This window comes from Peromyscus californicus, unplaced genomic scaffold (genome assembly GCF_007827085.1).
Source record: "Peromyscus californicus insignis strain IS unplaced genomic scaffold, ASM782708v3 Scaffold_13__1_contigs__length_99412109, whole genome shotgun sequence".
Taxonomy (NCBI): Eukaryota; Metazoa; Chordata; class Mammalia; order Rodentia; family Cricetidae; genus Peromyscus; species Peromyscus californicus.
In genome coordinates this window covers 95,017,759-95,269,512 of record NW_026294424.1, presented here as the reverse complement: position 1 = coordinate 95,269,512, position 251,754 = coordinate 95,017,759, and the positions used below count along the sequence as shown (strand labels likewise).

Below are 251,754 nucleotides of genomic sequence, written 5' to 3'. Positions count from 1 at the left end.
ATCTAAGCTTTGACCCTCGGGAAAGTCCTAATGTGTCTGTTTGTCTGTCCAGTATTCACCTACTCTGCATCTCCTCTTCAGTTTCTCTGACCTGCTGAAGACTTGCTACCCATCAACACCATATATGAGATATGACATGTTGGAGATGTGTGTGTGTGTGTGTGTGTGTGTGTGTGTGTGTGTGTGTGTGTGTGTGTGTTTTCCCTTTTTGCTGGCCTGAGAGAAATAAGTTTTACTCCCTCAGATAGAAAAGTCAATGGAATGATTAGTCCTACAACTCCATGGCTCCCCTCAATACCTGAGGCACTGAAGGCTGGTTTCTACAGCAGCAAAACTTTTTAACCCCTGTGCTGCGGGCCACAGAACTATGAAGGAGGAATTCAACTAACTATAGCAAAGGCTAATACCTGAAGAAGCAGAGTTCTTCCAGAGGATAAAGTCAAGCCTCAAGGAGTCTTGGTGATATTAGCTTGGTGATATTAGCTAATATATATATTAGCCGGTTCCTGCAATGATTCTCTTGTATGCTATGGTAGCTTTCCTAATTAATTTTTCTTCTAAGAATTTCTAACAGTTAATTTTATCTGAGAATCCTCTTAACATCCAAGGACAAAATGCAAATAGACAATTATTCCAGACTACCTGCTAGTCTCCTGAATTAAGGTAAGTATCTATATGGAGACACTGCCTAGGCTAGGTAGATATTAGGTACATAGCTTTGTTTCTTGTGCATTAAGCTCAGACCCTCTTTTCTTCTTCAATCCAAATGGCACCACTAGACTTTCCCTCCAACAATTAACTCAGAAAATAAAGGGCTTTTTCATACTAGATGCATTCAAGCTATGATGCAGGTTTCCTAGCTACTGAGCAGACTTAGCCCACCTGACCAGAAAGTGACAGAGCCAGTGTATTGCTGATTGTAGGTGTATGGAGATGGGTCACAGGAAGAGGAAGGGAAGGAATGAAGAGGAACAAAGACGTATGGAACGAGATGGAAAGAACTTAGAACGATGAGAGGACAGGAGAAGGGACAGAGATGAGCTAAGTATGAGAATAGAATTGAAGCTGTGTAGATAGAATTTTGTCTCAGAGGAATAAAGTGAATGGACTAAAGAGTCTCATGTTAGTAGATTCATTTGATATCCCCCAGATTAGTATCCCTACCACTTGGAGTGTCTTCCCCAGAAATCTGGGAGAAATCTCCTCAGGGCAGGCACTGGAGGGGATTTCAATACTCATGTAAATCCAGCCAAAGAAACAGCAACTGGGGTCTTAGGTTCTTTGGTGAAAATTTTCTACAGTCATTTAAAGAAATGTGATTGCAAGCTGTCTTCAAATATTTATACTTATACTCATGGACAAATGCTACAGCCAGCATTACTCAGAAAAGATTCCCATGTAATGAACTGTGGTGAATGCAGAGACTCATGGCTGCTCAAGATACCAGAGTAAGTGACACTTGAGCACTTAACCCTAAACGGGACACCTTTCCACCCCCTCTAAAGCTTAGAACACTATGAAAGAAGGGTGAAAAGAGTATAGAAGCCAGAAGATGAGAAGAAAGGTTGGAAATGCTATATTGTGGGCAGGACACACACAGCCATTGCAACCATGGTCTGTCTCACAACATCTACAGCTGCCTGCACTAGACTGGGTCCCTCATCAGCACAGCAAGGTTCAGAGAGAGACTCAACAGGACCATACTCCATTCTGCTGAACTATTGGTACTGGTAGATTATGGGAGAGAGGCAGTCATTGATTTCACATACATACTCATAGAAGAGCCAACTAGGCTCCAGAGGATATTCTAAAACCCAGGGTCACATAGACAGCTCTGGTTAAACTTCGTGGGTCACAAGACAAAATCCAAATATATGAATGTGAAAAAGGGAATTGTAAAGAGGGGTATTTGAAGGGGTTGGAAGGGATATAAGAAAGGTGGGAGAGAATGAGAATGGCTGAAATGTGTTAGATACATACATGGAATTCTCAAATTTTTAAAATAAAAATTGGAAATATAAAAGGGTAACTCTTGTATATAATATCCAGGCTTGTCTGTTAACCATTTTAAAGGTAGAGCTGTTGATGTCTTTGGAAGATCATCAGCTGTTGTGCCCTGTTCTTGTATAATATGGATGGACCACTCATTAGAATAATATCTTCTAATATTTCTCTCAGAAACATGTGCTAGTTTATGATTTGTTTCTGAGGTTGGAGGGATGTTAATCTGAGTATTCCATTGTTGCAACAATTCTTGACCCCACAGGTTCATAGCTATGTTAGCCACATATGGTTTTAATTTTCTTCTCTGTCCTCCTGGACCTATACATTCGAGCCATCTTGCACTTTGTTTCACTTGAGATAATGTTTCAATTTCTAACAGTTGAACATTTACCTCCTGAAGAGGCCAAGTTGGATGCCAAAATTCTGGTGCAATTATGGTAACATCAGCACCTGTGTCTACCAGACCAGAAAACAAAACACCATTTATTTTTATTGTTATTTTTGGTCTTTGTTCATTTATAGAAGTTTGGCAAAAAATTTTCTTTATGTTTTCTCCTGAATCTGTTCTTTCTGTCTCAGTTGTTCCATTACTCTGAGTAGCCTTGTTTATTCCAATAGGCATTTGGTTATTTAATTGCTCTGAATAGGGGTATCCTCTATGACTGCAGAAAAGGTCTGAACTGGATTCACTTTGGGGCCTGCCTGAGGCCCCTCTGGGAGTTTCCCAAAGCTCGAGGCAGAGGGTTACCTTGCCTGTCCCCTGTTGATCTACATTCGTTGGTCCAGTGTTTTCCCTTACCACACCTTCTGCATATTCCAGAAGGAAGGGGCGTTCATTGCCATTGTTCCTTGAAGAAACATTGTTTCTAGGAATGACCTGTTTACAGTCCCTTTTCAAATGTCCTTGCTTTCCATATCCAAAACATCTAACATTCCTCAAACCTTTTGAAATTGCTTCTCCTACCCACATATTATTATGGACATAAGCCTCAATATTAACTGTGTCTCTAATCCAATCTTCCAAAGGTGCAGATCTTGCCTTTAATGGCCTGATTATTCTTTTGCATGCTGCATTCACATTCTCAAAGGCCAAAGATTCAATTGTTATCTGACTAGCTTCTGAATTCGGGACCATTCTCTGTACAGTACTTACAATCTTTGTAAGAAATCTGTGAAAGATTCTTTGGGGCCCTGTATAACCTTTGTAAATGACTCAGTTTTTTTTCTTGGTTCCTCAACTCTGTCCCATGCATTCAAGGCTGCCATTCCACATAGAATTAGGGTTTGATCATCATATAAACATTGTGTTTGTACTGAAGCATATTGACCTTCTTCAATAAGCTGATCCTGGAAGACTTGTATTTTTTATCCCTCCATTATTTTTCTATATTTTTAGCCTCCTCCTTGAACCACATTTGCCACTGCAGCTGTTGTCTGGGTTCCAGAACAGCATGTGCCAGCTCCCGCCAGTCCTATGGTATAATCCTATTATATGTTAACCAGGAGTTTAACATTTGCTTTACAAATGGGGAATGCATGCCATAAGATACTATTGCCTCCTTAAATCTTCGTAAGTCTAACATTTCAACTGGAACCCAAGTATTTTGTTCATTCTCTTGATCAGGTAGCTGCTGCACAGGTACCGGATAAATTAAGGGTGATTGTGTGAAAACAGGCTTTCTTTCTGTAACCTTATGATCCAATCTTGAAACAACTTCACTGTTAATTTCTTCTGTCTGAATTTGAATTTCTCTATAACTCATTTTAACAGGTTTAACAGGTTTTTCTAAAACTTTTTTCTAAAACTTTTATCCTGGCACTTAAATTGACCATCTTTTTAAATAGCAAAATATGGATAAGAAAAGTAATGAAGTGCATAATTCGGTCAATATTAATCTTCTCATGTAGTTGTTCCATTGTCAGACTGCCTAAAATTTCAAACAAAGCCCAATTTTCTTCCAATGTACACATAAAATCCATTCTTTTAATGTGGAAAATTCCACATTAAAAAAATGCCGGGCAGTGGTGGTGCACCCCTTTAATCCCAGCACTCAGGAGGCAGAGCCAGGTGGATCTCTGTGAGTTCGAGGCCAGCCTGGGCTACCAAGCAAGTTCCAGGAAAGGTGCAAAGCTACACAGAGAAACCCTGTCTCGAAGAACCAAAAAAAAAAAAATTCTCCTTTAAATAGTTTCCTTTAAAATATCTGATATCTTAATTGACTTACCAAGTCTGTGTAGAACAGTAGAAAATCTGAGGGAATTTCAAAACAGCCACCTAGTGTCCAAGGTGTGAATGCAGAGAGAGAGAGAGAGAGAGAGAGAGAGAGAGAGAGAGAGAGAGAGAGAAAGCATAGCCACAAGTTCTGGCTAAAGGCTTAAATCCAGCATCCAGCCACGTGTTCCCGATTGAGCCTAGTCAAGCCTGGGCTCTGGCTTCCTTAAGCTCCAGCCACGTGCGTTGGCTTTACAGGCAGGGGCCCTGTTCAGCAGGGCAGGCCTGAGTTGTTTGTAGCACTGGCTTTAAGCAAGTAGCTCCAGCTGTGGGTAACCACTTGGGGCTAAGGTCAGTCCGGCCTGAAACCTAAGCCGAGTTGGGCCCAAGTTAGGTAGCCGGGCCACTCAGGTGGGAAACCAGACCTGCTGCCAAGCCAAGCCAAGTGGTTTTTAATGGATTCTTGCCACGTGGTCACCCGGTCCGGAAACAGACAGGATTGACAGATTGATAGCTCTTTCTCGATTCCGTGGGTGGTGGTGCATGGCCGTTCTTAATTGGTGGAGTGATTTGTCTGGTTAATTCTGATAACGAATGAGACTCTGGCATGCTAATAGTTACACGACCCCCAAGTAGTCGGCATCCCCCAACTTTTTAGAGGGACAAGTAGTGTTCAGCCACCCGAGATTGAGCAATAACAAATCTGTGATGCCCTTAGATGTCCGGGGCTGCACACATGCTACACTGACTAGCTCAGTTGGTAGAGCATGAGACTCTTAATCTCAGGGTCGTGGGTTCGAGCCCCACGTTGGGCACCAAATGTAGCTGTAACCGTCTTATTAAATAAGAAACACAGAACCAATGCAAAGAAGAAAGCCAAGAGGTCAGAGCAATAGCTAAGAGCTAAAAACCTTACCCTTCACTCACTGTTGTCCTACCTCTCCAAAAGAGACCTACTTCCTGTGTGTCTGTCTTTTTTATAGAGTTTCTGTTCTGCCTTCTCATTGGTTGTAAACCCAACCACATGACCTCCTAGTCACTGCATGTCTGTACAAACCTCCAGGTCTTCTATGGTTGGTATTGAGATTAAAGGTGTGTGTCTCCAATGCTGGCTGTATCCTTGAACACACAGAGATCTACCTAGCTCTGCCTACCAAGTGCTGGGATTAAAGGCATGCACCACCACCGCCCAGCTTTTGCTATGGCTTGCTAATAGCTCTGACCCCCAGGCAACTTTATTTATTAACATACATGTCACATTTTAGTACAAATAATATATCACCATATTAGAATTTAATGTTGAGGGGTATAGGAAGACAAGGTACGGGAGGGAATAGGAAAGGGACAACTAACACTAAAGGCCATTTGAAAAGCTATATGCAAAGTTACTATCATAAAAGCACCCTAAAATATATACACATATTAAAAGGATTTAAATGAAGTCACAATAAAATGGAGGAGACAATGCCCCAACAAAACATTTTATGTCACCAAGTAACATGTCACCTTGAGGGCCAGGAATGGATGACATCATGGTGAGTCATTGGTCAAAGCAATTCCTATAGATCTCCTCAAACATCACAGATTATTTCAAAGGCTATTGGTTGCTATCCATAAACCAATAATAGGACCCTGCTGCTGAAAAATCCCACTTGCTTATGTCATTGAACACAGAGAAATCAAGCAGGTACCCAGTGAGAATCTTCATCCCCACTGCTAACATCCATGGTACCTGAAGGCACTTTGCATGCTCCTAGAGGAGAAGAGTAACCAGTGTCACCAGCTACAAACTCTGTGTCCCAAGCAGAAACATGCCTGCAAGATTGACAGGTACAATAGTGGCACAGATGTGACGGTTGTAACCAACCACCTTAAAAACAGGTTGAAGGTCACTACATGAGATGAAGCTTTTCTCTGACACTGTGAAGTGGACAAGACCCTGAGACTAGACAGACAGGTCCTGGGCTTAGGGGAAAACCTACTGCTATTATTTGTCCAAAGGAACGTAGCATACAGTGATTTCTGATGACATACTGCTATACCCATAGACCAGAACATTGCTCAACCCTCTTAGGAGAAGCTTCTCTTTGCAGTAGATGGTAATTTACAAAGAGGTCCACAACTGGACAATGTATAGAGACTGAGATACTTTGTAGCACACAGCCCTACCTGGGTTGTCTTCATCAAACCTCCCATTGACACTCAGAGATCTATGAAGAAGGGGAGGTAAAAAGGTTTTAAGAGCCGAAGGTGGTGGATGCCTCCAAGGAAGCAGCATCTTTCAGAAACTATAGGACTAACACACACAGGAACTCACAGAGATTGTGGCAGCATGCACAAGACCTGCACACCTCAAGCCAGGCAGAATCCTAGCACTGAAAACGGGGAGTGGACACAAATCCCACCCCTAACCCAGAGCTATGTGTAATTGGTATCTGCTGGGAAAAGGAAAATCAGTTTTCTCCAATAAAGTGTCACTGGGAATATCAACTACACTCCAGGGCAAGACCCGTGCCCAGGGATAACTGTGTGCTCAAAATTTTGTGCTGTTAATTGGCCAACATGAAAGAGAATCCTTGTGTTTTTTGTGTGATTTTTGTTTTGTTTTGGTATTTATTGTCTTACTGATTTTTCTTTAGTCTGTTTTTGATTTTTTAAATTTTTTTTGAGGCAGAGAGAACTATTATGAAGTTTGGTAGGTAGGTAGGTGGGAAGGATCTGGAAAGAGTTGGGAAAGGGAAAGAATATGATCAAAATACATTGCATGAAAAATCTGTTTAAATAAAAATTTAGGTAGAGTTTGGTGAATTACTTTAAAACAAGATACATTACAAACACCACTCTAGGTTAGGAAATGGATTGTGACCAACACATGTAAGGCAGGCATGCCTCTCTTTAATCAAGACTTCCTGTCTCCATAAAGTGGAACAAGGAAGTGTAGGACCAAGTAAGTTTTATTAAGGAATGAATTCAATAAGGTTCATTCAGGACACTGAACAAGGCTGACTCTGCTGCTGATTCTGCCTTCTCTGCCCTGTGGTTCTGCCTAAGGGGTGTAGCTGGAGTTTTCTCCAGTACCGCTTGGCCCATAACCACTCAGACCCAAGTAAACACACTTAAAAACTATATGGCCTAGGCAGGCTTCTTTCTATCTAGTTCTTATATCTTAAATTAACCCATTTCTATAAATCTATAAGTTGCCACATGGCTTGTGGCTTACCGGTACCTTACATCTTGCTTCTCATGAAGGCAGCGGCTGGCAGCGTCTCATGACTCAGCCTTTCACCTCCCAGAATTCTCCTCTCTCCTTATCCCGCCTATACTATACTTCCTGCCTGGTTACTGGCCAATCAGCATTTTATTTATCAATCAATCAGAGCAACACATTCACAGCATACAGAAAGACATCCCCATCACTTCCCCTTTTCTTTTTTCAAAAGGAAGGTTTTAACTTTAACATAATAAAATTACATATAACAAAACAATTATCAAGCAAGAATTATAGTTATAATAGTCTATTTGTATTTGGCAAAATTAAAGAAGATAGCCTATCTATCTTATATTTGTGAGTGTAATGTTTTATATTTAACTTATCTTTTATCATAACTAAGGAAATTATAACTATCTAGTCTTCAACTACATCAAAGACCTCAGAAGGATATAATATTACCTGAGAAATGGGAGAAGGACACAAGCAACTTTCAGGAGTCTTGCGAGAGTAGACAGAGACACCTGGCAGCCTGGACAGTCATACAAAGTTCCTTTGTAAAGTTGAGGCATCTGTCTTCAGCCCACAGGCCTAGAGTCTCTCAGTCACTTTTCTCAGTGTCCTGTAGAATGTCTGGCAGTTTCCTCTACAAAGCAGGAACCTGAAGGACAATTTTGCCAAGCAAAGTTCAGTGGTCACCTTCCTATGGATCCTGCATGTCCAGTCAATCAAGCAGTCCAGGCAAGAACAGTTTCTTGCCCAAATATCTATTTTTGCCAAGAAGAAGATAATCTCCATATAGAATGTCCTCAATGCCCATCCTCCTCTCTGAATTAAATCGGTACTGCCAAGAGCAGACATATCTCACTGTCCAGAAAGTCTAAATTTTTAAATCATTTTAAATGCCATATTCTGTATGTCTTTGAAGTGTTTGAAGATTACCTACTTAATTCAATTATATCTATGAATACCTAGAAAACTTAACATGACTATGTTTGACTATCATAGAAGACTAATTATTAATCTGTATTTTTTAATTATCCATTGTAGCTTGAGTTTTATGCCTGGCCCACAGTCAGGGCAAATCTCTCTCATCTGCCAGTCCCACAGCTGCTCAGATCCGACCAAGTAAACACAGAGACTTATATTGGTTACAAACTGTATGGCCGTGGCAGGCTTCTTGCTAACTGTTCTTACAGCTTAAATTAATCCATTTCTATTAATCTATACCTTGCCACGTGGCTCATGGCTTACCGGCATCTTCACATGCTGTTTGTCATCGTGGCGGCAGGCAGTGTCTCTCTGACTCAGCCTTCCACTTCCTAGCTTTATTCTCCTCCTTGTCCTGCCTACACTTCCTGCCTAGCCAATGGCCAATCAGTGTTTTATTTATTGACTAATTAGCAACACATTTGCCATACAGAACATCCCACAGCAATCCATTACAATCTAAATGAGTTACATAAACATAATACCTCAAACGAGAGTAGAAATATATATACAGTATAACAAAATTAAGTTTAAACTTGTATCAATAAACTAAAATCCATAGCAATGTAAAGTATTTCTAAACAAGTTATTACTCTTTTAAAACAGGTTCATTAATTTACCCTTTCATCCTATTATAGCCATACTATCCCCTTTTTCTTCTTTAGAAAGAGATTGTATTTATAATTAACCTGCTTTTAAAAAAAATATTGGTTTTTCTCTGTCTCACACCAGAGGACTCTTCTGATATGGGACAGAAAATCTCTCAAAATCTCTCAACATTTTTTTTAACAATATGCTTGGGTTTTGAGGAGTGAGCCAATTCCATCTCCAAAGCCAGCTTGGTATATTTGGGATTTGGGGCATAGCTTCTCATACTACTTCCTGCTGGATGAGGGGGCTGTATTCTTATGGGGACATAAAGAAAATTTTAGGATTATGGAGTAGTCTGTGAGGCTATTTTGTCTGAGCCAGTTGCCTTGAAACCGTTCTGGATGTTGGATCATCTGGGCCATGGTGTCATTGGAGACCATTCAGGGAGTCTTGGCTGGTCAAACCTGATGTATCTTAATCTGGAACAAATCCATAGCCTCTTGCTGCTTTCTGGATCCTGGATGCTGGAGGTAGACCAAGCAGAATTTTCCAGAGAACACCGCTGGACTGCACTACACCTTTCCTGGACCCTGTAACCTATCCCTTTGCTTGTAAGTTACCCCACAAAATAAACCTTCCTTTTAACCATGTAGAGTTGCCTTAATACTTCCACCAATATCTGGCGCTTATGTGAGGCAAATTCCAAAGGCCTGGGTGGCTTCCACCTTCAGCCTCCTCTGTGGCTGCTGTGGCACACTTTCCACACTTACCACAAAGGGGGGTGGGGGGTGGGAAGCAAACTGCAAGCCATGCTTCTCCACTGCTTGCTGCCTGCTCTGACCAGCCAAAGAGAGAGCATGACCCTTCCCCTCCAATTCTTAAAGGGTCCTGTATCTTCAGAGAAGACCATACCCATTGGGCCTAATTTCTCCAATTGGCCATTGGACCAAATGGCAGAATTCCCCCAACATCTCCAAAGGGTCCTGTATCTTCAGAGAAGACCATACCCATTGGGCCTAATTTCTCCAATTGGCCATTGGACCAAATGGCAGAATTCCCCCAACATCTCCATGTGTTGCTTCTGAAATGACATTATATACACATCTCTGTTTGCCATCAGAGCACTGTTACAGCTCAGTTTTGTCTTCTAGTATTTGTAGGCATGGATTCAAGTTTCCCATCTACTTCTTAAGCTAATTTATTTTTTTCTTAGTTTATTGAGACAGATTCTTTATGCCTTTAGGACATACTTGCTTGAAATCCATGTCCTCCTGACTGTCTCCTGTTTGCCCATATTTTGTTAATGTAAAAATTTCCTTTGCCAAGATACTTTGGTTAAAGCTCATATTAACGTTGCTGTTCATTAAACTGAACATTATTTTCAAATTCTACGATTTTCCTATTAATACTCCTTTCTTGTTTAGGGATCTAATTTGGGATCTACATTGCATCAAGCTCCCTCATTAAAAAGTAAACTGTTAGAAATACAGGGTGTAGACAAATTCCTAAACAGTCTTATTAAATAAGAAACACAGAGCCAAATATAGGCATGAAAGCCTTAGAGATCAGGGAAATAGTGATAGCCCCAAACCTTTCCTCTCCAGCTCTGCAGCTACCAAAAGGGAGTTACTTCCTGTCTAACCTGTGCCTTTATTGCCTTGCTGTTCTGCCTTCTCATTGGCTCTTAGCCCAGCTACCTCACTTCCTTGTCACTGCCTGTCTGTACAGACCTCCAGGTCTCTATGGTTGGCACTGGGATTAAAGGCATATGTCACCATGCTTGACTGTCTCCTTGAACACACAGAGACTCTGCCTGCCATGTGATCGAATTAAGGGTGTGTGCTACTACTCCCTGACTTCTATGTTTACTTAAAAATGTCTGGCCTTTTTCTCCTTGATCTCCAGGCATGTTTTATTTATTAACATACAAATAAAATATTACCACATTTCAGCACAAATAAAATATCACCACAAAAGAGGCCTAGAAGATCACTGAATTTAGCCCCTTGTGACTGGATTCTGAGTATCATTCAGCACACAGTGGATGCTCTGTAGCATTGTTTCAACGAAAGTCTAGAAGAGATTACTATACACTTTAATCTTTGAACTTTATGGGAAAGGGTTTTTCCCTCATGACATTGGTATCATTATAATTTACTGTGTGTCCTAATACTTTGTTAATATCAAGGCATGTTAGGTTTTCTATTTTGATAAAACACCATGACCAAAAACAAGTTGAGGAAGAAAGGGTTCATTTCATCTTAAAGGTGGTAGTCTACCATCCAGGGAAGTCAGGGCAGGAACTCAAGGCAGGAACCTGGAGGCAGTAACTGATGCAGAAGCCATAGAGGAGTGCTGCTTACTGACTTGCTCTCCATGGCTTGCTCGGCCTGCTCTCTTACAGCACCCAGGGCCACCAGCCCAGGGGTGGTACTGCTTGTCTACCTTGAAGGCAACTGTAGGTTCAGTTCTGAGCACCTGCATGAAGTTGACATGCTGGAACATGCCCAACTACTGAGAGCATGTCTCAAAATAAAACAAGCAAAAGAAAAAAAACAAACAAGAAAAAGAAACCTTTGAAGCTGGAATTGGAGCTTCATTTCGAGCAATCCTGCATCTCTGTTTGCATTTTGCTCTCCACTTAACACTGGTCTGGGGAGAAGGCTCATTTGGTAATGGCCTGGTGTGCATGCATGAGGATCTGAGCTTGGATCCCAGCATTCACCTAAGTGTTGTAGAATGTTATTTTAAGGTGTGTTACTTTTGTTTATGTTGCATTTGTTTAACACTGTGAAGTTGTGATTCTTTGCCTGTCTAAAACACCTGATGGTCTAATAAAGAACTGAACTACCAATAGCAAGGCAGGAGAAAGGATAGGCAGGGCTGGCAGGCAGAGAGAATATACAGAAGGAGAAATCTGGGAGGAGGAAGAAGAGAGATCGAGGACTGAGAGAAAAGAAGTAGCCAGATAAGGAGGACGACCCACGGGCCAGCCACCCAGCTACAGAGCAAGCCATGGAGTAAGAAACAAAGAAAGGTATACAGGAATAGAAAAGGAAAAAGCCCAAAGGAAAAGGTAGATGGGATAATTTAAAGTTAAGAAAATATGCCTATAAATAAGCAAAGCTAAGGCTGGGCATTTATAAGTAAGAACAAGCCTCTGTGTGTGATGTATTTGGGAGCTGGGTGGCAGGGCCCCCAAAAGAGCAAAAGCAATCAACAACACCTAAGAATCTGGGCGTGTCACAAATGCTGGATTCTGTCTCCTTCACTGCCTGAAGCTAGTGTGGTGAACAGGCCTGTAATCCCAGCACTCGGGGAGGCAGCAGGCACTCTATGAATGCAGTTAGCTCTCTAATCCTCATTGTATTTTAAGTAGCTGTTTTGACACTTCAAGGTCAACTAGATGGTATATTTATTTAAGCCTTGAGGAGGCAGTGACATCACTGGCTATATTTTTCTACTGATTTTTTTCTATAATTGCATATACTCTTGGAAAGTCCTGAAGTCGTCAACCTGGGTAACAAAACATATTAAATGCCAGATGAATATATACTAAAAATGATAAATAATATATAATTGTGCTTTGTATTATATATATTGTATTATTATAAATGGGTGGTTTTCCTCAATTGCACTGCACCTTATTCTGTGAGTCAGGACCCCTTGTTAATCCTGAAACTTATTGATTCAGCTAGACTAGCTGCCCAGTGAGCTCCATGGGTCCTCCAGCATCCCTGCTCCATTACAGACATGCACCATCATGCTGGCTTTTCTGTGGGTGCTGGGGATCTGAACTCAAGGCCTCATGCTGTACAGTGGGCACATTGCCAGTGGAGCTGTTTCCCAAGTTCCCATTTTCTCCATTTTAAAGTGTACAAACCAGTCAGTGATGTACTCACGACGCTGCACAATACCACCATGATGCATTACTAACTAAAGTTTTCCAGAATCTTAAATGAAGTCTTATATTCTTAATTATCACATTCTCTTTCCTCCCCTGTCTAAGTCTGTGGTACTCTCAACTCCACTTTGTCCACCAATGACAAGTCTAAATGCAGCATGTAAGTAAAATCATACTATTTGTCCTTTTGTGCCATAATCGCTTCACTTGATATAATGTTTTCAAAGTTCTTGCCATACCACATATGTAAGATATTTATATCTTTTTAGGGTGAAATAATATTCTATTACATGGTATCACCATACTGTATCGTCCATTCATCTACTAGTCTTCCCTTTCTTACAGCTTTCCAAATTTATCCAACTTAACAGGGCCATGGACCAGCTGTCCACAACAATATCTCAGTGTGCCACAGACCCTTTGGTTTCTCAACGGAAAAAAATAATATAATGCTGACATTTGACATCTGGCCACCATAGGGCACACACCTGCACACACAGAGGCACACATGCACCTCACTCAGTGTATAGCACACATACACACACACACACACACACACACACACACACACACACACACACACACACATACACACACACAAATAAAATAAAATTGGGAAAGTAGTAAATTTTATGCTATGTATTTACCTATTAAGGAAAGAAGGGGATTATATCTTCCCTTTCTCACTGAGCCCTACCCCCAGCACAGCAATTTCTGTTTTATTATGCAGGAAGCATGCCCATGTCATGACAAGAGCTGTTCTCAGGGCAGAGACAACAGCAGCAGACTGAGCAAGGCCTCTGTTTCCTGTTGTTTACATCTCACATGGCCATTAGAACAGCAAACTAGGCCCTTGCTGTGCACCTGAGGATGTCTGGGAGAAGTTGGCACAGGTGTCTAGCTCATGAAAGAGGCTGGACAAGGACTTAAGGAACTTCTATGTGAAGCTTTGCTGTGACTAAGGCATCTGAAGAGAAAGTCAAGGATCCAGTCTCAGTGAATAAATATACTTCCTACCTATTTCACAAAGAAAACAGAGAAAGTGGGTAGAGTCAGGAAACACACCAAGGTGGGGGCGGGGGGAGCAGATGCCAAAGAGACAAATTTCTAGAATATCAAATGCAATGGAACTGAAATCTAGAGACCTGAGACACCTAGAGAATTTGGCAAAGATGTTGAAAAAACACCCATATTACTGATGAGTATTATCCTGCTGTGGAAAAAGACTAAATGAAGGACTTGTGAATTTAGATTATAGAATCATAAGGGAAATAATGACCTGTGAAGGTGCAGATACAACAGCTATAAAACCATAGTCTGTAATCTCTAGGAATGCAAAACATCTTGGGAACCAGCAGATCTAGGAGTGGGTAATTATTCCAAGAGGCAGTTTCCACAGATACTGATGTGCAAGGCAGGGCCCCAACATCTGTGTCTCAGCAATGTTCCTCAGGAGAGCCTCTTGCCAAATTGAATTTCACTGAGTTAACCTGTAGCTTAAGGACTTTCTGATCAGAGTACCCCTGAAATGTCACAAGAGCCATTTCATATCACAAGAACCCTGTCTTTACTGCAAATATAGCCAAAGCCCCTAGTCAAGACTCCTGAGCCATTACATCACCAGAGAGCAGTATCCAGCTGTTCTGACTGGTTTTATGACAAGTTAAAACAAGCTAGAGTCATCAGACAAGAAAGAGCCTCAGTTAAGGAAATGCCTTCATAAGATCTAGCTGTAAAGCATTTTCTTAATAAGTGATCAGTGGGGAGAGACCAGTCATTGTGTGAGGGGCTACCTCTGGGCTGCTAGTCCTGGATTCTATAACAAAAAGGCTGAAGGAAGCATGTGAAGTAAACCAGTAAGCAGCACCCCTCCTTGGCCTCTGCATCAGTTCCTTCCTCGAGGTTCCTGCCCTGTTTCAGTTCCTGCCCTGACTTCCTGTAATGATGAAGAGTGATGTAGAAGGATGAGCCAAATAAACTCTTTCTTCCCTAACTTACTTTTTGGTCATTGTGGTTCATTAAAGCAATAGAAACTCTAACTAAGACACCATCCATAAATCTTATTTAATAAGTTCATCAAAGATGTTTTATGGTCACTAATTATGTGTGTGTATGTGTTTGTTTGTTAGTTTGTTTTTGTTTTGAGGTTGTGTCTTTTCTAGCCCAGGGTAGCCTCAAACATACCAATCTACCTGTGGATGACCTTGAACTCCTAATCTTTCCACTTCCCAAGTGAAGACACTGTATGCATGCACCACTATCAAGTTCATTGATTTTTTTTAACCTTAGAAGTCACATAGGTTTTTATAACGTATTATAGAACCATGCTTTTAAAACAGAATCAATACATTTTTTTAATGGACCAGATAATGGCCAATGATGGATTCATTCACCATTATATTTGGTGGATGATTGCTTATGTTCACACAGTAAAGATGAAGATGTAAAAATGTAAAGAATGTAGGACTTTTTAGGACAAAATTTTTCTTTTCCAGGTAAAAGAAATCTGATTGATTGCCTCTCACGATTGTTGAGACAAACTAATATGCAATAGTTAATAACATTACCTTGAAGCTTAGATTCTTTTACATATAATCTAGTTTGTGAACTTAAAAAAAATTAACCATTGCTGATTTACAGTATAACAGAAACCAAATTTAAAAAGTCTTCATTAGATACTGTTCTTTTTTAATTTGTAATCTTTATTTAAAAGTTTTTGACAATTCCATACATACATGTAATTTCAGTCATTCTCACTCCCTCCCACCTTTATTATTTCACTTCCAACCCCTTCAAATGCCCCTCTTTACAAGTCCCTTTCCCACATTCATATCTTTGGGTTTTGTGTTGTGACCCATAGTTTAACCAGAGCTCTCTCATTTTTTTTTTCAAAAAGGAAGGTTTTAACCTTAACAAAATAAAATTACATGTAATTTGGGAATTTGGGCGTAGCTTCTCTTACTACTTCCTGCTGGAGGGGGCGCTGTATCTTATGGGAACACAAAGAAAATTTTAGGATTATGGAATAGTCCATGAGGCTGTATCGCCTGAGCCAGTTGCCTTGAAACAATTTTGGATGTTGGATCATCTGGGCCATGGTGTCATCGGAGACCTTTCAGGGGGTCATGGCTGGTCAAACCTGATGTATCTTAATCTGGAACAAATTCATAGCCTTTGGCTTTCTGTGGGAACAAAAGCAGAGTCTCCTTTCCAAAGCAACACATCCTTACATCCAAATTTTGAAGTCAAGGTATCTTTAAAATATACATATTGGTTTAACTCAATATCTTTTACGATCAAATGTTTTTCTGCAGTTAAAAATCCCAAAGACAACACAATCCAGATTCTCTGTGTAATATTCATCTTTACGTGGCTTATTTTTTATATTAATTTTACTGTCTCTTTAAAGACTTTATTTTTTAAAACTATGTATTTGTTTCTATAACTGTATATATCACCTTTTTTGTCTCTCTCAAGCCTACGTATATTTTACACACATTGTAAACTATTACAACTGAATCTGTCTTATTGTGAATCTATTGCTTTAAGCTGCAGCAGCTGTGGCTGCTGGCTCCGCCCACCTCAGCTTCCCAACATGGTGGCAGTATGCTTACCGCCAGCTCTGGGAGCTATCGTGGGTCCACTTGGTCTTTTATCCAAGCTTCGTGTAGCTACTGCAATTAGCGGTAGCTCTGGCAGGGCAGGCCTGAGTTGTTTGTAGCACTGGCTTTAAGCAAGTAGTTCCAGCTGTGGGTAACTGCTTGTAGCTATAGTCTGTCAGGCCTGCAGCCTAGACAGAGCTAGGCCTGAGCTGGGGAGCCGGGGAGTCAGCGGGCCACCAAGCCACCAAAACCGGCTTTGTGTAGCTCAGGCCTGGCAGGCCACAGGCAAGCAGCTGTACGTACCATGAACGCTGGGTGCCAGATGTAGATGTAACCGTCTTGTTAAATAAGAAACACAGAGCCAATGCAGAGATGAAAGCCCAAGATGTCAGAGCAATAGCTAAGGGCTAAAAACCTTACCCTTCACTGCCACTGCTGTCCTCCTCAGCAAGAGACCTACTTCCTGTGTGTTTGTCCTTTTTATTGACTTTCTATTCTGCCTTCTCATTGGTTGTAAACCCAACCACATGACCTCCTAGTCACTGCCCATCTATACAGACATCCAGGTCTTCTATGGTTGGTATTGAGATTAAAGGCATGTGTCTCCATGCTGTCTGTATCCTTGAACACACAGAGATCTGCCTAGCTCTGCCTCCCATGTGCTGGGATTAAAGGCATGCAACACCACCGCCCAGCTTCTGCTATGGCTTGCTATTAGCTCTGACCCCCAGGCAACTTTATTTATTAACATACAAATAAAATCACTTTTCAGTACAAATAAAATATCACCATATAAGTATAAATATTTGAAGGCAGTTTACAATCACACTTCTTTAAATAACTGTAAAAAAATTTCTACCAAAGAATCTAAGACCCCAATTGTTGGTTTTTAGGCTGGATTTACACAGCAAAAACAGCAAATTAAGTTTTGCTGGTGTAGAGACCAGCCTTCAGCACCCCAGGATTTGAAGGGGAGCCACAGAGTCTGTGGACTAATCACTCCATTAACTTTTCTATCTGAGGGAGTAAAACTTATTTCTCTGGGGCCAAAAAAAAAAAAAGGGGAAACTAACACACACACACACACACACACACACACACACACACACACACACACCTCCAACATGTCAGGTTCTCACCTAGGGTGTTGATGGATGGCAAGCCTTCAGCAGGACAGAGAAACTGAAGAGGAGATGCAGAGCAGGTGAACTAACAGACAGACAAACAGACACATTAGGACTTTTCTGAGGGTCAAAGCTTAGTTTTTCATTTTATTATTGTTTCCATTGCTTGTTCTACTCTATCCTTTTTCTGTTCTGTTCTTCTACCCTGACGTTTCCCTTCTTTCTTTTCCCTGATGTCTTCCTTCTCACTACTTCCTGATGACTTCCTTCTCACTACTTCCTGATGACTTCCTTCTCACTACTTCCTGATGACTTCCTTCTCACTACTTCCTGATGACTTCCTTCTCACTACTTCCTGATAACTTCCTTCTCACTACTTCCTAATGACTTCCTTCTCACTACTTCCTGATGACTTCCCTCTCACTACTTCCTAATGACTTCCTTCTCACTACTTCCTGATGACTTCCTATGACTTCCTTCTCACTACTTCCTGATGACTTCCTTCTCACAGCTTCCTGATGACTTCCTTCTCACTACTTCCTGATGACTTTCTTCTCACTTCTTCCTGATGACTTCCTTCTCACTGCTTACTGATGACTTCCTTCTCACTCCTTCCTGATGACTTCCTTCTCACTGCTTACTGATGTCTTCCTTCTCACTCCTTCCTGATGACTTCCTTCAAACTTCTTTATTTTTTCCCTTACAGCTTATATACCCCAGTGGAATCTTTCAAGCAATATAAAAATTACAATGTCGTTACATTCTATTTTTAAGTAAATGATTACAATGAATACCAGTAAAAAAAAAAAAAAAAGAAAGAAAAACATGTTTCCCATTTCTTTCTATATGAGTAAACATTTTACATATTACAGGTGAAAAACAAATTGTCCCAAAGTACTCACATACAGTTAACCATTTATCTTTTAGAATTCTCATAGATCAGGAGCCTTTTAGCCATAACTGTTATAAAGGCAGTAGTTTTTATAATTGCCAGAAAAATGGGTTACTAGTTTAAATTTTAAGAGTTCTGCCCAATTATCTTAACTATACAACTCTTTTTTTTTCTAGTTACATGAAGTATCATTTAAAGCTTTGTTTTAGCTATTATGCACTCCAAAATCTGTAAACACATTTCCCAATATCAAAAATAACTTAAGCTAATTCCTGGGTCTTGACTGTTTTCCTTAATCACTAAACTAAACCATAGTCTATAGGACTCCTCAAGAGAAACTCATAAGTCTTAGCTGCATGACACTTCCAATGCAGCCCCTGCTTCATTGGGGGAGTAGGGGGGACAACACTATATCTTATGTCTACCTATATTAATTTTCCCACTAAACTAACCTCTATCATAATCCCTTACTACATGTGTTAAAAACCCTTAATCATCAAAATTCTATTTAAACTACCAGTATTATTGTATAAAACCATTACTTCAGTTAAACAATGCAGCTTAAGAGGAAATCATCTTCAAAATAATCTACAGGAAAAATGCCCAGTAGAATGGGATATTTCCACAAGATAAGCATAAACATTAAAGGCAGTGGGGATTCCCCCGACCCCCATTCACACAAATCATTCCAGAAAAAAAAAATGGCAGCAGCAAACATGTGAAGACACAGCAGTAGCAAGAGACATTCAGAAGCTGAAGCCCCTTTGGCCTTGTCTATCAGAGATTCACCCATCAGCGCCTTGCACTCTGGTGACTTTCCTGAAGCTTAAGTGCCACCTTTTGCTCCTCTGACACAGCCACACACAGGTAAAGTTTTAATTTATTTTCAATGTCAGATGAATTCAAAGAAAGTGGAAGAGTGATTTTAAAAATGTCTCTTTTTCTTAAGAACTAATAATTGCACATAGGTAATTGATAAGCAGATAATCATTATACAAGCTAAGGCCACGTGATTCTTCCAGAAGCCCCATGATGAGAGATCAATGCCCTGGATCGTCAAGAATTCTTCACCAGTACATCTGTAATTCAACACACATAAAAATAATGTCAAAGATTATTCAGTACATTCACTGTTGCTTCCTTTTAAAAACTCAGTTTCTACACATCATTAAAATTTTCTTTTTTATATTTAATTGACATAATATGTAAACAAATTGTAAGTACATCATTACTAATATCAATCTAAACTACTTGAATTAGTTCCCTCTGTTAATTTCAAAAACCATCCAAAGAGGCTTAGCTATCACATCTATTTAAAAGCATAGAGGAAGTAGGCTCAGTAAACTAGGCCGAGTTTAGAGAGTCACACTAAGATCCAACTTTGTAGTCTTCAAGGTGTCATTCATTTCCAAATCTGCAATGCTGCCCTCTCTTCAAAGGGCAAAGGCATGGATGAAAGACTTATTTCTCCTGAAGTGGAAAACCTCAGCTTCCTAACGACACACAGACACTCTAAGAGATCAAAGCTTTGTGCAGTTCTGCTGACTCAGTAAATAATCATGCAAAAAACACAGCATCAAATGCTAGAACCAGGATCAGAGGAGACCAGGGATTTCTGGCAGGAGTCAGTCAATTCCTGTCAGCTCCTGTACTAAAAGAGCAGTGACAACCAGGGATGCCCAGCTATGGAACATCCCCAGCAGCCCATGGCTACACACAACCTGGGTAGCAGGTGGAACACAGCAGGATTCAGGGGTTCAGACACACGTTAGAAAAGTAGCTGCTGCTAAAAGTTCTGGATACACTACAATCACCACCTGTGTGTCTCCATCCCTATGTGTCTCCATTCCTGTGTGTCTCATTCTCTGTGTGTCTCCATCCCTGTGTGTCTCCATCTCTGTGTGTCTCTATCCCTGTGTGTCTCCATCCCTGTGTATCTCCATCTCTGTGTGTCTCCATCCCTGTGTGTCTCCATCCCTGTGTGTCCCCATCCCTGTGTGTCTCCATCCCTGTGTGTCTCCATCCCTGTGTGTCTCCATCCCCTGTATCTCTTAGGATTTTACAGTTTTCACATCCACTGAAAGGGCAGATTTCTTCCTCTTGTGAGGTCTATATATGACCCACCTCTGGTTTCAATTTACCCATCTGTTTGTGGAATATTATTTTAACATGTGTTACCTTTGTTTGTGATGTGGAACATCTGTTTAATGATGCAAAGATGTGATGCATTCTTTTATGCTGCATTTGTTTAACTTTGTGAAACTGTGTTATTTTGCCTTTTCTAAAACACCTGATGGTCTAATAAAGAGCTGAACAGCCAATAGTGAGGCAGGGGAAAGGATAGGTAGGCCTGACATGCAGAGAGAATAAATAGGAGAAATATGGGGAAAAAAGAAGAAAGTGCAAGAGAACAAGGAGAGGAGGATGCTAGGGGCCGGCCACACAGCCACACAGCCAGCCACAGAGTAAGAGTGAAAGTAAGATATACAAAATAAGAAAAGGAAAAAGCCCAGAGGCAAAAAGGTAGATGGGATAATTTAAAGTTAAGAAAAGCTGGCAAGAAACAAGCCAAGCTAATGCTGGGCATTTATAATTAAGTATAAGCCTCTGAGTGTGATTTATTTGGGAGCTGGGTTGGAGCCCCCTAAAAGAGCAAAAACAACCAACAACACCATCTGCATCCTTCTGACAATAACTAATAAGGAACTTCTGTTAGGATACAGACCGCACCAGGAGATATGGGAAGTAAAACACTCCTTCATACTTGTTTTCTTATCAGTAGTTCAAACATAACTTGGGTTACTATTATTCAGTATTATTTTGAATATCATGAGAGATTTAGCATATCAGCATGTCCCTCCCTCATTTATAAATCAAAATCAAATCAATGATAGCAACTGTAGAAAGGGAAGATATTGAAACTTTAAAACAATACACTTTAATTTTATTTAAAAAATTGTTTCTATTTTCATAGTATTAGACAAAAATTATATTTCCTTCTCAATATACTGAAATATGTGTTTCTTTCATTGTAGGACATATCCTCTGGTAGGACATTTTATACACACACACACACACACACACACACACACACACACACACACAAACACACCACAGTCTTTGATTTCTTCAAGTCTTCTAGAATGTAAGGCAGAGGGAAGGCCCTGAAATCTGCAGGCAAAGGTCACTCACTTTAGTCCTTGCTGCCCTGATGTTCTTGGGCTCTGCTCACAGGTACCATGATCTATACATGTGGAAACTGTACGCCCTTGTTAACTATCAGAGCAACCTAGGTCAAACTCAAATGTTCTGAAACAAAGAACTCAAATCCACAATCAAGACACCAAAACCATTTTTAAATGCCCCAAAGAACCCTTTCTGCACATCATCTACACCATGGAGCAGTAGGATCAAAACACATTCCTGTGTGCATTGATTACAATGACTCACTCTGGGGAACTGGGAGAGGACAGTGTTAATCCTGAAAGGATAGTTTCCCCTCTAAGTCTAACAGCATTGTATATCCCCATTATGACACTGAACTCAAGCTTACATTACATAGTTCTGACATCTACTGACTTCTGCTGTGTTATGTTCTGGACAGAAGTTTTGTCCCAGGAATTCATTGTGCTGCAAAGCCTGTAACACAAACAGGAACAGAGAAAGGCAAATAGTTTAATATTTACCTAAGTTTCTAAAGAATAAATACAGCTATAAATTCAAGATCAATCTGGACTGTAATTTCCAAATATATTTTTAAATGAAAAAACCCTCACCGAGTTCAGTCTGCCCAGCAAAGCAGTGCCCCTCCCTCACACTCAGGAGGTTTAGGATTGAAATGATGCTTCCCAACTATTAAGAGGTGAACTCTCTAACTAGATTACCTCAGGCACCTCCTTCTCTGCCCAGTCCATAACCATGTAAACACTGTAATTAAAACAATACTATTGATTTCTAGTAATAATAGTTCTTGTTTCTTTTCATCAAAACCAGTTGTGATTATGGGAGTAAGAAAGTCTATTAAGACACACTTTACTGCAGAGAAAGTTTGGCAAAGCCAATATGTCTATGGCTATCACATGGTTTCTATTCTTTTAATTTCCTGATATAAACTATATATCTTAGTCCCTGATCCTTTCATTATTCCTTATTGGGTAGAATCACAACTGTATGCTTTTCATCATACCATCTATCTTCTCTCTTTACCCTGAGATTTTTCTCACCCTTTATGTCTCTCAAATAACACATGACTGGGGAAAACCCCAGATGACTCACTGACCTTTGGCCAGAATTAACAGGAAGGTTCTCATCTTTTGTTCCTGGAAGGAAAATCCTGGGCAGCTGCTGGTTAGAGATTACAGCTGGGGAAAGGACTTGGTTGGGATTCATTTCAGTTGCTACGGCTGGAGACCCCAAGGACAGTGACAGACAGGACAACTTACTGTAAATCCATAATGAAGAATGCTGAAGTACTGAATCCATGAGATGTTCTGCAAGAAGATCGTGTAAAATAGTGATAGAACTGAAATAAACTACAAAGAACAGAAACACCAGTTAGAATGAGTCCAGTGACTAAGAATTCTAAACAAGATCCTCCCTCTTCAAGACCCCTTCGTCCTTCTGACTTTTTCTGCTCAGACCAGCTCTTTAAAACATTCTTTCAATAAAGTCCAAACAGAATTCTTCACTGTTCACAAAGCTAAGGCTCTTAGTGGTTTTAAAAAGAAGGACCTGCCACCCTACTCCGCAGGAGCCAAACCCTCAGATGCTTATGCTCTTTAAAAGGGCATGTAACCTATGCACACCCTTTAAACTTTAAATATATCCATCCTACATATTTAAAAGATTATTTAGGTTCATTATAATATCTAACTTATATAGATATTATAAATGATGAACAAGGATGAGCCAGGGACAGCTCTGAAGTTCACATAAACCTTGTCCTATCTACTCTCAAGTACAGTAGAATATGCAAAACAATAACTGTGTGTGCATGCATGCAGACTGCACCTGACCAAATGCTTCTACAGAAAATATAACAATTGGCATCATAACTAGTTTTTAAGGTCCCATTTAGAAACTTTATACAATAATCAGTTGTCTCAGTTCCTTTCCTGTGGCTGTGATAAAACACCATGATGAACAGACAAGTTGGGAGCTTTTCAAAGTACAAATTACAAAAATAATGGGAAAGAAATAAGGGAAATAGTCTCCTTCACAAAAACCTCAAAAAAGGGGGTGAGTGGATGGGAGGGGAATCTTGGAATAAATCTAACCAAATGAAATACTTGTACAATAAAAACTTTAACACATTGAAAAGAAAACTGAAGTTACTAGACAACAGACAGACTACCCGTGCTTAAAGATGGGTACAATAAATATGAAAATGTAGCCAGAGTTTTCCTGCCTGGCCCACAGTCAGGACAAATCTCTCTCACCTGCCAGTCCCACAGCTGCTCAGACCCAACCAAGTAAACACAGAGACTTATATTGCTTACAAACTGTATGGCTGTGGCAGGCTTCTTGCTAACTGTTCTTACAGCTTAAATTAATCCATTTCCATTAACCTATACCTTACCACATGGCTTGTGGCTTACCAGCATCTTCACATGCTGTTTGTCATCATGGCGACTGGCAGTGTCTCTTTGACTCAGCCTTCCACTTCCCAGCTTTATTCTCCTCCTTGTTCCGCCTATACTTCCTGCCTATCCACTGGCCAATCAGTGATTTATTTATTGACCAATCAGAGCAACACATTTGCCATACAGAACATCCCACAGCATGAAAATATCCATCCTATCAAAAGCAATCAACAGATTCAATGCAATCTCATCAAAATTATAATATAATTCAAATAAATTGAACAAACAATACTAAATTTCACATGGAAATACAAAAGTCCCACAATAGCAAAACAAGCCTGAACAACAAAACTGTCAGAGGTATCATCACCCATTGGTGAAAGAATCCATCCCCCTTTTGTGTGAGGAATAATTCATCTTCTCTAGTGATGAGAGGCTTCCAGTGGACCTGTCTGCATATCTGGGAACATGAGCAACAGACTCTGGCAAACTTCATGACCCCATGTGTCCCTCTCTCATAAAGAGGACAATATGCCATTTGCTCTGGTAGAACCAGGGTCCCATTCAAAGGAAAAGGACACTTGAGCCTGGCGATGTCCTGCCACACAAGTGCAGCAATCCCTCCTTGGGCACATGCACTGTGCAGTGAACACAGTTTACCCAAGTATTCAATTCTCTACATCAGCTTTATAAGCACATTATCAAAAGTAAAAACAAAGTGAACTCTACTAACATGTACTTTAGGTAATGAGGTATTGTTAGATACAATTTAAGAATTAATTTTAAACAATGTCTGGATGATCCAAAGAGGACAATTTGGGACATATGTACTTATCCATCCAAGAAAGCTTCCTGATTATGTTTTTTTTAAGTAAGTGTAAGACTAGACACTCATCAAATTGAACTGTTAGTAGATAAACTGTTTCAGTTACATTGACAAGTTTCTATTATAGTTTAAAAAATAAGCAGGATTTTTTCAATCTTAACTTCAGTGATTTTCCTTGTACTGAGATTGTGCCTTTCCCCTGGACAATGATGTCAGCAGCCTTTCTCTTGGGTGTAAAGTGTCCCACCTCTTCAACCTTCTGGACTGTGCTCTCAGTTAACGTCACAGGAAAGGGGCCTCCCAGGTCTCTTTCAATTTGTTTTCTGTTTTGTTTTGTTTTTCAGCCTTTTAGCAGTATTTGGTCCCCAAGCAAATAACCCATGGGCTGTAAATTTTAGCAGAGGAGTCTGGGTGAAAACTTTGTAACCTAAGAGAAAGCAAAGTGGAAGAGAGATCCTCAACACAATTGATGAGAAACAGATTTTAGTTTCCCTGGTGGGAATGCCTGTAGACTCCCTAAGACAGGAGACACATGTAACATTCATGTGGAGAGAGGCCCCCAGCCCTTTCTGAAAGCTTTTTTAATCTGAAACAAATCTATTTAGTTCTGAGTTACTCTAAGATAGTCTTCATCATATCAGCAGCAGCATGGGAAAGGAAGGAGGCCTCTATCTGAAGAGGTATGTATTCTTACCAGTGTATATTAAAGTTTTCTTTTAGTTTGTTTATTTGTTTATTTTGTATTTGTGGAATTTCATCTGGATTCCTAACCCAACAAAGGCCAATCTATTTCACAGAACGTAGGGAGACTTCCAGGATTGTTTAACATCATAATATCCCATGTACTGTGAAAATTCCATCACCATACCCCAACAGGAGCATCCAAAAATGTTTCAGACTTTTAGTTCTAAGAACCAAAACACCAAGGTTTCCTTTATAGAAACTAGTCTACAGTCCAGGGCATCAGCCACAGAAGTGGACTCTGAGTTCAATCCAAATATGATGGGGCAGAACTCTTCATCCGTTTTTCTTTGTCTCCTGTCTGTGGTGACTTTCATCTTGATAGGGTGTTGTCACTGTGGGCAGTGAGTTAGATATGCTGAAATATGGGGGAAGGGTCCCAGGAGACATGGGGTGAAGTTACAAGTATGCTCAAGGACAGTGACCACACCAGCTGGCTCTTTTCTGCTTTTCTTTCTTTGGGGGAAGGAAGTACACAGGGGACACTGGACAGACAACTACAATGGCAGTGACCGACCATTCATTTCTGATTGTATTTATGGCCTGCTCTATGAGATGGAAATCATGTCTGACACTGTGGCTAGTGGGGTCCCAGGTCACAGAGGAGAATCTACTGTTGTTCTTCTGAATGGATGTGGTATTAAACTGACTTCTAATGAGTTGTACTGATATTCACAGATTAGAATATCTCAGGCCTTCATCAGAGAAGCTTCATTTTGCAGGAGATGGTGATTAATGCAGATTAACCACAGGTCAACATACAGAAAAGAGAGACTACAGAGGATCCAGCCCTGAATGGGACATCTGTGTATCACACTCCTCCTCCCAAGGATAATGGATCAGGATGTAAGAGGGTAGAGGGATTGTAAGAGCCAGAGGCTGTGGACAACTACAACAAAACAGGGTTCTCCTGTCACTATTGGGCAGTGACACACAGGAATGCTGTGCAGTGTGACAACATGGGAACACCTGTACAAGAACAAGACAGAGAAGATCCCTGCATGGAGGGGAGAGGCAGACATGACCTCTGACACCCACCTGAGGAGCTACTGGCAGTTGATGGCTGCTGGGAGGGGTACTAGTTTTCTTTAAGGATGTGGCCCCTGAGAGCCTACCCATGCTGCAGTAGATGGCCCTAAACACCGGCACACATGGGCAGTGCTAGGTAGACCCAGGGTTTACAGAAAGCAGAACAAAGCATGAGTCAGGGAGGGGAGAATGGAGAGAGTAACAGGAAATGCAGCTGTCACTTTCCTGTTGTGACACAACACCATGGTCAGGGAACCTGTAGAGGAGAGTTCCTTTGGTCTAAGTTTTCCAGAGTGACAAGAGGCCATCCCGGCAGAGAGGCATGGCAGCAGGCAGCGGGCTAGGAAGTGGGAGAGGAAGCTGAATGCTCACATCCTCATGTGACAGTGCAAAGCAGAGAAGGAAGAGGAAGGGGGACAGGACTATAAACACCCAAGACCCTCCCCACCCAGGGACAGACTTTCCTGTAGATGAATTTCTAAACAGTCTTATTAAATAAAAAACGTGGAGCCAGAAATTGGGGTTAAAGCCTGAGAGAGATCGGAGGATTAGGACAAACCACGAGCTGACCTCACCTCCCCAACTGGACAGCTTCCAAAGAGAGCAACTTCCTGTCTACCCACACCTATATGCCTTGCTGTTCTGCCATCTGATTCGCTCTCTCTGTCCAGCTACATCACATCCTCTACCTGCCCAGCTCTGTCACTTGTCTGTCTGTACAGACCTCCAGACCTCCATGGTTAACTAGTGTTGGAATTTAAGGCGTGTGCCACCACGCCTGGCTCTGTTCCCATTGTGGCCTTGGACTCACAGAGATCCAGACAGATCCCTGCCTCCCAAGTGATAGGATTAAGGGCATGTGCCATACTGTATGTATATTTCCACTCTTGTTTAAGGTATCATGTTTGTGCAGCTCATTTAAAATTGTAATGTATAATTAAGAAATACGGATTAATAATTAGTCATCTAGGATAATCAAACTTATAGTCATGTTAGTTAATTGTTTGAAGTATACAAAGATATAATTCAATTAGGTAGGTAATCTTCAAATACTTCAAAGACCTACAGAATATGGCATTTAAAATGTTTTAAAAACTTAGACTTTTCCAGGCAATTAGACATGTCTGCTCCTGGCAGCACCAATTAATTCAAGGAGAATGATGGGCACTGAATAACTCATTATAGAGTTTGCTTTCTTTGTGGCAAAAATTAGCCACTGGGCAAAAAAGTGCCCTTGCATCAACTGATTGACAATATGTTGTATAAACTGGACATGTAGGACTCATAGGAAGGTGACCAATGAACTTTTGCAAGGTGAGATGGTCCTTCAGTTTTCTGCTTTGCAGAAGAAACTACCAGACATTCTACAAGACACAGAGAGAAGTGACTGAGGGACTCCAGGCCTATAGGCTGAAGAAGGATGCCCCAATGCTGCAGAGGAACTTTGGGTAACTGTCCAGGTAGCCAGCTGTCTCTGTCATTTTAGATTTTTGGAAATTGCTTAAAATGCTCTTCCTGTTTACTTAGGTAATATTATATCCTTCTGGGGTCTTTGATGTAGTTGAAGACTAGATAGCTACAATTATAATTTTCCTTGGTTATGATAAAAGATAAATTAGATATAAATCTTTAGACTCACAAATATAGGATAGAATATTTTCTTTAATTTTGCCAAATATAAATAGACTAGATATTATAACTATAATTCTTGCTTAATAAATGTTTTTGTTATATATAATTTTACATTAAAGTTAAAATCTTCCTTTTTGATTAGACAGAAAAGGGGAAATGCTGTGGGATATCTTTCTGCATGCTGTGAATATGTGTTGCTCTGATTGGTTGATAAATAAAACACTGATTGGTCAGTAGCCAGGCAGATGCATCTGCCATTGACAACCTACAGTATGCTCTTACACTAGCAGAAAGAATATGAATATTAAGATACTAAATAGATTTACTTGATATGCTTTTTGGGAAATGGGGCATCTGGTTCCATTAATTGGTTGACTCATATACATTAAATGTGTAATTCATGGGCATAAAAGACTAAAACGATGTAACCAATTACAGAGAGAAGAGCAGAAGTATGCTAATTCAGGAGACTACTACTTAGGAGAATAGAATCTTCCACTATTTCTAACACTTTTCAGAACACAAGTGAGCCCTGAGATAGACTCCTCCTGCTGTATGCAACCTCTACTTTCCCATTGAAGGCTACTGAATAAACCAAATCACATCTGCTGTAGTTAAAACAGCAGGTGAGTCTCTCACATCAGCATGAAAGGAAGGCTGCAATCTGTCTTGTCGTGGAGAAATTAGCCAATCATACCACTTTCTTGAAGTCCCAATTTACTATGGTTTTGCAATATGATTGCAAGAAATGTCTGGTAAGAGCTCACTGGAAAGGGCATGTTAACTACATCATAGTACTGACATCAGAGCAATAGGCACAAAGCCTAGGAGGAAAGGCGGCTCCCTCTCGCCTACAGACCATAATAAGCTTCAGCATAAGGCCTCATGTCCCAAGTACTGATATGTCAAGCATGTACATGTGCAAGAAGGAACACAAGGAAAATTTTCTTCTCAGAAAAACATAATTTACACTCACCAGCATGATCATAAAATAGATGGTTATGAGTTGTGTTTGTACAAATGCTGCATTCATCACTGCTCCTAAAGACAGTGACAGGGAACTGGCAGAACAAACCAACATCATGACAGTAAATATCATAGCGAAGAAACCATTCACATCTGTTTTTACTCCTTAGAAAGAAAACAAGTGGGGTCAGTTCAGCTACCAAAGTCCAGACCATTGTACAGTTTTCAAATAATACTTCAATCACCAAAACATCTAGTAACAATTTTACAGCTACCCTACTGTTCTGGGTCTCTAATTTAATTGCTTCCTTCCATGTGACTACACAAAATTATCTTAATTTTATTTAAAGATTTATTTGATTTTTATTTATGTGTATCTTGTGTGTTGTGGGAATGTATGCCATATGTGTGTAGCTGCCTTTGGAGACCAGAAGAGGGAACCAGATCTCCAAGGTGTGCAGTTACAGGCAAATGAAAGTTGTCTGATGATGTGGGTGCTTGGAACCAAATTTGGGGACTTTGGAGGAGCAGCTTGTGCTCTTAACCAATGAACCATCTCTCCAGCCTCATCATATGGCTTTATTTTTATACTTGCCATGAAATACCTTTCTGTATAATGTCTATTCTCTTTTCTACATAATTATGACCAATTATGACATCCTGACATGTACAACTGGCCAAAACTCTACTGCATTCCCTCACATGAGAATCAACAATAGAACACGTTCACATCCACATTTCCCTGTGTTTATTATAATTGCATTAGTTAAAAAAAAATTAGGACCAGGACTGTCCCGGTTAGTTTTTTTGTCAACTTAACATAAGCTAGGGTCTTATGGAAAGAAGGAACCTCATTAAGAAAATGCTTAGACTACTAGCAGTAGTGGAGAGGGTGCCTGAATTGGTCTACCCCAGTAATCAGATTGGTGAATACTCTGTCATCATAGAGCTTTCATCCAGTAACTGATGGAAGCAGATGCAGAGGTCTACAGCCAAGCACCAGGCTGAGCTCTGAGAATCTAGCTGAAGAGAGAGAAGAGGGATTACATGAGCAACAGGGGTCAAGATCATGATGGGAAAACTTACAAACAACTGAACCAAATTAATGGGAACTCATGAACTGTGAACCAATAGCTGTAGAACCTCCATGGGGACTGGAGTAGGCCCTCTGCATAAACAAGACAGTTGTTTAGCTTGGTCTGTTTCAGGGGTCCCTGGCAGTGGGATCAGAATCCACCCCTGGTGAATGTGTGGGCCTTTTGGAGCCCAGTGCCTATGGTGGGACACCTTACACAGGCTTTCTTTCGGGGAGGGGCTTGGACCTGCCTCAACTGAATCTACCAGACTCTGCTGGCCTCCCGTAGGAGGCCTTGCCTTGGAGGAGGTAGGAATGGGGGGTGGTTTGGGGGGAAGACTGGGGTGCAGAAGAGAGGAGAGAGGGATCTGTGGTTGGTATGTAAAATGAATAAAAAATTCTTAATAATAAAAAATAACAAAAAAAGAAAGAAAATGCTTCCATAGACTGGCCTGTAGGCAATCCTGTGGAGGTATTTTCTGGATGAATGATTTATGTGGGAGGTCTTAGACAACTGTGGGTGGTGCCATTCCTTGGCAGGTGGTCCTGGGTTCTATGAGAAAGCAGGCTGAGGAAGCCATTAGGAGCAAGCCAGTAAGCATGACTCCTCCATGGCCTCTGCTTCACTCCCTGCTCCAGGTTCCTGTCCTGAGTTCCTGCCCTGATTTCCCTTCTAGAAGTACATTGAACTGTAAGACAAAATAAACCCTTTCCTATCACAGTTGGTTCTGATCATCATGTTCATCGCAAGGCTAGAAACCTAACTAAGGCATGGATTAAACAACCTTGCAGTGGTTTTAATATCTAGAGGACAGGAGGTGCCTCCAACTTCAGTTTTCCCTAGGAAATCACCATGTAACTGCTATGCAGGAAGACAATGGGTTCCACAAGCTGATGTGTAATCTTAAGGAGCTAATGCTATGAGTCATACACAGTCCTGTGTTTTTATAATAGTCACAAGGACAGTTAGAGTCTGGGGGAAGCTGAGATCAATGCCTAATTGTTTTCTTAGTTATTGTTATGATTACCATGGTGTGTATAGTACATGTGTGAGTATAGCTGTGCATGTATCATGATGTGCATATGCCATGGTGTTTGCATGCCATCATGTGTATGTGTCATGGTATATATGTGGAGTTGAAGGAAGGACATCTTTCTGAAGTGATTCTCTCTTCACTGTGGATTCTGAGGATCAAATTCAGGTTGTCAGGCTTGCAGGACAAGCACATTTCTCATAATCATCCCATGGCCTAAATGACTGGTTCTGAATGATAAGTCTCTTATAAAACAAAGTCTAAGCTGTATCAGTGCTTATCCTTGAAAGTGTGAGTGTGTGTCTGTGTGTCTGTATGTGTGTATATATGTCTGTGTGTCTGCGTAAGAATGTGTTCATGTGTCTGTGTATGAATGTGTGTGTTTGTTGTGTCTATGTTTGTGTACCTATGTGTATGTATGTGTTTGTATGTATGTGCATGCATATGTGTTTCTGTATGTATGAAAATTATGGAATCTAAACAGTCTAGGATGAAGCCTAACCATATGCACAGATGAGTCTGTGCACATATTTTAAATAATATTTATATAATATAATTTCTACAAACCCCAAATTCACTGTCCTCTCTTTGTAAGATGGTAGAAAAAGACAATGTATACATTTAAAAATTTTACACACTTGTAAATATGTATGAGATATTATCCACTTTTCTGTATTTTATTTACATATAGAGACACTTACACAGAAACACAGAGAAAAATATACAGCTGGGCTAGAGAGATGGCTCACTGATTAAAAGCATGTGCTATTATTGCAAAAGCCCTGGATTCCATTCCCAGCTTCCACATGGTGGCTCACATTCTGAAACTCCAGTTCAAGGGGGTCTGATGTTCTCTTCTGACCTCACCAGGCACTGCATGCACTTAGTGTGTGCGTACACACACACACACACACACACACAAATAAAACAAAAAATAAATCTTTTACAATACCTATGGACAGATATCTAATAATTGATTTTGTTCCATTGACACTGTCTCAAATGTATAAGTTATTTATTAATTCATTATAATACACAGAATCTCTTAGTAAAATCACAGCTTCATAAAAAGCTTTTGTAGTATTTTGTGAACAAGTCTTGGAGACTTTCCTCACACTGAACACCTGTTTTAGATGGCACACAGTGGAGACGTGCTTTTCTACTCATGCTTTTCTACTTTGGACTTGCCACAGTTGTACAAACCAAAACACACTCCCCCAAGAGTAAAGACACATTCTCTGCTTTGTCACTTGTGGGAACCCACAGAAGTTTCCCTGTGAGATCTGAGTTTGCCTGACAGGGCAGAGCTGCATAAGGGGATGATGTGACCAGGGACAAGGTTGTCGGGTGGTTGGAAGGATCTGCTCTTGGCTGTGCCTGGGTGGAGGTCTTTCACTCCTCCCCTTGGCATTCCTTTAAAAGCCCTTTGGTGGAGACAGACAGGGCCTGATGGATAAGGATCCAGGCCCTCCCGAGGCTTTTCTATGTTTCTGTCTGCCTCTCTTTCCAGCTATATTTCCATCTAATATTTCCTGCTGCAATTGCTCAAGAGTACCCTGGGGAAAGGGGGAGGTGGGATTGCCCCCCACAGATGGCTCCAGTGAACAGGAACATAGACAAAGACAAAAAAGACAAAAAAAATCGAGGGACTTGGCAAAAGTGGGAGTTAGGTCCTGCAAGAAAGCAGTTGGACTGGTCTAATTTTGTAGTGAAAAAAGAAAAATGTGTCAGGGAGTTTTATCCTCAGGAGAAAAACAGAAAAAGGGGACTGAAAGGATGTCTGAAGAAGGCTGCAGTGTAGAGTCCTCTCTATCAAGGTTTCTCTCTCTCCCTTAACATTCTATCTATGAAAATTAAGCAAGGCAGAGTGCAGTAATATAGTGTAGAAAAAAACTTAGAAAAGCAGAATGTAGGAATATAGCATAAAGAAAACTTAGAATATGATAAGCAACAAGACACAGAAACTATGTCCTTAATTTTCTAACTATGGGGCTAAGAATGCAAACTAGGGGGAAAAAAATCTATCAAAGAGGGGAAAAATTAACAAAAAAAAATTCCAGTGGAAACTTTTGGCCTGGGGACAGCAAAAATGCTAAGAAGGTAACAAGGACTTAAATAGTCCAAGAGAATTATCACCTGAAGCTGAGAGAGAATTGGCCTTGGTGGAAAAGAAAGTACAAGATGGACACATGGATCATGTAGATCTAAAGCTTGATCGCATATTTTATCCTCTAGGCATTCTCCTACAGGAATTTTAATGCAGAGGGAAGATATTATATTGGAATAGATATTTCTAACAGAGTAAAATATTAAAGACTTATGTGGAAAAGATCTCTGACTTGATTTTAAAAGGAAAATTGAGACTTTGTCAATTAGCAGGAATAGACCCAGCAGAAATTGTCATACCTTTAACTAAGGAGGACATTGAAAAATTATGGGCAGAATGTGAACCTTGGCAAAGAGCTTGCAGTAATTTTGGGGAAAGGTTAACAGCAAATATCCCAAAAGCAATAGAATTCAACTTATAAAGAAAGCTGATTGGATTTTGCCTTGCACTGTATGAGAAACACCCATATCTGGAGCTTGTACATTTTATACAAATGGAAACATACAAGGAAAGGCAGGTTACAAATCAGAAAATTTAAGTAAAGTAGTTCAAAGCCCTTGTAATTTGGTTCAAAAATCAGAACTGTATGCTATTCTGTTGGTGTTAATGGATTTTTCGGAACCTCTCAATATAGTTACTGACTCTCAGTATGCTGGAAGAGTGGAATTACATATTGAGACTGCAGAATTTATCCCTGATGAGTCAGAATTAACTTCACTGTTTCTTCAGTTACAAGATATAATCAGGAAGAGGAATCATTCCTTATATATAACTCACATCCGATCCCATACTGGTCTGCCAGGCCCTCTAGCACAAGGTAATGATGAGATTGATAAATTATTGATAGGAAATGTGCTGAAGACCTCAGAATTTCATTTAAAAAAAATCATGTCAATAGTAAAGGTTTAAAAAAGGATTTTTCCATAACCTGGCAACAAGCCAAGGAAATTGTAAGGAACTGTCCTACTTGTTCTTTTTATAATCAGATTCTACTACCAGCAGAATGTAATCCAAAGGGTATTCAGAGGAATGAAATCTGGCAGATGAATGTGTTTCACTCTACAAAATTTGGAAAATTGAAATATGTACACTACACCATTGATACTTATTCCGGATTTCAATGGGCAACTGGTCTGAGTTCTGAAAAGGCTGATTCTGTAATCACGCATTTGCTAGAAGTTATGGCCATCATGGGTATACCTGCACAAATTAAAACTGACAATGCTCCAGCATATGTCTCTGTTAAAATGAAATAGTTTTTTGCTTATTACAATATAAAGCATATTACAGGTATACTACATAATCCTACAGGCCAAGCAGTTATAGAAAGAGCAAACAGAACTCTAAAGGAGATGCTAAATAAACAAAAAGGGGTAAAAAAATCCCCAGAAATAGAGTACATAATGCTCTATTAACTTTGAATTTTCTCAGTGCTAATGAGAAAGGAACAACAGCTGTGAAGAGACATTGGATAATAGAAAAAACTACAGAATTAAATCAACCTATATACTTTAAGGATGTGCTGACCTCAGAATGGAAACCAGGATATGTGTTACATTGAGGACGAGGTTTTGCTTTTGTTTCTACAGTAGAAGATAAGCTGTGTATACCATCAAAATTGATAAAGGTTCGATTTGAACAAGAGAGACCTCTTAATTAGAGGAGGTGGTAGTTCATCAACCAGCATGACCATCCAATTTAAACTAACTTACACCACTAACAAATTCTTTTCATTTAATCAGATATAACCTGCCAAAAGGGAACGTGCCCAAAGTTAGGCTTGGGGAAGGGTTTTTGTTTGTCTTTTAGGAGAATGAAGGCTAAGGACACTGGACAAATGAGACATCTGAAGAAAAAAGGACAAATCATCTAGAAAAAAATATCCCAAGAAAGAGAGTAAACAGGCCTATTGGTATATCACATATAAAATTTTGTAAGTCTTCCTAAAGGTTTGTTTCTGTTGTTCTCTACAGACACTTAACACAAATAGTCTTTTTGTAGTCCCAGTTCAATTAAAGATTAAAGCTGGCTTTGGAGTTGGAGAATGGCTCTCTTCTCTAGACCCAAGCATGTTGTTGGAAAGAAAAATGGAAAATCTCTGTATCATGTCAAAAGAAAAAGCCATCTTCTGATATGGGACAGAAGAAAACCAAAAAAATTAAGGGACTATTCTATTGCCACTAATCTCAATTCTTTGGTTCTATTTTGATTCTTTAAACTTTTCTTAAGAAATGAATTTTATATCAAAATTTATAAGATTTATATATATATATAAAACTTTTGTCATGACATTAAGGTCATATAGAGTACTAATTAATTCTAGAAAGAAGGCTTCATCTAGTTGCCTGTGCACGTTTTTGTGTTTGAGTCTCTATTAGTTTTGTGCAGGGAACCATGACCAGGACTAACAGTGAATCTGAAGTCTCCAGAAAGATGTGGGCCCCACAACAATGATTCCATGTGGACAATAATAATACCACTAAGCTGGCAAACATCACCCAAAGTTTGGCTTTGGTCTACAAACTGCTCAGGACAATTTTGAGATGGCTAGCTAGGATGATCCAGATTCATAGACTACTCAAACATGGACTTGAGACAAGCCCTGCACTTTCCCATTATGCAGATACTGAACAAATGATACAACTAACTCTCTCAGGACTTGACAATTAATCCAAAAATTTTCTTTTCAGGATTCCCTAAAGATGTCTTCACCCCTAGAAAGCAGGAAGTAATTTTTAAGGACACGATGCCCACATTCTCAAGAGGTGGGGTGGGTGTTTTTTTGGTTGTTTAATGAGTTATGGATATTGTCATTGTTTATGATGGTTGGTTACAAGTTATTGTTAATGATCAGGAAAAAAGCTAAACAAGGAGATTAGACTCAGGGTTTTTGTTTAAAAAAAAGAAAAAGAAAAAAGAGGATATAGATATGAGGTAGATCATTGAATCTACTTTAATAAAAAGATATAGAAATAATAGGATAAAAGGCAGACTTTTGAATCTACTCAGAAAAGAGAGAGAATATGGATATGATAAGATAAAAGGTAGATTACTGAATCTACTTTTTAAATGGAACCACTTGTTTTAAATAGGATAAGAAATAAAAATTTTTGTCTGAATTTGTCAAATGTTAATGGACTGGACATTGTTAATGTATATAATAGATTTTTTTGCCTGAATCTGTCAAATGTGAATGGACTAGACATTGTTAATGTAATTCTTGACTGTATATATTCTATATACTTATTGTATATACTTCTTATATTAGTTGTAACCTTTTTTATTTTAAACAATAAAAAGGGAAATGTGGTTGATATATTGTGCACTCCAATAAACTTATCTGGGGGTCAGAGACTAGAACAATCACATTATTAAACATAGGCAGTGGAAGCATACACCTTTAATCCTAGCATTCAGGAGGCAGAGATCCATCTGGATCTCTGTGATTTCAAGGCCACACTGGAAACTGAGCCAGGTATGGTGGCACACACCTTTAATCCCAGGGCTTGAGATCTCATGTCTTGCTTGAACAGAAATATTTTGACTCAAGAAAACTCCCATAGTGAAGAAAAAAAGCTCATTTGCTCTTGATTTTTAATAGGAAAACAAACCTGGTAAAGGGAACTGGAAGTTGGCTCCTGGACCCGAAAGGAATTATGGGAAATGTGGTTGGTTGGGTTTTTTGTTTTGTTTTGTTTTGTTTTGTTTTGTTTTGTTTTGTTTTGCTAAAAATGGCAGTACTGCCCAAAACTCTTTTTTCAGCTCGAAATGAAGTTTCTTCCCTAAGCACTGCTAGAAAGCTTAGATTTACTTCCCAAAAAGCTGAGAGTGAACAAACAGCTTGCCTCACAGGAGATAATTAAAATGCTAATACTGTTCATCAACAAGTCATTTAAAATCCTTTAGAAAACAGGGGAAACTGGTCCTCACACTGGAAGATGGGTTCAGGTGCTGGGGGGGGGGAGCTTATGAGATTGAGTTGTGCTTAAGATTCAAGAGAGAAACACTGACATCATTAAAAATGCTCATAGTAAACTTAAAACAGTTTTAAAATATTAAGAAGGGGGGAAATTGAGCACTTGGTAAGGAACATGGAACAGAGGAAGGTCAGCTCCAATGACGCTCCTCTAGAGAAACGGGAATGAAAGTAGCTAAACCAATATTCCTGATATTTGAGGTTCCCTCCTGCAGTCTGGAGAAGGCAGGAGACTTAGGGGACCCTCAGACTGCTGAGGAGTTAGGGACAGAGGTTTCATCTCTGGTTAATACAAACTGAAAAGAAACGGAGCTTGGAGCTGCACCACTTTTGACCAGTGGCAGATCAATACAGGCTCCTTTGAGAAAGTGCCTTATATTGCTTAATAGCCACGCAGCATTTTTTTGTTTGAAAACAAAAACAAAAACAAACAAAAAAACCAGTAGTCTCACCCTTGCCCTAAAGCAGGTTTTTTTGTTTGTTTGTTTGTTTGTTTGTTTTTAACAGTAGCTGGGTTAAGATAGCAATGGCGGTCTGAATTGCATCGACTGGGGAGTTGTGATAAGCTTGGGAAAAATGACAGTCCCTAAAAGCCATCTACTGCAGGGTACCTCGCTGGCGGTTCTAAAACAGAACCGGTTGACAGAACCTGGCAGGAAAGCCGAGTGGGGAAAAATAGCTTTACCCCAAGGATTACGGCCTTAACAATGATACTATGTCGTACAAAGAGCTACCTATAAGGACAGTGAAGTCACTTAGAAATATATTCGAGCAGGAGAACCTGCTGAATGATGCAGATTTGGAACCTCACTCCAACTAGACCAGCGTGGGAAAATGACTGTTGTAGAACTACTACCTGAGCAATCCAGAAACAGAATGCCCTTAGGGGGTTTTTCTTCTCATCCTCTTTTCTTCCTTTTTGGGTTTGATAATTAACAGTTTACTCTTATTTCTATTTCCTAAATGAAGTCCAAAGAAAATTACTCTGTGTCTTGTTGGAAGATACTGTAAATAGTTCAGTTAAGAAATTCCTCTTAGGTGTTGGTTGGAAAAAGTTAGTTCTGCTAAGAAGCTCTTTCTAGTGTAAATAAATTCTCTTAAGAAATTCTAATACTTCTATAGCATTTCCTTGTTAAATATAGTACTTCTAAGAGATCTCTTGTAGATAAGTGCTGGTGTTGAATGTGAGTTTGTAAGAAGTGCACATGTAAAATGTAAGTCGAAATGCTTAATGTAAGTTAGCAAAAAAAGTGTAAATATGTATAGTGATAATAGTTCAATTAATGGAGTTTTAAATATGTATAATGATGTTTATACCAGAATTATGTTGAGGTTAATGAACCAAAGTTTGGTAAAAAGCTAAGGGAATCTTTTAGTTTGATGTAGTTTATTGGATGCAGTTTGCATCGGAGTTCAAGTTGAAAAGGGGCTTGGCACAGCTAAAATTGTTATGGACATCTTAAGACCCATTCCAAAAAAGATATGCCATCTCTATCATCCTCTATCCCTGTACTGGGAGGTGTGGCAGCTATGGAGATTGCTGTGGATGTTTGTAAGCTTAGTGGAAATGTGGGCAGAACTGAGATAAGCTTAGTATCCCCTCCTGCCAGAGGCTGAGTACTCAGAAAGACAGATCTCAGTCTACCTGAAGGGCCTGAGGGGCTCTTTAAAAAAATTAAGAGGGGGGACCTGTGGGAACCCACAGAAGTTTCCTTGTAAGATCTGAGTTTGCCTGACACAGCAGAGCTGCATAAGGAGATGATGTGACCACAGGTAAGGTTGCCGGGTGTCTGGGATGGTCTGCACTTGGCTGTGCCTGGGGGGAGTCCTTTTGCTTCTCCCCTTGGCATTCCTTTAAAAGCCCTTTGGCAGAGATAGTTGGGGCTTGATGGATAAGGATCCAGGCCCTCTTGAGACTATTTTATGTTTCTGTCTGTCTCTCTCTAGCTATATTTCTATCTAATATTTCCTACTGCTCCTGCTCAGGAGTACCCTGGGGAAAAGTGGGGGTGGGATGCCCCTCCAGAGTCACTTACCTGCTATGCTGAATACTATAACAGTAAATATAGTACTTGGTAATAACCTCCCGGGTACCAGCTCAGCCAGCAATTTCCCAAGGAAATATGGTGGCACTCTGTAGTATCCACTGGTATGCTCATGTCTACAGAGAAAAAGATCACATTATACACCCTTAGATTATGTCAGAAGGTACCGGTGAGATGCTGGCTAAGCTGACTTATAACACAGGGAGCATCACAGGACAGTGTCCCCTATGCTCCAGGCTGACTCCCATACACGTCCCCATCTTAGGGATCAGCATCCCTAGGCCAGCATCCTGATGACATTCTCACTGGGATTCTCCCCATCAGAGAACTCTCCCCTGTTTTGTCCACTCTGGTCATACAACAGCTCCTCCAGGGAAACAGCCCAATGTGTCCACTCTCCTCAGATTCTCTGCCCCTCTGAAGCTGGCTCCTTGAGAAGCAGCTCATTCCTACCTCATCTCAGACAGTGGTCATGGAGACTTCTCTCCAGTTCTTATGAAGGTGACACTGTCACTCTGAGGTCATAGTGCAGCTTCAGGACACTACACCCTTCTCTTCTGCTACTCTCTGTAGGACAGATGTATTTCCTGTGCAGACAGCTACTACTGTGTGGTCTGCAGCACTGAGATCTGGTGACTACACCCCAAATCTGAAGCTTTCTCTGAGCAGGAGTCATCTCTACTCTAGATTTCCCATCCATTTTTCATTAATATTAGTAATCTCTTTACATACTTCAAAACCTGGATCCACAACAATGATGAACACAAACTTTCATAATTTGTTTACTTTTCAACTAAACAAATAAGAAAAAAAGGAAAAATACTGATATTTCATGAGATAACATCCTAGGCCCAACTATGAATGTAATCATTTTGATCACCAGCCCCTGATGCCTGCTTCTGGTGAAGGGGCTACTCACAGAAAGCGATTCCAGTTGATCATAAAGAGCTCCCAGGTGGTCAAGCTTGTGATACATTCAAAGCCTGTGACCAGGAGGAACAGGATGGCTCTGCGGGGAGAGAACAGAAGCAAAAGCAAACAGCAGATTCAACATTAGAATTAGAATGATTTTTTTCCCCCGACGGAGCTTGTTCCATAGATTAAATAACATAGCATAGAATTTTCCAAAAAAAAAAAAAAGGGCAGGACTGGAGAGATGGCTCAGCAGTAAAGAGTGCTTGTTGCAGTTGGAATTTGCTCCACTCATGACCTTGGGCTAACTGGCCTGATAGAGGCGGTGCTTCTTGCCTGTCTATGTGGCCTCGTAAAAGGGAAGTGGGAGGGGGTCCTGAGCTCTCTATTGAACTGAACGGTTTCTTGGTGCATGGTCCTGGTGCATGGTTCAGGCAGTGTGAAGCAGTCTATGATCAGTCCCCAGCTTTCCAAGGACTATGCGACTGGATTTACCTTATCCTGCATCAGTGAGTGTGTTTTCCCCATAGAACCCCTTAATAAAAAAATATATATATATATATATATATATATATATATATATATATATATATATATATATATATATATATATATACAGGTTGTTGCTATTGCAAAGAACCCAGGTTTAGCTGCCAGCATCCACATGGTGGATCACAACTATCTGTCACTCCAGTTCCAGTGGACATGTTGCCCTCTTCTGATCTCCATAGGTCTCAAGGCACATACATGGTACATATACAACCACAAAGGCAACACTCATATACATAAAAATAAAATAAGTATTTTTTAAAAAAAGAAGGAAAATGTAGAACTGTTCTTGTTAAAAAGGTCAGGAAGTGTGAGTCCCATGAGGTATTTTCCTCTTTGTCTCCACCGCAGTATCTATTAATTAAAGTGTGCCCTCTAAAATCCAACAATTGGATAATGACCCTTAATGTAATAATCCTAGAATATGTAATTTAGAAGTTAATTGGTTTTTAGATGAAATCATGAGAATAGGGCCCCACAATGTCATCTGTGTCCTCATCATAGGAAAAAACAGCATTGCAGTGTCTGCCAGGAGAGGGTTGAGAGAAGGTGGCCAGACAGGAAGAGCCTGGGAAAGAATCCTCACCTCACACTCTCCCACTGCAGTGTGGAGACACATTTGCTTTTAAATCCACTGAGCCTGTGATATTAGTCATGGCAGCCTAAGCCATCACTTCAATTTAACTAACAAAATGGGCAAGAATCATTTCTAATGTATAAAGAGAAAAACATAAAGATTAATAAAACTCCAAGGAGTTTTCATATTCAGTTGGCTGTGTTGATTTACAGAAGAGTAAGAATGAAAACATGAAACAGTGGAGGGGATCTCTACTCAACAGTTTACTGCAGACATGGACTGTAGAAACATCTTTAAAAGCTTGATGATTATCCATAAAATAGGCCAACAACTTCCTGCATGGTTTCCAAAGAGCTCAAAAAATAAACTCAGTCATGCTTATTTATGAAGATGTAATTTGTGTTCCTGTGATAGGGGATAGTAAGCAGGAGGAGGGGAATAAAAAGCCCTCTGCAGTTATCTGTTTCCTGGACACACATGTCAGGTTCCTCTAGACAGATGGCATGATTGTGTCCTAACAGCCAGCTACATAACACCTTCTCATCTGACAGTCAGAGGTCAGTGACTCTCTTTATCTAAGTACACAGTGGTGGTTAGATATCTAGATCAGAGGAGGGGGGACCTTGTTGGACACTAGTTCCTCCTACATTAAAGAAAAATTCCATTTCATAATCTACCAAAGAACAGATTAAAGAAAAGGGTTGAAAAAAATGTGAACAAGTCTCTGAGAAGAGCAGGAAGTCTGACCTCCAAGACTATAGGAACTTGGGAGGCAGACAGGCGAACTGTTGCAGATTTTGAACATCCTGAGCTACATGACAAGTTCTGGGCCTGTAAGGTAACAACTGTGGCCCAGCCTCTAAGGTCCAAACAGAGTAGAGTATCTGGGCACCCAGTGACCAAACAAAGAGCACAGGACCTGGGCGCCCCATGACCAAACAGAGCCAATCCTGCTTTCAAGGCTTATCTGTTTAACTTTACTCTAATAAATGCACAACTTTTTCTCTCTCCACTCTTCCATTCTCACACATATCTGTTCCCTGGTGCTCAGGGAATTCTCCCTCTCTCTGTCTCCAATAAATTGTCCTTGAGTTACATCTGTGTTTACTTTCATGTTTTTAATCAACAAAGCCAAGTACTTAGAAAGGGAACCTTATTGCCCTGGCTATACTTAACCAATACACCACATCTGCTTTCTCATCTGATTTTTTAGATAAATAATTATAGAATGACAATCTATAGCTACACATTTAAGGTATAACACTAATATGTTCCATCCTGGGATCATCTGTAACAGTCATCTCACTGCAGACTAACTTCTGATCCACACAGAAGGCAATTCATAGAAGAACTGATTTTTATGTTTATTCTTTCCTTCAAAACTAGTCAGTGTTCCCACACATCAAAACAGATTTGTGGAGCTGGGAAGGTGGCCCTTTCAGCAAAGTGTCTGCCATGCAGCCATAAGGGTCTGAGTTCAGATCCCTAAGATCCATGTAAAAGTACCCAGGTACAGTTCTCTTCTGTAATTCCAGTGATGAAGGATGCAGAGTATATGATTGGAGCTCATTGACCAGCCAGCCTAGCCAAGTCAATGAGCTCTAGATCCAGTGAGGGACCTGCCTTGAAAAAGAAAGTGGAAGGTCACGAGGAAAACCTGGCATCAACCTCTGACCTCCACATGCAGATACACGTATGCTCACCAACATGCACATGTGCACACACCCACATAAACATGAGTGCACCCCACACAAACCTGGACATATAACACACAAAACCACATACACATACACACACAAACACCAAGTCAGCAGAACTTCCATAGTCAAGCCTCTCTGGCCATTTGGAGGTACCTTAAAGCTGTAGGTGTCAAGCACAGAATCCAGTTGAACAAAGAGTGGTGTGCCACACATAAATTAGAATGAAAATTCTGAAAATTGTGATCCTGATGAGAAACAATTTTTGGCACATGCTATAGTCATTAAAAAGTTTTACCATGAAAGCATATCTTTAAAGCCACATTATAGCTTAAACTAGACAAGGACCACAAAGGTGACATCTATAAGACAAGTCAGGAAAAACTGAATCCCATCCTATTACCCCATGTTCACATTCAAAGAAACCTAATATATTCAAGAAAATTGGCACCAAAGCAACAAAAGAATAAATAGGTAAACTAAGAACATTTATGTACAAAAGGCATTAACAAAAGAATAAAAAGGCAACACACAGAAGGGAAAAAATGTATGTGGATCATGTATCTTCTGGGGGATTCATATCTCAAAAACAAAAATAACTATAACTCAATAGAAGGGAAAAATTAAGGGCTGACTGTGAGATGGTTCAGCAGGTAAGATGACTGCCACCAAGCTTGATGATCTTGAGTACAATCCTGAAACCCATGTGGTGGAGGGATCAGCTCTTATAAATTGTCCTCTGGCCTCCATGTACATGCTGTGGGACATGCATACCCTCACACAAATACACACTAAGTAAAGAAATAAATAATTTTGGAGTGGAAAGAAAACATTCAAATTTAAAATGGGAAAATAGGTTCTACAGACACTTCATAAACTATCCAATGAATTATGATTTATTTTTTCTTAGATATCTTATTCAAAACAAGAAATAACATAAGTTTGGGTGAGGATGTGGATGTATTGGAGCCCTTGTATTATTCTGGTAAGGATATAAAATAGTATAGTGGGTTGGAGACAGGGTAGCAGTTCCTCAAACAACACAATGGCCCGTAATTTGGCAACTCAAGCTTTCTACCTTAAAGAACAAAAGTCCGGGGCTCAAACAGATGTACTTGCACACTCAGCAGCATCATTCATAGTAGCCAAAGGTGAGAGCAAACCACATTTCCAGCCACAAATGAATGGGAAGCAACACAGTATACACACACAATGGACTATTGCTCTGCCTTACTGCTGTTCAAATCCGAGATCATCTTTTAACAAAAAACCAAGAGGCAAATATCAGGGTGAAAGCTGAAAGATCAGAGAAGCAGAACAGCCAGCCACTAGTTCTTACCTTTACCAAATCCTCAGCCTAAAGAGAGAGAGAGAGTTCCTGTTTCCTGATGCCATATTACTTCCTGGGATTAAAGTAATGCATGCTTCCCAAGCAAAGGCATGAGGTTTCAAGTGCTGGGATTAAAGGTGTGTGCCACCACTGCCTGACCTCTATGTCTAATCTAATGGCTGGCTCTGTCCTCTGATCCTCAGGCAAGTTTATTAGGGTATAGAATATATTACCACATTTCCCCTTTTTTGTCTAATAAAAGTTATAACTAATATAAAAAAATTATATACAATAACTACAAGTATATACAATATATACAGTCAAGAATTACATTAACAATATCCAATCCATTAACATTTGACAGAGTCAGAGAAAATACTCCATTATTTATCCTATCTTGGTGAGTCTAAATGTTGTACCTAATTCACATTCTATCCTAACTTGTATTACTAACCCAAAACTATCTTTTGATGTCTTTCAAACTTACACACTTTATACAACTTTAGTGAGTTTCTTTTCTGAATCTGTTAACAAACAAAACTATAATTATCTATTCTTCAACTCCCTCAGATACCAGGGAAGGAAATAATATTACCTAAGTAAGCAGGAAGTGCAAACAAGCAACTTCCAAAAAATATTAGAAATGACAGAAACAGCTGGCTGCCTGGACAGTCACCCAAAATTTCTCAGCAATGTTGGGGCACCCATCTTTGGCCTAAGGCCTAGCATATCTGACAGACTCATCTGTGAAGCAGGGTTTACTAAAGGGCTTTCCTACCTTGTTTTGGCAAGGTTTGGCAAACCTTTCTTTTGTGTTCTGCTTGTCCATTTTGGACAGCATACTGTCAGCAGTCAAGGTAAGGGCACTTTCTTGCCCAATGGCTAACTTGCCGCAATGAAAGTAAACTCCATAAGGAGAGGTTCTTAAATGCCCTTCATCTCTGAAGTGGATTGGTGCTGCCAGCAGCAGACATGTCTCATTGTCATAAGAAAAATAATCTATGTTATTAAAACATTTTAAATTCCATATCCTGTTAATCTCTGAAGTGTTTGAAGACGACCTGTTTATCTAAAATATATTTTTGTTTGACCTTGAAAACATACCTAATATGACTACAAGTTCGATTGTAATGACTAACTACTAACTTGCATTTCTTTATATATTAATTTATTAGTAATAATAGTTTTCAATGACTCGCAATTTGCATTACATTGTTAAATGAACTGTATAGGTACAATACCTTGAACAAGATTAGAAATATACAGTATTTTCTAACAAAATCAATCTCAAATTTGTATCACTATACATAATTTGTATACAATATAAAAAAATCCAATCCAATATAAAATATTTAAAACTAGTAGTTGCTTTTTTAAAGTAGATTCAATAATCTACCTTTTTTGGTTTCTTTTGTTTTGTTTTCTCTTCATAGCTGAGGACTGAACCCAGAGCCTTGTGCTTGCTAGGCAAGAACTTAATCTACCTTTATATCTTATCATATCCATATTCTCTCTTTTATTTTCAGAGTAGATTCAATAATCTACCCTTTATCCATCATTTCTATATCTTTTTCTCAGAGTAGATTCAATAATCTACCTTTTATCTTATCATATCTATATCCTCTTTTTTCTTTTTCTCTTTTTTTCAAACAAGAACCCTAAATCCAATCTCCTTTGTTTAGCCTTTTTCCTGACCATTAACAGTAACAACTTGCAACCATCCTAAATAATGACAATTATCCATAACCCATTGAACAACCAAAAATCACCCACCCCACCTCTTGGGAATGTGGGTGTCGTGTTCTTAAAATTGCTTTCTGCTGTCTGGGGAAAATGGTATCTTAAGGGGATCCTGAAAAGAAAATTTGGGGGTTAAATGTCAAGTCCTGGGAGAGGCAGCTATTTCATTTGTCCAGTCTCTGCATCACGGGGAAGTGCAGGGCTTATCTCACGTCCTTGCTCGAGTAGACTGTGACCATCTTGAAACTGTCCTGAGCAGTTTGTAGTCCAAACTAAGACCATTTTTCTGGATGATTTGTCCTTTTTCTTCAGATGTCTCATTTGTCCAGTGTTCTTGAGATTCTTTAGCCTTCATTTTCCTGAAAGACAAAAACTAAACCCTTCCCCAACCCTAACTTTGGGGAGGGTCCCTTTCTAATCTTTATCACTTTTGATTATAGTTTCTGCTGAATTTTTTGTTCTCTCTTCTATTGCTATATTATCACCCTGAGGAGTATGTTTTTTTTTTGTTTTTTGTTTTTTTTTTACAATAGGCATTAGGTTATTTAATTGCTCTGGGAAGGGGTTTCTTCCATGATGGCAGGAAAGGACTGAACTGAATTTGTCATGGAGGCCTGCAAGAAGTTTCCCAGTGGCAAAGGGATTATCTTGTCTGTCCCTTATTGATCTACATTTGTCAGTCCAATGTTTACCTTTGCCACATCTTCTTCATAACCCAGAAGGGAGAGGCATTCTGTTGGGATTATCCCTTGAGAAAACATTGTTTCTAAGAATGCCCTGTTTACAGTCTCTTTTTAAGTTACATTGTTTACCACAATTACCTGACATTATTATTTTCCTTAAATCTCTGGAAATCACTCTCCTATCCAAGTGTCATCATGGTCATGAAATTCAATATTCATTATATCTTGGATCCATTCTTCCAAAGGTGCTGATCTTGCCTTTAACAACCTAATTACCCTTTTGCATTGTGCATTAGCATTTTTAAAAGCCCGAGACTCAATTATTATCTGTCTAGCTTCTGAATTTGCTATCATTCTATTTATTCCTGAAGACAGCCTTTGTAAGAAATTAGTGAAGGTTTCTTTTGGGCCCTGCATAACTTTTGTAAATGACTCAATTTTCTTTCCAGTTCTTCAATTCTGTCCCAAGCATTTAAGGCTGCCATTTGCCATAAAGCTAGGGTATGGTCATCATACAGAGATTGTCCTTCTATATTACCATAATCTCCCTCTCCAAGAAGTTGATCTTGGGAGATTTCCATACCTCTAGCCCTACTTCATTATTCAATGTTCTTAGCTTCATCCTTCCACCACTGGAATTGAGGAACAGCCTCTAAGAGTACTGTAACCACATCTTCAGTCTTCAGGGATAATTCTATTACACGTTGACTACAAGTTTAGCATCTGCTTCACAAACAGGGAATACATACCATAACACTATAGGTTCTTTGAATCTCCTCAAATCTAACATTTGCACAGGAGTCCAGTCAGCTTGTACACAGCCTTGAACATTTGGCAGTTCCTGTAAGGTTACTGGATAGATTAAGGTTGGCTGTTTGAAAGCCTTAGGCTGTTTCTCTGTAACCATATAATGCAATGCTGAGATTGGTTCTCCTTTAAATTCTTCTGTCTGGGTCTGAATTTCTCTATGATCTGTTTTAACAAGTTTTTCTAAAACTTTTATATTTGCACTCACATTAACCAACTTTTTTAATGATAAAACAAAAATGATCAAACAAATAATATTTATATTTGACATTACATAAATCCCATCTACATTAATTATCCTCTCATTTAATTGTTCCATTTTCAGACTGCTAATGTATAGTCAAACAGAGACCAAACACCCTCCATTGTAAAAAGGTTTCCCATTTTTAATGTGGGAAAGAAATTCTTTTTTAATTAATTTCTCCCTTTAAGAAACCCCAATTGTCTCACCAAATCTGCTGACAATGATGATTCAGATGTGAGGCTGATTGCTTCTGTGTAGAACAGTAGAAGCCCGAGCAGGTTTCAAGGAGCTACCTAGTGTGGTAGCAGCCCAAGTTGGAGATCCAGGGAGAGCCCACAACTCACCATGAGAGAAGAAGCCAAAGATCCAGCCATCTGCTTGAGGGAACTGGAAAAAGGCAGCTAACACCTATGGTTTTTGGAGCCCAAAAAACTAATCGAGTTTGTTTGCAGAGAGGCTGCAACAAAAACTTAGCCAGTGGGTTAGAGACTCCTGCCTATGTGGGGTGCAGACGCCAGCCACACGCAGCTCAGGTCTGAGCCAGAGCCTAAAAGGCCACAGGCAAGTGGCTTTATTGTGACTTTGTGCCCTACAAGTTGGACACTAGATGTTGTTCGAATCTTGGATGGTCTTTCATTAAAAACCCAGAGCCAGATATCAGGGTGAAAGCTGAAAGATCAGAGAGGCAGAGCAGCCAGCCGTGAGTTCTACCAAATCCTCAGCCTAAATAGAGAGAGTTCCTGTTTCCTCATGCCTTATATACTTTTCTCTGCCCTGACATCACCTCCTAGGTGTGTGCTTCCCAAGCAAAGGCATGAGATCTCAAGTGCTGGGATTGAAGCTGTGTGCCACACTGCCTGACCTAGTCTAGTCTAGTGACTAGCTCTGTCCTCTGATCTTCAGCCAAGTTTATTAGGGTACACAATATATCACCACACCTTACAGAGCCCAAGAAATCCACACACATGCCACACTTTGATGAGTCTTGAGGACATTACACCAAGAAAACAAGCCAGCCAAAACAAACAAAAACAAAAACAAAACAACAGCAAAACACAGATACTTTATGACTCTAAATCAAGATTCCCACGTTAGTCATATTCAATGACAGAAAGTAGAATGGCTGATGTCAGGAATTGAGAATGGGTAGTATGGGGAGTCGTCTTTCAGAGCTATGAGATTCCATTCCAGAAGATAAAAAAAAATGCACTATATATTTAGAGTGTGGTGATAGTTGCAAACCATGAAGCTACTCCATACACTAAAACTGCTAAAATGTTAAATGTGTGGTGTGTACAGTTTCACGATATCTACACACAAACACATGTGAAAAGTGAGTTCTTCCACTCAGCCTTCAATGTAACACCATACTCTATCACATGATAAAATGGTTATTCTGTTCTTGTCACGAATTCTAATTCTTAATGGATTTTTATAAGCTCTAAAAAGGTGACAGCAGTTTCTGAAAATCAGGATCCAAGTTTGCTTACCTGCCCTGGACTTCCGTACAATCATTTCGTAGGAAACGGAAAGCGATGCCCACAAGCACGGCCAGTATGACTCCGATCATTGCCTTTCAAAAGGAAAATGGGGAAAAGAACAAACTTCCATTAGGAGTAGTAAGTACTCTGCACACTGTCCATTATTTTAAGATATATGACTTCCTAATTAGATGTCTCCAGTGAGATAAACACTATATTTTGGCCAAAGTCCCTGGAAGAATATAAACACACATTTGTTTTATTAAGAGATTTTCTATTCATTTGACATAACAACCACAGATTTCACTCTCCTCCCTCCTCCCACCCACCCCCAGTCTTCCCCCAAACCCAACCCCCAATCCCACCTCCTCCAAGGCAAGGTCTCCCATGAGGAGTCAGCAGAGCCTGGTACATTCAGCTGAGGCAGGTCCAAGCCCCTCCCCCGTGCACCAAGGCTGTGAAAGGTATCCCACCATAGGCACTAGGCTCTAAAAAGCCGGTTCATGCATCAAGGACAGGACCCGATTCCATTGCCTGGGGTCCCACTAAACAGTTCAAGCTAAACAACTGTCTCACCTATCCAGAGGGTCTAGTCCAGTACCATGGGGGCTCCTCAGCTATTGGTTCACAGTTCATGCGTAAAACACACATGTTAATAGACTGCTTGTAAGTAAAACTGAAAATTAAGGTCTCTGTAGTCTGAGGCTCTGACAGTACAGACCCTGGAAAAGCTAAGACCTCTCCCAGTGCTCCACCAGGAACGGCCAGTGAAGGGCTCAGTTCAGGTTCTGAAACATGGATGACACAGGTGGAGAGAATGCAGGTGCCTGGGGAGGTTGGGGACGAACCAAAGTAAGTGACAAAGTGTTCACCTGAACTGAGACCTCAGCTCTGGTGCAGCGAACATGTGCAGTTTCTACTTCAAGTGGTTTAAAGAACTTGGGTTTTCTTTACTCTAGTTAGAAACAAGTTCACAGGGGACAGCTCAGTGGCAGAGCCCTGCACAACATACACTAGACCTAGCCCTGATCCCCTCAACTGCAGACCAAATAACAAAACTGAAAATGACTCACAACCCAGTTCCTAGCAGTGGGATCTTGTGTGCTAAGAAGGGGGGAGCTGGTCCTCACCTGTGTCACCTCTGGGAAGTCTGTGCCTGTGTGGGAACGAGCACTATTGCTGTCACCACAGTGTTCAGACAGCGTCCTCTGGGTCACCTGATGCCCCATTGCCCCTCATCTCTGTCACTGCTGCTCCATCAACGTCAGCCAGAGCGGCCTGTGCTCAAGTCTCATCTAAGCTGCCAACTCCTGCAGACCCTCATCTACCTCCATCCACTCGGTCTGTGCAGACAGTCACAAGGACCTGCACTGCTTTGGTTTGGGTTAAAATGGCTTTAAAAAGTGCTTCACTTAACAAAGGTCTGAGGCTACATAATGCTGTAAGTTATTTGAAAAAAATCTAACTATTATTCCTCTGATGATGTTTTAAAAGTAGACTATTATGTTCTAAGGGAAAGCATCCTTCCATGTAACCTGATAAATTAGAAACCAAAATCCTAGAGATTGGAGATAAGGCTCAGCAGTTAAGAGCACTTGCTGCTCTTGCAGAGGACCCAGGATTCAGTTCCCAGCTCCCAGATGGCCCCTAACAACCTTCTGTAATTCCGAGTTCTACAGGATCTGATGCCTTCTCCTGGCCTCCATGGGCATGTCTATGATGTACAGATATACATGTAGGCAATATACCCATACATAAAAAAGTAAATAATTTAAAAATTTAGCACTCAATTCCTAGCATTGCTAACACACACACACACACACACACACACACACACACACACACACACACACACACACACTTCTCATCTCATGATATTGCCTCACTGTTGAACAATGAGTAACCCAATTTGATGAATTTAACTCACTTTTTTCCAATCATATTGAAACTCCCCACCCCCCAAAAAAATGGACACAAAAATGCCTCTTTTATGACATAAATGCCCAGGTAAATGGCCAAAGTGTCTGGAGCAAATGACAGTACAACTCAAATGGTAAGAATATTCACATACATGCAGGGAAGGAAGCAGCATTGAAATATGAAAAGGGCAGCACACGTGTTAAGAAGTAAGTGGTGTTTCATTACAGCCAACAACACACGACCTTTCAATGTTCAACAGAAACTAAATTCCTGAGAATAAAATAACAACACACTAACAGCAGAACTGACTATAAGTTCTGGTTTACAGGGATGTAGGTCCATGGTAGAGTGATTGCCCTCTCATGGCTGAGGCCCCAGGATCAAACACTAACACAACAGAATCCTCAACATCATGAAATAAATATGAATGAATAAGTGATGGCCCAAATGAGCTGGAAGAACCACATTTCTGTGTTAAAATAACAGAAAATCTTCAGGCATGATGATCCTTGTTACAGAGCCGGTTTAAAGAAAAGTAGAACCTCACTTCCTCCCAGTTCCCAGTCAGCTGACAGGGAAGAGCACTGTTCAGTCCAGTCACTATCTGTGTGTGAACTGCACTCTGAGTGGCTTCTGCTCTCACACTGGACTCCAATAAGGAACAGCACTCTGCAATGGGCTCATCTCTCAGGCAGTGCATGCACAGGCTCCCTCAGAGGGGATCAATGGCCCTGTTTCCTCATCCCATGATTTCAACCACAGACCAACCCCCTTTCCCTCCCCAGTCACCTCCACCCTTCCTACTGAAACTTTCTCCAGAGTCCATTCTGTCATCTGACATGCTACAATTTTATCTGTTTATTAGTTACCATCCATCCACCTCTATTAAAAGTTACATCAGGACAGAAGCCTTTGACTCCCTTCCTCATTCCTGGACTTTGAACTTGTAGGATGCACTGGTGAATTAAAATAGACAGGTATGAGGAACTCCCAGGTGTGCTGAATTTCTTGTTGCCTTCCCTGAATTCAATTTCCTACTGGGATTAGTCATTATAGTTCCTCTAAATAAAAAACAACCACTAAAAATGTTTTCCTAAGTGAAAAGTTAATTGTGTTTTATTGAATATTTCCATATGCCGAGTGGAGAGGACAAACACATGGAACAGAGTAGAAGATAAATGTGACCCTGAAGTACACCGACTCAGAAACAAATTGTTTCCGCTTGAGTTTTTCACAATGCAACTAAAATAATTCATCAGGTTACCTGAGTCATAGTGTCCTGTCGAAAATCCTTTAAATGTTTGAATGAACGACAGATAATCCACCCAAGCTGATGCTAGAAAGGGGTGACATACGTGATCTCCTCCAAGGCCGAGCTCCTCCCTGCCCTCTGTTCCCCCAAGAGTGGATCCAGCTCAGTTCTCATTTCTCTGTATAAGGAGGACTGTACATACATATTGACTAATTTTTCTGTGACTTGGTGCCGTCTCCTAGAAAGTTCTGTATATTTGTCAGCTTTGGGATAAAAGTGGATAAAGACAAGAAACAGACAATAATTTAACTGATTTTTCTGAGACACTTTTCATGAATAACATAAATTATGTGTCAGTTTTTCTTTGAGACAGTCTCATGTGCCCTACACTGACCTCAAAGCTGATATGAAGCCAAGGGTGACCTTAAACTTCTGCAGGCCCTCCTGTGTCTGTCTCAGGTGCTGTGATGACAGGTATGCACTGCACACACAGCTATGTGCTGCTGGGAACCAAACTCCAGGCTTTGTGCATGCTAGGCAAACATTCTACCAGCTGACCTTCATCTTCAGCCCACCACAGTTTGAGCATAATAAAATTACTCCTGTGTAATTCCTTTACAGATTAGAAAAGTGTCCCTAACTGACTTGACTACTGGATACAGAAAACTGAATGGCCTTTTCCTATCCAAACCCCATGTCTTAACAAAGTCTTCCTTCCCTATAGATCTATACTTCTTAACATAAAAGTCTGGTCCTTGCTTTTTGACACATGAGAATGTATATGCAAATGTATAAACTGCCAAGTACCTTGTTTTTAAAATGTGATAAACAAAGTCAGGCATGGTGACATAGCCCTGTAGTACCTACACTTGGGAGGTGAGGTAGAAAGAGCACACATTCAAATCTAGCCTGGCTACATGAGCAAACTCTATCCAAAATAATAACAAGAATAATATGACAAATAATTACATTTACTTTTTAACAGAAATTTCCCTTGTGACAATATCATATAAATGTTCTTTTATAAATTAAATAAAAAAACACCCAGTACTAAGTAACAGCAATGGCAATTAGCTAATTTCAGGACAGTTAATTAGCATACACAGTTATATTCTAATAAGACTTATGGATGTGTTTTAATGAAATCAGTCGAAAACCTGTGACTCTAGAAGACTCACATACCTTCATGGCCATCTTCCTCTGTGTCTAATATAGCAGAGAAACCTCCATTAATGATGTCCAGAAAGAAGTACTCAGGGTTGTTGTGGGAATCATATTGGTAATCTACAAAGGTAGGCAAGAACACAAACCTGAGGACCCTCTTTTAGAGAGTGGGATGGGAAAGAGAGACAGAATCTACCAACTTCTGTCGGGGGATGTTATTTTAAGGTGTGTTACTTTTGTTTGTGTTGCATTTGTTTAACTCTGTGAAGCCGTGTTAGTGTGCCCGTGTAAAACACCTGATGGTCTAATAAAGAGTTGAATGGTCAACAGTAAGGCAGGAGAGAGAAGTAGACGGGGCTGGCAGGCAGAGTGTGTATAGTGGGAAGAAAAAATGAAAGGGGGAGAAGAGAGCTAGGAGCCAGAGAAGGAGGAGGACTCCAGGGGCCAGGCACCCAGCTGCATGGTCAACTACAGAGTAAGAGTAAGATTTACAGAAGTAAGAGAACAGGAGAAGCCCAGAGGGAAAAGGTAGATGGGATAATTTAAATTAAGAAAAGCTGGCTAGAAACCTAGCCAAGCTATGGCTGGGCATTCATAATTAAGAAGAAGCCTCCCTCTGTGATTTATTTGGGAGCTGGGTGGCAGGCCTCCCAAAAGAACAAAAACAAAGAACAACAATTTGTGGCTGCAATCCTGTTGAGCCCCTGGCCTGGCTCCAAAGAGTAGCACCTGGTCCTAATCCTTCCTTTTTTAGCCACATCTTTTGTTTCTCTGATCACCCTATGTGAATCTTGTCTGAGAGTCAAGGATCAGAGAGTCCTCCAAGGATCAAAGGCCTATGCAAAACTTGATTCAGGAAACCAGGAAAATCGTGGTACCTGAGAAATCAAGTAATTTGCACTTGGCATTTTATCTCTAGGAGCTCCTTTCAGGTTGCTTTGAAGGTATGGAAATTAACTGGGTAATCTGTAATTAGAGAGAAACAAAAATGCCCTAGGTTGGAGGGAAAGTGTTTCAGTCCTTCGAGGCTGGACCCCCCCTGCAGTCATGAAAGGCTAGATTCATTCTTAAGATGCTTCTGAGTCTTCATTCCACGGACCTGAGTGAACCCACACACTCGTGTCAAGACACACAGCAACAATATGGCACCCAAAATGAAGCATAGCCCAATTTTGAGAAACAGGGTTAATCATAAACAGGAATGAACCTCATTTGCTTTTACTATAAGATGGCTGTAAGAGATCAATATCTGCTCAGGACCCCCAAGATCAAGTTCTCAGCACAAAGGAGATTCATTTGCCCCAGAAAAAGGAAGGTAACAAGGGAGAGGAGAAAGGGGTAAGAGAGAGGGCGAAAGGTTATTTGTCCCAGAGAACAAAGGACAGAGGAGGAGGCAGGCATGGCTCGTGGGCAAAGGTGGGTTATAAAGGCAAAAGGGGACCCTCCTGTTAGGGTGAGGAGTTTAATTTTAACCGAGAATGTTAATTAAGTGAGCCAAAGGGGACTTTTGATTGCTAGACTTCAATATTTTGATAACTGGGCCTTGATAGTCAACTTCAGGAGGAAGAAGTGGCCAAATAAGGGAACAGACCTTGGTGGCTACCTTTAGGAATGTAGTCTAAAGGTTTTCTTGTTGTCCTTTTTTAAATTGTTGCTGCCTTTTAAGCCACAGCTAACCAAATCAGCAACTGCAACTCCACCACGAGTAGCAGTGAGACTCCAAGGGCCTGAGCCAGAGGGAATTCTGTTCCCTCCGGCTCCAACTCTTGCAAAGGTAGGAAGGGAACTTAACTAAACCTTTGTCCCTCTAAAAAACTCAAGATTCAAAGGTTAGGGTGGAATTCTGCTCTTCAGAGGCTGAATAGCAATTACCTCACCTCTTCATTGCTGGCATCTTCCAAAAAGCCTTCATGCTTCTCGCCCGTCCTTATAAATCCTTTTTCACCTGGCTCCTCTCTGCCACTTCCTTTCAGCTAGTTGCTGACTCAGCCTTCTGACCGCAGGTGAATTTTATTTAATCAAGCACATCTTCGCATCATTAAATAAACATTAAAAAACAAAAAAAAGTAACAAAGCTTGAAATAATATTCTACAACAAATTTATTACTATTTTGTCCCTCCCCCACTAATTTGCCCTTTCCTAATATATATATACCCATAATTGTTCAGCAATCTCTGCTTCACTGCCTATTGTATACATGTGTATGTTGGTGCTATACATACATATACACATAAACATATACAATACATAGACATAGAGTAGACATAACCTAGGACATAGACAAAGACAACTAGACATACACATAGACTAAACATAGGAATAGACTAGACACAGATATGGTCATAGACAAATCTAGACATGGACACAGAATAGACCTAGACTAGACATAGACATGACATGGGCATAGGCTATACATAGACATAGACATGAACTAGACATAGGCTGGACATAGACATAGATATGTGAACTCTTCCTGTGAAAGAATCATTTGAATTTGGCCTAAATTTTTATTGGACTCCATAGACTCACAAATGTTTGCACCTTTTTAAATGACCAAGATTAATCAAAAACAAAGAGTATTGTACAGCAAATATTTTAAACCTATATTTGTAGTCACAGAGAATCTTCCATAACTATATTCATATTTCTCTAAGATGAAACTGACAGCATGAACCATTACAAAATATGTTTTCATCCCATCTGACTCTGAAAAAACCAGGTAGATGAAAAACATGAGTCCACAGAAGCCAGACTTAAGCCACTCTATCCCCCAATCATTGCCTAAACCGGAAATGCAAAATTACTACTGACTTAAGTATCATCTCCACAGCTCCTCAGAGTCAGACCACACCAGGAGAAAACTGAAAACCACCATCTGCTACCTGAACAAGAACAGGATGATGCTGGGCTTTCCAAAGCTGTTCCAGTGACAGATAACTGGGCCTGAGCCAGTATGTTAATTAAGAGGGTCACCACAACTGGGAAACAGAACAAGAAGCTCAGGAAAAATACTGTAACACAGGCATGAGACAGGACAGCAGAAAGAAAAGAGATCAGAACAACAAGCCGTGCTACACAACTAACAGAATCCTGTCACCAAATTAACCAAAGGTATTTAAAATGGAGAAACAAACACACAGTAAGTCTGCATGAGGGTCAAGCAGTACTCCTGGGAAACCCTGTTCTCTTCCTAGATCCTGAGAATGAAGGAGCTCTCACAGCAAAAGCCAGCCATACCTGCGGATGTGAAGTACTCCAGCGCCTCTTGTGCAGGCCCGTGATACATGACTTTTCCTGAGGCCACTAAGGTGAGGCTATCAAAAAATCTGAAGATGGAGTACTGAGCCTGATTAATGGAGAAGATGATGGTCCGTCCCCTCATAGACATCCTAAGTTCAAAGAGGGAAAAATCATAAGTCACTGGACATTAAAAACTTGAAATTCTCAAGAAAATACTTTATTCCTGAAGGTACACTCTTTGTTCCCATTTCAGCTTGAGTTTTTCTTAAAAACATCTCCTCTCACTATATTATGCACCTGATAGAGAAAACAAGCTCCAAGCTTTTATTTAAAAGATTAGGACTTCTAAAATGTGGGACAGCAGTAGTCTGGGGTCCACTCGATTGTTAGTATATAGATCCCTGCATAGTCTTTTAGACACTGGATCAGAATATCTGGGAGTCAGTGTAAAGAATCCATATCATGAACAGGCAGCCCAGTGATCAGCAGGTTCACTCAAGCCTGAGAACCCACGACAGAGCAAAGATTACAACTATGATTGTAATTCCCTTCCATCCCTTTCACTTTCTGCCTCTTCAGGAATTGGTTTTCATTGTTCTCATAATGTTATTCATATTACTAACCACTTGTTCTCCCTTCTAAACCCTTCAGCAAGAACCTCATCTCAAATTTCACAATATCGGCATAAGGCATGTCAATACAATTTCCCACTTCTTGTTAATAAGGCTTAAAAGATCAAGCAGCAGGCCAAGGGGTCATAGTTAGTGAGGGGCAAACCTGGGATTTGATTGTTGGTTTAATTCCAAGATAGGAAAAAATAAGCTGAACTACCATTTCAGGGAGTCATATCTTCTGTTAGGAGAACCGATAACTCAAAACACTGTTTAAAACTCTTTGAAAATACGTTTATAAAAGCTGGGTATGGTAGCATATGTGTCCTGGACTGACCAGCACAGCTACCACCCAGGCATACATCCAGGGCTTTGAGTTTGCCCAACCCAACATCTACCCCATCTGTGACCTGCTGTAGCACATGTAGGGACTGATCCTGCAGTTGATAGAAGTGAAGTGTTTGTTTTTCTTTTGTTCTGTTGTTTCAGTTGTTGCTGTCTCTCTTTTGTATTGTTTTGTTTAATTTTTAATTAATATTTTTATTTTCTTATTTTTCTTTCTTTTTAAGTTTTTCTTTATGGGGTGCTATGAGGGTGAAGTGTGGATATAGGGGGACAGACAGGGAGTTGGGTGGGATTGGGGTGCATGATGTAAAACTCCCAAAGAACCAATAACGAATTACGTTTCTTGTAAAAGCTGGGTATTGTGGCAAATCTGTAATGCCCCAGCACTTGGGAGAATCAGGAGTTCAAGGCCCACCTAGGTTACATGAGACTCTGTTTCATTCAGACAAACAGAAAGGCTAGGGCAATGGTGGCACATGCCTTAAATCCCAACACTTGGGAGGCAAAGGCAGGTGGATCTCTGCTGTGGGATGTTCTGTATGGCAAATGTGTTGCTGATTAGTCAATAAATAAACACTGATTGGCCATTGGCTAGGCAGGAAGTGTAGGCGGGACAAGGAGGAGAATAAAGCTGGGAAGTGGAAGGCTGAGAGAGAGAGACACTGCCAGCCGCCACGATGAGAAACAGCATGTGAAGATGCCAGTAAGCCACGAGCCATGTGGCAAGGTATAGATTTATAGAAATGGATTAATTTAAGCTGTAAGAACAGTTAGCAAGAAGCCTGCCATGGCCATATAGTTTGTAAGCAATATAAGTCTCTGTGTTTACTTGGTTGGGTCCGAGCGGCTGTGGGACTGGCGGGTGACAAAGATTTGTCCTGACTGTGGGCCAGGCAGGAAAACTCTAGCTACAAATCTCTGTGAGTTTGAGGCCAGCCTGGTCTACAGAGTGAGTTCCAGGACAGCCAAGGATACACAGAGAAACCCTGTCTTGAAAAACTAAAAAAAAAAAAAAAAGACAAACAGAACGAAAGAAAGAGAGTGAGGGAGGAAAGGAGAGATAGAAAAAAGGGAGTAAAAGAGTGGGGCATGATAGGGTACTTCTTGAACTCCAGCAGGACAACTGGTTGGTAGAGACGAGATGGGGCAGACTAATGACATAATAGCCGACTGTTTTCCCAGAAAGACTATTCATAAACCACAGAGGAAAAGCTTCAGTTTCATATAATATAACCAGCAACCACCAGCATGGTTAGATGACCAAGATTCAAGCCAGGCAGGCAAGATGGCTCAATGGACAAAGGCGTTTGATCCCAAGTCTCAAGACCTGACTTCACTTGGAGGAAGGAGAAAAGCAAGTTTCTTGAGTTTTCTTATGACCTCTACATGCATGCTAGCCACACACACACACACACACACACACACACACACACACGCATTAAATAAATAAATAAATACATAAATAAAATTTAAAAAATTGAAATGATTCTATCACTAGGATGCACTTCCAGGACTGTTGGAGACCAAGGAGAACACAGCATATCAGGGCCTGAGTCTACTCCAAGAACACTGGGAGAAGCCACACTTAGGATGGCCCCATGCAATGCACTAAGACTAGCCATGGTGTGAGACACAGGACAGAGAGAAGCTTTCCATACTGGAATATGAGCAAGAACTTGATCTTAGAGTGTCCTGAAGCAGACAAGAGAGGGGACAGAAAGGGAAGGTGTGACACCTGAGGAGTCTACAGACTAGAAGGTGACAAGGCCCCAGGTGTTGACTTCCTCACCGGGAAGGTGCAATGGTGGATGATGTGGTTCTTGGAGAGACAGGCAGGAGTGGTTAGGGTGATGGACCGTGATGTCAGAACAAAACAAAGAACAAGGGGAAGGAAGGACAGACAGAGAGTGCAGTAAAGTTCAACAGCCAGGAGCCCAGGTCATGGGAATGGGACAGTCCTTATATGGTTCTTGGAGTTATTCAGTCAGTGTGAAACTCTTATTATATTTTAAAATGTAAAAACCTACCTCTTACACTTTTCCCTATAAATATTTCAGCCCCAGACACCTTTCTTGAAAGAAGGAAATATCACTTCTTTTAGTTTATTCTTCCCCAGGTGAAGGACTTAGACCTTGGGAATCATTCCCTCAGTCATCACATCCAGAGCTAACCCCAGAGATAACCCTATTTATTCTATCTTCAAAGCACACCCAAAACATACCATTCCCTAGCTAAGGAACCCGCATATCTCAGCCTCCTGCTGACATTTTTACATCCCCATGATGCAAGTGTATAACCTTCTCCATGATGCATGCTCTGCTCTAAACTCAGAAACCTTCTCACATCCCCTGCCATGGAAACCTTAGTCCTTACAGTGGCCCAGGTGGTCCAGGCAATCTACACCCAACCCAACCAACCCCCTCTCTTCAACTGTGAATGTGGAGGGCTGAATTCTGTCCTTCCAAAGACTCATTTGTTGAAGTCCTCACATCTAAGATCTTAGAATGTGGTTATAATTGGAGACAGTCTTTTAAAAGGTAATTGAGTTTAAATGAGAATACTAGTGTGTCAGGAGCCATTAACATGAGCTATTGCAGGCCACAAGATTATGCAGTGAGATCTCAGCTCTTATTTAGAACATGAACCTACTAGAAACATGGATATTTTGATGGAGGATTAAATATTGGAATTATTGCCTTTCGAATGAATTGGCTGATTTTTTATTGTAGATTTCTTATGTGAACCCATAGCTCCTTCCCTCGTATTACAACTTTGAGATTTCTTCCCACAGCTTAGCAGTGTATTGATCACTTATTGGGCACAATTTCTCCTATGCACTGGTACACTGGATGACTTTTCCAGCAATGTGTGAAAGTAAGTCATACAGTCAAACCTGTGTTCCATTTCCCAGTAGAAACTTAGAAGTCTGCTTTCCTTCAATTATCTTTGACAGGCAGTTGGTCAATGTTAGTGTCCAGGAAAAAGATTCTCATTTGAGACATTCACAGATGCCCAAGGACATAGAATTATGACATGCTTGAATTTGTTGATTCACAGCCCTCACATAGATAGGGAACAAGAGTGCGCTGGACTCACCCTGCCAGTAGATAGGAAAGTATTGTCTTAAGCTAACCTCACACTAATCTTAAACAAGTTCTTAACTCCTTACACATATTTTCACATCCATTCTTTGATTAGCTTATTTCCTAGCCGCACTTAGGAATGTAATAACACACACGAATTTCCCTCTTCCCATTGTAGACTTCTCTACTGATTTAAGATCTCTCTCCTTTTCATTTGACCCCATTCATTTTAAGAGTTCACTGAGGCTTTTACAAGTCACTCCCACTGTGAGTCATAAAGAAAGCCTGATAGTCACTCCTTGGTGCATTCCCTATCTGCCTTTAAGACCCTGAAAGACTCAAGCCTTGTGACCTTGTTTTGGCCAGAGAATTACTGATTGTATGTGTATATAAACTGGAAACTTTGGAGAACAAACAGAGACCAGAGAACAAGAAACACGCATAGAAAGAGCACAGTGTGAGCGGACTCATTTCTTCACCCTAAGATCATTAGATTTTTTCCTCACTTGTTGAAGCTTCTTTTTTGGACCCTGAAAGAGGCCTTTAGGGCTGTCACCTATAGGTCCTCATTACTAGTATGTCCTAATGTAACTGGTGTCCATTTAAGATCAGGGCATAGACACATAAAAAGGAAGGAGATACCATCCACAGCTCAGTGAGACAGGCCTCGGAAGACACATTAAACATGCTTTGCCTCAGAAAATTAGCTTTCTGTCTTCTCAGCACTCTGTTCAGACCACACACACTCATCCCCAGCTCATTTTTCACATGCTTGCGGGTTATGGGAACATTTATTTAAAGCAGTGCTCCACCTTCCCCACAGCCATCTTTCCCTATGCTCTTGTCTCATTGTTCTTGATGTGTGTTCCTTGTTAATTGAAGTTTCCCTCTAATAAACAAGGAAGAAATTCTGTTGCTTACTTCTGAATCTCCTGCACCAAAAATACACACAAGTGACCAGGTATTAAGTGAATAAAACTTAATGTTCCTTCAGCACTTACCTTCTCAGGATCAAGATGACATCTGTTGTAGTCCTCAAGTCTAAGCCAGTGGTGGGATCATCCAAGAACAGAATGGGATGCTCTGTGACCAGCTCCATTGCTATACTGGTCCTTTTCCTGAGTGCTTTTGATCTAGGCTAGAGCACCAATGACCACCATTATCAACAAAAACACCCACAGTCATTGTCATTTGGTGAACTAGACTGTCTAGGCAAGAATAGATTTTGTTATGTCTTTATCCCCAGGAGCAGAGTATGAGCACCTGGGAGAAGAAGGACATTTCTTTTTTCCATGTGAGTAGAAAGAGGCTCAGGTCAGACTTGACATGAAGCCCATGCTAATGACAGTTACTGTTCATTCTTTATCAAGTCACATGTTCTAGGGTAATGAGTTATCACACTCGAAGACTGGCACAGTGAGATCTCTGTCTAAGGAAGGAGGAAGACGGGACAGGAGAAGATGAAGTATCTCTAGTAATTTAGTTATCATTTAACACCCTCCCAACACATGCACACTCACACAGATACACACAACAGACACACAACAAAACACACACTACACAACACACACACACACACACACACACTGCTTTTTATCAAAAATTTGACATTGCCTTATTAGGGCCTTTCAACTTCCTTAAGAGTTCATGAATTGACATATTTATTTGGTACAGCATTACAGAATTCATTACTCATCCTTAAAGGCAAATCCAAAAAGTGGTATAGTCTACAGGTCAAACTGTTCTGATCTTTGCACCAGTCAATGTCATTGTGTAAAGTGAGAGGGGTTAAAAGGTTTAGGGGGGGTCACAGAAATGGGGAACAATTCTTCCCAAACATGATAATCAAAACCACAACCAAGCCCTACGGACAATATACAACAAAAGATGTCTGGGGAATGTGGATGAGTGTGGTCAAGAAAAGGCTGAGGATATAAAGGAATTATTCATTTTGATAGTTAAGAATAGAGTTTCTAGGTAAGTAGATGTCCTTATTTTTATGGATGAAAAGTAATTAAGTACTCAGGAGTAAGATACTACCTAATGTTCTTTTAAAATGCCGCAGTGAGAAACAGCTTTAGTGAGTGTGATGTTGTAAATATTCAGAAGCCCGGGAGGCTGGTATTAGCAAGTGTACTAATGTGCTGGCTATATATCAGTCCAACTTTACAGAAACCACCTACAGCCTCTACATTTCTTAAATCAAAATCTTATGAAAGGCTGAAGAGAAGTTTTAGTAGGGAAATGCACTTGCCACACAAGCCTGAAGCCTAGGTTCAATCCCTGGAACTAACATAAAAAGCCACATGCAGTGGAATGCATCCATAATTCCATCAAGATGTAATTACAGTGAGATGGGAGGTAGATCAGGAGCATCAGGCATGTGTGTAGGGCATCAGCAGAATAAGACAGAGGCTGACTTAAAATCAAGGTGGGGAGAGAGAATGGACCCTTGACAAAGATGTCCTATGACCTCCATGTGTATACTATGGCATTCAGGCAGACACACACACACACACACACACACACACACACACACACACACACACACACCTTTTTTGAAAGCTATCATTAAAAAATTATATGAAAATTCTTGTAACGTATTACATTTCATGACTTTCAAGAAATTAATTGATATCTTTATATGTTGCCCCTTACAATACAAGTAAGGGACTTAGGGCAATGACTAATTATTGGTAAAAACAAAACTAAAAAATATACCTTATTGTAGACATAAAACCATGTAAATAAACAGAGCCAAAGGAAACAAAATTCCATCGCTCAGGAAAAAAGAAAGCATGGTAAACATCAGCTTTTCTATTCTTCCCAACAAGACAAACATCTCATAAACGACTGTGGAGAAGTATCATGAGAATCAACAGTCAGTACCTTCCTGTTCCTCACTGCCTCTAAGGAGGAGCTTCTATAGGAGTTAATCCATGAGAATCATATTCTGGGGAGCACATTTTCATCCGTACCACCAAATGTCTGCTCAGAAGACATCTACATATAAACTTCTCAATGAGTTGATGTCATTGTGAGAGACAGGATGGTTTGGAGGACACAAGAAAAGGAAAGCAATCTTGATAGTATAATCTCTAAGTATATAATAAACACAGTACTTAGTCAGGTTTTATAAACAATTTAATAATAAAAAAATATTTGGGGAATGTGAATGGTTGTAGCCTGACAGGCCTGAGTATATCAAGATTTATTTCATTTTGATAGTTAAAAATGGAATTATTAAGATAAACAAATGTCCTTATTTTTCATGGATAGAGAATAGGTATAAAGGGATAGAATACTATATAATATTCTTTTTAATATGTCAGTAAGAAACAAACGATCTATTACAATAGTCAGCTGTGAAGTTCACTGCTCATCTATTACCTTTCCTGGTCCTGCACAAGTCTCAACAGGAGGCATCACTGGTCCACTCATTGTTACACTTGCCCAAGGTTGTATCTATAAAACCTTACACAGGGTCTGGGAATAAATATTAACAGAAGATAAGGAAATGGGGAGTGAGGGTAAAAGTGTATCCTGGTTTTAGGGCCAGTTGCTAAGATAAAAGGTAAACAAGGAACAAAAGGTTTTATTTTGGCACTCATTTCAAAGTACAGTTAACCATTGCAGGGAAGTCCAGGCAGGAAGCTGATGCAGCTGGTTGCATCCAGTCAAGAGCACAGAGAGGATGAATGCATGCAAGCCTGTCAGTGTTCAACTTACTTTCTCCATTCTCATGACACCCAGGACCCAAACACAAAGAATGGTGCTGCCTGAGTGGGCTAGGTCTTTCCACATCGCTTAACTCAATCAGGACAGTCACCTCAGAAATGCCCACAAGACAACTGACTACAATTCCCCATTGAGACTCTCTTCTAGGTGATTCCAGGTGGCTCCAGACTGTGTCAAGGTGACAGTTAACACTAGCCACCACAGACAGGATGGGATAAAAACACAGAAAGGCTACAGAAAATCACAAGCCCTGAACAAGTCAGAAGTAAATGCTAAAGAGACCAGGTACAACCCTGGAGGAAATAAATGCAGAGTGAAACACAGAGCCAGAGTCCTCAATCCCACGTCATATGTCAGTCCAGAAAACATTCTGAAACAGCAAAGGGCCAAGTCCTCAGGGAAGAGACAATAAACATAGGAAAGCCCTTGTCAGATTCTCCATGAGTCAAGAGTTTAAGGCTGAGGAAGAGGAGGCTCATGTGAGGAAACTTGGAAATGGCCATGTGAGGAGCACTTTTCCCTTCTGGATCACACTCCATTCCCAGGTTTAACCATTGTAAGAAGGCTTCCCAGCTCAATCTCCACTTTGCATCATGTAACCAGTCACTTACTCATTAATACAGAGAGCAGCCGCCTGGACCACACACATTAGAGGAAACTGATAATGGAGGGTCATATAACCCACACAGGGATCGATCTCTCTCTGTCTCTGTCTCTGTCTCTCTCTGTCTCTCTCTCTGTCTCTCTCTCTCTCTCTCTCTCTCTCTCTCTCTCTCTCTCTCTCTCTCTCTCTCTCTCTTTGACTGAGTCAAGATTTTTCTTCACATTACCTTGACATTTGCCACTTTATCCAGATCCAGAAGTTCAATAATCTCATCAATTCGCCTTCTTCTTTCATCTCTTGTTACAGTCATGGGGAGTCGAAGAGCTGCTGAGAACTCTATGTTGTCTCTCACAGTCACTGTGTGTATCACCACGTCATTCTTAAGGTTAAATGGAATTTTAAATTTAATTACAAACAGATATCAGTAAGACTATCACTGTAATATATGTAACCTAGTCACACATACAGCATTCCCAATGTAATGCTCTACTTTAAAATATTCTTTCAATTTTACTAATTTCAAGTAGAGAGCCTGATGAATTCATTTGCACCCCTTTCCATTTGCCTTTCAAGTAGAGCACAGGGACTTAGGTGACTGCTACCTGCAATTATTTGCAGAAAACATCTTCTAAGCAGTGGAGAAAGATGAAGGAAGGGCAAAATCGGACAACAGTTTAGTATTTGTAGAATTAAATCCCAGCTGCAGTTACTAATGCTGTACCACAGCTGTCAGACTCCAATACTCCCCATCTTCCTATTTAATAATGCCAGCCTCAGGCTAATGAGTCACTAGGAAAAGCTGGTACAGAGAAAGTTGGGACCATAAATGTGTCATATAATTAATTGGAAACACACAAATCTATAAGCTGAGCATCTAACCATACAGAACCAGGAGAAATATAAAGTTACAAACCCACCAACACTTACCTGTGGTACATAACCAGAAGTACATTTGAAATTAGCAGGTCGAGGTTTTCCATTTATCCAAATATCTCCTGATAATCCACGTGGATCTTTCCTTGCAGCTAAGACATCTAGTAACCTACAAAGAGTTACATATATTGTATAATTGACTTTCTCCCTTCAATAAAAGCTATCACCTTTTAGCTACTCAGAATAAAAATCCTGCATATAAAGTAAGCATAAAATTAAGTAATAAACAAGTCAAAAGTTTAACTGAGATCACACACATACACACAAGCACACACACTCATTCCTGTTCAGTATGTTCTCTAATACAGCCCAGAATTATGAATGCAAAACACGATGCACATGACCATCCCTCCCTGCTATCTTACCTTGGGACTCAAACTGGTAATGTGCAGCTGTATTTTCAGAATTAGCCCTCGTGATGATTTCCTGTCTCCAGAAAACTTCTGCTTCATCTTCCCAATTTTAATACTATCTCCCCCACATTAGATAATAATATGACCCAACAACATATGCCAATCACTTTATCATTTCCTATCAGTAAAGTGGACCTAGTAAGACTTTCTGTTTTTGATAGAAAATTAAAATGTACCCTTCTGCACATTATCCACAGCACATGGGACCAGACTAGATATACTTACAAAATACTTAAATAACTCCTATAGACGTGATTTTTATAGCACAGAAACTGGATACAAAGGGCTTGCATATGCTTTCCATTATACTCACCAAGATCGGCTCCCATCTTGAGGTCCCATGATGGCATTGAGGCCAGGTTTCATGATCCCACTGTTAACACAAAATCATACTGGTTGATTTGTCTATTTAAAAGAAGTTATATTCATTTAGTGTCTACAATGAGTATGCTGTTGAATGTGTTTGAAATTTGATACAGAATATAAGTATAAATTCATAAAATTAAAATAATAATAGAAGCCTATTATTTACAAAAGATGTCAATTGCTAGTGGGGACAGAAAAACACCACAGATATCACAAAAGCACTTTTGTTTATTATTTAAATTATTTGTCTTTTTTGAAACATGGTACATCTAAGTTAAGTTTCTTTTAAGCAAGTAGCAGGTTCTCATGAAGACTCTATTATATATATATATATATATATATATGGGCTTTATGTGTCAAGTATACAACTTCTTGCACATGTTTGATGATCGATATCTTCATACAGCCCTCATAAACCTCATCACAAGAAACCAATGACTTATGGAATATCAGTATCAGTGTCATTACTATTAAAATAGGATCAAAGCATATTAAGTAGAAATCCAAAGTCTAGGAAGAAACTCTACAGAGGACAGGATCGCGGCCAAGTTTAACACTCAAAACAAACTAAAATAAAACATTTCCTTAATCAAAATAGAAAAGCTAAACACACATCCACAAAATGATGATTTCCCTCCCTGAGAAAGAGATTAGAATACAATCAGTTCAGAACTGGGAGACATCCCTCAAGTAGAGGACATTCTTCATTGATGTATAAGTACAGCACAAACACAAGGTATGTCAGAAAACTGATTGATTCAGAGTAGTGAATATCCAGATTGAAAAGGGCATATTGTATAGAAAACTCAGGTATATTCCCACTTCTTATTTCAGTCCAGACAATATGTCAATCCTTTGCCCTGCCCATTCTCCTCTTTGTAAGAAAATGATGGAAGTTCTGGTGGAGGAGCAGAAATGACCAGTGCCCAACAACAGAGGCCATGGTTGGGGTTGGGAGGAAGAGTCTATACAGACAGAGCTGGGAAATCTTGGTATGTGTGCTCTGTCCTCAGAATTTGGTCAGAAGCAAGCCTTCTCTGTGTTATGGAACAATGTGTGGAATATTGGTTTTAGCTCTTCTTAGCTCTTAATGAATTTTGAGCAAATACACGAGGACCGGGACTTTCTGCTGTTGGGACTTCCTCATTGCTTCCATCTCATCACTTGTAACTGACCCAGACAGCCTGTTAGAAACTCTCAGTTCAGTTATGAGAGTGCATGTGCGTACAGACACATATACAGTTCTTTTATATATTCAAATTTCTAGGTATTAAATCTTCAATATTCCCTCATCATATGTTGATTTTAATAGTGTATCTTTGGTATTATGTTTTCATCCCTAATTTTAATGAACTAAAATCATTTTTCAGGGTGTTTTTTGTGTGTAATATGTCTAAGGGATTGTCAAGCTTGTTTGTGTTTTCAAAGAACCAACTTTTTGTGTCATTAATCCATTAAGCTGTTCTTTTAGTCTCCATCTCATTAATTTCACTGTGATCATGAATCTATCTGTATATATGACAAGGTGAGGCTGGGGGATGGTTCATTGGATGAATCAATTGCTGTGTGAGGGGAGGACCTAAGTTAAACATCCAGAATTCACATGACATTGGGTGCAGTAGTGGGCACCTATAACTCCATGCTCTATGGAGAGATGGGAAACAGACAGGAGAATCCCAGGACACTTGCAGGCTGCTAGCCTGGCATACCCAGCAGTGAACAGTGAGAGACTCTGTCTGCAACATGGTAGAAGGTGAAGACCAGTTCTCAAGGTTGTCCTGTGATGGCCTTGTGCCATGGGTGTGTCATAGCATGCACACATGTGCACATGTGAACTTGTACACACACATACACTTATACACACATATAAACATATCTATACATGAACACACATACACTTAAACACACACTAAACAGATATATACACTGAATACACACAAACACATACATACACACACACAGATAATTGATAAAGAGAAAGTCTGTGTTGGTTGAAAAGTTGTTCAATGTTGTGGTCCCTTTAGTTCATGAACATACTTGATATTAGATAGTCTTTCTATTACACGTGTTTTTTTACGAAATGGAAAGCCACTCTGCACCATCTCTCTATAGCTGATGTTATGAAAACTCAACACAGCCTCTCCAGTCAATGTGTCCGGGTCACTGGTGTCCATTCCAGGAAGGTCACTGGGATTTCTTTCTATCATCGGGATTGCAACAGGGTCATTATTGGAAGACATCTTCAGAGGTTCTTCCTTCCTGTAGAAGGAACAGCAATAGTGAGTTGATGGTCCACACACACAACATTATTACACAGAACAGCACATTCCAGGATTGTTTTAAACTGCACAGTCATAGGCAGATTCCTTCTTGCTGTACAAATTCATATGACTGTGCTTACCTAAGGACCCAATGAGAAGCAGACAGAACTGAGTACATAGACTCCTCTTAGACACCAAATTCCTAAGAAACAAATGAGCCCTAATGAGCAGAGTATAAATGTGATTCATAATTCATAAAGGAAGAAGGGGACAGATGAGGGGGCAGATTTGTCTTACTTCAAAAGCACATTGTGAAACAATATAAGTTCAGAGGCAGATACATGACCATCATTACTACATGCCCTGTGTGTACGTGTGTGTGTGTGTGTCTGTCTGTCTGGTTATGGGGTATAACATAATAATAAGTTGGACTTGCATAGCGATCAGGAGAAATTTCTGCTATTTCCAGACTCAGACTGTACCTCTGGTCATCAGGCATCTTCAGACGCCAAGAAGATGAACTGCTGACAATGACATCATCACTGATGGAATGGGAATGTTGAAATTCCAGCAAGACTTAGATTTTAAAATGATAATGATTAGGGACACCAAATCAGTAGCTAAGCAGCTTAGGACTTTCAAAGAAAAACAATACAAATGAAATACAAATGTCTCTTTTCACAAGTTATTAATGTCTGCTTTAAAGTAAGACCTTTAGTGAACAGAGCTTGTCAAACAGTTTAAAATACCATCTTCAACACAGCTGGTTTTATTTCTAAGAGCTGACATCTTGGTGGGAAGCTCCTGCCTGTGAGGGACCAGCCGCTTAGGCAAGCCTCCTCCAGGAGCAACCTTAAAGCAGACAGGGTGGGAGGCAGCTGTGTGAAGAGCTGATAACACCAACCAGAGCAGCCAGGGCTGAGGGACAGCAGCACTGGAGCCAGCCCAGCCCCCTCCTGCCTTCCCTCCTGCCATGGGCACATAAAACCTCAAAAGTGCAGGGCAACTCCAGGAAAGGCAGGAAAACAAAACCTGCTAAACACATCTGCCAGAAGCCCTGTTACTCCTGGGGAAACCATTAGCAATCTGTCACTAGGCAAACCTGGATCCTCAGAACAATGGCATGCTCTAAACCCTGTGCCTTGAGGTCCAGAGGGATGAGGCTTTGGAAATTCAGACAAACCAAACTATGGGGCTAAGCCTCTACCACATCAGTGTGCTTTGCTCAGACATTGCTGGAAGAATATTAAACTTCTCCTGCTCAAAAAATGTTATCCAAAATTTCAATTGCAAATTTCTAGCATGTCAGTAAACATGATTAAATATCCCTAAAGTGAGACATAGAAAGAAGTTCACAAGTAATCCAGACTTCGATTAGCAATCATTAATAATATGACAATTGATTGCTACACTCAAAGATAGAAAGAAAGAGATTACAGATTTCTTATCACAAGACACAAAATCTATTTTAAAAACCATCATAATTAAGATTTCAGAAATGCATTTAGCAACCACCTAAACACTGATAGATTAGGAAGGAGAACTGGAAAAATACACAATTGATATTGAAATGAAATCCATCCTGAATGAGAATTATCACAGGAAAAAAAAGCTGCAAGTTGGAAAGACAGAGCTACATGAGAGCGTAAGAAGAAGACTTGACAACAGGGTCTGAAGTACCTGAACAAGATCGCCTGTGAGGGGGAACCTGCAGAAGACAACTAGCACATAGAGAAACACTGGCCTGGGCCTGAGAGGACAGGTCAGTGCATGTTCAGCCTGTGGGAGGCCAGGGCAGCAACTCCAAGGTCAAACAGGCTGCCCTGGTGACAACACGCTGTCAGGAGGAACCCATCACTCTCATGAGCCTTAAATCCAGCTCGGGTATATTCCTCCTGACACTGTCTCCTCCTGCTTGGCAGAGCAGTACTGGGAATAAATCATTGAACCAATCACTGTCATGGGGATGCCATGGGAAAAACATGCATGGATACACTTATGTCGTCCACATGTCAGATTATTGAAGAACAATGCTTTCACAAGCTGCATCAACTTTCTTGCCTTTCATTTCTCAGGCACTTTTGTTTTTTCTGAGGCTTCTGCTTTTGGCAAGTTTAAACTGGTTCCTTCCCATCTAAGTGACCAATATTGTCTCTCAGATCACAGAGTGTATTGAACACAGTATCAAGAAAGGTTACAGTGGTGCAAGGTTTAAAGCAGAGTTGTGGAAGGAAAAGCAGAGTTGACACACGTGCAGCAGAGAGAGCTATTCTGGAACAGGGTGGCCAATAAATACTCAGTTGGTTCAAGACACAGTGTCAGTTCAAGATACAGATATTGTTCAAGGACAGATTGCTCCAAAGCACAGAGCTGACTCCAGGCACAAGGGTCTGAACAAATGGGAGCTCAAGTGAGCCACTTCACTTATGTGGTCGTGGTGAGCAGAAGTCCTGGGGTCAGAGTTGAGAGTCTGTTTCCTTGTGTCTAGTGATGCACACATCAGGTGGCCTGATGATGGCTCAGTGGGTGTGATCCAAGTGAGGGCATGACAGCGCTCATTGCTCTGTGTTCTGGACAAGCACACAAGCTTGGTTTCTTAGGCAAGGTTTTCAAATATCATGGGTCTAGATGTTTCTAGCTCAATATGCTTATATGTAGGAATAATTTATTTGAAATGATAAGTTATTTATCAATCTATGTATTACTGACTTGCTAAACATTTGCACATATAAGGTATTGAATCATTTTGCCTCAGCATTTGCTTTCAAAATGAAGCAAACCACTGCTGTATAAAATGGAGTCACCCAGGACAAGGCACACTCTGAAAACTACTGTCCTATACAATGCAAAGGAACACAGATGGGCACAGCCTGAGCTCTGCACACTCGGTCTCTCACAGTGCTAGAACCAGGAGCTTCTGTTCTCTGAGTTTGAGCTGTGGTGGGGATCCAAAATCATCAAGCACATGTCGTGGTGCCCTGGGATACGCTGGGTGATGGGCAGCCATGAGGGACAGTAGTGCAGGTGGGAGTGACTGACAGACGCACTCCTGGCTCAGGCTGTGGAGGCATGAGGACAGGCAGCCCTGCCTCCTTTACCAGGAATGACATGGCTCCTGTGGATGACTGCTGAGCCTGAGAGTTCTGAGCAGGTGGCTGGAAGATTCTTTGGTTTCTGAAACTGCCTCATGCTGCAATTTGTGTGTCTAGCAGACAGGGGCTGAGAACTCAGAACCCAAGTGAAAGGATGGCTCCATTTCCACAGCTTCTTGCTTATTGCATGGTGGTTTGCTGCTGGTACGATCTGAAAATGCTTGGGCACACAGCTCAGCTCCCAGGTCTTCTCTCCATTGCAGAATTCCATGCTCTGTTTTCAACCCCTCTTCCCCCAGAGCATCCGGTAGACAAGGCTTTGTTTAGACAAACCCACAAACAGAAGTGTCTACCTGGACCACAGGCCACATGACCTCTGGGACTAGTGGTGGCAAAGAATATACAAAGACAGTCGGTCTTAGAGTAAATGATGTTCTGGTGCTATCTTGTTTTTAATCTCTTGCTCTTTTCTCTTTTCTTTTATTTTCTTTGTTTTAATCTTACCTTCTACATCTTTTTGTTGTTGTAGTTTATTTGAGATAGAGTTTCTCTTGGAAGCCCTAACTGTCCAAAACTCACTCTGTATACTAGGCTGGCCTTGAACTCAGAGATCCACTTGCCTCTGCCTCCTGAGTACAGGGATTAAAAGTGTGCATCACCACCTCCTGTCCATTATTTCATTATTCCCATTATGATTATTGTGGGAGGTTTGTGCTGGTATTGTTACTGTGGTTTATTTTCTGCACTATGACCAGTGCTGGGGATTAAGTCCTCAGTAGAAGGAAGCTTAATACATAAATCCTCACATTAATGTGTAAAATAGATTTGCTCCTACAGGTGAACAACCTACAACAACAAAACACAAGAATGTGAGGAAACAAAACTTCCTCAAAAGATCATAACACGACAGCAACTGAATGTTTACATATTTAAATTAGGTAAGTGCTGAAGAAATCTTTCAAGAGTTAACATTAAAAGGATTGAAATTTCAAAAAGATAGACAGCTGAAGGAAATGAGCAAAACAATATAGGATATGAGTGATAATAGAGAATTTTTAAAAATGAAAATTTTGGAAAACTGCAAATACATTTTTAAAATTCAGGAGAAAGTATCACCAACAGACTAAATTAACTGAAAGATAAAATATCAGGGCATCAAAGACAAGTTTAATGAGTTATTGTTTTCTGAGAGGAATAAGGAAAAAATATGATGACCTCCAGGACATAACAGACAAACCAAACAAAAACATTATTTTATTAGAATAGAATGCTAAATTACAGACTAAAGATATAGAAAACATATTCACTTAAGCAATACCACAAAATGTTCTGTATCTATTGAAAGATTAGGACGTCCAGGTACAGAGGTAATTTAGACCACCACATAGATATGCTGAGAAAATAATCTTGTCATATCACACTCAAGGTAAAATGCAGAGAGTTCAGAACAAGAAAAGAATGCTGGAAGCTGCTAAGAGAAGAGCCAAGTTTCTAACAACGTACCTGATTGGCAAACCAGTCAGAACAACAGCACAGTCCTTGACAGAAATGTTAACGGCCAGAGCGTGGACCTATGTATTCTGAGCACTCAAAGAAAAGAACTGACAACCAATGTGTCTACAGCAAATCTGTCCTTTGTAAAGACCTTCAGGATGAACATAACTAAAGCAATGCTGACCACTGAGGCTGCCGTGAGGAAGACACTCCCAGGAAAATAAAATCACAAAGGAAGAAGACAGAAAGCTACAATCCCAAGAGCTCAGGAGAAAATAACTCCTGTAGTTCTCAGGAATCAACAGTGCTGACTCAGTAAGTGTGCTGGTTAGCTTTTTGTCAACTTGACACATGCTGGAGTCATCTGGGAAGAATCCTCAGCTGAGGAATTGCCTCCATCAGATTGGCAAGTCTGTGGGGCATTTTCGTGAATGATGATTGATATGAGATGGCCAAGACCACTTTGGGGTCCTGGAATGTTTAAGATAACAGGCTGAGCAAGCCATGAGGAGCAACTAGTAAGCCGTGTTCCTCCAGTGTCTCTGATTCAGTTCCTGCCTGAGTTCCTACCTGGCTTCTTTCAGTGATGACTGTGATGTGGAAGTTTAAGCTAAATAAACCTTTTCCTCCCCAAGTAGCTTTTGGTTATGATGTTTTATCACATCAGTAGAAAGCAAACTGTGAGTCGGCAAACTTCTAAGATGAGAGAAAAAGAAATAAACACATAGCAATTAAAGCCAAAATGGAAAATCGAAAAAGATGAACAGAAGTCTGCTAAATTACAGGATTTTATCCAGTACAAACATTTCAACACTAACCTAAATCTAAATGGTCTCAATTCTGGAGTAAAAGATGCACCTGCCAGGTTAAATTGAAAGCAGAAAACAATAACCAACTGTTTATTGCAGCAGGAAACTCAACCAGCTGGCAACGTATGTGGAGACTGAAAGTGCAAGGATGGAAAAATCAGATATCCAGCCAAAGTCAGGAAAAATAAAGATAACTACATATTAATAATTGGAGCAATCCACCACAAATGACTATAAATATATATGTAATGAAAATCAGTATCGCAGACTCCATAAAACAAACCCTACTAGACAAACACAGCTGGATAAAATAATGGTGGGTGACTTTGGTTTCTTATTTGTAGTTTAATATTCTTTAATTGTATACATTTATTGAGGGATATCATATCTGTGGATGAATATTTGCTGTTCTGTGCTATAAGCATTGATGCTTTCTCTTCAGTGTGTAAAGAGTACTCAATAGTCTGTCTCTGATCCAGGGAACTTGGTCTAGACTTTGATTTGCCATCAGAGAGGAAGTGTGTGTGTGTGTGCATTTGGGTCTTTGTGTGTCTGTGTATGTGAGTGTGTGTGTCTGTGTGTGTGTGAGTGTCCGTGTATGAGTGTGTGTGTGATTCTGGGTGACTGTGTGTGTATCTGTGTGTGTATCTGTGTGTGTATCTGTGTGTGTGTGTGTGTGTGTGTGTGTGTGTGTGTGTGTGTATGTATGTGTTTATGTCTGTGTGTTTGTGTAGGAGTGTGTGTGTATCTGTGTGTGTATGTGTTCTGTGTGTCTGTGTGTGTGTATGTGTTCTGTGTGTGTGTGTCTGTGTATGAGTGTGTGTGTGATTCTGGGTAACTGTGTGTGTATCTGTGTGTGTGTGTGTGTGTGTGTGTGTGTGTGTATGTGTCTATGTCTGTGTGTCTGTGTAGGAGTGTGTGTGTATATCTGTGTGTGTATGTGTTCTGTGTGTCTGTGTGTGTGTATGGGTGTGTGTGTTATTATTTGCTTTGCTTTTACAATCTCTTTCCTTTTCACTCTTATCTAGTTATGGTAAGAGCGGTTATCTCTAGTGTAGTTATTTCAATGGTGTTGGAGTTTATTTCTTTTTAAATTTTTTTTATTATTTTATGTGTATAAATGTTTGCCTGCATATCTGTGGGCATATCACATGCACCTCTGGTGCTCGTGGAGACCAAAAAAAGAATGTCAGATCCTCCAGAACCAGAGTCACAACAGTTGTGACTTGCCATGTGGGTGCTGAGAATTGAACCTTGGTCCTCTGGAAATGCAGCCAGACACTGACCCGTCTCTCTAGCTCCTGGAGTTTCTTTCTTCTTGTTAGTAATGTATATATTCTGTAATCTGTAGTTTTGGAAAACAGTACTTAGTAAATTTAGGAGGCAGGTAGTTGCTTATGAAGTTACTCTGACTCACTCATGATAGTTGAGTGATGAAATTTCCACATTTTGCTCTGTACCCTAGTGTGGGAATCCTAGATATGCATTGATGTGTACTGTCCATTTAGAGTTGTTCGGCACATGTGACACTGCTTGAGTATGCTCCCCCTTCAGTGAGAGAAACCTTCTGGAAGCTTAGGGGACCGTGCACACCTGGGTTCTGCTACTTGTCTGAGTGACTGCTGAAATCATGCTTCCTACACTGCCAGAATTATGGTGGGATTAGGAAGACTAAGGTTATCAGGCTGAGGACTCTGACCCTGGGGCCCTGTGAAGTAGCACAAACTTGGAGCTCATGAGAAGGGAATGGCTGTAGTGAAGCTTACTGTTTCCTTTTTCCTGTTTGTGCCTTGGTAGTCCCCACCCCTGACAGTTTTGGCATAAAATCTTCTAGAACTTTCAGATTCTCATAGTTAATAGGAACATATTCCAAGTCCAGTGACATCTATTTTGATATTTTTCTATGAATTAAGATATGATCCGCTGGGCGGTGGTGGTGCATGCCTTTAATCCCAGCATTTGGGAGGCAGAGGCAGGCGGATCTTTGTGAGTTTGAGGCCAGCCTGGTCTACAAAAAAAAAAAAAAAAAAAAGAAAAGATTTGATGCCTCAGCATTTTACTAAGAAAAGTGCTCTTAAATAACCTGAGTGACTGGTCTCTTGGCCAGAGTGCCCCGGTCTCCAGGCCCCAGGCCTCAGGGCATGTCCCATGTGCCTCCCCCTTCCATCTCAGCCCCAGCAGCTGCTCAGCAGGCAGGACTCCTACAGTCAGCCCACTCCACCAATGCCACCACCCATTGGACTCTGTAACCTACAAGACACACCTCATCTTCCCCACACTACCTAACCCACCGTCCTCCCTCTGGCCAAACATCCCCTGTGGCATCAGTGATCCCCACAGGCACAGACACCACTGCACCAATCAAAGGAAGAGGCCCAGCAGCAGGTCAGCGTGGCGCCTGGAGGCACAGGCACCACTGCACCAATGGGAAGAAGAGCAGCAGGTTAGCATGGCGCCTGGAGGCACGGGCACCACTGCCCCAATGGGAAGAAGAGCAGCCCCTGGAGGAACATGCACCACCCATATCAGTTGGAAGAGCGGGCACAGGCAAAACCTACACCACTTGAAATAACAGACTCCATAGGCACAAGGAAAACCCACACCAGCCAGAAGAACTGGTCGACAGCTGAATCTAGGCACACAAACACACAAACATCAGCTGAGTCAACCCTACTGGACCTGACAACCAGATAATCACCAGAACCTTTGGCCATTCAGGCCAAAAGACAATAAAGGAAACAGACAATAAAGGAACAAAAAACCCATCCAACAAAGACATCACAAAAATCAACACCTGTACCTATAATTACGCCAATTACAAAACAAATCTCAACAGATTCAAAAAAATTAGAATAACCTAGTGTATCTTATTGGACTACCATGGCTTAAAATTAGAATTCAACAACAACACAAATTACAGAAAGCCTACAATATCATGGAAACTGAATAATGCTCAACTGAATCACCACTGGGTCAAGGAAGAAATAAAGAAAGAAATTAAAGACTTCCTAGAATGTAATGAAAATGAAGACACATCATAACCAAACACTATGAAAGCAGTACTAAGAGGAAAGTTCATAGCACTAAGTGCTCACTTAAAGAAGTTGGAGAAATCTCACACTAGCTACTTACAGCACACCTGAAAGCTCTAGAAGAAAAAGAAGCAAACTCACACAGGAGGAGTAGATGCCAGGAAAAAATCAAACTGAGGGCTGAAATCAATGAAATAGAAACAGAGAACAGTACAAAGAATCAATGAAACAAAGAGTTGATTCTTTGAGAAAATCAACATACAGACAAACCTTTATCCAAACTAACCAAAAGGCAGAGAGATAATATCCAAATTAACAAAATCACAAATAAAAAGGGAGACTTAACAACAGACACCAAGGAAATCCAGAGAATCATCAGGTTATACTTCAAAAACATGTATGCTGTGGAATGTTCTGTATGGCAAATGTGTTGCTAATTAGTTAATAAATAAAACACTGATTGGCCATTGGCTAGGCAGGAAGTGTAGGCGGGACAAGGAGGAGAATAAAGCTGGGAAGTGGAAGGCTGAGTCAGAGAGACGCTGCCAGCCGCCATGATGAGAAACAGAATGTGAAGATACCGGTAAGCCACGAGCCATGTGGCAAGGTATAGATTAATGGAAATGGATTAATTTAAGCTGTAAGAACAGTTAGCAAGAAGCCTGCCACGGCCATACAGTTTGTAACCAGTATAAGTCTCTGTGTTTACTTGGTCGGGTCTGAGTGGCTGTGGGACTGGTGGGTGACAGAGATTTGTCCTGACTGTGGGCCAGGCAGGAAAACTCCAACTACACATGTACTCCACAAAATTGGAAAATCTAAAAGAAATGGACAATTTTCTGGATAGGTACCACATACTCAAATTAAATCAACACTAGATAAACTATTTAATAGACCTATTACCCTTAATAGAAGCAGTCATTAAAAGTCTCCCAACCAAAAAAAGCCCGGGGCAAGATAGATTCAGTGCAGAATTCTACCAGAATTCCAAGGATTCTAATACCAATACTCCTCAAATTGTTCCACACAATAGAAACAGAAGTAACATTGCCAAATTCCTTTTATGAGGCTACAGTTACTCTGATACCCAAACCACAAAGAGATGCAACAAAGAAAGAGAATTGCAGACCAATCTCCTTCATGAACATTGACGCAAAAATGCTCAATAAAATACTGGCAAACCTAATCCAAGAACACATCAAAAATATCATCCACCATGATCAAGTAGGCTTCATCCCAGTGATGCAGGGATGGCTCAACATACAAAAATCTGTTCATGTAATACACCATATAAATGAACTGAAAGAAAAAAAAACACATGATCAGCTCATTAGATGCTGAAAAAGCCTTTGATGAAATCCAACACCCCTTCATGATAAAAAGTCTTGGAGACATCAAGGATACAAGGGACATATCTAAACATAATAAAGGCAATATACAGTAAGCCAACAGCCAACATCAAACTAAATAGAGAGAAACTCAAAGCAATTTGACTAAAATCAGGAACAAGAGACAAGGCTGTCCACTCTTTCCATATCTATTCAATATAGTACCAAAACGTCTATCTAGAACAATAAGACCACAAAATGAGATCAAGGGAATACAAACTGGAAAGGAAGAAGTCAAACTTTTGCTATTTGCAGATGATATGATAGTATATATAAGTGACCCCAAAAATTCTACCAGGGAACTCCAACAGCTGGTAAACACCTTCAGTAATGTGGCAGGATACAAGATTAACTCAGAAAAATCAGTAGCCCTCCTATATACAAATAATAATCAGGGCTGAGAAAGAAATCAGAGAAACATCACCCTTTACAATAGCCACAAATAATATAAAATATCTTGGGGTAACTCTAACCAAACAAGTGAAAGACCTTTATGGCAAGAACATTAAGTCTTTGAAGAAAGAAACTGAAGAAGGTATCATAAAATAGAAAGATCTTCCATGCTCTTGGATAGGTAGGATTAACATAGTAAAAAATGTCAATTTTACAAAAAGCAATCTACAGATTCAATGCAATCCCCATCAAATCCTAACACAATTCTTCACAGACCTCAAAAGAACAATACTCAACTTCATATGGAAAAACAAAAAACTCAGGATAGCTAAAACAGTCCTATGCAGTAACAGAACTTCTAGAGGCATCACCATATCTGACTTCAAGTTCTACTATAGAGCTATAGTAATAAAAACAGCATGGTATTGGCATAAAAACAGATGGGTAGATCAATGGAATCAAATCAAAGACCCTGACATTAATCAGCACACCTATAAACACCTGATTTTTGACAAAGAAGCCAAAATTTTCCAATGAAGTAAAGAAAGCTTCTTCAACAAATGGTGCTGGCATAACTGGATGTCAATGTGTAGAAGAATGCAAATAGATCCATATCCATTGCCATGCAAAAAACTCAAGTCCAGATGGATCAAAGACCTCAACATAAATCCAGTTACACTGAACCTGATAGGAGAGAAAGTGGGAAGTAGCCTTGAATGCATTGGTACAGGAGACTGCTTCCTAAATATAGTATCAGTAGCAGACACTGAGATCAACAACTAATAAATGGGACCTCCTGAAACTAAAATGCTTCTATAAGGCAAAGTACATGATCAATAAGACAAAATAGCAGTTTACAGAATGGGAAAAGATCTTTACCAACTCCACATCTGACAGAGGGCTGGGCTGGTCTCCAAAATATATAAAGAACTCAAGAAACTAGACATCAAAATACCAAATAATCCATATTTTAAAAATGGGGTACAGATCTAAACAGGGAATTCTCAACAAAAGAATCTCAAATGGCTGAAAGACTTTTAAGGAATTGCTCAACATCCTTAGTCATCACAGAAATGCAAATCAAAATGGCTCTAGATACCATCTTACACCTGTCAGAATGGCTAAGATCAAAAAACAGTGATGACAGCTTATTTTGGAGAGGATGTGGAGTAAGGGGAATACTCCTTCACTACTGGTGGGAGTGCAAACTTGTACAGACACTTTGGAAATCAGTATGGTGGTTTCTCTGAAAACTGAGAGTCAATCTACCTCAAGACCCAGTGATACCATTCTTGGGTATATACCCAAAGAATGCTCAATCATACCACAAGGACACTTCCTCAACTATGTTCATAGCAGCATTATTTGTAATAGCCAGAACCTGGAAACAACTTAGATGTCCCTCAACCAAAGAATGGATAAAGAAAATATGGTACATTAACACAATAGAGTATTACTCAGCAGTAAAAAAAACAATGACATCATGAAATTTGCAGGCAAATGGATGGAACTAGAAAAAAATCATCCTGAGTGAGGTAACCCAAACCAAGAAAGACAAACATGGTATGAATTCACTCATAAGTGGATATTAGATGTAAAGCAAAGGATAACTAGGATAAATTTACAGCCCCAGAGAAACTAGGTAACAAGGAAGACTTTAAGAGGGATGCATGGATTGCCCTGGGAAGGGGAAATAGATGAGATCTCCTGTGTAAACTGGAGATGGGGGAGGGTAGAGGGTAGGGGATGGTCCAGCTGGGGGAGAGACAGAGTGGGAGAGCAATGAAAGAGAAATCTTGGTAGAGGGAGCCATTATGGAGTTAGGGAGAAACCTGGTGCCAGAGAAACTCCCAGGAGTCCACAAAGATGACTCCTAGCAATAGTGGAGAAGGTGCCTGAACTGGCCTTCTGCTGTAATCAGATTGGTGACTACCCTAATTGTCATCACAGAACCTTCATCCAGTAACTGAGGTAAGCAGATGCAGAGATCCACAGCCAAACCCTGGGCCAAGTTCCAAGGAATCCAGTGGAAGAGGGGGAGGAGGGATTATATGAGCAAAGAGGGTCAAGATGATGGGGAAACCCACAGAGACAGCTGACCCAAGATACTGTGAGCTCATGGAATCTAGACCGACAGCTAGGGAGCCTGCATGGGACCAACCTAGGCCCTCTGCATGAGGTGACAGTTGTGTACCTTGGTCTATTTGTAGGGCCCCTAGCAGTGGGACCAGGATCTGTCCCTGGGCCAAGAGCTGGCTTTTTAGAACCCATTCCCTATGATGGGATGCCTTGTTCAGCCTTGAGGCAGGGAGGAGGAGCTTGGTCCTGCCTCCACTTGATATGCCAGACTTTGTTGACTCCTCATGGGAGGCCTTACCCTTTCTGAGGAGTGAATGAGGGTGCTGGTAGAAAGGAGGTGGAGGGAAGGGAATGAGAGGAAAGGAGGGAGAGGAAACTAAATGTTATGTAAAATAAATTTTTTAAAAAAGATTTAATTCCTCTACTTTTTATTAAGAAATGTGCTCTTTTGCTTTTCTTCTGTTTCTTTGCAATAGGTAATAGAAAGAATGGTCGTAAAAGTCACAGGCTTTGGTAATTGAATCACATGGCATTCTATGGCTAATAAACCTTGGCTCCTGCATGTAGGGACTTGTGGTGTAGACTGGTACCTCAGTCCTCAGGTGGCAGGTAAGAGCACACAGGCTGGAGAGGACAGGAGCTCTCCTGCAGGCGTTTCTAATCAGCCTTTGCCTTAGTGTGCTGCTTTGTTTAATCATCGTCAGAGGTCAGAGTTGAACAGCTAAAACCCTAGATACCTGTGGAATGTGTGCCTGGGTGCAGTTACTCATTCTTGGTATGTCCTTTCCTCCCCTGGCACGGCACTCCAGTGTGCCTGTGGACCTTCTGCTGTCGACAGCCTCCTACCCAAAGGAAAACACTGCAAGCATCTTCAAGTGCACTTCCCCTGTGTGCACATCAGCCTTAGGTTAGAAGTGAATACTAAGCCAGCAGCCTGTACCAAAAGAGTTCTGTGGCTGTCCTACCCAAGAAGTGGACTGGAGAAAAACTGCTTTTTTAAATATTAAATCTGAAGTTGTTAAGTGCAGAGAAGCCCTTGGTACTCTTAGGGTGGTTAGTTATAGCTTTACACTTTGAAATAAAACAAAAAGAAAGGTCAAGATCCTCAAGATACAGACAGTTCAAAGAGAGTTATTATTCTGTACCTAGTTCATGAGACAATATGTTAAGATAAATAAGACATAAAGGAAAAAATACAAAGTCCCTAACATAGCCATTGAACTATCTTCTATTTTAAAAATCAATTATCTTTCTTTTCAGTTCCAAAAGAAACATAAGGTAGTTTTGTTTGCATAGAATTTAATGTTTTGTTGATGTGTGTCTATGATGTCATCATTGGTGTTTACCTGCAAAAAATGAAGCCAGCGCTCCCCTGGGCATTTGACTTCCACCCTCAGAAACAGGGACAGTTTCTGGAGAGCCTTTGCTGAGGAGCCAGGGTTCCAGAGAGAGCTGTGAATGGGGGAAGTGTTGTGATGACTGTTTTTCTAGGATTCCTAGTAATGCGTCAGTTTTCAAAGCCAGGAAAGCAGCCTGTGTGACTTCCAATGCTTTGGAGTAAAGCTTCCTAGCTGTACCTGGGCTGACAGTGTAGTTTTTGATTCTCTGGAGGAGTGTGTGGGGATCCTGTGCAGACACTGTGACAGTCATTCCTTCAGGCTTACTGTGTAATCATGATTGACATCTGTCTGTCATTCCTTCAAGGTACGGTTCATAGACATGTCATGTTAGAGACTCTTTCCCATCTTGTGTGGATAAATTCTGTAATTTTATTTGTGAGACTAGAGGTAGTCTCTGCCATGGTGATTTCATGGCTAAGCAATACAAGTTTAGATTCTATTATTTCTAGACATGATTTAGTCCTGAAAGAATTCACGTGCTTTGCATCTTTAAGTGTTCAGTGTAGATGGATTAATATATGTTTATGCAACTGTGTATTTTACAGCCACTTTGGAATTCAATATGGTGCTTTCTTAGAAAATTGGGAATCAACCTCCCTCAAGATCCAGCTATACCACTCTTGGGCATATACCCAAGGAATGCTCAATCATACCACAAGGACACATGCTCAACTATGTTCATAGCAGCATTATTTGTAATAGCCAGAATCTGGAAACAACCTAGATGCCCTTCAACTGAAGAATGGATAAAGAAAATGTGGTACATATACACAATGGAGTACTACTCAGCAGAGAAAAACAATGACATCATGAAGTTTGCAGGCAAATGGATGGAACTAGAAAAAATCATCTGGAGTGAGCTAACCCAGACTCAGAAAGACAAACATGGTATATACTCACTCATAAGTGGATACTAGATGTAAAGCAAAGAATAACCAGACTGCAACTCACAACTCCAGGAAGGCTACCTTGTAAAGAGGACCCTGAGAAAGACATGGGATTGCCCAATGACAAAGAAATGGAGGGGATCTACATGAGCAAACTGGGAATGGGGGGAAGGTAATGGAGGGCAAGGGACAGGGGAAACAGAGCTTAGGGGAGTGGGAGGTCCCAGATGGATCAGGAGCAGAGTAGGAGAACAGGGAGGGAGATACCATGATGAATGAAGACCCCAGGGAAATAGGAAGAAGCAGAGTGCTAGAGAGGTCCCCAGAAATCCACAAAGATACCTCCACTATAGACTACTGGCAATGGTTGAGAGAGTGCCTGAGCTGACCTGCTCTGGTGACCAGATGGCTGAAACACCCTAACTGTCATGATAGAACTCTCATCCAGTGTCTGATAGAAGCGGATGCAGAGATCCACAGCCAGGCCCCAGGTGGCCCTCCGGGAAATCCAGTCAGTGAGAGAGAGGAGGGATTGTATGAGCTAGAGATATTGAGACCATGATTGGAAAAAGCACAGGGACAAATAGCCAAACTAGTGGAAATGCACGAACTGTGAACCAGTGGCTGAGGAGCCCCTATGGAACTGGACCAGGTCCTCTGGATAGGTGAGACAGTTGATTAGCTTGAACTGTTTGGGAGGCCCCCAGGCAGTGGAGCCGGGACCTGTCTTTGGTGCATGAGCTGGCTTTCTGGAGCCTGGGGCCTATGCTGGGACACTTTGCTCAGCTTTGGTGTAGGGAGGAGGGAACTGGACCTGCCTCAACTGAATGTACCAGGCTAGACTGTAGCTAGAGTTTTCCTGCCTGGCCCACAGTCAGGACAAATCTCTCTCACCCGCCAGCCCCACAGCAGCTCAAACCCGACCAAGTAAACACAGAGACTTATATTGGTTACAAACTGTATGGCCGTGGCAGGCTTTTTGTTAACTGTTCTTATAGCTTAAATCAATCCATTTCTATTAATCTATACCTTGCCACATGGCTCATGGCTTACCGGCATCTTCACATGCTGTTTGTCATCATGGCAGCTGGCAGTGTCTCTCTCACTTAGCCTTTCACTTTCCAGCTCTATTCTCCTCCTTGTCCCGCCTATACTTCCTGCCTGGCCATGGGCCAATCAGTGATTTATTTATTGACCAATCAGCAACACATTTGACATACAGACCATCCCACAGCACTAGACTGACTCCCCAGGGGAGACCTTGCCTTGGAGGAGGTGGGAATGGGAGGTAGGTTGGGGGAAGGGCTGGGGGGGTGGGAGGAGGGAGGATGGGGGATCTGTGGCCAATATGTAAAATTAAGTTAATTATAAGATTTTTTAAAAAAGATTATATATGTATATGTATACACTGAATTGTGGGCACTAAAGGTTTTATTGTTTTAAGCAAATAGTTAATAGTGTGAATCCTTGAGGCTTTTTCATCCATCCACATTGTTATTTTATGTGCTTCTCTCCTTCTCCTGTATTTACCTCCCTCCCCCTTTCCTAAGGAAAACCCTTTCCTCCTATCAAATCAATTTAATCCTAAAACTATGGAATGCTTCACCAATCTGTGTGTGTCATCCTTGCACAGGGGCCATGCTAATCTTCTCTGTGTCACTCCAGGTTTAGTATATGTGCTGCCAAAGCGAGCAAGGGGTTGAGTTTAATACCCCACTCCCATCAATAGCAAGTCAACAAACTTCAAGTTAAAATGTGCCATAGATCAAATGGACTCACAAGACTTCTACAGAATGTTCTATACAATCACTGAAGTCACATCCTCCTCAGCAGCTCATGAGTCTTTTGCCAAGACAGAGCACATTTTAAGATGTAAAGCAAGGTTTAACAAATAAAAAGGTAATTTTTGTATCCTATCAGATCATAATCTCAATAGATGAAGAAGTCTTTGAAAAAATAAATTCATTCTTGATTAAAGCCCTGAACAAATCAGGAAAAGAAAGCTCACACCTGCACACAATACAGTGTACTGTGATAATCCTACCAACAGCATTGTACTGGATAGGGACTAACTTAAGTTAGTTCCTCTAAATACAGGATAGAGCCAAGAGTGGCCATTCCCTCAACTATTATTTAATACAGGGCTTGAATCCTCAGAGAAATAAGGTGAGAGAGAGAGAGATACAAACCATCAGGAAAGGAAGAAGTCAAATTACTCCAATTGCAGATGAAATGTTTCTATGTTTAAAATCCCACGGGGCTTACAGAGCACTTGCCTGGCATATGGAAGGCTCTAGATTTGATCCTCTGAACCACATACCAAGAAAAAGGCTCTGAAAACCATCCAGGGTCTAGCAAGATGTCTCTGCAGGTAAATAGGCTGTGTGGTGATATTGTGTTCCCCAATATATTATGCACCCTAATAAACTTATCTGGGGTCAGAGAACAGAACAGCCACTAAACAGACATAGAGGCCAGAAAATGGTGGCACTAACACCTTTAATCCTAGCATCCCGGAGGCAGAGATCCATCTGGATCTCTGTGAGTTCAAAGCCACACTAGAAACAGCCAGGCACAGTGACTCACGCCTTTAATCCCAGGAAGTGATGGCAGAAAGCAGAAAGGTATATAAGGCGTGAGGACCAGAAACTAGAAGTTTTTAGGCTGTTAAGCTTTTAGGCTTTTGAGCAGCAGTTCAGCTGAGATTCATTCTGGATGAAGACTCAGAGGCTTCCAGTGTGAGGAAAGGAGATCAGCTGAGGAATTGGCAAGGAGAGGTGGCTGTGGCTTGTTCTGCTTCTCTGATTTTCCAGCAATCACCCCAATGTAGCACGAATCTTAGAAGGTCTTATTAATAAAAACAAACCTGGAGCCAGGTATTGGGGTGAACACTGGTGGATGAGAGAAGCAGAACAAGCCACAGCTACCTCACCTTGCCAATTCTTCAGCTGATTTTGTTTCTTCAGACTGGAAGCCTCTGTGTCCTCATCTAAATGGATCTCAGCTGAACTGCTGCTCAAAAGTCTAAAAGCTTAACCAGGCTCTAGTTTCTGGTCCTCACACCTTATATACCTTTCTGCTTTCTGCCATCACTTCCTGGAATTAAAGGAGTGAGTCACCATGCCTGGCTGTTTCTAGTGTGGCTTTGAACTCACAGAGATCCAGATGGATCTTTGTCTCTGGAATGCTAGGATTAAAGGCATATGCTACCACTGCCTAACCTCTATGTTTAATATTGTGGCTGTTCTGGTCTCTAACTCCAGATAAGTTTATTAGGGTGCACAGTATTTTGGGGAACACAATATCACCACACCCCAAAAACTGGCACTGGGTTTGTTTTTATTAATAAGACCTTTTAAGGTTCATGCTACAAGGCTGTCTGCACAAGACTGGAGATCTGAGTTCAATCCAAGAACACCATGAAAAGGGGAACACAGTGGCATGCCTTTGAAATCCCAACACAGGGGAATCACCTGGAAGCTGAAGGGCCAGCTAACCTGGAGTACCTGCTGGGGATTTCTTTCTGTATACTGTGAATGTTGCTCTGATTGATTGATAAATAAAATGCTGATTGGCCAGTAGCCAGGCAGGAAGTATAGTATAGGCAGGATAAACAGAGAGGAGAATTCTGGAAAGTGGAAGACTGTGTCAGGAGACGCTGCCATGTAAAAGAAGCAAGATGTAAAAGTACTGGTTAACCATGAGCCACACGGCAAGGTATAGATTAACAGAAATGGGTTAATTTAAGATATAAGAACTAGATAGCAAGAAGCCTGCCGTGGCCATACAGTTTGTAAGTAATATAAGCCTCTCTGTGTTTACTTGGGTCTGAATGGCTGCAGGCCCAGGCAGGACTAGAAAAAACTTCAGCTACAGTTCCCAGCATGGAAAAAAGTACAGGAGAGATTGCCTCAACAAGTTGGAAGAAAAGAACTGACTCTCGAAAGTTATCCTGTGATCTCCACACACAGTATAACACACACACACACACACACACACACACACACACACACACACACACCAAGAGAAGCTGTGGTAAAGCATCTCTGGATTTAAATAAACAGGGCAGATTATGAAAATATGTTTGCACACCTCTGAATATACCCATAGCCACAGAATTGTGCACTGTAAATTGGTGAGGTATATGATGTTAGTTATATTACAATAAAGCCATTCCTGAAGAGAAAACGTGTGAAGCCAAAGTCGTCTAGACTATTAATTTTTGTTTCACATCCTGAAGGGAGCTGGGCAATAATTTTGTGGAAAAGAAATTTTAATTTTCTATGTACCAACATAGCTTGTGTGTGTGTGTGTGTGTGTGTGTGTGTGTGTGTGTGTGTGTTTGTGTGTGTGTGCATGTGTAAGGTAGACTCTCCAGTTCTCTAATTTTCATAATACATCTTAATCCTAATGAATTTCCTCAAGCAGCTGATTCTGAGACTTCCTACTTTATAAGGTTTTCAAATACAACCAAACTTAAATGAAAATAGTCAACAGAATGTCCAGGGTGTCTGGAAAACTGCACTGAGCTGATCATACACCGTGTTCAAATGCACTGAAACGTCACATGGTGCTCCCAAAATATATGCGATGTGGCTATAAGGTATTTACCAAACACTTAACATGAAATTCACATAACCCATATAAAATCTTGGTTTGTCTTTAAGTAAGACCTGTTCATCAAGGGTGTCTGTGACAGGGTAAGGAACATGACATCGACAGTTTCCCTTAGCACAGGCTCTGCTGCTGGCATTATGGGATGGTTCTAGGCACAGCCTTCCTTTGAGTCTCCTCAACATCCCAGATTAACACACACAAGAGATGGTCCCTCAAAGGCAAAGGCAGGAGAAGCTTCTCTGAAAGGCCACTATGTTTCCCCTTCTTGTTCCTGAGCTGTGAGACTGACAAACCCCCTCTTGTTATGGTCTCAAGAATTCAACTTAGGTCCTGCTCCTGCAGAAGAGCTGGGTTCCATTCCCAGCTTCCACATGGGGACTTCCAACTGTCTGCCACTCCAGTTCCAGGGGATCCAGTGCCCTCTCTGGCCTCCAGGGGCACCAGGTATGCAAGCAGTGCACTTACATACATGCAAGCAAAACACTCATACACAGTAAATAAAAATGAATAAATCACTTAAAATGTAACTCAATTCAGCTTTGAGGGCCATTTACAGATCCTTAGACACAGTTATGTTCAGAAAAGGTTCTGCATGTGTGTGCATTTTAACACAGGTTTATTAAAGAGAATGCACTGTTGGAGAGGCCTGTGTTAGTACCATAGGAAAGGCTCTTCTGTGCAAATGCCCAGGCCTGGACACATGGTGCTCAATAAATATGTGTCACCATTAAACTTTCTGTGTTTCTAAAACCAGACGAGCAATTATATCTCTAGTATTACACAAGAAAAGAAGACAGCATTGCAGATACACAGTCACTGAAAGGTTTACAATCTGGTTATTTTGGCCTTTAATTTTTCTGTCTGTTCAAACTTTTTCCACACTATCTGAGTAAGAGTTGTAAGAAGTTGGTGAATATCTATATAGCAAACCAGAGATTTTTGGAAAATTTTTAAATCGTGAGATAAAGAAAAAGAATAAATTGTTCCGGTTCCTTAAGTACCAGTGTTAACAAATTCCTTTTGCACTTGTGGTAACCTCACTGCTTGATAAAACTTTACCCACCTAACATCAATTTTATTTACCTTCACACATTTGGAGATCAGAGGTTGTACATCCTCAACGCACCACTGTGAACACTATACCCTCTACAGACAGATGACATGGCCAGTAGTCTGCATTTCACACTTGCAAATGAAGCTGCAAAGGATTTCCCAGCCCTGCCTGCCCACACTCACCAGGGTCAGACACAGGAGCCCAGTCTCCTTGTGAACAGGATGGGAGGAGAGCTGCAACTTCTCCCCGGGGCTCTGGTTTCTGCCCCTCAGCGTCCTGGAGCCTCTGCTTCCGGGCCACCTTTGCTGTCCTCCTTCAGGGGCCGCGACCTGGGTGGCTCCCAAAGAGGAAAGGAAGTAGCCTGCCGGGACAGCATGGGGTGGGAGCAGGGGGGTGGGAAAGGGACACCGTGGGGGAGGGGCCCTGTGGGGCCCTGGGATTGGTGCACCCCAGCTCAGGGCGAGCTTCCAGAGAGCTGGGCAGTCTGCACAGCACCGAGGGTCAGGCCCACACCAGTGCAGGAGGATGAGAAATCAGCATCCAGAATCCAGAAGAGACAAAACGAAAGTAACTGTTTCTGGAGAGCAGGGGAGGGGGTGTTTAGCAGACCGGGGAAAAGAAGCAGGAGGCGAATATCTGCTTACCACAGAAAGGGACAAACACGGGGTCTGGACAGCCCAGGATATGGCTTGTTAAGCGTCCAGATTGTCAATATAAATTGATTTATAGTTTCATTTTATATCTCAAGAGACCAGTTAATTCACTGTTCACGATTGTAATCCCTATAACCCTGAGGTTGAGGTAGGAGGATTTGGGGTTTAGGTGCCTGAGCTAAATATTGAATTCTATCCCTAAAGAACAAGAAGAGGAGAGGGCACTCAGTGTAGACTGTGAACCTGCAGTCAGATGGTGCAGTGTGTGCAGTACAGGACACTTCATAGACCACAAAGTTCAATATTGAAAACAAGTCAGTTTCATCCTGTAATAGTCTCTGTAACATTCCAGCGTGAATGGGGGAGGGTCACACGACCCCCCCTCCAGCTGAGGAGCTATGGACAGTTGATGACTGCCAGGAGAGGGAAAGTCGGTTTTCTTCAGTAGTGTGGTCCTTGGTGTGCTGACTATCCAGGGGATGATTCTACTCCATGTGTACATGGGCAGCACTGACTGGACTCGGTGGTCATTGAAGAAGGGGAGGGAGAGGGATGGGGAGGGAGAGGAAGGGGAAAGGAGGGAGAGGAAGAAGAAGGGGAAAAGGGGATGGGGAAGAAGTTTTTGGGAGGGGGAATTTGGAGGGAATTCTGTTGTAAGGTAGCAGTGGAGGGTGAGTGAGGCCCAGTATGATTAAAATACATCGTATGTATTAAGTTCTCAAAATTGTTAAAGAATAAAGTTGTTAATAAAGTTAACTTTTATCAGAGTTACAAGGTATACAGAGAAAGTGCAGACTGGGCAGTGTCCCGACTCTGTAAGCATGAGGACTTGAGTTTAGATCCCCAGCACCAGGTGAAAAGCCTGGTAGTGGGAGGGGGAGCAGGGGGATCCCTGGCACTTGCTGACCAGTTATTCTGGCTAAATCAGAAATCCCTGGTTCATTCCTCAGGTTCAGGGCGAGAGTGAGGATAACACTATTGTTGACCTCCACAGGGATGCACACCCACATACAACCACACATGCACATACATACAACATTATAGAAAATCTGACTAGACAGCTTGATGTATATTCACAATGTGACATATTTGTATTTGTGAAACTCAGATTTTTTATAGAACATTTCGAGTACTTCAGAAGGAGGAACAGGAGCACACACCTATAATCTCAGGACTCAGCCTGAGGCCCAAGGTTTGTAAGTTGAAGGACATCCTGTGCTACATAGAGGTTGCTGGCCAGCTTGGGCTACAGAGTATAACTGCTTCTGCTCTCTACCTTGAAAACAAAAGAGCAGAAAGAAAAGAGAAGAGGGAGGAATGGAGAAGGACAGAGGTGGGGGAGGGGAGAGAGCAGCAGTGAGACACACAGGAAAGACAGAGGACCACAGGGCTTCCCTCAAGCTCCATCATGGCCGCCCTTTCCAAAGGTCACCGTGTTCTTCCTTCTGTGCGTTTGTTGTCTACTTCTAGTTAGTTTTTACTTCTATTGTGCAGTAGTGCTGGTACCTAACCCAGGGCTCCAGGCCTGCCCCAGGTATGCCAGAGTTACATCCCCAACTCCGAGGATTTGGTAACTATGTGATCAACTTTCTGGGTGATTCTCTTCATCCCCTAGACCTAACCTGGCCTTTCTCTAAACCCAAGTGGATCTGGGACACCTGCCTTACAGTTCTGTGGCATCTGGAGCTTCCTGGGTCAACAACTCCTCAGAAGGTATGAGAATTTTTGTTTGAGAACCTATGACTCTAGAAGCAGCATTTTCCACTCATACAGGTCACCACCCTTCAAACTCAGTTTTTAAATTATTTTTGTTTAATTGGGTTACAAAATTCTAGATTTCCATATGGCTTTTTCACACAGATCCAGTTTCAGATGAACTTCCTTCCACCCCCTCACCTCCTTTCTCCTCTGTTACCCCCAAATAAACCTTCTTATGCCAGAGTTCCCTCTATATTTTCATATAACACACATTTTAGTGCCCTCCCTAGTAATGACCCTTTTCACACATCCTGGCCTCTACAGGCATCCAAGTTAAACACAGAAATCTAAAAATTTCAAAGACAGACCAACTTTTGTGAGTGAAATTTGTTTTCCCAGGCTTGGATTACCTCACTCTACATAATATTTTCTAATTCCATCAATTTTCCAGCAAATTTCATTTTCTTTACAACTGAATACAATTCTATTGCACACTTGTACTGAAGTGACTAAGGCAAAGCCATCCTGTCCTGACTCCATTTTGGTCTCCTCAGATACTTCTCAGCCCTCCACCCCCAACAGTGATGGCTGCCATGGAAACACATTTGGGATTCCCATGACCACCATGGTCCAGATTTATTAACCAAAGTAATTAGTGATATATGAACTTAAACTAAAATAACCAAAGAAGGTATAAGTCAAAATTAAGTGTTATATTGTATCTGAAATATCCATGTTCTGTCAAAACAAATGATGCAAGCTTATAATCTCTCTCATTCAGCATCAATGAAATTATAGGTTTTGCCTTCAAAATGCTGTACCTCTGACCTTCTGCACCAGGAGACTTTGAGGTATGTGCCCACTCTTGGTCAATGGCCAAAACAAAAGGACTTTTAGAAGCTTAATTGTCTACATTAGTGTGGTGGTCTGTATCTTCCTCTCATGGATTATTTCAGTGCCCCATTTCCATTACGTTCCTCACCCCTGCCATCTCAGCACTGGACAGCTAGGCTATCTCCATTTCCTCTAGTATGTCTAGAGCAGCAATGGACACAGAGGGGCAAGTATCTCTGTAAGAGGAGACAGAGTCCTTTGGATTATGTGGGGGGAGAAAATCCTCACCAGCTGCACCCTTGACAGAGGAATAATAGCCAGAATACACAACAACCTGAAAACATCAAGAAAGCAAATGATACAATAAAGAATAGGCTATGGAAATAAACAGAGTTCTCAACAGAAGAAATGCACACACCAAAAAAAAAAAAAAAAAAAAGAAAAAAGAAAAAAGAAACAAAACCCAATGGATAATAAGTATTTTTTAAAGTGCTCAAATCCTTACCCATTGGGGATTTGTAACTTACACGATTTGAGGTCTATCTCACTCCAATCAAAATGGATACCATTGAGAAAACTATTGGCACCAAAGAAGGTGGGGATGTGGGGGAGGGGAAGCCCTCCCTCCCTCGTGGTGGCTGTGTAAACCAACACAGGTGCTGTTGAAATCAGGGAGGGAATTTCTCCGGGACTAAAAATAGAACTACCATATAAGTGAGTATATCCTGGTCCCCAGTTCTATTCCATTGATTGGCATTTCTATATCTGTGCCAGTACTGTACCGTTTCTAATACTACGGCTCCCTTGAATATCTTGAAGTCAAGCATGATGATACCTGTAGCATAATTCTAATATTTTTTTCTATTTCTGTGAAGAATAGTGGAATTTTAGTGGAGATTATATTGAACCTATAGACATTTTCTTCTGGAACAGCGATTTTCACAACACCACTTTTTCATACACCAGGCATAGGGGCACACACCTTTAATCCCAGCACTGTGGAGGCAGAGAGAGATGGATCTCTATACAAATTCAATTATGTTCCTGTTACTATCTAAAGTCCTGAAGATTTTAGAGAAGATGCTATATATTCTCAAGTATCTTACTGTATAGATGCTCAAGCAGTGCTAAGACCTAAGATGATTAGCTAATCAATAACTATTATATCAGTTACTTTTGCTTCAAAATGGGCCATTAAACTTAGTGACTTAAGGTAACAGTTATTTCCTTATCTTACAGTTCTGAGGTGAGGGTGTCAGTGGAGTGATTTTTCTGCTCGTCTGGCTCAGGCATGTAGCTGCAATTTGGTGATGGGTTAGCATGCTCTCTCTCCTGATTATAACACGACTCTTAAAAGGTCTTATTAATGAAAACAAACCCAGTGCCAGTTATTAGGGTGAACACTGAAAGATCAGAAAAGTAGAACAAGCCACAGCTAACCTCACCTTGCCAAGTTCTCAGCTGATCTTGTATCCTCAGACTAAAAGCCTCTGAGTTCTTATCTGAATGGACTGTATGCTGTACTGCTGCTCAAAAGCCTCAAGCTTAACAAAAAGGCTCTAGTTCCTGGTCCTCACGCCTTATATACCTTTCTGTTTCCTGCCATCACTCCCTGGGATTAAAGATGTGTGTCACCATGCCTGGCTGTTTCCATTGTGGCTTTGAACTCACAGAGATCCAGACAGATCTCTGTCTCCTGAATGCTAGGATTAAAGGCGTGTGCTACCACTGCCTAAACCTATGTTTAATATAGTGGCTGTTCTGTTCTCTGACATCAGATAAGTTTATTAGGGTGCACAATATATTGGGGTACACAATATCACCACACCTGATTTTACTTTTTTGTAGGATATTGAGTCACTTCCCCTTTTGTTTGTGGCTACATTACTGACTTATAATTCACCATGGACCATTATCCTTACTTCTTATAGAGTGCTAACTCCCATCTGAGAAGGAAGAAGCAATCTATTTGGCATCCAGCACCAGGTTTTTCCATATCCATGATGAGTTAATAGTATCAACTATGATTGAAATACTGTGGGCTGTACACTTAGGAGTAACCAATCACTTTTTCACTGGATGTAACACCTACTCCATGAGATAGAACCCATACATGACATTACTAAAGTGATGAAGAATCTGACTTATTATGCCATGGCCCTGGGGAAAAACCAGATACTACCACTCTGCCAAACGAATGTAGCAATAAGATGGTTCCTTATGACATATTGCAATACCCATGGTCCGGGGCTTTGTTCAGTCCACATAAGAGAAGCTTTCTCTTACAGTAAATGGAAACTGACACAGAGTCCCACAACTGGACAATATGCAGAGTGAGATACTTTGGAACACTCAGTACTAAATGGATGTCTTCATCAAACCCATCCCCTCAGGGTTCAGGGAGCTATGTGGAAGAAGAAGCGGGAAAAGTGTAAGACCCAGAGATGATGGATGACTCTAAGGACTCAGTATCCTCCAGACTCAGCAGGAGTGACACACATAAAAACTCACAGAGACCATGGCAGCACTAACAAGGCCTGCACAGGTTCAAGCCAGACAGGGTCACAGTACTGAGAGGGGGCAGTGGACACTGGTCCCCACCTCCACCAAGAAGCTATCTGCAATTGACACCCACTTGCAAAGGAAAAATCAGTTTTCTCCAGTGGATACAAACCACACTTAGGGGTAGGTCCCATGCTCAGAAGTGGATGGTCAACACAAACAAACGCAATGGTGTCTTTGTGCTTTTTGTCTGATATTGCTTTGTGTGAGCCTTTTTTAACTGACTGGACTTTTTGTTTATTATGGCTTCTGATTTTGTGTTTTTATAGAGTGTGTGTGTGTGTGTGTGTGTGTGTGTGTGTGTGTGTGTGTGTGTGTTTATTATGGTTTTGTTTGTTTGCTTGCTTTTGTTTGTTTTCTAAAAACAGGAAGAAAAGTCATGGGTTTGTGGGTGGGGAGATGGGCAGAAGCTGGGAGGAATTGGGGGACAGGAAAGCTTGATCAGAATATACTGTATGGAAAAAAAGTTTTCAATAAAAGTATTTTTTAAAACAAAAAGAAAGTGCTACAATTTTCAATGAGCCTGATGAGCTTCACAATGTAATCTCAGCTACCCTCACAGAGTGTTCTGAATTTTCTATTTATGAGCCTGTAGAGAAGATGATCAAAGAGACATAGAAAATGATTGCAGACTCAGAAGCACAGAGGTGGTTTACCTGCAAGGTGGGATGGCAGCCATCATCAGTTGTAAGACTTTACTCCACATTGCTAACAAGTCAGAACAGGGGTCTCATTTTGGCGTCTAGATCATTACCTCTGTATATTCCCCCAGCATCCCTCATGAGTAGGGATCTAGCCCTTGTGTATTTCCCCAGCATCCCTCATCTATAGGAAACCAAACACAATAAACAGCAAAGACAGAACATCCTTGACGTACATGTCCTGAGAGTACACTCAACCTTTTGCTCCATCTTATTCCTGGCGTCCTGAGTGTCCCAATCCCCTTGTTCACAGAATATTTTAGGGCCTGGTTCTTCTTCCTTTGCTGTTTCTCTTCTTCCATTGTTTAGGTCTCTTCTAATTTTTATATTCTTATTTATGCCCCCACACCCTCCTAAGTTATGTCAGGAGATTTTATAAACACTAGTACAACCTTTTTTATCAAGAATTTTCAGGTTGTGTCTTAAAATAATAAGCTTCTGAGCTTGCCTTTTTACTATGTTTTTCCAGTGGCTGTTTTAATGATAAGTAACAAGAAGGCTGTGGGAAAACACGGACAGTTGAAAATAACACAGCTCCCCTGATTTTGGAAGCCCTGTGGAGACATGCACCATGGAGGGTAGTGGAGACAGCAGACATTGAAGGGACACATTGACCGTTGTGAGGCTTTGGTGAAGTTCCCAGCCAAAACCACTGGCCATGAAAAGAAGCTGTTCTAGACTGTGAAACATAGATATTGCCAGTGGGAAAATGTGGTTTCTAAATATGTTCCACAAATGTCCACTGCGGTGTGGAAACATGGCTCAGTCTGTAAAGCCCTTGCCATTCAAGCCTGAGTGCCTGAGTTTGAATCCCCAGAATCCATGTGAAAGCTCATGCTGTAGTGTGCATATGCAGTCTCAGTGCTAGTGTGCAAGTGGCAGAGACAGAAAAATACCCAGAAACCTGTGGGCCAGCTTGCACAACTTAAAACAAACAACATGGGGAGCATTGACCTCCACAGCAACATGGCACATGTGGACTTTCACTTACACACATAAACAAGCGTCATACAATCATGGACACACACATCATGAGAGAAAGACAGACAGACATCCAGAGAGACAGAGTTTTTAAACAAGAAAACTACTACAGGGCTAAGGGGTTTAATTGCCTTTGTACTTTAATTTTGTAGTTGCAAACCTCTATCGAGCTGAAAAAAAAACAAAAACAAAACCACTTTCCTGTTTTGCTAACACAAGAAACAGCTGATTTCCTAGAAATGCCCCAGTTATAGAAGATGCTCAGCTGCTTTCAGTTTCCATCAGAGTTACATTCCAGGAAATGCCTTTTAAGGGGGGCGGCTTTGGCAGCAATCCTGCAAGGCTGGAAGTGCATTCCATTTGGAGGGAGAACCCTATAGGTCAGATCCCCAGACCCACTCACCTTTTCTTGCTGCCTTTCATGATAGGTATAAATCACTCTTAAAATCTTTCTGTAATCAGACTATATGTAGACGGACCTGCTGCCAGGACCAGGCAGAAATGCTAATCACCATTTTTGACTGTCTCCAAATCTTTCTCTGCAAGAGACATGATTGCAAAAAAAAAAAAAAAATATGAATCATACCACCTGCTCAGAAATCTTAACCACTGCTATTGCCCGGGATATGCACCATCTCCACACCACCCTCTGTGGATTCTTATGCACTCTGACCCCTGCTGCCCTGTTCTAAACCCAGTCTAACTCTCCAGTCAGACTTTCATTCAAGACAACTAGACACCTGCACACACATGCACATACACATGCACACACATGAAAGTTTGATCTGGAGTGGGATGTTTGGACAGCATTGCAAGGGTCTAATTTTGATCTCCAACACTGAAGAGGAGCTAAGGTGCCTTGACTTCCTCAGGCTTTATTATTCCTTTCAAGTGGTGCAGCATGCTCACACCCGTGAGACTCCTCCTCATGCTCTCCTCAGAGCTCCCTGCTCCTCACCCTCACCCCTGTCCCATATTCCCTGCTCCTCACCCTCACCCCTGTCCCATATTCCCTGCTCCTCACCCTCACCCCTGTCCCATATTCCCTGCTCCTCACCCTCAGCCCTGTCCTGTGCTCCTTGCTCCTCACCCTCAGCCCTGTCCTGTGCTCCCTGCTCCTCACCCTCACCCCTGTCCTGTGCTCCCTGCTCCTCACCCTCACCCCTGTCCTGTGCTCCCTGCTCCTCACCCTCACCCCTGTCCTGTGCTCCCTGCTCCTCACTTTCACCCCTTTCATGGACACCCACCAATAGTCATGCTCAGTCTTCTCTCGAGTGACCTCCAGGCATGGAAAACATGGAGGCTGACATACTTTCTGTTAGAGCCTCTAAAGCTGAGTCAGCTCTCCAGCAGTATTTCACTGGGGTCTCTTCATTCTTCTGCACAAATCCCCTTCTTTGCTATGGATTCCTGCAAGGAAAATGTACAGAGATGTGACCAAATGGGAAGAACAGAGGAACTTTCAAAGAACCCGGTAGGAAGTCAGTTTGACTATTTCTCATGAGAAGAGTATTGTGATGTAAGACTTGAAATAAGTCAAAAATCAGAAAACTTGACTTATTCCTGACTAAGAAGAGAGCACTGGCTTCCTCCTCACAGGCTGTGTGCACACCCAGCAGCTCCTGGAGCGTGTCTGTGGGGAGCCTCAGTCGCTGGGCCATCTGCTCACTGTAGTGGTCAGCTACCTTCTGCACAGCTGCTGAGTTCTCACGCTGGGCCAGAGTTGTTACCGCATCATCCAGACAAGGCACAGCTCCACTGCTGATGGCATCCACGTAGGTCGTCACAGGAGTCCCCAGTCCTTCACGAGCCAGAAAAGATACATAAATCTTCAGCTCAAAAAGATCAAAGGATCTGAGATTATGAGTCTAAGATCACAAACACATACTCACGAGCTGGTGGAGTTAGGATGGGGAGCCTTTTATGAGATGTGTAAGTGGCAGGTGCAGAGCTCTTGTGACTGGAATTAGTGCTCTTATACAATGCTCCCCAGACAACTCCCTGGCCCCTTCCACCATGTGAGCAGTGGGCAGTTACCTAGCTGAAGTCTTGCCAGACACCAGCATGCTGCCACCCTGATCTTAAAGTCCCAGGGTCCAAAGCTAGGAAATGATTTTATGTTGTTTTTTAAGCATATCTTGTTTGTGGTCTTTTTAATCCTAGCACCAAAAGACATCAAAATAAACACACCCATACTTACTCTTCCTATCAGAGCCTACATCTTAATATTCTCTCTTCTCTGAACTATAACATTAAACATAAAATTATCACCTCTGTTGGTCAGGTCAGATGGAACTCCAGCACGGAGAGGTGAAGGGGACACACAGTTCCACCCCTAGCTAAGGAGTCACAGCTCCTGGGAGAGGGGAGTCAGGGTTTTTTTTTTATTTTTAATGTTGTAGCCCCTGGTGAGAGGACCACCGTCCAGTGAATGCTATGCACTCAAGAGTATATGGGCCGCAAAAACTGTATTTAATAGGTTTTAAGGAAAAGATATGAAGTTGAGTGGATCCGGAAGGAAGGATGGATGGATGTATCTGGGAGTGTTGGGTCTGGATGTGATCAAAATACATTGTATGAAATTCTTATACAACGAATAAAATAATAGAAAATAAATCTTCAACATTCTGAAACCATAAAGATTGTCTACAAAAAAATACTTTCTGTTAACATAGAACGTAGGCGGGGGAAGTACTGAGATATCAGGCTAAGCCATAGTGTATTTATTTAAAATCACTAAGCATACAAACATTTTCAGTACCTTATAAGTTGGTATTTCTCTTGGACTGGTTTAAACTCCCACTGGTCTACTTAAGAAACCAGTTCTCTATCAGGGATTCAGAGACAGCCAAAGGTTAAGAGCATGTGCTCTTGCAGAGGACATAGGTTCTGTCTCCACAACCACACGGCAGCTTACTAGTATCTATAACTCCAGTTCCAGAACATCTGATTTCCTCTACTAGATGTGAAAGGCACCGTGAATGCATGTAGTCCACATACATATACAGGAAATACAACCATATACATAAAAGAAAGGCAAATCTAAAATTTGTATTAAAAAGGAATCCTTTGTCTTATGTGAATTCACTTAAGAAGATAATGTGCTCTGCTGGTATACTGAGTTGATGCTATTTCATTAAAGATGGGGCCCTTCCTACATGTGGAGACACAACACCACCAACATATTTGAGGAAACTGTGAGCCCTATGGCATGAGCACACACATTTTAATATGGCATATGAGCTGTGGAGGCTTGAATGAGAACGGATCCCCGAGGCTACTGAGTTTGAATGTTTGAGAGCCAGTTGGTGGAACTGTTTGGGGAGGATTAGGAGGCGTGGCCTTGTTGGAGGAGTTCTGGGTGAGCTCTGGGGTTTCAGAAGACCACCCCATTCCTAGAGAGCTCTTTCTCTCTGCCTTGTGCTTGTAGAGTAGAGGTGAGCTCTCAGCTACTGCTTCAGGCATGCCTGCCTGCCTGAGGCCATTCTCCCTGTTATTGTGGTCATGGACTCTAACCCTCTGAAATTGGAAGCCTCCAACAAACTCTTTCTCCTGTAAGTTGCCTTAGTCATGGTGTCTTAGCACAGCACTAGAAAAGTCACTAAGACACGAATATTACCAAATATCTATTTCTATGTGGAAAGGATCTAAACTATTGAATAACATGTACTATAATTAAATAGTGAACACACAGAAACATGATTTAAAAGGAGACTCACAATTCTCTATGACGTTGAATTCTGGTCTTGGGCCTTCCATTAGTGAAGATGTAAGAATAGAAAAATTTTTGTTTTGTTCTACGAAATTTGTATCGAGATTGTTTTCATGTAATTATTCTATAGACTATTTTTTTAAATACTGGACAGTCAAAGACAAAACACTTCCATTTGAGAGACAAATTGCTACAGTCTCTGGACATGTTGCAGCTTTCCACTCTGAGGTGGCCTCCTGAGGGTAAGGGGAAGAGAGTTATATTGACGGTCTTATAAACTGGCAGTTCATTAATGTTCTATTCTACCTATAGATCTCTTTTGAATCATTCCTGAGCAAGTAAACACTGTATCTGCCAGGAACCATTCACTACCATGAATACAGAGGATCCCAGTGGGAGGGTGTGATCTGACAGCATCTACAGAAGTGATGTGGGACATTGATGTGCTTATAGGAAACAGTTTTAAACAATCTGCTATGGATTTAGGTTTCATTTGGGCAGAACAAGTGTCCGCTGGTTTCTTAGAAGTCAGCCTCTTATGCAAACGTCTCTTGTCACCTGGTTTCTGTCTGAGCTGCGTTCCCACACTCTTCCACTTCAGACATCTTCAGATAACTGAAGGGATTTTCTTTTCAAGCTTGGAAACCTATATATCACACTTTTAAACACAATGACTGGAAGTGTATGTGATATGAAGGGGGCAAATGACAAAATCTATTTAATATTTCTAGCACTTCTTATTGTTCAAGAACAAGTATATGACAGTTATTCCCTTAAATATTCCCCAAGTTGGAAGTTTTCAGAAGCTGAAATGATGGCTTTGCTTCCAAGCCTGATGACATGGACAGGGGCAATCATTTTCTGGAAAATTTCCAAGTCCCTGACATGGGGCTCTGTTTAAAACACAAGATGAGTGACATCAGGATTCTGGGTGAAATCCCCAAAGAGTTCTTTTTACCATTAGAATGAAGTTCCACGTCCATGTCATGCTCTTCATAGACTCGTTGAGGCAGGCTCCTTGTGGCCCTCTTCCTCATCTTGCAGAACCCCAGGTGTGACACACATGCCTTCATTCAGGACCGAACACAGCAAGCTTTTCCTTCTTAAGATTGATTTATGTGTGTGTAAACTCACATCATTCATTTCTTTCCCAATTTTGCTCTTGATAAAGTATCGTGTACACTCTCATTTCCTGACAGAAGGATCACACACTCACTGACCTAAGTAGACGATATCCTTCCTCTGCATACTTACAGTGCCTTATGCTAGTCTTCTATAAACCCGATTAGAGATTCAAATAGTGTACTTGCTGGTATAACTTGTTTAATGTCCGATGTCCTGTTTCTGAACCAAGAGATGAATTGCAGAGCACACGAGCTGTGACTGTTATGTAACCACGTTATCTTCAGACCCTTCCCACTGTGTCCATGCTGCCAGCAGCACATGATCAATGGACTAAACAGCCTGAATAACCAAGTGCTGTTATGATCAAAAGTGCCTTCTTTGATATCACTTTTACTACATGAACTTTTGTGAATTTGCATAAAGAAAAGACAGGGACAGCCTATCTATAATAATCAAAGTATGGGGCTGGAGAGATGGCTCAGTCATTAAAGGCGAGGCTGACAACCCAAACTGTCAAAGTATGAATTCGTGAGTCTGAGGGGTTACTGTCACTAATTTTTCTGTGGTCATCTTGTTAGCTTTACTTCCCTGCTCTCTGACCCTCAAACGTAGTGGGTTAAAATAGCAAATATTTTGTAGCCAACATTAAAATTAACATTTTTTTAATATTTTTTAAAGAAACATAGAATAATATTGGGAGAGGCAGCTGAAGAGAAAGATTTTTATTTGGCCATCTAAGGGTAATAACAGAAGTTGCCCTCAATATTTTCTTCTTCTTCTTAGTTTTACATTGCAAGAAATACAAAAGAAGTGTAGTCTCTTTCTAAGGATTTACCAAAAGTTCTCAGCTTGGTGTGCCTCTCTCTGTCTCTCTGTCTCTCTGTCTCTGTCTCTCTGTCTCTCTCTGTCTCTTTCTGTCTCTCTCTGTCTCTCTGTCTCTCTGTCTCTCTGTCTCTCTGTCTCTCTCTCTCTCTCTCTCACACACACACACACACACACACACACACACACACACACACACACCAGACTCTCCTGGCCTTTCTCTTCGGAGCGTTCATTTTAGAATTTACAAACACAGCCTCCTCCCATTCTCAAGGCAGTTGCAATCATCCCCATGGTCAGGTTTTGAATCTCTTGTGTTAAAATCTCGGTGACCCTCCATGTCACTAATCAAGAACCCTCAAGTCCTCTTCAGAACCTACCAAGTCCTAGAGTGGGAAGTCAGAGGAGCATTCTGGTCCCTCGTTATTGGAACCCTGAGAAATGACTAGGCATGCACATTCTGGACCCATCCCAGACTTAAAGTCAGAGTGTTAGGATCCAAGTGAATTTCAAGCAAGGCCCTGTCTGATGCCCACATCCTCCTCATTGTATTTCCTGTTCTAAGTTATGGTGTCTGCCATCTTTTTCAGATCTACTACTCATTCTCCCACGCCAGGATGCTGTTTCTTCTGACTTAAATCATTCCTTCACAGAAACCCAGGAATTGAATTCTTCCTTTGAAGTGTTATTTCACCAATGTGACTAACAAGGGCTTCCTCAAGCATATTATTATTTTTAATTTCTTCTTAATATTTTACATCTGTTCTACCTCGCATCGATTTTGCAATTTTACCTTGATTATGTTTTTCCTAATAAAATTCAAAACATTTTCTTATTCTGGATTTTCTGCATGACAACATGGACTCCTCTGCAGCTGCCACTATGTCCATCTGTTTTGTCCTTCTACCCAAGGCCTGAGAAATGCCTGCAGGATGCTCTTTATGACAAGTCATGTGTTTTATGTCGGTCCATGCAGTTGTTTTTAATTTTAGATTTTAATGTAGCAACAGATACCACTCAAATATGAAGGTTTTGTGTTCGTGTTCAATGTCACATGAAGTCCTGTGGATGGTGAACTCCCATGTTCTATATTCTGGAGCATGGCCAACCTTACAGTCTAAGAAGAGACACTTTTCCTTCCACAATGTAGAGAGATAAGACAGAGATTACTGGAATGAACAATATATTCTACCATGAGGTATTTTTCCTCAGTAGACTACTGATTAGTTCCTAGATTTCAGAGGAGAAAAGTCCAGCCCCCTGCCCAAGATGGACACATAACTGGTCATGGGTTGGAATACAGTTTCAGGACACAGGAAAAAAAACTACATCTGTTTCCATGACATTGGTATTGGTCATAGAGATATGATATTTAAATTCAACATTAGTATCCTAATTTTTAAATCTGAACAGATTTGTTCCTCAATAAAGTAGGAAAACTTTCTAATTCACTCCAGCAATCTAGAAGTCTTTCTAAACAACTCTAATGCCAAGTTAATTTTGGAATGTTTAACATAGAAGCCAAGTAAAGAGCTTTAATTCAATCTTATTGTAACATAAGGGATTGAGAAAAAGTCATGGCTTTAATGCTGACACTCTCTATATAACATCAATGCCCATATTCAGTGCAGTATTTAAAACTGCATTTAAGCATATTTAGGGTGTTTTGTTAATGATGTGAAGTTAAATTTAAGAAACAACATGGTCTTCTCTTTAAATGCAGAAAAAGCCTTTGACAAAACTCAACACCCCTTCATGATAAAAATCCTGGAGAGATCAGGGATACCAGGGACATACATAAACATAATAAAGGCAATTTACAGCAAGCCTATTGCAACATAAAATTAAATGGAGGGAAATTCAAAATAATTCCACTAAAATCAGGAAAATAAGACAAGGTTATCTACTCTCTCCTTATCTTTTCAATACTGTATTTGAAGTTTTAGCTAGAGCAATAAGACAACTGAAAGATATCAAGGGGATACAAATTGGAAAGGAAAAAATTAAAGTATCATTAATTGCAGATATGATAGTATACATTAGTAACCCTAAATATTCTACAAGAGAACTCCTACAGCTGATCAACACTTTCAGCAAAGTGGCTGGATACAAGATTAACTCAAAAAAGTCAGTAGACCTCTCATATACAAATGATGAATTGACTGACAAATCCTAGAAACCACATCTTTCACAATAGTCTCAAATTATATAAAAAAAAATCTTGGGGTAACTCTAACAAAGAAAGTGAAAGACTTGTATGATACAAACTTCAAGTCTTTGAAGTAAGAAATTGAAGATGTCAGAAGATGGAAAGCAATCCACACATTCAATTCAATCCCCATAAAAAATCCCAACAATTATTTACAATTGAAAGAACAATTCTCAACTTCATATGGAATAATAGAACAAAACCAACCACCCACCCACCCAACCAACCAACCAACCAACCAACAAACAAATAAACAAACAAAGAATAGCTAAAATGACGCTGAATAATAAAATAACTACTGGAGCTATCACCATGCCTGCTTTCAAGTTGTATTACAGAGCTACAGTAAATATCAGTTGCACTTTATTGCCATAAAAAAATATTTTGTAGCCAAGCTTAGTGGCACATGCCTTTAATCCCAGCACTTTGAAAGCAGAATCAGGCAGATCTCTGTGAATTTGCTACCAGCCTGATCTACATAGTGAGTTCCAAGACAGCCAGAGCTACATAGTGAGATGTTGTCTTGAAAAAAAAATGTATAATAAAATATTTCATCTTACCTAATGATTTCATAATTATGTTGGTCAGAAATTAGGATAATGATTCAGTCAGCAACACAAAGGAGTTGTCACCAGGGCCTCATTCTCGACTCCCCATGGCCTCATGGCTCTGTGACCTGCAGTGACAAAGGTCAGATGGGACAAAGAACATGGTGTCGAGGATGGGCACCAGTTTGCTGCCCAGTAGAAGAGAACCCACTCTGCGAGGGAGAGCTAAAGGACCCAGTGTGTTTGCACTTGACTGTGTTTGCCTTCAAGGCAGGCTTCATCCTACTCTGAAAGTCTGCAGAACAGGTAGTGTTGTCTGGGAACCTGTTTCCTGTACACAGGATTGACAGGTCTTGTGGGAGGGCCAGAGCACACTGATTGAAGAGATTGTGCAGACAGCCCTTCACAGAGCTGAAGCTCACATTCTCCACCAGCACCCTTCTGAGTGACTAGCTTGAGGAATACATGGAAGGCACCAACCATGCTCCTACCTAGACAAGCAGCAGCTCAGGAACATGAGACAAGTGTTCAGCCTAGTTATGTTTTTTTCTACTGATTTGTTTCTATAGTTGCATATACTCTTGGAAAGTACTGAAGTTGTCAACCTGGATATCAAAACACATTAAATGCCAGATGAATATACACTAAAAAAAGATACATATTATAATATATAATTGTGTTTTATGTTATATATATTATTATAACTGGGTGGTTTTTCTTAATTGCACTGCACCTTATTCTTTGAGTCAGGACCCCTTATTAAACCTGAAACTTATTGATTCAGCTAGACCAGCTGCCCAGTGAGCTCCATGATCCTCCAGCATCCCTGCCCCATTACAGATATGCACCGCCATTCTGGCTTTCCTGTGGGTGCTGGGGATCTGAACTCAAGGCCTCCTGATGTACAGTGGGCACATTGCCAATGGAGCTGTCTTCCAAGTGCCCATTTACTTCATTTTAAAGTGTATGAGTCAGTGATGTACTCACGATGCTGCACAATACCACCATGATACATTACTAACTAAAGTTTTCCAGAACCTTAAATAAAGTCTCATGCTCTTAATTATCACATTCTCTTTCCTCCTCTGTCTAAGTCTGTGGTACTCTCAACTCCACTTTGTCCATGAATGATGACTCTAAAGGCATCATGTAAGTAAAATCACACTATTTGTCCTTTCGTGCTGTACCCACCTCACTTGGTATGATGTTTTCAATGTTCTTGCCATACCACATATGTAAGATACTCTATATTTTTTTAGGGTGAAATAATATTCCATTGTATGCTCTCACCATACTGTATCGTCCATTCATCTACTCGTCTTCCCTTTATTATAACTTTCCAAATTTATCCAACTTAACAGGGCCATGGATCAGCTGTCCACAACAATATCTCAGTGTGCCACAGACCCTTTGGTTTCTCAATGGAGGACAATAATATGATGTTGACATTTGACATCTGACCACCATAGGGCACATACTTGCACACACACAGGCATACATGCACCTCACTCAGTATATAACACACACACTCAGAAAGAGAGAGAGAGAGAGAGAGAGAGAGAGAGAGAGAGAGAGAGAGAGAATAAAATTGGGAAAGTGATAAATTTTATGCTATGTATTTACCTAATAAGGAAAGATGGGACTGAAATGCTGGGTCAAAAGGAAACTCCCTGGCATAGAGGCAAGATGGCCAACTATAATGTCCATTGACATACCAGGAAAATAGGTTCAGAGTTGTCAATAGATAAATTTATTAACTAAAATGGTTCTGCAATAAGATAAGACACTTGACCTTCTTTGTGCAGAACCAAAGAGGTATTATATAAGATCATAATCTGGTTGTACTCAAAGATCAGAACTACAGGGCCTTAAAAATGGCAATAGATACAGATGTCACTGCCCTAGAAAACCCTGTTAGCTAATGGTTCTTAGGACAGGTAGGACTCATGATTGAGTCCTATCATTGGTACTTGTGAAGCGGGGAATGTGAAGGGGCCCCAAAATAGCTTGACCACACAGCAGCCATGACAGACTTAGGAGCCTAGACACAGCTTCTGTGCAAAGCTTACTAGCAGGCAACACCCAGATCCAGGAAAAGCCTTAAGCTCATACCACCCAGGGATCTACCCAGGGGTGAGGAAGTACCTGATATCCCAAACATTCCAACCATTAGATAAGGTGGCCAGATGTCCTTGAGTCTATCACACAACTATTTTTTGTTTTACAGATATCCCTAGACAATTGTCAGCCAATCAGGGTCCTGGACTCTGGAAATCCCCTCACCCCAACCTCTGCTATAATAAAAACTCTGCCCCACCTGAGCTCAGGGCTTTCTGCTCTCACCACTGTGTTGGACAGACAGAGGGACCAAGCTCTGGAGCTTGAAATAAAGGCTCTTTATTTTTACATGGGGGTGCAGGGAGAGGGAAATATCTTCCCTTTCTCACTGAGACCCAACCCAAGCACAGCAATTTGTTTTATTATGCAGGAAGCATGCCTGTGTTATGGAAATAGCTGTTCTCAGAGTGGAGACCACAGTAGCAGACTGGCCAAGGCCTCTATCTCCTGTTGTTTACATCTTACATGGCCATTAGAACAGCAAATTAGCCCCTTGCTGTGCACTTGATGATGTCTGGGAGAAGTTCACATAGGTGTCTAGCTCCTGAAAGAGACTAGACAAGGACTTAAGGAACTTCTATGGGAAGCTTTGCTGTGACTAAGGCATCTGAAGAGAAAGTCAAGGATCCAGTCTCAGTGAATAAATAAACTTCCTACCTGTTTCACAAAAAAAAAAAACAAAAAAAACAAAACAGAGAAAGTGGGTAGAGTCAGGAAACACACCAAGGTGGGGGCGGGGGGAGTAGAAGCCAAAGAGACAAGTTTCTAGAATATCAAATGCAATGGAACCAAGGTCCGGAGGGCTGAGAAGCCTAGAGAATTTGGCAAAGATGTTGAAAAACACCCATATTACTGATGAGTACTTTCCTATTGTGGAAAAAGACTGAATTAAGAAGTTATGAATGTAAATTATGGAAACATAAGGGAAATAAAGACCCATGAAGGTGCAGATACAACAGCTACAAAACCATAGTCTGTAATTCCTAGGGCTGCAAAGGATCTTGGGAACTAGCAGATCTAGGAGTTGGCAATTATTCCAAGAGGCAGTTTCTACAGATACTGATGTGCAAGGCAGGGCCCCAATACCTGTGTCTCAGCAACGTGCCTAAGGAGAGCCTCTTTCCAAATTCTGTACCACTGAGTTAACCTGGAGCTTAAGTGACTTTTCAGATCAGAGTCCTCCTGAAATGTCACAAGAGCCATTTCATATCATAAGAAGCCTGTCTTTTTACTGCAACTATAGCCAAAGCCCCCAGTCAAGACTCATGAGCCATTATATCACTACAGAGAAGTAACTACCTGTCCTGGCTGGTTTTATGATACGTTGACACAAGCTAAGATCATCAGAGAAGAAGGAGCCTCAGTTGAGGAAATGCCTCCATAAGATCCAGTTGTAAGGCATTTTCTTAGTAAGTGATCAATGGGGAGGGCCCAGGAACTGAGAGTGGGGCTACCTCTAGGCTACTAGTCCTGGATTCTGTAAGAAAAAGGCTGAAGGAAGCATGTGAAGTAAACCAGTAAGTAGCACCCCTCCTTGGCTTCTGCATCAGTTCCTTCCTTCAGGTTCCTGCCCTGTTTGAGTTCCTGCCCTGACTTCCTGTAGTGATGAAGAGTGATGTAGAAGTATAATCCAAATAAACATTTTCCTCCCCAGCTTACTTTTTGGTCATTGTATGTCATTAAAGCAATAGAAACTAACTAAGACACCATCCATAAATCTTACTTAATGAGCTCATCAAAGATGTTTTTATGGTCACTCATTATATGTGGATTTTTGTTTGTTAGTTTGTTTTGTTTGGTTTTGAAGTTGTGTCTTTTCTAGCCCAGGTTAGCCTCAAACATACTATCTAACTGTGGATGACCTTGAACTCCTGATCTTTCCACCTCCCAAGTGCTGACACTGTAAGCATGCACCACTACTCCAAGTTCACTGATTTTTTTAACCCTAGAATTAACATAGGTTTTTATAACATATTTTAGAACCATGCTTTTAAAATGGAATCAATACATTTTTTTATGGACCACATAATGGCCAATGATGGATTATTCATTTGCTATTACATTTGGGGAATGATAGGTTATGTTCTCACTGTAAAGATGACGATGTAAAAATGTAAAGAATGTAAGATTTTCTAGGACAAATTTTCCTTTTCCAGGTTAAAAAAAAATTTGATTGATCGCCTCTCATGATTGTTATCGATGAGATGAACTAATATGCAATAGTTAATAACACTATCTTGAAGCTTAGATTCTTTTACTTATAATTTAGTTTGTTACTACTTTGTGATCTTAAAAAAATAACCATTGCCGGGCAGTGGTGGCACACGCCTTTAATCCCAGCACTTGGGAGGCAGAAGCAGGTGGATCTTTGTGAGTTCGAGGCCAGCCTGGTCTACAGAGCGAGATCCAGGAAAGGCGCAAAGCTACACAGAGAAACCCTGTCTCAAAAAACCAAAAAATTTAAAAAAAATAAAAAAATAACCATTGCTGATTTACAGTATAACAGAAATCAACTAAAAAAGTCTTCATTAGATACTATACACAAGAAGTTCCTGTTTTATATTTGTAATCTTTATTTAAAAGTTTTTGACAATTCCATATATGTATATAATATATTTCAGCCATTCTCACTCCCTCCCACCTTTATTATTTCCCTTTCAATCCCTTCAAATGCCCCTCTTTACAAGTCCCTTTTTCACATTCATATTTTTGGGTTTTGTCTTGTAACCCATAGTTAAACCAGAGCTGTCTGTGTGACCCTGGGTTCTAGAATATCCTCTGGAGTCTAGCTGACTCTCCTGTGAGTATGTATGTGAAATCAATGACTGCCTCTCTCCCATAATCTACCAGTAGCAATAGTTTGGCAGAGTGGGGTATGGTCCTGTTGAGTCCCTCTCTGACCCTTGCTGTGCTGATGAGGGACCCAGTCTTGTGCAGGCAGCTGTAGATGTTGTGAGACGGACCATGGTTGCAATGGCTGTGTGTGTCCTGCCCACAATATAGTATTTCCTGCCCTTATTCTCATCTTCTGTCTCCTGTGTGCTGTTTCCACTCATCTTTCACACAATTTGGAGCTCTAGAGGAGTGGAAAGGTGTTCTGTTTAGGGTTAAGCACTCAAGTGTCACTTACTCTGGTACCTGGAGAAGCCATGAGTCTATGCATTTACCACAGTACATTCATTACAGTGGGAATGTTTTCTGGGTAATGTTGGCTGTAGCATTGGTCCATGAGTATAACTATAAATATGTAAAGACATTTTGCCATCACATCTCTTTAAACAACTGTAGAAAATTTTCGCCATAGAGCCTAAGACTCCAGTTGCTGGTTTTTAGGCTAGCTTTATACAACAACAACAGCAAATTAAGTTTTGCTGCTGTAGAAACCAGCCTTCAGCACCCCAGGAATTGAAGGGAGCCATGGAGTCTGTGGACTGATCGCTCCATTGACTTTTCTATCTGAGAGTGTAAACCTTGATTCTCTGGGGCCAGCAAAAAGAAGAAACACACACACACACACACACACACACACACACACACACACACACACACATCTCCAACATGTCAAGTTCTCACCTAGGGTGCTGATGGATGACAAGTCTTCAGCAGGTCAGAGAAACTGAAGAGGAGATGCAGAGCAGGTGAACTAACGGACAGACAAACTGACACACTAGGACTTTCTGAGGGTCAAAGCTTAGTTCTTCATTTTATTATTGTTTCCATTGCTTGTTCTACTCTATCCTTTTTCTGTTCTGTTCTTCTACCCTGACGTTTCCTTCTTTCTCTTTCCTGATGACTTCCTTCTCACTACTTCCTGATGACTTCCTTCTCATTCCTTCCTGATGACTTCCTTCTCACTACTTCCTGATGACTTCCTTCTCACTACTTCCTGATGACTTCCTTCTCACTACTTCCTGATGACTTCCTTCTCACTACTTCCTGATGACTTCCTTCTCTCTACTTCCTGATGACTTCCTTCTCACTACTTCCTGATGACTTCCATCTCACTACTTCCTGATGACTTCCTTCTCACTACTTCCTGATGACTTCCTTCTCACTACTTCCTGATGACTTCCTTCTCACTACTTCCTGATGACTTCCTTCTCACTCCTTCCTGATGACTTCCTTCTCACTCCTTCCTGATGACTTCCTTCTCACTACTTCCTGATGACTTCCTTCTCACTACTTCCTGATGACTTCCTTCTCACTACTTCCTGATGACTTCCTTCTAACTTCTTTTTTCCCTTACAGCTTATACACCCCAGCAGAATCTTTCAAGCAATATAAAAATTACAATGTAGTTACAATCTATTTTTAAGTGAATGATTACAATGAATACCAGTAAAAAAATTAACATGTTTCCCATTTCCCTTACAATAGTAAACATTTTACATATTACAGGTGAAAAACAAATTGTCCCAAAGCACCCACATACAGTTAAACATTTATCTTTTAGATTTCTTATAGATCAGGAGCCTTCAGCCATAACTGTTACAAAGGCAGTAGTTTTTATAATTGCCAGAAAAATGGGTTACTAGTTTCACTTTTCATATTTTAGAGTTCTGCCTAATTATCTTAACTAAGCATCCAATTCTTTTTTCTAATTACATGAAGTATTATTTAAAGCTTTATTTTATCTATGATGCACACCAAAATCCGTGAACACATTTCCCAATATCAAAAAGAATTTAAGCTAATTTCTGGGACTCAATTGTTTTCCTTAATCATTCACCTAAACCATAGTCTATAGGCTCCTCAAAAGAAACTCATAAGTCCCAGCTGATGACACTTCCTTGGTCCTATTTTCTATCCTCTGCAGCCCGTGCTTCATCAGGGGCAGTGACAACACTATGTCTTATGTTTACCTATAATAATTTTCCCACTAAAATAACCTCTATCATAATTCCTTACTACATTTGTTAAAAACCCTTAATCATCAAAATTCTATTTAAATTACCACTGTTATTGTATGAAATCATTACTTCAGTTAAACAGTGCAGGTTAAGAGGAAATTGTCTTTATAATAATCCACAGGAAAAAAATGGTCAGAAGGACAGGATATTTCCATGAGATACATACAACATTAAAGGCAGTGGGGATTCCCCTGACCCCCGTTCACACAATTCATTCCAGAGAAAAATGGCAGGAGCAAACATGTGAAGGCACAGCAGTGGCAAGAGACATTCAGAAGCTGAAGTCCCCTTTGCCTTACCTATCAGAGATTCACCCATCAGTGCCTTGCATTCTGGTGACTGAGTGATTTTAAAAAATGTCTCTTTTTCTTAAGAACTAATAATTGTACATAGGTAATTGAAAAGAGGATAATCATTATACAAGCTAAGGCCACGTGATTCTTCCAGAAACTCCATGATGAGAGATCGATACCCTGGATTGTCAAGAATTCTTCACCAGTACATCTGTAATTCAACACACACAAAAATAATGTCAAAGTTTATTCAGTACATTCACTGTTGCTTCCTTTCAAAAACTCAGTTTCTACACATCATTAAAATTTTCTTTTTTATATTTAATTGATATTAGTAACGATGTGTTTACTATTTTGTTATATATTATGTCAATCTTACCTACTTGATTCAGGTTCTTTTGTTAATTTCAAAAACCATCCAAAGAGGCTTAGCTATCGCATCTATTTAAAGGTATAGAGGAAGTAGGCTCAGTAAACTATGCCCAGTTTAGAGAGTCACACTAAGACCCAACTTTGTAGTCTTCACTGTGTCATTCATTTCTAAATCTGCAATGCTGCCCTCTCCTCAAAGGGCAAAGGCATGGATGAAGGACTTGTTTCTCATGAAGTGGAAAACCTCAGCTTCCTAACAACACACAGACACTCTAAGAGATCAATCTTTGTGCAGTTCTGCTGACTCAGTAGACAGTCATGCAATAAACACAGCATCAAATTCTAGACCGAGGACCAGAGAGACTAAGGGTTCCTGACAGGAGTCAGTCCATTCCTGTCAGCTCTTCTACTAAGGGAGCATGACAACCACAGATGCTCAGCTATGGAACATCCCCAGCAGCCCATGGCTACAGACAGAGCCTGGGTAGCAGTTGGAGCACAGCAGGATGCAGGGGCCCTGACACAGGTTAGAAAAGGTGCTGCTGCTAAAAATTCTGGATACACTAGAATTACCACCTGTGTGTCTCCATATCTGTGTGTCTCCATCCCTTTGTGTCTCCATATCTGTGTGTCTCCATCCCTGTGTGTCTCCATATCTGTGTGTCTCCATCCCTGTGTGTCTCCATATCTGTGTGTCTCCATCCCTTTGTGTATCCATCCCTGTGTATCTCATGGGATCTAACAGTTCCCAAATCTCCTGAGAGGGCAGATTTCTTCCTTCTCTTGTGAGGGCAAATCTTTTGTGAGTATGAGGTCTGTGGGTAACCCACCTCTGGTTTCACTTTACCCATCTGTTTGTGGAATATTATTTTAACATGTGTTACCTTTGTTTGTGATGTGGAGCATCTGTTTAATGATGCAAAGATGTGATGCATTCTTTTATGCTGCATTTGTTTAACTCTGTGTAACTGTGTTACTTTGCCTGTCTAAAACACTTGATGGTCTAATAAAGAGCTGAAATGCCAATAGCAAGTCAGGAGAAAGGATAGGTAAGGCTGGCAAGTAGAGAGAATAAATAGAAGGATAAATAAGGGAGAAAATAAAGAAGGAGCAAGAGAACAAGGAGAGGAGGATGCTAGGGGCCAGGCACCCAGCCACCCAGCCACCCAGCCACACAGCCACCCAGCCACACAGCCACCCAGCCACACAGCCACCCAGCCACCCAGCCACACAGCCACCCAGCCACACAGCCAGCCCCAGAGTAGAGTGAAAGTAAGATATACAGAAGTAAGAAAAGGAAAAAGCCCAGAGGCAAAGGATAGACGGAATCATTTAAAGTTAAGAAAAGCTGGCAAGAAAGCCAAGCTAAGACTGAACATATATAACATATGTAATTAAGTATAAGCCTCTGTGTGTGATTTATTTGGGAGCTGGAGGGAGGGGCGGGGGCGGCAAAAGAGCAAAACAACCAAAAACACCATCAACTTCCTTCTGACAAGAAATTGGTAAGGAACTTCGATGAGAAGGATGCCAGACCACACCAGGAGAGAGGAAATATGGGAAATAAGATATCTCCCCACACTTGTTTTCTTATCAGTAATTCAAACACAATTTGGGTTACTATTATTCATTATTATTTTGAATATCCATGAGAGATTTAACATATAAACATGTTCCTCTCTCATTTATATATCAAAATCAAATCAATGAGAGCAATCCATAGAAAGGGAAAGTATTAAAACTTTAAAACAATATGCTTTAATTTTATTTAAAAAAATCTTTGTTTCTATTTTCATGGTATTAGACAAAAATGGTATTGCCTTCTCAAAATACTGAAATATATGTTTCTTTCATTGCAGGACATGTCCTCTGGTAGGACATTTTACACACACATACACACACACACACACACACACACACACACACACACACACACACACATATTAGCCTTTGATTTCTTAAAATCTTCCAGAGCATGAGGCAGAGGGAAGACCCTGCATGCTAGCAGGCAAAACTTATTCACCTTAGTCCTTGCTGCCCTGACATTCTTGGGCTCTGCTCACAGGTACCATGATCTATACATATGGAAACTGTATGCCCTTGTAAACTATCAGAGCAGCCTCAGTCAAAGCCAAATGTTCTGAAACAAAGAACTCAAATCCACAATCAAGACACCAAAACCATTTTTTTAAAGGCCCAAAAAACCCTTTCTGCACATCATCTACACCATAGAGCAGTAGGATTAAAACACATCCACATGCGTATTGGTTACAATGATTCACTCTGGGGAACTGGCAGAAGACAGTGTTCATTCTGAAAGGACAGGTTTTCCTCTCTAGGTCTAGCAGCATTCTATGCCAGCATGTGACACTGAACTCAAGCTTACATTACATAGTTCTGACATCTACTGATTTCTGCTGTGTTATGTTCTGGACAGAAGTTTTGTCCCAGGAATTCATTATACAGCAAAGCCTGTAACACAAACAAAAATAGAGAAAAGCAAATAGTTTAATATTTACCTAAGTTTCTAAAGAATAAATACAGCTATAAATTCAAGTTCAATTTTGACTGTAATTTCCAAATATATATATATATATATATATTTTTTTTTTTTTTTTTCTTGGTTTTTCGAGACAGGGTTTCTCTGTGTAGTGTTGCGCCTTTCCTGGAACTCACTCTGTAGTCCAGGCTGGCCTCGAACTCACAGAGATCCGCCTGGCTCTGCCTCCCGAGTGCTGGGATTAAAGGCGTGCGCCACCATCGCCCGGCTTCCAAATATATTTTTAAATGAACAACCTCCACCAAGTTCAGTCTGCCCAGCAAAGCAGTGCCCCTCCCCCACAAGCAGGAGGCTTAGCATTGAAATGATGGTGCTTCCCAACTACTAAGAGGTGGACTCTCTAATTGGATTACCTCAGGCACCTCCTTCTCTGCCCAGTCTATAACCATGTAAACACTGTAATTAAAACAATACTATTTATTTATAGTAACAATATTTTCTTGCTTGTTTTCATCAAAACCAGTTGTGATTATGGGAGTAAGACAGTCTATTAAGACATACTTTACTAGAGAAAAAGCTTGGCAAAGCCTATTGCCTATGAGTATCACATGGTTTCCATTTCTTTTAATTTCCTGATAGAGATTTTATATCTTACTCCTTGATCCTTTCATTATTTCCTTATTGGGTATAATCACTACTGTATGCTTTTCTTTATATCATCTATCTTTCCTTTACTCTGGGATTTATCTCATCCTTTATTTCCCTCAAATAACATGTGACTGGGGAAAACCCCAGATGAATCACTGAACTTTGGCTAGAATTAACAGTAAAGTTCTTATCTTTTGCTCCTGGAAGGAAAATCCTGGGCAGCTTCTGGTTAGAGATTACAGCTGGGGAAAGGACTTGGTTGGGATTCTTTTCAGTTTCTGCAGTTGGAGACCCCAAGTACAGTGACAGACAGGACAACTTACTGTAAATCCGTAATGAGGAATGTTAAAGTATTGAATCCATGAAAGTCCAGCTAGTAAGTTTCCTGAATATAGTGACGGACCTGAGATATACTACAAAGAATAGAAACACCAATTAGAACCAGTCCTGTGACTAAGAATTCTAGACAAGATCCTCCCTCTTCAAGACCTCTTCATCCTTCTAACTATTTCTGCTCACACCACCTCTTTAAAACATTCTTTCAGTTAACTCTAAACAGAATTCTTCACTCTTTGCAAAGCCAAGGCTCTTTATGGTTTTTAAAAGAAGGATCTGCCACTCTACTCTGCAGGAGCCAAACCCTCAGATGCTTATGCTGTTTATCTTTAAAAGGGCATGTAACCTATGCACACCCTTTAAACTTTAAATACATCCATCCTACACATTTAAAATCCTCTTTAGATTCCTCACAATATCTAATTTATGTAGATATTATGAATGATGAACAAGGAAGAATAAGGGACAGCTCTGAAGTTCACACAAAACTTGTCCTATGTAGTCTTAGGTTTAGTAGAGTATGTAAAACAATGACTGTGTGTGTGCATTCAGACTGCCCCTGACCAAATGCTTCCTCAGAAAATACAACATTTGGCTCTGTAACTAGTTTTCAGGTCCCATTTAGAAACTTTATACGATAACCAGTTGTCTTAGCTCCTTTCCTGTGGCTGTGAAAAAACATCATGACAAACATGGAAATGTTGGGAGCTTTCTAAGTACAAATTACAGACATATAGGAAAGAAATGAATTATAAAAACTTATTCCCAGAAGCCATATTCCCCTCTTAAATATATAATCACACATGAGAAAGGAAAATGGGAGGGATCACATAGGCTTCACCCATATTATTTATACATACACATTCAATCCTCTTTAACCCTCCACCCAATGCACTGCAGTCAATGTAGATCCGCATTTCATTTTTTAAAATCTTCCATAACAATGCTCAGGCAGTTCTGGGCTCTGGAAGGTGACTAGGCTTCCATTCTGCACTCTGGGGTAGGAGGACCAGAACTAACAATGGGCAGAACTCCTTGACATGGTTCCTTGCCCTTGTTCTTTCCTCTGTGCTGTGGGGTCCTTGCTCTGGGATGGCAGCAGAGCCCATCTCCTACAGATGGACTGGTCCACAGCACCATGTTTGTCTACTGCCCCGTGCCCTGGGAGTCCAGCACCCCAGCAATGAGGGAGGTGAAAACACTATCACCATACCCCAAAAGGAGCGCCCAAGGATGTTTCAGGCTTTTAGTTCTAAGAATCAGAATGCCAAGGCTTCCTTTACTAGTCCAATCCTGAATATGACGGAGCAGAACTTTCCATCTGTTTACTGTTTGTCTCTTGTATATGGTGACTTACATCTTGATTGGGTGTTGTAACTATGGGCAGTTAACTAGAAATGCTGAAATATGGGGGAGGGGATTCCAGGGGATATGGAATGAAGTTGCAAGTATGCTAAAACAATGACCATCACACCTGGATATTTTCTGCTTTTTGTTTTTCTGTGGTGAAGGAAATATATGGGGGGCACTGGATATACTATTATAATGGCAGTGACAGACCATTCATTTTCTGATTGTATTTATGACCTGCTCTACAAGATAGAAATCATCTATGATGCTGTGTCTAGTTGAGTCATAGGTCCCAGAGGAGAATCTACTGTTACTCTTCTAAATGGATGTGGTATTAAACTGACTTCTAATGAGTTGTATTGACACCCATAGATTAGTACATCTCAGACCTTCATCAGAGAAGCTTCCTTTTGCAGGAGACAGTGATTAACACAGACCTACCAGAGGTCACCATACAGAGAAAAGAGACTACAGAGCATCCAGCCTTGAATGGGACATCTGTGTATCACACCCCTCCTCCCAAGGATCAAGAATGATGATATAAGAGGCTAAAGGGATTGTAAGAGCCAGAGGCCGTGGAGAACTATAACAAAACAGAGTTTTCCTGTCACTATTGGGAAGTGACACATAGGAATGCAGTACAGTGTGACAACATGGGAACACCTGTACAAGAGCAAGTCAGACAAAATCCCTGCATGGAGGGGAGAGGTGGACATGAAGTCCTATGTGGTGGTATTGTGTCCCCCAATATATTGTGCACCCTAATAAACTTATCTGGGGTCAGAGAACAGAACAGTCCCTAGATAGACATAGAGGGCAGAAAATGGTGGCACACATGCCTTTAATCCTATTGCTTGGCAGGCACAGATCCATCGGGATCTCTGTGTGTGCAAGGCCACACTGGAAACAGCCAGGCATGGTGACACACACCTTTAATCCCCGGAAGTGATGGCAGGAAGCAGAAAAATATATAATCATGAGGACCAGGAACTAGAGGCTTTTTAGGCTTTTAAGCTTTTAGCAGCAGTTCAGCTGAGATCTGTTTGGAAAAGGATCTCAAAAGCTTTCAGTCTGAAGATTCGTGGAAACAGGATCAGATGAGGAGTTGTCAAGGTGAGGTTTGCTGTGGCTTGTTCTGTCTCTCTGATCTTTTAGAACTCACTCCAATATCTGGCACCTGAGGGTTTTTTTATTTATTAAAACCATTTAGAAATTAATCTACAGTCCTACACCTACATGAGTAGCTATTGGCAGCTGATGGATGTGGCCCCTGAGAGCCTACCCATGCTGCAGTAGATGGCCCTAAACACCGGCACACATGGGCAGGGCTAGGTAGACCCAGGGTTTACAGAAAGCAGAACAAAGCATGAGTCAGGGAGGGGAGAATGGAGGGAGTGACAGGAAATGCAGCTGTCACTCTCCTGTTGTGACACAACACCATGATCAGGGAACCTGTAGAAGAGAGAGTTCCTTTGGTCTAAGTTTTCCAGAGTGACAAGAGGCCATCCCGGCAGGGAGGCATGGTAGCAGGCAGCAGGCTAGGAAGTGGGAGAGGAAGTTGAAGGCTCACATCTTCATTGACAGTGCAAAGCAGAGATGGGATGGAAGAGGGACAAGACTATAAAGACCCGAAGCCCCGAAGCATGCACAGGGACAGCTTCCCCATCAAGTCTCTACCTCCCAAAGGTTCCAGAACCTCTCCAACAACACCACCAACTGTGTGTAATTTAGGTGCTTGAAAGATTAAGACAGGGTAACCAATTATAGAAAGAAGAGCAGAAGTATGCTAATTCAGGAGACTGATTAATACTTAGGAGTCTGGAATCTTCCACTATTTCTAACCCTTTACAGAATACAAGTGAGTCCTGAGATAGACTCATGGTGATGAACACTTACATTAACCATGACCTTTGCTTCCCGTTAGACTACTGAATAATCTGAATCACCTCTGCTGTGGTTAATACAGCAGACAAGTCTCTCACACCAGCATGAAAGAAAGGCTGCAATCTGCCTGGTTCTGGGGGAATCAGCCAAACACATCACTTTTTTGAAGATCCAATTGATTATGGTTTTGTAATATGATCCCAAGAAATGTCTGGTAAGAGTTCACTACAAAGGTCACGTTAACCACATCATGGTACTGACATCAGAGCAGGATCCACAAAGCCTAGGAGGAAAGGCGGCTCCTTCTCTCCTACAGACCATAATAAGCTTTAACATAAGGTCTCATGTCCCAAGTACTGATGTGTCAAGCATGTCCATGTGCAATAACGAACACAAGGAAAATTTTCCTCTTAGAAAAACACAATTCACACTCACCAGCATGAATATAAAATAGACAGCCATGAGTTGTATTGGTACAGCTGCTGCATTCTCCCTTGTTTTTAAAGACAGAGACAGGGAACTGGCAGAACAAGCCAACATCATGATGGTAAATATCATAGTGAAGAAACCATTCACATCTGTTCTTACTCCTTAGAAAGAAAAAAGTGGGGTCAGTCCAGCTACCTAACACCAGACAACTGTACAGTTTTCAAATAATACTTCAATCACCAAAAAGACCAGTCACAATTTTATAGCCACCCTACTACTCTGGGTCTTCAGTTTAATTGCTTTCTTCCATGTGAGTACACAAAGTTGTTATACATTTTTTAAAAGATTTATTCTATTTTTACTCATGTGTATGTTAATGTGTATCTGTGGGAATGTATGCCATAAGTGTGCAGTTTCCTTTGGAGGCCAGAAGAGAGCATCATATCCCCTAGAGCTGTAGTAAAAGCTGCCTGATGTGCCTGATGATGTGGGTGCTGGGAACCAAATTTGGGGACTTTGAAGGAACAGCATGTGCTCTTAACCAATGAGCCTCTCCAGCATAATTATATGGCTTTATTTTTATTCTTGCCACAAACATCTTTCAATATAATGTCTATTCTCTAAGACATAATTATGAGCAATTTATGAGATCCTGACGTGTAGAGCTGTAGTTGGAGTTTTCCTGCCTGGCCCACAGTCAGGACAAATCTCTGTCACCCGCCAGTCCCACAGCCACTCAGACCCGACCAAGTAAACACAGAGACTTATACTGGTTACAAACTGTATGGCCGTGGCAGGCTTCTTGCTAACTGTTCTTACAGCTTAAATTAATCCATTTCCATTAATCTATACCTTGCCACATGGCTCGTGGCTTACCGGTATCTTCACATTCTGTTTCTCATTGTGGCAGCTGGCAGCGTCTCTCTGACTCAGCCTTTCACTTCCCAGCTTTATTCTCCTCCTTGTCCCGCCTACACTTCCTGCCTAGCCAATGGCCAATCAGTGTTCTATTTATTAACCAATTAGCAACACATTTGCCATACAGAACATTCCACAGCATAGAGCTACAGGCAATACAACTGCCCAAAATTCTACTGCCTTCTCTCACAGAAGAATTACCAGTAGAAAGTGTTCATGTCCATATTGTCTTGTATTTATTATAATTGCATTAATAAGGTAATTGGGACTAGTACTGTGCTGGTTAGTTTTTGTCAATTTAACACAAGCTAGGGTCATATGGAAAGATAACCCTAATGAAGAAAATGCTTGTGTTAGATTGGCCTGTAGGCAAGCCTGTGGGGGCATTTTCTTCATGAATTATTTATGTGGGAGGTCTTAGACAACTGTGGATGATGCCATCCCTAGGCAGGTGGTCCTGGGTTCAGTAAGAAATCAGACTGAAGAAGTCATTATGATCAAGCCAGTAAGCAGCATTTCTCCATGTCCCCTGCTTCACTTCCTGCCTCCGGTTCTTGCCCTGAGTTCCTGCCCTGACTTCCCTTCTAGAAGTACATTGAACTATAAGATGAAATAAACCCTTTCCTCCCCAAGCTGGTTCTGGTCATGGTGTTTATCAGCAATAGAAACCTAACTAAGGCAAGAATTAAACAACCTTGCAGTGGTTTTGACATCTAGAGGCCAGGAGGGTGCCTCCAACTTTAGTGTTCCCTAGGAAATCACCATGTAACTGCTATGCAGGAAGGCAATGGGTTCCACAAGCTGATTTGTAATCTTTATAGAGCTAATACTATGAGTCATACACAGTCCTGTGTTTTTAAAACAGTTACAGAGACAAGTTAGATCATGGGGGAGCTGAGTTCCATGTCTAATTGTTTTAAAAGTTATTGTTATTATCTCATTATTGTGCTGTGTGCAGTACATGTGTGGGTATGGGTGTGCATGTGCTATGCTGTGTAATTGCCATGGTGTGCATGTGCTAGGGAGTTGAAGGACAATTTTCTTGAGTGATTCTCTCTTCCACTGTGGATTCTGAGGATCAAATTTATGTTGTCAGGCTTGCAGGACAAGCACATTTCCCATAGCCATCCCATGGCCTAAATGGGTGGTTCTGAATAATAAATCTCTTATAAAACAAAGTCTAAGCTTTATCAGTGCTTATCTTTGTCTGTGTTTGTGTGTGTGTGTCTGTGTGTATCTGTGTGTGTGAGTGTGCCTGTGTGTGTGTATGTCTCTATGTATGTATATGTGTGTGTCTATGTGAGTGTGTGGGCATGTGCAAAAATTATAGAAATTTTAAACAGTCTAGAATGAAGCTTAACCATATTCATATGTCAGTCTGTGCACATATTTTAAATAATATTTATATTATAAAATTTCAAAAACACCAAATTTACTGTCCTCTCTCTTTGTAAGCTGGTAGAGGAAGATAATGTATACATTTAAATATTTTACAAACATGTACATATTTATGAGACATTATCCATGTCTCAATATTTTATTTGCATATGTAGACACTTACACAGAAACATAGGAAAATATACAGCTGGGTTAGAGAGATGGCTCACTGACTAAGAGCATATAATATTCTTACAAAAGCCCTAGATTATGTTCCCAGCACCCACATGGTGGCTCACATTCTCCTGTAACTCCAATTCCAAGAGATCTCACAAACTGTTCTGGCTTTCCCAAGAACTGCATTCACTTAGTGTATACACACACACACACACACACACACACACACACACACACACACACACATACACACACACAGACAGAGAGAGAGAGACAGAGACAGAGAAAGAGAAAGAGACAGAGAGACAGAGAGAGATAGAGAAAGACAGAGAGAGACAGAGATTCAAATGCATAAATAAAAGAAAAATAAATCTTTAACAATACCTATAGATAGATATCTCATAACTGATCTTGCTTCTTTGGCACTGTCTCAAATGAGTACATTATTTCTACATTCATTATAATACACAGAATCTCTCGTAAAAACAGTTTCATAACAGCTTTTGTAGTATTTTGTGAACAAGTCTTGGAGACTTTCCTCACACTGAACACCTGTTTTAGATGACACACAGTGGAGACGTGCTTTTCTACTCATGCTTTTCTACTTTAGACTTGCCACAGTTGTACAAACCAAAACACGCTCCCCCAAGAGTAAAGACACATTCTCTTGCTTTGACACTTACCTACTATGATGAATACTATAACAGTAAATATAATACTTGGTAATAACAACCTGGGTACCAGCTCACCCAGCAATTTCCCAAGGAAATATGGTGGCACTCTGTAGTATCCACTGGTATGCTCATGTCTACAGAGACAAAGATCACATTATACATCCTTAGGTTAGTCCAGAAGGCACAGGAGAGATGCTGGCTAAGCTGACTTCTGCCACCATAGGGAGCCTAACAGGACACTGTGCCCTGTGCTCCAGGCTGACTCCCATGCACGTCCCCATTTTAGGGACCAGCATCCCTAGGCCAGCATCCTGATGACATTCTCACCATGACTCTCTCCATCAGAGAACTCTCCCCATTTTGTCCACTCTGGTCACACAACAGCCCCTCCAGGGAAACAGCCCGATGTGTCCACTCTACTCAGAGTCCCTGAGGAGCAGCTCATTCCTACCTCACCTCAGACAGTGGTCATGGAGACTTCTCTCCTTTCAGTTCTCATGAAGAAGGTAACACTGTCACTCTGAGGTCACAATGCAGCTTCAGGACACAACATCCTTCTCTCCAGCTACTCTCACTTTAGGACAGATGTACTCCTCAGTAATCTCTCTGTACAACTGTGAATCTTTACCAGATACCAAATCTAATCCTTTCCCTTCCAGCCCTTTCAGATCCTAAGCTCTTCCCCTCCCAGTGTCTTCATTGTATCTCTGTGGGGTTTTTGTTTTGTTGTTTTGTTTTGTTTGTTACAGACTCACCAGTATAGGCTAACCTTAAATTTCATATGCAGGCAAGGATGACCATCCTCCTGCCTCTACTCTGGCCCCAAGTGCAGGAATACAGCCACGCTCAGGGTTTTGTGGTACTGTGAATCTAACACAGGGTTTCAGGCACACAAAGCAAGCACTCTAACTACTGAACGAGGCCCTCAGCTCCTCTCTGAGGACTCCTCTCCTGGGCATGTACTTGGAGGCAAATCTTGGCCATCTCTGAGAGAATTGAATCCTAAGCATAGGCTACCAGGAAGTTTCTTTCCATGTTTGAAAAGCACAGGAGATAAACAGCCCTTTTCTACACAGCTGCTGTCTGGCTCTTTCCAGCCCTCCATCCAGAGGAGACTCTCATTCTTGTGCAGGTGTACCTCTCCAACTCCAATGTGCTGCTGAACCCACCACACTTCAGCTCTGTGGAACCCCTGACATCTTTCTTCGGGAGGTTATAAATTTCCAGTGATTTTTAGGCCCTACTACTGTACTGTTCTCAGCACTGAGATCTGGTGACCACACCCCAAATTTGAAACTTCACTGAGCAGCAGACCCCTCTGCTCTTGATTTCCCATCCATTTTTTATTAATATTAGTCATTTCTTTACATACTTCCAAACACCTGGTGCCACAACAATGGTAAACACAAACTTTTATAATTTCTTTACTTTTCAACTAAACAAATAAAAAGGGGGTGGAAAATACTGGGATTTCGTGAGATAACATTCTAGGTTCACTATGAATTTAAGCAACTTGATCACTGGTCCCCAATGCTTTCTCCTGGAGCAGGAGCTACTCACAGAAAGCGATCCCAGTCGATCATGAAGAGCTGCCTGGTAGACAAGCTCCTGACACATTCAAAGCCTGTGAGCAAGAAGAGCAGGCTGGCTCTGGCCAGAGAGAAAAGAGGCAAAAGAAACAGCAAATTCAACATTAGAATGGTTTTATCCCAGGTGAGCTTGTTCTCTATATACAAAACATCACAAAGATATTTAAAAAAAAAAAAAAAGCAGGACTGGAGAGATGCCTCAGCAGTGAGGAGTGGTTGTTGCTCTTGCAAAGGACCAAGGTTTAGCTGCCAGCACCCACATGGTGGTTCACAACTACCTGTCACTCCAGTTCCAGTGGATATGATGCCTTCTTCTGATCTCCACAGGTCTCAGGGCACATACATGGTACACATACATCTATGCAGGCAACAGTCATACACATAAAAATAAAATAAGTATTTAAAAAACAAACAAGGATAATGTGGAATTGTTCTGGTAAAAAATGTTGGATGGTATGAGTTGAGTGAGTTATTCATCTTCTCTATCTCCACAGAGGTATCTATTAATCAAAGTGTGTCCTCTAAAATCCAACAATTAGATAATGACCATTAATATAATGATCGTAGAGTATGTCTTTTAGGAGTACATTAGTCTTAATTGAAATCATGAGATTGGAGCATCATATGTGATCTGTGTTAAACTTAGGGAAGAAACAGCAATGTAGTGTCTGCCAGGAGAGAGCTGAGAGAAGGTGGCCAGACAGGAAGAGCCTGGGAGAGAATCCTCACCTCAGACTCTCCCACTGCAGTGTGGAGAAACATTTACTTTTAAATTTACTGAGCCTGTGATATTCAATCATGGCAGCCCAACCCATCATTTCAATTTAACTAACAAAGTTGGTAAGCATCATTTCTAATGTATAAAGAGAGAAACATAAAGATTAATAAAACTCCAAGGAGTTTTCGTATTTAGTTGGCTGTGTTGATTTACAGAAGAATAAGAATGAAAACATGGAACAGTGGAGGAATCTCTACTCAACAGCTTACTATAGACATGGACTGTAGAAATATCTTTAAAGCCTTGATTATCCCTCAAATAGGCCAACAACTTCCTGCATGGTTTCTAAAGAGCTCAAAAAATAAACTCAGTCATGCTTATTTATGAAGATGTAATTTGTGTTCTTGTGATAGCGGATGGTAAGCAGGAGGAGGGGAATAAAAGGCCCTCTGCAGTTATCTGTTTCCTGGACACACATGTCAAGTTCCTCTAGACAGATGCATGATTGTGTCCTAACAGCCAGCTACATAACACCTTCTCAACTGACAGTCAGAGGTCAGTGACTCTCTTTATCTAGGTACACAGTGGTGGTTAGATATCCAGATAAGATGATGGGGGGCCTTGTTGGAGACTAGGTTTCCTTCTACATTAAAGAAAAACTCCATTTTATATTCTACCAAAGGCCAGATTAAAGAAAAACAATGGAAAAGAAAGACAACCTAAGAAAGGGTAAGACTCCAAGAAGAGCAGGAAGCAAGACTTCCAAACTCCTGGAACTTGGGAGACAGAGGCATGAGGACTGCTGCAGACCAAGGCCAGCCTGGGCTACATGACAACTGTAGCCCTGCTTCAAAGGTCCAAACATATAGCAGAGAACCTGAGCACTCCATGTCCAATAATAGAGTGGAGAACTTGCACACTCGGTCACCAAACAGAGAAGAGGACCTAAACTAAAGCCAGCCTGGGCTACATGACAAGTTCTGGGACTGTCAAGTCATAACTGTGGCCTCAAAGCACCAAACAAGAGCAGAGGACCTGACATGAGCACCCCATGACCAAGCATAGAGCAGAAGACCTGGCTCTCTCCTCCTCTCCTAATGAGCCAGTCTTGTTTTCAAGGCTTTATTCTACTAAATGCACAACTTTCTCTCCCCCCCCCCCCCCCCCGCTCTTTCATTCTCACACATACCTGTTCCCTGGTGCTCAGGGCCTTCTTTCTCTCTCTGTCTCCAATGAGTTGTCCTCAAGTTTCATCTGAGCTTACTTTCATATATTTTATCAACAAAACCAAGAACTTAGAAAGGGAAAGTTATGGCCCTAGCTATACTTAACCATATGTACAACATCTACTTTCTTATCTGATTTTTTTAGATATCATAATTATAGATTGACAACCTATAGCTACATATTGAAGTTATAAAACCAATATTATTCATTAACAATTTTGTGAAATAATTATATCAAACTAAATTAGATGTTGCCCATCACTATAAATATACACCATTTTTATGGTAATGCACTAGAAATATATTCTCAGAAACTTCAAAGTGTGTATTAAAATTTGTTGGATTGAATGTGCTGCGCAGTTTATCTCAAAGGAAAAAAAATCTTACTTCTCCTGTTTATCAGATTTTACACTCTTTCCCCACTGCCCTGGCAAAGTATACACTATGCTACATGGAGGTAAATTGCTTCATAATTCACATCTAAGTGAAACATGTTTGTTGTTCTAGGTTTGAACTATTTTACTTTGCATGATGTTCTTCAAATCTTCAATTCTAATCATATTGTTGCATATTCCCATTTTAAAGATAAGCAACATTTTGAGTCACATTTTCTTTATTATTTATTTTTATTAAGAATTTTTTTTATTCATTTTACAGACTGACCACAGATTCCTCTCTCCTCCATCCTCCCCTCCCCAACCTTCCCCCCCCAAACCTATCCCTCATTCCCTCCTCCAACAAGGTAAGGCCTCCCATGGGGAGTCAGCAGAGCCTGGTACATTCAGTAGAGGCAGGTCCAAGCCCCTTTTCTTGCATCAGGGCTATGCAAGGTGTCCCACCATAGGTAGTGGGCTCCAAAAAGCCAGCTCATGCACCAGGAAGGGATCCTGATCCTACTGCAAGGGGAACCCTTAAGCAGATCAGGCTATACTACTGTCTCACTTGTGCAGAAGACCTAGTCCAGTCCCAAGGAGGCTCTACAGTTATTGGTCTAAAGTTCATGAGTTCCCACTAGCTTCATTTGGTTGTCTCTGTAGGTTTCCCCATCATGGTCTTGATGCCCCTTGCTCATAGAATCCCTCTTCTCTCTCCCTTCGACTGGACTCCTGGAGCTCATCCTAGTTCTTGGTTGTGGATTTCTGCATCTGTTCCATCAGTTACTAGATGACAGTTAGGGTATTCAACAATCTGATGACCGGGATAAGCCAGTTCAGGTACCCTCTCCACTATTGCTAGTAATTTAAGCTGGGGTCATCCTTGTGGATTCTGGGAACTCCCCTTGTAGCTGAAAGTTTTCCTGTGTCCCTCCCAGTCCACAGCTGCTCACACCCAAATAAACACACAGAGGCTTATATAATTATGAACTGTATGGCCTAATGGCTCAGGCTTCTCACTAGCTAACTCTTACATCTTAAATTAACCCATTTCTATAAACCTATACTTTGCCATGTGGTTTGTGGCTTAACAGTACTCTACATTTTGCTTCTTCTGGTGATGGCTAACACGTCTCCTCTGCTCTCTTTTTTCCTTCCTCTCTCTCTCTACTTGGAATGTCCTGCCTAACCTTTTTCAGCCTCACCATTGGCCAAACAGCCTTTTTTTTAAATCAACCAATCAGAGCAACACATTCATAGCATACAGAACAACATCAGCCATCATTTCCCCTTTTTCTTTCTAGTCAAAAGGAAGGTTTTAACTTTAGCATAGTAAAATTACATATAACAAAAGAGTTATCAAGCAAGAATTATAGTTACAACATCTAGTTTATTTGTATTTGGCAAAATTAAAGAAGATATCCTATCTATCCTATATTTGTGAGTCTAAGGTTTCATATCTAATTTATCCTTTATCATAACCAAGGAAATTATAACAATCAAATCTTCAGCTACATCAAAGACCTCAGAAGGATATACTATAACTTAAGTAAACAGGAAGAGCATTGTGAGAAACTTCCAAAAGTCTAGAATGACAGAGACAACTGTTTATGTGGACAGTCATCCAAAGTTCCTCTGCAATGTTGGAGCATCCATCTTTAGCCCACAGGCCTAGAGTCTCTCAGTCACTTTTCTCTGTATCCTGTACAATGTCTGGCAGTTTATTCTGTGAAGCAGGAACCTGAAGGACCATTTTGCCTTGCAAAGTTCAATGGTCACCTTCCTATGGGTCCTGCATGTCCAGTCAATATAACATTTTGTCAAGGAGTCCAGGCAAGAACAATTTCTTGCCCAAATGGCTATTTTTGCCAAGAAAAAGATAAACTCCATATGGAGTGTCTTCGATGCTCATCTTTTTCTTTGAAGTAAATTGGTGTTGTCAGGAGCAGATGTGTTTCACTGTGCAGAAAGTCTGTTTTTAAAACAGTTTTAAATGCCATAATCTGGAGGTCTTTGAAGTGTTTGAAGATTACCTACCTAATTGAAATATATCTATGTATACCTAGAAAACTTAGCTAACATGACTACAAGTTTGACTATCATAGAAGTCTTACCAATACTCTACATTCCCTAGCACCCAGTTTCTCCCTATCCCCACAATGTCTCCCTCTATGATGGTATCTCTTTCATTGCTCTCCCACTCCATCCCTGTTCCAGCTTGACCATCCCATTCCCTTATGTTTTAATCACCCATACCCTACACTCTATTGCTCCCCCTCATCCCCAGTTTACTCAAAGAGATCTTATCTATTTCCCCTTCCCAGGGCAATCAATGTGTCCCTCTTAGGGTCCTCCTTGTTAGCTAGCTTCTCTGGAGTTGTGGGTTATAGTCTGGTTACCCTTTGCTTTACATCTAGTATCTACTTATAAGTGAGTACATACCATGTTTGTCTTTCTGAGTCTGGGTTACCTCACTCAGGATGATATTTTCTAGTTCCATCCAATTGCCTGAAAATTTCATGATGTCATTGCTTTTTACTGCTGAGTAGTACTCCATTGTGTATACGTACCACATTTTCTTTATCCATTCTTCAGCTGAGGGGCATCTAGGTTGTTTCCAGGTTCTGGCTATTGCAAATAATGCTGCTGTGAACATAGTTGAGCAAGTTTCCTTGTGGTATGATTGAGCATCCTTTGGGTGTATGCCCAAGAGTGGTATAGCTAGGTTTTGAGGAAGACTTATTCCCAATTTTCTGAGAAACTGCCATACTAATTTCCAAAGTGGCTGTACAAGTTTGCACTCCCACCAACAGTAAAGGAGTGTTCTCCTTGCTCCACATCCTCTCCAACATAAGCTGTCATCAGTGTTTTTTATCTTAGCCATTTTGACAGGTGTAAAATGGTATCTCAGAGTCATTTTGATTTGCATTTCCTTGATGACTAAAGATGTCGAGCAATTCCTTAAATGTCTCAGCCATTTGAGATTTTTCTCTTGAGAATTCTCTGTTTAGATCTGTACCCCACGTTTTAGTTGGATTGTCTGGTATTTTGCTGTCTAATTTCTTGAATTCTTTATATATTTTGGAGATCAGCCCTCTGTCAGATGTGGGATTGGTGAAGATCTTTTCCCATTCCATAGGCTGTTGTTTTGTCTTATTGACCATGTCCTTTGCCTTACAGAAACTTCTCACTTTCAGGAGGTCCCATTTATTAATTGTTGCTCTCAGTGTCGGTGCTGCTGGTGTTATATTTAGGAAGTGGTCTCCTATGCCAATGTGTTCAAGGCTACTTCCTACTTTCTCTTCTATCAGGTTCAGTTATCTGGATTTACATTAAGGTCTTTGATCAACTTGGACTTGAATTCTGTGCATGGAGATAGATAGATATGGATCTATTTGCAATCTTCTATATTTTGACATCCAGTTATGCCAGCACCATTTGTTGAAGATGCTTTCTTTTTTCCATTGTACAGTTTTGGCTTCTTTGGAAAAAAATCTGTTTTCAGGTGTATGGATTAATGTCAGGGTCTTCATTTCTATTCCATTGGTCCACATGTCAGTTTTTATGCCAATACCAAACTGTTTTGTTACTAAAGCTCTATAGTACAGCTTGAGGTCAGGGATAGTGATACCTCCAGAAGTTGCTTTATTGTACAGGATTCTTTTAGCTATTCTGGGTTTTTTGTTTTTCCATGTGAAGTTGAGCATTGTTCTTTCCAGGTTTGTGAAGAATGGTGCTGGGATTTTGATGGGGATTGCATTGAATCTGTAGATTGATTTTGGTAAGATTGCCATTTTAATATGTTAATCATACCTATCCAATTGCATGAAAGATCTTTCCATTTTCTGATATCTTCTTCAATTCCTTTCTTCAGAGACTTAAAGTTCTTGTCATACAGATCTTTTACTTCCTTAGAGTTACCCAAGGTATTTTATATTATTTGTGGCTATTGTAAATTGTGATGTTTCTCTGATTTCTTTCTTGGTCCATTTATAATTTGTATAAAGGAGAGCTACTGATTTTTTTTTAGCTAATCTTGTATGCTCCTACATTAGTGAAGGTGTTCATCAATTGTAGGAGTTCCCTGGTAGAATTCTTGGGGTCACTGATGTATACTATCATATTATCTGCAAAGAGTGAAAGTTTGACTTTTATTTTCCAATTTGTATCCCCTTGATCTCCTTTTGTTGTCTTATTGCTCCAGCTAGAACTTCAAGTACTATATTTAATAGATATGGGAAGAGTGGACAGCCTTGTCTTGTTCCTGATTTTAGTGGGATTGATTTGAGTTTCTCTCCATTTAATTTGATGTTGGCTGTTGGCTTGCTGTAAATTGCCTTTATTATATTTAGGTATGTTCCTTGTATTCCTGTTCTCCTCAAGATCTTCATCATGAAGGGGTGTTGAATTTTGTCAAAGGCTTTTTCAGCATCTAATCAGATGATCATGTGGTTTTTTCTTTCAGTTTGTTCATATGGTTATTACATTGACAGATTTTCGTATGTTGAAATACCCTTGCATCTCTGGGATGAAGCCTACTTGGTCATGGTGGATAAGTTTTTTGATGTGTTCTTGGATTCAGTTTGCTACTATTTTATTGAGTATTTTTGCATCAATGTTCACAAGGGAGATTGGTCTGTAATTCGCTTTCTTTGTTGCATCTTTGTGTGGTTTGGGTTTCAGGGTAACTATAGCCTCATAAAAAGAGTTTGGTAATGTTCCTTCTGTTTCTATTGTGTGGAATAATTTGAGGAGTATTGGTATTAACTCATCTTTGAAATTCTGGTAAATTTCTGAATCAAAATCCTCTGGTCTTGGGCTTTTTTTTTCCTTTTTTTCTCTTGGTTGGGAAACTTTTAATGACTGTTTATATTTCCTTTGGGGTTATAGGTCTATTTAAATTGTTTATCTTGTCTTGATTTAATTTTGGTATGTTGTACCTACCCAGAAAATTGTCCATTTCTTTTAGATTTTCCAATTTTGTGGAGTACAGGTTTTTGAACTATGAACTGATGATTCTCTGGATTTCCTTGTTGTCTCTTCTTATGTCCCCCTTTTCATAATTTGGATGTTCTCTCTCTGCCTTTTGGTTAGTTTGGATAAGGTCTTGTCTACCTTGTTGATTTCCTCAAAGAACCAACTCTTTGTTTCATTGATTCTTTGTATTCTCTTTGTTTCTATTTTATTGATTTCAGCTCTCAATTTGATTGTTTCCTGGCATCTATTCCTCCTGGATGAGTTTCCTTCTTTTTGTTTTTTCAGGTGTGCTGTTAAGTCACTAGTGTGAGATTTCTCCAACTTCTTTCTGTGGGCACTTAGTGCTATGAACTTTCCTCTTAACACTGCTTTCATAGTGCCCCATAAGTTTGGGTTTATTGTACACTCATTTTGATTGAATTCTAGGAAATCTTTAATTTATTTCTTTCTTTCTTCCTTGACCCATTGGTGATTCAGTTGAGCATTATTCAGTTTCCATGAGACTGTAGGCTTTGTGTAATTGTTGTTGTTAAAATCTAACTTTAAGCCATGGTAGTCTGATAAAACACAGGAGGTTATTCCAATTTTTTTGTATCTGTTGAGATTTGCTTTATGATCGAGTATGGGGTTGATTTTAGGGAACGTTCCATAGGGTGCTGAGAAGAAGGTATATTCTTTTGTGTTGGGGGGAATGTTCTGTAGATATATATTAAGTCCATTTGAGTCATAACATCTGCTAGATCCCTTATTTCTCCATTAAGTTTCTGTCTGGCATACATGTCCATTGGTGAGAGTGGGGTGTTGAAGTCTCCCACTATTGGTGTGTGGGGTTTGATGTACTAAGTCTTAGTAATATTTCTTTTACATATGTGGGTGCCTGCTGTGGGATGTTCTGTATGGCAAATGTGTTGCTAATTGGTCAATAAATAAAACACTGATTGGCCATTGGCTAGGCAGGAAGTATAGGCGGGACAAGGAGGAGAAAAAAGCTGGGAAGTGGAAGGCTAAGGCAGAGAGAAACTGCCAGCCGCCACGATGACAAACAGCATGTGAAGATACCGGTAAGCCACGAGCCAAGTGGCAAGGTATAGATTAATGGAAATGGATTAATTCAAGCTGTAAGAACAGTTAGCAAGAAGCCTGCCACGGCCATACAGTTTGTAACCAATATAAGTCTCTGTGTTTACTTGGTTGGATCTGAGGGGCTGTGGGACTGGCAGGTGAGAGAGATTTGTCCTGACTGTGGGCCAGGCAGGAAAACTCCAGCTACAGGTGCCCCTTTATTTGGGGAATGAATGTTCAGAATTGAGACTTCATCTTGGTGGATTTTTCCTGTGATGAATATGCAATGTACTTCTCCAATTCTTTTGATTAATTTTAGTTTGAAGTCTATTTAGTTAAATATTAGGATAGCTATACCAGCTTGCTTCTTAAGTCTATTTGATTGCAAAGTCTTTTCCCAACCCTCTACTCTGAGGTAGTATCTGTCTTTGAAGTTTAGGTGTGTTTCTTAAATGCGGCAGAAGGATGGGATCCTGTTTACGTACCCATTCTGTTAGCCTGGTGAGTCACATTTTCTTTATCATTTATGTGATGGTAGACACTTAAATTCCTTAACTTGATTACCGTGCATAGCATTCCAATGAACATCAGACCTCACTAGCATTTTGGGTAAATGATTTTAAATGTGCATATAAGTATGCACAGGATAAATGTCTATGTCCAATTATTTCTTTCAATGACTTCTCCTTAATGTTTGGCTACCACCTCAACCCTATAATGTTGTTGAGCCAAAGAAGTTCATATGCCACAAAATTCAAACACAGTTTCTAGTTATACAGTTGGGCAAAGTACAAAGGCTTTGCTGGATACAATAATGAGAAGCATCTCTGGCCTCTTGAACATTACTGATGAAGTAAATATTGATATTGACCCTGAGATTAATTTAATAGCTTTATTTTATAGATGATGGTGAGGAAGTGTTTTGAACTGTCCTACTTAGGTTTCTTTTACTGTGGTGAACACCCTGACCAAAAGCAACTTAGGGAGAATGGAATTTATTTGGCTTATGTATATGAGGTCACAGTCTATCCCCAAGGAAAGTCAGACAGGAATTCAAGGCAGGATTCTGGAGGCAGGGATGAAAGCTGAAGCCACAGAGGAGTATTCTTTACTGGCTTGCTCCCCATGACTTATTCTGCCTGCTTTTCTTAAACAACTCAGAATCACCTGCCCAGAGGTGGCCCTGTTCCCAGTGGCCTAGCCCCTCCCACATTCATCACTAATTAAGAAAATGTCCCACAGACTGCCTACAAGTCAATCTGATAGATGAATCTTCTTAATTGAGGTTCCTTCTCCCACATGACCCTGACTGTTCCAAGTTGACAAAAAACTAACCAGAACACTAACCCAAAGAGTCAACCACTAATCAGGACAACAGAAATAAACCACGTGCAAAGGCCATTGCCACATACTCCAACTTCTTATAAAATACTGGTAGTAGAGAAAGTGGAAAATACAAATTAAGAGCATTTCACAATTTCTAAAAAGAATATAATAACAAAACAAGTAAGAAAGCTCTTCTTTATGTCTGCATTTTCCAAGAACATTTTCACATGAGGTTTTTCAGAGTTTATGTATGAATGCTTCCTGTGACAGTGTCTACACTGTCTGTCTTGTCTGTGCTCTGCTAGGTTAACATGTGCCATCTACACAGGGCACAAACCAAGAACTAGCAGATTTGTAAAGCATTCAGACTTTTACCATGAGGAATATGAAAAGAGGTCAGATAGAAACAGATGTACAGAGCATCTCACTGCAGACTAACTTCTGATCCACATAGAAGGCAATTCATAGAAGAAGTAATTTTTATGTTCATTCTTTTCTTCAAAATTAATCAGTGTTTTCCACATATCAAAACAGATTTATGGGGCTGTGAAGGTGACCTCTTCAGTAATGTGTCTGCCATGCAGCCATGAAGACCTGATTTCAAATGCCTACAACACATATAAAAGTACACAGGCACAGTACTTCTCATCTGTAACTCCAGTGATGACGGGTACAGAGGTGGACACTTGGAGCTCATTGGCCAGTCAGCCTAGCCAAGTCAATGAGCTCTAGATCCAGTGAGGGACCTGCCTGGATAAAGAAAGTGGAGAGTCATGGAAGAAAACCTGGCATCAACCTCTGACCTCCACATGCAGATACATGTATGCTCACCAACATGCACATGAGCACACACTCACATAAACATGAGTGCAGCCCACACAAACCTGTATATATAAGACCTCTCTCTCTCTCCTTCTCTCTCTCTCTCCCTCTCTCTCTCTCTCTCTCTCTCTCTCTCCCTCTCTCTCTCTCTCTGTCTCTCTCTCTCTCTCTTACACACACACACACACACACACACACACACACACACACACACACACACACCCCATGACAATAGATGCTTCCTTTAGTTTCCTTCAAGGAAGCTCCATGGTCAAGCCTCTGTGGCCACTGGGAGGTACCCTGAGGGTGTGTGTGTCAATCAGTGAGGTTGTTGGGCAAACAGTGGTATGCCACACATAAATTACGGTGAAAATTCTGAAAATTGTAATCCTGATTAAAAACTATTTTTGGAATATGCTATAGTCATTAAAAAGATTTAACACAAAAGGATATCTTAAAAGCCACATTATAGCTCAAATTAGACAAGGACCACAAAGGTGACATCTATAAGACAAGTCAGGAAAAACTGAGTCCCATCCTATTACCCCATGTTCACATTCAAACAAAGCAAATATATTAAAGAAAACTGGCACTGGAGCAACAAAAGATGAATAAATATGTAAACTAAAAACATTTATGCACCAAGACACTATAAACAGAATAAAAAGGAAATTCACAGAAGGAAAAAAATGTATGTGGATCATGTATCTGGTGGGGGACTCACATCTCAGAAACAAAAATAACTGTAACTCAATAGCAAGGAAAAATGAAGGGCCAGTGAGATGGCTCAGCAGTAAAGATGACTTGATGACTTTGAGTACAATCCTGAAACCCATGTTGTAGAGGGATCAGCTCTTGTAAATTGTCCTCTGACCTCCATGTACATGCTGTAGTACACACATGCCCACACACATACATGCACTAAAGAAATAATTTTGGAAAGAAAAGAAAACATTCCTATTTAAAATGGGAAATTGCAGACAATTCATGAAAATCCAATGAATTGTGATTTATTTTTTTGTTAGATATCTTATTCAAAACAAGAAAGAACATAAGTTTGGGGAAGGATGTACACATTGGAGCCCTTGGGTTGGGCTGGTGAGGATATAAAATAGTACAGTGGAGTTGGAGACAGGACAGCAGTTCCTCAAACAATTAACCCAGTGGCCTATGATTTGGCAAATTAAGCTTTCTACCTTAAAGAACAGAAGTCTGGGGTTCAAGCAGATGTACTTGCACACTCAGCAGCATGGTTCACACCTGCCAAAGGTGAGAGCAAACCACATTTCCAGACACAGATGAATGGGAAGCAACACAGCACACACACACACACACACACACACACACACACACACACACACACACACACACACAAACACACACTAGACTACTATTCTGCCTTACAGAGCCCAAGAAATCCCCACACATGCCACAATTTGATGAGCCTGAGGCCATTAGAGCAATGGAAACAAGCCAGCCAAAACAAACAAAAACAAAACCCAAAGAACACCAAAACACAGATACTTGTGTGGCTCCAATTCAGGGTTCCCATATTAGTCATAAATGACAGAATGTAGAATGGTTGATACCAGGAATCGGGAGTGGGTAGTATGTGGAGTCTTCTTTCAGAGCTATGGGCTTCCATTTGGGAAGATGAAAAAATGCCCTACATTTAGAGTGTGGTGATAGTCACATAACATGAAGCTAAAACTCCTAAAATGTCAAGTGTGTAGTATGTAGAGTTTCATACTATTTATACACAAATATATGTGAAAAAGTGAGTTCTTCCACTCAACCTTCAATGCACCAACACTCTATTACATGACAAGATGTTTATTCTGTTCTTGTCAGGAATTCCTATTCTTAATGGATTTATATAAGCTTGAACAAAGTAACAACATTTTTCTCAAAATCAGGATCCAAATTTGCTTACCTGGCCTGGACTTCTGTACAATCACTTCTTAGGACACGGAAAGTGGTACCCACAATCACAGCCAGTATGACTGTGATAATTAGCTTTCAAAAAGAAAATGGAATAAAAGAAAAGATTTCCATTAGGAATAGAAAGTATTCTATACATTGTGCATTATTTTAGGATATACAGTTTCCTAATCAGATCTTTCCAGTGAGATAAACACTACATTTTGGCCAGAGTCCCTAGAAGAATATTAACACACATGTTAATAGACTGCTTATGTGTTAATCTGAAGATTAAGGTCTCTGCAGTCTGAGGCTCTGACAGTACAGACCCTGGAAAAGCTAAGATCTCTCCCAGTGCTCCACCAGGAATGGCCAGTGAAGGGCTCAGTTCAGATTCTGAAACATGGATGACACAGGTGGAGAGAATGCAGGTGCCTGGGGAGGTTGGGGACAAACCAAAGTAAGTGACAAGGTGTTCACCTGAACTGAGACCTCAGCTCTGGTGCAGCGAACATGTGCAGTTTCTACTTCAAGTGGTTTAAAGAACTCGGGCTTTCTTTACTCTAGTTAGAAACAAGTTCACCCCAGGCCAGGGGACAGCTCAGTGGCAGAGCCCTGCACAACATACACTAGACCTAGCCCTGATCCCCTCAACTGCAAACCAAATAACAAAACTGAAGATGACTCACAACCCAGTTCCTAGCAGTGGGATCTTGTGTGCTAAGAAGGGGGGAGCTGGTCCTCACCTGTGTCTCCTCTGGGAAGTCTGTGCCTGTGTGGGAACGAGCACTATTGCTGTCACCACAGTGTTCAGACAGCGTCCTCTGGGTCACCTGATGCCCCATTGCCCCTCATCTCTGTCACTGCTGCTCCATCAACGTCAGCCAGAGCGGCCTGTGCTCAAGTCTCATCTAAGCTGCCAACTCCTGCAGACCCTCATCTACCTCCATCCACTCGGTCTGTGCAGACAGTCACAAGGACCTGCACTGCTTTGGTTTGGGGTTAAAATGGCTTTAAAAGGTGCTTCACTTAACAAAGGTGTGAGGCTACATAATGCTGTAAGTTATTTGAAAAAAAAAATCTAACTATTATTCCTCTGATGATGTTTTAAAAGTAGAATATTATGATCTAAGGGAAAGTATCCTCTTATGTAATTTGGTAAGTTAGAAACCAATCCCAGGGCTTAGAGATAAAGCTCAGTAGTTAAAGCTATTTGCTGCTCTGGCAGAGGCAGCCTGGGATTTAGTTCCTAGCACCCAAACTGACCCTAACAACCTTCTGTAACTCCAGTTCCAGAGGATCTGATAACTTCTTCTAGCCTCCATGGGCATGCACATGATGAATAGATATACATGCAGGCAAAACACCCATACATAAAAAAATAAATAAATAGTTTTAAAAAATAGTCCTCAATTTCTAGCATGGCTAACACACACACACACACACACACACACACACACACACACACACACACACACACACAATTCTTACCTCATGATATTGCCTCACTGCTAAACAATGAGTAACACAATTTGATGAATATAACTCACTTTTTCCCAATCATAATGAATATTTTTTTTTCAAAAAAGAATGGACACAAAAATGCCTTTTTTGTGACATAAATGCCCAAGTAAAGACCAAAGTGTCTGGAGAAACTGACAGTATAACTCCAATGGTAAGAATATTCACATATATGCAGGGAAGGAAGCAGCATTGAAATATGAAAAGGGCAGCACACATGTTAAGAAGTAAGTGGTGTTTCATTACAGCCAACAACACACGACCTTTCAATGTTCAACAGAAACTAAATTCCTGAGAATAAAATAACAACACACTAACAGCAGAACTGACTATAAGTTCTGGTTGGACAGGGATGTAGGTCCATGGTAGAGTGATTGCCCTCTCATGGCTGAGGCCCCAGGATCAAACACTAACACAACAGAATCCTCAACATCATGAAATAAATATGAATGAATAAGTGATGGCCCAAATGAGCTGGAAGAACCACATTTCTTTGTGACATTCATGTTAAAATAACAGAAAATCTTAAGGCATGATGATTATGGTGATATTTTATTTGTATTAAAATATTATTTGTATGTTAATAAATAAAGTTGCCCGGGGGTCAGAGCTATTAGCAAGCCATAGGAAAGCAGGGCGGTGGTGGCGCACGCCTTTAATCCCAGCACTTGGTAGGCAGAGCTGGGTAAGTCTCTGTGTGTTCAGGGATACAGCCATTATTGGATACACATGCTTTTAATCTTAATACCAAGCATGGAAAACCTGGAGGCCTATACAGACAGGCTGTGAGGAGGCGGTCATGTGGTTGGGTTTACAACCAATGAGAAGGCAGGACAGGAACTCTATATAAAGACTTTAACACAGGGGTAGCTCTGGTTCGGAGAGGTAGGACCACCGCAGGAGGAAGGGTAAGGTTTTAGCTCTTAGCTCTGACCTCTTGGCTTTCTTCTTTGCATTGGTTCTGTGTTTATTATTTAATAAGAAGGTTGGATACATCTACATTTGGCGCCCAACGTGACAAGAATTCATTAAAAACCGCTTGGCTTGGCTTGGCGGCAGGTCCGGTTTCCAGCCTGGGCGGCCCGGCTGCCTAGCTAGGGCCCAGGCCTGACTGACCCGCAGCTGGAGCTACTTGCAACTGCTACAAACAACTCAGACCTGCCCTGCTGAACAGGGCCCCTGCCTGTAAAGCCAAGGCTTGACTCGGCTCAAGCGGCTATACTTTCTCTCTCTCTCTCTCTCTCTCTCTCTCTCTCTCTCTCTCTCTCTCTCTCTCGCTGGATTCACACCTCGAACACCAGGTGGCTGTGAAATTCCCTGGGATTCTACTGTTCTACCCAGACTTGGTAAGTCAATTAACATATCTATTTAAAAGAGAATTTTTTTCTACATTAAAAAAAAAAAATGGGCTTTATGTGTACATTGGAAGAAAATTGGGCTTTGTTTGAAATTTTAGGCACTCTGACAATGGAACAACTATATGAAAAGATTAATATTGATTGAATTATTCAGTTTATTACTTTTCTTATCCTCATTTTACTATTTAAAAAGATCATCAACTTAAGTGCCAGGATAACAGTCTTAGAAAAACTTGTTAAACCGGTAAAAATGAATTATAGAGAAATTCAAATTCAGACAGAAGAAATAAATAGTGAAGTTGTTTCAAAATTGGATCGTAAGGTTACAGAAAGAAAGCCAGTTTTCACACAATCACCCTTAATTTATCCAGTAGCCGTACAGCAGCTACCTGATGAAGAGAATGAACAAAATACTTGGGTTCCAGTTGAAATGTTAGACTTACGAAGATTTAAGGAGGCAATAGCATCTTATGGCATGCACTCCCCATATGTAAAGCAAATGTTAAACACCTGGTCAACTTGTAATAGGATTATACCAAAGGACTGGCGGGAATTGGCACAGGCTGTTCTTGAACCCGAACAAAATCTCCAGTGGAAAATGTGGTTCAGTAATGAGGCTAAAAATATAGAAAGACAATGGAGGGATAGCGGAATACAAGTCTGCCAGGATCAGCTTATTGGCGAAGGCCAATATGCTTCAGTACAAACACAATGTTCATATGATGTCCAAACCCTACTTCTATGTAAAACGGCAGCTTTGAATGCATGGGACAGAGTTGAAGAACCAGGAAAAAAAACTGAGTCATTTACAAAGGTTATACAGGGCCCCAAAGAATCTTTCACAGATTTCTTACAAAGATTGACTTCAGCAGTACAAAAAATGGTCCCGAATTCAGAGGCTAGTCAGATAATAATTGAATCTTTAGCCTTTGAGAATGCAAATGCAGCGTGGAAAAGAATAATTAGGCCGTTAAAGGCAAGATCTGCACCTTTGGAAGATTGGATTAGAGATACAGTTAATGTAGAGGCTTATGACCATGATGATATGTGGGTAGGAAAAGCAATTTCAAAAGATTTGAGCAATGTTAGATGTTTTGGATGTGGAAAGCAAGGACATTTGAAAAGGGATTGTAAACAGGTCATTCCTAGAAATAATGTTTCTTCAAGGAACACTGGCAACAGAATGCCCCTTCCTTCTGGAGTATGCAGAAGGTGTGGTAAGGGAAAACACTGGACCAACGAATGTAGATCAACAAGGGACAGACAGGGTAACCCTCTGCCTCGAGCTTCGGGAAACTCCCAGAGGGGCCTCAGGCAGGCCCCCACAGTAAATCCAGTTCAAACCTTTCCTGCAGTTGTAGAGGAAACCCCTACTCAAAGCAACTAAATAACCAAATGTCTATTGGAATAAATCATGTTAGTCGAGATGATGAAACAGAGAAAATAGGAAATACAGGAAAAAACATAAAGAAAATTTTTTGGCAAACTTCTATTAATGAACAAAGACCAAAACTAACAATAAAAATAAATGGTGTTTTGTTGTCTGGTCTGGTAGACACAGGTGCTGACATTACCATAATTGCACCAGAATTTTGGCATCCAACTTGGCCTCTTCAGGAGGTAAACATTCAACTCTTAGGAATTGGGACATTATCTAGAGTGAAACAAAGTGTAAGATGGCTTGAATGTATAGGTCCAGAAGGACAGAAAGGAAAATTAAAACCATATATGGCTAACATAGCTATGAACCTGTGGGGTCGAGACTTGTTACAACAATGGAATACTCAGATTAATATCCCTCCAATCTCAGAAACAAATCATAAATTAGTACATGTTTCTGAGAGAAATATTAAAAGATATTATTCTAATGAGTGCTCACCAGCCATCCATGTCATACAAGAACAGGGCACAACAACTGATAATCTTCCAAAAACATTAACAGCTCTACCTTTAAAATGGTCAACAGACAAGCCTGTATGGGTTCAGCAATGGCCTTTAACAACAGAGAAACTCCAGACTTTACAAGAGCTGGTGGAAGAACAGTTAAATGCTCATCATATTGAAGAATCAACCAGCCCTTGGAATTCTCCTGTATTTGTTATAAAAAAAAAAATCTGGTAAATGGAGAATGGTAACAGACCTTAGAGCAATTAACAAAGTAATTCAGCCAATGGGCTCTTTACAATCTGGAATTCCTTTACCTACTCTGTTACCAAAAGGCTGGCCTCTCATAGTTATTGATTTAAAAGACTGTTTCTTTTCAATACCCTTACAAGAAAAAGACAGAGAAAGATTTGCTTTCACAGTGCCTACTTATAATAATTCTCAACCGGTTAAAAGATTTCAATGGAGGGTTCTCCCACAGGGAATGTTGAATAGCCCAACTTTGTGCCAATATTTTGTAAAACAGCCATTAGAAGTGGTACGTAAAAAATTTCCTAAATCTATAATTTATCATTATATGGATGACATTTTATTAGCTGATTCAAATGCAGATACTTTAGAAAGAATATTTGAAAAAGTAAAGAAAATTTTGCCTTGCTGGGGATTACAAATTGCTTTAGAAAAGGTACAAAGAGGAGATTCTATTAATTATTTAGGATATAAAATAGAACTTCAAAAAATTAGACCTCAAAAAGTGCAAATTAGGAGAGATCGACTACAGACTCTTAATGACTTTCAAAGATTATTTGGAGACATTTCTCATCTAAGAACTATTGTTGGGGTAAAAAATGATGAACTGAATAATTTGTTTAAAACCTTAGAAGGTGATAAGGACTTAAATAGTCCAAGAGAATTATCACCTGAAGCTGAGAAAGAATTGGCCTTGGTAGAAAAGAAAGTACATGAAGGGCACGTAGATCGTATTGATCCAAAGCTGGATTGCATTTTGGTTATTTTACCTTCTAGGCATTCCCCAACAGGAATATTAATGCAAAGGGAAGATATTATATTGGAATGGATATTTTTACCAAATAAACCAAATAAAAAATTAAAAACTTATGTGGAAAAAATCTCTGACTTGATTTGGAAAGGAAAATTGAGACTTCGTCAATTAGCAGGAATAGACCCAGCAGAAATTGTCGTACCTTTAACTAAGGAGGACATTGAAAAATTATGGATAGAAAATGAAGCTTGGCAAAAAGCTTGTAGTAATTTTTTGGGAGAAATTAACAGCAAATATCCCAAAAGCAATAGAATTGATCTTATAAAGAGAGCTGATTGGATCTTGCCTCGAATTGTACGGGAAAAACCCATATCTGGAGTTCGTACATTTTATACAGATGCCAACAAACAAGGAAAGGCAGGTTACAAATCAGAAAATTTAAGTAAAGTGGTTCAAAGTCCTTATAATTCAGTTCAAAAATCAGAATTGTATGCTATTCTGTTGGTATTAATGGATTTTTCAGAACCTCTCAATATAGTAACTGACTCTCAGTATGCTGAAAGAGTAGTATTACATATTGAGACTGCAGAATTTATCCACGATGCTTCAGAATTAACTTCATTATTTATTCAATTACAAGATACAATCAGAAAAAGGAGTCATCCTTTATATATAACTCACATTCGATCCCATACTGGTCTGCCAGGCCCTCTAGCACAAGGCAATGATGAGATTGATAAATTATTGATAGGAAATGTGCTGGAGGCCTCAGAATTTCATAAAAAACATCATGTAAATAGTAAAGGTTTAAAAAAGGATTTTTCCATAACCTGGCAACAAGCCAAAGAAATAGTAAAGAAATGTCCTACTTGTTCCTTCTACAATCAAACACCATTACCAGCAGGATGTAACCCAAAGGGTACTCAGAGGAATGAAATCTGGCAGATGGACGTGTTTCACTTTGCAGAATTTGGAAAACTGAAATATGTACACCACACTATCGATACTTATTCAGGATTTCAATGGGCAACTGCTTTGAGTTCTGAAAAAGCTGATTCTGTAATCACTCATTTGCTAGAAGTTATGGCCATCATGGGTATACCTGCACAAATCAAAACTGATAATGCTCCATCATATGTCTCTGTTAAAATGAAACAGTTTTTTGCTTATTATAATATAAACCATGTTACAGGTATACCACATAATCCTACAGGTCAAGCAGTTATAGAAAGATCAAACAGAACTCTAAAGGATATGCTAAATAAACAAAAAGGAGTAACAAAAACCCCCAGAAATAGACTACATAATGCTCTATTAACTTTGAATTTTCTCAATGCCAATGAGAAAGGAACAACAGCTGCAGAGAGACATTGGATAATAGAAAAAACTACAGAATTAAATCAACCTATATACTTTAAGGATGTGCTGACCTCAGAATGGAAACTAGGGTATGTGTTACGTTGGGGACGAGGTTTTGCTTTTATTTCTACAGGAGAAGATAAGCTGTGGGTACCATCAAAATTGATAAAGGTTCGATTTGAACAAGAGAGACCTCTTAATTAGAGGAGGTGATAGTTCATCAACTATTGTAAACATCCAATTTAAACTAACTTACACCAGTAACACATGCCTTTTCATTTAATCAGATAACTTGTCAAAAAGGAACATCCCCAAAAAACCTTGGGGAAAGGTTTTTGTTTTTGTCTTTTAGGAGAATGAAGGTTAAGGAATTTGAAGAACACTGGACAAATGAGACAACTGAAGAAAAGGAACAAATCATCTATCCTAAGAAACAGAGTGAAATGGCATATGGGTATGTTATCTAAAAAAATTTTATGTCTTCCTAAATGTTTGTTTCTGCTTTTCTTTAAAGATTTAACACTATTTAACTTCTAATAGTCCCAGTTCAATTAAAATTTAAAGCTGACTTTGGAGTTGGAGAATGGCTCTCTCCTTCTTTAAACTCAAGCATGTTGTTAAAAGGAAAATGCAAACTCCCTGTATCATGCCAGAAGAAAAGAGCCATCTTCTGCTATGGGACAGGAGAAAAGCCAAATTAATTAAGGGACTATTCTATTACGAATCTCAACTCTTTGATTCTATTCTGATTCTTTAAACTTTTCTTAAAGTATGAATTTTATATCAAAATTTACAAGATCAATATATATAGATATATATACATTTTAAACTTTGTTAAGATATAAATGGTCATATAGAGTACTAACTAATTCTAAAAAGTTGCATATATAGTCTTTGTGTTCGAGTCTCTTATCAGTTTTTTGCAGGAAATCACGGTTAGGCCTAACATCAACTGAAGTCTCCAGGAAGAAGATGGGGCCCCACAACAACAACAATTCCACGTGGACAATAATAACATCACTAAGCTGACAAACATCATCTACAGATCAGCTTTGAACTACAAAGTGCTCAGAGCAATTTTGAGAAGAGCTAGCTGAGATGATCCAGTCTCAAAGACTACTTGAATAAGGATTTGAGATAAACCCTGAATTTTGGCATTATACACAGACTGGATAACGAAGGATATATTTACCTTTCCTAGAATTTGACAATTAACCTAAAATTTTTCTTTCAGGATAAAGATACCTTCGCCCATACCCAGCAGGAAGCAATTTCAAGAATACGACGCCCACATTCCCAAAGAGGTGGTGTTGCCGGGCGGTGGTGGCGCACGCCTTTAATCCCAGCACTCGGGAGGCAGAGCCAGGCGGATCTCTGTGAGTTCGAGGCCAGCCTGGGCTACCAAGTGAGTTCCAGGAAAGGCGCAAAGCTACACAGAGAAACCCTGTCTCGAAAAAACAAAACAAAAAAAAACCAAAAAAAAAAAAACCAAAGAGGTGGTGTGGGGCGGTTGGTTTTTTTGGTCTTTTAATGGGTTTTGGGTCTGGGATAATTTTCATTGATTAGGGGGGTTGGTTACAAGTTGTTGTCAAGGGTTAGGAAAAAGGCTAAGCAAAGGAGATTAGATTTAAGGTTCTTATTTAAAAAAAAAGAGAGAAAAAAGAAAGAAAGAAAAGAAAAATGTAAATACTTTACATTGGATTGGATTGTTTTATATTGTATACAAATTATATATATTGAAATTGATATTGTTAGAAAATGTTATATATATTTTTCTAATTGTACCATTCATCTAACAATGTAATGCAATTTTCTGATCCTTGAATGTTATTACCAACTATTAGGATATAAAGAAATGAAAGTTAGTAGTTAGATATTATAATAGAACTTGTAGTTATATTAGGTATGTTTTCAAGATTGAGTAGATATATTTTAGATAGACAGGTTATCTTCAAACCCTTCAGAGATCTACAGAATATGGCATTTAAAATGTTTTAATAACTTAGAAAATTTTTCTTTTTTGTTATGACTATGAGACATGTCGGCTCCTGGCAGTACCAATCTACTTCAGAGAAAATATGGGCATTGAAGAAACTGCATATGGAGTTAACTTTCATTGTGGCAAAAGTTAGCCACTGGACAACAAAGTATCCTCGAATCAACAGGACAAAATGGACAGACAGGACATAAAACAAAGGATTACTGATTCTTGCCAAAACAAGTGTGTTTAGGGCTTTATCAAAAGGCATCTTCAGAGGCCAGGACAATATGGCACCATCCCTGAAGTGGCCTTCGCAATTCGAAAAAGGTACAGTGCCCTTTTCTTCAAAGGCAGCTGAACAGGCAGTGGGCCGATGGCCTCTGATGTGCAATGGAACAGCATCTGAAACAGTTATTCTTGAAGAGTAACTAAGCTCACGCCTCTCAATAGTAGACTGGCATTTGATGGAGGGATATGGAGAAGAATGGGATGCTGAGATGAAGCCATATATACACAGCCAAGAAGAATGGACAGCTGAATTAAAAAACCATCAACAATTTCCAGAATTTAAAATCCTGAATCATGACATGACACTAGTGGAATTCAGGTATTTCTGGTACATGGACTACTCTCACTCAATGTGAGGTTGAACTGTTGACCTTGTGTACATCCTACTTCACAAATGAGTCTGTCAGATATTCTAAGCCTATAGGCTGAAGATGATGCCCCAGCACTTCGGAGAAACCTCAGGTGACTGTCCAGACAGCTGTCTGTTTCTGTCAACTCACAAATTTTTTGGAAGTTGCTTATGTGCACTTCCTGTTTTTATTTTTGTTAGCTAATATTATTTCCTTCTTGGGTCTCTGAGGGAGTTGAAGATTAGTTAGTTATAGTTGAAGTTTAGTTAGTTATAGTTGAAGATTAATTAGGATACATTTTGGACTTACCAAAATAGGATAGATAATGAAATTATTTTTCTGAATTTGTCAAATACAAATGGACTAGACATTGTTTAGGTATTTATTACTTGTATATATTGTATATAGTTATTGTACTTTTGTATATAGTTTTTCTTATATTAGTTATAAGCTTTTTCTTTTTTTTTCCTTTTTATTAAAATAGAAAAGGGGAAATATGGTGATATTTTATTTGTATTAAAATATGGCCGGGCGGTGGTGGCGCACGCCTTTAATCCCAGCACTCGGGAGGCAGAGCCAGGCAGATCTCTGTGAGTTCGAGGCCAGCCTGGGCTACCAAGTGGGTCCCAGGAAAGGCGCAAAGCTACACAGAGAAACCCTGTCTCGAAAAACCAAAAAAAAAAAAAAAAATTATTTGTATGTTAATAAATAAAGTTGCCCGGGGGTCAGAGCTATTAGCAAGCCATAGGAAAGCAGGGCGGTGGTAGCGTACGCTTGTAATTCCAGCACTTGGTAGGCAGAGCTGGGTAAGTCTCTGTGTGTTCAGGGATACAGCCATTATTGGATACACATGCTTTTAATCTTAATACCAATCATGGAAAACCTGGAGGCCTATACAGACAGGCTGTGAGGAGGCGGTCATGTGGTTGGGTTTACAACCAATGAGAAGGCAGGACAGGAACTCTATATAAAGACTTTAACACAGGGGTAGCTCTGGTTCGGAGAGGTAGGACCACCGCAGGAGGAAGGGTAAGGTTTTAGCTCTTAGCTCTGACCTCTTGGCTTTCTTCTTTGCATTGGTTCTGTGTTTATTATTTAATAAGAAGGTTGGATACATCTACAGATGATCCTTGTTACAGAGCCGGTTTAAAGAAAAGTAGAACCTCACTTCCTCCCAGTTCCCAGTCAGCTGACAGGGAAGAGCACTGTTCAGTCCAGTCACTATCTGTGTGTGAACTGCACTCTGAGTGGCTTCTGCTCTCACACTGGACTCCAATAAGGAACAGCACTCTGCACTGGGCTCGTCTCTCAGGCAGTGCATGCACAGGCTCCCTCAGAGGGGATCAATGGCCCTGTTTCCTCATCCCATGATTTCAAGTACAGATCAGCCCCCTTCCCCTCCCCAGTCACCTCCACCCTTCCTACTTAAACTTTCTCCAAAGTCCATTCTTTCATGTCACATGCTACAATTTATCTGTTTATTCAGTTACCATCCATCCACCCCCATGAAAAGTTACATCAGGACAGAAGCCTTTGACTCCCTGACTCATTTCTGGACTTTGAACTTATAGGATGCACTGGTGAATTAAATTAAATTAGACCAGTGTGAAGAACTCCCAGGTGTGCTGAATTTCTTGTTGCCTTCCCTGAATTAAATTTCCTACTTGGATTAGTCATTACAGTTCCTCTAAATAAAAAAAAATCACCAATAAAATTGTTCTCTGTAAGTAAAAAGTTAACTGTGTCCTACTTGCTTTATTGAATATTTCTATATGCCAAGTGGAAATGAAAATTACATGAGAGTAGAAGACAAATGTGAACCTGAAGTAGACTGACTCAGACACAAATTGTTCCCACTTGAGTTTTTTACAATGCAATTAAAATAATTCATCAGATTACCCGAATTATAGTGATCCATGTAAAATCCTGGAAATTTTTGAATGAACGAAAGATAATCCACCCGAGCTGATGCCAGAAAGGGGTGACACACGTGATCTCCTCCAAGGCTGAGATCCTCCCTGCCCTCTGTTCCCCCAAGAGTAAATCCAGTTCAGTTCTCGTTTCTCTGCATAAGGAGGACTGGGCATACATGTTGGCTAATTTTTCTGTGACTTGGTGCTGTCTCTCAGAAAGCTCTGTATATTTGTCGGCTTTGGGGTAAAAGTGGATAAAGACAAGAAACAGTTAGACAACAATTTAACTGATTTTTCTGAGACACTTATCACAAACAACAAATTATGTATCAGTTTTTCTTTGAGACAGTCTCATGTACCCTAGACTGGCCCTAAAGTTGCTATGAAGCCAAGGGTGACCTTAAACTTCTCCGGGTCCTCCTGTGTCTGTCTCAGGTGCTGTGATGACAGGCATGCACTTCACACATAGTTATGCTGTGCTAAGAACCAAACTCAAGGCTTTGTGCATGCTAGGCAAGCATTCTACCTGCTAACTTACATCTTCAGGCCACCATATTTTGAACATAATAAAATCATTGCTGTGTAATTCCTTAACAGATTAGAAGAGTGTCCCTAACTGACCTGACTACTGCCATTATCCCATGGACACAGCAAACTAAATGACTTCTTCCTATCTGGACCCCAATTCTTAACCAAGTCTTCCTTTCCCTTATGGATCTATGCTTGGTAACATAAAAGTCTGGTCCCTGCTTTCTTGTCAGGAGCCACTGTCAGCAACTATTGGAGGCCATGACCAATTGCAGTTCATAGCAATTGATAATTCAGATGTCAACCCACCACAGGAGTGATTCTCGGTGGGGTACCCTGTCCAGCAAGGCTTGTAGGCCACTGACTCTGAATACTGTTGCTTTCATCTGTAATTTCACTTATGCAATAACGGCTATGAAATCTCCCCATTACCATCATTTCCATGTAATGTGTACATTTAATCACATGATTACATCTCAATCTTATGGGCACACATATTTGTGGGTAGTCAGGAAGATGACTTCTTATTTAAGTGTATAATTTTGATGAATAGAAACATACTAAGATATGCTTCATACTAGATCTATTGTTCCATGTGGACTGTAGGCATTTAGAGGTCTTGTTCTCCATCCTTAGCCACTGACAAGGCAAATATTGGTCAGACTAGGAGTCCTTGTGGATCTTTCACAGAGCAGAATTGCAGGTACCTGGTCTTATTGGATCAAACCTGGTCTTATTGGATCAAAATCCTTCAGAAGAATTACAGCGAACTAGAAGTGATAGTGCAGTGTCTGGTCTTGGTATATCTTAGTCCTTCAAGAGATCAATAACACCTAGGTTGCCCTAAGCTCCTCCACCGGCACCTCCCCACTTTAATTAAAAAAAATAATTAACACTTTGTATTTATTTCTACTCAGTTTTTAATGCAAGATTCTAGGCTCAGTAGACTAATTATGTATAGGTCCTGGGATTTAGGTGATTAACAGTAAAAGGCTGTTAACTGACTAACCATATCTGAATATTATTAATGACATAAAATGGTACACATATTCTTTGCCTTTTCCTTAAATCTCTCATTGGTTTAGTTTTTTCCCTTGCACCCTTGCAGCTATCCCTTTAAGAGACAGCCAGCACTTTTTACAACCTACAGCTGTTGTCAGTCACCAATTAAGCTGACCGAGTCTTTGCTAAGTGTGACTCTTATCAGAATATTTGTCCCTGAGAGTTTGTAGTTTTTACAAACAAGTTGCTAATGAATGGATTATATATACTTGGTAATTTGTAATGAGTAGTAGAATAGAGATGTAGTAGAATAGAGATGTAGTAGAATAGAGGTGTAGTAGAATAGAGATTTAGTAGAATAGAGATTTAGTAGAATAGAGATGTAGTAGAATAGAGATGTAGTAGAATAGAGGTGTAGTAGAACAGAGATGTAGTAGAATAGAGATGTAGTAGAATAGAGATGTAGTAGAATAGAGGTGTAGTAGAATAGAGATGTAGTAGAATAGAGATGTAGTAGAATAGAGATGTAGTAGAATAGAGATTTAATAGAATAGAGATGTAGTAGAATAGAGGTGTAGTAGAACAGAGATGTAGTAGAATAGAGGTGTAGTAGAATAGAGATTTAATAGAATAGAGATGTAGTAGAATAGAGGTGTAGTAGAACAGAGATGTAGTAGAATAGAGACATATTAGAATGGAGATGTAGTAGAATAAATTTGTAGAAGAATAAAGATGAAGAGGAGTGAGTGAGTGAGAAAGTGTGGGTACGTGCTGAATGAGGGACGCAGCTGAATAGCCAGAGAAAAAAGTAAAAAGCTATGGAGAGAACGGCTGTGAAAAGAGTTGTGCAGAAGGAAGAATGAATGTGAGAGTGTGTGAGTGTGTGTGTGTGTGTGTGTGTGTGTGTGTGTGTGTGTGTGCGCGCGCGCGTGCGCTGAGTGAGGGATGTAACAGTGTGGAATGTAACTTTCCTTTATGGAGAACATAACAATGTGGAATGTATTTGTGTGGAGACAGAAAGAGTCAGAGACCATTTTTTAAGAAGTAAAAGAGGGGCCGGAGAGGGGAGAACAAGGGAATCCGTGGCCGATATGTAGAACTGAATTGTATTGCAAAATAAAAATTAAAAATTAAAAAAAAGAAGTAAAAGAGAAAGTTACCACCAGTAAGCGTGTGTTTCCTTATTTCACCAGTCATAGGAAGATTAAAACTTATTCCTAAATACCCTCAGATAAAAAAGTTTCCTATCCTTTGCTACTCTGAGGCATTCCTTTTATTACCCTGAGCTGATAGTGTGAGCTGGTCTCCCATGGTCGGAGTTACTTTCTGCCAAATGTGAATGTATATGCAAATGTATCATGTTTTAAAATGTTATTTTAAAAAAAAAGCAGGCATGGTGACATATCTCTGCGTCTTAGTGAGGGTTTCTATTGCTGTGATGAAACACCATGACCAAAACCAAGTGGGGGGAAGGGTATTAGGCTTACACTTCCACATGGTGGTCCATCACTGATGGAAGTCAGGACAGGAACTCAAACAGGACAAGAATCTGGAGGCAGGAGCTGATATAGAGGCCATGGAGGCATGCTGCCTATTGGCTTGTTCTGCCAGCTTTCATATAGAACCCAGGACCACCAGTCCAGGGATGGCCCTACACACAATGGGCTGGACCCTCCTCCATCAATCACTAATTAAGAAAATGCCCTACAGGCTTACCTACAGCCCAGTCTCATGGAAGCATTTCCTTAACAGAGGTTCTTTCCTCTCAGGACTTTAGCTTCTGTCAAATTAACATAAAACTAGCCAATAAACCCTGTAATACCTATAATTGGGAGGTGAGGTAGAAAGAGCACACATTTAAGGCCAGTCTGGCTACATAAGCAAACCACATCTAAAATAATAACAAGAATAATATGACAAACAGTAAGTACAACAGAACTTTACAACTGACAATAGCATATAAATTGTCTTTTATAAATTAAATAAAAAATACCAAACACTAACAGACAGCAAACTCTATTAGTTAATTTTAGGACACTGAATTAACATAAAAAGCTAAAAAAGCTAGATTCTAATGAACCATACTGTTGTGTTTTAATGAAATCAGTTAAGCAAAAATCTGACTCTAGAAGATTCACATACCAGCATGATTGTATTCCTCTGTGTCTAATATAGCAGGGAAACCTCCATTAATGATGTCCAGGAAGAAGAACTCAGGGTTGTTCTGGGAATCATATTCATAACCTACAAAGAAGGTAGGCCAAGAACACAAACCTGAGGACCCTCTTTCAGAGAGTGGGATGGGGAGGGGAGACAGAATCTAAAACTTCTTCCTCTTCTTTCCCCTCCCCCATCAACATCATTTTCCCTTATATATAAGCATAAAATTTCAATAATATCTGCTTTCCAGTCTAACATATATTATATATGTATATACACATTTATGAATATATATGTATGCTTATGTGTATGTTATACATATTTGTATGAACTCTTCCTATGAAACAATCATTTGAATTTGGCCTAAATTTTTATTGGACTCCAAAGACTCACAAACGTTTACACATTTTTAAATGACAAAGGTTAATCAAAAACAAATAAAGAGTGATAGACAACAAATATTTAACTTATATTTGTAGAGAGAATCATCCATAACTATATTCATATTTCTCTAAGATAAAACTGACAGCATGAACCATTACAAAATATTTCATCATCCAATCTGACTCTGAAAAATACAGGCAGACAAATATATAAGTCCACAGAAGTCAGACTTGAGCCACTACAGCCCCCAAGCTTTGCCTAAACCTGAAACACCAAGTTATTGCTAAGTTAAGTAACATCTCCACAGCTCCTCAGAGTCAGATCACACTAGGGGAAAACTGAAAACCACCATCTGCTACCTGAGCAAGAACACGATGATGCTGGGCTTTCCAAAGCTGTTCCAATGACAGATAACTGGACTTGAGGACAGCATATTAATTAAGAGGGTCACCACAACTGGAAGCAGAACAAGAGACCTAGGAAAAATACTGTAACCCAGGCATGATACAGGACAGCAGAAAGAAAAGAGACCTGAACAACAAGCCTGGGCTACACAACTAACAGAGTCCTGTCATCAAATTAACCAAAGGTATTTAAAATGGAGAAAGCCACACACAGTAAACCTGCATGAGGGTCAAGGAACATTCCTGAGAAACCCTGTTCTCTCCCCAGATCCCATGAATGAAGGAGCTCTCACAGCAAAAGCCAGCCATACCTGCGGATGTGAAGTACTCCAGCGCTTCTTGTGCAGGCCCGTGATACATGACTTTTCCTGAGGCCACTAAGGTGAGGCTATCAAAAAATCTGAAGATGGAGTACTGAGCCTGATTAATGGAGAAGATGATTGTCTGTCCCCTCATAGACATCCTAAGTTCATAGAGGGAAAAGTCATAAGTCACTGGACAGCCGAACCTTGAAATTCTCAACAAATATTTTATTTCTGAAGTTACATTCTTCATTCCCATTTCAGCTTGAATTTTTCTTAAAAACACCTCTTCTCACTTGTATTATGCACTTGATAGAGAAACCAAGCTCCAAGCTTTTATTTAAAAGACTAGCTTTGTAAAGTGTGGGACATTAGTAGTCCAGGGTTGACTAGAGTGTTACTATGTAGACCCCTGCACAGTCTTCTCAGACACTGAATCGGAATATTGGGGAGTCAGTGCAAGGAGTCCATATCATGAACAGGCAACTAGGGTGATCAGCAGGTTCACTCAAGCCTGAGAACCCATGACAGAGCAAAGACTACAATTATGATTGTATGCACAATTCCCTTCAATCATTTACACATTCTGCCTCTTCGGGAATTGGTTTTCATTGTTCTGATAATGTGATTCACATTACTAACCACTTATTCTTCCTGCTAAACCCTTCAGCAAGAACCTCATCTCAATTCTCACAATACCGGCATACGGCATGTCAACACAATTTCCCCATTCCTGTTGATAAGGCTTAAAGGTCAGGAAACAGGCCAGGGAGTCACAGTGAGGGGCAAACCTGGGGTTGGATCTCTGGTTTAATTCCATGATAGGAAAAAATAAGCTGAACTGCCATTTCAGGGGGTCATGTCTTCTGTTAGGAGAAACAATAACCAAAAATGTGTTTAAACCTGCTATGAAAATATTTTCATAAAAGCTGGGTATGGTGACATATCTGTAACATCCCAGAACTTGGGAGGATCAGGAGTTCAAGGCCCAGCTAGGGTACATGAGACCCTGTTTCAAAAAGACAAACAGAAAGAATGAAAGAAAGAGAGGGGTTAGGATGGAGGGAAGAAGGGAGGAAGGAAGGAAGGAAGGAAGGGAGAAAAGGGGGAAGGAGGGAGGGAGGCAGAAAAGGAAAAGAGAATGAGAAAGCTGTGAAGTGTAGTGCACACCTTGAATTCCAGCATTTAGAAGTCAGAGGCAAGAAAGTGATATCAGCCTGGGCTACACAGTAAAATGAACAACTATGAAACTTCAAGAAAAGCATCTCATAAGCATATACTATGAGGTATCACTGTATCCAAAGACAGACAGCCTCAAAGACAGCCAGGCCAGATAGTAATATCAATGCAGGTGGACAGAAGCAGACAAGGATTCCTTGAAAGCGAAGTAGATTTGCAACCCATCTGCAGGTAAAACAGAGTACCAGCAGCTAGGAAGAGAAAGAACCAGCTGTGCACAGTGTGAACTAAAATGTCTGTCCAAGAAACTATGAGAGCTCACTGCTACACAGCAAGGATTGTGTGTGCCTGAATGTGTTTGAGAAAGGGAGAAAGCAGGGAGAAGAGGAGACAGGGAGGAAGAAGGAGATAGATAAAAAAAAGGACACAGAGAAAGATAAATAACAGGTGTGGAATTAAAATATTAAAACAGATTGTAGGAAGAGCAGCTTAGGCTCAGGAAAAGCCCTTCTGTCATAAGCTGGATCATTGGGGGGATGGTAGTAGAGAGCTTGCAAAGACTCAGGGAGCAGCCACGGCAAGAGCCTTCCTCAAAGTAAGGTCTAGGATCTGTGGCCTCAGTATCTCCTCCCACAGCATTTAGTTTGGAAATGTGGGCAGTGTCTCACACCTACAGAATCACACCTAGAGTCACACTTATAGAATCACATAGACAGAATCACACCTACAGAATCAAACATACAAACTCACACATACAGAATCACACATGCAGATTCACACCTACAGAAACAGAAGGTGGGTTTTTTGTTACATGAAAGTAGAATTTTATTTTAAAAATATATATCCTTGTCAGCAATTTCCTAAAAAAATATTTATTTATTGTACAGGGTGTTTTGCCTTAAGTATATGTATGTATACCATGTGTCCTTGGTGCATGTGGAGGTGAGAAGCCTGCAATAGATTTCCTAAAACTGTAGTTACAGCTGGTTGTGAGCTGCCATGTGGATGCTGGGAATTTAACCTGAGTCCTCTGGAAGAGCAGCAAGTGCTCTTAATTGTTAATTCATCTCTCTAATTCTTGTCAAAGAATTTAATTTAAAAATTTTATTTTAAATATATGAATCCTTGTCAAAAGAAGGAATAATATTGAAATATGTTGTATAAATTTCTACAAAAAATAAATTAAAGCATGAAAAACCTCCCAATGAAAGGGCTTCCACTAGTCAAAGAGGGATTGATTTAATACTTATAATAATGAAGAATAACATATTACAGTACAAAATCGGAACTGGGGAGAGAAACCTTTCCACACAGTGTCATGTCAGGTGGTGAAGTGATTAAAACAAGAGGAGTTACTAATTCACAGGACAGCTGGTTGGTGGAGATGAGATAAGGAGCAGAATAATGACAAATAGCCAAGTGTTCCCTGTCAGACTGTTAGTAATCACAAGGGAAAACTGTAATTTCATATGACATAACCCAGCCACCACCAGCATGAAGAGATGATCAAGATTCAAGACAGAAAAGGTAGATGGATCAATGTGTAAAGACACTTGATGCCAAGTCTAAAGAGTTTAATTCTCAGAACCCACCTGGTGGAAGGAGAAAACCAAGTCTCCCAAGGTTTCCTCTGACCCCTATATGCATGATATACAGATACACACACACACTAAATAAATAGATAGATAGATAGATAGATAGATAGATAGATAGATAGATAAATAATTAAATAATTAAATAAATAAATAAAATATTCCTACCATGGAGGATGCACTTCCAGGAGTGTTGGAGACCAAGGAGAACACAGCATATCAGGGCCTGAGTCTGCTCCAGAACACTGGGAGAAACCACACTTAGGATGGCCCCATGCAATGCACTAATACTAGCCATGGCATGAGACACAGGGACAGAGAGAAGCGTTCCATACTGAATATGAGCAAGAACTTGATCTTAGAGTGTCCTGAAGCAGACAGGAGAGGGGACAGACAGGGAAGGTGTGACACCTGAGGAGTCTACAGACTAGAAGGTGACAAGGCCCCAGGTGTTGACTTCCTCACCGGGAAGGTGCAATGGTGGATGATGTGGTTCTTGGAGGGACAGGCAGGAGTGTTTAGGGTGATGGACCATGATGTCAGAACAAAACAAAGAACAAGGGGAAGGAAGGACAGACAGGGAGTGCAGTAAAGTTCAACAGCCAGGAGCCCAGGTCATGGGAATTAGACAGTCCTTATACGGTTCTTGGGGTTATTCAGTCAGTTTGAAACTCTTATTAATTTTTAAAATGTAGACACCTAACCCTTATACTTTTTTCTATAAATGTTTCAGTCACAGACTTCTTTCTTGAGAGAAGGAAATGCCATTTCTTTTATTTCATTCTTCCTCAGGTTTAGGACCCAGACCTTAGGAATCATTCCCTCAGCTACCACATCCAGAGCTAATCCCAAAGATAATGTTATTTATTGTAGATGTAACCAACCGTCTTATTAAATAAGAAACACAGAGCCAATACAGAGATGAAAGCCAAGAGGTCAGAGCAATAGCTAAGAGCTAAAAACCTTACCCTTCACTGTCGCTGTACCTCTCCAAAATAGAGCTACTTCCTGTGTCTGTCTTTTTTTTAAATAGAGTTTCTGTTCTGCCTTCTCATTGGTTGTAAACCCAAATACATGACCTTCTAGTCACTGCCTGTCTGTACAGACCTCCAGGTCTTCTATGGTTGGTATTGAGATTAAAGGCGTGTGTCTCCAATGCTGGCTGTATCCTTGAACACACAGAGATCTACCTAGCTCTGCCTACCAAGTCCTGGGATTAAAGACGTGTACCACCACCGCCCAGCTTTCGCTATGGCTTGCTAATAGCTCTGACACCCAAGCAACTTTATTATCATACAAATAAAATCACATTTCAGTACAAATAAAATATCACCATAATTTATTCCATCTTCAAAGCACTCCAGAACACACCATTTCCTAGCTAAGGAACCCCCACAGCTCCACCTCCTGCTGACATCTTTACATCCCCATGATGCAACTGGACAACCTTCTCCATGGTTCATGCTCTGTTCTAAACTCAGAAGCCTTCCCACATCCCCTGACATGGAAACCCAGGTGGTCCAGGCAATCTACATCTAACCCAACCAACCTGCCTCATCTCAATTGTGAATGTGGAGGGCTGAATTGTGTCCTTCCAAAGACTCATTTGTTAAAGACTCACATCTAAAAACTTAGAATGTGGCAATAATTGAAAACAGAGTTTTTTAAAAAGGTAATTAAGTTTAAATGAAATTACTAGTGTGTCCTAATGTAACTGGTGTCCTTTAAGACACATGAAGAGGAAGGAGACACCATCCACAGCTCAGTGACCGAGGCCTCAGAAGACACAGCCTGTGGATACTTCAATATCTGGCTTCCAGGATCAAGAACTGTAATAAATCTAACTTCTATCAAGTCACCCAGTCTGTGGTGTCTTTAGCAGTGCACTAGCAACTTTCCATCCCCTCAGGCCACCAGGTCTAGTCAAGTTGGGCTATTTAATGTTCCAGACACCTTGAACATGCTTTGCCTCAGAACAAATGCATTTCCCCTCTGTACAGCACTCTGTTCAGATCTCACACACTCACACAGCTCACTTGTCACATGCTTGCGGGTTATGGGGACATGTATTTAAAGCAGTGCTCCACCTTCCCCACAGCCATCTTTCCCTATGCTCTTGTCTCATTGTTCTTGACATGTGTTCCTTGTTAAATGAAGTTTCCCTCTAATAAACAAAGAAGAAATTCTGATGCTTACTTCTGAATCTCTTACACATAAATATACACAAGTGTCCAGGTATTAAGTGAATAAAACTTAATGTTCCTTTGGCACTTACCTTTTCATAACCAAGATGACATCTACTGTAGTTACCAAGTCTAAGCCAGTGGTGGGATCATCCAAGAATAAGATGGGATGCTCAGCAACCAGCTCCATTGCTATACTGGTCCTTTTCCTGAGCTCTTTAGATCTAGGCTAAAGCAACAAGAACCATCATTATCAACAAAAACACTCACAGTCATTGTCATTTGGTGAACTAGACTGTTCCAGCAATAAAATATTTTGTTATATCATTATCTCAAGATGCAGAGTATGGGCACCTGGGAGAAGAAGGACATCTCTCTTTTCCAAGTGAGTAGAAAGAGGCTGAGGTCAGACTTGACATGAAGCCCATGCTAATGACAGTTACTGTTTGTTCTTTATCAAGTCCCATGTTCTAGGATAATGAGTTATCACACTCCAAGACCGGCACAGTGAGATCTCTGTCTAAGGAAGGAGGAAGACGGGACAGGAGAAGATGAAGTATCTCTAGTAATTTAGTCATTTAACACCCTCCCAACACACACATACACACACAACACAGGCACTCTACACAACATACATACAAATATACACATTACACAACACAACACAGAGACACACACACACACACTGCTTTTTATCAAAAATTCCACATTGCCTTTTTATGACCTTTTTAACTTCCTTAAGACTTTGCAAATTGACATTTACACTGTACAGCACCACAGAATTCATGACTCATCCTTGTACGCAAATCCAAAGGATGCTATTGTCTACAGGTCAAACTGTCACAATCTTGGACCAGTCAATGTCATTGTGTAAGGTGAGAGGGAATATCAAGATTCATGGGGACACATAAATAGGGAACAATTCTCCCCAAACATGATAACCAAAACCATGATCAAGCCCTACTGACAACATACAACAAAGGATGTCTGGGGAATGTGGGTGAGTGTGGTCATGACAAGGCTGAGGATATAAAGGCATTATTAATTTTGATAGTTAAGAATAGAGTTTATAGATAAGCAGATGTTCTTATTTTTATGGATGAAAAGTAATTAAGTACTCAGGAGTAAGATACTCCCTAAGGTTCTTTTAAAATGCCGCAGTGAGAAACAGCTTTAGTGAGCATGCTGTTGTCAACACTCATGGGCCCAGGAGGCTGGTATTAGCAAGTACACTATTGTGCTGGCTATAAAACAGTCCAACTTTTTACAGAAACTACATATTGCCTCTACATTTCTTAAATCAAAATCTTATGAAAGGTTGGAGGGAAAAGCACTTGCCACACAAGCCTGAAGCCTGGGTTCAATCCCTGGAACTCACATATAAAAGCTATATGTGGTGGCATGCATCCATAATTCCATCAAGATGTAATTACAGTGAGATGAGAGGTGGATCAGGAGCATCAGGCATGGGTGTAGGGCATCAGTAGAACAAGACAGACCCTGACAAACAACAAGGTGGAGGAGAGAGAGGATCCTTGACAAAGGTATCCCATGACCTCCATGTGTGTGCTATGGCATTCAGGCACACACACACACACACACACACACACACACACACACACACACACGCACGCACACACACAAGCATGCATGCACACACACACAATTTTTTAAAAATCTATTATTAAAAAATTATATTAAAGTTCTGGCAATTCATTACATTTCATGACTTCAAGAAGTTAATAAATATCTTTGTATGTTGTCCCTAAAAAAAGTAAACAACTTAGGGCAATGAGTACTTACTGTTAAAAACAGAACAAAAGAAAGAACTTTATTGTAAATGTAAAACAGAGCCAAAACAAACAAAAATTCCATCACTCAGGAAAAAAGAAAGCATGGTAAATGGAGCTTTTCTATTGTTCTTCCCAACAAGACAAACACCTCATAAATGACTGTGGAGAAGTATAATGGGAATCGATAGCCATTATCTTCTATTCCTCACTGCCTCTAAGGAGAAGTCACCACAGGAGTTAATCCATGGAAATTGTATTCTGGGGAGCCCATTTCCATCCATACAACCAAATGTCTGCTCAGCAGACATCTATATATAATCTTCTCAATGAGTCCATGTTCTTGTGAGAGACAGGATGGTTTGGAGGACACAGGAAGAGTGAAGCAATCTTGATAGTATAATCTCTAAACATTTAAAAAATAAAGTACCCAATCAATATAATAATAAAAATATAACAATATAATAATAAAAAACATTTGGGGACTGCAAATGGTTATAGACCTGACAGGCTGAAGATATAAGGATTTTATTCATTTTGATAGTTAAGAATGGAATTTTTAAAGATTAAGAATAATTAAGTATTTAGTAATAATGTATTACATAATAGTCTTTTAAAATATGTTAGTAAGAAACTAGTTAGCTATGATATAGTTAGCTGTGAAGTTCACCCCTCCTGATCCTACACAAATCCTCATAGGAGTCACCAGGTCCACTCTGTTGCTCTTGCTCAAGTTTGTACCATTAAAACCTAACACAGGAGCTGGTACTAAATATTGACAGAAGGAGGGAGCAGGGGCAAAAGGAAATCCTAGGTTTCCATCTAGTTACTGATAAAATGATCTTAAATAAGTAAACAAGGAGTGAACGGTTTATTTCAGCATAAAATTTGAAAGTACAGTCAACCATTGCAGGGAAGTCCAGGCAGGAAGCTGATGCAGCTGGTTACAGCCAGTCAAGAGCACAGAGAGGATGAATGCAAGCAAGCCTGTCAGTGTTCAGCTCACTTTCCCCATTCTCATGACACCCAGGACCCAAACACAAAGAATGGTGCTGCCTGAGTGGGCTGGGTCTTTCCACATCGCTTAACTCAATCAAGACAGTCACCTCAGAAATGCCCACAAGCCAACTGACTACAATTCCTCATTGAGACTCTCTTCTAGATGATTCCAGGTGGATCCAGACTGCGTCAAGGTGACAGTTGACACTAGCCACCACAGACAGGATGGGATAAAAACACAGAAAGGCTACAGAAAATAACAAGCACTTAACAAGTCAGAAGTAAATGCTAAAGAGACCAAGTACAACCCTGGAGGAAATAAATGCAGAGTGAAACACAGAGCCAGAGTCCTCAATCCCAGGTCATATGTCAGTCCAGAAAACATTCTGAAACAGCAAAGGGACAAGTCCTCAGGGAAGAGACAATAAATAGAAGAATACACTTGTCAGATTCTCCATGAGTCAAGAGTTTAAGGCTGAGGAAGAGGAGGCTCATGTGAGGAAACTTGGAAATGGCCATGTGAGGAACACTTTTCCCTCCTAGATCACACTCCATTCCCAGGTTTAACCATTGCTAAGAAGATTTCCAAGTTCAATCTCCACTTTACATCATGTAACCAGTCACTTACTCATTAATACAGAGGGCAGCCGCCTGGACCACACACATTAGAGGAAACTGATAATGGAGGGTCATTTTATCAACATGGGGATATTTTTCTTTTTTGGCCCTGAGTCTTTCAAGATTTTTCTTCACATTACCTTGACATTTGCCACTTTATCCAGATGCAGAAGTTCAAGGATCTCATCAATTCGCCTTCTTCTTTCATCTCTTGTTACAGTCATTGGGAGTCGAAGAGCCGCTGAGAACTCTATATTGTCTCTCACAGTCACCGTGTGCATCACCACGTCATTCTTAAGGTTAAATAGTATTTCAATTTAATGTAGTTATCACTAAGACAAACATTTTAACAAATGTAACCTAATCCTCATATAAACCACACACAATGTAATATTCTACTGAAAAAATAAGCCTTCCGTGTTACTCATTTCAAGTCCAGAGCCTGATGTAATCATTTTCACCCCCTCATGCCTTCCAGGTAGAGCACAGGGATTTAGGTGACTGCTACCTGCAATTATTTGCAGAAGTCATCTTCTATGCAGTGGAGAAAGATGAAGGAATGGCAAAATCGGACAACAGCAGTCCTTTGTAGAATTAAATCACAGCTGCAGTTACTAATACTGAGCCACAGCTGTCAGACTCCAATCCCTCCCCATCTTCCTATTTAATAATGTCAGCTTCAGGCTAATGAGTCATTAGGAAAAGCTGGTGTAGAGAAAGTTGGGCCTATAAATGTGTCATATATTTGATTGGAAACACACAAATCTATAAGCTGAGCATCTAACCATACAGAAGCAAAGGAAATCTAAAATTACAAACCCATGAACACTTACTTGTGGTACATAACCAGAAGTACATTTGAAATTAGCAGGTTGAGGTTTTCCATTTATCAAAATATCTCCTGATAATCCATGTGGATCTTTCTTTGCAGCTAAAACATCTAGTAACCTACAAAGGGTTATATATGTTGTATAGTTTACTTTCTCCCTTCAGTAAAAGCTATCACCTTTTAACTACTCGAAAAACAAAAATTCTGCATATCGTAAGTTTAACTGACATCTCTCTCTCTCTCTCACACACACACACACACACACACACACACACACACACACACACACACTGCTTTCTGCTCATTATGTGCTCTAATACAGCCCAGAATTATGAATGCAAGACATGATCCACATGACCATCCCTCCCTGCAATCTGACCTTGGGACTCAAACTCATAATGTGCTGCTGTATTTTGAGAATTAGCCCTGTTGATGATTTCTTGTTCCCAGAAAACTGTGCTTCATCTTTCTAATTTTAATATTATTTTCCCCACATTAGATAATAATATGATCTAACACCATATGCCAATCACTCTCTCATTTCCTATCAGTAAAGTGGACCCTGTAAGACTTTCTGTTCTTGGTAGAAAATTAGAATGCATCTCCTGAACATTATCCACAGCACATGGGTCCAGACTCACACATATATACTCACAGATATACTCACACAATACTTACAGACTCACACATATACACTCACAGATACACTCACACAATACTTACAGACTCACACATATATACTCACAAATAACTCACACAATACTTATAGACTCACACATATACACTCACACAATACATAAATAACCTCTGTGGAAGTGATTTTACAGCACAGAAACTAGATACAAAGGGCTCGCATGTGCTTTCCGTTATACTCACCAAGATCGGCTCCCATCTTCAGGTCCCATGATGGCATTGAGGCCAGGTCTCATGATCCCACTGTAAACACAAAAACATATTATGGGTGATTTTTCTATTTAAAAGAAGTTATATTAGCTTAGTGTCTACACTGTATATTCTGTTGTAATTGAATGAAATTGTATACAGAAAATAAGCCAAACTCATAGGAAATAATTTAAATATTAATAGAGGTCTATTATTTACAAAAGATGTCAACTGCTAGTGGGGACTCATCAGAAATATGCCTCAGATATCACAAAATCCTTTTTGTTTATTATTTAAATGACTTCTCTTTTTAAAACATGGTGCATCTAAGTTCAGTGTTCCTTGAAGCAAGCAGCAGGTTCTCATGAAGACTCTGTTACACATATGGCCTTTATGTGTCAAGTACACAACAGCTTCTCGTTCATGTTTGATGATCAGTATCTTCATGTAGCCCTGCTTGCTGCCTCCTAAACCTCATCACAACAAACCAGTGATTCATGGAATACTGATATCAGTGTTGTTACTACTAAAATAGGATCAAACCAAAATCAATGCACCTTAAGTAGAAATCCAAAGACTAGAAAGAAGCACTCAGGGGACAAAAGATTGTTGCCAAGTTTAACACTCAAAACAAAACAAAGCAAAACACTACCTTAATCAAAATATAAAAGTTAATACACACCAACAAAATGTTGATTTCCTTCCCTGATAAGGAGATTAGAATATGCTCAGTTTAGAACTGGGAGACACCCTTCAAGTAGAGGACATTATTTACTAATGTAGGTAGAGCAAAAGCACAAATTATGTCTCAAAAAACTAATTGATTTATTCAGCATAGTGAATATTCAGATTGAAAAAGGCATATGCTTATAGAAAACATACTATGTTCCCATTTGTTATTTCATATTCAGACTAGATCATGAATCTATCTTTATGTATGACAAGAAGAGGCTGGGGGATGGTTCATTGAGTGAAGCACTTGCTGTGTGAGGGGGAGGACCTAAGTTAAACACCCAGAATTCACATGACCTTGGGTGCAGTAGTGGGCACCTGTAACTCCATGCTCTATGGAGAGATGGAGACAGAGACAGGAGAATCCCAGGACTCTTGCAGGCTGCTATCCTGGCACACCCAGCAGTGAACAGTGAGAGACTCTGTCTGCAACATGGTAGAAGGTGAAGACCAGTGCTCAAGGTTGTCCTGTGATGGCCTTGTGCCATGGGTGTGTCCTAGCATGCACACATGTGCACATGTGAACACATACACACACATACACTTACACACCCACATAAACAGATGTATACACATACACACAAAAAAATACATACAAAGCTTATTAATAATAGAGAAAGTGTGTTGGTTGAAAAAGTTGTTCAATGTTGCGACCTCTTTATTTCATGCACATTTGAACACTTACATACATACACACAGAAGCAAATATATACACATACACTTATACACACACAAACATATATATATGTATATATATCTATATATACATAAACAGATATATACACATACATATGCAGGTTATTGATAATAGAAAAAGTCTGTGTTTGTTGAGTTGTTCAGTATATTGATCTCTTTAGTTCATGCACATACTTGATATTAGACAGTCTTTCTATCACACGTGTTTTTTTACGAAATGGAAATCCACTCTGCACCGTCTCTCGATAGCTGATGTTATGAAAACTCAACACAGCCTCTCCAGTCTGTGTGTCCAGATCACCGGTGTCCATTCCAGGAAGGTCACTGGGATTTCTTTCTATCATTGGCATTGCAACAGGGTCATCATTGGAAGACATCTCCAGAGGTTCTTCCTTCCTGCAGAAGGAACAGCAATATTATGTTGATGGTGAACACAGAAAAACATTATTACACAGCACAGGACACTTTAGGATTGTTTTAAACTGTGAAGTCATAGGCAGATTCCTTCCTGATGAACAGGACATATGACTATGATTATCTAAGGACCCAGTGAGAACCAGACGGAACCGAGTACATAGACTCCCCTTAGACAACCAATTCCTAAGAAACAAATGCACCCTAACAAGTAGAGTATAAATGTGATTCATAATTCATAAAGGAAGAAGGGGAGGATGAGGGAGCAGATTTGTCTTACTTCAAAACCATAATACATTATATAAATTCAAATGTAGAACACATGACCACCGTTACCACATCTCCTGTGTGTGGGGGTGTTGTGTGTGTGCACATGCACAGGTGTTCAGATATGTGAATTTGTGGAAGACAAAATCATGTAGCAGATACACATACATAGAGAGCAATTCTGGAACAGGGTGGCCAAAATACACAGTTGGTTCAAGGCACAGTGTCAGTTAAGTACAGATATTGTTCAAGGACAGATTGCTCCAAAGCACAGAGCTGACTCCAGGCACAAGGGTCTGAACAAATGGGAGCTCAGTGAGCCACTTCACTTATGTGGTCATGGTGAGCAGAAGTCCTGGGGTCAGAGTTGAGAGTCTGTTGCCTTGTATCTAGTGATGCACACATCAGGTGGCCTGATGATGGCTCAGTGGGTGTGATCCAAGTGAGGGCATGACAGCACTCATTGCTCTGGTGTTCTGGACACGCACACAAGCTTGGTTTCTTAGGCAAGGTTTTCAAATATCATGGGTCTAGGTGCTCCTGGCTTAATACATTTATAGGTAGGAATAGTTCATTTGTGTTAATAAGTTATTTATCAATCTATGTCTTACTATCTGTGCTGGACATTTGCACATATAAGGTATTGAGTCATTTTTCCCTCAGCATTGCTTTCAAAATGAAGCAAACCACTGCTGTATAAAATGGAGTCAGTCACCCAGGGCAAGGTACACTCTGAAAACTACTGTCCTATACGATACAAAGGAACACAGATGGGCACAGCCTGAGCTCTGCACACTCAGTCTCTCACAGTGCTAGAACCAGGAGCTTCTGTTCTCTGAGTTTGAGCTGTGATGGGAATCCAAAACCATCAAGCACATGTCGTGGTGCCCTGGGATGGGCTGGGTGGTGGGCAGCCATGAGGGACAGTAGTGCAGGTGGGAGTGACTGACAGACACACTCCTGGCTCAGGCTGTGGAGGCATGAGGACAGGCAGCCCTGACTCCTGTACTGGGAATGACATGGCTCCTGTGGATGACTGCTGAGCCTGAGAGTTCTGAGCAGGTGGCTGGAAGATTCTTTGGTTTGTGAAAATGCCTCATGCTGCAATTTGTGTGCAGCAGACATGGGCTGAGAACTCAAACCCCAGTGAAAGGATGACTCAGTTTCCACAGATTCTTCCTTATTGCATGGTGGTTTGCTGCTGGATAGGATTTGAAAATGCTTACTTAGGCACACAGCTCAGCTCCCAGGACGTCTCTCCATTATGGAACTCCACACTGAACTTCACACCCACTTCCCCCAAAGCCTTCTGGAGACAAGGCTTGGATTAGACAAACCCACAAACGGAAGTGTCTACCTGGACTACAGGCCACATGACCTCTGGGACTTGCAGTGGCAAAGAACATACAAAGGCAGGCAGTCTTAGAGTGAATGATGCTCTGTTTCTTAAGGCACCTGTGTCCTGTGTACAGCACCAGCCGGGAAGGCGGCAGCAGAGAGGGATGGCACACACCAAGTATGACCCCAATGCCCAGACCTGGCAAATTCTATGAGAGCATCAAGAGAGAGGCTCGTCCAGGTCTCTGTCTTCCAGATACTAAAATGTTATATATAATTTTCATATAGTAAATTATTTTTAAGATTTAAAAAATTTTTAATCTTTAAAAAATCCTTGTCTTGTGTTTCCTTAATCTTACTGTCATTGACTATGAGGCAGGGTCTCCTTGGAAGGTTCAGACTTGCCACAAATTTCTAATCCTCCTTCCTCACCTTCCAAGTGTCAGGATGGAAGGCCTGTGGTTTATCTATTTTATTTACATGTTTTTAACTATGTAACCATATTGTTTTTAATCTCTTGCTCTTTTCTCTTCTGCTCCTTTTCTTTTTCTAACCTTTCTTTCTACACATCCTTTATTCAACTATTTTGTTATATCCATTATGATAAATGTGGAAAGTTGGCTCTGATATTGTTGTTACTGAGGTTCCTTTTCTCCATCCTGACCAGTGCTGAGGATAAAGCTCTTGGCAGATGAATGCTGACTGTGCACGTCCTCACATCAATGTGTAAAACATATTCACTCCCACAGGTGCACCACCCACAACAACGAAACACAAGGATGTGAGAAAACTAGGTTATACCACTTCCTCAAAAGATTATAAGTTGTCAGCAATTGAATCTAAGCATACTTGATTAAATAGAATGCTGATGAAATCATTCAGGAGGTTAACTTAGAAAGGATTGCAACTTCAAAAAGAGACAACGGAAGGAAATAAGCAAAACAATATAGGATACAAGTAATAAAGAGAGTTTTTTTTTAATGGAATTTTGGAAATGTTTACAGATAATTTTTTTGTAATTCAGGAGAAAGAACCAACAACAGACTAAATTAACTGAAAGATAAAAATACCAGGACTTCAAAGACAAGGTTAATGAATTACCACATTCAGAGAGGAATAAAGAAAAACTTGTGATGACCTCCAGGACAAGACAGAACAAACAGGAATGTTTTCATTAGAATAGAATGCTGAAATAGAGACTAAAAACATAGAAAACCTGCTCATTGAAGGAATATCGTAAAATGTCCTGTATCTACTGAAAGATTAAGATGTTCACATAGAAGTAATTTAGACCACCACATAGATATGACGCGAAAATATTCTCGCCATATTACACTTTTTGTAAAATGCAGAGAGTGCAGAGCAAGAAAAGAATGCTGGAAGCTGCTAAGAGAAGAGCCAAGTTACTAACAACGTACCTGATTGGCAAACCAGTCAGAACAACAGCACATTCCTTGACAGAACTGCTAAAGGTCAGAGCGTGGACCTATGTATTCTGAGCACTCAAAGAAAAGAACTGACAACCAATGTGACTACAGCAAATCTGTCCTTTATAAAGACCTTCAGGATGAACATAACTAAAGCAATGCTGACCACTGAGGCTGCCGTGAGGAAGACACTCCCAGGAAAATAAAAACACAAAGGAAGAAGACAGAAAGCTACAATCCCAAGGGCTCAGGAGAAAATAACTCCTGTAGTTCTCAGGAATCAACAGTGCTGACTCAGTAAGTGTGCTGGTTAGCTTTTTGTCAACTTGACACATGCTGGAGTCATCTGGGAGGAAGAATCCTCAGCTGAGGAATTGCCTCCATGGGATTGGCAAGTCTGTGGGGCCTTTTCTTGATTGATGATTGATGTGGGAGGTACTGATGTGGGAGGACCCAACCCACTTTGGAGTCCTAGGATGTTTAAGAAAGCAGGCTGAGCAAGCCATGAGGAGTAACTAGTAAGCCATGTTCCTCCATGGTTTCTCATTCAGTTCCTGCCTAAGTTCCCACCTGGCTTCTTTCAGCATTGACTGTGGTGAGGAAGTGTAAGCCAAATAAACCTTTTCCTCCCCCAGTAGATTTTGATCATGGTGTTTTATCACTGCTATAGGAAGCAAACTGCCAGTGAGTCAGCAAACTTCTAAGATGAGAGTGAAAAAAAAAAAAACACATAGTAATTGAAGCCAAAACAGAAAATCAGGCGAAGAGAAACTCACCAAATTATAGGATTTCATTCGCTACAAACATTTTAACACTAACCTAACTATAAATGGTCTCAATTCTGGAGTAAAAGATGCATCTGGCAGGCTGAATTGAAAAGCAAAAACATGTTTGTCTTTCTGAGTCTGGGTTACCTCACTCAGGATGATTTTTTCTAGATCCATCCATTTGTCTGCAAACCTCATGATGCCATTGTTTTTCTCTGCTGAGTAGTATTCCATTGTGTATATGTACCACATTTTGTTTATCCATTCTTCAGTTGAAGGGCATCTGGGTTGTTTCCATGTTCTGGCTATTACAAACAATGCTGATATGAACATAGCTGAACAAGTGCTCTTATGGTGTGGTTGAGCATTTCTTGGGTATATGCCCAAGAGTGGTATAGCTGGATCTTGGGGGAGATTGATTCCCAATTTTCTAAGAAAGCGCCATATTGATTTCCAAAGTGGTTGTACAAGCTTGCATTCCCACCAGCAGTGGAGGAGAGTTCCCCTAGCTCCACATCCTCTCCAGCATAAGGTGTCTTCAGTGTTTTTGATCTTAGCCATTCTGACAGGCGTAAGGTGGTATCTCAGAGTTGTTTTGATTTGCATTTCCCTGATGATTAGGGATGTTGAGCAGTTCCTTAAATGTCTTTCGGCCATTTGAGTTTCCTCTGTTGAGAATTCTCTGTTTAGTTCTATAGCCCATTTCTTAATTGGACTGTTGGGCATTTTGCTGTCTAATTTCTTGAATTCCTTATATATTCTGGATATCAGTCCTCTGTCAGATGTGGGGTTGGTGAAGATCTTTTCCCATTCTGTAGGCTGTCGCTTTGCAAACATGGTATGTACTCACTCATAGCAGGATACTAGACATGAAACAAGGATGACTTGTCTGCTACTCACATCACCAGGGAGGCTACCTGGAAAACAGGACCCCAAGAAAGACACAGGGATCACCCAATGACAGAGAAATGGAATGAGATCTACATGAACAGCCTGGACATGAGTGGGGGTAATGAAAGGCGAGGGTTGAGGGAAAGAGAGCTTGGGGGAGCGGGAGATCCCAGCTGGATCAACAACAGAGAGGGAGAACAAGGAATAGGAGACCATGGTAAATGAAGACCACATGAGAATAGGAAGAAGCAAAGTGCTAGAGAGGCCCACAGAAATCCACAAAGATACCCACACAACAGATTGCTAGCAATGGTCGAGAGACAGCCCGAACTGACCTACTCTGGTGATGGGATGGCCAAACACCCTAATTGTTGTGCTAGAAACCTCATCCAACTACTGAGGGATCTGGATGCAGAGATCCATGACTAGGCCCCGGGTGGATCTCTGGGAGTCCAATTAGCGAGAATGAGGAGGGTTTATATGAGCGAGAATTGTTGAGACCAAGGTTGGATAAAGCACAGGGACAAATAGCCAAATGAATGGAAACACATGAACTATGAACCAATGGCTGAGGGGTCCCCACTGGATCAGGCCCTCTGAATGGGTGAGACAGTTGATTGGCTTGATCTGTTTGGGAGGCATCCAGGCAGTGGGACCGGGTCCTGTGCTCATTGCATGAGTTGGCTGTTTGAAACCTGGGGCCTATGCAGGATTGTTTGGCTCGGCCTGGGAGGAGGGGACTAGACTTACCTGGACTGAGTCTACCAGGTTGACCTCAGTCTGTGGGGAAGGCTTTGCCCTGGAGGAGATGGGAATGGGGGGAGGGGGTTGGGGGGAAGGTGAGGGGGACAGGAGGGGGGAGAACAAGGGAATCCGTGGCTGATATGTAGAACTGAATTGTATTGCAAAATAAATTTAAAAAAAAAAAAAAAAGAAAAGCAAAAACAATAACCAATTGTTTATTGCAGCAGGAAACTCAACCAGCTGGCAACGTATATGGAGACTGAAAGTGCAAGGATGAAAAAAGCAGATATCCAGCCAAAGTTAGGAAAAATAAAGATAACTACATATTAATAATTGGAGCAATCCACCACAAACTATAAATATATATGTAATGAAAATCAGTATCGCAGACTCCATAAAACAAACCCTACTAGACAAATGCAGCTGGACAAAATACTGGTGAGTGACTTGGGATTTTTATTTGTAGTTTAATATTCTTTAATAGTATACATTTATTGAGGGCAGTCATATCTGCCGATGAATATTTGCTGTTCTGTGCTGTAAGCATTAATGCTTTCTCTTCAGTGTGTGTACTCAGTAGTCTGTCTCTGACCCAGGGAACTTGGCCTACACTTTGATTTGCCATAGTAGAGTGTGTGTGTGAGTGAGTGTGTGTGTGTGCACATCTAGATTCATAACCATGAATTCCTCTTTTTGCTGGGAAGTGCAGCCTATTCTCTTCTGCCTAGCTATTGACCATTCCGCCCTTTATTAAACCAATCAGAAGGTGTCTTTCACACAGTCTGATTAAATATCCTGCTTCTATATTTAAAATCCCACAGGGCTGACAGAGCACTTGTGTAGCATATGGAAAGCTCTGGATGATTCTCTGAACTACATACCAAGAAAGGCTCTGAAAACCATCCAGGATCGAGCAAGATGTCTCTGCAGGTAAACGTGCTGTCTGCGCAAGACTGGAGATCTGAATTCAATCCAAGAACACCATGAAAAGGGGAACATAGTGGCATGCCTTTGAAATCCCAACACAGGGGAATCACCTGGAAGCTGAAGGGTGAGATAACCTGGAGGAGCCAGCATGGAAGGAAGTACAGGGGAGATCTCATCACAAGTTGGAAGAAAAAACCGACTCTCAAGAGTTATGCTGTGATCTTCAAACACAGTGCAACATACACACACACACACACACACACACACACACACACACACACACCAAGAGAAGCTGTGGTAAAGCATCTCTGGATTTAAAAAAGCAGAGTAGATTTTGGAAATAAGCTTACACACCTCTGAATATACCTGTAGCCACACAATTGTGCACTATAAATCTGTGAGGTGTATAATGTTAATTACAATACAATAAAGCCATTCTTGGAAAGAAAAGGTGTGAAGCCAGAGTCATTTAGACTATTAATTTTTGTTTCACATCCTGAGTGAGCTGGGCAATAATCTTCGTAAAGAATAGATTTTAATTTTCTATGTACCCACCTAGCTTATGTGTATGTGGGTGTGTGTATGCGGGTGGGTGTGTGTGCAAGACAGACTTTTCAGTTCTCTAATTTTCATAATCCATCTTAATCCCTCATTTTAATTTTCCTCATACAGCTGATTCTGAAACTTCCTACTTCATAGGGTTTTCAAATACAACCAAACTTAAATCAAAACTAGTCAACGGAATGTCTGGGGTGTCAGGAAACTTGCCCTGAGCTGATCATACACTGTGTCCAAATACACTGAAAGGTCACATGGTGCTCCCAAAATATATACAATGTAGCTATAAGGTAAGTATTTACCAAATACTTGAAGAACATGAAATTCACATATCCCATATAAAAATCTTGGTTTGTCTTTAAGTAAGACCTGTTTGTTCATCAAAGGTGTCTGTGACAGGGTAAGGAACATGATATCTACAGTCTCCCTTAGCATAGGCTCTGCTGCTGGCATTATGGGATGGTTCTAGGCACAGCCTTCCTTTGAGTCTCCTCAACATCCCAGATTAGCACACACAAGAGATAGTCCCTCAAAGGCAAAGGCAGGAGAAGCTTCTCTGAAAAGCCACTGTTTCCCCTTCTTGTTCTTGAGGTATGAGACTGATCAGTCCCTTCTTGTTATGGTCTCAAGAATGCATCTTAAGGGACTGGAGAGATGGCTCAGCAGTTAGGAGCACATACTGTTCCTGCAGAGGACCTGGAGTCCATTCCCAGCTTCCACATGAGGACTTCCAACTGTCTGCAACTCCAGTTCCAGGGGATCCAGTGTCCTCTCTGGCCTCCAGGGGCACCAGGTATGCAAGCAGTGCACTTACATACATGCAATCAAAACACTCAGCCGGGCGGTGGTGGCGCACGCCTTTAATCCCAGCACTCGGGAGGCAGAGCCAGGAGGATCTCTGTGAGTTCGAGGCCAGCCTGGTCTCCAAAGCGAGTTCCAGGAAAGGTGCAAAGCTACACAGAGAAACCCTGTCTCGAAAAACCAAAACCAAAAACAAACAAAAAAAAAACACTCATACACAGTAAATAAAAATGAATAAATCACTTAAAATGTAACTCAATTCAGCTTTGAGGCCCCTAAATGTATTTATGTCTCTTCTGATGTTCTTTTTCACAAAAATTGTCCATTCTAGTTTGTGTTTCATTTTATGAGAGAGTCAGGGAGCCAGACAAGGGCCATGGCAGGCTCTCCTAGTAACCCTGCCAGAGATCAGGTCTTGGTTTCCATTTACTAGAGCTGGAGCTGAGCAAGTAATTATCTGGAAAACCACAATTAAAGGGCAACTAATCAGCAGGCCCCCATGGCCTTCTGCTAGCTAAATATAGCTTTCCCTACTCTGCCTCCGGAAAGTCCCTAACCACTAGAGCCTCCTACCAATCCTAGAAACTTTTTGTTTAAACCCACTAATCCGCCCCCAGACTAGTCTCCCCTCCCTGGAATTCCCCTAACCTTACTTAAAAGGAGCCTTTGTGGGATGATCAGACCCCAACAAGTTGGTAATTTTTAATAAACTCTCTTGTTGGTTGCATATGTGACTGGTGGTCTTATATGACTTCTCGCAGACCCTAACATTGTCCACTCATCATATTTATCCTCCTTCTAAGTGCTCCACAGATCCTTAACCACAGGTAAGTGCAGAAATGGTTCTGCATGTGTGTGCATTTTAACACAGGCTGATTGAAGAGAATGCACTGTTGGAGAGGCCTGTGTTAACACCATAAGAAGGGCTCTTCTGTGCAAATGCCCAGGCCTGGACACATGGTGCTCAATAAATATGTGTCACCATTAAACTTTCTGTGTGTGTAAAACCAGACAAGCGATTACATCTCCAGTATTACACAAGAAAAGAGGACAGCATTGCAGATACACAGTCACTGAAAGGTTTACAATCTAGTTATTTTGGCTTTTAATTTTTCTGTCTGTTCGAAGTTTTTCCACACTATCTGAGTAAGAGTTGTAGGAAGCTGGTGACTATCTGTATAGCAAACTAGAGATTTTTGGACAAATTTTAAATCGTGAGATAAAGAAAAAGAATAAATTGTTCCGGTTCCTTAAGTACCAGTGTTAACAAATTTCTTTTGCACTTGTGGTAAATTCACTGCTTGATAAAACTTTACCCCACCCAACATTAACTTTATTTACCTTCACACATTTGGAGATCAAAGGTTGTACATCCTCAACCCACCGCTGTGAACACCATACCCTCTGCAGACAGATGACATGGCCAGTAGTCTGCATTTCACACTTGCAAATGAAGCTGCAAAGGATTTCCCAGCCCTGCCTGCCCACACTCACCAGGGTCAGACGCAGGGGCCCAGTCTCCTTGTGCACAGGACGGGAGGAGAGCTGCAACTTCTCCCCGGGGCTCTGGTTTCTGCCCCTCAGCGTCCTGGAGCCTCTGCTTCCGGGCCACCTAGGCTGTCCTCCTTCAAGGGCTGCAACATGGGTGGCTTGCAAAGATAAGAGAGGAAGGAGCAGGCCAGGATGTGGTGGGGTGGGGGAGGAGGCTATGGGGTCGAGGCACCATGGGGTCTGGGAGGGCAGTGTGCAGTAGGGTACAGGGGTGGGTTCAGGTCGTTCCTGGTGGAGGCATGAGACTGGGGCCCCTGAGGCGCAGGGGTGGCGGGGGCGTGGGGAGTGGAGTCAATATGCCTTGGGGTTGGAGCACTGTGAAGCCTTAGGGTTCCTGACCCCTGGCTCAGGAGGAGATTCCAGAGAGCTGAGCAGTCTGCATGGTGCCTTAGGTCAGGCCCACATCAGTGATGGAGGATGAGAAGCCAGCATCCAGCATCCTGGAAGAGACAAAAGAAAGTAAAGATTTCTGTGTGGAGAGGGGGTGGGATGGGGTGTTTTTTTAGCAGATGGGGTAGGGAAGAAACAGGAGGCGAATATCTGCTTACCACAGAAAGGAACAAACATGGGGTCGGGACAGCCCAGGATACGGCTTGTTAAGCGCTCAGGTTGTCAATATAAATTAATTTATTGTTTCATTTTACATCTTAAGAGACCAATTGAGAAAGAATTTATTGTTCACTGTTGTAATCCCTATAACCAAGAGACTGAGGCAGGAGGATTGGGGTTTGGGTGGCTGCCCTAAATATCAAACTCTAATCCTGAAGAACAAGAAGAGGAGGGGGACCAAGTGTAGACTGTGAACCTGCAGTCAGATGGTGCAGTGTGTGCAGTACAGGACACTTCCTAGACCACAAAGGTCAATGTTGAAAACAAGTCAGTTTCATCCTCTAATAGTCTCTGTAACATTCCAGCGTGAATGGGGGAGGGTCACAGGAGCCCTCCCCTCCAGCTGAGGAGCTATGGACAGTTGATGACTGCCAGGAGAGGGAAAGTCGGTTTTCTTCAGGAGTGTGGTCCTTGGTGTGTTGACTATCCAGGGGATGATTCTACTCCATGTGTACATGGGCAGCACTGACTGGACTCGGTGGTCATTGAAGAAGGGGAGGGAGAGGAATGGGGAAGGAGAGGGAGGGGAGAGAGAGAGGGAGGGGTGAGGGTGGGAGGGAGGGAGGGAGGGGCACTGAGGGGAAGAGAGGAAAGGAGGAAGAAGTTGTCGGGAGGGGGACTTTGCGGGGAATTCTGTTGTAAGGTAGCAGTGGAGGGTGAGTGAGGCCCAGTATGATTAAAATATATCGTATGTATGAAGTTCTAAATATTCTCAAAGAATAAAAATTGTAAAAGTTTATGATAAGGTTAACTTTTATCAGAGTATGAGATACACACAGAGAAAGTGCAGGCTGGGGCAGTACTTTCTGTATGACTCTGTAAGCATGAGGACCTGAGTTCAGATCCCCAGCACCAGGTAAAAAAAAGTCTGATAGTGGGAGGGGGAGCCGGGGACTTGCTGACCAGTCATTCTAGCTAGATCAGAAAGCTCTTATTGGCCAGGCAGTGGTGGCACAGGCCTTTAATCCCAGCACTCGGGAGGCAGAGGCAGGTGAATCTCTGTGAGTTCGAGGACAGCCTGGTCTACAAAGCGAGTTCCAGGAAAGGCGCAAAGCTACACAGAGAAACCCTGTCTCGAAAAACAAAACAAAACAAAAACAAAACGAACAAACAAACAAACAAAACACACAGAAAGCTCTGGTTCATTCCTCAGGTTTAGTGTGAGAGTGAGGATAACACTATTGTTGACCTCCTCAGGGATGCACACCCACATACAACCACACATTCACATACATACAACATTATAGAAATCTGACTAGACAGCTTGATGTATATTCACAATGTGACATATTTGTATTTGTGAAACTCAGATTTTTTATAGAACATTTCCAGTACTTCAGAAGGAGGAACAGGAGCACACACCTATAATCTCAGGACTCAGCCTGAGCACCAAGGTTTGCAAGTTGAAGGACATCCTGTGCTACATAGAGGGTGCTGGCCAGCCTGGGCTACAAAGTGAAACTGCTTCTGCTCTCTACCTTGAAAACCAAAGAGCAGAAAGAAAAGAGAAGAGGGAAGAATGGAGAAGGACAGAGGTGGGGGAGTGGGAGAGGGGAGAGAGCAGCAGTGAGACACACAGGAAAGACAGAGGACCACAGGGCTTCCCTCAAGCTCCATCATGGCCACCCTTTCCAAAGGTCACCGTGTTCTTCCTTCTGTGTGTTTGTTGTCTACTTCTAGGTAGTTTTTACTTCTATTGTGCAGTAGTGCTGGTACCTAAGCCAGGGCTCCAGGCCTGCCCCGGTATGCCAGAGTTACATCCCCAACTCCGAGGATTTGATAACTGTGTAACCAGCATTCTAGTTGGTTCTCTTCACCCCCTAGACCTAACGTGGCCTTACTCTAAACCCAGGTGGATCTGGGACACCTGCCTTACACTTCTGTGACACCTGGAGTTTCCAGGGTCAACAACTAATAAGGAGAAATCTTACATCTGTGCCAGAAGTTTCGCTTAAGAACCCATGACCCTGGGAGCAGCACTATCCACTCACACAGAGAAGAACCACCCTTCCAACACATTTTTTAAATTATTTTTGTTTAATTGACTTATAAAATTGTACATTTCCACATGGCTTTTTCACACAGATCTTGTTTCAGATGAACTTCCCTCCACCCCCTCACCTCCTTCCTCCTCCCTTAGCCCCAAGTGAACCTTTATACTCCAGTGTTCGCTCTCTGTTTTCATATAACACACATTTACTGCCCTCCCCAGCAGTGGCCCCTTTCACACTTCCTGGCCTCTATAGGCATCTGACTTAAACACACAAACCTAAAAATTTCAAGGTAGGACCAACTTTTGAGAGAGACATTGGTCTTCCTAGGACTGGATTACCTCACTTGGCATAATATTTTCCAGTTCCATCCATTTTCCTATGAATTTTATTTTCTTTAAGCTCAAAAAATCCATCACATACATATACTAAATTGACAAAAGTCATCCTTTCTCTGACTCCATTTTGGTTACCTCAGATACTTTTCAGCCTTCCTCCCCACAACAGTGATGTCTGTCTTGGAAACACATTTGGGATTTCCATGACTATGGTCCAGATGTATTAACCAAAATAATTAGTGATATACAAAGTTAAACAAAAATAATCAAAGAAGGTGTAAGTCAAAATTAAGTGTCATATTGTGTCTGAAATAGCAATGCTCTGTCAAAACAAATGATGCAAGGTAACTTTGCCTCTCATCCAACATCAGTGAAATTATAGGTTCTGCCTTCAAAATGCTGTACCTCTGACCTTCCGCACCAGGAGGCTTTGAGGCATGAGCCCACTCTTGGTCAATGGCCAAAACTAAAGAACTTTATAAACTTAATTGTGTAAATTAGTGTGGTGGTCTGTATCTTCCTCACATGGATTATTATAGTGCCCCATTTCCATTACGTTCCTCACCCTGCCATCTCAGCACTGGACAGCTAGGCAATTTCCATTTCCTCTAGTATGTCTAGAGCAGCAATGAACACAGAGGGGCAAGTATCTCTGTAAGAGGAGACAGAGTCCTTTGGATTATGTGGTGGGAGAAAAACCTCACCAGCTGCACCCTTGACAGGGGAATAAAAAACAAAATACACAACAACCTGAAAACATCAAGAAACCAAATAACACAATAGGCTATGGAAATAAACAGAGAGTTCTCAACAGGAGAAATACACATACACAAAAAAGTAAGAAAAGAAAAAAGAAACAAAACCCAATGGATAAGAAACATTTTTAAAGTGGTCGAATTCTTCCCCATTGGGGACTTATAAATTAAATGATTTGAGGTCTATCTCACTCCAATCAAAATGGATATCATTGAGAAAACAAATGGCAACAAATGATGGTGGGGATGTGGGGGAGGGGAAGCCCTTCCTCTCTGGTGGTAGGAGTGTAAAAGGATACAGGTGCTGTTGAAATCAGTGTGGAAATTTCTCAGGGACTAAAAATAGAACTACCATATAAGTAAGTATATCTTGGTCCTCAATTTATTCCACTGATTTACATATCTATATTTAAATACTATGGATCTGTTGTATATCTTAAAATGAAGCATAATGATACCTCTAGCATTATTTTTATTGTGCAGGATTGATTTGGAGTCCCAGGTACTTTTATTTGATTTTATATGATTCTAGATGTTTTTCTATTTCTGTGAAGAGTGGTGGAATTTTAGTGGAGATTATATTGAACATATAGACTTTTTTTTTTGGAACAGCGATTTTCACAACAGCAATTTTTCCAATCTATGTGCATGGGAAATCTTCTTTCTGACATTTTCCTCCAATGCCTTTTGTCAATGGTTTAAAGTTTTTATTGTGGGGATCATTAATTTTTTGTTAGTTTTTTTCCAAGGTATTTTATTGCTTTTGAGGCTGCTGTAGTTAATATTGTTTCCTTGATTTCCTTCTCAGTCCATTTGTCATTGATTATAGGAAAGCTACTGATTTTTGTTTGTTAATCTTGTGTCCTAGCACTTTACTGAAGGTGTTTATTAGCTCTAAGAATTTTCTGGTGGGGTCTTTAGAGTCTGTTATGTGTAGGCTCCTGTTATCTGCACATAAGGACACTTTGACTTCTCCCTTCCTGTGTGTCTCTTGTCTTTTTCTTGTCTTGCTGCTATAGCTAAGATCTCAAGCAGTGTACTGAACAGGAGTGGAGAGTCCAGACTTCCTAGACTTTTTCCTGATCTTAGTAGAAATGCCTTGAGTTTTTCTCTACGTGTTATGATATTGGCTGCAGGTCTTTCAGTTTGTATCATGTTGAGATGTGTTTCCTCCATTCATATTCTCTTCAGGTCTGTGCTATAAGTTTGAAAATAAAACCTATGCAATTGCTTGAGAAAACTGACATTTTTAAAAAAATTATTATTGTTTCATGTATGTGTGTTTGTATATGTGCATGTGTGATGTAAGGGTGAGTGTGTGTGTGTGTGTGTGTGTGTGTGTGTGTGTGTGTGTGTGTAATGTGGCATGCCAGTGGCGGTCACTGAACAACTTTGTGCAGATGATTTTCTCTTTCCACCTTGACAGGTCTTGTGAGATCAAACCAGGCTATCTCTGCACAAGCCTTTACTCAATGAGTTATCTTGTGGTTGTTTAAAATAAAATGGCCTGCAAAGGGAACAGCATTAATAGAAGGTGTGGTCTTACTGGAGTAGGTTTGGTCTTGTTGGAGAAGTGTGTCACTGTGGGGGTGGGCTCTTTTCTCAAGCTTCACTTGTGTGACAGTCAGTCAACTTCCCACTGCCTTCTGGTCAATATGTAGTCAGCACCACCTCTGCATGCTGCCATGCTCCCCGTCATGATGATAATGGACTGAACCTCTGAAGCTGTAAGGCACCACCTCAAATGTTTTCTTTGTAAGAGTTGCCAAGGACATGGTGTCTCTTCACAGCAATAAAAAAAAAAAAAACCTTAACTAAGACATATCTCAACAGCTGTTATTTGCTTTATTTCTTGTTTCTTAAAGAATATTGTCTTTTAGTGCTTGGAATACATTGCTCTTGGCATTTCTGGCTTTCAAAGTTTCCATTAAAAAATCAGCTGTTATTCTGAAGGATTTTCTTTCATATGTGACTTTCATTTATTCTCTTGCAGCTTTCAAAATACTTTTGTTGTTATAAAATACTTAGTATTTTAACTATGATAAGCCGTAGGGAGTCTCTTTCTGGTCTTGTCTCTTTGATGTTCTATGTGCTTCTTGTATTTGCTTGGGTGTGTCTTTCCTTAGTGTAGGGAAGATTTCTTCTATGATCGTTCCATGATCGTGTTGATGCTCTGGTCTATGCTACTGACTTAGGATTCTTCTCCTTCATCTATGCCTATAATTCAAAGGTTTGGTTTCTTCATGGTGTCCCACATTTTTTGTGTGTTCCTTTCCTGTGGGTTTTTTTCCTATTTTCAGATTCCTTGATGATTTGGTCTAGATGCTCTACTTTGAGTCCTGATAATCTAATATAAGGCTTTCCTTTGAGTGGTCTAGTTGTTATTGGAGTTTTCATTTCTATCTCCACCTCAGCCCAAGTCCTCTTCACAGTTTCTATCTGCTTACAGAATCCCATTCTCAAGTCCTGGGTTGTCTTCATCATTTTCTTCAACCTTGTCTGTGTTTCCTTGGGCATCACTCAGGCATTTATACTCCTTAACTTCTTTCTCCTTAACTTCATTGGGCTGTTTCTTTGCATCTTCTTTAAACTCCTTGAAATCTTTGATTAAGTTTATGGTTGTTCTTTTAAATTCTGTGTCCTGGGGTTCATCTAGGTAATTCTCAGGGCAAACATTTCTATAAGACCAATAGGTTTTGAAGAGACTATATTTGATTTATCTTTCATATTGTTTGTATTTTTGCAATTAGATCTGGGCCTCTTAACCAAATTAAAAATTGCAGCTGGTCTCTTATCTTCTACCACTATGGCAAAGTAAACAGTACTTCCCCTCAGTGAGACATCCTCCTAGAGTGGAGAGAGGTCAAGGCTGCCCTGTTTTTAGGACTAACCTGGAAGTCAAGTGTCCTTAGAATGGAATTGCAGATTTAGCTCATGATAGAAGATACTAATTTTACCACAGCATTCATTGAACGCTTCACTACTAACAATTTATCCTAATCAGCACCTGCTTCAGACCCTTCCTTTGGGAGATTCCTCCCTTAAAGAACCACACTTAAAAATGTTTGCCATCCTGTCAGCCCTATCCTTACAGCATGTTTTCATTCCCTTTGTTTAAAGGTTTAAACTCTACTTTTAAAGATTTATTTATTTTTACGTGTTTGGGTATTTTGCCTGCATTGATGTAAGTGTACCATTTGTGGGCAGTGCCATTGAACCCAGAAGAGGGTGTCAGATCCCCTGGAACTTGGGGGGATTTGTGACAGCTGTGAGCCAACATGTGGATGCTAGAAATGCAACCCAGGTCCTCAGGAAGAGCAGCCAGTGGTCTTAAACACTGAGCCATTTTCCAGACCAATCTCAGTGTGCTTTTATATACAGATAGTTATCAAACCGTAAGGAAATTACATCCGTCCTTATATACTTACAGTAAGCAGCCCAAAATGGACCTAACCTAAGGGACATCTGACTCAATTTTTTGCTTTTTTTATTAATTTTTTTTCATACACTAGGCATAGTGGCACACACCTTTAATCCCAGCACTGTGGAGGCAGAGACAGGTGGATCTCTATACAAATTCAGTCATGTTCCTGTTACTATCTAAAGTCCTGAAGATTTTGGAAAAGATGCTCTGTATTCTCAAGCATCTTGCTGTGTAGATGCTCAAGCAGTGCTAAGACCTAAGATGATTAGCTAAGGAGTAACTATTATATCAGTTACTCTTGCTTCAAAATGGGCCATTAAACTTAGTGGCTTAAGGTAACAGTTATTTCCTAGTCTAGAAATTCTGAGGTGAGGGTGTCAGTGGGGTGATTTTTCTGCTGGTCTGGCTCAGGCATGTAGCTGCAATTTGGTGATGGATTAGCATGCTCTCTCTCCTGATTGTAACATGAATCTTAAAAGGTCTTATTAATGAAAACAAACCCGGTGCCAGTTATTGGGAGGAACAATAAAGATCAGAGAAGCCACATCCAGCCTTACCTTGCCAAGTTCTCAGCTGATCTTGTATCCTCAGACTAAAAGCCTCTGAGTCCTCATCTGAATGGATCTCAGCTGTACTGCTGCTCAAAAGCCTCAAGCTTAACAAAAAGGCTCTAGTTCCTGGTCCTCGTGCCTTATACACCTTTCTGCTTCCTGCCATCACTTCCTGGGATTAAAGGCGTGTGTCACCATGCCTGGCTGTTTCCAGTGTGGCTTTGGACTCACAGAGATCCAGACAGATATCTGTCTCCTGAATGCTAGGATTAAAGGTGTGTGCTACCACTGCCTAAACCTATGTTTAATATAGTGGCTGTTCTGTTCTCTGATATCAGATAAGTTTATTAGGGTGCACAATATATTGGGGGACACAGTATCACCACACCTGATTTTACTTTTTTGTAGGATATTGAGTCACTTCCCCTTTTGTTTATGACTACATAACTGCCTCATAATTCACTGTGGACCATCATCCTTACTTCTTATAGAGTGCTAACTCCCATCTGAGAATGAAGAAGGAATCTATTTGGCATCCAGCACCAGGTTTTTCCATATCCATGTTGAGTTAATAGTATCAACTATGATTGAAATACTGTGAGTTGTGCACTTAGGAGTAACCAATCACTTTTTCACTGGATGTAACACCTACTCCATGAGATGGAACCCATATATAACACTACTAAAGTGATGAAGTATCTGACTTATTATGCCATGGCCCTGGGGAAAAACCAGATACTACCACTCTGCCAAAGGAACATAGCAATAAAGTGGTTCCTTATGACATACTGCAATACCCATGGTCCGGGGCTTTGTTCAGTCCACATAAGAGAAGCTTTCTCTTACAGTAGATGGAAACTGACACAGAGTGCCACAACTGGACAATGTGCAGAGTGAGATACTTTGGAGCACTCAGTACTAAATGGATGTCTTCATCAAACCCATCCTCAGGGGTCCAGGAGCTACGTGGAAGAAGAAGCAGGAAAAGTGCAAGACCCAGAAATGATAGATGACTCCAAGGACTCAGTATCCAACAGAAACAGCAGGAATGACACACATAAAAACTCACAGAGACCATGGCAGCACTAACAAGGCCTGCACAGGTTCAAGCCTGAAAGGGGGAAGTGGACACTGATCCCCACCTCTACCAAGAAGCTATCGCAACTGACACTCACTTGCAAAGGAAAAATCAGTTTTCTCCAGTGGATACAAACCACACTTAGGGGTAGGCCCCATGCTCAGCAGATTCTACTCACGAGCTGGTGGAGTCAGGATGGGGAGCCTTTTATGAGACGTGTAAGTGACAGGTGCAGAGATCTTGTAACTGTAATTAGTGCTCTTACACAGTGCTTCCTAGACAACTCCCTGGCTCCTTCCACCATGTGAGCAGTGGGCAGTTACCTAGCTGAAGTCTTGTTAGACACCAGCATGCTGCCACTCTGATCTTAAAAGCTAGGAAATGATTTTATGTTGTTTTTTAAGCATATCCTGTTTGTGATCTTTTTAATCCTAGCACCAAAAGACATCAAAACAAACACACCCATACATACTCTTCCTATCAGTGCCTACTGCTGTGGGATGGTCTGTAGCTAGAGTTTTCCTGCCTGGCCCACAGTCAGAGCAAATCTCTCTCACCTGCCAGTCCCATAGCCGCTCAGACCCAACCAAGTAAACACAGAGACTTATATTGCTTACAAACTGTATGGCCGTGGCAGGCTTCTTGCTAACTGTTCTTACAGCTTAAATTAATCCATTTCTATAAATCTATACCTTGCCACGTGGCTCGTGGCTTACTGGCATCTTCACATGCTGTTTCTCATCATGGCGGCTGGCAGTGTCTCTCTGACTCAGCCTTCCACTTCCCAGCTTTTTTCTCCTCCTTGTCCCGCCTACACTTCCTGCCTAGCCAATGGCCAATCAGTGTTTTATTTATTGACTAATCAGCAACACATTTGCCATACAGAACATCCCACAGCACTGGTCTGTATGTCAAATTACTCTGATTGGTCAATAAATAAAACACTGATTGGCCAGTGGCTAGGCAGGAAGTATAGGCGGGACAAACAGAGAGGAGAACAGAGAAAACAGGAAGGCGGAGGGAGTCACTGCCAGCAGCCACCATGACAAGCTGCATGTGAAGACACTGGTAAGCTACGAGCCACGTGGCAAGGTATAGATTTATGGAAATGGATTAATTTAAGCTATAAGAACAGTTAGCAAGAAGCCTGCCATGGCCATACAGTTTGTAAGCAATATAAGTCTCTGTGTTTACTTGGTTGGGTCTGAGCGGCTGTGGGACTGGCGGGTGACAAAGATTTGTCCTGACTGTGGGCAAGGCAGGAAAACTCTAGCTACAGCCTACATCTTAATATTCTCTCTTCTCTGAACTATAACATTAAACATAAAATTATCACCTCTGTTCGTCAGGACAGATGGAACTCCAGCACGGAGAGGTGAAGGGGACACACAGTTCCACCCCCAGCTAAGGAGTCACAGCTACTGGGAGAGGGGAGTCAGGGTTTTTTATCTTTAATGTTGCAGGCCATGGTGAGATGGCCACCCTCCAGTGAATGCTATGCACTCAAGAGTATATGGTTGGCACAAACTGTATTTAATGGGTTTGAAAGAAAAGTTATGAAGTTGCGTGTGTCCAGAAGGAAGGATGGATGGATGGATGGATCTGGGAGTGGTGGGTCTGGATGTGATCAAAACACATTGTATGAAATTCTTAGACAACAAATAAAATAATAGAATATAAATTTTCAATGTTCTAAAACCATAAAGTTTGTCTACAAAAAAATACTTTCTGTTAACATAGAACTTGGAGTGGTGGGAGTACTGAGATGGCAGGCTAAGCCACTGTGTATTCATTTAAAATCACTAAGATACAAACATTTTCAGTACCTTACAAGTATTTCTCTTGGACTGGTTTAAACTCCCACTGGTCTACTTAAGAAACAAGTTCTCTATCAGGGATTCAGAAACAGCCAAAGGTTAAGAGCAAGTGCTCTTGCAGAGGACATAGGTTCTGTCTCCAGCAACCACATGGCAGCTTACAACCATCTATAACTCCAGTTCCAGGACATCTGATTTCCTCTACTAGATGCGAAAGGCACCATGCATGTATGTAGTCCACATACATATACAGGAAATACATCCATATACTTAAAAGAAAAGCACATCTAAAATTTGTGTTAAAAAGAAATCCTTTGTCTTATGTGAATTCACTTAAGAAGATAATGTGCTCTGATGGTATACTGAGTTGATGCTATTTCATCAAAGATGGGGCCCTTCCAACATGTGGAGACACAACACCACCAACATATTTGAGGAAGCTGTGAGCCCTACGGCACGAGCACACACATTTTAATATGGCACATGAGCTGTGGAGGCTTGAATGAGAACGGATCCCCGAGGCTACTGAGTTTGAATGTTTGAGAGCCAGTTGGTGGAACTGTCTTGGTAGCCAGTTGGTGGAACTGTCTGGGGAGGATTAGGAGGTGTGGCCTTGTTGGAGGAGTTGTAACACTGAGGGTGAGCTCTGGGGTTTCAGAAGACCACCCCATTCCTAGAGAGCTCTTTCTCTCTGCTTTGTGCTTGTAGAGTAGAGGTGAGCTCTCGGCTACTGCTTCAGGCATGCCTGCCTGCCTGCGGCCATTCTCCCTGCTAGTGTGGTCATGGACTCTAACCCTCTGAAATTGGAAGCCTCCAATAAACTCTTTCTCCTGTAAGTTGCCTTAGTCATGGTGTCTTAGCACAGCACTAGAAAAGTCACTAAGACATGAATATTGTCAAATACCTATTTCTATGTGGAAAGGATCTAAACTATTGAATAACATGTACTATAATTAAGTAGTCAACACACAGAAACATGATTTAAAAGGAGACTCACAATTCCCTTTGACCTTGAATCCTGGTCTTGGGCCATCCAGTACTGAAGATATAAGAATAGAAAAATTTTTGTTTTATTCTAGGAAATTTTTATCAAGATTGTTTTCACATAATTATTCTATAGATTATTTTTTTAAATACTGGACAGTCAAAGACAAAACACTTCCATTTGAGGGACAAATTACTACAGTCTCTGGACATGTTGCAGCTTTCCGCTCTGAGGTGGCCTCCTGAGGGTGAGGGGAAGAGAGTTATATTGACGGTCTTACAACTTGGCAGTTTATGAATGTTCTGTTCTACCTATAGATCTCTTTTGAATCATTCCTGAGCAAGTAAACACTGTACCTGCCAGGAACCATTCACTACCATGAATACAGCGGGTCCCAGTGGGAGGGTGTGATCTGACAGCATCTACAGAAGTGATGTGGGACATTGATGTGCTTATAGGAAACAGTTTTAAACAATCTGCTATGTATTTAGGTTTCATTTGGGCAGAACAAGTGTCCGCTGGTTTCTTAGAAGTCGGCCTCTTATGCAAACGTCTCTTGTCACCTGGTTTCTGTCTGAGCTGCGTTCCCACACTCTTCCACTTCAGACATCTTCAGATAACTGAAGGGATTTTCTTTTCAAGCTTGGAAACCTATATATCACACTTTTAAACACAATGACTGGAAGTGTATGTGATATGAAGGGGGCAAATGACAAAATCTATTTAATATTTCTAGCACTTCTTATTGTTCAAGAACAAGTATATGACAGTTATTCCCTTAAATATTCCCCAAGTTGGAAGTTTTCAGAAGCTGAAATGATGGCTTTGCTATCAAGCCTGATGACATGAACATGGGCAATCATTTTCTGGAAAATTTCCAAGTCCCTGATGTGGGGCTCTGTTTAAAACACAAGATGAGTGACATCAGTATTCTGGGTGAAATCCCCAAAGAGTTCTTTTTACCATTAGAATGAAGTTCCGTGTCCATGTCATGCTCTTCATAGACTCGTTGAGGCAGGCTCCTGGTGACCCTCTTCCTCATCTTGCAGAACCCCAGGTGTGACACACATGCCTTCATTCAGGACCAAACACAGCAAGCTTTTCCTTATTAAGATTGTGTGTGTGTGTGTGTGTGTGTGTGTGTGTGTGTGTGTGTGTGTGTGTGTTTGTAAACTCACATCACTCACTTCTTTCCTAATTTTGCTTTTGATAAAATATTGAGTGAACTCTCATTTCCTGACAGAAGGATCACACACTCACTGACCTAAGTAGACGATATCCTTCCTCTGCATACTTACAGTGCCTTATGCTATTCCTCTATAAACCCGATTAGATATTCAAATACTGTACTTGCTGGTATAACTTGTTTAATGTCCGATGTCCTATTTCTGAACCAAGAAATGAATTGCAGAGCACACGAGCTGTGACTGTTTTGTAACCACGTTATCTTCAGACCCTTCCCACTGTGTCCATGCTGCCAGCAGCACGTGGTCCATGGACTAAACAGCCTGAATAACCAAGTGCTGTTATGATCAAAAGTGCCTTCTTTGATATCACTTTTACTACATGAACTTTTGTGAATTTGCATAAAGAAAAGACAGGGACAACCTATCTATAATAATCAAAGTATGGGGCTGGAGAGATGGCTCAGTCATTAAAGGCGAGGCTGACAACCCAAACTGTCAAAGTATGAATTCGTGAGTCTGAGGGGTTACTGTCACTAATTTTTCTGTGGTCATCTTGTTAGCTTTACTTCCCTGCTCTGTGACCCTCAAACTTAGTGGGTTAAAATAGCAAATATTTTGTAGCCAACATTATAATTAACATTTTTTAAGGAAACATAGAATAATATTGGGAGAGGAGGCATGAAGAGAAAGATTTTTATATGGCCATCTAAGAGTAATAACAGAAGAAGGTGCCTTCAATATTTTCTTCTTCTTCTTCTTCTTCTCCTCCTCCTCCTCCTCCTCCTCCTCCTCCTCCTCCTCCTCCTCCTTCTTCTTCTTCTTCGTTTCATACTGCAAGAAATACAAAAGAAGTGTAGTCTCTCTCTAAGGATTTACCACAAGTTCCAGACAAAGTTCTCAGCTTGGTGTGCCTCTCTCTCTGTGTCTCTCTGTCTCTGTCTCTCTCTGTCTCTCTCTGTCTCTGTCCTTTTGTCTCTATCTGTCTCTGTCTCTCTATGTCTCTGTCTCTCTGTCTCTGTCTCTGTCTCTGTCTCTCTCTCTCTCTCTCTCTCTCTCTCTCTCTCTCTCTCTCACACACACACACACACACACACACACACACACACACACCAGACTCCTGCTTTTCTCTTCTGGCGCTCATTTTAGAATTTACAAACACAGCCTCCTCCCATTCTCAAGGCAGCTGAAATCATCCCCATGGTCAGGTTTTGAGTCTCTTGTGTTAAAATCTCTGTGACCCTCCATGTCACTAATCCAGAACCCTCAAGTCCTCCTCAGAACCTACCAAGTCCTAGAGTGGGAGCTCGGAGGAGCATTCTAGTCCTTCATTATTGGAGCCCTGAGAAATGACTGGGCATGCACATTCTGGACCCATCCCAGACTTAAAGTCAGAGTGTTAGGATCCAACTGAGTTTCAAGCAAGGCCCTGTCTGATGCCCACATCCTCCTCATTGTATTTCCTGTTCTAAGTTATGGTGTCTGCCATCTTTTTCAGATCTACTACTCATTCTCCCACCCCAGGATGCTGTTTCTTCTGACTTAAATCATTCCTTCACAGAAACCCAGGAATTGAATTCTTCCTTTGAAGTGTTATTCAACCAATGTGACTAACCAGTAAAGGGCTTCCTCAAGCATATTATTATTTTTAATTTCTTCTTAATATTTTCCATCTGTTCTATCTCACATCGATTTTTTCAATTTTACCTTGATTATTTTTCCTAATATAATTCAAAACATTTTCTTATTCTGGATTCTTTGCATGATGACATGGACTCCTCTGTAGCTGCTACTATGTCCATGCTGTTTTGTACTTCTACCCAAGGCCCAAGAAACACCTGCAGGATGCTCTTTATGACAAGTCATGTGTTTTATGTCAGTCCATGCACTTTTTTTTTAATTTTAGCTTTTAATGTAGCAACAGATACCACTCAAATATGAAGGTTTTGTGTTCGTATTCAATGTCACATGAAGTCCTATGGATGGTGTACTCCTATGTTCTATATTCTGGAGCATGACCAACCTTACAGTCTAAGAAGAGACACTTTTCCTTCCATAAGGTAGAAAGATAAGACAGAGGTTACTGGAATGAACAATATATTCTACCATGAGGTATTTTTCCTCAGTAGACTACTGATTAGTTCCTAGATTTCAGAGGAGAAAAGTCCAGCCCCCTGCCCAAGATGGGCACATAACTGGTCATGGGTTGGAAGAACAGTTTCAGGACACAGGAAAGAAAACTGCATCTGTTCCCATGACATTGGTATTAGGTCATATAGATATGATATTTAAATTCAATATTAGCATCCTAATTTTTCAATCTGAACAGATTAGTTCCTCAATAAAGTAGGAAAACTTTCTAACTCACTCCAGCAATCTAGAAGTCTTTCTAAATAACTCTAATGCCAAGTTAATGTTGGAATGTTTAACATAGAAGCCAAATAAGGAGCTTTAATTCAATCTTATTGTAACATAAGGGATTGAGAAAAGTCATGGCTTTAATGCTGACACTCTCTATATAATATCAATGTCCATTTTCAGTGCAGAATTTAAAACTGCATTTAAGCATATTTAGGGTGTTTCATTAATGATGTGAAATTAAATTTAAGAAACAACAAGGTCTTCTTATTAAATGCAGGAAAAGCCTTTGACAAAACCCAACACCCCTTCATGATAAAAACCCTGGAGAGATCAGTGATACAAGGGACATACATAAACGTAATAAAGGCAATTTACAGCAAGTCTATTGTAACATCAAATTAAATGGAAGGAAATTCAAAACAGTTCCACTAAAATCAGGAAAATAAGACAAGGTTATCTACTCTCTCCTTATCTTTTCAATACTATATTTGAAGTTTTAGCCAAAGCACTAAGACAACTGAAATATATCAAGGGGATACAAATTGGAAAGGAAAAAAATCAAAGTATCATTAATTGCAGATGATATGATAGTATACAATATTAACCCTAAAAATTCTACAAGAGATCTCCTACAGCTGATCAACACTTTCAGCAAAGTGGCTGGATACAAGATTAACTCAAAAAAGTCAGTAGACCTCTTATATACAAATGATGAATTGACTGACAAATCCTAGAAACCACACCTTTCACAATAGTCTCAAATTATATAAAAAAAAATCTTGGGGGTAACTCTAACAAAGAAAGTGAAAGACTTGTATGATACAAACTTCAAGTCTTTGAGGTAAGAAATTGAAGAAGATGTCAGAAGATGGAAAGCAATCCACACATTCAATTCGATCCCCATAAAAAATCCCAATTATTTACAATTGAAAGAACAATTCTCAACTTCATATGAAATAATAGAACAAAACCAACCAACCAACCAACCAACCAACAAACAAACAAACAAACAAAGAATAGCTAAAATGACGCTGAATAATAAAAGAACTACTGGAGCTATCACCATGCCTGCTTTTAAGTTGTATTACAGAGCTACAGTAAATAATAGTTGCAATTTATTGCCATAAAAATTATTTTGTAGACAAGCATAGTGGTACATGCCTTTAATCCCAGCACTTGGAAAGCAGAATCAGGCAGATCTCTGTGAATTTGAGACCAGCTTGATCTACATAGTGAGTTCCAAGACAGCCAGAGCTACATAGTGAGATGTAGTCTTGAAAAAATATATAATAAAATATTTCATCTTACCTAATGATTTCATAATTATGTTGGTCAGAAATTAGGATAATGATTCAGTCAGCAACACAAAGGAGTTGTCACCAGGACCCCATTCTCGACTCCCCACGGCCTCATGGCTCTGTGACCTCCAATGACAAAGGTCAGATGGGACAAAGAACATGGTGTCAAGGATGGGCACCAGTTTGCTGCCCAGTAGAAGAGAACCCACTCTGCGGGGGAGAGCTAAAGGACCCAGTGTGTTTGCACTTGACTGTGTTTGCCTTCAAGGCAGGCTTCATCCTACTCTGAAAGTCTGCAGAACAGGTAGTGTTGTCTGGGAACCTATTTCCTGTTGACAGGTCTTGTGGGAGGGCCAGAGCACACTGATTGAAGAGATTGTGGAGACAGCCCTTCACAGAGCTGAAGCTCACATTCTCCACCAGCACCCTTCTGAGTGACTAGCTTGAGGAATACATGGAAGGCACCAACTTTGCTCCTACCTAGGCAAGCAGCAGCTCAGGAACATGAAACAAGTGTTCAGTCTAGCACAGATTGGCTGACAGATGCAAGCATTCTCATGTATGAACCTCAGGATATTGTTGAAACAAAAACGCCAATATCCAGTCAAGAAGAAAACACTTGGAGGCAGATGTAAATACCAACACCACCTCACCTTCAAGTAGAGCCTGGAACTTTGTTTTGAAAACCCTGTGGCTAAAGATGGCATACGTGAGCAGACATGTACAGCTGTCATTGAACTATTCAGTTGAGAGTTCTGGGGTCTTGGTGAAGTTCCAAACCAAACAGCCACACCACTTGCAATAAAATATTTTAGGTTCATGAAATTCAGATGCCTCCAGATAGATGAGTGTAGTCTACTGTCTCCAAAGGACATTAAACATGTTGGTTAAATTGTATGAAATATTTCTACAATCTATTATTGTGTCTAGAGTCTTTAAGTTGGGCTCTTCTTTTGTAAGAATAGAAAAGCAGCTGATTTCCTACAAGCGTCTCTTTGCTGCTTTCAGTTTCCATCTGACCATGCTGACTGACAGGAAAACTCATTTTAGCAAGTCTGGAATGACCTAAGTTGTTTTTTCAGCTGGAAAGTATTTACACTAAATGATTAAAAAGTAACGGCATGTGTAATTTGGAAGGAAGGATAGAAGAAATAAATGTAAGAGTTCCAGTTCCCCTCATTGATTTAAAAAACATGAAAATGGCATCCAAACTTTAAATATTTCTAGAAATAGCCTGATTATTTTAAGATCCTGTATATGAGCCGGATCTGATGTCATAGCCAAGAGTCACCTTGATCCATTCATTCTGCTGCAACAGTCACAGTGGAACAAGAGCAGGTTCCAGCCCACGAGAAGAGAAATGTAATTCTTTATCATGTGATAAGCAATTAAAATAAACACAGTTCTAAAGGAAACATATCTGTCTTCATCATGACTACATAAGAATAACACTTTATAGGTTCATGAATTCCAACTTCTCCAAATGCCAAAATAGTAAACCAAATATCTGGAAAAAACACCGGGTCCAGGCCCAATCCAGACTACCAGGTTCACAATGAATTGAAAGTCAGCAGAATCCACTGAAGATGGAATGGGAAATCTGGAGTGACTATGGCAGAGAAAATGAATGTAGATACAGGCATCCAAGACCCTAAGTGCATAAGTAAGACAAAAGGAGAAATCAAACTGTCATCATAGTTCTGTCATGGGGTGCAACATTCCAATCAGGTCTAGAAGATATTCATTCACTGTTGGTGGGATTGCAAACTTGTGCTGCCACTGTAGAAATCAGTGTGGAGAAATCTCAAAAGCTAAAAAATAGAAATAAAAAATACCACATGGTACAGCTATTTTGCTCCTCTGCATAGATTCAAAGGACTCAGTAGCCTACTGGAGAGATACTTGGTCTTATTCAAAATAGCTAGGAAATGAAACCAACCTAGAGACCCACACTTCAACTGATGACTAGATAATAAAGATTTGGTCCATATGCACTATAAAATTCTATTCAGCTGCAAAAAAAATTAAAGAAATTTACAGGTAAATGGATGAAACCGGAAAACATTATTCTAAGTGAGATAATCCAGACACACAAAGACAAATGCCACACGTTCTCTCTTACTGCTGGACCCTAGCTCCAGTTCTTTAGAAGAATATAACCTGAAGCAACTTCAGAAACCAAAAAGTTCAAAAGTAATATGGGAGGAATGTGAGGGAAGAGCTCTAGCTCTAGAGAGAAGGGCAGTAGGACCAGTGCTATAAAGAGAGAAATGTGAGAAACGGTGTGCAATTAACTGGGAAGAAAGAGGGAAGGTAACACAGGAGGGAGAGGAGGAGTGGAGAAATAAATGACAGTAAGGATGTTTGAAGAAGGCTCCAGCTCCTCAAGAGACTGCAGATAGCCTAGTGTTAGTGCAGCAGCAGCAGCCATAGCCTAAGAAACAAACTCCTGAAGGAAGCGTCAGGCACCAGGCACCAGGCACCAGGCACCAGGCACCAGGCTGTAAGGACCATAGCAGCACCCAGAACTGGTAGAAACTTTTGACAAGTTAAGTGTTTGCACAGGGCTCAGGCTTGTACAGTATTCCCTGATTGGTCTTCCTTTCTTTCTGTGTTCACATTCAGCCAATCTGGGCCCAGCTGATGTCCTATGAATTTGGGTTTCAGACAGGAGAGTGGATGGTGACAGGAGGACAAAAAGAAGGAAGCCTGCCTTCAAACTGACCAGAAGGGGCTGGCAAGATAGCGTAGCGGGAAATGCACTTGTTGCCAAGCCTGAAGACCAGAGTTCAAATCCTTGGGATCCATGTGCAGAAGTATAGAACTGACCCTGAAAGCTGTCCTCTGACCTCCACATACACCATGACATGTGTGCACACATCCATGAACATAAATGAATAAAGAAATGTAATTTTTTAGAAAAAAAGACCGATGAGGTACAGACTAAACCTAGACAAAGGATCCCTTAGCCTAAGGTGTCTGCCTGCAGCTCACTGGAGCCAGTGTTCAGGACTTGTCCTACAGCTGCAGGACAGAGGACTGGCTCCTTCCTCAGCCTCTGCTGCTACTCCTGTTGTCTACAGACAAGAATTCATTCACAAAGATCCAGATCTACTGCTTCAGAGACCTGTGATGCTATCACACTTCTCGGAGTAGTAATGGATCTCTGCTAACATCCACTCCTAACAAGAATTCAAATCCACTCCAAATGAATCATGGAATCCCATGTGGCAATAGGTTTTATTCCATTTAAAGTTGTTAAACCAGAGTTAGAAATGAAACACCTTTGCTAGACTGTCTATAACCTTGAGGTGTCGCCATTACTATCCCATGTGGCATAACTCCATTTAATATATCCATTTATCACATGATCACTACCATGGCTGGCCAGGTAGTATAACCCCAGTACTTCAATAAGCAGCACTTATTTCTTGGGGTGACCAACAGATGTCCAGTTGGACTTTATGTCCACTGAATAGTAATAAAATAAAGTGAAACATGCTTATCTGCCTACTTCATTTTTGCTGGAGATGTCTTTCTGTATGCTGTGAATGTATTGCTCTGGCTGATTTATAAATAAAACGCTGATTGTCCAGTAGCCAGGCAGGAAGCATAGTATAGGCGGGATAAGCAAAGAGGAGAATTCTGCAAAGTGTAAGGTTGAGTCAAGAGTCATCAGCCAGACACAGAGGAAGTGAAATGTAAAAGTACCAGTAAGCCACAAGCCACATGGCAACTTATACATTAATAGAAATGGGTTAATTTAAGATATAAGAACTAGATATCAAGAAGCCTGCCACAGCCATACAGTTTACAAGTAATATAAGTCTCTGTGTGTTTACTTGGGTCTGAGCAGCTGCAGGAGCCGGGTAGACACAGGAAAACTCCTTCTACACATTCTTAGAGACAGCTGCTGGGAACCTAGTTGGAGATGGTCTTTGCTTACCATCCCAGTAGTCAACAAAGTTTCTCTGTAAAGATGTCTGTCTGTGTGTGTGTGTGTGTGTGTGTGTGTGTGTGTGTGTGTGTGTGTGTGTGACTGAGATGTAGAATGCACATTTTTTGAGAACTAGTGACACCTCTAGGGATGCGCTGAGGTTCACAATGTGTCCACCTCCCACGTTTTCAAAGACTGACATATTTGAAGTTAGGTAGACCTTTCACAAGTGCCTTCTCTGTGCCTTTGGGAAGCATCCATCACAGCACACTTCCTTCTTGTGGATTTGGGACACAGAATCTTCTTGGTCCATGATGGTTTTGCTTTCTGAAGATTATCTAAACAGACCTTGGAAATTCTGCCTTCCTTCCATCTTAGGAACTAAACACGAGGTAGGAGCCCCTCTGCTCTGCTTTCCCACTTTCCAACTCTCTCCTCTCCTTGAACGGTTTCAACCATCATAGATATCCATTCCCCTTTATCATGTCTTCCTCAGCAAGGTCACTATCCCTCATTTCTCTCCTTGGTGGTTGACTTTAGACTTGTTCCATCTTTCTTCCCATAACTACTATTGTCATTTACAGTGACTTCAACATCCACGTGATTGAACAACCAGCATGTGGATCTCTCAACTCTTGTAGTTCCACTCTTCCCAAAACATTTTCAGGAACCAAACTGAGATGCCAAATAGTCACAGGGCCTGATGTTTATTTTTATGTGTTAAATTGTCAGGTCCACAGCTGAAAATATATTTGGTCAAACTTTTTACTTTTTCTGAATACTCCTGTGTCTGCAAATCTCATTCCCCATGAAGTGATCTAGTTCTGAAAAAGCACATTTCTAGCCACCTCAGAGAAGTTACTACATTAAACAGCAACAAGATCTTTACTTCACACAATTCATTTTTTTAAATATGATATCTTACAAGGAATTGAGAGAGAGAAAGTAAACTTCTCTAAAATTCCAGAAGTCATGGGGATGTTTACACCAGAATATTGAAATAAATGTAAGTATTTTAAAATAAGACCATGTTGTTTCAAAATATCTTCTGGACATGATGGGGCTGTGACAGTAGCTATAGTTGCTTGCACAAGATATGCATACTGTCAAGTCAGTTGACACTCCAGCAGGGGGAGGCAATGAGCTCAAGAGACCCCACCCCTAGCTGAGGAACCCTTATCAGTTGGGAGCTGGCCACTGACAGAGGGAGAATGTATTTTCTATGAGAGTGTGGCTCATAATAAGTTGTCCAGCTCTAATCGATGGTGTTCTATACCCGTGGACTTGAGGCCAGCACCAATTGGTTCAGATATTAAAAGGGGGGAGAGGAGCAGTAGGAGGATGAAAAGGAGGAAGAAGAAACTGTGAAGTTGGGAATGGAATTTGAGGGCATCATAGAGGAGTTGGAGGGGGAATAGATATAATCTAAATACTTTGTATTCATATATGCAGTAGTAAGGGTCCTTGAGTATCTTCACTCATATGGCTTATTGTCAATCTTGACAGTGTATTGTTTTAAAAATTATTTTAAGCATGTGTATGTGTAAGGGTTATGTGATGGGAGTACTGGTGCCCTTGGGGGCCAGGAAAGGAAGTCAGATCCCCTGGAGCTGGAATTACAGGGATTTGTGAGTCACCCCATGTGGATGTTGTTAACTGAGCTTCTCTGGAAGAGCAGTGTGCATTCTTGACCACTGAGCCATCTCTGAGATGTCCACCTCTCACTTTCTCCATGAATCCTTTAAACTCTATACTATCATTTCTCTTTGAATACAATTTCCCTCTTACTTTGCAAATATATAAATATAATATAAAAATGGCACACATAAATTATATTGACTGCCTGTGAAAGTAATATTTTGATATGTTGGGTTAGATAAAATGTATTATTTAAATTATTTTTTAAAAGCCACAAAGAAAAAAACAGCATTAAGATGGCAACATTATACTTCTTGGCACTCAGGTCCTCATCTTAACTGTCTTCTAAAAGCTTCTGCCATTTCTAAAAACAAAAGTTTCATCATATAATAGTGAATTTTAACTTACTGCTCTTTTAAAATGTAAACACATTGTTTTCCCAGAATTCTTCATGAAACCTATAAACAGTATATAATGACATGCATGTGCCCATCAACATCTAATTCCAACTTGCTCTCCCCAGAGGAAGCCAAAGGATCAGGTTTCTCATGAGTCTTCCAGAAGGCACTTCATTTGCACTCCTGTGCATTTGCATGGGATAGTAGCATTTTTTAATAATAAGCACACTATTATATGGTGTTTTCACTTTATTTTATAAGGAATCTTTAAGCTTAATTTACATTAGTATACAGAAAGCTTGACTGACATTTGTTTCTTGACTGTATAGTAATCTAGGATCCAGACATATTAAAATTAGTTATCAATCTGATTCAACGATGTTTAAGTAGTTTCCTAATGTATCACCATTATGACAATATCAATAACTTTTCTTCTTGTTGTGACAAAACACCCCAACAAAAGCAAGATAAGAAAGAAATGGTTTGTTCTATTTCATGGTTCCAGATGATACATTGAGCATGTTGGAGAAAGCATGCTGAAAGAAGTGGAGGCTGGCTGATCACATGGCATCCACAGTCAGGAAGCCACAAGTGGTGGACGTTAGTGCCCAGCTTTCTCTCACCTTTTAACTAGGTCCCCAGTCCACAGGAACAGTGGTGCCCACACTTCAGATGTGTTCCCCATCATAGTAACTTGAGATGATCCCCCACAAGCTAACCCAGTTGAGATGGTACTCATAGGGTACAGAAGAGATTGTGATCCCCCACAAGCTAACCTAGTGGAGATGGTCCTCATAGGATGCAGAAGAGCTTGTGATCCCCCACAAACTAACCTAGCTGAGACAGTCCTCACAGGATGCAGAAGAGCTTGTCCCCTGGATGATTCTATATCCAGTCAAGTTGACCAACAGTAACTGTCACCATGTATAATGACTAATTACATAGCTTACATATGAATGGTTTCAAAAATTTGTTCCCTAAAAGCAAACATTGTCTGTGCAAACATGTATACATATGTTCTGTCTACTGTGGTGCAGGCATAGATGTCCTCTAATAAGCACTTTTTATGTTTAAATTTGCTGAATGAAGATAAAAACACGAAGCTTCAAAACAAAAAGACAAAGTAGATATTCACAATCTATCATTTCATCAAAAGAAGAGTGAATTCTATTTAAATAGTGAAGCAATGCCTCTTACAGCCTCTGTAATCAATAAAGCAGGAGCACAAATCACTGTAGCAAATCCTCCTAGAATTTTGTCCAAAACGGAACCACTGTTTTTTCTCATATCCTCGACGTTATGTCTCAATCGCTGTATTTCTCCATTCATTTCCTCAGCTTTCTTCTTAAACCCTTCTTCAAGCAAAGCCTTCTGATTCTAAACAGTGAACATGGGAGAGGGGTAAACAGTGTAAAATCCCAACATTGTACGAGTTACAGTTTCAAGCCTTTAGCAAGTGGTCCTTAGTGTGGCCCGACATGAGTTCCCTTACCATGAAGATGACCCACTGAGTTAGGCCTACACATTGTGAGGGAGGATAGTTGACACTTCACTGATGTTGATCCATCCTGTCTGTTTGGGCTGTCATGCTAGCAGAGGTGTGAAGACATTGCTACACTCACGCCCACTGAAGTGACACTGGTCGGGGTGTGCAGAGCTCAAACCACTGAGATGGTTTAGCAACCATATCACACAGACAGTGGCAACCTATCAGTTGTTTTAGAAATCTGTTACCGTTTTACTTGCAGCTGGGCAATGAGAGAATCACTCCAATGCCATGTGCTGCTCCAAGCATGCTGTCCACCCTGGAGACGGCTACAGAACCCGCAGAAGCTGCTGATTCCCTGTGCTTTTCAGTCTGGACATTTGTTTCATTTTTATGTCTGCACAGATCATCCTCCAATGGGTGTGTGTGTGTGTGTGTGTGTGTGTGTGTGTGTGTGTGTGTGTGTGTGTGTCAGTTGCCTGATAATTTGGGCCTGGATAACCCAGACCCATTGCTGGCCTCATTAAACTGCCTAGTTGAGGATTTTCTTTAGTGAATCCTCATGAGTTCCTTTTTAAATAGCCTGAATCAGTAAATCAAACTATTACAGTAATTAAAACCCTAAAGGAGCAACTGAAAACCTGAGGGGAGGGGAACCTCCTTAGCAACAATACATTTTGGTGGTGTTTCCTCTCATGACCTGGCTACAAACTCTGTCCTGCTACCCAGGGTATGAGGACCACCAGGGTGATGAGGAGACCCACCTGCAGCTGCTTCTCCAGCATCATCTTGTGGTCTTTGATGAGCTGCTCTCTCTCCTGCACCAGCTTCGTTCTCAGTTGCTCTAGGTTTTCCTTGTGACTTCTCTCCTGAGCCTCCATCAGTTGCTGCTGCTCCTTCTGCTTCTGTCTTAGCAGCTCCTGTTCCTTCTCAGCCGCCTCCTTCTGGGCCCGCTCCTCTGTCCCAGGAAGATTCAGGGAGGGAAGAAAGGGATGGAGATTCAGGATGGTTGGGGAAGAAAGTGATGGGGATTCAGGATGGTCGGGGGAACAAAGTGATGGAGATTCAGGATGGATGGAGGAAGAAAGTGAGGGATTCCGGATGGTTGGGGAAGAAAGTGATGGGGATTCGGGATGGATGGGGAAGAAGTGATGGAGATTCGGGATGGATGGGGAAGAAAGTGATGGAGATTCATGATGGATGGGGAAGAAGTGATGGAGATTCGGGATGGATGGGGAAGAAAGTGATGGAGTGTGGCAAGCCACAAGAATATATTAAAGCGATTCAGTTGTATATTAAAGCTATATTTTGACTAGCCAAGGGTCTGTCAAAAGGCAAGCCATTTATTATGAATATTTGGTGATATACAGCTTTTAATATTTCAGCTGTCTTCTACTACAAAATTCTTGCATGCCCAAATATTTCCAGACCTGCTGAACTTCTAGGTAACTAACTCCCCTCTGAGTCTAGGAGACAAGCTGGCTGGAGAAGTATAGCTTTACTTCTTGTGCAAATGAAGCTCAGATCATTCCCCTGCCTCCAGGCCTAGTGGCTCTCCAGAGAAATTGACTGAGAACAAAAGAGGTTTTCACATGTCAAGGTGGAAGGTAGAGCAACATTCCTGAGGAGGCAGAGAACCATGTGGCCAGGGAGTTAAAGGACAGGCATTTTCTGTAGAGGTGGATAGAACAGCATGGCCAGAGTGAAGAGAGGAAGACAGAGGTTTTGTAGACGGCAAGGCAGAACTCTTGTAGAGTCCATCAGTACCAGGAGTAGAGAGTAGTAGAGATGGAGAATGAGGAAACAGAGGACGAAGATGAGGCTGGAAGCATAAGAACTCAGTCATTAGCAGGACTATGAGAGGGAACCGGATGGAACCGAAGCTCTGTAGACAGGATTTCAGACCAGAGAAATAAATTAGATGGATAAAGAGCTTGGTGTATCTAGATTTATTCTTTTCCTGAATGCTTGATGGAGCTATAGCTGTATTGATAGAATTTTGTCCTAGAGGAATAAAGTTAACAGATATAAGAACATAGTGTAGATTTTTTTCCCCTTAGATATCCTATGCTGGACGTAGTGAAATACGTAGATTTTTTTCCCCTTAGATATCCTATGCTGGACGTAGTGAAATCCACAGGACCCCTGGGAATTCAATAATAGAGATTCATGATGGGTCATGGGAAGAAAGTGATGGAGATTCAGGGTGGATGGATGAAGAAAGTGAGGGGCCAGGAAAAACATCTACATTCCGGAGCCCAGAGAGCAATTCAAATCTGAAAGGAAGCCACAGACTCCACACTGGTCCACGCCATGGAGAGAGTATGTCTAGGGTGATGGAGGAGCCCCTGCCCATCTGGCTGAAGCACAGACCAGACTTTCTGTTCTTCTCAGAGTGAGCATCCACAGAAGGATAGAAAGCTGCTAATCTGGGGATGGGTTTACTAGGGCTTCTGTCAGGAAGCCTTGGGGAATCTGACCCCTCCCAAAAGCCAAGACACATGCTCCTCTACCTGCAATGGCCTTCTCCCCAGCAGTGAGGGCTGTATCTGCCTGCAGGATGGAACTCTCAATGGTGGCCTGTGACTGCAGAAAGCTCTGGAAGACTTCACTTGCCTGCAGGACCAAGAAGGAGCACAGAACCTCGATAAGTCCTGGGGGAGTACCTGAGTGGGTGAACACAATCTCCACTGTGCCTCACTGTTAAAATGTTGTGGTGAAGCCTGCAGACTGCCCATGCTCTTCAGTGGAACTAGATACTTCCTGATCCACGACTCCCCCAGTCATCCCCGCTAGTGCCACCTGCCTCCACCTGCTCCCAGATTCAGCCTGTCCACATCATGTGCAGATGTGCTCATTGCCACCTATGATGCTTTCAAATAGTGTATCCCAGTGTAAAATGCTGCATAATTGTGTGGGCTTCACTTCCTTCTGCTCTTGCTGCATGTGTTCATGGGCAAGTCACTTCACCTGCCTGGGCCTCATGGTTCAGATGTGAAAACTGTCCACAATAATGGTGGGCATCACCCAAAGCATTTTAGATAACTAAAGAAAGGTCTAAGGAAAGAACTCACCATGGTGTCATTGGCAAAACCAAGTAATATGTTTGTTGTGTTGTTACATTTACTAGCTGCTCATAGATAGACCATCCTGACAGACTCACAAAATTATTTCTCAGAATTTGCATGTAAATATTTCCAAGAATTAATAGTAAATAGCAGCCATTTTGAGCCAAGCATGGTCCTGGTGATGGGCTTGAGAATAAAGCATTTGACTTGCATTGCAAAGGCCTGGTTTTGGTCACCAATTCCGATATGAAGCTGTGCCATGCTATCCTCATGGTGTTTTATTTCTCTAGAGCAGTACTGTGTGCTCATGGTTTATGACACCACCTTTCCTCTGCTTTGAGCATAGGTGCTCCATGCTCCTCACCTTCACCCCTCCTCATGCTCCCTGCTCCTCACCTTAACCCCTTTCCTGGGCAGCTGCCAATAGTCACGTTCAATCTTTTCCCTCATTTCCATGTAGAGCCTGTGTCCTCCAGGAGCAGAAAACATTGAAATATTTTCCACCAAAGCCTTTGAAAGTCGACTCAGTTCTTCCTGGCAGTATTTATCTGATGCTTCTTCGTTCTTCAACATGAAAATCCTTTTCTTCTCATCTATTAATTCCTACAAGGGAAATGTACAGAGATCTGACGTGTTGAAGGAATAGAAGAGATAAAATTCCAAGAAACTTTGTAGAAGACTCAGCCCATTTCCCAGGGGAAGGTATTCTAGTGTAAGAAGGCCACAAGTGAATGGGAAATGATAGATCCTGATTAGGATGCTAAAAAATCTGTGCAAGACCACAGTGAATGTTCCTGAAGCTCCTAGCCCTCAAGACCTTCTGTAAAAGGATGGTTCTGCATCCCACAATCTCTGGTTACTTGTGAGTGTCACATCCTGTAATCTGTCTTCAATGACACAACGATACAACAAGGCACAACAGATGAACAGTGGCCTGCAGTGAGAAACTGTTTCGAAGGAACCGAAGAATATAGCTCTTCAGGGATGAACTATCAGTGTTCTGGGCAGGTTCGCAAGCCACAAACATTAACTGGGTGAAGGACTTAGTACACTATATATTCATTATTCCAGCCATTTGAGATTTCTGGATAAAAAGCACCTGGAGTTTGGGGAGAAGACATGCAGTCTTTCACAACTCTATTCATTATGAACATACAGCATGCTTATCTTTGAATGAGACATGCACCCATGGCTAACGAAGGTGCAGCAGCACTACAGTCTTGAAGGGATCTCAGAGTTATGACAGTTAAGGACACAAACATTACCAGCAGCTTCTTCTGGAATTGCTGGTTTTCGTCCTTGAAGGAGTGCTCCATGAAGACAGCAATGGCTTCCTTCTCACAGGCTGTGTGCACACCCAGCAGCTCCTGGAGCGTGTCTGTGGGGAGCCTCAGTCGCTGGGCCATCTGCTCACTGTAGTGGTCAGCTGCCTTCTGCACAGCTGCTGAGTTCTCACGCTGGGCCAGAGTTGTCACCGCATCATCCAGACAAGGCACAGCTCCACTGTTGATGGCATCCACGTAGGTCGTCACCAGAGTCCCCAGTCCTTCACGAGCCAGGAGTTTTAGGGGATAAATATGAAGTTATAAGTGAATGGGATCCAAGATTTTATGACTCCATTTCTGAATCTCTCACAGCTACACATGCACACACACACATACATACACACACACACACCTCCTTCAGCAAGCCAACAATTTTTTTTATTGTCCCTTTGTTTTTGTGGTTTTCTAGTTCACAATGTTAAAAATTAATATCAATCTTCACCTAATAAATTCAGCTATCTATGAAAAATATAATTATGCATTTAAATCTTCAAAGGAAAATAGATTATATCAACAAGGAAAACAGATTGTATAACAAGGAAAAATATATCATATTATTTCTTTAAAGTATGGATTTGCATGGTTTAAACACTAGTATTTATGTTGAAACTATTAAAATTTCCAAATTACATTTCACATTTTTATTCTAAAGAATAATTAATATACAAGACATCCCCCATGAAAATAGAATATATCAGCTTTAGTGATTTGAACACTGATTTTATAGTTGATTAACTACCTTTTCCCTAGTGATTTTATTATCAGTCGTGAATTTTATATAGGTATGTTACAGCAATAGATACTAGTGATGAAGTCTGCATTCCTAAAGAAGGATTTGTAATCTGTAATTAATTATAAAACACGTAGATTGTTCAGAGTAGAGACACAAGCACATTATCATTGTATAGATAATTTTTAAAAACATACAAACGCTAGTAAGTTCAGCATATACTGCTCTATACAGAAGTGTGTTTAAAAAAAAAAAACCACTCACGGTTCCCAGTGACCGTAATTCCCTCTCTGAGGGTCTTGATCTTTGCATAGGTGAAGACGTAAGAAACAAAAGCCCTCGTTTGTTCCTGGAACTTAGGATCCAGCTGGTCTTCTGAGATAGTCTCAATTTTTTGTAAGAGTTCTTTGTCATCCGTTGGCCGGTCAAAGACAAAACATTTCCGTTTAGGAAAGAAATGTCGGATGCACTCCCTGGGCAAATTGGATGCTTGGACTCTGGGATTGTTGCCTAGTGTCGGGGGAAAGAGAAAGCAACGGGAATAGTCTTAGAGCAGAGAGAAAATGATGGAGGCTCTTGTCTATGTGAAGGGCTCTGCACTCACAGGTCTCTTTACCATACACATCTCTTTACCATAAACATGCAACACTTCTTTGCATGTCAAAAGTATACCAAGTTTGTACTTGGTAGAAGTCTGGTGAAATATTTCAGGAGACACTTGACTCCACTGGAAGAGCTTATGATTGACCATGAAATCCTGAACATGGCATCAAGTAGTGGTGTGTCCTGCTGACCGAACGGCAAAAGGCTGAATGTGATTTCTGGCCCAATCATTCCTTTGTAGTAAAGGAGCTGTGGGACCCAAAAGAAGAGCCACAAATAAAGGGGAATAGAGTATTAGAAATAGCAACAGTAGCAATTCTAAGAACGATGCCATGGTTACTGAAGGAAAACTACTTTGATGCTGAAAGAATTCGTTTTTTGTGAATTCCAAATATGCACTCATTGAAAATAAAAGTTCTTCACAGCTGGGGAGGGAAGGTGGGACTCTGAACATATGGAGGATACGTGAGTCTAGAGACCTGATGTGCAACATTCAGACAGTACTTCAGGAAACTGCCATATTGGGGATTTTCTCCCTTTCTCTCATGTGGATATGTGTGGTGTATGTATGCATGTTTGCCTGTGTCTGGGCATATGTGTGTGAGAGGACACATGCATGTGTCTACATGGGGAAGCCAGATGTTGTCTTTAGGAGTCCTCTTCAACCAGTCTCCACCTTTTCAATGAAGCAGGGTTTCTCACGTCAAACTGGAACTCTCCAGTACAACCAGCTTGGCTAGCCAGCATGCTCCAGCACTATCCTGTGTCCTCAGCCTGTGCACTGGATTAGAGGTAGACTATCATACCCACCCAGTGTGGGGAGCCCATTTTCAGGTTCCTAGTGGCTTTACCCAGCAGGTCTGCATAGAGAGGATGATTGGACCACGGGCCTGAGTGCAGGTGTTTGAGATGGTCTGCACTTGGCTGTGCTGGGGAAAGGTCTTTTGCTCCACCCCTTGGCATTTCTATACACGAGGGCAGAGACAACCAGGGCTGGTTGGAATAGGTTCCAGGCCCTCTCAAAGCTATCCTGTATTTTCCATCTGTTTATTTCCACACTCTAAATCCTTCTATCTAATATTTCCTACTACTCTCACTCAAGAAAACTCTGGGGAGCTGTGGGGTTGGGGGTAGCCGCCCCACCACCCTGCGTTTATGTAAGTTCTGGAGATCGTACCTCCAGTCCTCACACTTGAGTGACACGTGCTTTAAGCACCAAGTCATCTCCCCAGCTCATGCATTAGGAATTTTTATTGAATCCATTTTGACTGTTCATTTCATGAAAATTAACAATATGAGATGATAGATGTACCATCCGCTTCACTGGAGTAACCGCCCCAGTACCTACATGTGTTCTACCACATCCAGTTACAACATTCAAGTAGAACAATAATTGTATTCTGAAAATTGCATACAGTACTGTCAACCTTTTTATCAAAAATTATGGAAGAGGATCTTGATGAGTTTGAAGCTACAATGGTCTCTATAGGGCATTCCAGGCAAGCAAAATCTACACTGTGAGATCTTGTCTCAAAAAAATCAAAAAGAAAATCAAACAAACAAATAAACCAAATTTGTATAAAAGAAAGAAAGAAAGAAAGAAAGAAAGAAAGAAAGAAAGAAAGAAAGAAAGAAAGAAAGAAAGAAAGAAAGAAAGAAAGAAAGAAAGAAAGAAAGGAAGGAAGGAAGAAAGAAGGAAAGAAGGAAAAGAGGAAAGGAAAGCTGGGTGGTAGCATACACCTTCAATCCCAGTGCATGGGAGGCAAAGTCGGGAGAAACTGAATTCCAGGCTAGCCTAGACTGGGCTATATAGTGAATACCAGGCTGGCTAAGGGCTACTTTGTGATATCTTGTTTAAAAATAAGCAATAATAGAAGATCATAGTGAAAGGACTCTGGCCAGTGTGGTGAGCATGGCTCTGGCAGGCCTTTCCCTTCTGCCATTCCCTCTGCCTTGCTAAAGACCTTCAGACTACATTCTTAAAGCTAGCCACCAAGGTCTATTCCCTATTTTGGCCATTTCCTCCTCCTGAATGACCAACTACCAAGGTCCAGCTATCAATGTATTGAAGCCCAACAATCACAAGCCCCCTTTGGCTCACCTAATTAACATGCCCAATTAAAATTAAACACTTCATCCTAATATGGGGTTTCCCCTTTTACCTTTATAAACTCATTTGTCTATGGGTCATGTCTGTCTCCCCTCTATGCAGAAATATCGAGGTTTTGGGAGGTCCAGGCCCTCAAAAGCCCCCTCCCAGGGCCTGGGAAGAATCTACAACCAGCTGATAATCTAATCTTTGTTGATATTAAATGACTCTATGCACACAAATTCTTTAGTCCATACACTCTATTCTTCTGAGTTCTATCTCTGCATAGCTTCTTTTCCGCTCTCTCACTTAGCTCCTTTCTTGCCTGATCCTCTCTACACCTTTCTGCTCTTCTCTCTATGTGCTATCTTAATTCCTTCGTCTTAGTTCTGCCCCATCTTGGTCTTTCTCGTCTGTCTAGTTCGTTCCCATCTAGCTCCTCACCCGTCACCTTCTCCCTCATCTTCTTCTTCCCCTAGGGCTCTTCCTCATCTTCCATCTCATTCCTCTAGTTCTCTCTTCTAGCCCTTTAATCTAGTTCTCTTCTATCTAGTTCTTCCCCATCTCAGTTCATTCCTCTCCAGTTCTTACCCATCTCCATTCTCTTTATTCTTCTCTGCCCTTGCTCTGAAAATAAAACTGCCTTTTATCCCTTTGGCCTTTATCTCTCTAAGCTATCTCTGCTCCCGCAGTTTCTGGCAAGGCAGAAGTGTGCTCGGTCACTAGGCAACTTTCACTACAGCTAGATGTACCTGTAAGCTGGAACCCTTTAGTTCTGAGTTAATTGTTAAGGGTGGATCTAAAACTAGAGATAAGACTTTGGAAAGGAGAAAGTTAAGCTTAATTGGCACATCCACCAGGCCTTCTCAAACAGATAGTCTGGATGCTTAAGTCTGTTCTTAGAGAGTACAGAGGTATCTCTAATAAGATACTTTCGTATATCCGGGCATGGTCCTGTCCAGATGCTGCTAATGATGATAATTACAGAAAGGTCTGAAATTATGGATTCTGGCTGCATTACTACACAAAAGGTTATCTAAGTATTCCTTTAGTAGAGGGGAAATAGTGCCCAATAAATGATGGAAAAGCTACAATAGCACATGAGAAATTCATAGCAGGAAATGTCTAGTAATCAAAAGCCAATATCACCAAGACTCCTTGAGCCTCAGTTTGACCTCTGGAAGGCCCTTGGCTTCTTCCAGGTATTAGCTTGTCATAATCAGCTGAAATCCTACTAGTTCATATTGTTGTAGCTTGTGGCACAGAGGCAGTCCTGTGTCCTCTGGAACAAGTGCCCCTTACCCCTCTCCCTTGTTCCCTTCCCCTTCTCCCTCATCCTCTGTCTCCTGTCTTTGTCTCTTATTCCTGCCCTTTGTCTCTCTGGGGCAAATAAATCTTCTTTGTGCTGAGAACTTCGTCTTGGGGTGTCCTGGGCTGGATACTTTTATTTTCAGATGTAACTTTAGGACTGTGAGTACTGGTTCCACAGGCTGCTTTCCCACCTGCTATGTTCTTAACGTTTTCAGACAGCAAAGACAGAAAAATGAAAGCAGTGAAAAAATCAGAACTGCCATTCCTCACAAGGCTTCATCAGCTTCACACTCGGGAAAATAATGTCCATGCAAATAGTTTATAGACCATTAATATCACTGATCCTGACACTGTAGCATGAATAAAAATAAACTGTTGTGATGAATTAAGATGAATACTGAGAAGGCATAGACTGAAAAGACACATCTGTCAGTTTACTTAGAACACAGCTTTTTGCAGACAACATAACCAATCCAGCATTAAAAACAACCTTGTTCCTCCATGAGAAGAATAATGTAAACAATGTGAAATATATTCTGAGATGGGCTATGTATGATAAATTTATGAGTAAGAATTATGGAGCCAACTATTTCTTAAAGGAAGGCAGACACAAAACAGGCAATACAAATGTCTGGACATGGAGAAGCTTAGAAGCTTTTTACTCCAGATGCTAAAGTACAACTGTAAAGAACTTGGCTTTGAATGATTTTGCTGTGCTCTAGGCTCTACTTTTCTCAACAGAAATTAAACACCAGTTCCCAGGCATTATCAGCCAATGACCTATCAGAGTTCCTGCAGATCTCCATCCCACTGCAAATACAAAAGGACCCCACAGAGGATGGGAGCAGCTCAGCAGATCCCAGCCCTTCCCAGCCCCCCACCCCAGCATTCCCTGTACCTGGGATCAGTTTCAGTGCATTCTCCAGGTACTGGTCCTCTGTGATGTCTTCTCCATTTAACTTCAGCTGCAGCATGAAATCCCGAACAGTCCAGATGAAGTCTGGAAAGAAACTCACAAACTCTGTGGAGTTCTTTATTCCATCAGGATTTGGGGAAGACTTTGCCCTGATCAGCTCGGTGAGTTCTGTGACATAACTGGCATTCGGTTAAGGAAAAGTGAGTTCATACACACATTCTCATGATTCTCTTATTAAAAATAAACCACAACAAACACTGTTTTCTTCCCCAGGTCTCCTCTGCCCCACCAACAGCCACACAGTGACAGGGCAGGTCAGTGCCTCCATATGCATTCCAGAGCACTCAATGAAACATGGCGGCTCAGGTCCTGCAAGGATACTGCAGCTGCTCCAGGGCCTGGTGGTTGATGGTGCTCATGCTGTTGTAGACGAAGGTGCTGCTCAGAAGCACGGCCAGGGCGAAGATCCACGAGTCATTCTTAGGGTCACCCTGGAAGACACAGGAGGGCAGAGGGCTGAGGAGAGTACACCTCAGGAGTCTATCTGGACTGGCCCAGTGGCCTTGTTATCCCAGGAACTCTGAAGGCCAAAGCAGGGGCAGCAAGAGTGCTTTTTCTGCATTGAGGAAGAATCCAAGGTCGGCCTGAGAAACTTAGTGAACCAGTATCGCTTTGCACAGAACAGAGCTCTAAGTGGAGCAAGGACCTCAGTGTAAAAATAAGACAAACTGAATCACATAGAAGAGAGGGTAGAAAATAGGCTTGAAGTCATTTGCTCAGGAAAAGACTTTCTGACAGGAAGAAGATCCCATAGACTCTAAGAACAATTAATAAATGGGATCTCATGAATAGGAAAAAGTCTGTAACAGTTACACATCTGCCAGAATGTCAGTATTCAGAATATATAAAGAACTAAAAACAAAAACAAAAACTGAACATCAAGAAAACAGATAGCCTGATTAAAAATTTGGATAGAGAACCAAACAGAGAGCTCTCAAACAGTGAAACACAAAAGGCTAAGAAACACCTAAGAAGAAGGTTCAACTTTCTCAGCCATCAGGGAACTGCAAATTAAAACTGCTTTCTGATTTCATCCTACGATAGTCAGAATGGCCAAGAGCAATAGAACAAACAACAGCACATGCCTTTAAGTGCTGGTCCACACATGATCTCACATGACAGCCTGCACAAGGCCTGCACAGGTTCAGAGTAGACAAGGCCCCTGCAGAGAAGAGAAACAAAGTCCTAACAGAACATTAGTTTTAAAAATACGATTGTTGCTTCACAGATGGCTTCAAAGTACTTACAAATATGCCAATGACATTCTTTATAACGAAAAATCCTAAAATTCACGTGGAGTCATAAAATACCCTCTTTAACCAGATTCATCTTAAGCAAGAACAGCCGCACACATACTGATTTAAAACAATTACTGGGCTACAGGAACCAGAACGGTACGGTTTATTCAAAAACCTTTCCAAAGTGCTGTTAACAGATACCATAAGAAAAGAAAAGGAGGTGACAATGGTGTAACAAGAATCTTAAAAGGTCTTATTAATTAAAAAACTCAGAGCCAAATATTGGGATGAATGCTGAAAGATCAGAGAGACAGAATAAGCCAGCTACAAGTTCTTATCTCTACGAAATCCTCAGCCTCAAGAGTGTGGGTTCCTGTTTCCTTATACCCTATATATCTTTCTGTGTCCTGTTATCTTACTTCCTGGGATAAGAGGTGCGTGTGCTTCCCAAACAAAGACATGAGATCTCAAGTGTTGGGATTAAAGGTATATGCCACCATACCTGGCTCTGTTCCCAATATGGCCTTGAACTCAAAGTGGAAATGCTGAGGGATGTCTTTCTGTATGCTGTGAATGTACATTGTCCCTATTGGTTAATAAATAAGCTGCTTTGGCCTATGGCAAGGCAGCTTAGAGGTAGGCAGGAGAGAAGAGAGACAGGAAAGAGAAAGGCAGAGTCCAGGAAGACATGAGCCAGTTGCCCAATGAGCAACATATAATGGGATGCAGGTAAAGCCATGAAACATGTGGCAAAACATAGATAAATAGAAATGGGTTAAATTACAAGAGCTTGCTGGTGAGAAGCTTGAGCCATATGCCATCCAGTTTATAAATAATATAAGCCTCTGTGTGTTTACTTGGGACTAAGCAACTGCAGACTGCAGGGCCAGGCAAGACTGGAGAAAACTTCCAGATACGTTTGGCTGCCCATTGTGTTGGCTTGACTTTCTACCTAAAATTTGAAAGAACTTAAAAAGAAGTTCTAAAATTGAGCTAAGAACAGCTTTCTACTTCATATCTTATGTGGGCTGAGATATAGAGACACCAAGGTACAGAGACACCAGATCTTTGTCTTCCAAATAATAGGATTAAGGGTGTGTGCCATCACTGTCTGGCCTCTATGTCTAATCTAGTGGCTGGCTCAGTCCTCTGATCCCCAGATAAGTTTAATTGGGGTACACAATATATAACCACACAATGGACAGTGTCAGTCTCAGAATATCATGGTGAATCCCATTAATTTATATAATTAACCTGTGTCAATGAGTATCCTTAAATATGATAATAACAAAACAAGTATATAAACCAATAGGGTGGAGTAAGAGCCTCAGAAATAATTCCATGAATTAACTATCAATTGATCTTTGCCAAGGCTGTCAAAAACACACAAGCAGGAAGACAGTGTCTTCAAGAAATAGTGCTGGGGAAACAGGGCATCCACATGTAGAAAAGTAGAGTTAGATCCTGTGCACACGATACACAAAAGTCAGCCAAAATGATATAGAGTTAAATGCTAAGATATGAAAATGGATATAGCAATCCCACCAGTGTGCATGTGCAAAGGCAGTACTCAACTGCCAAGGCAGACACTCAAGCTGGAGTCATGGATGGACAAAGAAAACATGCTGTACATTTGCAATGGCCTCTGATACAGACATGCAAAAAAGAAATCCTGTGATATAAACACGTAGATGAACATGGCAAGCGTCTAGGAAAGTGGAATGACCAGGCATAGAAAGACAAATGCCACAAAGATTCCACGCACATACAAATCTTAAGAAGTTGAATGGAAATAGCAAAATGCTGGTTACCAGTGTCTGGAGGAGGGGATACTTCAGAAGAGATTGGACAAAATTCATGGAATTTCAGTTACAAAAGAAATGAACAGAAAGCACAAAACCATGAGAAGAAAAATTAGTTTCTAAACATGAATCTAGACAATGGCATTTTTAGCTATGACACAAAAAGTACAGGAAACAAAAATCAAAATTAGAGAAGTAGGGTGGAATCCAACTAAAAAGCTCCTTGCCAGAAGAAGAAATAACCAAGAAAAAATACAAACAGAATGGGAGATCAATGTTTGTAAGCTACATATTCAAAATATATAAAAAAAAATCATGCAACTCAACAGAAAGACAAATTCAATATGTGATTGAATATGTGAAAGAACTTAAATATGCTTTTCTAAAATAAAATCACACAAGTAACTAATAAGTTGATGAACAGATAGTGAACATAACTGATCTTTAGGGAACTAGAAGTCAAAATTGAAATGGAGTATAATCACACATCTTAGGGTGACTATCAGTAAAAATACAAAAGTCAACAAGGTTTGAAGAAGGTAGAGAAAAAATGGACTATGTGCTTTGGATAGGACATAGATTGTATAAGCACTATGGAGCCCATTAGAATGTTTCCTAAATTAATAAAAATAGAAGATCTGTATGATCCAGAGATCTCATTTCTATGCATAAGTGTAGCAGGAATCTTAAAGAGTCTTATTAATAAAATCAAACCTGAGGCCAGTTATTGGGGTCAATGCTGGTAGATCAGAGAGACAGAACAAGCCACAGCTATCTCACCTTGCCAGTTCCACAGCTGGTCCTGTTTCCTCAGACTGGAAGCTTCTGTGTCCTCATCCCAATGACTCTCATCTGAACTGTGTTACTCCAAAGCCTGAAAGCTTAACCAGGCAAATGCTGCTAGTTTCTGGTCCTCACACCTTATAAACCTTTCTGCTTTCTACCACCACTCCCTGGGATTAAAGGCTGCTTTCTGGGATTAAAGGCGTGAGTCACCATGCCTGGCTGTTTCCAATGAGGCCTTGAACTCACAGAGATCCAGAGGGATTTCTGTCTCTGGAATGCTAGGAGTAAAGGCGTGTGCTAACATTTTCTAGCCTAAGTATCTTGTGGCTTTTCTGTTCTCTGACCCCAGAGAAGTTTATTAAGGTACACAATATTTTGGGGAGCACAATACCACCACACATAAGGAATGGTTAATCTATATTGTTGACTTGATGGAACTTTAAATCACCATGGAAACAAACCTCTGGGCATTTCTATGATGGGTTATCTAGATTACATTGCCTGGGAGACTTGTCCTAAAGATGAGTGGTACTGCTCCATTGGCTGGGTCTCAAGCTGAAGGAAAAGGAGGAAGAGAATAAACACAGGACTTCAATCCTCTGCTTCACAGTTGTAGATGAAATGTGACCAACTGCCTCATCTTCCTGCTGCTTGTGTTGATGGGCTGAATCCCCGGAGCTGTCAGAACAAACCCTTTCTCCTCTAAGTCAGATTTTGTTTTTTTGTTTTTGTCTGTTTGTTTTTTGTCAGTTATTTGGTTACAGAAAGTAGATAAGACAATGCAAATCCAAGGGAGTGAGAACAATCCTCAAGAGCCAGGCTCATCCGTGTCTCTTGTACCATTATTCAGAATAGTCAAAAATGTTGAACGGATATAAATGCTTCTCAGTGACCGAGTGGGTAAAGACGAGGTGGAACACGAAGACAGCATTTAAAAGGAGAGAAAGCCTGTCACTGGAAACAGGATGTAACAAAGACTCTTGGGGTCCTGCCCCTCAATACCCTTTCCCCACAGTCTGTGGAAGAATCTAACAACCAGCTGAAGAATCTATGTACATGAAGCTCTTTAATCAATATACTTATTCTTCTGAATCAGTTCTCTCTACACACTTTTATTCTACTCTCTTACTTACCTCCTTTCTTGCTGATTTCTCTCTATATTTTTCTGCTGTGCTTTCTAAATTCTGTCTTAATTCTCCCATCTACTTCTTCCTCATCTAGTTCATCCCCAGCTAGATCTTCCTCATCTAGTTCTTCCCCATCTAGGTCTTCCCCATCTAGTTCTTCCCCATCCTCCATCTCATTCTTCTAGTCCTCTCTTCTAGTTTCCCTCAAGTCTCTGAGACTTACAGTTATATACCCATACAAAGCAGCAATCCTCTGACCAAGGCAAGGTCACACAGGCTTGAATTCTTACAGGTTCAAACAGAGGTGATAAGATCCACCCAAAGAGCTGTAATTGTCAGATATCCTTTGCAACCCAAAAGGGAAGTGACTAATGAGGAACAGAACCAACTAAAGGCTAAATTCCGTTAATAGATCTGAAAAGGGGGATATAGGTACTTAAACTATATTCTTAGAAGTGGTTAGGTAAAATATTAGGATTCTATAAGTCACTGCCTTTATTTCTTGGAGCTGTATCTCTCTCAGCTTAACTCAGCTGCCCATTTTCTGGAAGGACAGGGGAAGTGTAGCTAGGTAACTAGGCAACCCGTGTCACAGCCTGATATACCTAGTATGTAAAAGCCTTTTTGTTCTGAGTTAATTGGAAGTCTAGAGATAACACTTGGAAGAAAGAAGGTTAAGCTTAATTAGCACATCCACCAAGGCTTCTCTAACAGATAGTCTGGCTGCTTATCTGTCTGAAGTCTGTCCTTAGAAAGTCTGGGAAGTATCTCAGATAAGATACTTTTGTCCAGAAAAGGTCCTGGCCGAATGTTGCTAATGATAATAATTACAGAAAGGTCTGAAGTTGGGGGTCTGGCTGTGTGACTGCTGTTAGCACAGTTGGGAAATGTTATCTAAAGACCTTAATTGTATAGAGGAAACTGTTACTAATGAATCATCAAACACACTGTTCTAGGAATGGAAAAGCTACAATAGCACACAAGAAATTCATTGCAGGAAATGGCTAATATTCAAAAGCCAATATCACCAAGACTCCTTAAGACTTGGCTTTATCCTCTGAAAGAGTTCTTAACTCTTCCAGGTAATAGCTTTTGCCATAGTCAGCTAAATTCCTACTTCATATTTCTGATGCTCACAGCAAGTATGTATAAATCTTCGAAAAGTGTGATAAATGACACAATCCAAATACAGAAATGCAGTGTTACTAATGCCTCTCTGGAGTGAAATGCAAAACTTGGGAATTTAGACATTTCTCTCATATGTCTAAACTAAGGGAAGGAATAAAGGATGAATCAGCCAGCAAGATGGCACAGGGTGGAAAGGCTCTTACTGTGCAAGCCCAACAGTTTATTTCAATGTCTGGACCCCCATGAAGGTAGAAGGAGTTGTAGCATGTGCACACACACACACGCACACACACACACACACACACACACACACATACACACACAGATGCACACCATGTACCACATAATATCTCACATTCAACAATAATTATTTTTAGATCACTCAACTCACTTACTTAAGAAAGCCAAATTCATCTTAATTAGTTATTGTGGGACAAACATGTACCTTCACTGAACATACAGAGTCAGCTGTCTTAAGAACTTCCAGAATGCCCTGTGAACAGTTTCACCATTAAAAAAAAAATGCGATAAGTTTCACCATAAAAGAAGAAATGTGAACCCAAGGGATTGCACAGACAGCTCAGTGGTAAGAACACTTGTTGTTCTTCCAGAGGGCCTCAGTTTTGTTCCCAACATACACATCAGGGTGCATCTCACTTTCTGTAACTCTAGCACCAGGGAATCCAAGACCTCTAAACACCAAGAATGTCTGTCCTCACATGCATATACCACAGGCAGACACAAATACTACACACAATAAAAATATATCTTTTAAAAATGTAAACCTAACTCCTTAACCCCATTTCCAAAATGTATCCTTGGTATCTCAGAAGACAGGTCAGAAGTCATTCTTAATCCACTGAGAGGGGCTGATGTCACCCACCTTCTCATCAAGGCATCTTTCCACCTACCTGTGCCTAGTATGATGTCACCCACCTTCTCATCAAAGCATTCATCCACCTAACAGTTCCTAGTATGATGTCACCCACCTTCGTATCAAAGCATTCATTCACCTAACAGCTCCTAGTATGATGTCATCCACCTTCTCATCAAAGCATCCATCCACCTAACAGCTCCTAGTATGATGTCATCCACCTTCGTATCAAAGCATTCATTCACCTAACAGCTCCTAGTATGATGTCATCCACCTTCTCATCAAAGCATCCATCCACCTAATAGCTCCTAGTAGAAGTAGCACTGTGGTGCCTGGGTCACCTTTCAAAATGGAAGACCTTGTTCCTCTAGCTGTGGGAGTGCTGATGGGTAACAGCTCTCAAATGCCAGCACTTTGAATGATAAAGGTTTCCAGAGCAGACTTCCAGTCATGGGTAGACAGGAGAGATGAAGACTCAGTAACCTTGACCCAACAAAGGCTAGCTCAAAAGTTTCCATCCCAGCTTTCCTGGAGTTCAGAGGTCAGAGGCTGCTCCCTGACAGCTCATCCTCTCTCCATCCTGCTTCTTTCCAGTTGCTGGACTACATCAGAGTACACACAGGTAGGATCCTCAGTGAAACTAAGAGGGTTCTTGAAAGGGAAAATCTTTATTTTGTTCACTAATATCTAACTACTATGCCTAGAATCTAGGAATTTAACTGCTAAGTAAACTTTTATTGGATTGAATCAAATCATTCACCCAAATGGCAAGAAATAAAAGCATGTTTCGTCTAATATAATACATCTGACCACTGGGCAGTGGTGGTGCATGCCTTTAATCCCAGCACTCAGGAGGTAGAGGCAGGCAGATCTCTATGAATCCTAGACTAGCCTGGTCTACAGAGCAAGTTCTAGGACAGGCTCCAAAGCTACACAGAGAAACTCTGTCTCAAAAAACAAACAAAAAAGAAAACCAAAAAAATCTGACATTATCTAAGTGTGAAATCTAAAGAGATCAGTGTCATCTCACCTGCTGCCCTTCAGTTGTAGAACTATTAGATCTATTCATGAATAGATCAGTCCGTTAGACAACAAGTCATAAGGGTCAGTCCTGCTGGAAGCCGCAGGAAAACGTAATGGAATCCAGCTATTATCACAAAAGCTACTACTTGGAAAGGTCAAGGACTTCTCCGAAGGTCAAGCCAGGCTTAAGAAGTCTTGGTGATATTTTAGCTTTTGTATATGTATTAGCTGATTCCTACAATGAAATACCTATCAAGCATCCAAGGCCAAATGATCTCCTGAATTAAGGTAAATTAAGCTCAGACCCTCCTTTCTTATATAGCCTTAGTGGTATTTATACTAACATTATAGACTCCTAACATTTACCTAATCACCTCTAGGCATGTAGTTTGAGCAAATTCCCTTTTTCTGATACATTAACCGATTTTAGCTCTTAGTTGGCCTCCTCCTTTACCATTCCCCTTTTGGGTTGTAAAAGAAAACCTGATGGTCTCTGCCTGAGGAAAACTCTCGTCTGCCTTTAGGACCCTGTAAGAATTCAAGCCTGGTGACCTTGCTATTGTATGGGTATATAACTGTAAAGAGACTTAGGAGGATTTTGACTGGAGAACTAGATGGAGAAGAATGAGATGGAAGATTAGAAAGAGCCAGATGGGTAAGAACGAGATGAGAAAGACCAGGATGGGGCAGAACTGAGATGGGAGAATTAAGACAGAACTTAGAGGAGACAGCAGATAAAAGTAGAAAGAAATCAGGCAAGAAAGGAGCTAGGCCTGAGAACAGAACAGAAGCTGTGTAGATAGAATGTTATCCCTGAGGAATAAAGTAGAAGGAAATAAGAGTTCAGTGTACTTAGATTCTACCCCCACCCCACCCCACCCCCAAAAATAATTCACGCCGATTGTAGCTTCCCTCTGAGCCCCTGGGAAGAAGATTATTAAGGCTGGACCATAATAATTTTCAAGACAGCCTGAGCCTCAGCCTACCTTTTCCACGTCCCCCAGGCCTTCAGTGTCCAGGAGGACCAGGGTGTGCTTTGGCTTGGTGGGATGTGGCACACACCACATCCAGATGCCCTTGGTCTCAGACTGCACCGTGGAGCCCAGAGGGAAGCCTGAAGGAAGAGGTGAGGAGTCAGGGTCGGTAAGTGAATGTCCTGCACAGATAGGCTGGATGGAGGATAAAGTAGGCAGAGGAGTGATATTGGAAGTTTTAACTCCATCCCCAATCCCTTCCTCAGCCTCTGCTACCTGTCTCCCACACAGCTGGCTCTCTGATCTCACTATGGTCCCTGGATCGATGAACCCAATGACTGGAGTGAAATCTCAGAAACTGTTGACAGAAACGCGTCCCCATTAAGTCCTTCTCCCAGGTGTTTGGACACAGCCATGAAAAGGCAAAGAAGAGGACAGTGCCCATGAGAAGCAGATGTGAACAGTAGAACTGGCAGTGCTGTGAATCTCAGCACTCAAAACGGAGCTTCATCTTTCCTCAAAAGTGCCTTAGTTTATAGCCCTCTATTTCAAACTAGAGGGGACATTTAACATGAGAATGAGGTCACCCAGGGCTCCAAATGCAAAGAGGCATCCAGGAATCAGAAAGCATGGAGCTCCCTGGTAGCTGCAGTGAGAGTGTTTTGAGCCAGCCACTGTTGTACACACACCTGTAATCCCTGTAGGCAGGAGACAGAGGCAGGAGAATTGCCATTAGTCTGAGACCAGCTGGGACTACATAGCTAGAACCAGGCCAACCAACAAGATTGCCTAAAAAAAACCACTTTTCACGAATTGTGGGAAATGGTTTCCAAGTCGGAGACATGCAAGAAGGAAAAAAAAACCTAGAAAAAGGAAATTGTTATAATAGTTTTTGTGTTCAAAGTTATTAAAGAAAAGTGGCAAAAACAAAAGCGCAGCTATAAAAGGATATAAAGTCTTTTTAAAGTTTTTTTTTGGTATTTATTTATTTCTAAATAAATAATTTTTAAGATTTCCTTATTTCATTTCATGAATATCATCAGATTTTGCCTGCACGTATGTAAGTGCACCGTGTGCATGTCTGGTGCGCATAAAGGCCGAATAACAGCATCAGATCCTCTGGAGTTGGAGTTAGAGAGAATTTTGAGTCACCACGTGGCTTCTGGGAACCAAATCCTGTCTAAGAGCAGCAAGTGCTCTTAACCACTAGACCATCTATCCAGCCCTACCCATGATTTTTAAAGTCTTAAGTAGTCAAAGTCCTTTCTATCCTGATGGAAATATTTTATTGAGAAAGGAAGCCTGCTGTATGAGACCAGAGACTGACACACAGGATCCCAATCCTTAGGGCATCAGAGAGGCCCTGTCTCGAGGCCTCCTAAGACAGTTGTCCTTTAGTGGAGTGGAAGGAAAGAATACAGGAACCGGTTATTATGGAGCAGTAATTAGTCATGCACATTAGCATGAGAGGATGGCTTTGCTGACAGGAGTTTCACTTTCCTTTGTTCTAACTGGGAATAAGAATTAAGATCAGACAAAGTTTGACAAAGACAGTCAAACCTTTGGCTGGTACCCAGCATGCTTCTCACCGTGATTCTGTCCTGCCAAACGGTTCATCAGGTAGGACTTCCCTGTTCGATACAATCCAACAATAGCCACGACTACCACTGGCTGCGAAATAGTGTCCAGGATCTTGATGGCTTTCTGGTTCACAGACAGCTGCTCCTTGAAGTTTTCCACCAGACAAATGGGAGCCATCATTTCTGGTCTGGCCATAGCCACTTGCCAAGCTAGAGGAATCTGCAAGAAGAATACAAAGTTAGTCTCCACCTCAGTGTTACTCCAACCCTAGGTGGATTAGGACTGATGACATTTGTACATTTCTATTGGCAGCAAATAGACACATAGGACGTTCTCCTCTTTCTCCATCATTCTTCCAAAGTTCTCAAGAAGCTTTTGGTAAGACATGGGCTGCCATCATCTATAAAGTTTTACTTCAGTGTGATAAAACCCAAACAACAGTTACCTTCATTAAGGTCTTACAATATGCTAAGCCTTTTAATGAACGCCTTTAGCATGTGACCTCCCACAATCTGTAAGTACCTACTAGTTACAGATTACTGCACACTGCCAATAACATAAGTCAGTTTCCAAAACCTTAACGACTCAGCAAAATGGCAGACCAGAGGTTTCTAAGACCTTGTTTCTTCTGTGAATAGATTTTAAAATGGCTGAAAATGCATAGAAGCTTTGAAAGGCAGCCGTGAATTACACAAACACTGAGATGTCCAAATGAATAAACAGTGTGAATTACGTGTGTGTTTACTTGACTTTTCACTGCCTAGCCCTAACCCCAACCAGACACAGATCCTGTCTGCAGGAAGGAAAGCAGACCTTAATTGCAACAGGCTAACCTGGGGCTAACCTGGTCTCTGTTTTACCTAACTTGGATTTCAAGTAGGGATTATTTCTTGAATATGATACCAAAATCTCAACATGAGTGAATAAATAGATAAAATCCACTTTGTAAAATTAAGGACTTTTGTGCATAAAATGATTTATAAAAAGAGTATAGAAAGGCAACCCAAGAATGGGTGATGAATAATGTAAATTACATATGTGATATAAGGTTAAACAAATTCAAAAAGGTTATCTTAAACAAAGAACATCTACAATTCACCATAGACAACTCAATTTCAAAATGGGCAAAACACTGGATTAGGCATTTCTCCAAAGAAGGTTTACAAATGACCATAAGCACAGGGGAAAACATTCAGTTTGCTAATCACTGTAAAAGAAAACTCTAAAATGTTGAAGAATTTATTTGAAAAAGATGCACTGTACAAACTGGGAAGTACCGGACTGAAAGATGGAGTGTCTATGCTCCCGTGATGACACGTCAGTCAGCTCTATTAGGAAAACGTGGGAGCAAAATGAAGAGGCTTCAGTTACTCAAGTTCTGTCTTGGAAGACTGGGGACCTGGTGTAAAAGTCTACAGTCACGTGATCTCCTGTGGTCTGGCTTCTTATACTTCACTGAGGTTGAGTCTTGCTTCTGGCTAACACACATATTTACCTGAAATCACTTGCTTGGTTTTGCTCCTGTTTGCAGTTTAAGCAAGAGTGAGGTTACTTTAAGACTTACTTGGTTTCGTTGCTCATAACCTTTCAAATGCAGTCTGCATTATAAGAGGCTTTAGGAAACACTGAGGAAATAACACTCAAAACCACAAGATGTCACTTCATACCCACCAGGACAATGACTACACAAAACAAAAACAAATAAATGTGAACCACATTTTAAAAAACTAATATATATATATATATATATATATATATATGTGTGTGTGTGTGTGTGTGTGTGTGTGTGTGTGTGTGTGTGTGTGTACTGCAGCTAAGAACAGAGAATTATAACACCTCATGGAGAATAGACTTGGTGTCTTATAAATGAATAAAACATTTGATCCGAGAACTCTGCTGTGATTACATGCAACACACAGATAAGGGCTTGAACAGACCTTTGAGCAGCAATGATCATGGCAGTCATATTCACAACACCAAAATATGGAAATAACCCAATCTCTCATCAACAGGTCATCTACAGATGTGTAGATTAACACAGTGCGATAGCCCACACGATAGAATATTATTCAGCCAGAGAAAGGAATAAAACTCTACTTCAAACTGCAACACGGATGAGCCTGAGGACATTATGCCAAGGAAGGAGAATGTGCAGAATCCTGAGATTTTAGGTAACAGGGATCGTCACAGGTTCTCTGCAACTTAGTCCCATATACGAGAATAAGATCATAGCATGAAAATGCATAGAATCTTATATGGTTTATAAATCTCATACACCCTAAACATCAACGAAGAGGATTCTGACTATCTACTTATGCTTAAGAAAAGTTAGTGAGATAGAAACTAAATTTATTTTAAATTGGTATTTGCCAAGCCCTTGTGCTGGAATTTTCTCATTTGATTCCTACACAGACAAGATGCTCTTCTGACTGCAGTTGCCTGTGAGCCTGGCCAGGGACACTGTGTCTGTGGTCCCAGCTAAGGCAGGCAGGCTCCCTCCCAGGGCTGTTCCCACAGCACTTGCCTGTAGCCTGAGTTGAAGCTGCCAGAGCAGGGGAGCCTGGACTGTCAGGCTGCCACTTTGCATCTGTCACTTATTAAAGGAAAGAAACTGAGCTTCACAGACCTAAAGCCAGCCCTAGACCCCTGCAGACCAGACAACACAAACCTGCCTCTCTCAACCTTCCCTCAGCCGCCACTTTGAAAACCAAGTCCAGGTTCCAGACTAAGTTGCTCCTGAAAGGAAGAAAAAGTAAATATCCCTGCTTCCCATACCACAGCTGCAAGAGCAGTTCTCGGCTGCCTCGGGCTCGACTCTGCTTTCCTACCTCTGGCTTCCTCTTCTCCTCTTTTTATAAGCCGACCCACTTCCACCACACACACACACACACACACACACACACACACACACACACACACACACACACACACACACTGAAAAAAAATCACATGCCGTAGCAAAAATAAAACTGAAAGTAAAGTACTCCAAAGCTCTGTTAACTTATTAACTTAGCCACGATGCTGGCTGAGGGACAGCAGTCCTCCCACTGTGGAGAGCTTTCACATTTTCTTTTCCTGGAACCCCTCTCCAGTGTCCTCAGCACAGGGAAAAAAAAAAAAAAAAAACTACAGTAAACCTGAGGCACCACCTAAGGGAAATTCCACAATCCGGGACTGATGCAAGCATGTTTCTCTCAGTGGAAATTCCCCGTGCTTCCTTAGCGAAGAGCTGTAATGTTTTTAACACGTCTTCTGAAACAGAAACCATTCATCTCAACACGGTTTTTTAAAGAAGCAACTAGAAAATACTAAGAAGGGTCAGCGAGATAGCTCATGGGGAAGCGCTCTGCAGGCTGCAGCTGGACGAGCTGGTGACACAGCTCCATCTGTGGACCCATGCCAAGGTGGAGGAGAGAACTGACTCCACAGAGCTGTCCTCTCACCTCCACATGGGTGTCCTGGCACGTGGACACACAGCAATAGACACATTTACTTAAAAAAGGAAAATAATTACAATTCTAGGAAGACTTAGATTTTAAAATGACTATGATTAGGGACACCAAATAAGTAGTTAAGCAGCTTAAAACTTTCAAGGAAAAATAATACAAATGAAATACAAATGTCTCATTTCACAAGTTATTAATGTCTTCTTTAAAGTAAGACCTTTGGTGAACTGAGCTTGTCAAACAGCTTAAAATACCATCTTCAACACAGCTGGTTTTATTTCTAAGAGCTGACATCTTGGTGGGGAGCTCCCGCCTGTGAGGGACCAGCCGCCCAGGCAAGCCTCCTCCAGGAGCAACCTTAAAGCAGACAGAGTGGGAGGCAGCTGTGTGAAGAGCTCTGATGACACCAACCAGAGCAGCCAGGGCTGAGGGACAGCAGCACTGGAGCCAGCCCAGCCCCTCCTGCCTTCCCTCTTGCCATGGGCACATAAAACCTCAAAAGTACAGGGCGACTCCAGGAAAGGCAGGAAAACAAAACCTGCTAAACACATCTGCCAGAAGCCCTGTTACTCCTGGGGAAACCATAAGCAATCTGTCACCAGGCAAACCTGGATCCTCAGAACAATGGCATGCTCTAAACCCTGTGCCTTGAGGTCCAGAGGGCTGATGAGGCTTTGGGAATTCAGACAAACCAGGCATAAGAAGTCTGAACAAATGGGAGCTCAAGTGAGCCACTTCACTTATGGCTGGTCATGGTGAGCAGAAGTCCTGGGGTCAGAGTTGAGAGTCTGTTGCCTTGTATCTAGTGATGCACACATCAGGTGACCTGATGATGACTCAGTGGGTGTGATCCAAGTGAGGGCAGGACAGCGCTCATTGCTCTTGTGTTCTGGACAAGCACACAAGCTTGGTTTCTTGTCCAAGATCTTCAAATATCATGGGTCTAAATGTTCCTGGTTTGATATGTTTATAGGTGGGAATAGTTTATTTGTATTAATGTTATTTATCAATCTATGTCTTACTATCTTGCTGGACACTTGCACACATAAGGTACGGATTTATTTTGCCTCAGCATTTGCTTTCAAAATGAAGCAAACCACTGCTGTATAAAATGGAGTCACCCAGGGCAAGGCACACTCTGAAAACTACTGTCCTATACAATACAAAGGAACACAGATGGGCACAGCCTGAGCTCTGCACACTCGGTCTCTCACAGTGCTAGAACCAGGAGCTTCTGTTCTCTGAGTTTGAGCTGTGATGGGAATCCAAAACCATCAAGCACATGTCGTGGTGCCCTGGGATGGGCTGGGTGGTGGGCAGCCATGAGGGACAGTAGTGCAGGTGGGAGTGACTGACAGACACACTCATAACTCAGACTGTGGAGGCCTGAGGACAGGCAGCCCTGCCTCCTGTACCAGGAATGACATGGCTTCTGTGGATGACTGCTGAGCCTGAGAGTTCTGAGCAGGTCGCTGGAAGATTCTTCGGTTTCTGAAACTGCCTCATGCTGCAATTTGTGTGCAGCAGACATGGGCTGAGAACTCAGAACCCCAGTGAAAGGATGACTCCATTTCCACAGCTTCTTGCTTATTGCATGGTGGATTGCTGCTGGATAGGATCGGAAAATGCTTAGGGACATAGCTCAGCTCCCAGGACCCCTCTCCATTGTGGAACTCCATGCTCTGTTTGGGATCCCCACTTCCCCCAGAGCATCCTGTAGACAAGGTTTTGTTTAGACAAACCCACAAACGGAAGTGTCTACCTGGACTACAGGCCACATGACCTCTGGGACTAGCAGTGGCAAAGAACATACAAAGACTGGCAGTCTTAGAGTGAATGATGCTCTGTGCTTAAGGCACCTGTGTCCTGTGTACAGCACCAGCCGGGAAGGTGGCAGCAGAGAGGGACGGCACACACCAAGTATGACCCCGATGCCCCAGACCTGGCAAATTCTATGAGAGCATCAAGAGAGAGGCTCGTCCAGGTCTCTGTCTTCCAGATACTAAAATGCCATGTGTAATTTTCATATAGTACATTATTTTTAAGATTTAAAAAAGTTTTTGATCTTTTGAAAATCCCTTGACTATAAGGCAGGTTCTCTTTGGATGGTTCAGACTTGCCACAAATTTGTGATCCTCCTGCCTCACTTTCCAAGCATCAGGATGGTAGGTATAGGGTTTATTTATTTTTATTTACATTTTTTAAACTATGTAACTATATTTTTAATCTCCTGCTCTGCTCTTTTCCTCTTTCTCTACTTTTCTCTTTTATAACCTCTCTTGCTACACATTTTTTTTTTTTTTTTGAGACAGGACTTCTCTTTGTAACCTTAGCTGTCCTGGGTGGAACTCACTCTGTAGACCAGACTGGTCTTGAACTCACAGATATGGCTGACTCTGCATCTCAAGTGCTGGGATTAAAGGCATGCATCACCACCTCCTGTCCAATATTTCATTATTCCCATTATGATTATTGTGGGAGGTTGCCTCTGGTATTGTTACTGTGGTTTATTTTCTGCACTCTGACCAGTGCTGGTGATTAAGCCCTCTGTAGAAGGATGCTTACTATACAAATCCTCACATTAATGTGTAAAATACATTCACTCTCACAGACCCACAAACTACAACAATGAAACACAAGAATGTGAGGAAACAAAACTTTCTCAAAAGATCATAACATGTCAGCAACTGAATCTAAACAGGTTTAAATTAGGTAAAGTGCTGAAGAAACCATTCAAGAGTTAACGCTAAAAGGATTGCAATTTCCAAAAGATAGACAGCTGAAGGAAATAATCAAAACAATATAGGAAATGAATGATAATAGAGAACTTCTAAAAATGAAAATTTTGGAAAACTTTGCAAATAAATTTTTTAAAATTCAGGAGAAAGCATCACCAACAGACTAAATTAACTGAAAGATAAAATACCAGGGCATCAAAGACAAGCTTAATGAGTTATTTCTTTCAGAGAGGAATAAAGAAAAAATTATGATGACCTCTAGGACATGACTGAGAGACCAAAGAATAACATTTTTATTAGAATAGAATGCTGAAATAAAAACTAAAGACACGGAAAATCTGTTCATTGAAGCAATATTGTAAAATGTCCTGTATCTATTGAAAAATTAGGATGTTGTCCAGGTACAGAGGTAATTTAGACCACCACATAGATTGACCAGAAAATAATCTTGTCATATCACACTTTTTGTAAAATTCAGAGAGTTCAGAGTTCAGAACAAGAAAAGAATTCTGGAGCTACTAAGAGAAGAGCCAAGTTACTAACAACGTACCTGACTGGCAAACCAGTCAGAACAACAGCACAGTCCTTGACAGAAATGCTAAAGGCCAGAGCGTGGACCTATGTATTCTGAACACTCAAAGAAAAGAACTGACAACCAATGTGACTACAGCAAATCTGTCCTTTGTAAAGACCTTCAGGATGAACATAACTAAAGCAATGCTGACCACTGAGGCTGCCGTGAGGAAGACACTCCCAGGAAAATAAAAACACAAAGGAAGAAGACAGAAAGCTACAATCCCAAGAGCTCAGGAGAAAATAACTCCCGTAGTTCTCAGGGATCAACAGCGTTGACTCATGACTGCCTGCCTTCCTTCATTCCTTCCTTTCATTCTTTCTTTTTCTTTCTTTCTTAATAGATTGGCAGTGGGGATAATAAACAGGAGGATAATATGTGCTTACCACAGAAAGGGACAAACACAGGGTCAGGACAGCCCAGGATATGGCTTGTTAAAAGCCCAGGTTGTCAATATAAATTAATTTATTGTTTCATTTTACATCTTAAGAGACCAATTGAGAAAAAATTTATTGTTCACTATTACAATCCCTATAACTGAGAGACTGAGGCAGGAGGATATGGGATTTGAGTGGCTAGGCTAAATATCAAACTCTAACCCTGAAGAACAGGAAGAGGGGAGGAGGGACTCAGTGTAGACTGTGAACCTGCAGTCAGATGGTGCAGTGTGTGCAGTACAGGACACTTCATAGACCACGAAGGTCAATGTTGAAAACAAGTCAGTTTCATCCTCTAATAGTCTCTGTAACATTCCAGCATGAATGGGGGAGGGTCACAGGAGCCCTCCCCCTCCAGCTGAGGAGCTATGGACAGTTGATGACTGCCAGGAGAGGGAAAGTCGGTTTTCTTCAGGAGTGTGGTCCTTGGTGTGCTGACTATCCAGGGGATGATTCTACTCCATGTGTACATGGGCAGCACTGACTGGACTCGGTGGGTCATTGAAGAAGGGGAGGGAGAGGGATGGGGAAGGAGGGAGAGGAATTGGGAGAGAGGGAGAAAGGGAGGGAGAGGAGTGGGGAGGGAGGGAGAGGAGTGGGGAGGGAGGGGAAGAGAGGAAAGGAGGAAGAAGTTGTCGGGAGGGGGACTTTGGGGGGAATTCTGTTGTAAGGTAGCAGTGGAGGGTGAGTGAGGCCCAGTATGATTAAAATACATCCTATGTATGAAGTTCTCAAAATGCTCAAAGAATAAAAATTGTAAAAGTTTATGATAAGGTTAACTTTTATCAGAGTACAAAATACACACAGAAAAAGTGCAGGCTGGACAGTGGCCTGACTCTGTAAGCATGAGGACCTGAGTTCAGATCCCCAGCACCAAGTGAAAAGCCTGGTAGTGGTGGGGAAGCAGGGGGATCCCTGGCACTTAATGACCAGCTACTCTGGATGAATCCCTGATTCATTCCTCAGGTTCAGGGTGAGAGTGAGGATAACACTATTGTTGACCTCCACAGGGATGCACACCCACATACAACCACACATGCACATACATACAAAATTATAGAAAATCTGACTAGACAGCTTGATGTGTATTCACAATGTGACATATTTGTATTTGTGAAACTCAGATTTTTTATAGAACATTTCGAGTACTTCAGAAGGAGGAACAGGAGCACACACCTATAATCTCAGGACTCAGCCTGAGGCCCAAGGTTTACAAGTTGAAGGACAGCCTGTGCTACATAGAGGTTGCTGGCCAGCCTGGGCTACAAAGTGAAACTGCTTCTGCTCTCTACCTTGAAAACAAAAGAGCAGAAAGAAAAGAGAAGAGGGAGGAATGGAGAAGGACAGAGGTGGGGGGAGAGGAGGGGGAGGGGAGAGAGCAGCAGTGAGACACACAGGAAAGACAGAGGACCACAGGGCTTCCCTCAAGCTCCATCATGGCCGCCCTTTCCAAAGGTCACCGTGTTCTTCCTTCTGTGCATTTGTTGTCTACTTCTATTGTGCAGTAGTGCTGGTACCTAACCCAGGGCTCCAGGCCTGCCCCAGGTATGCCAGAGTTACATACCTAAATCTGAGGATTTGATAACTATGTAATCACTTTCTAGTTAATTTTCTTCACCCCCTAATCCTAACGTGGCCTTACTCTAAACCCAGGTGGATCTGGGACCTGCCTTACACTTCTGTGGCACCTGGAGCTTCCAGGGTCAACATCTAATAAGGAGAAATCTTACATCTGTGCCAGAAGTTTCGCTTAAGAACCCATGACCCTGGGAGCAGCACTATGCACTCACACAGAGAACTGCCCTTCAAACTCATTTTTAAAATTATTTTTGTTTAATTGGCTTACAAAATTATCTCCCTCTATGATGGTATCTCTTTCATTGCTCTCCCACTTCATCCCTGTTCCAGCTCAACCATCCCGTTCTCTCATGCCTGAACTGGCTTACCCCAGTAATCAGATTGGTGAATACCCTAACTATCATCATAGAGCCTTTCTCCAGTGACTGATGGAAGCAGATGCAGAGATCCACAGCCAAGCACCAGACTGAGCTCCAGGAGTCCAGTGGAAGAAGGAGAAGAGGGATTCTATGAGCAAGGGCATCAAGATCATGATGGGGAAAACTACAGAGACAACCAAACCAAACTAGTGGGAATTCATGAAATTTAGATCAACAGTGGTGGAGCTGCCATGGGACTGGACTAAGCCCTCTGCATAGCAAGACATTTGTGTAGCTTGATCTGCTGAAGGCACCCACTGGCAGTAGGATCAGAACCCATCCCTGGTGCGTGAGCAGGCTTTTTGGAGCCCACTACCTATGATGGGACATCTCACACAGCCTTGAGGCAGGGCGAGGGGCTAGGACCTGCCTCTATTAAATGTACCAGGCTCTGCTGACTCCTCATGGGAGGCCTTACCTTCTTGTAGGAGGGAATGGAGGAGGGGGTTGGGAGGGTAGGCTGGAGGGGAGGGAGGAGGGAAGAGGGGGAATCTTGGATTGGTGTGTAAAATGAATAAAAAAAATTCTTAATAAAAAGAATGCTGTACCTCTGACCTTCTACACCAGGAGACTTTGAGGTATGTGCCCACTCTTGGTCAATGGCCAAAACAAAAGGACTTTTAGAAGCTTAATTGTCTAAATTAGTGTGGTGGTCTGTATCTTCCTCACATGGATTATTATAGTGCCACATTTCCATTACGTTCCTCACCCCTGCCATCTCAGCACTGGACAGCTAGGCTATCTCCATTTCCATTACGTTCCTCACCCTGCCATCTCAGCACTGGACAGCTAGGCTATCTCCATTTCCTCTAGTATGTCTAGAGCAGCAATGAACACAGAGGGGCAAGTATCTCTGTAAGAGGAGACAGAGTCCTTTGGATTATGTGGTGGGAGAAAAACCTCATCAGCTGCACCTTTGACAGGGGAATAAAAAACAAAATACACAACAACCTGAAAACATCAAGAAACCAAATAACACAATAGGCTATGGAAATAAACAGAGTTCACAACAGAAGAAATGCACATACACAAAAAAGAAAGAAAAGAGAAAAAGAAACAAAACACAAAGACTAATAAATAATTTTTAAAGTGGTCAAATTCTTACCCATTGGGGATTTGTAAATTAAATGATTTGAGGTCTATCTCACTCCAATCAAAATGGGTATCATTGAGAAAACAAATGGCAACAAACGATGGTGAGGATGTTGGGGAGGGGAAACCCTAATTCACTGTTGGTGGCAGTGTAAACCAATACAGGTGCTGTTGAAGTCAGGGGGGAAATTCCTCAGGGATATAAGTGAGTACATCCTGGTCCCCAATTCTATTCCATTGATTTACACATCTCTGAAGGATACAGTTACCTTTCCTAGAATTCGACAATTAAACTAAAATTTTTCTTTCAGGATAAAGATAACTTCGCCCATACCCAGCAGGAAGCAATTTCAAGAATACGACGCCCACATTCCCAAAGAAGTGGTGTGGGGCGGGTGGTTTTTTTGGTCTTTTTAATGGGTTTTGGGTCTGGGATAATTTTCATTGATTAGGGGGGTTGGTTACAAGTTGTTGTCAAGGGTTAGGAAAAAGGCTAAGCAAAGGAGATTAGATTTAAGGTTCTTGTTTAAAAAAAAGAGAAAGAAAAAAAGAAAAGAAGAAAAAGACAATTACTAGTTTTAAATACTTTACATTGGATTGGATTGTTTTATATTGTATACAAATTACATATATTGAAATTGATATTGTTATAAAATGCTATATGTATATTTCTAATTGTACTTATACCGTTCATTTAACGATGCAATTTTCTGATCCTTGAATGTTATTATTACCAACTATTAGGATATAAAGAAATGAAAGTTAGTAGTTAGACATTACCATAGAACTTGTAGTCATATTAGATATGTTTTAAAAATTGAGCAGATATATTTTAGACAGGTCATCTTCAAACCCTTCAGAGATCTACAGAATATGGCATTTAAAATGTTTTAATAACTTAGAAATTTTTTTCTTTTTTGAAACATGTTGGCTCCTGGCAGTACCAATCTACTTCAGAGAAAATATGGGCATTGAAGAAACTGCATATGGAGTTAACTTTCATTGTGGCAAAAGTTAGCCACTGGACAACAAAGTATCTTCGAATCAACTGCTGACAAAATGGACAGACAGGACATGAAACAAAGGACTACTGCAGAAGGCATCTTCTGAGGCCAGGAAAATATGGCACCATCCCTGAAGTGGCCTTCGCAATTCAGAAAAGGTACAGTGCCCTTTTCTTCGAAGGCAGCTGAACAGGCATTTTGCCGATGGCTTCTGATGTGCTATGGAACAGCAGCTGAAACAGTTATTCTTGAAGAGTAACTAAGCTCACGCCTCTCAATAGTAGACTGGCATTTGATAGAGGGATGTGGAGAAGAACAGGATGCTGAGATGAAGCCATATATACACAACCAAGAAGAATGGACAGCTAAATTAAAAAACCATCAACAATTTCCAGAATTTAAAATCCTGAATTTGACACTAGTGGAATTCAGGTGTTTTTGGTACATGGACTGCTCTCACCCAATGTGAGGTTGAACTGTTGACCTTGTGTACATCCTACTTCACAAATGAGTCTGTCAGATACACTAAGCCTATAGGCTGAAGATGATGCCCCAGCACTTCGGAGAAACCTCAGGTGACTGTCCAGGCAGCTGGCTGTTTCTGTCAACTCACAAATTTTTTGCAAGTTGCTTGCATGCACTTCCTGTTTTTATTTTTGTTAGCTAATATTATTTCCTTCTTGGGTCTCTGAGGGGGTTGAAGATTAGTTAGTTATAGTTGAAGGTTAGTTATAGTTGAAGATTAATTAGGATAGAAAGTGAATTAGATACATTTTGGACTTACCAAAATAGGATAGATAATGAAATTATTTTCTCTGAATTTGTCAAATACAAATGGACTAGACATTGTTTAGATATTCATTACTTGTATATATTGTATATAGTTATTGTACTTTTGTATATAGTTTTTCTTTTGTTAGTTATAACCTTTTTCTTTTTATTAAAATAGAAAAGGGGGAATATGGTGGTATTTTATTTGTACTGAAATGTGATTTTAATTGTATGTTAATAAATAAAGTTGCCCAGGGGTCAGAGCTATTAGAGCCATAGCAAGAGCATGGCGGTGGTGGCGCACGCCTTTAATCCCAGCACTTGGTAGACAGAGCTAGGTAGATCTCTGTGTGTAAAAGGATACAGCCAGCATTGGAGACACACGCCTTTAATCTCAATCCCAACCATAGAAGACCTGGAAGTCTCTACAGACATGCAGTGAAGAAGCAGTCATGTGTTTGGGTTTACAACTAATGAGAAGGCAGAACAGAAAGACTATAAAGACAAAAACACAGGAAGTAGCTCCTTTTCGGAGAGCTCTCTTGGCTGAAGAGGATCCCTGAAGCAGGAAGGGTAAGGCTCTTAGCTCTGACCTCTTGGCTTTCTTCTCTGAATCAGCTCTGTGTTTCTTATTTAATAAGATGTTTGGTTACATCTACACATCTCTATCTGTGCCAGTACTGTACTGTTTTTGATACTATGGCTCCGTTGTATATCTTGAAGTCAAGCATGATGATACCTCTAGCATTATTTTTATTGCTCAGGATTGATTTGGAGTCCCAGGTTCCTTTAAATAATTTTATATATCTTATATAATTTTAAGATATTTTTCTATTTCTGTAAAGAATGGTGGAATTTTAGTGGAGATTATATTGAACCTATAGACTTTTTTTTTTTTTTGAAACAGCAATTTTCACAAAAGCAATTTTTCCGATCTACCTGCATGAGAGATCTTCTTTCTGGGATCTTCTTTGATTCCTTTGTCAGTGTTTTTGAAGTTTTTGTCATGGGGATCATTTATTTCCCCTGATCCTCAATGGGGGAGATGGCTATGGCTAATACTTGATTAAAAGCTCTTAATTACTTTGCTTTTATATGTATGGGTGTTTTTGCTTACATGTATGTCTGTGCATTGCCAGCATGCCTGGTGCCTACAGAGGCCAGAGAGAACATCGATTCCCTAGAACTAGAGTTACAGATGGTTGTGAGTGTCCATGTGTACCAGGAATAGAACCCAGGTCCTCAGGAAGAACAGCAAGTGCTCTTAACTGTGGAGCCATCTCTCCAGCCATGGTTTTAAAACCAATTACAAGCCTACATTTTCTGGTTCAGTAGGAAGACAGCACCATGAGGTAAATCCTTTAACTGTCAAAGAGTAACTATTAGGTGGAAATTTGTCAAGAGAAGTTCTCAGTTGTGACAAAAAAAGTACTAAAGGTCTGTGCTATAAGTTTGAAAATAAAACCTATGCAATTGCTTCAGAAAATTGACATTCATTTTTTAAAACCTATTTTTATTATTATTTCATGTATGTGTGTTTATATGTGTGCATGTGTGATGTAGGTGTGTGTGTGTGTGTGTGTGTGTGTGTGTGTGTGTGTGTGTGTGTGTGTATGTATGTGTGATGTGGCATGCCTGTGGGAAGGGTCACAGAAGAACATTGAGCAGACTGTTTTCTCTTTCCACCTTGACAGGTCTTCTGAGATCAAACCAGGCTATCTCTGCACATGCCTTTACTCACTGAGTTATCTTGTGGTGCTTTGAAATAAGATGCCTCCCAAAGGGAGTGGCATTATTAGAAGGTGTGATTTTATAGGAGTACACATGGTCTTGTTGGAGGAAGTGTGTCACCATGGGGGTGGGCTTTGAGGCCTCTTTTCTCAAGCTTCACTTGTGTGACAGTCAGTCAACTTCCTGCTGCCTTCTGGTCAAGATGTAGTCAGCACCACATCTGTGCTGCACCACCATGGCTCCCCACCATGATAATGGACTGAACCCCTGAAACTGTAAGCCACCAGCTCAAATGTTTTCTTTGTAAGAGTTGCCCAGGACATGGTGTCTCTTCACAGCAATAAAAAACCCTAACTAAGACATATCTCAACAGCTGCTTTTTGCTTTATTTGTTGTTTCTTAAATAATATTGTCTTTTAGGACTTGAACTGCAGTGCTCTAGACACTTCTGGCTTTCCAAGTTTCCATTAAGAAATCAGCTGTTATTCTGAAGGATTTTCCTTCATACGTGACTTTCATTTATCCTCTTGCAGCTTTTGATATCCTTTTTGTTATGTATACTCGGTGTTTTAACTATGATAGGCCATGAGCAGTTTCTTCTCTGGTCTTGGCTCTTTAGTGTTCTATGTGCTTCTTGTATTTGTATGGTACGTATGTCTTTCCTCAGTGTAGGGAAATTTTCTTCTATGACCGTGTTGATGCTCTGGTCTATGCCACTGACTTAGGATTCTTCTCCTTCATCTATGCCTATAATTCAAAGGTTTGGTTTCTTCATTGTGTCCCACATTTCCTGTGTGTTCCTTTCCTGTGGTTTTTTTTTTCCTATTTTTAGATTCCTTGATGATTTGGTCTAGATGCTCTACTTTGAGTCTTGATAATCTAATATAAGGCTTTCCTTTGAGTGGTCTAGTTGTTATTGGAGTTTTCATTTCTATCTCCACCTCAACCTAAGTCCTCTTCAATGTTTCTATCTCCTTACAGAATCCCATTCTCAAGTCCTGGGTTGTCTTCATCATTTTCTTCAAACTCGTCTGTTTTCTTGGGCATCACTCAGGCACTTATACTTTTTAAGTTCTTTCTCCTTAACTTCATTGAGCTGTTTCTTTGCATCTTCTTTAAACTCCTTGAATTCTTTGATGAAGTTTATGATTGTTTATGGTGATATTTTATTTTGTACTAAAATGTTATTTGTATGTTAATAAATAAAGTTGCCTGGGGGTCAGAGCTATTAGCAAGCCACAGGAAAGCCGGGCGGTGGTGGCGTATGCTTGTAATCCCAGCACTTGGTAGGCAGAGCTAGGTAAGTCTCTGTGTGTTCAGGGATACAACCAGCATTGGATACACACGCCTTTAATCTCAATACCAACCATAGAAGACCTGGAGGTCTATACAGACAGGCAGTGACGAGATGTGGTTGGGTTTACAAACAATGAGAAGGCAGAACCAAAAGTCTTTATAAAGACTTTAACACAGGAAGTAGCTCTCTTTCGGAGAGGTAGGACTACTGTAGGAGGAAGGGTAAGGTTTTATCTCTTAGCTCTGACCTCTTGACTTTCTTCTTTGCATTGGTTCTGTGTTTCTTATTTAATAAGATGGTTGGTTACATCTACAATTGTTCTTTTAAATTCTGTGTCCTGGGGTTCATCTAGGCAATTCTCAGAGCAAACATTTCTACAAAACCAGTAGGTTTTGAAGAGAATATACTGGCTTTATCGTTCACACTGTTTGTATTTTGCAATTAGATATGAGCATGTGAAATTATTTTGTTAGTTCTAAGTCTGATATAAACATATTGGGGCAGAAGAGAGGTGTGCAGGTGATTTGGGCCTAGAGTTGGAGATGGCTTTGGTGGAATTAAGTCAAGAAGATAGAGGAAAGTGGCTGATGTATAGAATATGCCTCCTTGTCTAAATATGGAGTGCGGTGTATATCTGGCTCAGTGGAAAGACTGGTGCAGTGGATATGGTGCAGGATGGGCCTGTGAATTGTTCGTTAGGGATGGGATTTTGTGTCCACTTCCTCTTCTCAGTGCAGAGATTTTGTCTGGCTTGAGCTGTGTAGGCCTTGTACATGTTGCCACAGTCCTGTGTGTATCAGTCCTGGTGTGTCTGAAAGACATTATTTGCTTGGACTCATCCACCACTGTTGGCTCTTACAATCTTTCTGCCCCCCTTCTGCATAGATCCCTGAACCTTGAGGGGTGGGGTTTGATGAAGACATCCATGTAGGACTGAGTGCTCCCAAGTCTCTCACTCTGCATATTGTCCAATGGTTTGTCTTTAGGTGATGTCACTGTATGAAAAAAAAAAAGATTAACCTCATCCTCAAAAGGGAAAGAAAACCTACATTAAGTGGGCCATGGTGGCACAGGCCTTTAATTCCAGCACTCAGGATGCAGAAGCAAGTGGAGCTCATGAGTTTGAGGCTAGCCTGGTCTACATAGCTAGCTTCAGGCCAGCCAGGGCTAGAGGAAGACCTCATCTCAAACAACAACAATAAATAGATAGATAGATAGATAGATAGATAGATAGATAGATAGATAGATGATAGATAAATAAATTATTGGAGGGCAACTTTTACCAAATTGTCTATACAAATTCAGTCATGTACCTGTTACTATCTAAAGTCCTGAAGATTTTAGAAAAGATGCTATATATTCTCAAGTATCTTACTGTGTACATGCTCAAGCAGTGCTAAGACCTAAGACCTAATGAATAACTATTATATCAGTTACTTTTGCTTCAAAATGGTCCATTAAACTTAGTGGCTTAAGGTAACAGTTATTTCCTTATCTAGCAATGCTGAGGTGACAGTGTCAGTGAGGTGGTTTTTCTGCCCGTCTGGCTCAGGCATGTAGCTGCAATTTGGTGATGGGTTAGCACACACTCTCTCTCTCATCATTTAACTTTTTTGTAGAATATTGATCAAGTAACTTCCCCCCTTTTATTTGTGGCTACATTAACTGACTTATAATTCACCACGGATCATCATCCCTACTTCTCATAGAGTGCTTACTCCATCTGAGAAGGAAAAAGGAATCTATTTGGCATTCAACACCAGGTTTTTCCACATCCATGTTGAGTTAATAGCATCAACTATGATTGAAATACTGTGGGTTGTGCACTTAGGAGTAACCAATCACTTTTCCATTGGATGTAACACCTACTCCATGAGATGGAACCATTACATGACACTATGAAAGTGACCAAGAACCTGGCTTATTATGCCATGGCCCTAGGGGAAAACCAGATACTATTGCTCTGCCAAAGGAACATAGCAATAAAATGGTTCCTTATGACATACTGCAATACCCATGGTTCAGGGCTTTGTTCAGTCCATATAGGAGAAGCTTTCTCTTGCAGTAGATGGAAACTGACACAGAGTCCCACAACTGGACAATGTGTAGAGAATGAGTGTGGTGATAACTTGTATATGCTCTGACAAGTAAAGCTGGCCTGAAGATCAGAGGGCAGAGCCAGACCACTAGTTAGCCATAGAAGCCAGGCAGTGGTGGCACACACCTTTAATCCCAGCACTTAGGAGGTTGAAATAGGGATGATATGGCTGGGCAGAGAGAGGAATATAAAGTGGATGGTGACAGGAGCTCAGCCCTTTCAGCCTAAGGATTCGGTAGAGGTTAAGACGTCCCTCTAGTGGCTGGCTCCTTTGTTTCTCTGATCTTTCAGCATTTACCTTGATATCTGGCTCTGGGTTTTTATTAAGACCAATTCAGATTTGTGCGACATCTGATGCCCAACTTGTAGGCCATGAATTCATGAAAAAGTTGTTAGGCTTTCTTTTGGAGTTTGCTTCTCACCACCAGCCAGCTCTGCCTTTTAGTTAGTTCCCACCACATGTATTTCTTCCCCCTCGGTCCCCTGTGTGTGTTTTTCAGACGGCAGGTTCCCTCTCCCAGTGGGTTGTGGGCTATCCCTGGACCCCCTCCTTGGACTGCTGCCACACTAGGTAGCTGCCTCAGTTTACCATCATCCGAATCATCATTGTCACCAGATTTGGTGAGTCAATTGGGATTTCTTAAGGGGAGGAATTAGTTAAAAAAAAAAAAAAAGACACAGTAAGTTTGCTCCTCACATGAAAAAATGAGAAACATGATTACAATAGAGGGAGTTAGGTCTCTGTTTGATAATATGCTAGATGGTTTGAAAATGGAACAATTAAATGGGAAGATAATTAATTTAGATGGGATTTATATAAAGTCAACTATAAATATTATTTGTTTGATCATCTTTGTTTTATCATTAAAAACATCAATTAATATGAGTGCCAAGATAAAAGTTTTAGAAAAACTTGGTAAAACAGATCATAGTGATGTTCAGACTCAGAGGAGTTTAAAGGAGAACCAATCTCAGCATTGCATTATAAGGTCAGAAAGGAGCAGCCTAAGGCTTTCAAACAGCCAAGCTTAAGTTATCCTTACAGGAAACGCCAAATGATAGCTATCCCCCAGACTGTGTAAGAACTAAATGGACACCTATACAAATGTTGGACTTAAGGAGATTCAAAGAAGCAATAGTTTCATATGGTAAAAGGATGAGTCTAAGACCATTGAACGACAAAGTTCTAGAGGTATAGAAATCTCCCAAAACCAATTTCTTGGAGAGAGAGATTATGCTAATGTAGAAAGGCAATCTCTATATGATGACCACACCCTGGCTGTATGCTGTACAGCAGTCTTGAATGCTTAGGACAGAATTGAAGAAGTAGAAAAGAAATTTGAGTCATTTACTAAAGTTATATAGAGCCCAAAAGAAACTTTCACTGATTTCTTACAAAGATTGACTTCAGCAGTAAACAGAATGATAACAAATTCAGAAGCTAGAGAGTTAATAATTGAATCTCTGGCTTTTGAAAATGCTAATGCACAATGCAAAAAGGTAATTAGGCCATTAAAGGCAAGATAAATACCCTTGGAGGAATGGGCCCAAGATACAATCAATATTGAATCTCATAACCATGATGATGCTTGGATAGGAAAGGTGATTTCCACATGATTGAAGAAAAATCAAAATGTCAAATGTTTCGATTGCAGTAAACAAGGTCACCTAAAAAGGGATTATAAACAGGGCTTTCTAGAAACAGTGTTTTTTCAAAGACTAATCCCAATAGAATGCCCCTCCTTTTTGGATCATGCAGAAGGTATGGCAAAGTCAGGCACTGGACTATTGAATGTAGGTTAATAAGGTTAGACATGGTAAACCTTTGTCCTGGTGAAATGACTTGGAGGGTAGTGGAGACAGCAGACATTAAGGGACACATTTGGCTTTGGTGTTCCCAGCCAAAACCACAGTCCATGAAAAGAAGCTGTTCTAGACTGTGAAACATAGATATGCCAGTGGGAAAATGTGGCATCTAAAACATTCTACAAAAGCACGCTGGGGTGTGGAAACATGGCTCGGTTTGTAAAGCCCTTGCCATTCAAGCGTGAGTGCCTGAGTTTGAATCCCCAGAATCCATGTGAAAGCTCATGCTGTAGTGTGCATATGCAGTCTCAGTGCTAGTGTGGCAAGGCAAGTGGCAGAGACAAAAATACCCAGAAACCTGTGGGCCAGCTAGCAGAATTTATAACAAACAACATGGGGAGCACGGACCTCCACAGCAACGTGGCACCCACGGACCTTCCCTTACACACATAAACAAGTACTCATACAAATATGTACACACACATCATGCGAGAGACAGACAGACATCCAGAGAGACCGAGTTTGTTTTTTTTTTTTTTTTTTAAAGAAAACTACCCCAGGGCTAAGGGGTTTAATTGCCTTTGTGCTTTAGTTTTGTAGTTGCAAACTTCTTTAGAGCTGAAAAGAAACCACTTTCCTGTTTTGCTAACACAAGAAGCAATCGAGTTCCTAGAAATGCCCCAGTTACAGAGGAGGCTCAGCTGCTTTCAGTTTCCACCAGAGTTACATCCTAGGAAATGCCTTTTCAGGGGCCGGCTTTGGCAGCAATCCTGCAAGGCTGGAAGTGTGTTCAGTGTGGAGGGAGAACCCTATAGGTCAAATCCCCAGACCCACCCACCCTTTCTTGTTGCCTTTCAAGATAGCCTTTCATGGCACTGTTTTGAAATCTTTCTGTAAACAGACTGCATGTAGACATACCCACTGCCAGGGCCAGGCAAAAATGCTAATCACCATTTTTGGCTGTCTCCAAGTCTTTCTCTGCAAGAGACATAGTAGCAAAAATAAGCAAAAACAAAAAACTTTGAACCATACCACCTGCTCAGAAATCTTAACCACTGCTATTGCCCTGGATATGCACCATCTCCACACCACCCTCTGTGCCATCTTATGCACTCTGACCCCTGCTGCCCTGTTCTAAGCCCTGTCTAACATCGACAGTCAGACTTTCAATTCAAGACCAACTAGACACCTGCACACACCTAAAAGGTCACGAGAGTTCCCAGTCCTTCAAAAACCAGAAAAGATATATTAATCTACCACTCAGTAAGATCCAAGGTTCTGAGATTGAGTCTTAGATTACAAACACATCCTGCAGTGGAGTAAATGTTTATCTTTCTCAAAAATTCAGTTCTCAGATTCTACCCCACAAGATGGTCCAGTCAGGATGGGAAGCCTTTTATGAGATGTGTAAGTGGAGAAGAAGAGCTCTTGTGACTGAAATTAGTATTCTTACACAGTGCTCCCCAGAGAACTCACAGGCTCCTTCCACCATGTGAGCAGTGGGCTTTTACCTAGGTGAAGTCTCACCAGACACCAGCATGCTGGCACTCTGATTTTAAACTCACAGTGTCTAAAACTGGGATTTTATGTTGTTTTTTAAGTGTATCCTGTTTGTGGTCTTTTTAATCCTAGCACTAAAAGACATCAAAACAAACACACCCATATTTACACTTCCTATCAGAGCCTACATCTTAATATTACTCTTTTCTCTGAGCTTATAAAGGATTTTAAGTCTTATAAAGGACTTTAAAGGAGTCATAAAACTAAACTATTGAGGAGTCTAAGGAAATTGTGCACTATATCCTATATATCTGGATGTAATAAATATTTTAAACTACATTTCGTGATTAACAGTCTCATAAAATACTGGGTGCCTGTGGGGTGTTTACCCACCAACCCCACAGTTCCCCAGAGTTTTCTTGAGTGTGAGCAGCAGGAAATATTAGATAGAAGGATTTATTGCGGAGAATCTTGCGGAGATAAACAGATAGAAAATAAAGGATAGCCTCGAGAGGGCCTGGAACCTTTTCCAATGGGCCCCGACTGTCTCTGCCCAGGGTTTTTATAGAGATGCCAAGGGGTGGAGCAAAAGACCTCCTCCCCCAGAACAGCCAAGTGCAGACCATCCCAGACACCTGCACTCAGGCCCGTGGTCCTAATCATCCTCTATGCGGACCTGCTGGGTAAAGCCACGAGGAACCCAAGAATGGGCTCCCACAGGTGCCGTGGATGATTGATTGATAAATAAAGTGCTGATTGGCCAGTAGCCAGGCAGGAAGTATAGGCAGGACAAGGAGAGAAGAGAATTAGGGGAAGAGGAAGGCTGAGTCAGAGAGATGTTGCCAGTCGCCAAGATGAGAAGCAGATGTTAAGATACCGGTAAGCCACGAGTCACATGGCAACTTATAGATTAATAGAAATGGGTTGATTTAAGATACAAGAACAGACAGCAAGAAGCCTGCCACGGCCATACAGTTTATAAGTAATATAAGTCTCTGTGTGTTTACTTGGTTGGGTCTGAGCGGCTGCAGGACTGGCGGGTGAGAGAGATTTGTCCTGACCATGGGCCAGTCAAGACCAGGAAAACTCTAGTTACAACTGGGCTCTTTTGGACTTGGAATATTTACTGAGAGAGAAATGTTGTAAATGCTTCAATTGACACTCAGAATTGCCTTATATCAATTAATATGAGCTCACTGGACACTCTCCAAGGCACAGAGACATTGAAAGCATTTTGAATCTTAAAATACATTTTTCTGTCCTGTGTGTAATTTTGACCATAAAAAGGAAACTTGCAGCTCTTTGTGGGACTAGGAAGTCAGCTTATTCTCTGTAGTCCTGGCCAGTTGGAAAATCTTTCCCTGAGGTGTAGCTGAACAAAAGCTCATTGTCCCTGTTCCTCAGTAAATTGCTTTCTGTCACCTGCTTAATCTCAGGACCCAACATGAAAACAGTTGGCTGAACTTTGAGTCTTCAAGTTTTACACCCATATCAATAAACTGAGCTTAGGAGTTTGTTCAGAGAGTCGTTCCCTGTCCTAGGTTACCAGGCAGACCTAGCAAGAGAAACTTGCATAGCAATTTGTTGCTTTGCACCTTTAACCTTGGTTCCACACATCAGACAGCTGGCTATCATGTTCTTGTGAACTGGACTGCTTTCCCTCGGAATAGTTTAATCTTAAAAACTACTAGCAAGGTGCCTGGTCTAATCTAAAGCTACTTTGAAACTTTATATTACCTAATAGCATACAACTGTCTTGGCAGCTAGGGAAATTCAACAGTTTTCCTATGTCAACCTGAGCTGTGATATAAAATAGCTTCCAGTGAATTTATAATCCCTGACTTAAGCTAACATTATTGATGTCAAATGGACAATACAGCTTAAAGAGGTGCCATCTTCTAAACAATCAGCAGATAGAGATCCCCAATAGATTGGGATGCATTCATAAGAAAAACACACTACAGTACAGGCAGTGGGAGATTCCCCATAGCTTCCAGGGAAAATTACGATAGCACACTTGTAATTTCAGACAGAAGCAATGATATTCCCGAGTCTTTAGCCTCGTGGCCTTGCCTAAAAGGAGGTTTCAGATTAGAGAGGTTTTTTTTTCCCCTTGGAGGCTGACACCTGAACAATTGCCATCTGCTGTTCTCATGCCATGGCTCTTGGCATCTTATTTTATTGGCTGTGTATTTTAGTAAAGCAGTGTCTCTAACAGTTCTTGTGGGGCTGGAGAGATGGCTCACTATTAAGAGCACTGCTTGTTCTTCCAGGGGTCCTGAGTTCAATTCCCAGCAACCCCATGATGGCTCACAACCATCTATAATGGGATACAATTCCATCTTCTGGCATGCAGGTGTACATGCAGACAGGGTACTCATATATATATATAAAATACAAGAATAAATAAATAGCTTAAAAACACTTTTTAAAAAGGAGTTCCTGTGAAAATATTTCCCTGAAATAGTAGATGTCTCTAATTATGTCACAAAGTATGAGTTTTCCAGGAAATAGTGGCTTTACTTACTTGTGCACAAATGCAATGTTTATAAAGTTAGACAGCGTCAGAAAGGTTTTAACTAGTGTTATTGTGTTAAATTCCTGAGGATCCCAAAGCTCTGGTGTCAGAAATAAGATATCTGAGCTGAATGTCTATGAGCTCATTTGATGATTTGATGGTTTAGATTAAACCTGGGCCTCCTCCCCAGATTAAAAAAAAAAAATGTATCCAGTCTCTTATCTTCTACCACTATTACAAAGTAAACAGCTCTTCCCCACAGTGAGGCATCTTCCTAGAGTGGAGAGAGGTCAAGGCTACCCTCTGTGTAGGACTAATTTGGAAGTCATGTGTCCTTAGAATCAAGCTGCAAATTTGGCTCATGATAGAAGATAGTCATTCTACCACAGCATCCATTGGACACTACTAAAAATTTATCTCAATCAGCACTTGCTTCAGACCCTTCTTTTGAGAGATTATTCCTTTACAGAACCACTCTTAAAAATGTTTGCCATCTTGTCAACCCTATCTTTACAGCATGTTTTCATTCCCTTTGTTTAAAGGTCCACACTTTAGTTTTTAAAGATTTTTTTTTTGTATGAATGTTTTGCCTGCATGTATGTAGTGTACCATCTGTGTGCAGTACCCATGGAAGTCCGAAGAGGGTGTCAGATTTCCCCTGGAGCAGGAAGTCCAGACAGCTGTGAGCCACCATGCCTAAATCATGGCACGAGCTGCTCTCAGGGTAGATACTACAGGACAGACTGAGCATGGCCTCCGTCTCCTGTTGTTTACATTTACATGACCATTAGAACAGCAAACCAGCCCCTTGCTGTGCACTTGCAGATGTCTGGGAGAAGTTGGCACAGGTGTCTAGCTCATGAAAGAGGCTGGACAAGGACTCAAGGAGCTTCTATGGGAAGCTTTGCTGTGACTGAGGCATGTGAAGAGAAAGTCAAGGCTCCAGTCTCAGTGAATAAATACACTTCCTACCTGTTTCACAAAGAAAACTGAGAAAGAGAGTAGGATCAGGAAAACACACCAAGGTGTGGGGGCATAGAAGCCAAAGAGACAAGTTTCTAGAATACTAAATGCAATGGAACCAAGGTCCGGAGAGCTGAGAAACCTTGAAAATTTGGCAAAGAAACAATGGCCTTTTAGGAAGCAGGTAGGTGCTGTGGGATAATGCCATTGTATACTGGTTTAATAAAACACTGATTAGCCAGTAGCCAGGCAGGAAGTATAGGAAAGGCCAGCAGAAGGGGAGAATTCTGGGAAGAGGAAGGCTGAGTCAGGAGATGCCAGCCCACAGTCCAGGGAGCAGCATGTAACGGCACACAGGTAAAGCCATAAAATACGTGGCAACATATAGATTAACAGAATGGGCTGAGTTTAAGAGCTAGTCAGTAGTGAGCCTGAGCTAATGACCAAGCAGTTTTATTAATATAAGCCTCTGTATATTTATTTGAGTCTGAGTGGCTGCAGACCGGGTAGGACACAGGAGAACTTTCAGCTACAAATGACACCAAAAAATGTGGGATCTAAAACCTGAGAAAGCTTTAAAAAAAAAAATTCTAAAATGGATCTAAAAATAGCTTTCTAGTTGTGTCTCTCAGGCAAGCCATGAGCTAAAATATGGCGGGCCCGCAGTGGTGTGTGGCCTTGAGTGCAACATGGCAGATTCCCACCACAGTACACAGAGGTATCTGCAAGCCATGCAGCATGGTGTGTGGTGGATATAGCTTTTGCAAGTACAGAAAGAAAAAAAAAACCATGAGAAAGAAAAGGGTTTTGGGCTACATGCTGCTGGATGGAAGCATAGACCCACAGCTTCCCAGAGTCAGCAATGAGCATGGTTCTCCCAGAGCTGGTGGTAAACGTAGTTCTACCATGTTGGGAAGCTGAGGTGGGCGGAGCCACCAGCCAAAGCTGCCATTTCAGTCCTAGTAATGCTGCAGTTTAAAGTGATAGATTCACAATAAGGCAGATTCATATAGAACAAGACTTTAAATGGTTTACAGTGTGTATAAAAATGTATGTAGGCTTGAAAGAGGAAAAGGAATATAGACAGTTATATAAAGAAATAGAAAGTTTTAAAAAATAAAGTCTTTAAAGAGACAGTAAAGGTAGTATAAAAATAAGCTACATGTGATGGATATTATACAGAGAATCTGGATTGTGTTGTCTTTGAGATTTTTAACTGCAAAGAGACATTTGATTGTAAAAGCCGCTGAGTTAAATCAATATATATTGATTGAAATATATATATTTAAAAGATATCTTGAGTTCAAAATTTATGTCTAAGGATATGTTGCTTTGGAAAAGAGGTTCTGTTTTTGTTTCCACAGATGATGAGAACCTGTGGATTGTTTCCAGGCTAACACGGTTTGACCAGACAAGACCCACTGGAAGGTCTCCAAGGACACCATGGCCCAGATCATCCAACATCCAAAATTAACTTCAAGGCAACTGGCTCAGAGAATATAGCCTCACAGACTACTCCAGTCAGGACTTAACCATAATTCTTAATTTTCTCAGTATCCCCATTAGATTGACAATGCCCTCAACCAGCAGGAAGTAGTATGAGAAGTGATGCCCAAATTCCCAAAATATTGTTTATAAATGTTTATTTTTATTTAAAGCAGATTGATTATAAATGCAATCTCTTTCTAAAGAAGAAAAGGGGGTGGTATAGATATGATAGGATGAAAGAGTAGATTATTGAACCTACTTTTAAAGAACAACAACTTGTTTAAAAATGTTTTACATTGGTATAGATTTTAGTTTATTGATATAAATTAAAGTTAATTTTGTTGTACTGTATGTATGATTCTACTCTTGTTTAAGGTATTATGCTTATGTAACTCATTTAAATTGTAATGGATAATTAAGAAATACAGATTAATAATTAGTTTTCTATGATAGTCAAACTTATAGTCATATTAAGTTTTCTAGATAAACATAGATATATTTCAGTTAGGTAGGTAATCTTCAAACACATCAAAGACTTACAGAATATAGCATATAAAATGTTTTAAAAACTTAGACTTTGCTGGACAATGAAACACATATGCTCTTGACAGCACCAATTGCTTCAAGGAGAATGATGAGCATTGAATAAACTCATTATGGAATTTACTTTTTTGTGGCAAAAGTTAGTCACTGGGCAAAATAGTGCCCTTGCGTTGACTGATTGACAGTATGTTATATAAATTGGACATGCAGGACGCATAGGAAGATAACCACTGAATTTTATAAAGTGAGATGGTCCTTCAGGTTCCTGCTTCACAGAAGAAACTGCCAGACATTCTACAAGACACAGAGAGAAGTGACTGAGAGACTCTAGGCCTATAGGCAGAAGATGGATGCCCCAACATTGCAGAGGAACTTTGGATGATTGTTCAGGCAGGCAGCTGTCTCTCATTTCTAGAATTTTGGAAGTTGCTTACAATGCTCATGTTTACTTAGGTAATATTATATCTTTCTGAGGTCTTTGGTGCAGTTGAAGACTAGAAAGTTATAATTTTCCTTAGTTATGATAAAAGATAAGTTAGATATGAAAACTTAGACTCACAAATATAGAATAAATGGGATATTTTCTTTGAATTTGCCAAATATAGACTAGATATTGTAACTGTAATTTTTGCTTGATAACTGCTTTGTAATATATAATTTTACTATGTTAAAATTAAAACTTTCCTTTTTAATTGAACAGAAAAGGGGAAATGCTATGGAATAATGCTTTTGTACACTGGTTTAATAAAATACTGATTGGCCGGTAGCCAGGCAGGAAGTATAGGCAAGGCCAGCAGAAGAGGAGAATTCTGGGAAGAGGAAGACTGAGTCAGGAGATGCCAGCCCACCATCCAGGGAGCAGCATGTATGGCACATCGGTAAAGCCATGGAAAATGTGGCAACATATAGATTAACAAAAATGGGCTGAGTCTAAGTGTAAGAGCTAGTCAGTGGTAGGCCTGAGCTAAAGGCCAAGCAGTTTTAATTAATATAAGTCTCTGTGTTTACTTGGGTCTGAGTGACTGTGGACCAGGCAGGACACAGAAAAATTTCAGCTACAAGAGAGGGATAAGAAATTTGTAGATAGAAAGATAGTGACAAGAAGAAAGACAGAAACACAGGAAAGCTTCAGGAGGACCTTGGTCAATACCCAATGGCCCAGAATTTTATTCAATGGGGCTTTTTATAACAATGCCATGGGGTGAGGCAAAAGACCTCCCTCCCCATTGCTATATATAGCCAAGTGTAGACCCTTCCAAACACCTGATACCCAGGCCTGTGTTCCAATCATCCTATTACACAGTCCTGCTGGGTAAAGCAAGCTCAGATCTTACTAGGAAACCTCTATGGGTTCCCACACTTGATACTATACAAGCCTTGTTCTCCAAATGAGCTAAAGTAAGTCTAGTTACTGGATGGATAAAACTTAGTCAGCAGGGCACTTACCACAGGTACAGAGAGATTAATGCACTCTTAAAAATCTTAAAATACACTGGTATTTTTAAGGGATTGGCCAGCCTGTTTGTTGTTACTCTCAGGACATGAAATTTGTGCACATTGTGATTTGCTAGAGTCAATAGCATCCCTGTGGTTGTCATCTGAATAGCTAACTTCTCATAATAAGCTTACCAGCTTTACCATAATGCCTACTTCAGATACTGTTTAAAAAATATTTGAACAAAACAGCAAATCAGAACCCAAAAAGGGAGATTATAAATTTTATTTTCTTGCTTAATCATGGAAATGGAAAGGCTCATTTCTTTTTCAGAAAAGCATACAGATTCGTAATAGTCCCCCGCCATGTGTCAGACCCTCGGTCGCCACTCTCTGAGGCCTGGATTAGGCAGACAGCCAAGCCCACCCACCATTTCCTGAGTTCTGGGGCTCTCAACTCCTGCCCTGGTGGCTACACTAGCAGAGCCATTCCCCAGCACTTGAAATACACCTTTTTTTTTTGTAGTAACATGGGATAAGATATACATGCAAAATTTGTTTCTGCATTTATCATTATTAAACTCTGAAGACAGAATAAATATGGCAAATTGCCAAAAGAAACAATCTTGAGTGGAAAAATCATCATGAGGAGGTTCATTGAAATAGACGTGATGGACTGAGGATCTCCTGAATTTAGTAAAGTTGCATCCTGGGTGTCATAATAAAAAACAATGATCTGTCATGTGGTCAGGGGCAGTTAAGGGGGAAACGTGCTGGCTTTTCAGTCTTTGCTGGCATTTACTTTTGATGGAAATGGGTCTTGTGTGTATGTGTGATATAGAACACATAGGAGACTGAGAAACATCCATGATACAGCATACCTAGTGCTTCCAACTGTACACACAGTAGCCAAGGTTCTTCTTAAAAGCATTTACTGATTTATTATCTATCATCTATATCTATATCTATCTATCTATCTATCTATCTATCTATCTATCTATCTATCTATCTATCTATCAATCTATCTATGTGCATGTGCTTGTGGAGTCCAGTCAAAGACATTGTATCTCCTGGAATTGCAGTGACAGTTGTGAGCTGTCAGACTGGATGATGGGACTTGAACTTAAGTCCTCTGGAAGAGCCTTGAGCATGTTTGACTATGGCACCATCTCTCCAGCCCTAGTGCACACACTCTATGTGTGCTTTTCTAAGAGGGCTTGTCATTGTAATTTCCCTGGCCCTAAATGTTGCTGGGCTCGTTGGGCTCACTGGGCATTAAGACCTTGTGTTTCCACATGTTGTTTCCATGTTGGGACTTATTTGAGTAAACCTACTGTTTAAGGTTACTTTCTATTGCTGTGATAAAAAGCATCTTAGTGGAGTCTAGGTGTACTTTAGCTTTCAACTCCAGGTCATAGTCGATCATTGAGGGAAGTCAAGGCAGGCCTGTTTGTATTCCACACAGCATTCCTTCTGAACAAAGAATTCTTCACAGCCAAAGAAATACCCTAAGAATCCTAGAGAATGCTGCTTAGCGGTTGGCTCACTCACTCTTGTTTAGCTAGCTTTACATCTCAGGGTCCCCTGCCACAGGATGGTCCTACCCATGGCATCTGGGTTCTCCTACATCAATCAACAGACAAGATGGTCCTGCAAAGACAGCAATATGATCTAGGTGGTTTCTCAGTTGAGGCTATCAGATGACTGCAGTTTGTATCAGTTGACAGTTAAAGTTAATCAGAACACCTACATATTGTAGAATAGGTAGGCTATATAGTTTTAAAACATTGAGAACAATTGTTTATCAAATTTCTAAAAGGTCTTGTAATAAAAAACCCAGAACCAGATATTAGGGTAAATGCTGAAAGGTCAGAGACAAAGGAACAAGCCACTGCCATGTCTTACCTCTAAGACTCCTCAGCCTGAAAAGTTCAGCCAATATGCCTCTAGCCAAATGAGCTTCCTCAGCTGAAAAGGCTTCTAGTTCCTGTCTCCTCACACCTTATAAACCTTTCTCCTCCCAGCCATTAAAGGCATGTGTGCTTCCCAAGTACTGGGATTAAAGGTGTGGCCACCACTTCCTGGCTCTGTTTCTCTCCTAGACTGAGTCAATCTCATATAGTCCAGGGTAGCTTTGAACTCACAGAGATCCAGACAGATCTCTGCCTCCCAAGTGCTAGGATTAAAGGTGTGTGCCACCACTGCCTGGTTTAATCTAGTGGCTTGTTCTGTTCTCTGATCTTCAGGCATATTACAGTACACAATATATCACCACAACCCTTTTCATTTTGCATATGTGTATATAGTGCCTGTGTAGAGACCAGATGCAAATTCAGGTGTCATTTTTTAGGATATGACCACCTTGTAACTGTTCATTTGTTCCCCCTTCCCCCAAGTGTATGCTCCATGCACAGGTGCCCTTGGAAAAGATGAGGGTGTCACATCCCCGAGGGTTGAAGTTACATGTGGTTGTGAGCCACCTGATGTGGGTGCCAGGATCCAAACTATGACCTTTGCAAAAGTAATGTCTTAGGGCTTTTCTTGCTGTGAAGGGGACCATGAGCATGGCAACTCTTATAAAGGAAAATATTTAGTTGGGGTGGCTTACAGTTTCAGAGGTTCAGCCCACTATCATCATGATGGGGAGCATGGTGTCGTGCAGGCAGACATGGTGCTAGGGAATCCTACGTCTTACCGGCAACAGGAAATGATCGGTGACAGTAGGAGTAGTTTGAGCATGGAACTTAAAGCCTACTCCCACAGCTACACACTTCCTACAAGACCATACACACCACCCCAATAAAGCCACACCTAATAGTGCCACACCCTATGAGATTTTGGGGCCAATGACATTCAAACTACCATAGATATCAAGCACTCTTATACCCTGAGCCATCTCTATAGTCCTTGGGTGTGTGTGTGTGTGTGTGTGTGTGTGTGTGTGTGTGTGTGCATGAGAGAAACTGACTCTTATTGGGACTTGATCTCATTGGTTAGGCTGGATAATTGGCCAGTGTGCTCTTTTTATCCAAATCTGGGATCACAAAGGCAATCCACTCTCTGGATTTTATATAGGTCCTGAGGATCCAATTCAGGTCCTTGTTCTAGATGAGTACACACTTTTTGGACTGAGCTATCTCAACTGTCTGGATAAGTGTTCTCTATGTCTTTGTTTTTCTACGCTAGGGTAAAACTCTTAGTCCCTGTCAGTACTGGGTAAAATCCTTTCCCTGTATTTCTTGGTTTACTTTCTTTTTCTAGTGTGGATACAAATGATTCCATTTTGACTCAGAAAATCTTCTCCCATTAAATGATTTCTTCTAAAGGTACCATTGTAGCTGAAATTCTAATTGGTCTTAATAAAAACCCAGAGACAGATATTGAAGTAAATGCTGAAAGATCAGAGAGAAAAAGGAGCAAGCCACAGCCACCACTTACCTCGCCAACTCCTCAGCCTGAAAGGGGGCTGAGCTGCTGTCTCCTCCTGCCTTATATTCCTCTTTCCACCCAGACATATCACTTCATGTTTCCACCTCCCTAGTGCTGGAATTAAAGGCTTGTGCCTCCCAAGTACTGGGATCAAAGGCAATGAGATCCCAAGTGCTGAGATCAAAAGCCTGAGTATCCACTACCTGGCTGTTTCTTTCAGAGTGGATCAATCTTGTGTAGCCCAGGGTGGCCTTGAACTCCTGATCTTCCTGCTTCCTCCTCCCAAGTGCTGGGATTAAAGGTGTGTGCCACCACTGTCTGACCTCTATGGTGGATAGTCAGGCAAGCTTTATTTGTTAGACCACAAACAAAATATCACCATATACCACTAATTATCCCGTTGGTTGGTTTTGATAGTCTCTTGTTGCTAGCTTAAAGTTGTTTGGTGTCATCTGGTCCCACAAGTGAAAGTGGTAGATACCTAGAAATTAATGTCAGTAAACCCTTTTGATCAAACTCAAGTAACTAAGAGGTTTAAGTTTTTAATTTATTTGTGTATGTATGTATGCATGCAGGTGTGCATGTGACATAGCCTGTGTGTGCAACTCAGTGAACACCTTGCAGAGGTTGGTTCTCTCCTTCAACTTTGTTGAGACAGTTTCTCATTTCTATTGCTGCACAGCAACATACTACAGACAAGCTAGTGTGCACGTTCTGGCTAATTCTCTTGTCTCCACTCCCTATCTCACAGTAGGGCCATTAAGAGGTTTAGGAAGATGGGGTCTTAGGCATTGCTTACCTGGACTCTACCTTTAAATAAAACCTATTCATCCAGTAGGTGATATCCTAGCATTTCAAAACACTGGACCAGATTTTTTTTTGTAGTTATACTTATGCATTATATTACCAGACAACAGTTGCCAAGGTTTTACATAAAAGAAAACTGTGAAACCAAACTAGCAAGAGAAAAATTATATAACTGGTCCATGTGATGGTTCTTCACCTAGAAGCAGTGTTGTGCTGTCGTTGTGTTGGTATTTCCTGTTTTGATCAGATAGTTAAAGAAACAATTTGTTTGAAAAATCTAGTTTTGTCAGAAAGAGGATCCTGAGTACTTTTTAGATTGTTTTTTAAACTTTTAAAAAAGGTTTATTGTATTATTCTGGTTATAGGGGGCACCTATACACACATATAGTTACC

At 40.9% G+C, this 251,754-nt stretch overlaps 2 protein-coding genes, 1 long non-coding RNA gene, 1 other non-coding gene and 1 pseudogene across 4 annotated transcripts; 1 reads left to right on the top strand and 4 right to left on the bottom strand.

Annotated features, from left to right (window-relative positions):
- Positions 1–15,652: 15,652 nt before the first annotated feature.
- Positions 15,653–175,206, bottom strand: LOC128108691 (ATP-binding cassette sub-family G member 3-like; annotated as a pseudogene).
- Positions 85,652–85,760, bottom strand: LOC128109225 (U6 spliceosomal RNA). Its single transcript, XR_008217759.1, has one exon. It is a non-coding gene; the product is annotated as a U6 spliceosomal RNA (small nuclear RNA).
- Positions 91,077–95,842, top strand: LOC128108692 (uncharacterized). The gene is made up of 3 exons (XR_008217586.1): positions 91,077–91,581; positions 92,005–92,102; positions 94,853–95,842. It is a non-coding gene; the product is annotated as an uncharacterized LOC128108692 (long non-coding RNA).
- LOC128108812 (ATP-binding cassette sub-family G member 3-like) lies at positions 112,927–175,258 on the bottom strand. Its single transcript, XM_052735845.1, has 16 exons — positions 175,147–175,258; positions 165,693–165,914; positions 164,085–164,144; positions 163,213–163,327; positions 162,520–162,672; positions 159,065–159,201; positions 154,028–154,179; positions 152,911–153,012; positions 149,225–149,475; positions 137,595–137,677; positions 125,128–125,217; positions 123,577–123,701; positions 120,428–120,582; positions 116,746–116,835; positions 115,661–115,746; positions 112,927–113,113 (listed from the first exon to the last, which is right to left on the bottom strand). Exons 2-16 carry the CDS (start codon positions 165,893–165,895, stop codon positions 112,927–112,929), a joined length of 1,989 nt encoding a protein of 662 aa, XP_052591805.1. The 5' UTR covers positions 165,896–165,914; positions 175,147–175,258.
- A 22,532-nt stretch (positions 175,259–197,790) lies between these two features.
- Positions 197,791–221,352, bottom strand: LOC128108690 (guanylate-binding protein 6-like). Its single transcript, XM_052735591.1, has 10 exons — positions 219,697–221,352; positions 218,120–218,247; positions 209,477–209,586; positions 209,078–209,274; positions 204,441–204,686; positions 203,387–203,667; positions 202,518–202,724; positions 201,567–201,669; positions 199,818–200,011; positions 197,791–198,944 (listed from the first exon to the last, which is right to left on the bottom strand). The coding sequence occupies exons 1-10, from the start codon at positions 219,881–219,883 to the stop codon at positions 198,735–198,737; spliced, it is 1,863 nt and encodes a 620-aa protein (XP_052591551.1). The 5' UTR covers positions 219,884–221,352; the 3' UTR covers positions 197,791–198,734.
- Between the last annotated feature and the right edge of the window lie 30,402 nt (positions 221,353–251,754).

Bases quoted from the DNA above. Each gene is read 5' to 3' on its own strand.
- LOC128108812 (XM_052735845.1), bottom strand. From the start codon at position 165,895: ATGTCTTCCAATGATGACCCTGTTGCAATGCCAATGATAGAAAGAAAT. The intron at 159,202-162,519 runs GTAATGTGAAGA...TTGTTGCTTTAG, and splicing joins ATAAAGTGGCAAATGTCAAG to CCTAGATCTAAAGAGCTCAG. The intron at 120,583-123,576 runs GTAAGTGTCAAA...TTTCTTTCTAAG, and splicing joins TATAGTATTCATCATAGTAG to GAGTAAGAACAGATGTGAAT.
- LOC128108690 (XM_052735591.1), bottom strand. From the start codon at position 219,883: ATGGCCAGACCAGAAATGATGGCTCCCATTTGTCTGGTGGAAAACTTC. The intron at 209,587-218,119 runs GTAGGCTGAGGC...TGTGTCTTCCAG, and splicing joins GCCTGGGGGACGTGGAAAAG to GGTGACCCTAAGAATGACTC. The intron at 204,687-209,077 runs GTACAGGGAATG...CCCCGACACTAG, and splicing joins TGCACTGAAACTGATCCCAG to GCAACAATCCCAGAGTCCAA.